At 38.4% G+C, this 258444-nt stretch overlaps 3 protein-coding genes, 2 long non-coding RNA genes and 1 other non-coding gene across 7 annotated transcripts; 4 read left to right on the top strand and 2 right to left on the bottom strand.

Annotated features, from left to right (window-relative positions):
- The first annotated feature begins 8104 nt into the window (after positions 1 to 8104).
- LOC123284874 (U6 spliceosomal RNA) lies at positions 8105 to 8209 on the top strand. Its single transcript, XR_006526318.1, has one exon. It is a non-coding gene; the product is annotated as a U6 spliceosomal RNA (small nuclear RNA).
- An 11161-nt stretch (positions 8210 to 19370) lies between these two features.
- On the bottom strand, positions 19371 to 103733 carry LOC123284238 (uncharacterized). Its single transcript, XR_011501878.1, has 12 exons — positions 103613 to 103733; positions 95406 to 95558; positions 94436 to 94695; positions 91274 to 91502; positions 68524 to 68715; positions 67056 to 67118; positions 59805 to 59919; positions 49418 to 49755; positions 43684 to 43848; positions 28204 to 37985; positions 24503 to 25020; positions 19371 to 19460 (listed from the first exon to the last, which is right to left on the bottom strand). It is a non-coding gene; the product is annotated as an uncharacterized lncRNA (long non-coding RNA).
- On the top strand, positions 67126 to 77313 carry IL21 (interleukin 21). The gene is made up of 5 exons (XM_014845525.3): positions 67126 to 67755; positions 67860 to 67895; positions 72386 to 72541; positions 74595 to 74672; positions 74766 to 77313. Exons 1-5 carry the CDS (start codon positions 67588 to 67590, stop codon positions 74802 to 74804), a joined length of 477 nt encoding a protein of 158 aa, XP_014701011.1. The 5' UTR covers positions 67126 to 67587; the 3' UTR covers positions 74805 to 77313.
- Positions 103734 to 107923: 4190 nt separating the features above from the next.
- LOC139044770 (uncharacterized) lies at positions 107924 to 168807 on the top strand. 2 transcript variants are annotated; one of them, XR_011501880.1, is made up of 4 exons: positions 107924 to 108221; positions 108342 to 108440; positions 160689 to 160869; positions 161850 to 168807. It is a non-coding gene; the product is annotated as an uncharacterized lncRNA (long non-coding RNA). The 2 variants fall into 2 exon arrangements; XR_011501879.1 differs by having other exon boundaries at positions 107928 to 108440.
- Positions 168808 to 180123: 11316 nt separating this feature from the next.
- On the top strand, positions 180124 to 185052 carry IL2 (interleukin 2). The gene is made up of 4 exons (XM_014845524.3): positions 180124 to 180384; positions 180476 to 180535; positions 182784 to 182915; positions 184670 to 185052. The coding sequence occupies exons 1-4, from the start codon at positions 180238 to 180240 to the stop codon at positions 184778 to 184780; spliced, it is 450 nt and encodes a 149-aa protein (XP_014701010.1). The 5' UTR covers positions 180124 to 180237; the 3' UTR covers positions 184781 to 185052.
- Positions 185053 to 209162: 24110 nt separating this feature from the next.
- On the bottom strand, positions 209163 to 257659 carry ADAD1 (adenosine deaminase domain containing 1). The gene is made up of 11 exons (XM_014845511.3): positions 257488 to 257659; positions 256537 to 256725; positions 253967 to 254134; positions 248259 to 248327; positions 244063 to 244188; positions 239818 to 239941; positions 237468 to 237638; positions 236245 to 236474; positions 223366 to 223603; positions 219370 to 219502; positions 209163 to 209681 (listed from the first exon to the last, which is right to left on the bottom strand). The coding sequence occupies exons 1-11, from the start codon at positions 257657 to 257659 to the stop codon at positions 209568 to 209570; spliced, it is 1734 nt and encodes a 577-aa protein (XP_014700997.1). The 3' UTR covers positions 209163 to 209567.
- Positions 257660 to 258444: the final 785 nt, after the last annotated feature.

Raw genomic sequence — 258444 nt, 5'->3', positions numbered from 1 at the left:
TGCAGGTGTATATCTATATAGACAGATATAAATGTACATGTGTGTGTGCATCAAATCCAGGCCTTTCATATTTTTGCCCGTTGATTCCATATTATGTTATTGGTGCAGAAAAATACATCTGGGATGTAAATCTTCAATATTCAGTAGCAATAGCCTTAAGTTCTTATATGACTCATCAAGTCGTAAGTTACTGAGGGTATCAGGTGTGGACTTTCTACTTCCTGCATCGCATTTGTGTAGGTGTATTATTACCAGAAATCCTCCATAACGCTACCCAGTCATTTGGGTCTCTGTTTCTACAGAAATGACTAGGATGAAAGAAAAGAAAGACTGAAACAAAGAAATGCAATTGTTTTTATGTTTTACCATCAAGAATATCGTTTTAGTTAAAATGAGACCATTCAAATGAGAATAAACAAATTTAAATAAAAAAGAAGTTTTGATGCTGATTTCTAAACTGAATGGGGTTTTACCTGATAAAATCTACAAAGCAGAATATTTATCCTCAAAAAAATAAGAGCTGCACATAATCATTACTCATGCTTTCACACCTTCAAATATGATAGATTTTTTAAAAACTCAATAGGTTGAGAGCTTTTTAGGATACCTGGGCTCTATGTTTAGAGAAAACAAAAGGTAGCTCAATTACTTATTCAACAAATATTTGTTAAATTACAAAACTGAAGAGGCTCTGTCCCTCTTCTCCGTTGCTTTAAAGTTTAGAGCTTAGTCTAATAGAGGAGAAGTGAAGTAAACAAAAAAAAAATCACACGTCAGTATTTTCCTATTCTCCTCCACTGTCTAACACTGGCCTCCACCAGCTCAATCAACTTTTGACACCCCCAAGGCTACCAGGACCACCTCCACCATCACAGAGCAATCTTAGAAAGATCTGCTGTATTTGCCCTGCAGGAAAGTCTACAAGAATTAGAGAAATCTTGATTCATTGCTTTTCAAAGTTTCACCATTTGCAAAATCTACACAATATTGTCCTGACTTGTCATATTAACCAAGTTACCAGTGTCTTCTGAAGGTAGCATTTGGTAAAGACAGTGAACCAGCATACCTGGAATACGTACTCTCAGGTTCTGCTTCCACTGACAAGCGCACACACACATAGCCTGAAAGTAACTGGGAGAGAGGCAGAGTTTGATTTTATTTTCAGGCAGAGATTGCATGAGGATGTTCTTATAGCTATGGCTGATTTTGACGAATACAAATGAGTACAATACTTCTGACACACCAACAAAAAAGTTCCCTGAGTTTTATGCACGCACATAGATAATGGTCAAGGAATTACAGTAATAGGATGTTGGAATTGAAAGCCCTCAGAAATCACCGGTCCAAATCTCTCATTTTACTGACAAAGAAATTTAGGTCTTTGACTGTGTTAGAAAAAATTTGAGAGACATTTAAATAGGGGGAAAAAATCACTGGATGTCCTGTCTAGCACATCCTTACAGTTTGTCTAGTTATACAGGGGTCTGAAACTCCAATCTTTGAGCTATTTTATTATAACCAAGTAAGTCTTAGAAAACTTAGAGTAATGCAAATGATTCCTGTGCATAGAAATGTAGATGAATATTTTCATATGGAATACAATTGATCATGGCCCTGTGGATATTGACCAGTTTTCCACCTGTTTGCAAATTCATTTCAGCATTCCTAATGGCCTATATATATGTGTGCTTTTGAACTGGTTGTATTATCTTACTGGTTCCCACATTAATTAATGCGTTAAATAAAATCACAGCCACTGTCTTAGTTCCCCATTTAGCATAACAAGGGACAGACTTGGCAATACAGACTCTAGAGTTTTATTTTTGGGAGGTCCAGATATCAAGGTGAAGAGGACGAACTTGCTTCTTCTGTCCCTAGATGACCATGGGAAAAGAAAGGAGATGGAGGTGGTGACAGGCAATGGCCAGGTGCAGGTTCTAGTGTCAGCTACAGAAAAATAAATAAATAAACAAAGATTTGGGTCTTGTTATAAAGTGGTTTCCTGAACCCAGCCCAGTCCTACTGGATTAGTCTGTGAACATGAGCCTTATGGACGCTCAGGTTGGAAAATCATTATTCTAGAGTCACAAAATACTTTGAGACTATTAAAAAGGGAGAGAAAACAGAACTAAATGAGGTGAGCAGAGAAAGCCCTACGCCTCTCGTCTAGTTCAAATTTTAATAGGGAGTGACCCATAGAACACCATACCCTACGTTTTCAGTGTAGTGGCTTCAAACGTGGGTATAGTTTTGGCAGAATTATTCTGTATTCCATTTACAGAAACTATCAGAAAGTGTTTTCATACGGTTCTACAAGCACGGTAAAGGCTTTACCTTTGATGTTATTTCTAATAATAGCTGCAGAATCGCCCCTAGCAGCTCCTGCTTCAGTAAGGAAGAATTAAAGTCAGGATCCTTCTCTAACGGGGAATCCGTCCACGTTTACAACTAACAAAGAAAAATTTTTATCCTTTGAGGTTTGTTTGTTTGTTGATTTAGAACTTAAACCGAAAACACCAATTTTAAGAAAAGAGATGCCCAAGCATTACTTACCCTGCAGAAGCCAAACTTTTTCACGATAGAAAATAATGTAATCCTTACAGATAAACGCAAGGAAGCCGGCTGTGTGCAGGGCACAGGGCTGCTCCAGGGCACTCGGGACAGACAGGTTTGAGCTCTAGAGCGCACTGAATGTGCCTCTGGTCTTAAAGTTTCTAAAATTATCAGTCTAAACAAATTAGTTAGATTACAGAAGACTTGGATCTGAGCATAATTCAAAACTTTCCTGCGTCCTATGTCTGAATATGTACATCAAGACTAGGTCAAATATTGGGATTAATCATTTCATGAGAAGCAGAGGAAAAGAGGCACCGTTAAAGCAAAGTATTGAAATACAGCTTCTGCAAAACTGCTTTTCTGCTCGTTAAGGTGACCCAGGCAATTCTACAACATCCCGCTTAGCAATAACCTGAATTTCAATATGTGCCCTGTGCTTGTCTTTGAAGAGGCTGAAAATAAAAATAGGTCACAGCCCTCTAGGAGCCTTCACATTAGTTTAATAGTAATACTGATGAGCTTGTGGAACTTTCAAAGACACTCTTCTCAGTAACACCAGACGTTAAAAGTACACAAATAAAATACGCTGTTGGTCTGGCTAAAGCTACATTTAAAGCTATGTTTATTGAAGAACTAAGGTTAAGTCTCAACACCGTAGTCCGGGTATCTCTTAGATGACATGTTACAAGGTTGACTTATAGCTGTAGCTCAGGATGAAGTTCTTCAATGATTCCTCTCGAGTGAACCAAATTCAACCCAAGAACAGACCCTAGACAGTGAGACCAATTGTTATGGAAAGGAATAAACATTTTCCAATATAAGCTCTTGACATCAGTGTTAGCAGAATTAGTAAAAACACACCCTAAAATGTCTGTAGATGACTCAATCACTTATGCAACAACTTAACTCGGGCTATGGGAGTGTTACCCCCACCCTGCTGTGCTCATAAGGGTCAGGTGGCATAATGTGGATTTGAAAGACCACCCAGAACAACGTATGGAGTGAAATATTCATCAGAATACAGCTCAGGGATATGCAGATTCTAGTTGTTCAAAAGGCAGCAAAGCTAGCAAAGTGGTATTGTTATAGAAAGACAACTATATTTGTAGAAGGGCCCTCCATGTGTAAGAATAAGATGGAAATCAACTCTCTTTGTGGTGTGTTAATAAAAAAACACTGGGGAATAGAGGATTAAATAAAATTAAAAATATTATTTTGCTGCAGGTCTTTTTGGAGTCTTTATATGCCAATATACCCTAGTAGTGCAAGAGATAAGATATGCAGAATTTCCCAGATATATTTGGTTACCGTATCAGTTAAGATTAAGTTCAATTAGGAGTGACAGACAAAATATGAAATATCAGCGTCTTAATATCTTAAACTATATAAAAGTTTATTTCTTTCTTAAGTAAAATTCCAGAGACAGATAGTCCCGATCTACTTTGGCTCTTTAGGGTGTCGTGGACTTAGGCTTTCATTATTAAGACCACCTCATGGTCCCACATGGCTGCTCCAGCTCCAATCTATACATCTACATTCCATCCAGCAGAAAGAGGAAATGGAAAGGAGAAGAGAATCCCCTCTCCCTTCAAAGACACTTCCTAGAGGTTGTAAAATGACTTTTGATTACATCCTATTGATTAGAACTTAGTTCCATGACCACACCTACCTGAAAACGAGGACCAAAAAGATAGTCTTTATTCTGCGCAGACATGTGCCTGGTTAAAAATTCTATTTCTATGGAAGAAGAGGAGAGGACCATGAACAGTCTCTCTCACAACCATGAAATTCTTTATTTCAGGTAGCAATTCACAAAATAAAAGTATGGAAATGTTGATGTAAATTAATTACTTTTCACAGTATTTTCTCAACCTCTAAGAATCAATGTCCAAGGCAATCCATTGGAAAAGCCTGAGAACCAGGACCAGCAAACTGGTTTACTAAAGTGTTCATATAGGAACCAGAAGTATAAAAGGGAGGATTTATGTTTTTTCATTTGAATCTAGCTGTTGCAATAATTCATTTGAAAGCAGAATGTTTCCTCAAGCACGAGGAAGCCATCTCTTTGAAATGTAAACATCAAGACAGAGAGAACTTCCATCTCCCAGTTTCTGTGGGAAAGTAGGAGCCTAACTTGAGTGGGCACCTTGTTCCAAGTTACAAAATGACCTCCTGCCGTAAAGATAGGAGAAGCTTGTTTTTCCTTTGGATAAAGCCAATTAGCTAACACAGATGGTCACCCCAATTACCAGATGAATTTAGGATGAATTCTGTGTGATAAATGGTGCTACTAAGTCCTCTTATTTGAGGACTAGTTACTGTTTATCTTGAGAACATGGATGGAACAGTGTGTAGCTGCCAGGCTATGTCAAAGGGTGAGACTTCTTTCTGTTTCCGCAGTCTCTTAGTGGCTTGCTGTGATACATTTCACATTCTGGTTTAATGGTTATTCAATAACAAAACTGTTTTCTGTCTCTTCTACTTTTGTGGAGAATTTTTCTTGGTTGGCAAGAGATTTTGTTTTTAATTTATATTTCTGCAACATTGTCCTCAAATTCACTTACATCGTATTACTTAGCATATACTCTGCTGCAAATGTCAGACTGTTGTAATTTGACATTGAACTGCCTAACTGAAGCTGTATCTTAGCTGGTGTGGCTAAGGCAAACATTCAACTAAAGGAAAAAGTGAGATTTTCTGCAGAGAGACATTAGTCGACAAGAGCTGCTTCCAAATTACTGGATGTTGAGTTTTATGAGCACCATAGAGTCAGTGAGATTCTTTAGAGTGTATCTTTTGGGGATCTGAGGCCCAAATCTTTGCTCACAGTCTTCTAGTCTATGTTAAAAAGAGCCATTCTCTTGTCTGAAAACAACCACTGACCTGTGGATATAAATGCCATAAGCTGCAGTGACCAGCCAGGAGAAAATCTCGTGTGGCCTAAGTTTTAGAGTCCCTTGTGCAGGCTGCCCCAGGTAAAAGCTAACTCTCTGACTGCAAACCCAGCTGCAGTGCCAAATACAGGCTGCAGACCAGGAGGGTAAGAAGCCCCCACAGACTGTACTTAGTGTATTAGTTCCCTAGGTCGGCTGGAGCAAACTCCCACAAACTGGTTGGCTTAAAACAACACAAATTTATTACCTGACAGTTCTGGAGGCTGAAAGTCTGAACTTGAGAGGTCACTAGGGCTGCACTCTCGCTGAAACCGGTAAGGGAATCCTGCCTCACCTCCTCCTGACTTGGGTGGTTTTTGGGCAGTCTTTGGCGTTCCTTGGCTTGCCGCTACTTTCTGCCTTCATGGGCACGTGGCGTTCCCTCTCTGACTCTGTCTTCATGGCCATATTCTCATAAGGACGTTAGTTGCATTGGAGTAGGGTTGCACCCAATTCTAGTATGACTTCAACTTAACTAATTACATCTGCAACCATCCTATTTCCAAATAAGGTCACATTCAGAGGGACTGAGGGTTAAGACTTTAACATATCTTATTTGGGGGGACACAATTCAACCCCTAACAATCAGTAAGAGCCACTAAAGCTTAAATTACCCTCCCGGCTCTGCCAGATGCTTCAATCTCCATGTATTAAGATGCTCTCCGCTATTTTACTTATTTTTCAAATAATAGAGAGAAAAATTCTCCCTGTCCAAGTTCTGAAGTAACCAAAAAATGATATAAAGAAGTTGTTTGATATTTAGAGCTAAAATTTACACTTTTTTTAACTGGTAAGGGCTGAGCTGAAGGACATGGTTTCCATTTTTGTGCAGGTAGGCTTCCTAATACTGAGCCCAGAACTCAATTTAGCCACGCAGTGGCAGGACAGCCAGATCACACACACATAGCTGATATAATAAGGATGTGCCCAAGTTTGATCTTGGTCCTGCTATTCTGCCAAAAGTTCCAAATGACAGATGCCTATTTCACACGTCCCAAAATTCATGGATGATCGGAGATCACGTGATGTCAGAGGTGATCATCACGGCTAGTTAGCATAACAGCGACTGTAATGCAAACAATAGATGGGATCAGAGACGTCATTCAGATTTATCAGTGATCTGAATAAATATCTGGATATTCACTTTCAAATGATGGGCAAGCAGACAAGATGAAGTTGGGTTAAAACTCTTCTTATCAAATTTTAAGAAGACGACAGTGGTGGAGGTGGCAGAGTTTTGGATCTTTCTGAATCCTCACATAGAAAAAGACAGTGAAATTAAAAAAAATTGATGAACAACATTTACAACAAAGCTAGGTGACAAGATACCCAGTGAATCTCAAAATACAAACCAGCAAAATCCACAAGACTTACGCATTATCAGCATCTTTTCAGGAGGAAGCAGAAGGAAGCTACCGAAGATCAACAATTTAACAATAGGAGACTCCAAAAGAGCCCCCAGCTACTCACTGGGGAGTGCAGTGGGCCAGTGTGAGAGTAGCAGCAGAAATGAGAGGGGTTTGTCTCTCAATTAGCAGGTGAGGTAAGGGGCCTGCAGTAAGCCAGGCTGACAGGTTCAGCAGGACCACCTTCCCACCTTCCACTGGGCCTCACACTCAGGCCAAATAGAGCAGCTGAATCAAAATTGACAGGAAGGAATAACATAGACGAAGGAAAGAGAAGGTCCAGGGAAAAGTGCGGCAGACAAATAGAGCAAGACAAACTCAGAAAAATCACCTTAAATTTTTTTCTCACAAGCAGAAGGACCTACAACTAAAATATACAACTATGTACTGGGGGGCTTTGGGAAGAAGAAGAAGAAGAAGAAAAAGTTTTGTGGTGTTTTTTTTTTTAACATTACACAGAAACAACAGGAGTTGTAGAACAAAATATCCTTCTGATAATCAGGAGAACTAAATTCACACAAAAATGAATAACAGAAAAGTGTTAAGGCCAAATTCAATACAAAGATACTATGTGTTTTCAATAAAAAGTCCTATCTGACAATTTTTTACATGTCGTGAAAATGAGTTAAATTATCATTTTTGCCACCTTAAAACTTCATGAGGAGGAAATAATTTAAAATATTAATAAATTACTTTCAATTTTGACATGATAAAGAACGTAAAGAGAAAAGAAAATGGAATACATTGTTAGAAAAAATATTTTAAAACATTTTAATTTGACTAATCAACTTTCAATGTGTGACTAATAAAATTATTACAATAATTCTACATTTTTAATTATTTTTTTCAGATTTATTCTTGATTTCTAGTTCTTTTTCCCATGGCAATACTTGGTTTTGGCCTTGATTTTAGCCAAATATTGACTTTAACTCCTGGCGTTTTAGCATTTGGAAAAAACACATATCAGTGCATTTCAACCTTATGAGATTTATGTCCTGGATGACAAAAACAGAACATGGATTGTCAGTGGGCTGCTTTCTCCCAAAAGGAGAGTGAGAGGAAGAGGTTGGGCTGTGCATCCTCAACTTCTCTTTCTAGACTTATCAATCACATCAAGTCTTTATCAATTATCTACTGCTGTTTAAAAACCACCTAAAAACTTAGTGGCTTAAAAAAACAATTTTATCTGTTCACAATACTGTGGGTCATGCTTGCTTTGGCAACACATATACTGAAATCGGACCAACACAAAGAAGATTATCATGGCCCTTAAGCAAGGATGACACGCAAAGTCATAAAGTGTTCCTTATATTTAAGGGATCAATTCATCAAGAAGAAACAGCAATTGTAAATATATATATGCACCCAACATCAGAGTACCTAAATATATTAATCAAACAGTAACTAATCTGAAGAGAGAAATAGACTACAATACAATAACAGTAGGGGACTTCAATATCTCACTTTCAGCAATGGATAGATCATCCAGACAGAAAATCAGCAAAGAAATGTTGGACTTGCACCATACATTAGACCAAATGGACCTAACATACATTTATAGAACATTCCACCCATCAGTAGCAGAATACACATTCTTCTCAAGTGCACACAAAGCATTCTCCAAGATAGATCATATGATAGGCCACAAAGCAAGTCTTAGCAAATTTAAGAAGACTGAAATCATATCAACTTACCTTTTCCAACCACAACGGTAATAACAGAAATAAACAACAAGAGGAAAGTTGAAAAATTTACAAGCAGGTGGAAACTAAATAACACACTCCTGAACAATCAATGGATCACAGAAGAAATAAAAAGAGAAATCAGAAAATATCTCAAAACAAATGAGAATGGAAACACAGCACACTGAAACCTATGGGATGCTGCAAAAGCAGTTCTGAGAGGGAAGTTTATAGTGATAAATGAATATATTAAGAAAATAGAAAGATCTCGAATAAGCAACCTAACTTTACACCTCAAAGAACTAGAAAAAGAAGAAAAAACTAAGCCCAAAGTTAGCAGAAGAAAAGAAATAAATATTAGAACAGAAATAAACGCCATACAGACCAGAAAAACAATAGAAAAGATCAAGGAAACTAAGAGCTGGTTTTTTGAAAAGATAAACAAAAACAATAAAACTTTAGTTAGACTAATTAAACAAAAAAGAAAGAAGACTCAAATAAATAAAATCAGAAATGAAAGAGGAGACATTACAACTGATATTACAGAAATAAATAGGATCATAAGAAACTACTATGAAAAATTATAGATCACAGATTGGATAAGCTAGGAGAAATGGATAAATTCCTAGAACAAACAACCTACCAAGTCTGAATCAGGAAGAAACATAAAATTTTAACAGATCAATAATTAGTGAGGTGATTGAATCAGTAATCAAAAAGTTCCCAACTCAGAAAAGCCCAGGAACAGATAGCTTCACTGGTGAACCTACCAACTATCGAAAGAAGAATTAACACCAATCTTTCTCAGACTCTTCCAAAAAATTAAAGAGAAGGAAACACTTTCAATCTTCTTCATCTTATGAACCCAGCCTCACTCTGATACCAAAGCCAGATAAGGATACTACAAGAAAACTATAGAACAATATCTCTGATGAATATAAATGCAAAAATTTTCAACAAAATATTAGCAAACTGAATTCAACAACACTTCAAAAGGATCAGACACCATGACCAAGTGGGATTTATCACTGGGATGCAAGGATGGTTCAACATATGCAAATCAATGAGTGTGATACACCACACTAATAGAATGAAAGAAAAAAACATATGGTCAACTCAATAAATGCAGAAAAAGCATTTGAAAAACTACATCATCCTTTCACGATAAAACTCTTAACGATTTGGATATAGAAGGAACATATCTCAACATAACAAAGGCCATCTATGACAAATCCACTGCTAACATCATACTCAATGGTGAAAGACTGAAAACTTTTCCTTGAAGATCAGGAACAAGACCAGAGAGCCCACTTTCACCACTCCCATTCAAAATAGCATTGGAAGTCCTGGCTAGGGTAATTAGGCAAGGCATAGAAATAAAAGGCATCCAAATTGGAAAGGAAGAAGTAAAATTGTCATTATTTGCAGATGATATGATCTTGAAAATCCTAAAGACTCCACAAAAAAACTCTGCAACACTAGTCAATGAATTCAATAAAGTTGCAGGATATACAATCGACACACAGAAATCAATTATGTTGCTATACACTAACAACAAATTATCTGAAAAAGAAATAAAGAAAACTATCCCATTCACAATAGCATCAAAAACAATAAAATACTTAGGAATAAATTTAACCAAGGAAGTGAAAGATATGTACAATGAAAACTACAACACTTGGATGAGAGAAATTGAAGAAGACACAAACAGAAGGATATCTTGTGTTCATGCATAAAAATAATTAATATTATTAAAATGTCCATACTATCTAAAGCCATCTATAAATTCAATGCAATCTCCATCAAAATTCCAATGGCATTTTCCAAAGAAATAGGGAAAACAATCCTAAAATTTGTATGGAACCATAATAGACTCTAAATAGCCAAATTAACTCTGAGAAAGAAGAACAAAGTCAGAGGAATTATACTTCCTGACTTAAAACTATGCTACAAAGCTGTAGTAATTAAAATAGTATGGTAATGGCATAAAAATAGACACATAGATCAATGGAACAGATAGAGAGTCCATAAATAAACCCCTGCATATACCATCAACTAATATTTGACAAGGGAGCCACAAACATTCAATGGGGAAAGGATAGTCTCTTTAACAAATGCTGTTGGAAAATCTGGGTAACCACATGCAGAAAAACAAAATTGGAACCCTATCTTACACCACTCTCGAAAATTAACTTGAAATGGATTAAAGACTTAAACAGGGCCCGCCTGGTGGCATAGTGGTTGAGTTCGCATGTTCCACTTCTCAGAGGCCTGAGGTTTGCTGGTTTGGATCCCAGGTGCGGACACGGCACCGTTTAGCAAAAGCCATGCTGTGGTAGGTGTCCCACGTATAAGGTAGAGGAAGATGGGCATGGATGTTAGCTCGGGGCCAGTCTTCCTCAGCAAAAAGAGGAGGACTGGCTGTAGTTAGCTCAGGGCTAATTGTCCTCAAAAAAAAAAAGACTTAAACATAAGATCTGATACTGTAAAACTCCTAGCAGAAAACGTAGTGAAGAAGCTCCTTGACATTGGTCTTGGTAATTATTTTTTGGATATGATACCAAAAGGTCAAGCAACAAAAGCAAAAATCGACAAGGGGGACTATATCAAACTAAAAATGTTCTGTACAGAAAAAGAAACAATCAACAAAATAAAAAGGCAAGCTATGGAATGGGAGAAAATATTTGCAAACCATACATCAGATAAGAGGTTAATATCTAAAATATATAAAAAACCATACAACTTAATAACAACAACAACAAAAAAACAAACCAAACCAATTAAAAATGGGCAGAGGAACTGAACAGACATTTTTCCAAAGAAGATATCCAAATGGCCAACAGGTACAAGAAAAAATGTTCAACATGACTAATAACCAGGGAAATACAAATCAAAACCACCATGAGATATCACTTCACACCTGTTAGAATAGTTACCATCAAGAAGGAAGGAGATAACAAGTATTGGATGTGGAGAAAAGGAAATCCTTGTATACTCTTGGGAATTTAAATTGGTGCAGCCACTGTGGAAAACAGTGTGGAGTTTCCTCAAAAAATTAAAAATACAACTATTATATGATCCTACTTCTGGATATATATTCAAAGGAAACGATTATATATATATATACAATATGATATATTAAAAGGTAATATATATACATATATATGTGTGTGTATATATATACACACACACACACACACAATGAAATATTATTCAGCCATGAGAAAGAGGAAATTCTGCCATTTGCAACAACATGGATGGACTTGAGGGCATTATGCTTAGTAAAATAAACCAGACAGAGAAAGACAAATATCGTATGATATCACTTATATGTGGAATCTAATAAAGCTGAACTCATAGAAACAGAGAGTAGGATGGTGGTTACTAGGGGTAGGTGGGAGGGGAAATAGGGAGATGTTGTTTAAGGGTACAGTTTTACAACCAGAAGACAAATAAGTTCTGGAGAGCTGATGCACAGCATAGTGATTGTAGTCAACAACACTGTATTATATACTTCAAAATTGCTAGGAGATTCAATCTTAAATGTTCTCACCACAAAAAAGAACTGATAATTATGTGATACGATAGACGTGTTAGCTTAAGCTATGGTGGTAATCATATTGCAATATATAAATGTATCAAATCAGTAGATTGTGTACCTTAAACTTACACAATGTTATATGTAAATTACATCTCAATAGAAAAAAATACTGTGGGTCATCAATTTGCACTGGACCCAGTGGGAGGTCTTTCTGCTGGTTTTGGCTGGGTCACACGTGTAGCTGCAGTCATCTGCAGCTTGACCGAGGCTGGATGGTCTAAGGTCAGCTTTCTTACACATCTGGTGGTTGGTTTGGGCTGTTGGTTGGGCCTTTCTCTCATGTGTTCACTTATCGTTAAGAAGTCTAGTCTGGGCTTTTTTATGCAATGGCAGCAGACAAGGGGACTAGAGCTAGAAGCTGCAAGTCCACTGGAGATTGAGAAGTTCAGAAGCCAAAACCCATTGCTTGCACTGCATTCTGTTGGTGAAAGCAAATCATAAGTCTGGTTTGTGGAGAAAGGGGTGGAGAAATTAAATCCACCTCTTGGTAGGAGAAGTGGCTAAGTCGTATTGTAAAGGGCCTGGGGGAGGAGGAATTATTGTGACAACTTTAGCGAACAATCTTCCCCGTAGTTCACCTCCTCTTCTGGGACAGATGAGTAAAGGGGCAGAGAAGCCAGCAGTGCGATGGGAAGAGGGATCTCTGCAAATGGAAGGGAACTGAAGGAGTGAGGGAGCAGTGTCTGTTCTTCCCACTCACCCCACAAACTGGTAATAGTTTAAAATAGAGGATTCCTATCGACCTATGAGTAGCAATTTCAGATGTACAGAAAGTAACATTATAACTCTAACATTATTCTCTGCTTATAATTATATCTTTTAATCTTTAAAAACATAATCAGTTTGGGGCTGGCCCTGTGGCCGAGTGGTTAAGTTCGTGCGATCCGCTGCAGGCGGCCCAGTGTTTCGTTGCTTCGAATCCTGGGCACGGACATGGCGCCGCTCATCAAACCACGCTGAGGCAGCGTTCCACATGCCACAACTAGAAGGACCCACAATGAAGAATATACAACTATGTACTGGGGGGCTTTGGGGAGAAAAAGGAAAAAAAAATCTTTAAAAAAAAAACACATAATCAGTAAATATATTGAGTAGTGATTCTAGATTTTTAGATTATATATACGTATATATATATATATACATATTTTTTATATATATATATTTTTTGCTGAGGAAGATTCACCCTGAGATAACATCTATTACCAATCTTCCTCTTTTTGCTTGAGGAAGATTAGCCTTGAGCTAACATCTGTACCAATCTTCTTTTATTTTGCATGTGGGTTGCTACCACAGCATGGCAGGCGACTAGAGGTATGGGTCTGCACCTGGGAACTGAACCTCAGCTGCTGAAGCAGAGTGTGATGAGCTTAACCACTAGGCTACCAGGTCAACCCCAGGTTTTTTATATTTTTGTTAATCCTTGGAATTATTAAAGAAAGTTTAATTAAAGAAAGTTTAAACATATTTTCCTCTTGAAGTAAAAAGAGAGTCAGTGAATACACTGTGCAGTGAGCTGAGATTTCCAAACTACAAAGGTTATTGTTAAACATTGACATAATTAAGGAAAGTTTCAAATTCAGTTTTTCTCTTTAGGGCTTTACAAATTAGAGAGATTCTTCTATATGTAAATGGTTTAAATGATGGCATCATACCAAGGGAGGGGGGAGATGGATATTTCTAACCATGATTCATTTTGCCTCTGTGACTACAGGGCCCATCAGCTTATCAATAGGAAAACCTGCTAACCCATCACAACCCCATGGATTTGGGTGCTGATGAGTAAAAGAAAAACGACACCTGCATCATTGGCAATGGCTAACGAGACAGGGGCGTCAAGAAAAGGGGAGGCAGTGTCAGCAAGGGCAGGCTGTGAGTCTACCTTAGAGAGCCCAGTGCCTCTGCGGCTGCCTGGAAGTTTGCTCAACAACCGCTCCAGACTTTGGGCAAGTCCAACATTCATGGAGCAACACCGAACCAGGATTTTGAAATGAGTCTGTCTTGAACGGCCAGGCCTTGGTTTCATGGACTCCTTGGTGAAGGCGTGGCTACTGTATGATCTGGTCCCAGTGGCAAAAGGGGCTGTTGCCATCTCCCTCTGTACATTTTCACCTTCTCGTTCTGAATCAGGGCAAACTGCAAGATGGAAAAACAGCCCAAGAAGGGAAACGGAAAAGCTGCTGCACCCACCCTTCTTGCCCTTCCTCTGCCGGGACTTTCCTAGTGCTGAGCTGCTGCTCAGCTATCGGGGAACCAGAGGGAAGGAGAGGTGCCCAAAGGGAGCTGCTGGCATCGTGGGGACTGTTTATATGCGGCAACGTCCCAGGAAGACTATCCCCACCTACAGTTTCTCTTCCTTTTTGCTTATGGTAACAATGGGCAATGGATCTCTTTCTCTCTCTCTCTCTCTTTCCCTCCCTTCCCTCCTTCCCTCTCTTTTTCTTCTTCCTTTTAAAATTTCTCATTACTACTCACTCTGAAATTTGGTAAGAACAATCATGATTGAACGTGACAGGCATCCACAAAGCTCAGGGACATTCACAAAAGCCATTTTAGCCATCAAAGCTATCAAAAGTGTGACTCAGAATATCTTCTTAAGGTTGTGAGGAATTATGAATTTGGCATGCATTTTATACATGCATACATACACATGCATACATACACGCACAAGCTTTTTTCTAAAAAAAATTTCTGAGTCTTGGAGAATCCTAAGACTGTGTCCTCAGAAAAGTCAGTATTTTGATATATTGCATTTTATATCATAACTAAAGACGTATCTGATATTCAGTCCGCCTTGTATAAAACTGTAGCACAGTGGAAAACTTTTGCTTATTTATAATACGATTTTCAGTCAATGGGAGATTATAGTAACTGCTTTTGACTTACTAAACTCTTCCCTTCCGGGCTGAAGTTTATGGAGCACATCTGTCTCTCAATAGTACTAGAGAGAAAATTGGCCCCAGTATATGAAGCTGAGGGAAGAGTGAGACTTTGTCATGGAGGAGACTCCCAATTGACTAGATCACCCTTATACATGAACAGGTACTCAAGGAGCAGCCAATTGGCTGGGCTGGTATATAGTTAAGCAGTAAGATGATAAAAGTAGTGGTTGTATGGGTTTTGTACCCACTTTGTGGAGTTATTTTCTAATAATATTTTAGAAAGGTATAGGACAAATTCACCAAAATCCTCATCTTCCTACATCAGGCAAAGCATCCTATACTCTTGAGTCTCTGGCATGAGTACCTCTAATCTCAGCCCCACTCTGTAGTCAGCAGAGGTACCTATCCTAACTTTTCTTTAATAACAGTGCTAATGTATATCTCATTCCTCTCAGATAGGTTCTATTCTTATCCTCCTTTAACGGATGAGAAACCTGAGGCAAAGAGAGGCCAACTAACTTGTCCAAAGTCATGTATTGGTAGGTAGTAAAGCCAGGACTAGAACCCATTGGCCTTCCTCCAGACTCACGACATCATATTACATTTGTACCTTGATGTCAAATCAAGTTGTGGAGGGAATTCTATTTAACTCACACTTCAAGTTGATAGATCTTTTGATGCAAGTGTATTGAAATATTTCATGTTGAGAGGTAGATTAAAATGTTTACTAAATATAACAAATTCCATTTTTATTGTGTTGAATATGTCACTTCACCACTTCAAAATCTCCAGTGGCTCCTTATTGACCCATACCTAAGTAATTAATTGAAGAAGTTAATTAAAATGAAAAATGATAGAAAATGCTATAAATGCACCCTAATATTTTATACTTGACATGAAACATAGGCAGCTACATGTGATGTGGAGCAGGGCCTTGTCTTGGACAGGGGTCCTCTGGTGGAATTCAGAGGTGCCTCCTTACCTACACCACATGCAGGCTGCATCATCTTATGATCTGAAGTTTTAGTTTCTTTAAAGTGGAACAAGACCTGAAAGACACCTGTGAAGCAACCTGAGCCCAGAATCCTTCTGGAATTTTATTTATTTTCTCCAATTTTTTAAATAACTTTTTCACCCACAGCTAATTTAACATCAATTATTTTAAAGACTCACTTTTATCAATTCTTTCCAAAGCATTCTGCTTAGCTGTTGTAGAAAGTATTCACTCATCATTCCCTCTCACATGCATATTTCATCAGGTTATGGAGCATTTAATTAAGTTATGTAATTCCAGTTACAACTAAAGAAGGCACAAACAGGCTTAGGGGCAAAGGTAACTGATTCTTGTCAGCCCTGAACTCCGATTGTGGAAGCAGAAGTGCTAGGAGCTGTGCAGAGAGGCAACTGTCTCCCAAGTTCAGGTGCAGGAAGCACAGTGAACAAGTTCTACAGGGGGAACGGGAAGTATCGATTATCTACAGGTCTGATTTGTTGCACATCCATTAAGACTGCTTCTGCTGTTCGGATTCCTCAGTCTGGCATTCGCAGTCCTCAATTATGACCCAGACTTGCGTTGCTGCCCTTCTGTCCTCCCACTCCCCTGCATATGTCTTATGGACCGTCAACGCAGACCTTATTCACTCCTCTCCTGCCAGAAGTATCCACACTCCCCTGCGTTACAAAATGCTTTGTCCCAACTCTCCCCGCCTTGGTTCCAGGTATCCCTGCCCACAACGTCACTGTGCCATAACAAACCCCTGGACACACCAAACAAAGCATTTCCTGAGAAGAGAGAAAGACAGTTCTTGGACAAAAATCCCCAAAGGCTTGCTCACATTGCTAGGCTAGTTCTGCATATTGAATCTGCACAGGGGTGTGCACAGTGACATTTGTAACTTCGAGGGGAGCTGAGAGCATAGAGCTGTCCCCTTAGGGATGCTGTGCTCTCTCTTCTCCCTTCTGCATGGTAAGCAACAAGTTCTTAATGTAAACATTTCATTCTATATTTCTAGAACATCATCAGACTCACTACTTGTGTTCTGGAACTCTCAGGGCTTGCTTGCTTCTCCTCATTTGCCTGCTGTCTTTCCACCTGTAATGTCTTCTCACCAGTATGTGTTCCTGTTAAAAACTTACCCACCCTTCAGATCTCTCCAGAGAGGAGAACCACCAACCAACAAGACCGTATATACAACATAAATCCACATATATACCACTGACTTTCACAAAGGATCCTCAAAAACCTTGAAAAAATTCAAAATAAATATAAAAGGACAAACGAAAGAAAAAAATTTTGCTGGGAAAATACATGTCTTCAAGTATTTGGGTTGATCTCTCACCTCAGCAGAGTTGTTAGCTTGGTTCTTAGCTTTTCTTAATTTAAAAGGTAAGGATTATATAATGTTATAAACCAATATTATTTTAATAAAAAATTAGAGAAAATAAAAATAGAAATATAACGATCTACACTTAAATTTATATAATGTTATGAACCAATGTTATCTCAATAAAAAATTAAATGAAAAATAATAAAAGGCAAAGGACTATATAATATATATATTATAATTATATATATATAATATAATTTTTTTATCTGATAAAAGAAAGTAATCTTGTTTACCTTCAAGACTAATTAATTCTTGATACAAAATTCAAACCATGTGTAACTACCTGTTATCACCTTTAGTAAACTGCACAGAAGAGAAGCCTCCAGAGACGGGGCCTTGCTTGCTTTGCTGAGATAAATCAGGGGCCCCTGTTAGACATCCCTGGAAGTCTCTTCATATTATACGCAGGTTCCTAGATGTCACCTACCATTCTCTGAGAACTTTCTGATGGACTGTCTCATGCCAGCACTGCTGGGCACTGCAGAGACTGTGGGGTGTCATTGAAAGTGAATTCACATCCAGTGAGATTGATTCTGCTCCACCACTTAACAGCTGACTGACCTTGTCAAGTTACTCAACCTTTCTGATTTTTCATTTCCTCCTCTATAAAATCAGTACAGTAATTGGAAAAATAAAACTGAAAATTACCTATCACAGAGGCTGACACATATTATGTGGCAATAAAAGGTATCATTCTTATTCTTACTAGTTTTCTGAAAAAATGAAAAACAGACAAAACAACAACAAAAACTTCCTCCTCCCTGGCTTCTTTTCCTCTGATTTAAAAATGCACAGGTTTCCTCAGTCTTGGAGAAACTTTGGTTTGACTGCGATGTGCCTCCAATCTATGATTTTATTTCATAACTGCCTTTTAACACTATCTCCTCACCATTCGCCATTTCCTTAACACTTTGAAATTTGGCTGTCCTGAGACTTCATCTTTACTCTGTTGAAACTTCAAGATCCCCGGTGACTCAGTGTCACTCTGTGCAGCATTGGGCAGTTTGAAGAGAACTTGAGATTCCCTTCCTCGACACACACTACTTTCTTCTCCTCCTCCTTGGTTCTTCTCTCTTCTTCACTCAATTTCTCTACTCACGCCTGTCCCAAAGGTGGTTATTGCCCAAGGAGTTGTTCTCAGACCTCTGAGGACAACTTTATAATTTACACTCTCACTGAGTAATTTTATCAACAAATATCTTTATGTAGATGCCTCCCAAATCTTTCTTTCCAGAGCAGATTATTCCCTAGATTCTAGCTGCTTAACTTCAATTTGGACTCCTAATAGGCATCTCAGACTCAGTGTACAGAAGCACATCATCTTCTCCAAACATAATCTCCCTGTGCAAGTTTCAAGCCTTTAAATCATCTTTGATTCCTTCTTATCTCCCTGCATCAAATCAGATGTGAAGACCTGTCAGTTCTTCCTTTCTCATGTAACTCAGCCTGTCAATTCCTTTTCACTCCCTCCACCACTACTACTACTATCACTTATCATTGCATTCTTGGATTATTATAATTTTCTCAACTCCAGTTTTCTTCAACCTCAATCTATTCTGCATACTACCAGCAAGTTATTGCTTTTTAGAAAACTACTCTCATCAAACACGTCAAATAGCTAGCCACCTCAAAAACACACATGGTTCCCTAAATTTTATAGGAGAATAGATGATCTACTTTGGTATTCAAGAGTTAGAGCTTCTAAAATTGGATTTAATTTTTCCTTTTAGACTTATTTACAACTAATTCTTAACATTAATATTTATTAAAGTAAAAATAGCCTATTTATTATTGCTAAAAGCCCATGATGTCTTAGACTCCAGCATCTACTCCCTGTCTTTCTGTGCCTCCTCACTTAAGAAAGAAAGAAAAGACAAACCAATTCCATGATTTCTTCCTGGCATATCAACTCTTACCTCAGTATCGATCCACTTGTTCACCAAGGTTCTGTGTTCAATTCCAGGAGTACAGCATGTGGCCCCACCTCGGTCAATCAATGTGCCAACTGCTCCTTGCCTACGGTAATTGTTTCAAGGATGAGTATATGACCCATGTATGTTCAATTAGAATGAATCCTAGGACTCTTTTTTTTTTTTAAAGATTTTATTTTTTCCTTTTTCTCCCGAAAGCACCCCGGTACATAGTTGTATATTCTTTGTTGTGGGTCCTTCTAGTTGTGGCATGTGGGACGCTGCCTCAGCGTGGTTTTATGAGCAGTGCCATGTCCGAGCCCAGGATTCGAACCAATGAAACACTGGGCCGCCTGCAGCGGAACGCGCAAACTTAACCATTCGGCCACGGGGCCAGCCCCTGAATCCTAGGACTTTTGAAGATGTTCCTAAGAAAAGAATCAGGATAGGATGGACTAGTCTGCAGTAACAAATACCAAATCTCAGTGCCTTAACTCAACACGGTTTATTTCTCGCTCATGTCACAGTCTGATGTGTGGTGGGAGGCTCCCCTTCGGGGCTCTCCTCCAAGTGGTGACTCAGCGAGGAAAATGAAACAAGATTTTATAAACACATAGGATTTTTCTGCCACATAAGGGAGAGTATAGGAAAAAGTAAGATTGTAGAGTCATTTTCAGATGAACGTAATATCAAGATTAATTTTTTATTTTCATAAAAATGTTAATACGAGACATTCCAGAGTGTCTAAAACACCCAGAAATAATCACAGACATGCCTGTACCCACCCAGAGGGCACAGTGCTTCAACTCCTAGCAATGGAAAGTGCTCTGAGATGGAACTCTGGTCCATTTCCTTATTTTTTCCTTCCATGCACACTCAGCAGTCTGCCTTACTGTACACTGCCTGGAAAAAGGAGAGGACAAAGAAAGAAGTACAAAGGAGAAAGAGGAGAATGAAAAAGAGCAGAGAGAGAGGAGAGGGGACATTTAGGGAGAAAGAGGGGAGAGAAGGAGGGAGAAGAAGGCAGTAGTGATAGGACCCATGGCATCTGTGTTTTGAGTTTTTAGTAGATTGTCTAAAAACTCAAATAGCATTTCCTTAATTCTACACTTCTTGCAAATAGACTGTGGCCTCACACATGTAGAGAAGTGTGGCTGGTCCTGCTTATATGTGAAATAATAGAAAAAATAAATATTGGTCTCTGCCCACAGTTCCTGGCAGAGCCCCTAAAACCCTTGAAATTTCCTAAGTGATAAGAACATCTTTTGCTCTAATACTTGGTCTTTGACTCCTCTTCCTGGCACACAGCTCCTAAACCCCTTGGAATTTCCTAGTTGACAGGAATGTCCTTTGTTCTAATGAGGTGACTCCTTGTGGGCTCCCGGATGGGGAGGCTGGTTACCAGAAAGACCAAGCCATGATTAGAAGCTGGGAAATTTCAGCCCCATCCCCCATTCCCCAGAGAGGAGTGTGGGGCTAGAAATGGGGTTAATGATAGATCACACCTACATGAGGAAAGTGTGAGGTTCGGGGAGCTTCCAGGTTGGTAAACACATCCATGTACCGGGTGGTTGCTGCACCCCAACTCCATGGAGACAGAAGCTCCTGCATTGGGGATCCTTCTAGACCTCACCCTATGTATATCTTCATCTGTCTGTTCATCAGTGTCATTTATTAAATAAGAAATGGGAAAATATAAGTGTTTCCTTGAGTTCTGCGAGCTGTTCTAGCAAATGATTGAATCTAAGGAAGAGGGTCATAGGAACCTCTGATTTGTAGCCAAATGGGACAGAAGTTGTGGGTAACCTACAATTTCTGATTGGCACCTGCAGTGGGGGGCAGTCTTACGCGACTGAGCCCTTAACCTGTGGGGTCTAATCTAACTCCAGTTAGTGTCAGAATTGAATCAAATTGTAGGACACCAGCTAGTGTCTCAGAGAATTGCTTGCTGGGGGAAAAAATCCTCACACATTTGGTGATCCTAAGTGTCAGAAGTGAAGTGTTCTGTGTGAGTGGGGAAGGAGGCACAGAGGAAGAGGGTAGTTTTCCCCTTTACCTTACGATAATAGACCCCCTGCTTTGTGAAATGATTTGAATGACTCCAAGACACATTCCTGAAGGAAACATAATCTCCCTCCTTGGCTTCTTTCATGGCCTCCTGGCCTCCTCAGTGTTTCTGCAATAGCCTGCCATGGTGTCATTCCCTTTGGTTTAGGTTCCTGGGAAAAGTAATGTGTATCTCGGATAATATTTTTTAGATATTTTTCCTTTTGCATTCCCTTGTACAGACCACTCCCCCGGTCTTTTTCCATAGGCATCTATTTGCCTAACAGGTTTAGAACTGTTCCAGCAGGAATGCAAGGAGAACAGAAGCACTAATATTCATTATATAACATCCACCATGGGGTTTAGGTAGAAGATAATAGTTACTGAAGCCAGGCTTTATTAAAAGAGAGAGAGTTTTCTAACTTGATTTAGCTCTCAGATGATAGAATTTCTTCCATAGGCAGAGAGGACACCTTCCACTGTGCTATCTAAGTCCTGAGCTTTGCTGCCCTGGGGATAGAGAAGGATATTTATTTACATGTTAAACAACTTAGTGTCTTCTATGTGCTGGGCATCATTCTAGGTGTTAGGACTACAGCAAGTGAACAAAAGAGGCAGTTTTTGTTTAGGAACGTACATGCAGTGGAGTGCTGGTAAATGTTTAAACGAGCTCTCTGGAGAAAAAGGCACTGCTTTGTAGTATTTGCTAAGTTCATGCTATAAATACTCCCACAGTGCTGATTTCAAGTTACCCACATGATATCAGTAAACGCAGAAATGGGAAGGGAAGCACACAGTTGTTGACTCTCTTGAGCTGGCTACATGTGAGATAAAACTCTGTGTGTGTGTCTGTGTGTGTGTGGTGTGTGTGTTTGTGTCTGTGAGAGAGAGAGAGAAGGAGAGAGAATAATGTAAAATTCAGGATAATAATTACTTCTAGGGAAGAGGTAAGGGGCACGATGAGGTAGATGTAAGTTATCGGTAATGTTTTAGCTCCTGGGTTGAGTGGTTTCACGATGTTGATTATATTAATTAATAAATGAACAGCTAAAAATAAAAGAGGGACATGAAGGAAACCAATGAAGATAATGCATTATGAACCAAAATTTCTGATTAATTCAATTCTGTGCACATAAGGACCATAAAAGGAAAGTGAGATATGACATAGAGAATATCAAAAAGCTCAAAACATCTCTTTTTGCTGGAGAAATGGTGGGGAGCAGAAGATCCAGAAGCTGCAGCTAGAGATGGGCATGGGGTAGATAGGCAGGTCCTTGCACCTTCCTTAAAAGCCTTACCTGGTGGATGCTTTAGAAACATTCAGGCAGGCATGAGAAAGCCCAAGAACATCAGGACGCATGACCCACCTTCTCAGGTGAACTAGAGAGAGCCACACCCATCATCACTGGGCCATGGTGATTCAGGGGAGTGTGTGGGAAGGGTGAAGACAGATGGGCCTTGGCAGGGCTTACAGTGCCCCACAAATGCTGTGGAAATCAGGGGACCAGACATTTCCGAAGTGCCCCAATGAGAAACCATAGAAGTGCCAAAAGTGCCAGTGGACTGGCTAGGCCCAGGGCTGGGGCAAAGAGCTGCCCTGAGCCAAGATTTCAACATAAAAGGACAGAGGTTGGAATCCTGGACTTCAGCATGTGGGCCAGCACTTCATCCCCTAAAACTAGATGAGCCAGTTGCATCTCAGTGGCCACCAGTACAGGAAGCACAAAAACCAGCTGCTTCACTGTAGAGACCAGTGAGGATAGAGGGGGCAGTGCTAGGAGCCACATGTCCTCTCCCCACAATCTCCATGTAAGCCACACCCTGTCCCCACCTTCAGAGGAACAGTCAGAGGGAGAGGAAATCAGAGACTCTGAGCACTTTAAAGATATGGAGCAGTCACCTAGAGGGACTGTTGAATTTATTACCAGGCCTAGTTTTGCAGGTGTGAGACTAGAAGTCCCTAGGCTTGCTTTAAATTCTACTGTTGCCATCTTGAAATTTCTTAATTTTGAACAAAGGGGACTGCATTTCCACTTTACACTAAGCCCTGCAAATTATATAGTTGGTTCTTTTCATTACAATGCATTAAGTTTACTTAGAGACTAAACTAACATTTAGGGTTTTCTTTCCTATCCCCTAGAAGGTGGGGCCATGAAGAAATTGAGATGATTTATGGAGATATAAAGAAATATTTTCTCAGCCCAGTCTGAGAGTAGTGGGAGCAATTTCATCTTGTCATAAGTGCAGAAAAGTGTAATTGTCCATTAACAACTCATCCCACTCTTGGATCTCAAGATTCTTCACTTGCTCTGGTTCTTGACCTCCATCCCCATTCCAGAGTAGGAGTGCATCTGCATAGTCACTCCCTGGACCTCACCATGAGATCCTGGAATGTACACTGAATCTCACCACAACCTTCTTACACACCAGCCTCTCCCACCCCCCTGCATATATGGAACTTGCTGTTTCCCTGGGATCTCTAATCATCCAGCTCCTGCCATTAGCTCACTCTGCAATGTCATGTCAACACCACCCTGGCCTCCATGATACACTGTCCCCACCTCCCACCTTGGCATACTAGACTTCCAAGTCTCAATACTCAGTCAAGTAAGAGATCAAGCCTGACTTGTGCTGCTAGCTCGTTAAAAAAAAAAAAAAATTCTTTTTCTTATTGATTGCTGCAAGACTGGAAGCTTCTTGAGGAGAGAGGCCATATTTTATCCATCTTTGTATTCCTAACACCTAGCATTGTGGCCAGTCCAGAGCAGAAGCTCAAAAACGTTTTGTAGAATTGAACTGAACAACCTTCTCTCGAGCCCTCAATCCTAACCTCTTGTCTTTACCATCATCATATGACCTCCTCTCTAACTGCAGGGAGGAAATCAGTTATGGGACAAGATACACACACATCGACCCTCCTCCTCTCACCTTCCAGGAGTGGGGCTTTCCCAAAGCTCCTGTCTGGGCCCTCTGTTCATTCCTCCTCATCTCCCCAACCCCACCACATCATGTCTCTTCTCTACTCATAACAACACAATTGTGACAAGTCTCATCTCAGTGGGGTTTCTAAGACTCTCCAAAATGTGGCTTTACACTCCTTACCCAGCCTCATTTCCTGCTGATGTCCACTCTGGTCAGGCTGTTTTCCCACAAACTTTCGACACTGTGCATGTCCCCCGGCCCAGGACATCTGTCTTCTCTTCTGACTCCTCTTTTATACCCCTTTCTTCACAGTACCAGCATGATACCAATCTTGATAGAGAAAGATTTAGATGAATTTTTTATATTATAGTGAGCATCTCTTTTCTGAATTTCACTACACCTTCTCAGTCCTAATTTTTTAAACATTTGGAGAGAACAAACTGGAAAAAAAGAAAAAGAAAATTCCAGTCTTCTCTTTCTTCTGTGTCCTATGTATCCTTCTCTCAGTTCTTGATCTTTACCCCTCAAAGATACATACACACACACACACACACACACACACACACACACACAGTAGCAACTTCCTCTGGTGGAAGCCCTGGAGAGGATGGAATTACTCAAGACTGTGAGGAGTCAGGACCCACAACTTCTCCTGTTTTCCCAGGTTTGACTCAGTCGCTGTTGGGCTATTCTTACATCTACAAGACAGAATGGGGAACAGAAGGGATGAGTCAGTAATAGAAGCTTAAAGGAAGCAATAGAGAATTGGCATTAAGACATTTTGGGAAACTGACTCTAATAATCCCGTAGATTTATGCCATTGTTCACAGTGACTAGTAGGGAAGGAACTGTCAACTCTTTACAGTTTAGAGGAAAGAATTTTACCAGCTTTGCCAGTGAGGAAAATTGCTGTTGATTTGTAACACCACACTTGGAGTTGAGGCAACAATTTCCCTTCCAAATTCCCATAAATGTAGAGAACCAGGTTTTAGTTTGCAAAAAAACATAAAAATTTCTAGATAAGCCAGGGAGAGAAGAGGAGTTGTGTCTGACACAGCTTATTAAGGGACCACTCTACTTATTCTGATATGATTTAAAATGGGACATGGGGCAATGATCTCTTTACAGGGAGTATCTGGCCATCTGTTATGGTTAATTTTATGTATCAACTAGGCCAGGGGACCCATAAATTTGGTCAAACATTATTCCAGATGTTTCTGTGAAAGTATTTTTAAAATAACATTGACATTAAAATCTGCAGACTTTGAATAAAGCAGATTAACACTATTCCATAATGTGGGTTGGTCTCATCCAAGCAGTTGAAGGCTTTAATTGAAAAAGGCTGACCTCCTCCGAAGAAGAGGGAATTCTGGCAGCATTTTGCCTTTGGGTGTGACATGCAGCATTGACTCTTTCCTGTGTCTCTAGCTTGTCAGATTATTCTGCAGTTTTTTTGGACTTGTCAGCCTTCACAACTGTGTGAGCCAACTCCTTAAAATAAACCTTTCTCTTTATATATATATATATATATATATAAAGATACATATATATGTATAAACACACATGCACACAAACATATATATACACACACACACATCCTGTTGGTTCTGGTTCTCTGGGGAATCCTGACTAATACCCTATTCTACATAAGTGTGGGAACTTCCCTGAAGAGTGAGTTCGTAACGTCTCAACATTGACTCTTCTCCTATTCTACCTTTAGAGGCAGACCATTCTAATGTCTTTATCTCCCTTGGAGAAAAATAAGAGGCATTTTCCATGGATGAAGAGAAAGGATAAATGAAGCCAAACATATAATTCATTTTGATAGATATTAACTTTGTAGTACACTATGTGATTTCTTTGTATGAACTAATTTTAATACCAAAAAAAAGAAAAAAAAAGAAAAAGAAGGAGATAGAGAAGAAGGAAGGGGAAGAGGAGGAGGAGGAGAACAAGAATGAGAAGAAGGAAAAGAAGAAAGAGAAATGAAATTATTAAAATGAACAATAGGTCTTAAAAAAATTCTAAAACAAAAAACAGCATCCGTCCAGGATGAATCAATAGGTTGGCCAAACCCTTTTCTAGTAAAATGACATTTAGTTGCAAGAAAAGCAACCACAAAGGGTTTTTTTCTTTTCTCTCTCTTTTTTAAATTTTTTATTATGATTGGTACACCATCTATTTCAAAGCCTCATTTAAACCTTCTACAGTGAATCACCCCCACTGCATATTTTCTTAGTAACGGTAGTGAATCACTCTTTTAAAATGTTTTAAGCACCTAATGTTCCTCTGAATTCAACACTTAATAAATTTGTTAAATGCTGTTCTATATAAATGCTGCTAAATATCATAAGATCATCATTTTCCGTAGAATTGAGTATTTAAATGAGATATGAAAGGATACTGTCTTATTCCGACATCCCTGAAGATATATTAATTGCTGACGAGAGCAGGAAGCAGAATAGCATAGTCTAAAAAGTCCTAAACTTGAAGTCAAAAGACCTGGCTCCTAGTCCCAGCTTTCTCTACCAGGGTTATCTTAGCCAAAGCTATCTGATATCTCTGAACCTCAGGTATGGTCTTATCTCTAATATCTCAATGTTATGAGCAGTGTATGAGAGAGATTACTTAATGTGAGGAAGCTTGGTCCAGAGAGGGATTCATCTGCCCTGATGCAATTTAGGGAGGCATGGAACCAATAATGTTATATACAGTGAAACACCATGGTGAGAGGAGGTGTGAGAGTCGAGAGGATTTTCAAGGGTCTTGCCCAGGAGCTCTGGACTAAGACAATGTGGCATGAAGAGCTAAGTCACCCCTCTGGGCTAAAGAAAAGGTCTGTAATGGGGCCAACATGGTTTTCCCTCCACCCCAGGCTCAGGGGAGGGAAATATGGCCTTACAATGTGGCTGAACAGAATGAGAAGTCACTACTGGATGAGGCCACATGGCCTGGGCGTCCATGTTCTCTCTGACGGCAGGTGGCAGAAGTGATCCCTTCTGGCCAGCAGAACCAGAATGTCTGGAAACCGTGCTTCTAAGGGAGTCCCAGATATTTCAGGAATGTTGCCTTGGAAAGGATAGTCCTTGATATCAAGACACCCATTTGTGGATAAAAATACACACCTCTCTGAGTTGTTGAAAGGCTTATATATGTAAAGGACCTAGCATAGTGCTGAATTATTCTAGAAAGGATTAAAAAACATTTGGTTTTCTTTGGGTGAGCAGAACATAATCATAAAACTGATGTAGCTCAGAGGATTAATCTGAATTATCTGAATTACAACTGGGCGTGGGCCAGGGAAGCCTCTGATGCGAGGCTTCTGGAGCTGCCTGGGGTAGGGACTCATGCCTCCCACACCAGTCCCCGTTCACCCGGGGGAGAGCCCGAGGACAGCACGTGTGCTCATAGGAACGAGCGGATGATTATGTTAGAGCATTTAATCCACATGTATTTATTCACTAATTTGCTCTAAGTAGACGTAGTAAGAAAGGGGACTAATAAGTCCGTCTGAAGTCCAGGCCACGGCCTTAGCACTTTGCCTATTTAAACTCATTTAATATTCATAACAATCTTAGAAGGTTTGCATCCTTAGGCCCATTTCACGTAGGAGAAGACAGACGTTCAAAGAGCCCAAGTGCTGGAACTAGGATTGAAACCCAGGACACTCAGTCCTCCCATCCCCGCATTTTCCTCCACACCATGGAAGTGTGATTGTGCAGCCTCCCTTCTGCACCCTCCCTTCCTCAACAGCATTATTTCCTAAGCATTCCTCTGTTTAGAAGCAAGTTTTATTCTAAACAGTGCTTTGCAGTAAAACTGTCCTCTTGCCAACACTGACCGGAGTCTTTTGAAGTGGTTTCCTCGTGAGTGTTGCTTACCGTCACTGAGTAGCTTGTTGCTTCTCTGGGTGCTGGTGGATATCGGTGATGGCACATTATCAAGTTGTTTGCACTTTCTTTGGCCGCAAACCACTTGTGTCTCAACACAAGAAGAAACAAAGGGAAATCAAATATACAATAATAATACAAGTACTAAATGCCCCAAATGAGAATTTCTTGATTTACCCCCAGAGGACACTCTCCCAAAACACGTGCTCCCCTTTCACCGTTTTCTTGACACATCTTATACCTCATATACCCACTAACATTAAGCCTATTTCCTCTGCTTTAAATTGGATATTTTTTCTTCATTTAAAATAATGTATCTAAACTTAATATGATGCTGATAGTTTCTCCAATTCTGTGTGCTATAAAAATGCAATCAAACAGAAAAATTAGATTCTGGTTAAATTGGCAAGATTTATATCCTTTTTAAAAATGAAGAAGAAAGTTCAATGTGGATCTTCATATTATTGTTTTTCATTAATTCCTGTTTCAGCCTTACAGAATTAGTTGGAAAGAAAGTGTCCTTTAAACATTCTGTCACTTAAAATATATTCATCTTTAATTAGAACTATTTCCAGTTAACTAAAATTAGGTCATACAAAAGTTTCCAAAATATTACACTTAAAATTTTCGTTGACTTCTGACATCTCTATAACATCTACATACTAAATGAAGAATAATCCTTGTCATAAATTTCAGTAGTTTTTATTCAGAAAAAAACTCCCACATTTACTGTAGTTCCCAGGGCTTCCTCTACATGTTCATAAAAGAATCACTTTTTGAGAGAAATGTTCAAGGAATGTATGAGTCGTTTTCAGGCAATCACCCACTTCATTCTCTGATGGTTAGGAGTTTTAGAATTTCACAGGTAAAAACAGCACTTTTTCTTATTGTTACAAAACCTGGATTTTGAATATGAAGGCTCAAAGCAGCAGAGTATCGTTGGTAAAAGGTGAGATGCTAGAAACCATTCTGCCAGCTTTCATTTCAGTGACTTCCCACCACTTTTGTTCACTGATGTTGTATATGCTATAGGAGCCCGCCTTCACAACTTTCCACTTGCGTGGAATTCCATCTGTTTAATCAAATCGAAACAAATTGTAGTGTCAAGGTCCTTGTACCTTAAAAGATTTCCTTCCTGATATACTATCTTGTTAACCCATTGCATCATTCAGAAGAATAAATACCTCAGCTCAGCACACAGGAAATATAACAAAAAAAGGAAATAGAGAATATTAAGATATATACATGTATGTTATCACACACACACATACACATGTACAAAATATATGGTCTATGTAACACAAAAGTCAATAATTTGTTAAACACATATAATTATATCTGCTTAGCATATTTAAAATTAAAAACCCTACTAATTAAAATTTGGATGTTTTAATCATTTTTCAAAGAAATAATAAAATATGATATAGTCCTGAATTTGTGGTAGGATTGTGTAGCAGGAAAAGTATGTAGCAGGATTCTAAATTCACTCAAGGCAAAGAAAATGTAGTTGCTTCGTTTCTCTATGGCTGACTTCATCCTCCTTAGGAGCCCCCACCCTACACATCAAAAAGTATTGATGATTTCAATAGTATCCTTTCCATCTAAATTTCAATCTATTCAAATATGATATGATACCATCAATCAGAACTGGTTCAAATGGTTGCTTTTGGGTGATTCAGTCCTTCAGTAAAAGCTCAGACTTTCAGAATTCTCCTTCTCTCCCTTCTGGGAAGCAGCTGGGTGTGTGAGGGGCTTTACTGTACTCTTTGTGGCATCCGTGGCCATGCACTGGCTGGTGTCCTCTGTGATCTGGCTGCCCTGCTGCTGCCCCTGGCATGGAGCTGGTGGCTGCTCCTGAAGTCTGAGGCTGGTGTGACTGGTCTGTGCTCTCTCAGTTTGGCCTGAGACCAAGGTTTCTTTCTGGTGACTTGGCCCCTGAAGATGGGCTGCAACCTGGCTTCAGAGGCCCTTTGCTCTTGCCTGGGGACTTCTGCTAAGTTGGACAGCCAGCACCATCTACTTCCTGCTGCAGCTTTCTCCTGCCAGCAGGAACTTCTAAACTCTCTGCATTGTCTGAGTGCCAAGGGCGGCTCCAGAGAGCTAGCTCAGACTCTGTTTAAACACTAAGTAGCATAGTAGCCCAACATGCATGCAAGCCAGTCCCCTCCCACTCTCACAGACAGGAGTCGGGCTGCTCAGTGTATCTAGCAGATGTGTCCCCACTGGGACTTCAGCCAAGGGGAGGAGGCCAGGACTGGGTCTCTCCTCACCTGCCTCTCTTCCCCATCCATACCCATTCACAGCTTCTTTCCACACTCCTCTTCCAGCTTTCTAGTCCTCCTTCTTTACATAAAATCTCAAGATCAAGTCACTAGATCAGGTTCTTCCCATATCAATAGGACAACGAGGAGCTTGGAAAAATTGTTTTATTTTTCAAGGAAATCAGGTTTTATTGTCTCAACCAAAAAAAAAAAAAAAAAGAACAAAACCCTATTTTGGCTTTCAGAAGCCAAACAGTGAATCTTTTTCTTTGCACTCCTGCCACAAAAAGTTCCAATACACAACCCCCACCCTCACACCCACCCCAGCCTCTTCTGCAGGTCCCAAACAGGAAGGCTCAGCGAAACATGTCCAAAAGATATTACCCTTGGTCCATGTGCAAAACGCGATGCAATTTTAAGGGTCTCTTGGGTTAATAAATTAATAAAGGAATCTCATTTTATTCTGAAAGTTAGCAAGCCTTAACATTGGAGAGATCTTTATTTACAGTCATGGACTCATTCCTGTATTTATATGGCAGCAGTAAGAGAAGGCTTTTGAAAATCTGATATCTGATGGAATTATTATTTTTCACCTTACGTTATAGGATTATTTCTTCCTTCATTTCATGTTTGGGCATCCTAAAACAGCTTAATGACCCTCTTCATATTAATAAAATACGAATTAGAGTTCTTTTAATCAAGAAGACTTCAAAATAATTCAACGTTCCACACTGTATTTGAGAGTGACCTCAGACTTTACCACTGAAAAAAGATTTTGAATTCATTCTTTTGAACACAATATAAGGCTTTAGGTAAGTACCTAAGACTCTACATAATTTCCTTGTAAAAAAAAAACAAAACTGCCCAAACTGTCATCTGGTTGTCTATACAAACTTTGAACTCAGGAATTTTTTAAAGAGTTCCATGAACTCCTTGGAATTGTATGTAATATTTTTATATTTACATTTTTACGGGAGAAGAATCATGGCTTTCATCAACTCATCAAACTGGGGATTTTGATTCCCAAACAGGTTTAGGATTTCTTCCGTGCTTTATGTCTAATAATATTGAGTGGCCAATCAATTATTTGAGAGAAATAGAATATAAATGACAAAATTATACTTCACAATGAAATAAGTAGGTCAAAGAGGTCCTTGTGATGAATACATTATTAATTTGTTACAGGTAAATAACTGTGTAGCTGTATAACTTTTCCTTCATAAAAGATGTAAAATCAAATGAACCGCTCTCATCTTCCCCAGCCTTTTCTTGCCAGCCGGACAGAGTACAAACTCCTTAGTGTGACACAAAATGCCATTTACAACCCAACCCTGCCTGGTCTTTTCAGATTTGCCTCTGTCACTTTGCCCTCACTCTATATTTCAGCCAAAACCGATTACTCACTTTCCTCTGAATCTCTCATGCATTTTTTAGCCTCTCGGTTCAAAATCCTTCTGTCTGGCAAACTCCTACCTATCCTCCAATGTCTGCCCTGCTTCCCTTTGCATTGTTAGTCACCATCATAGCTCTCTGTGCGTCCTCTCTGCTATAACAGTTAACACACTTATTATGCCCACGTCCAGTTATTATTTCCACATTCTTACCCACTATTAACAGTAAATAGCTTGATGGCTGGGACAGCATCATATTTGTCTCATTTCCCCTGGACTGAGCACAATGCCGAGCATAGAGGAGAGACTCAATAAATGTTGCTTGAATTAACAATTAAACAAGAGGATCTAGGGAGTCAATAAAGGACTCTGGCAGAGGACAGTGGGAGGCAGCTAGCCTTTGGACATGAATTCACCATATTCTCTTGAAACTCTCTAGAATGATACCTCATTCTCCCAGCAGAGATCTTCACACGTCAGCAGGGAACAGGCGCAAGTTATGACAGCTCAGGCCTCATGCCAGAAAGGAGCATCCTCCCGCAAGGAGGCCTGGACCACATCAGGACTCCTGGAGGCCTCCTGCCCACCCTCTCCCACCTTAGTCTGTACTACTGTCCCCTCTCATTTCTTTCCTTCCTGCTCCCACTCATTTCTTCGTCATAACGTCACAGCCCACCTCTCTCTACGACACACACACACACACACATATATTCATGCATCCCTTTTAAAAAATAGGCTGGTGAAGAGGACCAGGACCTAGATGATTTTAGTCAAGTTGGGTAGTTCTGGGCACTCTTCGACAAGCCAGTGTTATGGACCTGGGTGTAGGAGTCTACAGTTTGCCAGCAGTGTCACGTAGTCATGCACATCATCTCATCTGATTTTAATTTGGGTCCAGCTATCTCAGATTGGCCGATGTGGAAATAACCACAGCAACTTAAACCTTCCATGGTAAGCACCTGGATGAGCCCAGCCTGGAACGAGGTCTTCTAACTCTATTTGCGCTTTGGAGATCACGTTGGAAAACAGTGTGAAGATAGATGATGGTGTCCTTAGCATAACCAAATATTAATAAAAATGTTCTTATTGTTCTAAAAGTAATAAATGGACAATAAAAATATAGAGGTTATAAAATGAAACGCAAGCGTATCCTTCCCTACTCCAGACCCAAGATCCCCATTCCTGCTCTCCCGAGATAATCACTGTGAAAAATTTATTGTGTATCTTTCCAGAAATATCCTCAGTGTGTATGTATGCACACATATACATACATATATAAAAATTATAAAATCTATAAATAAAAAATTATATGTAGATAAGGGTACACAACTAGAAATTTGTATTATATAAATATACATTTATATACAAATTATAAGACCATCAAAATATAAAACATATATAAAATCATACCTATATATGTATATATATACATATATAAAATAATTCTATATAAAATCCTACCTATACATGTTGTTGGTATATATATATACACACATGCACTTACACACACACACTTATATATATATCGTCAACAGCTATGTATGTAGCGCTGGATGTTACGGGGTATGGCTGGTAGTGGAGGCTGGTAAGGTTTTCATTATGTCTGATGGTATGCCAAATTTAAGGAGGTGAATCAGGTAGCAGTTCTTTTGTTGGTAAAGAAGATAGCTGTTTTTGCAATGCCAGATCTCCTGCTGGGCCCAGGCTTGTTTAGTCGGAATCTTCTTCCCTAGGAAGCTTGGCACATGCGTTCCCTTATTTAGTGACTCTCAGAAGTTGCTCTCAGAAGGGGCTAGCCCAGTGGTGTAGCGGTTAAGTTCGTGCATTCTGCTTTGGTGACCTGGGGTTGGCAGGTTTGGATCCTGGGTGCAGACCTACACACTGCTCATCAAGCCATGTGGTGGCAGTGTCCCACATACAAAATAGAGGAAGACAGGCATTGATGTTAGCTTAGCGGCAATCTTCCTCAAGCAAAAAGAGGAAGATTGGCAACGGATGTTAGTTCAGAGCCAATCTTTCTCAGCAAGAAAAAAGAAGTTGCTCAGTTGTGACAGCAACTGCTTGTGACCCTTTGAGCTCCAAGACCGATCTCCTGGTTCCTTTGAAACACACCCATCAAAGCACTCAGTGGAGATGTCTAGAGTGGTAATTGACTGTTTATTGACTCCACTTGGCCTCCCTGCCAGTGACTGGAGGGTAAAGACAATATGTCAATCATTTTTGTTGCCCCAGCACAGACCCTCACCTCAATGAGCATTTGTTGAACAGATCTGAAGCTGTAACTGACACTGAACACAGTATCTCACCCGCAAAGTTCCCACAAAGCTCCATGCAGAGGTAGATGTCCCTTCTTACTGAATAGTTATCAAGAGCCTCTTCTCTTCTAGATACTATTTGAAAGTAGACCATTTATCTTTAGTGCTTTCAGCTTCCTCTTCTATCCTCATACTGCTGTCAAACTGGCAAACTAAAGCAACCATCTCAGTGTGATTTCTATGCTTGGCAAGCAGGGGTTATTTGGAGGAAGAAGGTAGTTTTATGTTCTGAAATATTCATGCTGAGTGCAAGCAATCTTTGTTCTACTGGGGAAGAAATAGCCTAGAGTCTCTTAGGAACCATGCAGTGAAAAAAAGAGAATAAGGGGCTGGCCTGGTGGCATAGTGGTTAAGTTTACATGCTCTGCTTTGGCAGCCTGGGGTTCACGGGTTTGCATACCAGGCATGGACCCACACACCACTCATCAAGCCATGCTGTGGTGGGGTCTATAAAGCAGAGGAAGATTGGCACAGATGTTAGCTCAGGTTCAATCTTCCTCACAAAAAAAAGAGAGAGAGAGAGAGAGAGAGAGAGAATAAGACTATGGGAGAACAACAGCAAAATGGAAAGAAAGAGAAAAGACTAAGAACTTCAAACCTATAAACTCCTGTATACATACTCTTTAATGACGTATTTGTTAGACTTGGAAGCAGTAGGGTTTTCCTGGAACACACTGGAAACTGGAAACCTGGCTTCAGTCCTAGCCCTGCCATGAGTCATGAGGCAGGACTGCTCCAGGCCTCAGCCTCCTCACCTGTGCATGGGTCACTGGACAGAGGAGTCTAAGGAGACATGGTAGTGGCATCAATGCTCTGATGAAGTTCCAGGGGTAAAAATTATTATACTTATCCTGTGTTTAGAGAGAGAGCAGAAGTTACAGGGATATGGATTTTGACCCAATTTAAGGAAGAGCTTTCTAATATAAAGTTTCCAAAAATGGAATGGACCACTTTGTAAGGTGATAAATTCCTTTGCACTGGAAAGATTTGAACCATCCTGGATAGAAGAATATCTTAGGTGGTTTCCATGTTCCCTGACATCTCAAGAACATGCTTCTGTGACTAGGTGATCTCTTAGGCAGCACCATCCAATTAAAATTTCTCCAGTGAAGGAAATGTGCTACATCTGTGCTATCCAAAATGGTAGCCACCAGTCATGTGTGCTTACTGAGCACTTGAAATGTGGCTGGGATGGCAGAGGAGCTGAATTTTTAATTTAATTCTAGTTAATTTCAATTTTAAAAAGTCACATATAGCTGATGGCTACCATATTAGCACAGCTCTGAAATCCTATGATATTTTTCTAGCTACCATCATTGTCTATCGCACGATCATCACATACTCTCTCCTGGACTCTGTATATAAAATTGCTCTATTTAGGATATGGTCTTTCTTCAGAGGAAATTCCCTCATAGAAATAAAGTGGAACCCATTTAAAAACATGGAAGTGGAATAAAGAATAAGAATAGATAGCAAATAAACTATTGCCAAACTGGAAAGTGCACACAGCCAGAGAAGCTATTGTATGGCCACAATAAAAACACTTGTGTTTCTAAGGAGCATAAAGGTGTGAACACCCCCCTGTCGCGGGGGTGGGAGGAAGTAGCTCTGAGCAAAGTGCTCCCACCAACGTGCTGTTGCTCTGAATGGAGGATTTTGCCCGCAGTACATGCTCAATGGGCTGCTGATTTTTGTCCTATATGTTTTAAGCGTGATAGAGATTCAGAGCAATGTGATAAAGTAACCTCAGGCTTCATGTTACTTTACCAGAAAGAGGAAGTTGTTTGAATTTGAATTTATCATTTCAGATCAGAAAGAGGCCCCAGAGATTATATAATCCAGTCTCTGTATTCTACAGAGAAGGAAACCAAAGTCTGAAGCTCAGAAAAGGCTTGGGACTTGCCAAGGTCATGTGGTTATTTAGTAGTAGAATATTTCATTTGTGTAAAAACATTAATATTCACAAAGTAACAAATAGTTACCCATCTAAAATGTAATTTTTTTCTTAAAAACAAAAACAAAACTATGCTTCCCAAGAGCTTATTGGAGCTGAAGGAGAGTCAAGGGGATCATCAACAGCTTTCCCATGGACTGTTTCAATCTCCACATTTCTCGAGAATGTGAGAGAGGTCTTTACTGGAAACCTGGTGTGAGGACTGGACTGAATTGCTTGTGCTCACCTTTGCTAAGACCATGTCTTCCCAGACTAGGTCCAGAGAAAAACTGCAATGTGCTGAGGGTCCACTCCAGGGCCATATTCTCTCCAAACAAGGCTCCCTGCAGCAGTTCCCAAGAACCAATTCTTCCCCTCTCAGTTCATTGAACATCCTTGGACGTCCCTAGAGAATGGCAAAATCTAAACAAACAAGTTCTATTTTCAATTTGTCTTCCTGAAAACCAAACTTCACCCACATGAAACTAGCGAGCCTGCTTCAAATGCTGAAGGCTTCTAGGTACTTTCTGAGTTTGCTCTGACTCATGTCTTACCTACATATTTATCCTAGATTTAAAAAAATAAAATAAAATAAAGCAGAGAACTGAGGGCTCTCTTTCAATTCTTTCAAACTATTGATTCTTCCCACATCCTCATCCTTTTCCCCATTACCATGTAAAACTCTTTCTTCTTCCTTGAAATGGGTATAGAATTCAGATAACTAACATATTTGGAAGATTATTTATGGAGCATTTAGACTTTAGAAGTTCAGCGACTTAACAAGGGTCACATCAAGTGCTATGATCTAAGCAGATTTCTTCTCACAATGACTAACAGATTTTCATGATGTCACTTGCCCATAGAAAAAACCCATAATTGGCTTCCTATTGGGATCCTTTTGGATGAAATATGGCCTAAGTGTGGTAGTCTATCATTAATGTTTTCTTTCCCTCTACCTATCAAACTATATCTTCAGTTCACCCCCAGCCCCACTCTAACACATTCATATTTTCAGCCAGGCTATTCTCCTTGCCATGCTCCCTCCCCCAAATTCTTATTTATGGTCCTCTTCACCCCTTCCTTGCATAGCATTCCATACTTCATTCCTTCTATTCAGGACTATCACCTCCTCCAAGAACAGGCTTAAAGCTGCTTCTCTTCAAGAAATCTTCTCATCTTCACTCATCCAAGACTTGTAACCTATCACTTGTCTCCTCTGAGAGTCACTGCATGTTTTATTTTGCATTACTTCTGTGAAAAAAACTGTAAACCTTTGGAGCTGGGAAGATGGGAGTAGAGGAGACTACACAGTTACCAGCTGGCTTTACCCCTATCATTCTGCAGATAAGGACTGGGGTTCAGATTGGCTGAGTGATACGTCCAAGATCACAGAAGATTAGAAGCCACGTCTCCAAGACCACTGCTCATTTCACCACACCACCTTGCCTTTTAGTTTCATATCTGTGTCATACTAAAAACTGAGAAAAATATAAACAGTATTACATAATACATAAAGAAAAATTCATAACTGCATTGGAGTGATGTTTGTGTTTCTATTACTAAAAATTATGGCTGGGGCAGTGACTGCTGGACTATGTTTCCCAGTCTTCCCAGTAGTGAGATGCAACCGTGAGACTGAGTTCTGGACAGTGGAATGGGTGTAGAAGTAATGTATGCAGCTTCAGGCCTGGCCCATAAAAACCTCCTTGCACACTTCTATGTCCTCTCCTCTTGCTCTGCTGGTGGATATTGGGCTCCAGGATGACCCCGGGGGCCAGAGTTGAAGATGGTGGAGTCATCAGGTAGAAGGAGCTTGGTCTCACATCACCACTTGGAGGACAGCTGCCTGGTGATCTGGAAGACCCACTTTGAGCTGTGATGTGAGAAAGAGACTGTGTTAAGCCACTGAGATTTTGACTAGCATTTACCCAATCTAATACACATTCATTACTTAATTCTTACAATGTCCCTATGAACTAGATATTATCCCCATTTTACAAATGGAAAACCAAGAATGAAAGCAGTCACCCTTCTCACACGAGGCACAGCCAAGATTTGAACACAGATCTGTCTGATTCTACACACCTTACTTTTTTTTTTTTTTTTAAATGAATACAAAGTTTCCTGTGATGAGATTCAACTTAAGGACTTTCACAGATATGAACCATTTTATGCACCTGTGTAGAACTGCATCAACTCTGCCCACCACCAGTGGGTGGCAGTAGTGGCTACCTATAGCCTGTCACTTTGAATTTATGAACAAATGGATTTAGGAATATCATCAAATGAAATACAACCCCTATGTGCATAGAGGAGTTTCTGAATGTTCTGTTGCCTTTTCTCTGGTGAGGTATAATTTCACCTTCTGGAGAATTATCATTGTAAGTTATTCAACCCCCTGGGCCTTCCAATTCTCTCCTCTGAAAATGAAGGAGTTGGCCCAGAATCATCTGATAATCAATACCTTCCCTTCAGACTCTGACATTCCACTTTGTGCACGTGTGAAAATACAAAGAGCTGACCCTGTAAAGAAATGTTGAACTCACACTTCACCCTGGGCTGTCCCTCTCTCCCCAGAGGAGACAGGCCGGGTAGTAAATCATGGTCTGTGGTTACTCTCAACAATGGAGAAACCGGGCTACAACTAATGCCCAATTTAAATTGTCTTTATTTATTTATTTTGCTTCTCTATATTTTTAAATTTTCCTCTAATGAACTCATGCAATTATATAATGAAAATAATGGAATCATACACATAGATGCTCAAAAGCAAGCAAGGCTTGTGAAGGACATGGGACAAAGAATGAGGCAGCAGAGCAGAATGGTTGACAACAGGCTTTGGATCACAACAGCCCTGGGTTCAAAGCCCAGCTCTGCCCTCACTTACAGTGTCGCCTTAGGTAAGTTTCCGTCTTCCAGAGCCTCAGTTTGCCCATCTCTAAAAAGGAGGGAGGGTGATACATCTACACCATAGGGCTTTGTGAGGACTAGACACAATACGAGCCAGAGGACCTGGGTTCGGGATGGTGAAGATGAGAATGATACACAAGGGATTATTAAAAAGGGTTTCAATTGACAATAAAATCATAAATAGCAATTATATGTGAATTATTTTCTCTCACTTTTCATATTAACCCAAGTTCTTTCAGGCTACTCTATTGAACATGCAGATATAGCATATTTCCATCATTGCAGAGAGTTCTACTGGAGGGTGCTGCTCTAGAACTCCATAGAAATTCCCTGAAAGCTGGAGAAAGAGGACTTCCAGAGTCAGGGCCTTCTGGCCAAATACTTCCTTCCTCAATATTTATTTAATCAAAAACTATTAAATGCTAACTTTGTGACATATTAATGGCTACCATTTATTAAGCATTTAGTATGTACAAGACATAATGCTAAACCTTTTGTACACATCACTTGTCCAATTCTTATGCTCTGAAAGGTAGGCATTATTAGCTATTATAATAGTTACTACTAATAATTAATAATAATTATATATATTATCATTAATTAATAATTATGATTAACTTGCTTTTAAGAAGCGAGAAAAAGAGGCTCAGAGAGGTTAAATAACTAGCCTGAGATCTCACAGCTTGGAAGTGGCAGAGCTGGGATTCAAATATAGCATTTATCTGGCTCAACCGCCTCTGTATTTACTCACTAGGCTTTACTGCTTTTCTCTGTATCATGCCTGTAAGGCACAGTTTAGGAGCCGTGGAGATATATGAATACACGAAACAGTCACTACCTTCAAAGCCTTTCAATGTAGTGTGGGAAATAAATGGATAGACACGTACATAACCAATTAAAATTACACAACAAGCTCTGATAAAGAAGAATGATAGACGTGGCAAAAAGAAATATGGAGTGGATTGGAGGTAGGAAAACTAATTAAGAGGCCATTACATTAGTCAGAACATGATCAAGACAGGGTGTAGGAGTTGAATAGCGAAGATGGTGGAAATGGAAAAAGCTATAAAGGAAGACAGTCAGTATTCAGTGACCATTTGGATTTGGGGAGAAAGAAAAAGGGAGGTGTGGATGCCAGTCTTTAAGCTGACACCCCTCCCCACAGTGATTCTTGCCTCCTGGCATTCATGCCTTGGTGTGTCCCTCTCATTAGAGCTGACCTGTGTGACCAGTGGGACATGGTGGAAGTGATGATGTGTGACTTCCAAGGCTGGGTCATAAAAGACAGTGCAGCTTCCATCTGCTCTCTAGGTTTGCCCATTCTATGGGAAGCCAGCCACCACGTTGTGAGGCCTCTCAAGAAGTCCTGTAGGGAGGTTCACAGGGGATGAACCTGTGAGACATAGTAAGTGCTTATTGTTTTTAGCCACTAAGTTTTGGAGTGATTTACTACGTGGCAATAGATAGCCAATAAAGGAGGCATCAGATTATTTTGTGATTTTTAAACTTGAGAGATGATGGAGCTAATCATTCATTTTCCTTCCTTACAAAACATAATCCATATAAGCAAACCATTTTTTGATCCAATCCCATATGGACTTTTGTTCAGAGACAAAACTATCTGGCAACCAAAAAGTAAATCAACACTATTTAATCCGTTAAACAACAGTCTCTCCTGAATGTGTCATAGGGGGACTACTTTCAAAATACTTAGCTAAATATTTTTAAAATCTCATGTCCCCTTCTTATCATCAGTATTGCCTTGATACCAAATTAGCTCCAAAATTTATCTTCAAGATCCTCTCAAAAATCTATACCATAAACTTAAGCCAAGTAGGCTTTTGTTGTTCCATCCTTTGATCAGTTTCTCTATGTAGATCTATATTAAACTTTGTCTTCTCAGCGTTGTTCCTATCTTCTCATTATTTGCATTCTGTGCATCAAAGGGGAGCCTAGGAACCATCCCCCCAAACAAAGAATACTTTAAGAGGGAAAGAGTGAGGAAAAGAGAGTGAGAGAGTCCATGTGGCAACTACAAATAAGCAAACAAAAATTCCCTGCAATTTTTTTTCATGTGTATGTTCACCAAAGAAATTAGTCTTAGGAGGTAGCCTAGTTCAGATGAGTCCATTTACTGTGTGACACTGAGGATGTTGGATAGCATTTCTGTATCTCAATTTCCTCATTTGCAAAATGATAATGTCTACTTGCCAGCTTGTGGGAGGATTAAATGAGTTAAAACACACAAGCTGCCTCCCGCAGTGCCTAGCATGTTGGAAGCATTTAGTAGCTACTAAAGTCTATCTAAATTATTAGAAATTCAGTGTCCTTAAATGTTACACAAAGGGTAACTGATTTCAGATGGTGGCACTTGAGAATCCCTTCTGAAACATGCTTGCCTCTTGATATTTTGAGATAGGTTCTTTTATCACAGACAGGACAAGGTAGCTGTGATCTTGGTGTGGCATTGAATAACACCCATCACTTCTGGACAGAAAAACTGTAAGCACTTTAATTCCGATTAATATCATGTCATATGTAACAAAACTTCTACAACCAAGTCTTTTCCATGTCTTTCTGCATTTTTGTTTCTGATTTTGAACATATAAAATAAAGCCCATTATATCACAATTGTGGAATCTCACTCTCTAGTGTAAGCATTTAACTCAACTCCACAACTATTTTTGCAGTCCCTACTATGTGTCGCAGTTTCAGGCACTTTGGTTGTGTCAATGTACAAAGAGTCAAAGATATCTGCCTCCGTGGAGCCTACATTCTAGTGGGAGGATACAGAAAACAAACAATAAATCTAGTATATAAGTAAGTTATATAGGATGTTAGAAAGTGATCATTACAGTGGAAAAAAGAAAAGGCTGAGTGAGGGGGATCAGAAGTGAGGTGGCAGGTGGAAGTTTGTGTATAATAAGGCTATCGGGATAGCCTCATAGAGAAAGTAAGATTTGCATAAAATTTTGAAGAAATGAGGCAGTTGGCCAATGCTCCAAGCAAGGGGAACAGCGAACACAAGGGCCTGGGGAGGGAGTGTGCCTGCACATTCAAGGAACAGGAAGGAGGCTGGTGCATCTGGAGGAGAGTGAGAGTCAGAGAGAGAATGGGCAGCAGATCATGTGTGGCCTTTGTGGCCATTGCAAAGACTTTAGCTCTTATCCTGAGGGAAAACCAAGCCATCGGGGAATTTGAGCAGAGGAATGGCTAATCTGACATATTTCACACGAATCCTTTGGCTGCTGAGCGTCGTGAATAATTTTATAGGAGGGAGGGTGGGAGCAGGGATTCGCCGAAGGGGGCTATTTTAACGCTCTAGGCAGAGGTGATGAGGGCTGGCCAGGATGTCAGCAGTGGAGGTGGTGAGAAGTAGGCAGATGATACAAAGATGTGCCTTTCTCAATAGCACTTCAACTTAACACCTCACTAAAATGCTTTAAAAAATCTTCTGAGGTTTATGGACGTGAGTGTACTCACTTGCTCTCCAATTTTGTAGCTTTCCCCTAGATTTAAAAAAAATTATTGATTCTCAGATAACAACCAGCTGATACAACAACTGTCTGATACTCTAGGAACAAAGTTGTATTATTTTTCATCTTTAGAAAATGCTCACATACTCTCAGGTCATTCCCATTCAATTGGAAAAAACTACCTTTAAACATACACAATGATTGTGAGTTATGCCTCCGACGTTCAGTTCTAGATCAGAGATTAGACCAAATGCAGAGTTGGTCTTCCTAGCACAGCTCTCAAGGTTCCTTCCCCCTCCCACCATGGGAGCAGTAACAGTGGTAGACAGTGTCAATTGATGAGCAGTAGGAGAAGACAAAGGAGACCATTATGATATGCCTTGAAAAGGGATCCTGAAGAGAAACCGTACATTTCAAACTAGAGTAGCTTTCTTCTTAGTAATTTTCTCTACCTTCAAGAAGAGTAATAAAAGAATGGTGAGAACCTCCTTCCATTGTGCTTCCTTCCCCCAAAATCAAGTTTAATCTCCTTAGGGTCACAGAGCTACCTGCTATGCAAATCTTCTCTATTAGAATTGTTGGGGCTGCACATGATAGGCATATTGAAAGAAAAATAAAAATATCAAACCAATATACAAATGGATTGTAACTAAGTTATATTCATATAGATCTAGGATAAATACTTTTGGCCATTATTTTTTTGAGAACAGTGGTGACCTGATATATCCAAAGACAGATTCATCTAGAGATGAATCTCTCTTTGCACAGCCAGAGTAGTAAAGCAGATGAATCTGGGACCTGGAGATGGAAGCCTTGATGAAAGTGAGTTTGGGTTGGGAATCAGCACTTCTCTAGATTTCTGGGTTCCCTAGATTTATCCAAAGATTCTTCCATTCTTTTGAAAGCCACTAGGGAAGTCCTTTCAAGAGCTTTAGATATGTGTCTTTAGCTGTCTTCTGGACATTCTTCATATACATCCACCCAATTCATCTGCCAAGCCAGAGACTTGGAAACTTTCTGTCATTTCCTTATCTTATTCCCTATATTGGTCAGTATTCCATCAGAGAAGCAGAACCATTATGGATGTTACGGACTAAGGAATTCATTGTAAGAATTAGACCTCATACAATTATGGGAGAAGTTAGGCAAGTAAAATCCTAAAAGGATCAAAGAAAAATCACTAACCTGCTGCTGGAGTGGAACTATGAAGAAGGTTGATACTAAAGTCTATGGGAGGTTGTTGGCTCTTTGTGGCAACCACCTCTGTGAATCCCAGTGAATCATCAGGTGGTGGGCCTGGGTTTACTCTTGGTCAGGAGGGCTGGCAGTCAGGAAGGAAAGCTGAAAATTCTTGGGGAAGAGTGAAGAGAAACTGGAATCACAAGGATAAACTAGAACTTACAAGGAAACACTAGAACTCATGTCTGTCTCTCACTGCATCTTACCCCAATGACCAGTGGAAAAAAGATGGTACCATAAGTCTCAGAGCTGTTCATGTGCACAGCCCAGGACTTCGAGAGGCTGAAGGAGGAGATGGGTGAGAGGTAGCCAAGCTGTGGGCCAGCCTCTGCCTGGGTGAGCTGGCAGATCAGTGACAACGTAATGGCTGCTGTTTCACTTCACCTTCCAAATCATGCTCAAATGCCTTGTGTGACCACCCCTGACCCAGAACCAAACAGGGAAGAAAATTCTTGGAAATGTAATTCCAGCTAAGCTAAGTTGACAAAGTACAAAATCAACATACTCTTTATATATCTGTCAATTTCAATTCTTACAGATTTCTTAAGTATGTCCCTTTCTTTCCATCTTTACTACCACTGCACCAGTTCAGATTACCGGTCTCTCTCTTCTGGCCTATCAGCATAGCAGAGATATAAAACATTTGATGAGTTTCAGGATCCTGGTTGTAGGTACTTCAGAAAGTCATCTGCCATGACAAGAGCTCCTGCCCACTATCTCTTTGGGGCACCCAGAAATCTCTGGAATACCCTTGAGTTTGTCTGGCTTCATCATTATTGGCCAGTATTGCTGGCATCACTTCCTCTCCCCTGCTGACATACGTTCATTAGTACTGTGCATGTATACTCATTAGTGCTCAAGAATATTTATGGGCCAGAGCGGAGAGGGCAAGTAGATCATAATAGCAGCTAACATTCACTGTGCTAGGTATTTTATTTTATATATTATTTCTTATTCTCATGACAAGGTTTCAATTAATACTCTCATTTTATAAAAAGGAAAAGTTTGTATGGCTAAGTGAATCACTCAAAGTTAAACTATTAGGAAGTAGCTGAGCTTAGACTTAGACCCGGGGTGTTTGTTCCCAAAGCATATGCTCTTCCTGTTGTACTAAAGAGCCTAGTCCCCTGGGCTGCCCTTCCTTTTGGATTTTCACAACCCCCAGGGTAGTTTATCTTTTTGGGTTTGGGTTCCTGTCAGGCTGGGTTGGATTCCATTTGTGGTAGCTGGAGAGTAGGCGCCCAGCTCAAATGCCTCCATGAGCCAGACAAGTACCATAAATGAGTGAAGAGGCAGGAAGTCGGGATGGATGAGGAGTGGTGGGGACTGTGGCAAACTGAGGAGACATTTTGTCTAAGGGGCACAGAGTTAATCAACTCTAGCCAGTGACTGCCTGGCTGGAATGCAGACTGAATGTTACAGAAAAGTTGTGGTATCTCCTAACTTTAAATGTTGACTCAATATTTTTGTTAAAGGTAATGTAGCCTCGACAGTATTTTTAAGATGCTGTGTGGGCTAAATAGAACACTGACCAGAGGCATCTGGGGCTGCTAGTTTGCAACCTCCACTCTGGAGACCCTGTGCTAAGTTCTTTGGATTTATGTGTGTTATCACAGGCTCCTCCAGAAGTTGACCCAAATACTACGGAGGAATGGGAAGAGTCACAGGTCAACCTGCGGTTGATTTGGCTGCTTTGGACTCCAAGAGGCCTGCAGATCTATAGGCTACTGCTGTTGAGAATCAGACAAAAGCCTAAAACCAAGGCATCAGGGTAGAAATGGACATGAAAGGAGTACACAGTGAGCAACTGTGTGGGTGACTGTGAGAACGTGAGTCAGGATGACATGTGGGGGTGTGAATCAAGTGTGGTGTGAGGTCGGCATGGAGGACTATGAGCAGAAAGAGAAAAGGGAAGAGAATGACGACCAATGGTAGGAGGAAAGGGAGAAAAGGAGAGAGGAGGGAGAAGCCACACGCACTTTCACCAGTGCAGTTGCAGATGTGTTCCATCTGCCAATGTTTATCTTCCCCTAAAATGTGCAGGGATGAGTAGGGGTTAATGCTCATTAGGCCAGAGATGGGCAGTTGCATGGCCAAGGCAGATGCATTCAGGAATTTCTGCTGGCTCCTGCTTTCACCAGAATAGTTATAAACTGTTCCCTCGTATCTTTGCACTAACTGCTTAGAAATGTCACGGCTTGGTTTGGGCGTCTCAGAATCCCAACTGAACGGATAAAGGTTGGCTAAGTAAAGATGATGGCTATAATTACAGTACATGATTCCAAGACATTCCTGCCTTCCCTATCAAAGGGTTAAGACCTGTGGTGAAGGAACCAGGACCACTGAGTTAATGTTGGCAAACATTTTAATATGTAAGCAAGTAAATTCACAAAACCGAGTGCATTGCCAGCTGGCCCTGCCACGACAGTGAAGGGACAAGGGCGACAATGTAGCAGGCAAGTCACAGTGGCAGCCATCACCTCAGAGAGGGCTCTGAGGTGGGCTCAGAGAGGGCTTCTGCCTCCAGGGCTCTCTAATTTCGTGACCCCATTCTTAACCCATCATGTTCCTTTAGGAGGCCAGAAGAGGTTGAATGCATATTCTGAAACTTCTTTTTTCCACTTTGTTTGAAAAAATTATACAATTTGAGGTAATGCTCATATGATGGATATGCAGTTTTCACATCATAAAACGCAGGTGCTAAGTGAGCCTGTTGTGTGCAACACTCCTACGCAGAAACCAGCAGTGAGAGAGCCCCAGAGTCAGCTGCCCCGGCACATTTCGCATTTTTCTGGGCAGGAAGGGAGGACAGAGGCTTTCTTGGATGCACAGGGTAGTGGGCTAGCCTGATGGATTCTGCTTCACGAAGGATTCAAAGCCCTGCTGATGTTTTGGAAAAAACACCATCATTTTACTTAACTTGGTATTGTTCTTGCCAAATTTTAACAAACTCCTTTTTCCCAATTCCCATCTCCATCTCCAAGAAAAAGATTTTAAAAAATCAATTAAGGGCCAGCCCCCGCAGCCTAGTGGTTAAGTTCGGCGTGCTCCGCTTCTGTGGCCTGGGTTCACTTCCTGGGCACAGATCTACATCACTCATCGGTGGCCACAGGTACATTTTTTCATCAGAAAAATAAGGGGCTTAGACTTAATCTTCTTGAGTCAGGAATATTTGCAAGGATATGATGAAAACTACTGACCATTCTCCACAACAATGCATAGGCCTACAAAGACTCAAACCACTTCAGACTCTTCTCTAGACAATGGTTCTTAACTTGCCAGTCCATCAGAATCACCTGGAGAACTTTAAAAACTGTAGATGCCTGGGCCCCATCCTAGAACAATTAAATCAGTATAGATCACGGGTGGGGCCTGGGTACGGTATAATCATAAAAAAAAGCTCTTCAGGTGATTCTAAAGTACAATCAGGGCTGAGAATTAAAGCCTGGGGGCATTAACTGAACTGAATAAGAAAAAAAGTTTAGAAGAAAAGAAAACCAAGAAGCAATATGCCTCTAAAATACCTAACTGGAAGGATATACTACACAAGGTGTGAGAGATGAAGACAAGATGGCAAAAGACTTGCTCCTCATTGTTAATTCCAGATTATTCTTGCTCCCTCCACCCTAAAAACAAAAAACCTGCTTTGAATTGCACGCCACAAGGCCCAAACCACTAGATGGTCTCCTTGTTCCAGTCTTCCCACTTCCCACCAAGGTCCCTTTTCTTCATTCCTTGAGATTTTTACCTCTTAGCTAGCTGTCACTCACTTCCTCCAACAATGCTCCTGACAATTCTTGGTGATTTAAATGTTCATATAGATAATTCTTCCGATATTCTGGTCAGTCAGTTCCTTGACCTCGTTGGTTTCAAAGATCTTGCCTACACCATTCCTCTGTCACTCACTTTCACGGTCATATCCTTCTAGACTTTGTCATTATCAATCACTTTCACCCCTTTATAACTTCAATTCCAGGCATTCTACCCTCTGACCACCACCTCCTACCTTTCCAGCTTTTTCTCTCTGGTGTCCCAACTCCAACAACCATTCACTTCACCACTCATAACTCATTGACCCTACTACATTGGATTGTCCCTCACTCCATCCTCCTGTCATCACTTCCCTCCTTCTCTGTCACTATTATTGTCCCCTTTCTCACCTCACTGTCTTCACCTGGCAAAAGCACAACCACGATTAACATGTCCACCTCTACACCTACTTCATGTTACATGCACACAGCTGGGCTTTGTCAGAGAAAAATATGCATCCACGCCGACTGGTCTTGCTAAAAATGCATAACCATCAACCTCAAATGTGCCATAGGGCTGCCTGATAATCTCACTAAATTCCCTTGTCCATTCACTCTCCCTAACTCCTATATAATTATCTCACATTTTATCCTCTCTTCTTATACCTCCTTTCTTATCTACATTCTCAGCTACTGACTTTGCTTCCATTTTCTCCAAGAAAATAGAAGCAATCAGAAAAGAACTTCTTCATGTTCTCACCACCACATCTGCCCACGTCGCTGCATCTGTGCCCATATAGTCAGCTTTCCCTCCTGTTACGCTGGAGGAACAATTTGTGCTCCTATCTAAGGGCAAGCTGCCCACTTACGCACTAGATTGCACCTTCACTTAATCACCAAGGACATCACCACAGCAATTCTCTCTCCTCCTATTATCAATTTTCTCATTTCTAATGGATCATTTTCATTAGCATAAAAACTGCCTGTTATTTTTGTCATTTTGAAAATAGTTTTGACTGTTCATCCCTCTCTACTTACTACTGCATTTCTCTGCTCCCCTTTACCACAAAACACTTTGAAATAATCTTTTCCCACTGACTCTATTTTCTTTCCTCCCATTCCTTCTTAAAGCCACTTTTCACTGAGGTTTTGTCCTCAAGAATTCACTGAAGTAATGCTTTTCAAGTCCACCAACTACTTCCACGTTGCAATATCCAGGTCAGTTGCAGTTTACATCTTACTCCATCTCGCAGCATTTCTTTGGGTCGATCATACCCTCTTTCTTCACTTGGCTTCCACTCTTGGTTTTTCTCCTTCGTCAGTGTCCATTCCTTCTCAGTTTTTTTTGCTGATTGCTCCTCATCATCCCAAACTCTGAACCTTTAAGGCTTAATTCTCATACTCCCTCTTTTCTCCATCTATACTAACTCCTTGGTGATCTCAGCCAGCTTCTCTGCCGTAAACACCTCGTGCATGCTGATCACTCCAAATTTACATTTCCAGCCCTGAACTCTCTCCCAAACTCCAGACTTGTACTTCTAACTGCTTACTTGACATTTACTCTAGCTACTTTTGCTGCCTGAGATGTTCTTCCAGCAGAGATTCAGGTGGCTTACATCCTCACTTCATCTATAAGGCCTTCGTTGTGCACACTATGAAAAATAGCACCTACTCCCAACCCCCACACTCCCTATCTTCCTCTGCTTTTTCTCTCCTAAGCAGTTATCAGTGTCTGATGTACTTTGTATTTTATGTTTTTATCCTTTCATTATCTCTCTCTACCCACTAGAATATAATCTTCATGAAGTCTGGGTTTCTTGGTCTAGTTGCCTGGCACAAAGTGTGTATTCAATAAATAATTGTTCATTGAATGAATGATCCACAACTCTAGATTCGGAAAAGCAGCAGGAGAACATAGACAGTACCCTTACCTGTGTGTTAGATCACTAACAAAGAGAACTTGAGGGGAATTTTATAGACTCTCCTCATTGGCCTCTGAGTGGTGGCAGCTGAAGTTAGCTTGTTGCGACCCAGTGACTAGATGGAAAACCCAGCTGCAGGCAGCGGCTTGATCTGCTTAGCTGCACCCCTTGGGAGGGATACTCCACATCTGTGCTGTGGATGTGCCTTTACAAGTCTGACCGGAGCTCCCAGAGTGGATCCTGTAGTACTTGTCTCAATTGATGCTCCATGAGGGTGTCTCCATGGTCACAGGCACACTGCTGGAAAGTCACAGATGTAACAGCACACTTAAATGGTCAGACAAGTCCTGCAATAAAGGAGCCTCGTTTAATGCTCTTCTCATGCATATTTAATCAGAGAAAACTTTTGTTTATAACTTCTTACTATTTACTTGAATTGCACTTTTAGAAACCCTCAATCACAGCAGGATGAAGTACCTGAGAGACAGTGTGCAAAGCAGGACCCCGAGGGATAACTCTCCTCTTCATGCACTCAGCCAACCCACTGCAGCTGCTTTTGTCAGAAAATACTAAGATTTGAGTAGTTAAGAAAATAAAGAAAACAGGAACAAGGAAAAAAGATGGGGGGTTGTAGTAGTCCAAGTTGAATGTAGTGAGCATGGGTTCTGGTCAAAAGAGAAACACCTATCAGGCTGCTTTGTTAGGAGAATGACTTCTAAAAGCCGGAGTTTTGTGTTTTTTGCCATTGTTGGAGTTATGACAGATTTTGGTCACCACCTGGGGTCACTGTGATGATCTCCTGTGACGGCAATATTAAGGATAAACTTGGAGGGAGGTAGGAGTCTTAATTAGACACGTTCATCCTGAAGAGCGTGCGGAGAGAGGGGAGGACTCAGCCACTGTCTGCCAGGTCAGGAGGAAGGAGTTTATTGACTAAGTAAACTTATATACGAAACCCTCAAGTTTTTTCCACACTTGTGCTGGGAGTCTCCCCTTGTTCCTCCAGGCTCCACCTCCTGAGTCATTTCCTAGCCACCTGTCATTATAATGCGTGTGTGTGTTGGGGAGGGCGGACAAGGTATAGGGCCTGGGAACTGTCCCAATTTACCATACCCGAGGCAGCACTGTCACCACATTTAAGAGCAGATGTGGCAAAGGGCTTCAACATTTAGAGGAAAGCAAGGGAAAAAATGCTATTGTTGGAAACTAGGTCCTATAAGAAAATATTAAACCAGTTTGGTTAACAAGTTAGAGAAGAGTAGACCACATGGTGTCTTCAAATATGTGGAGGTTTATTTAAGGGTGTGAGTCATCGTGCTGCTGTGGCAGAATTTGGAGATGTAAACTAAATTATAAGGTATATTTGCCAAGTGTGAGAGTATTTTTGTGGATCCTAAAGCTAAAGTCCAAATGCGAATTCTAATAGACAACTTACATCCTGGAGGACTTGAAGGCCATAACTACGGTTTTTCAAACCAGTTGGAAGCAGCTGTTTGACAGGCGCCCTCTGACCTCTCTGAGTTGGCTTCTATGCAGACAGGACAGCCAACTGTTATGAAAGGGGGCGCTCCGTCTTCTACACTGTTAGGTGGCGTCTCCTAGCATGTGACTTAACTGCATAAGTCAATGCTTCAGTCTTACCTTCGTAGGGACAAATTCACCCTACCTTTTTATCTTTTATTTACCTTAGAAGGCCTTGCTAACCGATTTCTACAAGAACAAATTAGAAGTTCATGAAGAGAACTTGATCAAGATTTTGCTCAATCTTTAACACTCCTTAGAAACCTGTCAGCTTTCTGGGTTTTTTTGTTTAAAGCGTTCATGTTCAGAGGCTCTTGGGGGTCTCCATAAAACACTGGGCACAAGGCAGTCCTTCAGCTACTCTGGCTGGTAGCAATTACACCTCTGTGACAATCATTGCTCTGAAGACCCAAACTGAGCCAGGCAGGGAAGTAGAAACAGAACAGAATGCTTCAGACACGATTTTATCACTTCTTTAGAAACTAGCAACTTATTTTTGGATCTTGTGTTGCTTTTCCAGACATCTCCTGTGACTAAAACAAGAAAAAACTAGTATATAAGTTTGATTGAATATTAAAACAATGAAGCTGACTACTAGATGTGATTATATGCTACAAATCTTTAAAACTAATATTTACTGTGTGCGATAGATTGTAATAATGGCCCCAATTTTTCATGCCTCCCTCTATCCATATCCTTTGTGTATGCTGACTTCCTGCCTTGCTGACTCTGAGCTTGGCCACTCCGACTTGCTTTGGCTAATGAGAGTAGTAAACTCAACACAAGCAAAGACTTGGAAAAAGTTGCTGTTTCCATTTTCTCTCTTGGACCCGTGCCACCACCATCAGTATATGGCTGGGCTGGAGGGACGTTAGAGCCATGTTAAGAACTTTAGTTGTCTGGGCCAAGGCCAACCTGCCACTGGCTGCAGATACATGAGGGAGCCCAGCCAAGATGAGTTAGGCGTACCCAAGATCGGCAAAGCTATTAAGCCATCCCATAAACTCATAAGAAATAATAAATGGTGGTTGTTTTTAGGCACTCTATTTGGAGGTTGCTGGTTACACAGCAATGGCTAACTGATACACTGTGCTTCTTAGGTGTTTCAGGAATCCATCTGCTTGAGGGATTATTTCTTAAGAATCTCCAGAGGCTGCTTTTGGGAGCATGTTGAGGTGTCAGTACAAACACCAGTTATTTGATTCAGGCAAAAGTGCCTGCCACTTGACTCTCTCTTAATGTCTGTTGGGGTATTACATTAGTGTTAGGAGATAGAGGGTAGTAGTTTTGTCAAGGCTTATTTACTATAGATAAGTGACCCAGAGGGTGCTGTAATTGGCCAGGTGGCAAATGAGAATAAACAATTGACTGTTAGTGAGATGACTGATGCTGGAACTCTGCTAGGTAGAAGCTGGGGATTGGCTGCCCTTGGTTTTCTGGAGATACGGAATCATGCTGACTAAATAACAGTAATAACAATAATAATAATAATAATGGCTAACAATTATTGGCTATAATAATAATAATGGCTAACAAGTATACTCCAGGTATTGTATTAAGTGCTTTACATGCTTTATCTCATTTAATTCTCATAATAACTCTATGAACTAGGTACTAGGTACTGTCATCTCCATTTTACAAATAAAGAAACTGAGGTTCATAGAGATTCTCTAAGGTCAAACTGCTCTTAAATCATAGAGCCAGGATTCAGACTCAAGCAGGCTGACTCCAGAGCCCATACTCTTGACCTGTATACTATAAAACCAAAATACTTTTTTTGTTGTTTGTGGTGAGGAAGATTGTCCCTGAGCTAACATCTGTGCCAACCTTCCTCTATTTTATACGTGGGATGCCTCCACAGCATGGCTTGACGAGTGGTGTGTAGGTCCATGCCCAGGATCCAAACCTTCAAATCCCGGGCCACTGAAGTGGAGTGTATGAACTTAACCACTACACCACCTGGCTGGCCCCCAAAATACGTATTTTTTAGGGGAAAAAAAGGGATCTAGTCTAACTCCTTCATTTGCCAGATGGACAACTGAGATCAGAGTCTTTGGTATAAAGATTCTTTGGCTAACATGGATTGAAGGAACTCTCCCCACTCTTGGTCCAAATCACCAAAAGCTGAATAAAACCCAACCTGTTTTTGTGAGGCTTCATTGAAGACTAGCTTCCACATATAGGTATGCATTTTGTGTACCGCTAAATGGTGCCCAGGTAGGGTCTAAAATCTAGAATTCACTTCCGTCATCAAGCCTGTGCCCTGGCATAGGGCTTCCTATTCTAAAAGGAAGAGGCACTTTTTAAAATAATTCTCTTGCACAGAGAGGGAGCTATTTTCTTTCATTTCCACAAAAGTGCTATATGTGCTGGGAAGTCCCTGCTAAAACATAAGCAAGTTGTACCCAATAAAACACAGCTAAAGACAATCCCATTTTTTCATATACAGAAAAAATAGAGAAAGTGTGACTAGTTGGTGCTCAAGAAATATTTGTTGAATGAATGAATTTTAAATAAACAAAGATACCCTCATTATGCATAGACACATAGGGACCAAGGCACATGAGACATGCAAATTTGTAACGGGAGCTAATCCATGGCACCAAATCATTCACGAGAAATGACTGAGACAATCTAATTTTGCACACTCTTAAAAAATAAAAAATAGAGCCAGCCCCGATGGCCTAGTGCTTAAAGTTTGGCATGCTCCACTTTGGCAGTCTGGGTTTGGTTCCTGGGCATGGAACCACACCACTTGTCTGTCAGTGGCCATGCTGTGGCAGAGGCTCACACAGAAGAACTAGAAGAATTTACAAGTATACACAACTATATACTGGGGCTCTGGGGAGAATAAAGGAAGAAAAAAGGAGGAATATTGGCAACAGATGTTAACTTAGGGCAAAACTTCCCCTGAAAAAAAATATAAAAAATAAAAAAAAAAGATAGCATATACATTGCTTTCCTGAGATGTCGCCTTATCTCTATAAATGAGGCTTTCATGAAATTCAAACTTGGAAAGTTCTGAGCTGTATTTATTCCCCATCTGAATTTACTCCCCAATCCTTCTCTTCTAGAACAAAGAAACCAATCACCCTTGTCAAGCTAGGTAGCTTGCATTACAAATTTTAATGCTTCACCAGAAACTGAGGCAAGCCAATTCCCTCCACCATTCTCACATCTTCCCCCACCGTGGCCACACCTCTGCTGACTGCAGAGATCTGAACTGAGTACTCATGAACGCCATTCTTCTCTCTCTGCCTCTAATAACGGGGTTTAACAATTGTGGTGAGTAATTTCCTTACCACTTCTGTTGTTAACAAATGCTAATAATGCTGCACGATACAGATCGAGCACGGCTACTGAAAAAGAAACTACATAAATTATTTTTTAAAGTTATCATCAAAAGAAATGCTTTTCTGCAGGAAATTTTTCTTAACTGCTCAAAGGCATTTGCCAAGCTTTCTGCTCAAGTGACCGCTTCTTTGTTAATTAACAAATGCTTCTGTTTCATTAACGGAAACACTGTGTCTTATCTAGGGTACACCTGCAGGCTTTTTTGGTAGATGTAACTGCAGGGAAGTCACCATCCATTTTCTAGAACCTGAGTTATCTGTTTTCATGATGCTTAGGTTAATAGACTGTGAGTGGTCTCCTCCCATTTTGGGGCCCACTGAATCTCATTCTATTTGCAATAATCAGGATTGAGCTGGTGATTGGTTTCCTGCTGTACCCAATTATATATGCCAATAATCAGTTAATAAAGTCATTCATTCAATCAATCAATCATTCACGTCTTCAGGCAACAAATATTTATTTAATGCCTTTCTGTGCCAGGCACTGTAAAGAAAGCAGTGAGGAAGACAGTTGCACAGGGTCTTCACACAACACGGTGGCAGAAGACAGTTATGTGAGGTTCTCCTGTCTACAAAGGAAAAAAATGACCAAGGAATTTAACACACTATTATCCAGATGAATTCTAGTGCAAAGCCTAACAGAGGAATCCGATCAGTATATTAAACGGCTGAAGTTCTTGTTCCATAATAATTCCCCTAATTAATTTTCTCAACTACATTAATTCAAACGTAACTAACATTGTCATGACTTCTGTATCTTCCTAGTGTCTTACTTACACTGATGTGTTCTACTAGCATCTCCCACATTCCTCCAAGTCCAGATTATTTTTACTGAAGCTTTAGTTATGGTATGATGCTCATTGCTTGCTCAAGGTTTTAATTACCAGCAAGCTCTCAAAGACAAAACCATTTTACGAGCAAAGACTACTTCTAACTCTTGCTAATCATCTTAAAATCTTGACAGGGGTCACCAGTAGTACATGTGCTACAGAAATTATGGAAGGAAAACTCAGTGCGACTGAAAAACAAACCTCAAATGCACATCTGTCTGATCACATTTAGTGTCATTTTCACACATAAAGGCCAGCATGCTTTCATTTTCTCAGGCACGTGTATAATTAGGGTTTGCCTTGTGTCTTCATAGAGCAGTGACCTGATAGCATCTAGACAAGTAGCAAATACTTCAGACCCCATAAATGTTTCCTGATGATGTAATGCTTCCTATTTATTGTTTTAAATTGCAAGTCATATTCTTTCAGATCGGTTTTAATGGTACTACATTTTTAAGGTACATGCTGCATAATGAATTCAAGAATCCCCAACTTAGAGATTAAAAAAAAATTCCTTGAAAGCAGTTTTGTCACCGTGCCTCCTAATTTTCAGAATGCTATTTAATCTACCAGTGACTAAGCTGTAGGAAAAATCTTTTTTGTTGTCATGTAAAGGAAAATGTGGGTGGAGGGAATGAGGTCTCATTTGTATCCACCTCATGATTTGGACTGTCACAGATAAAGGAAAAAGGAAATCTCTGCTCTCCCCAGGTAGGGATATGAGGTTGCTTAGAATTCCACTTTTGGGGAAGTCCACTGTCAAGGTGATGTAAATTCTCAAGTAGCAAATTGACTCAGCATGTTCCTAAGCCACAGACGTTTTAGGTGACGTTTACTAAATTCACGTCATTTGCCCATTTGCTCTCACTTGACAGACAAACCATGTATTTTCCCCACCCCATGTACACATGAAGTGGAAGTATTCTGAGCTCCCCTGTTGGTCTTGTTCTTATTCATGTTTCTAACAATCAAGACATCTGCATCTGATCATAGCTATCAATTTTAATTCCCTTCGCCTTTTCTCCATGGTATTCCGGTTAGCTTATAGTAAACAATTATAGATGATCCTCCTTTGCCTCAACGCTTTTCCTATTTCTTGAGAAGTCAGGAAAATTGTTTTACATATTATAAATCTGTTTATAAATCAACTGGGATTGTCAAAGCTCTAACCATAATGTTCTCCAAGGCTTACACTTCTATTTAGCAAATAAATTTAACATCAGAGGTGGCAGCCACCAGTATGACATGTTTAAAGAATGATCCACAGAAAGTTTTTATTTTTTCTAACCCTGAAAAAAAGGGCAGGGAATTAATGTTTAATGGGTCCCTGTTATGTGTGAGGAAGAGTTTGAATGGGCTTCCATAAGTTACAGCCTTTCAAGGCAAAAACTTTCTGGTCAGCTTCTTCATTAAAAGACTGATGATTTTTACTGTGAATAATGAAGTTAGTCAGAGAGGGCAGAGTTGATAGAAAATACACAGAATGTAAGTCTAATGCTTATTTTCCCAAAAAGTTACATGTAATTTTGTATAATGCAGTGATTTATTGCTATCCTCATCACAGTTCTCATATCAAATCATTTACTCCCAGCACTAACAGGACTTGTCCTAGGCGATCCTATCACCTAGTCAGTAGCACAATCTTGCTGTTTCAACAGGAGCCATCACATGACCACTTACAAATGCCACCTTGGGCCAGTTTCTTAAACTTTCTGTGCCTCAGTTTTCTCATCTCTAAAATGGAGGACAATAGTAGTCACCTCACAAATGTGAGGATTAGGTAGCTTATTGTACTTCCTTGAATCTAAGTTGCCATTGACGATAAGCGGGAGCCTGGTTTCTGAGATATTAATACACAAATACGCTGTTCGAGAGTTGATTAAATACAGTAATAACTGAAAGATAGAATAAGTACAAAACTCAGAATAATGCCTGGTACATAGTATGTGTCTGATAAATGTGACCTGTAAATATCTATTAGCAACTTATGGACCAAGTGCAAAGTGGCCTTGCCAAGCCCCTTGTGGGCTGTGGATGGCTTCCTTATTCAAGACAGAACACCTGGACATGGGCAGGCGACTCCACCACCCTGGGTTCTATAAACAGGGGGCTCCATCAGTCACTTTAAAACTGTTTCTTTTTTCTGGTGGGTAAACCTCTTCTCAAAACTAACTCTTACACAGGATCCAATGCGTAAAACAGACAAAAGAGGATGTTCTCTGATTAAAGCAAGAGTGGAGGGGCACAAAGCTTTGCTCACCTTCCCTCCCCTTCAGCGGCAGGGCGGCCTCTCCCAGGACACTTTCAGGGCAGCAATATCAGTTTGTTGTCCTAGTTAACACAATGAGTCTCCTAAAACTCCTACAGGTGTTTGTTAGCCAATTACTCCAAACCTCGTCAAATTTCACCTCATTGTCACCGTATTCATGGCATTTCACCAAATGCCACCTTAGTGGCGTTATCTAGTGCCTAATATGTGCACTGCACAGAACACACTTTCAATGTAGTTTCCTCAGCTGCCTCCACTTTGGTCTCCAACCTCCTTCCAATCTGGCTCATGTGACTGAGATCATCCTTCGAGCTCAAGTGAGTCACCTCACGACCCTCTCCAGACGTAGTTTAATGCTCTCAGAGGCCAGAACATGAAGGACATCAAACTTTTGTTCCATATCAGGCTTTCTGCTATCAAGGACCTTTTATTCTAATGTCTTTTTCTTGCAACCCTCCTTGAGCTCTGTCTCAGGAAGCCTCCACCGAACAGCAAATTCAACCTGATTAGCTACTATTGCATGTTAGTTATGAGTTCATGGGAAACATATACCTATCAAACAACCTTCTCTTCCTGGATCAGCCACATAAAATTTAGCAGATGAGGGAAATAAGTCAAAACAGAAATACTCTATTCGGTATCCCACACAAAATTGTTCAAAGTGTTTCCTCCCTGGTAGTACCTGCTGGATTTGTGTGTGCATGAAGGACACGGTTTGGTACATGTTATGTGCAACGTAGGAACTAACTGCATAGAGGTTTCCAGAGAAGTCCGTGGTTGTGGCAGCTCAGAGAGCTTCGAACACCAAGAGCAATTAACATGGGTAAGAGAGCTCTTTCTAAAAAAAACAGCTCCTTAGAGAATCAGAAAGTAAACATAGGATATTCCCAAATTATCCCTTCCCCAGACGCTAAGCAGATATTGCCTTTTTTACGGTTTCCCTGACTTCTATTTCTATAAAATAGGAAAAGGCAAAGAGTGTTGTTTTTCTGTAAAAGGATCATTGACTCATGATAGGAGAAAAAAACCTCTAAAGATCAAATACCAAAGGACATTTAAAAAAGGCTCTCTCTGTTCCTTAGAGAGAATATATTTTTCAACTCATTTTACTTTAAACTAATATTTAGAGACTAGAAAGCTTTATTTAACAAAACAGTTACAGTTAAAATATATAGTCATGCGTCACTTAACAATGCCATTGTCTTTGTGCAAACATCAGAGTGTACTTACACAAACCTAGATGGTATAGCTTACTAGGCTATGTAGTACTGATCTTATGGGACTACCGTCATATATGTGGTTCATAATTGACCAAAATGTGGTTATGTGGCACATGACGGTATTTTGGTTTCATGGTGCAAGGATTTGAACGAGGCACAAATAAACCAGAATGGAAGAAAACAAAGCTAGGGAGAGAGAAGAAGAGGAGAAGAAATCTAAGGTAAATGAGCCACAAAGAGAAAGGGAGAATAGAGAGATCCAGAGAGAAATCAAGGAGGAGACAAAGGGAGCAGGAGGCAGACACTTGGAGCTTTCCTAGGTTCCGTGGTTTATTTGGGTTGTGGTCTGCTGGGGGTCATTGTTCTTGATGATTACTGCTGACCTTCTTCAGTTGCCTTAATCCTTACATTTCTAAGGTCTCCATTCTAAATGTTAACCTGAACACCAACCCCATTAAAAATTATTCTCTCAACACAGCGGCAATGATCCGAGCAGTGGTTCTGACAGCTGGTAAAAATCAAGTCAAGGGCCAGAAAGTCCCTCTTCACTGTCATACCATTAAAGTTTCCCGTTGATATAGGTACACATGACAGAAGTAACAAGACGACTTCTGCTAAATATGCTGACATGACCTGTGATGGCTTAACCGGGGATATCCAAAAACAGTGAACCATCCATCTCTTAATTTCATGAAGATTTCATTTTAGTTGGCTCTCTTTATGAGCATATTTCTTTTGTCTTCCTCTGTACTGATATCCCCCTCAGTCTCTTATTTTAAAGTTCTGGGGGCTAACTGGAGCAGAAGATGAGTGTCATTACGTTCTCATTTCCATGAGAAGGCTTGAAAAACATGGCAATGGAACAATGAGTTAAATAATTGTAAAAAACTTAATTATATTTTTGGCTATTAAGTTGTTAAGAGGGCTGATTTCCTGATTGATTTTGTCTGTGCTATTCAAGACCCAAATGATTGCAGAAGTTCATTCACTTCTTTCTCTCTTCTTTTATGGATATAAAGTGCCAGAAAATTATTGTCAGTCTTACACTGGACCAGGCTGTCACTGGGCAAAATAAATGAAAGAGAGACAGCTGGATATTCCAGCCCAGACTGGAAGCTGGTTATTTAGTTAACCCAGACAAGACATACATTTACATTCTGGATACCACCAAGAATAATTTTGCAAAAGGAATCCCCACCTTACCCCAAATCCACATGTCAGAAAGATCATCACTGAGCTCTAATCCCTCGATGGAGTCTCACGAACTGCACAGGCTATTCTGCTATAACCCAATGGCACTGGCACTGGAGGCAGTTTCCTGTAGTGGAGAGAAGGGTCAGGCTCTACAGGCAGCTTCCCCCGTCACTTCAATGTGTCACTTAACATTTTTGTGCCTTGGTTTCCTCATCTGTAAGGAGGGGTAATCATAGAACGTACCCACTTCTCTCATTGTTGCTTTAAGGGAGGTAATGTCTGTAAAGCACTTAGCTATATAAGTGTTAGCTCTAGGAATTATTAATATTATCTTTTTGATTGGTCTACATCTTTTCCCAGAATGATACCCCATCCCCCTCTATTAGTAGCAGAAGTGTCTCTCAAGTGTAACTATTTTTCAGTTTAGGCTGATTTCAGGGCAGCCTTTGAGACCATTGAGTAAACCTCAGAGTCCTGTGCTTTCCTGTCCTCCACTTTGTTAATCAGTCATTCTTGTTTAGAGAGCTATCATGCACATGGTACATGGAGAATCCATATTTAAAGAATTCAAGTAAAATAAAACATTCAGCACTAAAACTGTAGCAAACACAATTGACAAATTGTGGCTCAGATGCCATTTCAGGATTCTTCAGTGCCTTGTACCCCTGAGTATGGTATAAGACTGCATTTATATGTATGTAACAATTATATATCATATCCAGCTTTGTTCTAAAACAACGGTGTTCAGCAAGGCCATGAATCCATGGATGCATAGGCCATTGTCTACAAACCGACTAAATCAAGTTCAACCATATATGTATTATCATTTTTCAAAAAAGTATGTAGCTAGGCTTGTGATGAATTAAATGCAAATTCATTTGAAAGCACTCCTGAATTCATAGTGACTGCTTGGCATTAGAATTCCTCAAGTAGGAGGAATACAAGGTGAGACATTTTTTATACTAAACAGAGTTCATGCCATAAAACATAAGATTGTTGGATACAATAACAGAAAAACATAAAATCTCTGTATGGCAAAAGACCCCATAGAGAAAATAACTTCAACATATTTAATACATCTTTAATAGAAAAAGAGCCCTTACAAGTAAGAAACAACCCAACAGATGGGCAAAGAGTATGAACAAGGCTGTTCACAGAAAAGGAAATACACTGATAACAAAGATAGGAAAATATGCCAAACTTAACTGTCGATCAAAGAAGGACAAACCAATGATAGGATACTATTTTTTCACCTTAGCATACTGGGAAATATTTAAAATATTCCTAATATAAAATATTTATGAGAGTGGAAGAGGAAAGGAAACTGTTGTTGATGGGAGTATAAACTGGTATGGCACATTGGAGGGCAATCTGGCAGTTTCTATCAAATTTTTGAAAGGATATAATCTTTCCACTAAGGAAGTGAAATGTGGCATATGTATCTAAAGGGAATATATTTCGCATATGCTTAAGGATATAGATGGTTAAAGATGTTCATTGCAGCATTGTTTGTAGGAGATGAAAATTGGAAACAATCTAAATGTTGATCAGTAGGGCTATGAGTGGATGTTATGGTACAGCCATACAATGGAATAGTAATCCAGCTATTTAAATGAGATAGCCCTGTGTGTGAATACTGTATGGATTGCTGTCCCTGACATACTGTTGAGTAAAAAAGAAAAGTTATAGAATATGTATAAGATTAAATTTTTATGTAAAAAAGTATACCTTTTCTATGTCTATATCTCTATGTCTCTTTTTCTATATGTCTCTGTCTCCATATATAATTCTATTTACTTCAGTCTCCATATATCTATATCTATTCCTCTATATTGTTCTGTGTACATAGGAAAAGAGTCTACAATGATACATAGTAAACTCTCAAGAGTGTCCCAGGGAGTGAAAATTAGGGAAGGAAAGGGAGTAATTTTATATTTTGCTTTTTACTTTATACAATTACATCTTCTTTGAATTGTTTGTTTTATGACACACATGTATTACTCTTGTAAATACAAAGATGAAAAGTAATTTTCCAAAAATGATCCTCATTCCTAGAAACGGAAATAACTGTTCAGAATGAGGGCTGCATACAGCCTGAAGACTCCTCTCTGAGATCCTGCTGCCGCCCCTTGGGAGAACATGGGGAGGAAGTTCCTACTAACAAGGAACTCAGCAGACACCTTAGGAAGAGGACACAGCAAAGGCCAATGTTATACTTCTTTATTTTTATGACTGTGTGCAGGGCCAAGACAGAGGATGTTTACAGCCACCCATCACCCTAGGCAAGAAACAGGTGCAGGCCTTGAGTCCAGAGAGAATAGGATTTCTTTGATCATAGATATTGGACAGGAGGCCAGGGGAGGCTGGTAGAACTTGTCACATATCTTGGTATGGGTTCAGGGTGGAACCTGGCTGCACAGTATGGATCAGCCAGTTCTTTTTCTCCATCTTTAAGATTGATGGTCATGGTATGAAAGATATCTGATCTCTAGCCTCACTGATGGGTGTCATAGTTGACTGGAGACAAGCCTAGAGACAAGCCTCCTATCTGAATACCTTTGCTATGTAGGAGTGGTACATATTATAATAACTTAATATCACACTAAACACTGGAGGCCTTTCTTCCCAGAGTGCGCCATGCAGACCATCTAATTCTACCCATGAGGGGCCAAAGCAAGTGAAAATAGAAAGGGAATATTTGACACGCAGTGGTCACAAGGAAAAGCTGTGAAGACAGGGCAAAGGTGTTGGGCACAGAGAGTATCCAGCACAGTTGTAGACCCGGCACAGCTTTCCCCATGCAAACCCATGAACTAGCGCATTCATTGTCAGACCTCAACTCATTTTTCCCTTTGGTTCTCTCACCTTCAGTTTGCTCTCCCTGGCTGGAAGCCTTCCTTTGGCTCCCTGGCTTCATTACTACCCTGACCAGGTAGTCTATAAGCACGGTCCCTTAGAGAAAATTCTTGAAATATGTCCATGAATCCCCTTGGGTAGGTGACTAAAGTTTCATGCTTTCATGGTGATGACTTGGGTTATATTCCTGGAAATAATGCATCTAGCAGGATACCTCCCTCCCCAGAAGGTACCAAATAAATATGGAAGTTAAGTAAAAGCAGTACGCTTGCTGTACAAGTGTGGCTTCCAGCTAGGCTGCTGGCCCTCAGTTCCTCTAGGATAGAAAGTCTAGAGCCGCCACTCTCATGCACAGTCGTATGTACGTGCTGAAGAAATGCGGGTCACACTGCCCTTCACAAAAGTCTCTGAAGCCTAGAAAATAAAAACAGCAGTTTTCTGACAATTCCTTTGAGAAGGAGATAAAATTTAAGGTTTTCCTCTTCCCAAAAACATAAACACAAAATTTTGCAAATAATTTCAGGAGGCTCATGGACTTCTAAAACACATTGATAGTGGACCCTGGGGGTCCATAGGTGTCAGGATAAGCTCCTGTGCTAATCGGGAAGAGCCAGGGGAGGAGTGGCAGCAGGGTTTTTAAATATCCAAGCTCAGATGGGCTATGTGTAAAAATAAGAAAAAAAGAGTTGTTTTTCATTCTCCATCCATTCTTCCATCATCTTCCTTTCCTCTCCCTCCTTAAGAATAAATCCTTTATCCTACTCTGGCTCTTTACCTGGGTATAACCAGCTGCTGTTGGGGCTTAAGTGTGACCATTTCCTGACAAAATACAGTCAGTTCTGCTCTAATGTGACATACACTTTTCTAAAAATCAATGCACTATACAAAATTGCACATTAACAACCACAGAGTTTATGGAAAAAATAGGATTAGGGACACAGCACTCAAAAACTTTGTCAGTGACACATAAAAAAGATAAAAAGAACCTAATAAAAAAGATAGCAGTTTTACAATATTAACTGGTTAAGAAATACATAAATACTACAATAAATAAAGCATTTTACCTAGAAAAAAGACCTGAAGTTTGCTCATGGAGGTGAGTGTTGGGAGGGTTGAAGCTTGTGAGCTAGTGAGAAATGGCAACAGAGGGTTCTCCGGGATGGACATTGTAACACGAGAAGAGGACAGGAGTGGCTCATCGCACACATGGTGGACTGAGGAAGCTGGTGGGTGTTTGAGATGTGTATGCATTCTGTGCATTTCTATATGGCTCAGTTCAGCTGGATGCAGTTTTCTGCATTCCCCTAGCATTTCTTGCAGACAAAATTGCACATAGGCAAACACAAAATTCTTGTTATATTCAAATTGTTCCCTGGTATATTAATCACGTTGGAATAAATTCCCATTTTCAATACAAGCATAATGGCAGGATGAACTGAATCTAGATAATAAAAATGATTAAAATTTAAAGAGGAAAAAGCCATTAAGAACCCAATGAAATGTTACAAAGGTAGCAGTAAGGATAACATTTCTTAGCAGAGAATATGTAACTCAGGTAAATCTGAGCCTCCTTATGTCCACCCTAAGGTCCATTTCAACGCAGCAATTAATTCAAGTGAAATGTAAATTGAGCTCCATAACTTTGAAACGTAATGTCAATCCTGAGGGAACCTTCTCAGCAGTAGGAACAAGTTGTTACAACACACATCAGACTTCCTGGGAAGTCCTTATCATACATTTTTATCCCTAACATCCCACACCATGTGGCAGCTACCCTAAACTTACTTCCCTTTCTTCTTCACGATCCCTTGTCCCCAAGAGCTGCAACGCCCAAAAGCCCAACAAACAAAATTCCAGCCTTTACTGGTTCTCTCCTTATCATCCTTTCCGCTCTTTCCTGCCTTTCTTCCAAGAGTAAAAATTCCATACCTAGATGTATTACTTTCCTATTGCTGCTGTAACAAATTACGACAAAATCAGTGGCTAAAAAACCCCACGAACTTATTATTTTACAGTTCTGGAGCTCAGAAGTTCAAAATGAGTTCTATGGGGCGAAAATCAAGGTGTTGGCAGGGCTGCATTCCTTCTGGAGGTGCTAGAGAAGACTCTGTACCTTGCCTTTCCCAGTCTAGAGGCTGCCTGTGTTCCTTGGATTCTGACCCCATATCACTCTGACCTTCTGCTTTTGTCATCACATCTTCTCTGACTCTGACACTCCTGCCTCCTCTTATAAGGACGCTTTTGATTACACTGGGCCCACCTGGATAATCCAGGATAATCTCTCATCTCAAGATCCTTAATTTAGTCATATCTGCAAAGTCCCTTTTGTTACCTGTGAAGGTAACATATTCACAGGCTCCAGGGGTTAGGATATGGACATTTTTGGAGGCCATTATTCAGCCTCCCACATCAGCGGCGATATTCAAAATACCGAACAACTGATATACCACCTCAGGCAGGGGATCTGACCCTCAGAAAGGCCATAGGTCATAGTCCTGGAGCAGGACTCTGGAGATCTTGGCGTGCTGGTGGACTGACGGTAGAGAGGGCTGGGAGGTCTCAGCGAGGGCCTAGGGTGTTTAGGGTGGTGGTGTGGCACTCCAGGGCCAGGAGAAGTGATTTCTTTTTAAGCAGTATAAAAGGGTTTCCACCTTTTTACGACCAGTACAGCCACACCCATGTGTTTTGGCTGAACACCAACCTGCCTGTGCTCTTCCTTCAGTGTATCAGATTAGCCTCTCTAGGCTTCTATAAATGCTTCCCTTTGCCCTCATCCACAATCAGCACACAAACCCCCTGGGACTTTATTGTGTGCTGTACTTAGTTCTTTTACTTGGAACGTCTATTTAAGCCTCACCACAGCCCTATACATGTATAAGTATATTCTATACTTATCTTCCTTTTGCAATAACGCACCCAGGGTCATATGTGCTATTAATTGTTAAGGGCCTGGATTTTAACTCAAGCGCTTTGTTTTAGAAATTGAGCTCTTGGGGCCGGCTCCGTGGCGGAGTGGTTAAGTTCGCACGCTCTGCTGCGGCGGCCTGGGGTTTGGATCCTGGGCGCGGACATGGCACTGCTCGTCAGGCCACGTTGAGGCTGCGTCCCACATCCCACAACTAGAAGGACCGGCAACTAAGATATACAACTATGTATCAGGGGGGTTTGGGAAATAAAGCAGAAAAAAAAAAAAAAAGATTGGCAACAGTTGTTAGCCCACGTGCCAATCCTTAAAAAAAAAAAAAAAAAAAGGAAGATTGGAAGAAATTGAGCTCTGTGGTTAGTGTCTCCAATGCCTTTGGACTTGGGGTTGCCACTTGGTACCTCGACATTGCCTGTATTGTCTTTCTACACGCTTTCCTTATCTACCTAAAGAGATGCGAGTCTCCTTGGTTACTCTTTAGGCAGATAACGAAAGCATGTACAAAGACAATGCAGGCAATGTCGAGGTGCCAAGTGGCAACCCCTAGTCCATATGCATTTCCTAGGTTTACACAGAACCCTCCCCTATAGAATTTAGTGGTTATAGGGAGAACTTCTTGATCATAGAGTAAGAATTCTTCTCTATCCTGTACGACCAAACCTGAATACTCTTGAATAGATACTCTAAGATAAAAAGATTACAGTCAACCTTCAAAGCAAATCAAGTCCAAACTCCAATTTATCTTGGCTTCATAATATTCTAGAATAAAGTATGGCTATAAGCATGTAATGAAATAGATGAAGAAACAAATGAATAAATCAAATCTACAGTCAAGAGTTTTATTTGTAAGACCCAACTGACTGTGGTACAAAACTGCTTCTGGCTAAAATATTATATTCCACTTTCTCAAATGGGTAAAGAAGAGTAGAGACGAGAGAAGTAGCAGAGAGCAGGATGATACAGCCACTTCTGGACTTTGAGTCTTTTATTAACCACTATCTGGTCATAGTTAGAAATGTGTTGCACACACCCAGAGGAAATTATGTCTAACAGAAATAAGTAATACTACCCAACGAGAAAAAGAATCATTTATGGGTATTTTTGATTTTGCCGTTTGAAAAACCTTTTGGTTTGGACAGGAATGAGTATTAGCACTTTTCATTCATTTAATTGATGCCTTATGTAGAAGGGATGGACATTAGAGAGTTTTCTTTTTTTAATGAGGGTAGAGTGAGATCTTAATGGGGGGTTGCAATAAATTTCTGCAGAGTCCTTTAGAATCATTTATGATATGTATAAATTAGATTGTAAAGTAAAATGTTAGAAGCCAAGATTAATGTTACCTAAAGATACCTTGGGGAAGAGTTGCAAGCAAATTCCACTTTAAACCCTTTAACCTGATTAAGAACCCCAAATATTCTTGCTAATATGGAAAATACCCCTGATATTTAAAATTTCCTAACAGGTAGCTCTCCTCCTACCTTTATGATGGAATACTGGATGATTTCAGTCAAAAGGCATAGTTATTATCATAAGAAAAAGTCCTGCAAGAAAGCACATGTTGCCACTTTACTCATTATTGAAATGCCCTTATGACTGTCAGAGAGAACAGGTAAGCTGCCAGAGAAGGCAGAGAAAGAGAGATCAAAGTGTTTTTGTTTACTTCTTTGAAGTCTAGTAGTATCTACTGTTTACCATGCCCACTTCTTGATTCATGCTGAAAATTGGAATTCACCCATTTCTCTCTTTTTCCTGTCTAAGATGCAGATGGGGCATATTTCGTTGACTCCATCAATCCCTGCCCCCACGCATTAGCACATGCACACGTATACCTAGCCAGTGGAAAAGAAAAACGAGTTACTCACATTCATCCATTCTACAAAGATTTCCAGGCTGCAATGGGAGGGCTTTACCTCTCCCTGAAGGATGAATAAATAGGTAGCTTTACTGACAACCTGTTCACAGTCAAACTGAAGTGAAAACTGAGACCAAGGTCTTGTTCTACTGGCACTTATGAGATCCAGTCCTGGCAACATGGAGAGGATAGTCATCTGCCTGATGGTCATCTTCTTGGGGACAGTGGCCCATAAATCAAGCTTCCAAGGCCAAGATCGCCTCTTGATTAGAATGCGTCAACTTATAGATATTGTTGATCAGCTGAAAAATTATGTGAATGACTTGGTAAGGCCATACTTGTCACAACAAAATTCAAATAATATTCTTCAATTAATATAAAACGAGCTTTTTGACTTATAAAAAAAAGAACTAATTTTCTTTTGCTCTAGGATCCTGAATTTCTGCCAGCTCCAGAAGATGTAAAGGTAAGACCAGTTGAATTTACTCATGAAATATATTTGATATGTTTTTAAATCCAATTAAGAAAGGCATTAACATGATTATTTAGGAATATACTTAATTTCAATGAATTTGGGGGTTTAATAATTGGTAAAATAGTTATTTCTATTTTGGTCAAATATTCAACAAGCCACCCAATAAAACACTACATACCTTATAAAATATATTTTGATCTCCAAATATCTCTAAGAGTACTCCCAAGGAGTATTGTTGAGACAGAATAACAAAACTAGAAAATAAATCTATACTACGATCAGTTTCTGAACAATGACCAACTAATTACATTTTAAGAGCCCTTGTGCATGAAAGCTCTTGAGCCCTCTTTGTAAGCCTATCTAAGAAAATGAGATACATACCATAAGAAGACGAATTCACCTTTTAAGAACTAGAAAGAAAGAAAGAAAGAAAGAAAGAAAGAAAGAAAGAAAGAAAGAAAGAAAGAAAGAAAGAAAGAAAGAAAAAGAAAGAAAGAAAGAAAGAAAGAAAAAGAAAGAAAAGAAAAGAAAGAAGGAAGGAAAGATAGATTACAGGAACAGCATGAAGGAAAGATAGTGTGAAATCAAGGTCATCCTTTAGAATATAATTCCCATATACCTTGGCCTCAGTGAGTCTTGTCTTTGGCCTTCGGTGAGGTCTTTTGAAAGGATCATTTTCAACAACTCATTCCGTTCTCTTAAGCCATTTAAATCCATTAGATCCAGGAAGAAGAGGCCTAGCATATAGCTCTGGGGTGTTGTGTGCTGATCTTTTCCTTGGTAACTTCAATCTAGTCTTCAGGTTTGGTACCTTGAGGATAACAACGCAATTGGGGAAATGTTTTCATTGTCACAGACTTTTAACTGCATAAATTAGAATTACTATAAAAGTGCTACCAGTAATTAGGGCACTACAAAGAGGGAGACTTAAGAAGATACATCGCAAAGAAAACAATTATCGTAAATGACTATGTGTAAAAATGTAGAAAGTGAATGAGTCACAACTATTGCTTTTCTCTAAAATTCACTCTTAGCTCTGAACCTAACCACTCTCATTTACTAGGTCCTTTTCTAATAAGCAGCATCTAAAATGAAAGTAGCACATTCAGCTTATTGGAAAGACTTTTCTAATAAGTAAGAATATTTCTTAATCAATGTCTTAATTATCAAAACATATTTTCAGCATCTCACATCCTTGTTTAACAGCATCCTTGTTTAATTGCTCTGGTTAGAGTCCTTTCTGGAGTTTCCTAGCTGCAGTCTATAACTTGCAAAATAAGAAATAAGAAAGATACTCCATTCTCCAACTCAAGTTGATTCAGTGGGTACTTCCCTTATATGCTTTGTTAAAGCGACATTTTTTTATCTTACATCATAATGAGAAGACTTTGTCTCAGTGACACTGTATCTACCTGATAATCTCATCAAGCAATGCTGGCTATGATACAAGTGAGTAATGGTATAACTAAGATCCTTATGGCAGGCAAACTCAGGATATAGTGTTATATAAATAGGGTTATATCAAGTTTTTCAGGGCTAGCATCAAAGCAGGGGCTATAAGAGATTTTAAAAGATTAAAAAGTTTAATGAAAATAAATTCATTTAAATGTTGCATATAAATGTTGATATGTAGTGATTATCCAAGATCTCTAATTGGCCTCTCCAGGCATCTTTCTCTCTCTTTCTAATTATATAAACAGTGGTACTTAACTGGTGGTGGTTTGGCTCCCCGAGAACATTTGGCATTGTCTGGAAACATTTTTGGTTGTCACAATTGTGTGTGTGTGGGTGGTTTCTACTAGCGTCTAGTAGGTAGAGGCCAGGGATGCTACTAAAGATTCTGGAACGCACAGGACAGCCCAGAAAACAAAGAATTATCCAGCCTCAAATGTCAATAATGCCACTGTTGAGAAACCCTGATATAAACCTAATTTGTGTATAGGACAAAGGTAATTTTGTCCAGTTAGCCAGACTTCCTAGTGAGAATGGCCAGAGCTTTCTTTGCATACACACACACACACACACACACACACACAATGAATAAGTAGGTTAAAGTAAGCTGTAAGAAAGCAAATATTTTCAAATATTCAATTGCAAAACAACAAAGGGAAGTGTGCTTCCTTGCAAAAGCAGCACTCGATTGTTCTCTGGCTGAAGAGAGGAGTGGTTTGTTACTTTTGCTTTTGACTTCCTTTCTGCTCCCTCTATTCTGCAAAACTAGTGTAGGACAGATAAGTCCTCAGATTTTCATGTGTTAAAGGATGAAGAAAACAAAGCCAGGCCCTCAGAGTCTGCTGTCAAAGGCACAGCAAAGGAGAGCAATGGTTAAGCTCCCAGATGGTGGTGCTAGACATGAACTTGGGGTCATCCAGTAAACCCCATGAGTGACAGGGCACCTGTGGCTGCCTGAATCAAGATTAATTTCTCCACTCCCCTTCTCAACACATTCTTAAATCAGTTAGCGGGACAGCTCCTCCACTTCTTTTCCTCTTTGAGGCTGCCTTTGATATGCATATGAAGTCAAATCCAGCAGTTCTTTGTCCTGGACCACACACTGCCAGGGACAGCCCCGCTGCTTGCAGGAAGCACAAAACAAAATACCGTTGTCTATCAGCACAGGTGAACAAGTAAGGGCAGGAGAAAGAGCACAGCCCCAGCAGTGTGGGCATCAGTGTCCAGATGCCATTCAGAGCCTTTTGGAAGGGCTTTCTCAGGTGTAAACTTGTCTCGACTATTCCTGGCAATATCGTCTCAAGGGAGCTCATTCGGTAGGGCCCCTGTACTTCTTTGGAACCTAATTTTCTTTCAACATGCACGGGTAAATGTTAACTCAGCAAAATGGGCCTCTGTGAGAAATGTTGGTTTCTCAGATCATCACGGATGAAACAGTTAGTGTTTTCAGTTTCAGCTGGAAAATTTACCTCTTTAAATATGAATATTATTTTTTTCCAGTAAGTTAAGCCGGTTGTGGTCAAAAAGAAGAGAAAAGAAAAAACTTCAACAAACATGAACATGTGGTTTTCAAGGAAAAAAAAAGTGCTATAATTAACATTTATAAATAGTTTCTATTAAATAAGCATTTTGGCAAACATATGGAAAGGACACTACCTTGCCCTTATGAGAGGCAAGCTGCTCTGATAGAAGGAAACCAGATAAGCTGGTTCTCGGCTTGTGGCAAAGTATGCAAAGCAAGCCCGATGGGGCTGTGTCTTAAAGATGCAAGTTATTAATCAACATTCATATTGGGTAAGCATATGGGTTGGAAAATGCAAAGCAGGCCAGATGCTATTTTCAGCTGATTGTCCATGAGAAGACTCATAATAGCGTTAAATATGGGACTGCCCTCGTAGGAATTGAGAGAGACTGAGGCTTCTGGTTATATTGTAGTGGCTTCCATATATATTAATGAAATGAAAATATAGCAATTTTGCGGGGCATGGGGAGGTGTAGCATTGTATACACACAATTGCTGAGAGAAAAAAGTAACTTGGATACAAGCTCTTGGATCGGCATTAAAATGTTCTCATTGGTCAGTATAAATTTTGTTCTTCCAATAAATTCCATTTCACTTTCCATTTGATTTCTAAGATTTTGACTTGTTCACTAGTCACTAGTTATTTGACCAAAACCAGAGACAAGTTTTTGATCGTTGTTCTGTCCACTTCTCTATTCTCTGAGACACTACTTTTACTTTCTAAGGAACAGTCTTCCCTCCCATTGGTTGGGCAAGTCTCAAATTCTGTTCCTTGACTGTTTGGTTCAGGCAGAACCCTACCCTAGCTGACCTGAGACTGTGAACAGGATTTCAGAATACTCATGCGTGCTCTATGGCAGGTGTATTGAATATTAGATGTGGAATATGCCATCAGAGGTAGGTACCACTTCCTTTCCCCGGAGGAGGGGCTTTACTCATTTACTTCATTTGTTGACTCTACAAATATTTATTGAGTATTCACTAGCAACAAGTCAGGTATTGTGCAGGATAAGATGCTGCTCAAGACATGTCACTGTTAGATACTCCTATGTCCACTGTAGAGAGAAACAAAAACAAATGAAGATGCTTGATCAGACTATAGCATAACTCACCCCAAGCTGCCACCAGTCACAGTGTTACTTTTAGAGTCTCATAACTCAGAAAATGTGTTCTAACACCAAACTAACTCTCCTGTATGGAACACAAAAGTCCTGCCCAGCACCCAGACTCAAAAAGGCATTAGGAATAAAGAACTGTGGAAAAGCGAGGCTCCCTGCTCTTGTCTGTGAGGCGAGGAAATGTCCTCTCTTCCCTAACACAAGGGGGAATTTTAATTGTAGGAGACTCTTAGCCCAAAGATTAAGTAGGATATGAAATCATTCCTCACTTCTCTACTGAAATGAATGTGATCCAAGATGCTGTAGTAGAAGAAAAAAGGGATTGGGAGGGTCATTTTTACTTTCTGAATAACTTTTGTTAACATATATACAAATTACTTCTCTTTCAGAGACACTGTGAGCAGTCGGCTTTTTCATGTTTTCAGAAGGTTCAACTAAAGTCAGCAAATGCAGGAGACAACGAAAAGAAAATCAATGTATTAATTAAACAGCTGAAGAGGAAACTACCTCCCACAAATGCAGAGAGAAGACAGAAACACAGACCAGTAAGATTGTCATTGTCATCTATCTATTACATTACACACACACACACACACGCACACTCTTGTAGCCAGACCCTCCAGTGCCTTCCTTCCAGTCAGACCTTATCATAGATAGTGTGTTTTGAGAAGTTGAAGTCATCTCTTCTATGTCTACAGACTTCAAAGTGCCCAGAAAACCAATTAGAATTTACTAACAGTCCCTGGTAGCTGGAATAAGTTAATATAGCTTCCCAAGGTAAGAAGTCATTAGATAGAGAATCTAGTTACAACTTAAGAGTTAAAAAGTATTTTCTCTCATCATAGGTGACATGTAACTTATACTCTTACTAACAGAAGAGAGATCTTACTTTTCCTGCAAGAAAAAAGACAGCCTACAAGAGACCAGGATAAATCTCAGACTTTGCCTTCCTGTCTCAAGGAATATTACACTCACAGAGTCAGTACTACATTTAAATAACTAGGCCCCATTATTTGGCTGGGGAATTTTAATAGTCCCTAGTTTGGGAGGGTCCTGAGACCCTCTTGTATAGCTCTCCTATGCTAACTCATAAGCAATGCTGATGCTCTCCTCAGTAATTCAAGCATTAAGAGAAACCAGTGGATAAACACATAAGATAAGTTACTCGAAACTTTTTATCAGTTCTCTCTCCTCCAAGTAATTTCACGTATGATTCAAATGAAATCTTAATTATATTGTCAAAATGATTTTTATTTCCTGTGATTGCTTGGCCAGGTTGCAATGTGAAATATATCCCTCTAAAACTTTCCTCAGAAACAAAGAAGCTGAGCATCCTGTTGAAACCCAATATCAAAGACTTATGGAATGGGAGTGCTGGCACTGGCCTTAGAACTATCCAGTTAAGCATTTTCAGTTGATAGATGAGAAAGTGAGACCAAAGAGGTTAAGTGACTTGTCCCAAGCCCCACAAATAGTAAGTGCCAGAATGAGATCTAGAACTTATATCTTCCACCTGTTAGTCAAATGCTCTCACCACAACATCAAACTGGCTTTAGAGATGCTAAATACCAAGCAATGGCCTGGTGTTGGTCTCTCAACAGGAATAAGGATAAAGAACATAAACTAACAATTTTTTTTAAAAAAGAAATATAAATGGGCATTACATATATGAAAAATTGTTCAATCTCCCTATAATTTCAAGTTAAAAGAAGGAAATTCTATTTTTTCCAATTAAAATTTTAACAATACCCAATAATGGTAAGAATGCTCCATATAAATAGAGATAAAACTTCTTTACAATGTATATCAAAAGCCTAAAAAATGTTTATCCCTTTAATTTAGTAACTCTACTTTTAGAAATTTATCAAATAAAATAAACAAAGATGCACATGAAAAACTATTCAGAGATATTCTTTGCAGCATTGCATACAATAGTGAAGTCAGAAGCAATCTATGTGTCCAAAAATAGTAATAGTTTGATCCTGTGTTGGAATATAAAGTAAGCATTATGTGTCATATTTTTGAAGAATATTTAGGGGCCGGCCTGGTGGTGCAGCGGTTAAGTTTGCACTGTTCCGCTTCTCAGCAGCCCGGGGTTTGCCGGTTCAGATCCCGGGCGCGGACATGGCACCGCTTGGCAAGCCATGCTGTGGTAGGCGTCCCACGTATAAAGTGGAGGAAGATGGGCATGGATGTTAGCTCAGGGCCAGGCTTCCTCAGCAAAAAGAGGAGGACTGGCAGTAGTTAGCTCAGGGCTAATTTTACTCAAAAAAAAAAAAAAAAGAATATTTAACATGTAGGAAATGTTTGTGATATGTTAAATGTAAAAAAAGCAAATTATCTACCAGTGAAAATAACATAAATGCAAAGAAAAAAATTACCAGGAGGATATACATCAAAACATTGCAGTAATCTCTGAGGATGGGATTATAAGTGATTTTTCCCAATGCTATTTTCTGAACGATTTTATGTATTTCCAAAATTTTTTCGGTGAACATGACTTGTGTCTCCAATTGGAAAAAACAAATTTAAAATGAACATTTTATTAAATAGGAAAAAAGTTTTAAAGAAGAATGTTACTTTTTCATTGATTTCTAGACATGCCCTTCATGTGATTCTTATGAGAAAAAACCACTCAAAGAATTCCTAGAAAGACTGAAATCACTCATCCAAAAGGTATCTAACTTAAATTATATTTGATTTTCTATTTCATCTTCATCTGTCTAGACTGCTTATGTTTAAGTTACTCATGGAATACTGTTTCCACAGATGATTCATCAGCATCTCTCTAGAACACATGGAATATGAAGATTCCTGAGGATCTCACTTGAAGCTGGACACTATATTACACACTCTAACATAGCAGGGAAACTCACTTCTTGGTATTCCAAATGAAGGAGGACAATATATTAGTGATGGGGAACAGAACTCAGATAAGTGTTCCAAGTCAGGACTATTTCCCCCAAATTGCTATGCAACACTTCAGTTTGATTCACATGCTCTGCGTTTGGTCAACTTGAAAAAACTTCCTACTCAATTAGAGTCTAATTTCCTCTGTTATGGATTTCTATGACTTCTAAAGTTTTTATTTTATCTTACTGCCCAACTATAACATTTCTTGGTTGGGGGAAAAGCTCAAAAATTTGAACCCAAAATAACAATTTTGGATTTATTGATCTTATATTAGCCTTGATCTTGATTACTACAAGAATGAGGTCTCTGACAGTCATAACTTAAAACTTATATACCTTTATTCAAGCTGAGAAATATAGAAGCATAGGATCAAAATGAAAAGTTGAAGTCTTTTTCTTTTAAGGAAATGAAAACTGAGAGTTTAAAATGTATATCTGAAGAGTTTACTTTTTATCTCAGAAAGTCTAACATATAAATATATATTTTATTTATGTACCGAGGGATAGCTTTGCCAGATGGCTACAAAACAGTCTTGCTTCTTTATTGGGATTTATGAAAATATTTAAATACTATAGGTATGAATGTATTTATGGAATAGACTCTTTTAGCCTTTTTGTCTTTACATGAGTTTAATGGTACCTTTCCCAACTCAAGTTCCCTTATAAGCTAACACTTTAACCTTGTGGAAATGGCAATTAAAATCTATACAGGGACATACATCAGATGGTCTTCTGGAACCAAATGAGTTTTTAAAAAGTCTCGTAGCTCTCCCCAAATTATTATGATTGTATGAGAGCGAGCTAAAGATCCCAAATGTTTGTTTCCTTCTTTCTTTCTTCCTTTCTTCTTTTTAAAATGACAGACTCTTTGTGTTTGCATGCTTTGCATACGGCAAATTCAATCACCTATATAAAATCAAAATCAGGAGACAAATCAAGAGGGTAGGACTCCTGTCCTAATAGAAAACAGACTTTTGCATAAACATCCCAATCTTTTAATCATGGGTAGTAAAAACAAGCAATCTGCTCTAACTGCCATTTCATATCAACTCCAGCAGTTTATTTAAATATGAAGTTAAAAACTCTAGAAAAATAAATTTTTCACTAGAATGCTATAAGCTATTTGAGAATCTCTTATTGTTAAAAATGGCTGTGAGTGTGCAAGAGGATGTTGTATGGGAAATGCTTTATGCTCTGAGAAGAAAAATTATCTACTTGAAAGTATTCTAAAAACAAGTACAGGTTAATTTACAGTCCTAAAAGGTATATTAGGAATTAATTATCTCATCAAATCTCAATGAAATGCTTTATCATTAGAAACAAGGTACTCTGTTTTAAAATTTGGAAATGTTATTATAAAGCAATCATGTAAATATGTGCATAATAATGATAATATGCATCTAAAGCCTGCCTAAGTGTCAAATTGTGCCAGGCCAGGGTGTGGGGATGAAAGTGGAAGGCAAGCACAAAGTCGACTTGGGGAAGCTGGAGTCTTTATTTCTTGTTTCTGGCTTTAGTGTTGTTGACTTCTGTGACACTGTGATTTTATATTTAAAATAATATATTTATTTTGGTGTGTTTACTGTTAAAAATCTCTGTTCTAATCCTTTGGACCAGAGATTCTACCTTAAAAGTAAAAATAATTTAATGGAGTGTTGGCTAAGAGCTTTCACTAAACTGAGTTTAAAGACTTGGGTAAAGATCCTAGGAGCATCCCAAGAAAAGCAATGCATCAGAATAAACAAAATGAAGAAGTGAGACTTGAACAGCTCCATCTTACTGCTCTGTGTTCAAGACTTAGCCAGCCCTCAAAAGGGATAGAAGGCTAACCCATGAACATTACTGTTCACTTACGGATGGTAATACAGCAGACCTGAAATCTGGCTGGCTGTCAAATTGTGGTCACTTGCTTACATTTTTTGGGTTTCCATTTCCTTATCTGTACAATGAGGGTGTTGGACTTAACCTCCAAGGTCTATTTTGCCTTTTTTAAAGCTTTATGCGTCTATGAGTCTCTAAAGTTCTAGATGCTCTTATAGGAATATCTGACCATACTTCCAAGTAAAACTTTCTACTGAATCTGATGTTCGGTTGCTCAACATTATCTCAATAGTATTTGTAGTAACACTCACTGCAGGAACAAGGAAAATGTTCCAAAAAAAAAAAAAAAAAAAAGGAAGGAAGGAAGGAAGGAAAACATTGCTGTAGGTTATGAGAGTTCAGGGAAAATTAATCATGATTTTTACTATTTTAGCTGAAAGTGCCTCCTTTGGACACGTATAAAATTGTAGCATTATTTTATATTATTGCTCTGTTGTATTTACATTTGCATCTGAGAATTTAGTTTTAATATGAACTATGTACTTTATAACTTAATGATTATTTATTATATATTTGGTTTTAAATGTTTATGTTTATGGCTTTTTATTTAAGACCTGATCTTATTAAATACTACCCAGTCAGTATAACTGTCTTTTGTGATTCCCTGGAAACCCTTAATTCAATAGTCTTAGCAGAAAATAAAGGATGATCCTTAGTTTCTGGGAGCATATAGTTTTTACATGTACATGCTAATGATGACCCTTCTCCTTACATACTTTCACTGAAAGGGAACTTTCCACTTCTTGTCCCTCAAGGATACCACTTCCTTTGCAACCCTCCCAAATGTATATCAGGTCCGGGAGGAGTTGAGGATTTCCTTCCTAATGCCCATTACATGTACACTTTTGTGCAAAACTCTTTGCTGCTTTGAAATTTACCCCATCTAGCTTTTTTGTTCTCTCACTTCTTATTGATGATTGTCATCTCCTGAACATTCTTCCATGTTCATTGAAGACTTACGCATGTTCTTTTCCTTGAAGCCAACTTCTGCCATCATCCTGGGTGACGGCAGTGCCCATGAGGAGGATTCTACCAACACTGTAGCTTCCCAGAACCTTGACTGCCTCAGTTCCAAACACCTGCATCTTTTACCCCATCATCAGCCCACTCCCATGACCATGCACCAGACTTCATCACCTGGAACCTTGGTCTGTCTGAAATCTTTACATATATAAAACCATCACCTGCTAGTCTCTTAGTTCCCAAACTGCCCTACTTCTACTACATCTGTCCCAAGACCTCATCACAACGACCAGGCTTTTGCTCCTCCCCATTATTAGTTTCCCTCCCTCCCCCACTGAGCATGGGCCCCTGATCCATCCCTTGAACTTCAGACTCAGCAGAATACATAATCTTATTCTTCTTGAGTACCTGCCTACTAACTCTCTATGTAGGTGCTCTGTCTTGTTCCCCTAATCCAGCTTCAGACACTGGCTCTGGCCCCTTACCTTTCGGGACCCTTTCAAAATCCCCAATTTGGCTTACTGATGTCATTTTCTCACTTCACTCTCAGCTCTAAACACTCACCTGCCTTCAACAGGTGCCTCCATCTACTCCAGTTCTCCACCTACAGGTTAGTCTGGGCATGACCTTGTCTCATGTGTAGAGAGATTTGGGTATTCACAGTCAAACTCATTGAAAGAGTAGTCTATACATGTGTCCACACTCCCTTACCTCCTATTCACTTACCAAACTACTATAATCTGATTTCTACCCATCCTACACCCCATCACCGTTATCATTAAAATTGCCCTTTCTCTGGGCAACAATGAACTCTAAATTGCCCAACTCAAAAATGTCTAAGTCCTTATCCTACTAGATTTTATCATGGCTTTTGCTACCTTTGATCATGCCTCTCTTTCCCTTCTTTGATTTTGGTGGCTGTTCTTTCCCCTGGTTTCTTGTCTTATCTCTCTAACCATACATTCTTGGTGTCAGTGGTTGGTTTACTTTCCTCTATCCTACCCTTAGAAATTGATGTTCCTGAGGATTCTGTCCTTGGCTGCGTTTTCACTTTAAACCTTTTCCCTGAACAGTTGAATGAGTTCCTGTTGTTTTAAACACCCGCCTATATGTTGTTGACTCCCAAATCTATAGGTACAGGCTAGACTTCTCTGCTAAATCTCAGGTCCATACATCCAACTTCTCCCTGGAGATTTCCATCGTGATCTCCCAGGCCCTTCACTTCAACACGTCAAAACTGATCTCATCACTTTTTCCCACCTCCTCTACTTTCCAGTGTTCCTTAATCTTAATTGATGGAAATGCATCTCCCAGACTCTGCTTTCTCTCTCATACACTATAACCAGTTTGTCACTGAGCTTTGGTATTTCTATCTCTAAAATCCACTCTTTCTTTTCTACTTCCTCTGCCATCACCTTAATTCAGGCTCTCAGCAATGGTTTCAATAACTTTTGATTGGGTTTCTAGCCTCTTGCCTTCTCCTCTTTCCAATCTACCTCCACATGGCCACCAGAGTGATATTTTCTAAAACTTAAGTCTGATCACAACTTTCCCTTATTTAAAACCTTGCACTGGCGCTCCTTTGGAATAAAGCCCAGACCCGAAGCAGGGCATGTAAAACCTTTTATCATCTGCTCCACTCAGCTCCCAGCCTCTCTTCACCTTGAACTTCACATCCCAGCCAATCCAATCTTCTTCTAGTTCCCTAGACACACCATGTTGTTTCATTCCTCTATGCCTTTGTACTTGCAGTGATGGCTCCCTGGAATATTACTCCTCTACCCCCTCTGTAACATCCAGAAAAATCCTCATTCATCCATCAACATTCAACTTAGTCATCACTTCCTCTAGAAGGATTTTCATCACCATCTTACTCTATCTCTGTGACAGTGTTAAGCTCTCCCCTCTTTCAGATGTTGAGCATACTTTGCTTATTAGACTTAAGGCGGTGTATACAAATTTATTGATTTGTATGTGTTTCCCTTTCCAGGACATCAGCCCCTTGGGAGAAGGAACGCATCTTGCTAGCCTAGTGCCTCATATACAGTAAATAGCATATAGTAGAAAACAAACGTTTGCAAAATTGAATTGAACTAAACACAAAATACATGATTATGCATTGAAATTTTTCTTGACATCTCTCTCTTACATGTTGAATCCAATTATCACCAAAGCCAGTGATAACTGCCAACTGTTTTCAAAATATCTCTAGATCCAACTACTTGTCACCATCTCCAGCTTCCACTTTGCTCGAGGCCACCACAACCTCTCACTCAGATGATTGCAATACCTTCCTAAATAGTTTTCTTGCTTTTGTCCTTGCCCCTCACCAAAGTCTATTTGCAACAAAGCAAGCTGAATGAGCCTTTAAAAAACTGCTCAGAATATGTCACCCCTCAGCTTAAAACCTTCCAATGGCTCCCATCTCATTCAGGATAAAGCCTGAGAGCTATAACAAGGGCCACATGGTCGCATCCCCTCTACCTCTCACTTCTCTAACCTCATTTCATTCAACTCCAGCCACACTGGCACTCTTTCCTTTTTCTAATACTCCAGGAACACTCCCACCTAAGGCACTTGCACTTTCTGTTCCTTCCATTTGGAAGGCTCTCCTGCCAAATGTCCACGTGATCCATTGCTTCACCTTCTTCATGTCCAGGCTCAACTGTTGTCTTCTCCACAGGGACTTCTTTGACTACCACTGTATTTTAAATTGTAAACCACCCCCAAACACCTTTGCTTTATTTTTCTCCATAGCACTTACCACCCTGAACATATGTATTTTAATAATTTGTATGTTTATTGTATCTGCCCCTGCTAGAAAGCTCAATGTGGACAGAGATTGGGTCTGTTTTGTTCACTGCTGTATATATGGCAAATAGAACAATGCCTTGAACATAGAAAGAACTCATTAAATATTTGTAGAAGGAACTGGTAGTTTCTGAAATGATATGTACTATGAAATTATGAATATATTAATGTACTTTTTCTAAGTCATTTCCTTCTTGCAATGATTTAATTCTCTATGAGGCCCTAAAAACAAAGATAGCACCCAAAAGATGTGCTTGCTCTTTATAACACAAAGATAATTTGGGGGATGTTTTACATAGGATTTTATTGTTGTTAGTGCTGTTAAGTCCATTCCAGCTCCTAGCACCCCCATGTACAGCAGCCAGAACACTAGTCAGTCTTTTCGTGCCATCCTCTCACCTTCCAGTGCCATGTCAGCCAATGCTCTGCTGCTATTCATAGAGTTTTCATGGCTAAATTTTTTGAAAGTGGGTGGCCAGGTCCTTCTTCCCAGTCTGTTTTAGTCTGGAAGCTCCACTGAAACCTGTCCACCATGGGTGACCCTGCTTGTATTTGAAATACTGGTGGCATAGCTTTCAGCATCAGAACAACACACAGCCACCACAGTATGACAATAGACACAGGGGCGATGTGGTTCCCTGACCAGGCAATGAACCTGGGCTGTGACAGTGAGACTGCTGAATCTTAACTAGACCACCAGGGCTGGCTTTAGATAGGAGGAATTATTTGTTTAAAAAAGGAATAACAGATTCTGGAATAGTCATATAATAGAATTCAATACTGAGTAAATGAACAGTAGCTAGCCACATGGCTGAATTTCAGAAACATAACGTTGAACAAAAGATGCTAGACACAAAAGAATACCTATCTTATGATTCCATTTACGTAAAGTTCCAAAACAGGCAAAACTAATAGATAGTATTAGAAGGCCAATGGTAGCTATCCGTGGGGAGGAGAACGGAGCATACCCATTGAGAGAGAACACGAAGGGTGCTTCCAGGGTCCTAGTACTGCTATATTTCTTGACCCAGGAGGAAGTTTTTATTGACATGATTTATACCATTTTTGCTATGCTAAAATTCAATAAAAAGTTAGAAATGAGAGAAAAAGGTGTTTTAAAGAGATCCTCTCTATCAGATGAATGATACATGGCACTCCTAGAAATGCAAAAGTTGGAGGAGACTATAGAGCAGGAAAACAGTTGGCTGAGTGATAACAGAGAGGAGAGGGAAAGAATAACCCAGCAGTTGCCTCAAAGGGAGATTCTAGGTTGTCCAATAACAACTTTAAAATTATCTTTTTAAACTAGCTCTGATTATGCTACCACCTTCCCATTAGGCTGAGAGATCGTCAATTTGGAGAATAAAAGTTTGTGTTGCTGTGGGGCTGGCCCCGTGGCCGAGTGGTTAAGTTCGCGCGCTCCGCTGCAGGCGGCCCAGTGTTTCGTTGGTTCGAATCCTGGGCGCGGACATGGCACTGCTCATCAAGCCACGCTGAGGCAGCGTCCCATATGCCACAACTAGAAGGACCCACAACGAAGAATATACAACTATGTACTGGGGGGCTTTGGGGAGAAAAAGGAAAAAAATAAAATCTTTAAAAAAAAAAAAAAAGTTTGTGTTGCTGTGTGTTTATCCCCTATAATCTTAATTCAAGCAATTTCCCAAATCTAACTTACAAAAGAAAACAGAAAGAATAAGAGAGAGAGAGAGAAAGAATTAAAAACAGTAAGTATCCTTGGTTGGGTTTTCCCAGAAGTAGAACTTGAGTCAAAGATTCCAGCGCAAGTGATTTACTAAGGAAATGCTCCCAGAGAAACTAGGAAGGGAGTGGGGCAAGCAGGATTGGGAAGGGAAATCCTGGCTGGGTGTAAATTAAGGTGAAGCCCCAGATCAACCTGATCCTGCAGGGTGCCCTGGAGCTTAAATTACATTAGTTCTGCCTGGAGGCAAAGGGACTGGGCTTTTGTACTCCCACAATGACCCTTATGTCTGTGGAATTTCAGGACACAGGTGAGGCTGCTCCAGTGCCTGAAGGCCATCCTCTGAGTGTCCCAAGGATAAGCTGTCACCAAAGTGCACAAATGGGATGGGCACATAGACCCAATGAAAAGGATCCAAGGGCATCCGAACAGACACCAACTGTGCTTGCTACAGTAAGAGTGATCGTTTTTTTTCTTTTAAAAGTTTATTTTTTGGGGCTGGCCCCGGGGCATAGTGGTTAAGTTTGTATGCTCCACTTTGGTGGCCTGGGTTCACAGGTTTGGATCCCAGGCATGGACCTATACCACTCATCAGCCATGCTGTGGCAGCAACCCACATACAAAGTGGAGGAAGATTGGCACAGATGTTAGCTCAGGGCTAATCTTCCTCAAGCAAAAAAAAAAAAAAAAAAAAAAGAGGATGATTGGCAACAGATGTTAGCTCAGGGCAAATCTTCCTCAGCAAAAAAGAAAAAAGTTTATTTTTAAAATAAGAAGAAGGCTTAGAGCAAAGATTAATTTTATTATCAAAATGGAGGTAGGAAAGTTAGGATATATTTATTCATAGGCAATTACATATATATATTATATATATTTTATATAGATTACCTCCTCTTTGGGGGCTACAATTTAATTCTCAAAAGCCCACTCAACCTAAAGGAACCCAGTTTTGGAGATAAATATATTTGCAGCACAAAGACTGAGTGCTCAAGTGTAAGAATACTGATGTGCACCCCAAGTCATACATACCAGGAGACCTTCTACCCCTCCTCACCAACCCACTCCTACCCCAGAGCAGCCATCACTCCCACACCACCAACAGAAGAGATTTTCCCTGATACAGACATTCATATTCTTAGAATATAGGGCAGTTGATGGATTCCAAGCTTCTAGTAAGCCTCTCCCTTTCTTGTTTGACTCAGTCGGAACCAACCATTCCTTGGAGGGTCCCTGAGAAAAATGCCATTGTGAATGGAATTAAAACATTTATATCTGTTGATTGATAAATCGATCCTGAAAAGAAAGAAGAGTTTAGAGCTGGTCATTCTGAGGATGGCAAAGAAGGGAAGGGTGTGGCCAGAGTGGAAACAGAATCATCCACAAAATGGTGGGTGGGGAAGTGTTGTCTGGCAAATCTTTTCCAATATGCTAAGAGTCCATGATGAAGAGAACTAAACAGCCTTAGAATTCGAAGTAGAGGTTCCATGATACAATTTTTGCTCTAAAGTTACTACTGGTGGGTCAAAACTTGTTAAATGACTTGTGTTGTGTGTCCATGAGGAATATAGTCATGGTGGGTCACAGGGAACATTTCCTACTTGCCCTTATTATTATCAGCACCTCTTAATATCCCAACAGAAGCTTTTCACTGAATATGTCCTCTTAAAAGATAGTTTTTAAAGGAGAGGTCATGCTGCCACCTATTGAAACAATGCAAATACATCCAGACACCCAAATTCTAAAACGTCAGGACCTTGTCACCCCACACCTAGCAGAAAGCAATGGTATAAACTTTAAAAGATTTTCTCAGCTCTTTCAGTCCTGGACTTTACAAAGATATCCACTACTGAGATCATTTCTGAAAGCAGCTTCAGGACCAGGAAAATCATTTCTCCTTGGACCTACAGAAGTCAGTGTGAACAAGAACAGGAGTGTTTGAAACCTCCCCTGGTACTGTTAGCTGCTGTCCTGCTCACACAGGAGCAGCTGAGAGGGCATTTCACAGGAACCTTAAACAGGCAAAATACCCGGCCCGCGGCTCCTGCTAGAGTGACCCTAATCTAGCTGGGACCCTTTTTAGGAGTTCTTTAACCAGGACATTGTTAGCTTTTACCCTTCATTTTGGATGAAGTCAGAAACACACTGCAGAATTCCTCCCCCGTGAAAGCGCTGATATAATTCAAGCAGCCGTAACATCATAGAATGCTCACGAAGATAAAATTAAATAAGGCTCAGGAAAATACCTTGCAAAGTGTTTACACATTTGACAGTATAGGACTTATTTTGAAACATTTTGCCACTGGTGACACTTAGCTGAACTCCCATTCACCTCATCCTGCTCATGACAAATAGCTCATCTGGGAACCTCTTTTCTGCAACTCTGGCCTCAATGAATTGTATTTTAGTACACAGTTTCCTAGTAAATCAAAAAATGTTCCTAGTAGTTGCCACAGAAGAAAGATTTGAGGTTGCAGCACTTTAATTAAACACATCAATTAAATCATCTTTTTTAGCTGTCTCTGATCATGTCTTCTCCTTTCAAAAGTTGACCATTATTTTCTGCATAATATAGCCCTCCTCGGTATAGTCTCAGTGTTTTCACCAATTCTGTATTATTTAGCTTTTCTCCTCTCCTTCTTCTGCTCTCTTCATCAGGTCAAGCCTAGTAATGGCTCAGACATTTTGGCCTCTGTTGCTTCTGCTTTTAATGCTGGAACTTCTTTCTTCCTGTTAAGGACTCAACAAACAAACGAACAAGAGCAAAACCCCTTGCTTTTGTCTGCCTGGCATCTATCCTCCTTCCTCTGGTATCAGATCTCTTTTTGTTTGGGAATCACTACTTGACCAGCGCTCAGTCCTCATGGTCAACTGAGGATGGTCTCACTTCCTCCCTGCTCCAGTGGTAGAAACAACACAAGCCAGAGCATGAAGAAACCTTCCTGTGACTTTTGTTGTAATTATTTAGAGAGAAATGTTCTCTTCCTACTGGGGTTGCTAAGCTGAGAGGGTTTAGGCTGGAGCTGCCAGTGGTGATCTTTGCCACTCTTTGGGGAGTGCTTTCTGAGACAGAGAAAAGCGAAGTGAGAGAGAGGGAGAGACACTGTGCCTGAAGGTTCACCAATGAACCTAATTATATGAGCCAATAAATTCCCCTTTATATTTAAGCTAATTTCAGTTGTATTTATGTCACTTATGACCTGAAGACCCTTAAATTAAGATTCCTCAATCTCAGCACTTTAAATTACCTTAAAAATAACTTTCATAAAAGAAGGAGAGTATCCTGATCCTCACTAAACCCCTAGTTAAATGAAACTGAGGTGTGAAACTCCCTCTGCAGCACTCTCTCTGGCTAACCATCTGTGGAAAACAAGAATGCAGAATCCGCTTCTCTCATCTTTGAAAAACAAGCCTGGTCAGGTTACGAAGCCTACCAGTCAGGTTACAGCATTAGCTCCTGACTGTAGGATGGCCACTTGCAGGTCGCAGAGCCAGATGTGGAGTCCACCCCCACCCCCACCCCAAACATGCCTTGTAGTAAAAGCACCATCACCACAGAAATAGCAGAAAGGACCAAAGCCATGTAGAAAGTTACACGGAGTAAAAGGTCCTGAGATCCCACAATATTTGCACTACTTATATTTTCTTTGACAATCAGGAAATACTACTTTGTCAAACACTCATCAGCACCATATTAGAACAAATAGAATCTGGGGTCATAAACTCCATTTTATCTGATCTGGAATCCACTGCTGCTCCACAGAGCTGGGAAATCCATCTGGGCTGGACTGAATATTATTTCTCCCTATTTCCTTCCACAAGAGTGAGGATGGCCATGGCCACCACATCTGCTGTTTCAAATCAGAGGTTTATTCTAATCATTTTTAAAATAAAACAAGTAATAATGTATCTTTATTTCCTGTTTACCATGTTAATCCATAATCTGAGACTAATTGCCAAAGGCCTGGTTTTTATTATTGCCATCACTATAAATGAATGGCAAAATCATCAAAGCTAGAGAAAAGAGGAGGACAATTCGCCCCTGTAATCCTCAGAATGCTCTTCAAATGGCTGGCCTGAGAAAACCAATGCTCCACATGAGAAGTGCTGAAGAGGGAGGCACTTCCAGCCCCTGGTTACCAAACTTCTTAGTTTTATTAATTCAATTAACATTCAGTGAGCACAACAAATGCTACATTGCTTAAGGGTACTTGAGTAAGTAGATCGTACCCTAAAGAGTTTAAAGTCTAGTGGGAGAGACATATACTTAAATTCACAATTACAATACAATATGACATATTCTCTGATAGGTGAATGTTCAAAAAACAGTGGGAAAGCTCTGGTTCTGGTAAAGGAAGAGTAGTTTCTATTCAATCAACTCTCCCATAGAAAACAATAATAAACCTTAGATAAAATATTAAAAAATCACTATTTACAGTTCACTGAAACTCAAAAGTAGGCAAAAAGTGGAGAGGTTTGGCTCTTGAAAGAAGGAAACTACGCTGAGTGAGAGCTACGTTTATGACTTTTACCTTGAGGGCTCCTCCTGTCCATGAAGTGTGGTGCAATCAGAACTCAATCAGAAGGTTTCAGTCTATTGTTTTGAGGTATCAGAAGACATGGTTTAGGGTGTTAGAGTAGCTGGGAATTGGAGGAGGAAAGACCAAAAAGGAGGGAGCACAAGTAGAAAGCCTCTAAATCTGCACATAAACTGCCCCAAATCCTTGGATGGCCCCTGAATTGTGTATGCACAGAGCAGATGTCAAGGAGCCCAGTGGATAGCAATATATGGAAGGCTGAGCAGAGGTGTCAACTAGTGTTCACTTCAGTGGAGACAGGTTGGCATGCAGATCATTCCCACCAAGTTAGAGAGACTTGGTAAACATTTTGGGTTTTCTCAAAACCCCAGAAGGGCTATGCTTTAGCAGTAAAGACTATATTAAAGGACTAAGATTCACCCTAAGACTAAACCAAAACAAACTCACCCTAATAAAATGTAAAATCAAGCCTTCACAAATTCAAGTGATGAGCCAGTAATTTAAATGTCTGCTATAACAAATATTAACCTTCTTTAGAGAAAGACAGCAGAATGCAGAGTCTCTACAATGTATCATACATAATATCAGCATAAAAAAATTAGTAGATATGCAAAGAAATAGGAAAATGTGACCCACAGGCAAGAGAAAAAGCATTCAAGAGAAAATAGACCCCAGGATAATCCAAATATTGGTATTAGCAGCCAACAATCTTAAAGCAACCATTATAAATGTGTTCAAGGACTTAAAGGAAAAATGGTCCTAATGAGTAAATAGATTAGAATCTCAGTAGAGACATGGAAACTATAAAGCTTATGGAAATTTTAAAACCAAAAATTATAATATCAGAAGTAAAAGAATTTTATGGGGATGGGCTTAACAGATTGAAGATAGCAGAACTTGTATACAAATATTTGAACTTATCCCATTTGAAAAACACAGAGAAAGAAAATTGAAGAATGAACAGAAGCTTGGGGACATATGAAACAATATTAATTGGTCTAAGATGTGAAATTGGAGTCCCAAAGGGAGAGAAGAGAGATAATGAAGCAGTGAAGCAGAAAAAATATCTATAGAAATAGTGGCCAAAATTTTCCCTAATTAGGTGAAAAACATGAATATATAGACGTAAGGAGCTTAGAGGAACTCAAGTAAAATAAACACAAAGAAGATCACATCTATACATCATAGTCAAACTGCTGAAACCAAAGATAAAGTGAAATTTTTAAGAGTATTCAGAGAAGAAGAAAACGTTATATGCAGGGGAATGGCAATAAGAATGATGTCTGACTTCTCATCAAAAACAATGGACAATAGAAGACAATGAAAAAACACGCTTAAGATGCTTAAAAAAATGTCAACCCAAAATTCTATATTCATTAACAATATCCTTTAAAAATGAAGGCAAAATAAAAGCATTTCCAAATAAATAAAAGCCTATAGAATTGCTAAAAGAACTATTTTAAAAAGTTCTTTAAACTAAAAAGATGACAGCAGATGGAAACTCAGATATACAGGAAGAAATAAAGAGCATTGGAAATGGCAGATACATGGGTAAATGTAAAATAATATTGTTTTTCCTTCTTGTAATTTCTTTCAAAGACAAATCTCTTTTTATTACCCCAAATTATAACATCTTATTGTGGAGATTATAAAAAATATGAAAACAACAGTGCACAAGATGGTGTGGTAGTAACTTGAATTACATTGTTTTGGGGTTCTTAAATTGAATATGAAATGGTCCAATATTCACTCATACAGACTATGATAAGTTAAGGAAGCATGTTATAATCTTAGTAGCAACTAAAAAGGATTTAAAAAGGAATAGCTAAAAATAAGGGGAATTAAAATGGAATAGTAATAATATTTAATTAACCTAAAAAAAGTCAAGAAGGGAGGAATACAAGAACAAAAAGCAGATGGGACAAAGAGAAAACATATAGGGAAATGATAGACTTAAATTCAATGATATATAACTGATTACTAAACCTTCTACTTAAAAGCAGAGACTGCTAGACTGCATAAAAAAAATAAGACACAACTATATCCTTTCTACAAGAGACCCTGTAGATATAAAAACAGATAAGCTCAATGTAAAGGGATGGAAAAAGATATGTGATAAAAACAACAACTATAAGAAGGTATTGTGCCTATGTTAATATCAGACAAAATAGATTTAAAAACAAGAAGTACTACCAGTGAAAGAGATGAACATTTCCTAATGATAAAAAAAATCACTTCTTCGAGAAGACAACATAAATGTGTATGCATCTAACATAGAGGTTTGAAATAGACGAAGCAAATACTGACAAACTAAAGGGATGAATAGGAAAATCTACAGTTGTAACTGGAGATTTTTAACACATCTCTCTCAGTAATCGATAGAGCACTCAGTATACAGAAGATCTGAACAACACTATCAACCAACTTGATCTAACTACTATTTATGGAACACTACACCCAACAACTTCAAAATACACATTCTTTTTAAGTGTGTATAGAACAGACCAAGATAGGCCATATGCTAAGCCTTAAAATAAATCTCAATAAATTTTTAAAATAAATAAATTTCACAATCTTATATATTTGTTACCACAACAAGATTAAATTAGGAATCACTACTAATATATCTAGATAAGCCCCAAATGTTTGGAAATTAAGAAATGGACTTCTAAACAATCCATGAGTCAAAGAAGAGATCACAAAACAAATGATAAAATATTGTGAATTAATAGTAATAAAAATAAAACATATCAAAATTGTGGGATGTAGTTAAAAGAGTGTGTGGAAGGAAATTTTTAGCATTATATATTTATACTAGGAAAAAAGGGTCTAAAATCAATTATCTAAGATTCCACTTGGGAAGCTAGAAAAAGAGGAGCAAAATAAACTCAAAGTCAGTAGAAGGAATAAAATAATAAAGAGTAGAAATCAATGAAATAGAAAACAAATAGAGAAAATTAAGAAAACTCCAAAATTTGTTCCTTAAAAAGATTAATAAAATTGACAAATCCTTGGCAAGACTGATAAACAAAAAAGAAAGTATAGATAGCCAATATGAATAAAACAGTAGACTTCACTACAGATTCTACAGACATTATGGTAACAAATGAGTATTATTTTAAAAATTTTATATCAATGAATATTTAAAATAAGATGACATGGACAAATTCTTTCAAGATAAATTTACCAAAACTGACACAAGAAGAAATAGAAAATCTGAAGAGTTCTATACCTACTTAAGAAATGGAATTCATAATAAAAAAAAAAGTCTCAAAAGGAACACTCCAGGCTCAGATGGTTTCCCTAGTGAATTTTATCATTCTGGAAGAAATTATATCAAGTTTACACAAACTATTTCAGAAAACAGAGGATGAGGGACGACTTCCAAGTTCATTTTATGAGGTGAGCATAACCCTGATACCAAAATTTGGGAGAAATCTTTCGAGAAAAGAAAAGCGCAGACCAATATCCTTCATAAACATAGACGCAAAAAATACTTTAAAATTGGCACATAATTATCCAGCAATATATAAACATTTATTACATCATGGCCAACTATAGTTCATACAAAGAATGCAAGGATTATTGAACATTCCAAAATCAATCAATGTAATCCACCATATTAATAGAATAAAGGAGAAAAAGCAAATTATTATTTCAATAGATGAAGAAAACGCATTTGATAAAACTTAACACCTATTCATGATGCAACAACAACAAAAAATCTCTGTAAACTAAAATAGAAGAAAATTTCCTTATTCTGATAAAGGGTAGTTTTTTAAAATGTCCTGCTAACATTAAACTTAATGGTGAACTATTAAACTCTTCACATTTAAGATTAGGAGCAAGGCAATTATGTCTACTCTCATTTTTATTCAAAATTGTTTTGGAAGTCTAAACAAGTGTAATAAGGCAACAAAGGACATAGAAAATATAAATATTGGAAAAGAAAAGCAAAACTGTTTCTATTTACAGATGATGTGATTGATTACACAGAAAACCCATGAATCTAAAAAATATACTAGAGCTAATAAGTAAATTTATCAAGGTCTCAATATACAAAATCAATTTTATATTTAACAGGAGCAAAAACTGGGAAATGAAAAATTTTAAATCTCATTCATAATAGTATCAAATTATAAAATGCTTAGCAACATATTTAATAAAGACATGCAAAACCTCTAAAATAACTTCAAAATATTGGTGAGAGAAATGTAAGAAGATCTCAACAAATGGAGAAGAACATTATGTTCATGGATTAGAAGACTGAATATTGCTAAGAGTCAATTTTCCCTAAAATTGATTTATAAATTCAACATAATTATAATCACATTCACAATTGCAACAGACTTCTTGGTAGAAGTTGGCAAGTTGATTCTAAAATTCATATGGAAATGCAAAATACCTAGAGTAGCCAAAATATTCTTGAAGAACAAAGTTGGATGTCTCATATAATCTGAATTCAAGACTTACATAGGGGCTGGCCCAGTGGCACAGCGGTTAGGTTCGTTCCACTTCAGCAGCCTGGGGTTCACCAGTTCAGGTCCTAGGTGTGGACCTATGCACAACTTGTCAAGCCATGCTGTGGCAGGTGTCCCACATATAGAGTAGAGGAAGATGGACACGGATGTTAGCTCAGGGCCAGTCTTCCTCAGCAAAAAGAGGAGGATTGGCAGCAGATGTTAGCTCAGGGCTAATCTTCCTAAAAAAAAAAGAAAGACACATAAAGTTACAATAATTAAGACAGAACAGTATTGGTGTAACGATAGACAGATGAAAGAAACAGACTGGAGAGGCCAAAAATAGACCCACACAAATACGGACAAAAGAGTAAATATCATATGATTCCATTTATATTAATTTCAAGAACAGGCAAAACTTATCTGTGGTGATAGAAATTAGAAGAAAGGTTGCTGATGGGGGGTCAGGATACAGATGGACTGGGAGGGAGCACAAGGGAATTTTCCACATCCCAGTTAGGGTGGAGTTTACATGGATGTGTATACATTTATTAAAACCCCTTGAATTATACACGTAAGGTCTTTGCATTTTACTGTGTGCAAATTTTCCTGAATAAATGAAAGCTACAATTGGAGCCTAGGGAGTAAAGAAGGCTTCCTGGAGGAGGCAGATGTTTGAAGAACAAGTAGGACTTGGTCAGGTGAAGAGTGGAGGAAAGGGATCTGAAGTAGAGAGTGTGACATTGTAGAAAGGCACAGGAAATGTGAAAGAGCACAATGCCTTCCGGAGGAGGGGTTGGAGAAGAGAGAAGGCTAGAGAAGGAAGTAGGGGCCAAATTGGAAAGGGCCTCATGGATTAAGAAGTTTGAAGTTCCTCCTGAAAGCTAGAGAAAGCCACTGGGGCATTTTATGTTGGCAAGATCAAAGTCAGAGCAAAGTTGGGAGTAGGTGTGAAGGGACATCATCCAGGATCAGGGAAGTCAGGCTCCAAGGTGTTACCAGACCAGAGTTGGTGAGGGTCCCAGCCAAGGCAGAGAAAGGAGCCTATAGGAAATGAGAACTATATAAGAGAGAGTAAGGAAGTAGAATCTACAAGTTTAATGCAGGAGCGGATGCTAGGATGGGTGAGAGGGAGATGATAAAGTTGACAGAGGAAATACTCCTAACAAACTCCATTCTTCCTACTTTCCCATTAACCTGTCATTAGCTTTTGAGAACTGACGGCACACAGGGTACCAGGGTAGGAGTTGTGAGTAAAAACTGGATGACAATTGGGTTTCTCAAGTTACCTATAATGTCAACTAAGAGAAAAGAATTAGGAAGCAAAATACGTTTTGCCTCACAAAGATCAAAGTTCTTACTCAGTATGGCAAAAGAAAAATTTTACTGTGATATAAAAATAATGTTTAATTTGCAAAAAAAAAAGCAATGGTAAAATAAATCTAACATTTATTGAATATTCACTATGTGCCAAGCACTATGTTAGGCACATTTTATGCATATCTTAATGAAACCTGGCACCAATCCTAACAGGTTGATGTAATAAATGTCCCATTTTTCAGAGCAGGAACTGAGGTTGCCCAAGATCACCCAGCTTGCTCGTGGTGGAAGCAGGACCCAACCACACACTGGTATCTGCCTTCAGTCACCTGTCTAAGGGTGTTAGTGCCAAGGTTATACCTGGTGATTTCCGTTTTCTGATCTCAGCATTCAGTGATTTAGAGGTAGAAGGTGGGACATTGTTGAAGAGAAGCCAGAATTGGGAAGGAATTAAGAGAATTGTTCTTCTTCAACGGAAACATATTCCTATGGAGTTGAACCTCAGAATATTGGAGATAATAAAAATCCATCTGTTATGGGCTGAATTGTGTCCCCCCAAAATTCCTATGTTGAAGCTCTAACCCCTAGTACCTCAGAATGTGCCTGTATTTGGAGATAGGGCCTTAAAAGAGGTGGATAAGTTAAAATGAGGTGATAAATTAAAAATTAGGGTGAGCCCTAATCCAATCTGTCTGGTGTCCTGACAAGAAGAAGAAATTTGGTTGGGTGCCCACAGGGAAAAGGCCACGTGAGGACACAGTAAGAAGACTGCCCTGCAAGCTAAGGAGGGAGGCCTTGGGAGAAACCAAAATGCCGACACATTGATCTTGGACTTCTAGCCTTCAGAACTTCGAGAAAAAAATTTCTGGCTTCAGCCACCCAGTCTGTGGTATTTTGTTAGCATAGACTGCAAACTAATCATCCATCTATCCATCCATCCACCCACCTATGCATCCATTCCTTTGTTCTACTACATTATGTGCTAAGCTCAAGAGATACATAAAACACTAAAGAAGAAATATTCCCTTCTCTCCTAAAGAGAAAAATGAGTAAAGAACAATTACAGCATATGGGGATAAGTGTTCTGACAGCTTTATGCTCAGTGGAGGGCATGAGACAAGGTGTCCTGGGGGAAGTGACATTTAAATCGGAGGCTAAAGGACTTGTAGGAGTTACTTGGTCTAGAAGAAGGTTTCTCAACCTTGTAACTATAGCCATTTGGGGGCACATAATCATTTGTTGTGAGAGCTTGTCTTGTGCATTACAGGATATTTAGTAGTATCCCCGGCCTCTACCCTCTAGATGCCAGTCGAACCCCAAACCCCAAGTTATGACAATCAAAAATGTCTCCAGACATTGCCAAATGTCTCCTGAGGGGCAAAACCACCCCCAGTTGGTCTAGTGGGTGGGTATGGGCTTAGAGAAACTAAGGCTCAGAACGGCTCAGTGATTGATACAAGACTGTGAACTGGTCAGTGTAACCAGAAGCAAGTGCAACAGCGGTGGCAGTGGCAGTAAATGCAAATCCAGAAGAAATCTTTAATGTGAGGCTTGTTTTGTGTGTGTGTGTGTTTCAAGAGAAATAATAGCAAGCTTTTGCCTACTGTAGCATTTGAGACTGTGGGTCTCCAACGTGTTAAGGGTTTATTTCCTAGTGCCTGGAGTAGCAAAACCAGGACTAAATGCTGGACCAAACCTGAAACAAGAGGGAATCTGTTGTCTATTTACATTTTTTGAAAAAATAGCCTAAGATTTATGCTTTGGTGACTAATAATTAGCCAATAATTTTGCCTGTGTGTATTTGAGGAGCAGTTGCTGAACCTGAGAAATGTTGGCCAGCATTGCCATTACTTACTGTGACAGGGAAGCAGCCAGTGGACCCCTCCTGGCTGGTGGGACAGTCCTCTGTGGCAGGAGGTGCTGTTAAGAAAGCATCTAGGGGCCAGCCCGGTGGTACAGTGGTTAAGTGCGCACATTCCACTTTGGCAGCCTGGGGTTCGCCAGTTCAGGTCCCGGGTCTGGACATGGCACCGCTTGTCAAACCATGCTGTAGTGGGCGTCCCACATATAATGTATAGGAAGGTGGACACGGATGTTAGCCCAGGGCCAGCCTTCCTGAGCAAAAAGAGGAGGATTGGCAGCGGATGTTAGCTCAGGGCTAATCTTCCTTAAAAAAAGAAAAAAGAAGAAAAAAGAAAGCATCTAGATATGTGGGGACCGATGCTCAGTGTAAACACTGTAAACATTACAGCTTGCTGGCAAAGTTGTTTGCTCAGAATTATATTTAAATGTAAGCAAGAGTGAAATGATCCAATGAGGTTAACTTGTTTTTTAGGTTCCCAGTTTATGGTAAACTTTGCCTGGTGCCAGTGGGTACCTGGCATTTCTTACTGAAGCACTGAGCTCCACAGGGCATCAACAATGGAAACATGAAAAGAGTTCTCTCTTATTGCTATGGAGGGTAAATTCAGGATATATGCCTCAGAATCAGAATTGTAGGTTTTAGAGCTCCTTTTTGGGACCTGATTGAAAAAAACGCTTCCTCTAAGAAGCCTTGTATGGTCACGTTGGACCCTGTGCTGCCTTCACACTCTCCTCAGTCCTTATGTAGACCAGTTGACCTTGCCCGGGAGGTACTGGACAAATGCTGATGAGAATGAGGTTTCCTTGTGTGTTTCCCGGTCTTTGAGGAGGATGAGGCATTCCTTTGGATTCTGTCTCTACTCCACCATCCCAATCCCCCTGTCAGTGTCCCACTTGCCAACAGAGATCCTACAAGACCCATTAGGACTTGATCGTTTGCACTGCAGGGGTGGATGGTTCACCTGTGTGTGGTTGGAGCAGAGGAGGAACCTTCTCCCAGACCTATCTGAAGGGTCTTCCTCGCTCCTTTCAGTAGCCCCTGAGGTCATGGCAGGGAATCGCTGAAGGTTCCATACAGCACATCTGAAAATCCTTGTTCTAGTCCAATGGTCAGGCTACAGACAAGAAAACAGAAGGTCAAAGGGCCTAACTGACCTGGCCAGGCAACAGACCTCTGGTTGGCATTGCCCAAATCAGAATCTGCATTCCTTCCTCACCTAGCCCAGGGTGCTCTGAAACACCCCTCTCAGAGACTAAAGTATTTCCTGCCGTAGGCTCCTGGGAGAGATGCTGGTTGGACACAGAGGGCAAGGGTCAAATATTCCTGACATAAACATAGAAATGGTAAAAAACGTTGGTCGATTGAAGACTTAAGCAGTATTAATGAAATAAATCAATTCAACATGGGCACCACTCCCATTGGTCATTATGGCACCAAACACTACCTATGACCAGCTCTCACTCAGCTTCTCAGGTTAAAATCATAAGGGCTGGTTACTGAGCCATGCACTATACACTGCTCACCCAGCAGCCTTAGAGATGCGGTCAGATCCACCCAAAGACTGTTCTTTCCACATTCCACATGGGTGTACTGTTAATAGGGACAATAAAAACTGCAACTCCAGGTAGACAGTCTGTTTGTTTTGAAGGCGATGTTAATAGGGACAATAAAAACTGCAACTCCAGGTAGACACTCTGTTTTGAAGGCGATGCTCTTCAGACTGTGCTACCCCAAAATATGCCACTACAGGAGAGGAAAAAAAAATCCTTTTCCCTCGACCTTCCTAGGTTCACTGGCTGGGACCCTGTAAATTAGACTGACAAAAGACAGATTAATAAGAGAAAAGCATACAAATTTATGTAATCTAAGTTTTACGTGATGTGGGAGGCTTCATAAGAAAATGAAGACCTGAAGATGTGGTTAAGCATGAGCATTTTCATACGAGGTTTGATGAAGTGTGGGAAGTCATGGGAAAATGTGATAGGACAAAAGGGTATGAGCTAAGGGAAGTAAACTGGGGGACACTTAGCAAGGCCTGTTGGTTTGGATTCTGCTTCGTGTCCTTCTGTCTTCAGAGATAAGGACACTCCTTTCCTCCAGGTATAGGAAGGGCACATCTCACATGACGGTCTTAAGACCTCCTTCAGGGGTGGTCAGAGAATCCTTCCTGCATCTGCCGTTTCTCAAATTCCTTCAGCTTAAAATATTCAATGAACCAAGGTGCTGTATTTTAGGGTAGCAAGTCCTGAACCCTGTTACCACTTTGGCAGAAGGATTATTTTGAGCTGAAGACATTTGAGATTCAACAGATGCAGAAAGAAACCTTCCCAGAGCTTCCCTTATCTGACTAGAAGCAGAAACTCTCTGGAAGTAAAGACTGTCATGAAACCCCATCCCAGGGAGTCTTATGGCCATGAAGAAGACGGAAACTTGGCACTGAGATGGACCTGCACAAACAAACCTTGCTAAGACAGCCCTTATCTCCCATTAGTTTCCTCCATATATTTGTCTTCCCATAGTTTGCTGCCCTTGGAAGCCCAAAACCCATTTCCTTTGTCCTGTCATGTCTCCACAATTTATCACTCTTCGTTAAAAATGATATATATGCTCTCAGGCCTATCCACTTCTTTGGGTCTTCACTTCTTTTCTAGGAAGGCCCTCAAGTCTGGTAAAAATTAACATAAAATAAAATTTATATGCATTTTCTTCTGTTAATCTGCCTTTTGTCAAGCTAATTTGCAAGGCCCCAGGCAAGGAACCTAAGAGGGTAAGGACATTTTCCCCACTATGGGTTTGTTTGTCCTTTTTGTTCACTATGTTCATTATTCATCTGTGTTCAGTGATTATTAACATTTTGCCATGTTTGCTCTATCTACCTATTCATCTGAAACAGGGGCCAAATTGTTTTAACTATACTCAGTTGTCTGTTTGCAAAGGTAGTCAGATAATGCATTACTAAAGCCATCCTACACATAACATCTCTGAGATTTGGGTCACCATGGTAACTGGCGAGTGCTAGAGTTTTTCAGGAACTGAGAGTCAACCCCTCGTCCAGTTCAGGTGATTGAGACCACCAACCCATCAACTGGGCTTGTGCAAATGCTTGACAAGTGACCGTTTTTGATGTCAAGGAGCTAAAAACTTCACACTCAGATCATAGTACTGCTGCCATCTTATGAACATATGTCCTATGAAGAAGCATGAAGCTTGATTATGCTTGCCCAGATCATCAATTACCTCACTTCTCCTTACCTCCAATCATCTATTCCCACACTTCAGACCACCCATCCCCTTATCGCGTAAATATCCCCAAGTCCCCATTTTCGAGGAAGCTGATCTGAGATTGATTCTTCCACCTCCTCGCTTAGCTGCCTTGCAATTAAATCCTTTCTCTTTGCAAACTTGTCATCTTGGTGATTGGCACAATCATGTGGCAGGCGAAATGAACCTGTCTGTAACACATCTATCCATCCATGCATGCGTTCATGCATTCATGATCCATCTATCCATTTAGCTATTTATTTATTTTTCTGAATCATTTGAGAGTTACGTATAGATATTATGCCACTTCATCTCTAACTACTTCAGCAAAAATCTCCCAAAACAAAGGCTTTCTGCTATACAAACATGATTATTACACTTAGAAATCTAACACTGAACTAATACTGTTATTTAATAGCTTGCTACACAAAGTGTCGTCCCAGGGCCAGTAGCATCTGACTTCACTTCTAGAAACTCTTGGATGGTGTGTATGCAGGGGGTGCAACCTGTTTTAAGAAACCCTCCAAGTGTTTGTAATGCAGGCTGATGCCTGAAAGCCCCAGTTCTTGACTGAAAGAGACTTGACGACTAAACGCAACGTGTGATACCTGACTGGATTCAAATTTGGGGGGGGCTAGAATGGGGAACCAAAAGGGATATTACTGGGACAACTGGGGAAATCTGAATATGAATTGTACATTAGTCAGAGCTTCTCAGAACTGAATGTGCATGCAAATCACCAGGATCTTGTTAAAATGCAGATTCTGATTCTGAGTCTGGGGTGGGCCCTGAGAGCCTGCATTTCCAATAAGCTCCTAGGTGATGCTGATGCTGCTGGCCCTGGGATCACATTTTGAGAACTAATCTAGAACAATTCCTTAACCTTTTTGTTGTTTTTTTAAATTACATTGACTTTTTTTTTTAAAGATTGGCACCTGAGCTAACAACTGTTGCCAATCTTCTTTTTATCTCCCCAAATCCCCCCAGTACATAGTTGCATATTTTGGTTGTGGGTCCTTCTAGTTGTGGCATGCGGGATGCCGCCTCAACTTGGCCTAATGAGCGGTGCCATGGCTGCGCCCAGGATCCAAACCAGCAAAACCCTGGGCTGCCGAAGTGGAGGGCGCAAACTTAACCACCTGGCCACGGGGCTTAATTACAGGGACATTTTTGAAGAGCCCAAGCCAGCTGTATTGCAAAATATCTCACAATTTGAATGTGCATGATTGTTTCCTCACCATTAGATTCAGAGTAAACGTCTTTGCCAGGAATACAATATAGGTGATGGTGGGCCCTTCCCAGTATAGCACATCAAGAGACACGTGATTTTATTACTCTATAATGCACTTGCAGCTTCAACCTCCAGCCTTTCTTCCTCGCTCATCCAGGCCCCTTCCCAAGCAAGCCAAGGGGTCACCTGCTCTCACATTCTTCCTGGTGCTGTCAACAGCAAAGAACTAATTGGAAAGTTGAATGCCCCTTGAGACAACTTTCTTTGATCAGTCTCCCTAACTCAAACCCCAATGATACAAAACAGTACAGCCGTGTTTGTGAAAGTCTTCCCGTACTAAAGATGAATCACTAGTTTGCCTCAGAAATGAAAAGGAGACTGATTCAGACAAGCTCTGTTGCCAAAAATATCCTATGGAGGATGTTACACCAAAAACAGAAAGCAAGCAGAAGCCAAGAGAGAAACACCGAGTCTGTTATGACAGACCTACAAAAATCCTTTTGAAGATAAATATAGGTAACAGGGTTTGAACCTTCTCTGGAAACTGGCAACTAGTTCAGTGAGCGTCCTTACGTTACGTTCAAAGGAAATCTCAAAACAGAATAAGAATCTTTGGGTCCAAAGACACATATTTCACAGAGAAAACCTATGGAATTTACTGATTGAAGACAAAAATTAAGAATACATGATTTTTGTGATAAATGAGGCATTAGTTAAAGCTGACTAATAGAAAACACTTTAATACTGGATACTTTAACAATTTTCTTTCTCCCTAAAGCCCAGTACATAGTTGTATATCCTAGTTATAGGTCCTTTTAGTTCTTCGATGTGGGATGTCGCCACAGCATGGCTTGATGAGTGGTGTGTAGGTCTGCCCCCAGGATCAGAACTAGCGAGCCCTAGGCTGCAAAAGCAGAGCGTGCAAACTTAACCACTACACCACTGGGCCAGCCCCAATACTTGATTCTTTAAAGGCAAACAAAGAAACAGAGGGAGAGTAGTCCTTGAGAATAGTCCGAACAGCCATAAAAGTCCTAGTCAGTAGGAGTTGCAGCTCTCCAGTTCTATCCTTGGAACATAATTATTTTTGAGAAGGACAACGTAAGAACTGTATAATAAATCAGCCCTTCTAAGCTGGTCAGCCTGCCCCACAGGCATGCCGTGATTTCCGCTGAAGGCAAGGGTGTGGGCTGGCATATTTCCTTGCTCCCTGTGTTGGGTGGCAGCTAGTCCAGAAAAGTCTGCCAAACCAAGACGACTGGGAGAGGCAGTTTTCCCCAAAGCTGGGGACACTTTGGATCCCACTTCCATAGTCTGAGACTCTAAATATGGTGAAGTTTCCAGACACAGGCATGGCTGGAACACTCAGTCATTCCACCCCAGAAACTACAAGCATAGCGAAAGGAGAGTTTTTACCCATTACCTCCAACCTTATCTTTTAGGTCTAATGTGTTGTTATTAATTAAGGGCAGTAATAGGGAGAAAGATTTAAATACAAGTAAAGGGGGAGGGGTATAGTCAACTCCACTAAATTTAGAGGACTTTCAAAAACGTTGCCAAAGAACAAGAGCCAACTGACCTTCCTTCTCCAGTTCCTTCTCCCCTGTGCCTCTCTGGCAGTCTGCACCCCAGGCATTCTGAGCCACTTGGGTGCCTCAAGCTTGCCACACACTCTTGCCTCCATGGCTTTGTCCCTGTCGTCCCCACCTTTCAGTGGTTCACTTCGGATTAGACAGTCTCTTCTCTGAGAAGCCTCCTTGATGCCCACTCTCTCCAGGGCTGCCCCCACAGCACCCTGTGCTTACAGTCACGGGGATGTCTGTCTCTTCCACTCGACTGTGAGCTACTTGAAGGCAGAAACCCTGTCTTGTTCTATTTTGAAATTTCAGCATCTCCCTCAGTGCCAGGCACTTGGTATTAATCACTATGGACATGTACTTATTATGTGCTAGGCATTATTCTGAGTATTTTACATTGATTAATTCATTTAATGTTCATAATATTATGAAGTAAGTACTGTTATCCCCTTTTTATAGGAAACAGAGGCACAAAGGTTTTAAGTAACCTGTCCGTGGTCTCATAGCTGGTAAGTGATAGAGCCATGATTTGAACCCGGCCAGTTTGGTTCTATGGACCATGCTCTTAAACTCTAAACTCTGTTGCTCTTAACAAATACTAGATGGAAGGGCGGACAAAAGGAGATGATATACGTAAGCAGGGGTGGATGAGTGTGCAGGTTTCTAGCCAGTTAAAGAGGGCAGAGACATGAGGAAAATGTGCCCACTGTAGGTCTCTTCTAAGGAAGAGCCAATTAAGTGTAAATTTTTAGGCACAAACCATTTGACACTAAAGCAGGAACCTAGATCCTGGTAAACACATGAACGCACAAAAGTAGACACTAAGGAACCCATGGAAATAGCAGGGGTTTTAGAATCAGAGGACTAGATTTGAATCATGGTCCTGCCAATTTGGGGCCAGTTACTTTGTCTAATAATACCCACCTCAGCAGTGGAGGATATGTGAGTATCCAGCAGAGTGCCCGGAACTTAGGAATCTCCTGATAAACTTTAGTTCCTTCCCTGCTCAAGAGAAATGACATCACCTGGAGTGGCTGGCTCACTGGAGGACAGGGAGGCAGGGCTTGTCTGGACCCCCTGCCCTCTTCCTGGGACCGGGCTTCGGGCTTTGAAAAGTGAGGCTGTAAATTCCAGAATTGGTGGACGACTTACTCTCCAGCTTGGAAAAATACGCCTGTGTCTACAAATGTGATATCCTTGAGGACAGAGTGCTTGTTATTTATATTTTAACACTTTTTCTCAGATAATAAAAGTAATAAAAGCTCATCCCCCCAAAAAATTAAAGAAATACAGAGAAGTATAAAAAAGAAATGAAAGATCAGTCCATGTTTATCCTTTTGGAGGATCTTTCTTACTTTCTTACTATGTATACAAGTATGTATACATTTTACAAAATAGAAATAGGATGAATCTATATATAGCATTCTGTTATTTTCACTTGATGATATACTGTGGATAGCTCTCCTAATATATATCATCAGCTGCACAGAAACCCATTGAAAGGATATATCATAAATTATTTAACAATACTATAAGTGACATTTATATGAAACCATTATTATAAACAATATTTCAATCAAAATCTTTGTACACACATCTGTTAGCCCCTTTTCTATTATTTCCTCTTTTTAAAATCCAAAATTGGGAATTTCCAGGTTAAAGATGGAGATTTTTGTTTTGATACATATTATCACACTCCTCTAGAAAGGTGGCATTTCATCATTAGTATAGGGAAGTTATCCACACCCTCCCCAACACCGGCCATTGTTTTTAACCTTTGTCAAACAGAGCAAAGAAAAGTGATTTCTCATTTTAACTTATATTTCTTTAATTGCTAGTGCATTACACACATTTAAATGTTTATTGACCATTTGAAATTTTCTTTTGTGAATTTTTAGTTTGTGTCCTTAGCACATTTTTCCTGTCAGTTTGTAAGAGCATGTGTTCATCTTTGCATATCACCTAGCACATAGTAGTCATTCAATAAATATTTACTGAATTCCCCACTCAGCTGCAAAGATATGTTTATCCTCACAGGACACAAGGCCAGGGATTCTAAGTTCGAATCCTGACCCTGCCAAGAATTTACTAACTTTGGGAAAATTGAATTCTTGGAATCTAAAAATGCTAACCACAGTCAGACCCCAGTAGGCCTGACACCACATATCCCTAGTCCAATGCTTTAGAGAGAATACCTCCTACATAAAAATTTGCTAAAGAATAGACCAGGAATTAGAGCAAAGGCCATCCACCTGGTATCATTGGGAGGTATCACATGGCTGGCCTGTCCCCTAACATTCCTCTTTCTTGGTCTGCCAGAAGCCCAACATTCATCCTCCAGGAGCCTTTATACCTTAACAAGTCTTGAAGTAATCAAGAACTCCTAGGTTTTCTATGGGATATTTAGGAAAAGAAAAAGATGTTTTCTACCAAAATGTTATTGGATTTATATTTTAAGAAGACTTGGTCAATCCAGACCATGTAGAAAAATCCCTAAAGAAACATTGATAATGCTTCCTTTTAATATACATAATTTGTGTATATAATATATATAACCTATAGATTTATATTATATTTACTTTTAATGTTTATAAGAACATATATTTTCATTTTCTCTCTTTTTTATTTTAATGATCAGGACATTTTTATGACACAAAATAGTTTTCCAATAATAGCACCCAACATTATAACATTGTGCCTTTAGGAAAGATGGCCTCATGGGTCTGTGGTGCAGGAACCTATGGGGATGTCATCAAGAATCATTTGGACCATCATTCAACAGATAGCAGGCCCTCTAGGAAAAACGCCCTGGCATTTTATTGTCTACCTCTATACACTGCCAAGTTTTCACAAGAATTATCATTACTCACACTAACTTGTGAGAAAGAGCAAAAAATACTGTAATTTTTTAGTTCCATGAAGCCATTAATTAGAATACACACTGTTTATTTGGTAACAGCTATTTTTTAAAAACGTTTCCAGATTTCAGAAACGCAAGAAAAAAACTGTTTTGTTTTGTTTTGTTTTTTAGTATCAGGGAACCAGGAAGGCACTAGCCCCATTTTACATGACAAAACAGAAAGAAATGGAATTCCTTACCCAAAGAATCAAGATGTGAACACACGCTTCCTTGGTTCAGGGCTCTTTATAGGAGAGGTTTGCTGGAGCAAAGGGGGTAAGAAAGAGTTTGAAGTTTGAGATCAAGTCAGCCAGAGGGGAGGAGGGCCTGGCAGGAGAGGAAGCTGAGAGGCAGGGCCTCAAGCCAGGCAGGCTCTGCCCGGGCTGAGATTTCGCCTCTGGCCACCTTGTTTCTGACCATGGATTTCAGATTCTATTCCAAATACTCCAAGCTGTAGGCACGAACTGTTTTTACCTTTTATTCTCTTTTTTCATCCTGTTTTCCTTCCCAGCATCCTGCCCTACCTTCAGATACCTGTCATGCCCCCTATTTCTACCAGATATACCCACCAGAATGTTTGCAGTTTTAGAGAGATCGAAAAGACTCTTGACTCAAAGAAAATTTCCAATGGTACAACTGAGAAGCTACGATAGACAGTGGGAGAGAGATTTTTGTCTAGACACTTAAATTTATATGTCTATATGTTCCCTTAGAGTTATGACTAAAAAGAATTTGTGACCTTGGTACTTTCCTTAACAAATGTGCTAGTCTGTCCTTGGGGTGGTGATCCGGTGGCTTGTTAACGGCACCGCTGCAAAGGGTGAGGCTGAAATCTTACATAACTTTGTTTCTCTCACAAGGCTTTGCAACGCCCATTTTAGCTTTGGAATCTTGTTGCCATTGGCCTCTGTCTTCAGACAGCCAAGCTAAGCCAGATGACCCAGGGCACAGTGGCTTAAGACTTCAAGCTGGCTTCAGGGAGCTCTGCCTTCCCCTTTCTGGGGTCCTCATGTTGCAGTTGGAGCATCAGCCAGCACACAGCAGCTATGAGGCGTATACAGCAGAGTGGAGTCGCCCATGTGATAAAGGAGAACTCAACAAAAAACGTGATTTTCACTGTTGTAAATTCTGCCCCAATTTACTGCCCAACTTCCTCCCCTCTCACCCCAACGTCTCAAGAGAATAGAGACTTGCTGTCTGATAAAGTTCTTTTGTTGCCCACATGAAAGGGGTGTGGAGCAATTGCAAGCTTGCTGAAGAGCAGTCGTCTGTGGAGACAACCACAGCTTCGGTTTTCGGGCGGCCAGCCCCTATGGCTGCCTCTCTTCCTACCACCCGTGTGAGCAGGAGCAATAGTTTGTGCCAACTCCAGAACTTCAAGTGTGTCATTTCTGAAACCACAACAAGTCTCTTAAGCTTCCTGAACAAAGTGCTCAGAGTGGAAAGCCCTGAAGTTCTCTTGGGCCTCCTGAAACCACAAAGCTGATTACCGAACAAAGCCCAGAGCATCCGAGCACATGCTGCCTTCCTTGGAGCTCATCTCAGAACCTGAAAAAGTTATTGAGGGTAGCGTCTGGGGGGGAGTCGGCCTCCTCTGCTCAGAGCAGTCACACCATCTAGATAGTCTGCACCAGTGACGGTTCACAACCTTGTCAAGCACAGGGACCTACCTGTAAATATCAAAATTTTAATAATTGTATTGTTAGTAGAAGCTAATTAAGAAAATATATAATAACAAAAAGCTAGTGTGCATTCAGTAGTTCTTCTACATATATTTATATTTTACTGGTTCTGGTCATCCTCATATTTTTGAAGAATATTAGTACATTTGCACAAAACATTATTTTTTTCACTCCTGAAATTATGTGTCTAGAATCTAGTCATGGACACTTTGCAATAACTCCATGACCCACTAGAGGGCCCAGCAGAGGTGGGGAACCACTGATAAATAGCAAATACACATACATCTAGTACTTAACAGGTATAGCAACAGGTCTGCAAGCTTACGTGGAAGAGAAACAACTATGCATTTGGATGCCTTCCACTCAGTGTTTATTTAAAGGTCTGGGATTACTAACATAAATTTCTCTTGGAATGTAACACCAGGAACTATCTATATCTCTCTCTTTTTTAAAAATCATTTAAAATTTTTTTTTCAGCTTTACTGAGATATAATTGACACATAGCATTGTGTAAGTTTAGGGTTTACAACATGTTGATTTGCTATATTCATGTTTTGCAAAATGACTGCCATCGTAGCATTAGCTAACACCTCCATCCCGTCACAGGAACTGTGTGTGTATCTCTGAAGGATGGTTATGTTTTCTCCTCCCAGGCAATGCAAACTATATAATTCATGTATTGCCAGTTTTCCCTTAGCTATGAGGAAATTTAGAACTAAATGTAATGCTCAGTTGTGGCAATCACCATGTGCAAAAGTCCCCATACTTTCTGCTCTTTCCTCAAGATTGCTTCTAGTCTGCCCTTTTTATTTTTCAAATGTTTCTCTGAAAGTGATAACGATTGCAGGCCTCCTCATCTCATTGGAATTAGATGGGCATAAGTTATACACAAGGACCAAGGCCCTCCTTTGGCCAGGAGCTTCCAAGGTAGTTAAAAAGAGGAAGATGGCCCACACAGGGGCTTCCTCTGCGCCACTGAGCTGTTCTGCTGACATCTCCTCTGCTTAGCGTATGTGTGTGGACCAATGTCATCCAATTTCCTAGGCTACATTTCTCTGAGATGATCTGGAGTGTAGGGGACAGTGGTGGCTGAGCAATGTGACTCAATATCACAATTCACAACATCCAGCCTACACAGGGCTGCAAAGCAAAGCAAAACCTTGTCTGTCCTACAGAATTCAAGAGAGCTGACCATACATAGATGGACAGCAAAAGCAGCCCCTACAAGGTGCCAGGGGCTCTCCCCAACATTCTCACTGGCAGGCTCTCCTGACCACTCTTCCAGGAAAACTACGACTTCCTTCTTTTCTATTTTATTTCTTATCTGACCTGTTGCCCCTGCTCAGTTCCAGCCTCTCTCCTCTGTGTCCTTTGTTCCCAACCTGCCTCTTGCTGCCAACAGACTAATCCATCTAACCACCAGGGGGCAGTGCAGATAAAGAAACTATGGGTAATGACCTTGCTGCTCTAGGCTAGAAAGTTATAGTTCTGAGATCATTCTATAGACTGTGCTTCAGAAACTTGTCTTTCTCCATCATTTTTTCTCCCTCCCCACTTTTAAACTCACATTCTAGTTAGGTGCACACTTGCAAATCTATATTTGTATCAATGGTTTTATAAATAGGTTGTCCTGGATTCTGTCAAAGTTCTCTTTACTAAGATGTCACTTAATACATGGTTCTGTTACTTGTGTATCAAAATAGAGACCCAAAGGCCATTACATCTAACTGAGGCCTCCTTTGGGTACAAACCACAAAGTTTTGGTGATTTATTAGAACTAAACTTCTTCAGAGGTGTTGTGAGAGTACTGCAGAGTAAGGGGGTCTCTTGAACTTGAAAGGAAGCTACCATCCTGTGGGTAAGAATTACTTACCTATAAATATCCATTCTGCTCAGTAACTTCCCTCTTTATTATAAATAAAGGCCCTTGGGATCTGATCTGTATATTGTGAGCTTGGTTACTGTGAGTCAGAGCCCCCAAGCCAGCTCTGGCAGGCTCCAGCTGCTGTGTGGAGCAGGGTGACTCCCAGGCCTTCGGTCAGGAGCAGCTGCTGTGCTCCAGTGCCTCTAAGTGTCTGCTCTTATGATGTGCACAGAGTATTTGCTTTGCTTTCATTTTAAGAGTTCGTCACTAAAATAAAGGTACTGGCAGAGGAGGGTAAGTATTATGACACACATGGCCATGCCTCAGTCTATAATTCAAACTGTGGCTACTGTTTAAACGCTAATGAGCACCAGAGGGTTACTAGGCATTTTCTAGAAAACAGAGATAAAGACGAGGCCTGCAATCTCACCTTTAGATCAGAAGAGAGAACCAGTCACCGCTAAGGAATTTGGCCTTGTCTCCTTAGAAAGGAACCTGAACTGACCAAGAGACTTAGGATTTCACGAAGGTACATGGTTCCCAGAAGAGTGTTGGGAAATATTTGAAAAAGAAAAGGATGATTTGATATTCAAAGTATGGCGAGATCTTCTAGGTGTCTTACATTAGGATACAAAGATTCATTAAGACTGAAAAGAAAGGATCAAACTGCCAGGTAATTTAGAGCAAAGAAAGCAGGTTACAATCAAGGGAGACAGCACCCCATCTCCCAGGTTCTCTAGGAAGGTAGGGACCTCGCTTACATGGGTGCTTTATTCCAAGTTACAAAACTACCTCCGGTCAGAAAGAGATGAGAAGTCTGAGTTTTTTCCCTCCAGATAAAGTCAATTAGAGTGATAGAGGGTCACTCTAATTACCAAGAAAAGTTAGGACAAACAACGTGTGATGAATGGTGCTTCCAATCCTCTTATCTGAGGACTAGTTGTGTATCTTGGAAAGTGCGGAATGGGTTATATCTGCTTGGCTATAGAAGGGGGTGAGATTTCTTTCTGTCTTTGCAATCTTTTAGCAGATTGCCTGTGATGTGCATCCCATTCAAGTATAATGCTTATTCAACAATAAAACTGTTTTCTTTCTCTAAAAGAAAAGAAAACAGGTTAGGAAAGAATAGGAAAGGAAGGGAAATTTATGGAGGGGAGAATATGAATATGGGCACTTTACTTGGATTTCCACAGCCACCCTACGAGGGAGGTATTATTATTACTACCCTCCTACAAAGGAGTTGTATAAATTGAACAGGTGAAGGTCAGTAATTTTCCTAGTTTCCCAGTGAAAGAGGGGAGATTCTAATCCAGCCCATGTTCTAAATTGCTAGCATGCTCTTTTAACTCGAGAGTCTTAACCACGATGCTGTCCTTCCTCCAGAAGCGTCTGTGAATCTAGAGCAAGTTAAGGACAGGCAGGACAGAGGCTCAAGGGAGGCGGTCCCGGATCTGTCTTCTCAGCAGTCCTGCCACGTGATAGGTGAGTATAATTTATTTTAGTTTCTCTGGTAATAAATCTCTGTTTCTTTTATGCCAGTACTGTGTACTCAAGGGTCCTTCAGCCCATTGCATTACTTCTCAAGTGAATCAGGCTTCAGCTCAGAGAGATCATTCAATAGATATATTGAGTTTTGCCACCAAAACTTGGGAATAAGGAAACCTAAAAACAGTTTGATGGCAAGTTCACCTCTGAACTAAGATAAATAACATGCACCTTCATCAGTTCAGTCAAAATTATGTAAATAAAACCACGTACATTATGGGAGAAGGCAAGCATACTATTTAGTGAGATGGAAATATTAATTGAAAGAATTCATGTTAGAAACGATTGTAGTGATTCAGAATCAGTGTCAGAAATAACTGCAGATATGCAGCATGAAGGGAATCTTAATAATTAATCTTGATAATGTATAAAGGTTAAGAAAGCCACAAAAGACAGAAGAGGGTGGCTGCAGGTTAAACAAACTAGTATAATAACGGCTGCACATTCCACAAGAGCAAAATTCCAATTTAAATAGAACAGAGTGAACCTAGTGACAGATTGCAGCGATGTGCTGGTTTTGAGCACTTACTGCCTATGGTAGACACATTGTGTGAAGGCTGCCTAGTCCCTGAGGCCTCTTAACTCCTCCCTGGTATGCAGGAGCAGGTTCCTAGAAGCCAAGTTTGTTTATAATGTTCCCTGTGCCCACATTGATTGTGTGAAGGGCAGGCACCTGACCAGGCTAATCAGGGGTCCTTCCCAGGTAATGTGGAATCTGGAGCCAGACTAGGTGTTTAATACATGAACTTGGGAGTTATGGAAGCTGGCTTCTAAGCCCATCATAAAGTAGATGATTAACAAGGAGAAATAAGAGACAGTGAAAAAGTACACCAAGGATTCACAATGGACTTCTCATTACCAATTCGATTCCTTCCTGAGGCCCAGAACATTCCTGTCCTTAGGTTCTATAAGCCATCTCCATATCTGATAATAAATTCTGCTCTTCCCCCTTAAGTTGGTGGAGTGGAAATTTCTTTATGCTTCCCCAACATCCATTCTTTACTTCCTCCTTCCTGCCAGCTCCACAAATTTCCAATCACATGTTTTGGGTAGAATTGACCATAAGCCTCAGTTCCAGAGCGGGGCCAGACTGAAGCCAGTCAGCATACCCCATTCTCCTGGATAGGGTTATTGGTGCAGAAGTGAGTACATGACCTAGTTTGTGCTGGTTGAGCCACTAAAAGAATTTTCTGGGAGCTTCTGAGAAAGGAGTTTCCTTGTCATTCTTAGGAGATGGCAAAAAAGATGTCCAGTGGACATAAATGAGGAGATATTTAAGTGTCAGGTGCTTCTGATGGATACTGTATAAATATAAGGAAAGTCAGATTTAATTTAACACCAAAACCATGCAGGGAAAAAAAGGAAAAAAGAAACTGGATCCTTGACAAGAACCTGGAGCAAGCTCTGCCTGAAGCCTGTAGATATGTCACCTACATGTACAATATATTTCCTTTATTTTAAAAATCAATTTGAGTTAGGTGTTTTGTTGCTTGCAACTAACAGCATCCTAATTGACAAGCCATTTTAAGGTGATTTCTATTGTCTGCAACAAAAGAGTAACACTACAAAGGTAACTTTGTAGTATTCAATGACTTAAATCTGCTATATGAAAAAGAATTATATAAAAAAGTCAGAGTAATTTGAAACTGAGGAGAGAGCCAAGGGAATCTCCTATTAAATAAAGTATCAGGCTTGTTGTGGGGGTTTTTAAGTACTATTTTTACTTGGTCTAAGGCCTTTAAGAGTTATTTCCTGATTTTTAGTTTTCTCAAGAAGTTAGACTACCAAATAAAGGAATTCAGGAAAAGTCTCAGCATATTTTACTAACAGAAGAGACCTTAGAAAGATGAACTAATTCAACTTCCCGATTTTATATATAATCCACGAAAATTACTGTACATCCTCAAACACAAGTGTAGCAGGTTGTGGAAGAACTTTTTCTGTTGCTTTGAAATTTCAGCTAAAGCACAAAGCTGAAGATAATGGGTAATCCCTCTACATTCTAAAGAGTCATTAGACACATCCCAGCAAGACTTGCTGACAAGCATCCAAGCTAGTCCAGGGAACTTCACCCCCAACACCGTGCAAAAGCAAACTAAGGGCTCCCTGGGACAAGGAGTCTTTGCACAGGGCTCACAGTAGAGAAGGTATTTCCCTTTCACCCTCTGTGAGGGAAGATACAGGCTATGTGTCCCCTAAGGGCACAAGGGAGGCCCCAGGAGAAGCTCTCCCAGAGACTTGGGTATCTGCCAGAACAGGGGCTGTCCTAGCATGTCACAGCTCAGCAATCACCATGTGCTGCCACCACCAGAATGTATGTTGATGAGTTTTGGGGTCAAACTCATATTTCCTCCCAGGAACATAGGGGCACATGAAGAAGAAACCAGAGTAGCCCAAGAGGGCAGGGCATGGGGAGAGGGCAGCAGTAGGACAGGGCAGGGCAGGGAGGCCGAATGTTCCCCAGGCCAGTTCCAGTGGAGGGTGGTGGAGTGGCCATGTGAAAGCCATTCCTGAAGGGCTCAAACCCAAAACACTGTCCACTGGGGTGAGGGAATCTTGGCAGAGCAAGGTCATGTGGGGTTTCCACCAGGCATAGGAGCTGATGGGGTGTCACAAGAGGTCATCTGGGGATGGAATCACCTAAGTCAAGAAGCAGGGTGAGTGGAGATCTCTGAGGAATTGACCAATGTGTGCCCTAAAAGAGTCAGCATTTGAATCCCCAGTGGGCAAGAGCATAGTCAACAGCACTGACCAGTTAAAGCACCACCCTTTACTGCTTGTTGCTCCTCTGCCCTTGGCCCCGAAGGAGCCAAGGATGGCAAGATATGTGTTTGCAGGGGGGAGACAAAGGAGGGTGAAAGAGCAAAGTATCCCACTCCCTCTTTCCCCACGGCAGGTTTAAAGCCAGGAGTCAGGTCTAAGCTGGTGGGAGGGGGAAGGGAAAGGCTTTAATTGGATGAAAGATTCAATTTTTGATATTACATTGGGCTGTCCTTCTTAAAAAAGGATTAAAAATAGGATTGTTCTGATATCCCAAAATGGCTGGAAAACATTGGAATCTGCCTCACATGTTATCCAGGTGTGGGGAATGGGGAGCTGATACAGCATTCAGGGGCAGTCATGGGAGAAGAATAATGCTGTTTTACCTGCTAAATGAATCCATAACAGTTGTGTGAATATAAACCAATATATAATATATAACAACGTAGTTTATTTTGAGACAGAAATAATAGCAGATCAACAAATTCCAGGTACAGACTTTACATTCTACTAATTGGTAATCTTAGTAAAATAGAGCAGTCACTGATAATGCTATTCAACTAAAACAGAGCTAGTCCAGGAACATGCAGCAAAGAGAAGTATAAACACCCAGCAGAGAAGCCCCCTGCCAGATGCATAGGTTAAGACTCATCTTTGAGGAACCAATGTTATTTTTGGGTGAGTGTCCACTCTCCTTCCCCCTACTCTCCTCGTTAAAAATAATTCTGACTTGGCTAACTCAGTCACTTCCCCGTCTGCCTAGAAGGGCCTTTGGAGATTTCAACATGCTACAGGTTATAACATCCAATTCTATCATTATCAACCTATGGGTAATTTTGACTATATTATGTGAAAGACAATAAATATGAATCTTGCCTGTATGTGTGAGCAGGGAAAAAATTCATGATTATTACATTTGTTACAAACAAAAATTCTGGTGTTTTGGTAGTTTACTTTAAACTTTCCTTGAGATTTTGTATTGTCAATGATAACAGTGGTTTAGTTTGATACTTGGACAAGTCTATGTCCTATTATGAATGCATGCATGTGCACACACCTTTGACTTTTCAGGGTCTCAGTTCCTTATCTGGAATATAAAGTGTTGCATCCTAGCACCAGATCCCTATTCCTTCCACAGCTATAGTTCCAAACAAGCTATTCTCAAGGCACCGAAAATTAAGCATCAAAATATGCAATTACAGCTGCAGCATATTTTACTCTAATTACAAAGGCTGGAAAACGTGTACATTTTACAAAACCTCTCAAAGATAACAATCAAAACCAAAAGCTTTTATTTAATCCTGGATTGTCCAGAAAATTCAGTTAACTAGAATATTGTATTCTTTGGATATTTTGATTGATTAAGTTTAATATGCTTTTAGAAGCAGTTCATTACAAGTATAATGGATTTATAATGTGGTAACTCCAAATTCATACGAAGAATAAAGGAAATAATATGAAATTATGCTTTTGTGGAACATTCTTGCTGATTTAGAAAATCTTTTAAACTTCATTTCTTTGTCTGCATGAGATTTTTATTCAATTTTGGATCTTAAGTGATTGCAAATTCTCCCTTAATAAAATTATTTTCTAGTGGGTGTCCTCATTTTAAGAGATGAACATTGCTAATAAGATGGGTATAAACTTCCTGTCTCAAATAAAGACACTGAAAACTAAACAAAAAACCCCACACTACCATTGTATCATTCAGAATCCATTAGAAATCACTATCATTAACTTCTTTGGAGACTTATAAATTCCATTTTGCACACATAGAGATTTTTCTGTCAGCTCTTTGCTACTATCCATTCTATAATATAGTCATTATTGTCAAACTTAAACATGAAATACAACTCATGAAGTTTTGTGGCTCAGATTAGCCTTAGTTGAAAGAAAATTGAGATGTATTATAAAGCCTTTTAGAATAATAGAAAACTGTAAGCAGGTGTTTTGCAACATTAAATAAATGATGCATAAACATTATGATTAATAAATAGAATTGCTTGCCTCAAAACAAGTTTAATGTACTTACAAAGAAATATAATCATCCTCTCTTCAGTATTTAATACTGTTGGCCCTTTCCATCTTTCTTCCCATTGGCTTCCTGATTCACCCAGTCCTAGTCCTCTTCTTAGCTCTCTGATTTTGCCTGCGTTGTCTTTTTCTTTAGCACCACTTCCCTTTTTCACCTTGCATTTGTATCAGTTAGATTATGTTCAGTTGAAAGAAACAAAAACTCAACTACTGTGCCTTACACACACAAGGGTTTATTCTCTCCAAAAAAAGGAAATTTAGATACAGAATGTCCAGAGCTGCTACCTAACAGCCTCATGAAGTCAGTACAAATTCAGGTCCTTCTACTGTTTGGTGCACTGCATGTGGATTCCTCAAGGCCACTTTATAGCCAACATGACTGCTAAAGTGAGCCGTTATCTCTGCGTTCCAAGCAACAGGAAGGAAAAATGGAGAAAGAGGGCTTGCTCTGTCCTAGAAGTCCCATACAACACTTCTGACAACAAATAATTGGCTGGAACTTAGTCATATGGCCAACAGCTCTATGGTAAGCTGAGAAACGTGGTCTTTTCTTTCAGGAGCTGATGTGCTCAGCTAAAAGTTTGCATTCCGTTACTAAGGAACCTGGGGGAATGGATGTTGGCCAGGTAGCTAGTAATCTCATCAAATGTTTGTAAATCTCGCTCTGTATTCTACACTGTCCCTAACCAGTCCCAGTTTCATGGATGGCCTCTCAAATCTCTTCCAACCTCAATTTCTATTCTGCTTTCCCTTCCCCATTTACACATTCCTGGTTGATTTTTCCATCCAGACCTTTCTCTAGATTAGAATCTCAAATTCAATATGCCTAGAACTAAATTTATAATCATCTTACTAAATCCCCAAGCCAGATTCCACATAGTTTTCTGAAGCTTAAGGCCTCCAATCACGCAATCAGCTCACACCACATGAGGCATTTTTCTAATCCCGCTCAGTGTTTACTGCCTCAGGGCTAAATAGCTTGCTGGGACCCGTATTGTGCGTCACCTCACAATGTACTTCTGATCGTATGTGTGTCCCATGCCATTTTGTAAAAAAAATTTTCCATTTTGGGGGGTAATTTTTCTGCATTTAACAAATCCTCTCCAAGATGCAGGACTAGCTTCTTTATATGACTTGTCATTATAAAGTAAAGTAAGCATCATTGCCTGAGAGGATGCAAAATAAGTGACTGGAAATATGGTTTTATAACCAGTTCTGGGTTTCTACCAATTTGTCTTTTCAATTAAATTGTTTTCTTTTCTTTTTTATTTTGAGGAAGATTAGCCCTGAGCTAACATCTGCTGCCAATCCTCCTCTTTTTGCTGAGGAAGACTGGCCCTGAGCTAACATCCATGCCCATCTTCCTCTACTTTATATGTGGGACACCTACCACAGCATGGCTTAACAAGATTTGCCATGTCTGCACCAGGGATCCGAATGGGTGAACCACAGGCCGCCCAAGTGGAACGTGTGCATTTAACCACTGTGCCACCAGGCCAGCCCCCTAAAATGTTTTCCACCAGATCATCTGGCGTATGCCACAGGGCCTTGTTGGTGGAGTGATGGTCTGATGGGGGTGCTATTTGCAAAGTTCATTAATATAAATTAGAAGCTATCCACCAGCTCAGAGAGCTTCTGTTCAGATAAGAGCAGAGAGTACTTTTTACCAGAACTTGCTATGCAAATAAGCCGAGAAAGAGCAGCATCTTCTATATGGCAAACAGAAATGTTCGGGAGGACAGAGTAAAACTTCACACAGAAGGAAGATAAATCCCAATATGTTTGAGGAGCAGAAGGGAGAAGGAAAAAGTGAAAATGAGGAAATATGCTTTCGGTTGTCAGAAGAAGCTGACATTCTAACTAGAGCCTCTAAAAGGTAAGGTCGGTGCCCTACATGCATGGCTGTTAATGAGACACAGGTTGAGGTGAGTAAAATAATGTACCAGCTGTCCTTTGTCTGCCTCTCTACTGAAATTGCTATCTCTGAGGTCGTTAATGCTGAAGCTCCTTGTCTTTATCCATCCCACCTGACTGCTCTATAGCATAGCATCAGGCACTATAAATTGCAACGTCTCCTTAAGCATCCTCCCTTGGATTTTAAGAATTGCAAAATACTCCCATCTGATTCTTCTCCTGCTTCTGTGGTCAATTCTCCTTTATCTCAAGGCTGGTTCCTGTTTCTTAACCTGTTTATTAGTCCTGCTGTTTCCTGGAGTTAATCATCCACTTGCTTTTGTTTTCTTTTCCTGCTGATCTAATTTATTTCCATAGTATCAACTTTATGCATCAGTGACTTCCAAATCTACCTTCCAACCCTGATTTCTTTCCTTACGTCAAGACCCATGTCTCTGTCTACTAGATATCTCCTTCTGAATGACTTACAGATACTTAAGACTCAACACGTCGTCTTTCTCTTCAAATCTGCGATTGCCCTTATATTTTCTGTCTTGATTAACAATGTCCCATCCACCCAGTCACCCAGGCTGGGAAGCTTGGAGTCATCCAAGATCCCTTTGTCTTTTTTGTTCCCATCTTCCATTTCATCAGTCACCAAGATATGTGGATTTTTATAGCACATACTACATAGATCATTGTTGACCTGACCTTCCCCACACCCCACCTCCACTCCATGAGTGATTTGAGAGCAGAATGGTGTCTGCTCAATTGTGGATCCTCAGCTCACACTACTGGACGTGGTACTTTGGCACACTGACTACACTGTAAGTTTCTATGCTATTGCTGATTCCCCTGGACACATATTTACAATAATCAGTCAATATCTGGGTCTAATGAGGGATTCTGAGAGAAGAACACGCTCTGATATATTTGTTTCTCTTTTTCAACAGAAAAACATATGGTGAGGCTGGCCCCGTGGCTGAGTGGTTAAGTTCATGCGTTCCGCTTCGGCAGCCCGGGGTTTTGCCAGTTCCGATCCTGGGTGGGGACCTAGCACTGCTCACCAAGCCAGGCTGAGGCGGTGTCCTACATAGCAGAACTAGAAGGACCTACAACGAGAATATACAACTATGTACTGGGGGGCTTTGGGGAGAAGAAAAAAGAGGAAGATTGGCAACAGATGATAGCTCAGGGCCAATCTTTAAAAAGAATAGTTAAATATTAAAAAAAGAAAAACATATATGTTTACATTGTATAATGGATTATAGTTCACACATCTAGATATTTAGTTTCTGTAGAGAAATCAAGCCCAGCTTCCCTCTTAAAGCGAGTGTGTAAACAGAAGGATCCTGTGGAAATGCCAAAAGGCAAAAATTGTCAAGGAGTTTCAATGAAGAGATTTGCTTAGTTTGGGTTTCCCCCAAAGCAGGGCCTGAGATGAGGGACGTGGGCACAGGTCTCATCATATGCTCATGTGTGATCCCAGGAAGCAGGAGTAGGAGAAAAGGGAGAGTTCGGCAGAGGAAGAAAAACCAGGAAAGAGGGATTTATTGGGCTGGTCTCCACTGTGGGCAACCGACTGGGACCCTCAAAAGCAGCATGTAGAATGCCTCCCAAGAGGCATTGTTTGATCGAGCGCAGAAGGTCGGGGCATTTGTCTACTGACTCCCATCTACTCCTGGAAGAGGGTTATCTCCAGGAAAATAAACCCTCCTGCACTTTGGGCTGCTCACATGTGCAGGCCAACAACTTCCTTTGGGTTTGCTGAAAACCCTGGGGCAGGAAAGTGGAGAGGTTTATGGTGGGTGTCTGAGGTGGAAGGTTAATGACATGCATAGAACTGTCCACCATGGCTGCAGCTGAGGTCAGAGGTGGCTGAGAGGAATGATACCTGCTACAAGACTGAAAGGTGATAAAACAAGAGAAACAGGTTCCTGGGTATCTGGGCAGATTGTAGGTGTAACATGAGGACTTGATTGAGTTTGATTACTATTTCCACTGGAAACATCCCTGAGTGTTCTCTCCTTTTTCGAAAAAATTGTGATGAGGGGTGGGGTGGGAAGGGAGCAAGCGGAGAGGAGTGTTTCAGAGCCAGTGACAGACATCATATGTTGGTCCCCCTCACCCAAATCCAGCTCTCTACTGATTCTATTTGAAAGGATGCAAAAGCTAAATAGTGTATTTCACAGTCTTCCTTGCTAGGCTCCCCCAGGAATTACCTGATATCATTCTGGCAACAAGACATTAGAGAACATCTGTTGACACTACTCTCTTGAATGAACATGGATGTGATGTCCAGAGCTAAAGCATCCATCTTGTAACCATGAAGGGAGAAATGATGAAGAAAGCAGTCCTAACTGATATAGAGGCAATGCAAATCCCAACAGGGATGGGTCCCTTTAAGCCTGAGTGGGGCCAGGCCATGTAGGAGGCCCCTAGCCGCTGTTTCATCTAAACATTTCATTTATGAGAAGGAGACCAGCTCAAGGAAAATGCTCAAGCCTAGCTCTAATCCAGTTGCTATAAGACAGTCCTACTGAACACTTTGCTTTTAATCTAGCCTTGAATTTGAATTACTCATCACTCTATCTTCACGTATCCATGCTGTCCCCATCATTGTCTCAGTGTTCCCAGAATCTACCTTGTTCCAGGCCTTTAACCCCCACAGTGGTGTCCCCACTCAGTAGCTCCCAGCCCCCCTTACCTTGCCAATCTGTTCTAGCCTGGCCACGCTGCTCTCTGTTGCTTCCACCTGCCTTACCCTGTCCTGCTCCGACAGGGAAGAGATAACATCACGGGGAAAGAAAGGACTGGAGGGCGTGAGAGGACCAGTTCCATATTCCCCCACCTCAAGTTCTGACCAAATGAAGCTTCCATCAGCTTCCCGAAGCCAGCGTTATGTTATGAACTGTTACACCCACAGAGGAACAGAAAGGACCTTGGGCCATATAGCTACCGTGCTATACAGAAGAAACAAAAATCTGAACAAAGCCTAATATAGGAAGTTTATTAGGCTCTTTCATCTGAAGTCATTCCAACCCTTTTATGTTTTATCCATACAAATAAAATTAAGAATTAAGTAATTCTTGGGGCCGGCCCAGTGGTGCAGCAGTTAAGTTCGCACATTCTGTTTTGGTGGCCCAGGGTTCGTCAGTTCGGATCCTGGGTGCAGACATGGCACCACTGGGCAAGCCATGTTGTGGTAGGCACCCCACATATGAAGTAGAGGAAGATGGGCATGGATGTTAGCTCAGGGCCAGTCTTCCTCAGCAAAAAGAGGAGGATTGGCAGCAGATGTTAGCTCAGGGCTAATCTTCATCAAAAAAGGAAAAAAAAAAAAAACAAACTAAGTAATTCTTAATTCTAAGACTAAATTTTTTTTTAATCAACAGAGTTATTGTATTTTCTCCAGGAGAACCATCCCCAGAAGTCACCAGCCAAGAGCCAATAAGTTGTACACTTGTTGTCCCTTGAGACCTTGAAACAATCCTCCCTTCTGTAGTATGGACTTATCTCCTTGATTTTTTATTCTTTGAGGACAGGGGCAGGGGGCTTCCATTTCTCATGCAACCTACAGCGAACCTAGCACACTGTAGACTCAAGAAAGCCTTAATGAGTATATGGTAGATCATTTCCTTTGCTTTAATCCGAACCCCTTCCAAAGTGATTTAGGCCACTTGTTAAATAGCAATCTTTTTAGATGGGGATGGAAAATTCCTGCTCTTTGGTGGTTCATGGGCCAACATGAAATTAGATGGTAGGTGGTTTCTGTTTAGTTACTGTAGGTAGACAACTTTTCTTTCTGAAGACATTACCTTTTACAGTAATTAGCACTCCTGGTGTTTTTGGTTGGCAGGCTGAATGAGTCATGGAGGCCTCAGGTCACAACTGAGGCAGGTTTTAAAACCACATGGGAAAAACATTTTACCTAAGGAAATCCAAGTGTATAACTATCTATCATGACACCATCACCATCTATTCTTGTATTCATTCAGCACATAACTGTGCACCTACTGGGTGCTAAGTCACATATACTAGACATAGGGGTAGAGTGGTAAATGATGAGATGGACAAGCTGCCTCTCTGGCTTATAGTCTAGGAGTGCACACAGACAAGTAAACAGGAAATTTTAATAGAGTACCATCACAATACAATTAATAGACAATTATGTACAGTGTAGTCAAAGCAAATCCTGAGAATCCCTGTATTTAAAAAATGAGGATGATAACAGACAAGTAGACCACCACGCAGCAATCAGAAGAGCTTGGGCAAGAAGTTCTGTGTTTTTCCTGATACCCCAACTCATAACAACAATAATAATGGCAACAATTCTTCATACTTGCAAGGCACAGGACAAGTTCTAAACTGTTGTAACGTATTATCTCATTTAATCCGTATAACAACCTTTTTGAAAAATATCTTATTACCACCCTTTACAGAAGAGGAAGCTGTGGCTTAGGGAAGCTACCTTGCTCTGAAGGACAACTCTCACATTTCAACGACAACAGCACATGGCGCTGTTTATTATGGGCATACTCTGTACTAAGTGTTATTTGATAATTACTATCAATTTTCTAAATTAAACTCTTGTATTCCTAAATACTGTAAATAAGATTTCTTCTCATATAAGCAGGGGCACAATTTACCAAAGATAAAAGCACCTGATGAGAAATGACTTGGGGACTGTGACTAAAAGACCCAGAACTACTTAGAAATTTCAAGTCTCACTTTCTTTTATCTTGGAATTCTTTTTAAGTTTCTCAATTTTAAAATGTTCCACTCTCTCCTACATGGGAAAAAAGTAAAACCTGTCTTTCTATTTTAAGTCTGTAAAAACATGTTGAATGATCCTTTACATTGAAGTCAATATTCTCAGGCTCCACGACTAGCAAACAGCGCATCAAGCAGCGTTTCACAGCCTGAGGGAGATTAAATAACCAGCTATCTGAGTCCCTATTGACGCTCAAAACACAACATTTTATGATCACAGTAATATCAGTATATACAACCTTCAAATTCACTTTTCCTTAAAAGCATGAAGAAATGTGAAAATCAGGAAATTCTACTTGTAGTACCACAGTACCAAATGTCCCATATTTACACATACTGGTTATAGTTTGAATACTTTCTTATTACTTGTCAAGACTTAAAACATTTTTAAAATGAATTTGTTTGTTTTTCAAAACCAATAATTAGTGTAATATATAGACAACTGTTTTAGTATTTCAATTATTTTAAATGTTTTCAATCATCATTGCAAAATCAATGAACACTTTACAATAAAACTCTATCTTTAAAAAATACACAGTTATATTACAAAATCAATTGTTACTATGCCTGAGGAGTCCCTCGATTTCGATGTAATAGGAGAGACTAGTTTATCTGAAGATTTTTCCCAGTCTTTTCTGTGGAATTTTATTAGTGTGTCTTTGCCTTTTTGACCTGGAGTGAGCAGATATCATGTTTCTGAGGGATAAGAAAGATACTAAGACATTTGCCCAGTTTTCTGAAAGGAGAGCATACTCTGATTTTTCCCTGTGATTTTCTTATTTGTCATGCCACAAAAGTCACATCGTGTTGGCAGAGGTGTATTAACTGTGAAGAAAAAGGAGGGTAAGCTTGGGGCTCCTTACTTAAACTGCTGCCTTCCAAGGCACTGGGAGGGTCCCACTCAATGTGTTCATACGGTCACATGTTTCTCTCCTTTCCCATTTCCCCTCTGTCACATTTCCCCCTTGAGCTGAGTGGCATTAGAATGGCATAAACATTTGGGGAGATTTGGCTAAGGCATGCTTCCTCAATGGGGGTGCTACTGTTCCCAACAGAGGCAAATATACTACTCTCTTTAAGTATAAAGCACATCTATATACATTACATAAGCATATATACAATATATCCTCGGTCTTAAAATTTCATGGGGAGGGGGGCAATTAGGAAAAACATGTCTAAGAATGTTCCTTGGAGAAGGGCAATAAATGAAAAAAGGTTGACAAACACTGGACTAAGGGGAAATTACACTGGAAATACATTTCATTTAGGTTTAGTAGTATTCATTATGAGGTTTGAAATCTCTTTTGTTTATAGTTAAGCTATTATAGGAATGGCCTCTAGGGATGTGCCCACTACCCACTGTGCCAATTTACCTGTGTCATGACATGAAGAGACAGGGCTAGAGGTTGTATTACAATATGAATGTGTCCTACCATGCCCAGCACCAGAGGATATGGATAGCAGAGGAGAAAAAGTGTTTGAAATGTTCAAAGTTAGAAGCTGCTCCGTGAAAAATTCTTCTCACCACCAGACATATACATACATGTATAAGTGAAGGAGTCAGCTCATATAGACACCAAATCAAAAATGGAAGGTTTTCTTGCCACAGTAATACAACATGCACTATTACAAATGTACTACACATTTTTATGGGGACGACACAAATAGAATTGACCAGAATCCCTGTGTTTGTGGAACTCCATCTATAGAGGTACTATAAGTGGTACCTTTTGTGATTACAGTGAGTTCTGTTTCAGACATTTGATTATCAATCAGAAAAAAAAAGTTCAATCAACTATGCTATAGAAAGTCTGAAGCATCTTTTTATTTTTCAATAGAACAAAGTTTTCAAAAACCCAATATCACTGTCACTGGGAACTGCTTTTACTTCTATGCCTTTCCTGTTTAGGAGTCTCTCACAGCTGGTGGAAAACTGATGGAGTCCATCTCATTGTCTTCCTCGACTCTGGTGCCTTCGCCTCCCACTCCCAAGAGGAGCCAGATGGACTGCCCCTTCCCAATTCCACAGACAAGCGATTGGGTAATTGCTCCTCCCCTTCCAAAGCTGCTCTTTTCACTAATGTTGAAGGACAGCTGTGATCAGGAGCGTGAACCCTGGAGCTCGACTCCTGGCTCTGCCACTTAGTAGCCACACGACCTTACTTAACCTCCCAGTGCCTAAGTTTTCTCACCTGTAAAATGGGGTAATAATAGTACCGATAACAAAGGCTCCATCAAGTATCTGTGAACTTACATTATGACTAAAAATTGTTTAGAGCTCTAACAGTTTATACATAGTTATAAGTATACCCGGAGCACAGATGATGTGTAGATGTCACTGCAGTATCCTTCCAGTATTAATTCCTCACCAGCTAAAACCCTTGTTGCAAGTGACTGGGTAATGTTTGCTCAAGTGCTGTCCAGACCCTCTTCCCCTTTTTTCATGCTAGGTTTCTATTTCCTCGTGATTCTTCTGCTTTCCTTGATGCATTAGTTTTGTAGGGCAGCCGTAACAAAGTACCACAGCTAGGTGGCTTAAGATAACAGAAATTTATTCTCACATTTCTGGAGGCTAGAAGTCCAAAACCAAGTTGTCAACCAGGCTGTGCTCCATCTGAAATCTGTAGGGGAATCCTTCCAGAGATTTATTGGCAGTCTTTGACGTTCCTTGGCTTGCAGCTTCACAACTCCAGTCTCTGTCTTTGTCATCACATGGTGTCCTCCCCGTGTGTCTGTGTCTTCATACATGGCCATCTTCTTATAAGGACATCAGTCCTATTGGATTGGGGGTCCACCCTACTCTGGTATGACCTCATCTTAACTAATTACATCTGCAACGACCCTGTTTCCAAATAAGGTCACATTCTGAGGTAATGGTGGTTTGGACTTCAACATACCTTGTTTTGGGTAGGATGCAATACAACCCATAACACTTGGCATTCTATATCCCATGCTGATCTACACTGAGTCACATCAGCCTGGCCACTTCCTTGTGCCAAGTTATCTTCCCTACATCAATTGCCTTGCAAACCTTCCTAGGAAATTAAATTCATATTGAATGTATTTGGATTTAAGTTGCAAAAAGGGATACACTTAAGATATAATGTTTGCTGTGCATAATTGAGGGGAAAAATTGTGCTTCTCAGAAGATATAAGATGTTTTAATTGTAATGCTTCTCTGAGTAAGATAAAGTAGTTATTAAATGTGAGCTCTTACTTCTAACCAATGAGGCTTGGTTGCAAAGTGATTAAAAAAACCCAAAACCACCCAACATTTATTGAGCAATCACTATGTCAGGAGCTCCTCTAAGCACTTTAGATACAGTAATTCATTAAATACACACACACCCCACACACATATGAACTAAAGGAAGATACTATTATTACCAATCTTGTATAGTTACTTAAGCACTGAGAGATTAAGTAATTTACCTAAGATCACAAAGCTAGTAGTGGTGGAGTTGGAATTGGAACCCTGCAGGATGCCTTCTGAGCCTGTGCTTTTAACCATGATGTTTCCCACCTTGAAATAAAAAATACATCGATCTGTGAAAACTGAATAGTTAATCAAATGAGGCTCAATAACTGATGGATGGAGGCTCACAATGAAACAAAGGGAAATAGTCTTAAGAACATCTAGGGCATTAATGGCTACATCCCAAATAAGGATTAACCTCCACTTGTTCTGAGGCATTTGGAGAGAGATGGGTCAGTAGGCTGCAGGCCAGAAATAAGAGGGAAGGACTGAAGAGACCAAGCTGTTGAAAAAATACTAGTGCTTGGACTCCTCTCCAAAGATACTAACTCAGTAGTCTGGGACAGGCCCGGTCATCGGCGTTTTCTCAAAAGCACGTGAGTTGATTCTAAAATGCAGACAGGGTTGAGACACTGCTCTAGACACACTGCAGCCTCCTGCCATGGCTATTCTATACCTTTCCTGACCTGAAACCCAACTCTAAACCTTCAGTGCCCCAGCCCTCCAACTTCAGCAGGTCCCAGGTCAGGGCCCTGGAGAAAGCCAGCCACTTTCTGGAAGAGTCTTTACCACAATACCAATCCCATCCACCTGGGAAGGCACCCCACAGTGAGGTGATTCCTGCTCTGAGACCAAAAGAGGGGAGCAAAGACTGGGGCACAACGTCCTTCCTTGCCTCCCTCCCCTCAAAGAGATTTCCATCTAAAGAGCTGGCATGCTCGGTGCTTCACTCAGTTTTCCCTCCAAAGGTGGCACTGGGAAGAAAAACGAATGAGCTGCTGATGGACTTCCCATTAGCCTGGCACCCAGCCTAGGTTCTCAGAGTGAGTGAGGACACCCGGATCCAAGCTTGGGGCTGTCTGCTACTTCCCAGGAAAAAGCCATTGTTTCACTAATGATCCTTATCCTTTTTTATTGACTATTTTAAATGAATTTGTTTAAAAGCTTCTTTTCCTTTAAATGTCACCCGCATAATCAATGACTCTTGAGCACTGAGGGTGTGTGAAACAGAGGAGATCTCAGAGAGGCCCAGCATGAGGCCCAGCATGGCAGAGCTGTCAAAGCAGGAGCTGGCAGTGGGAGGATGCCATTGTTAAACCAGGGCAATACTCAGAGGTTCTGTCCTAGGTGGCCCCAGAGCCTTTGATCCTAAATGGCCCACAGCTGTGGAAGGGATTCGTTCACCAGGACAAATCTACCTGGGACTTAAGCTCTGCCTTAAAAACTTGGTGAATTCTCTCCTTAAAAGTCATGTTCTGGTAAGTCTAACTTTACAACCAAAATTCCATGTTGTAATTCATTCATTCATGTGAAGCTTATCTCATGTGAAGGTTATCTCATGTCAATGAGATAACCACTAAAGGATGTTGACTGGGAGATGGGAACAGAAGTATGTTCTTTCCAAGAAGAAAAAAGTAACCAGAAAATCTCGACTGGGGAGAAGATGGGGTTTTACTTAGTGATTTCACCAGCTCTCTTTCAGAAGTGGCAATAGAGAAAAACAGTTTCTTCCTCATTTTGGAACACAAAGAAAAAACCAATCAAGAGTAAAAAAAAAAAAATCCCCATTTCAGGGAAGTTAAAGCATAAAGCAAAATAAAGGCCAAACATATATTGACTCCTGGTATAGGTTTTTTCAATTCCGGAATGGTTTTCAATTCTAAGTATAAAGATTCAAGGTGAAGAGAAAAAAAAATCTACACAAGCCCAGGGAAAATAGGGCAAGATTCAATAACGATTGATGGCAGTTAAGAGTTTGTAAACTGCCTCATTGTTCCTAAGTGTTTTTATTTATTTTATCATCTTTTCTGTATTTTTTAACAATATGAGTTATATAATGTGTGTTTTTGCTTTGCAGTGTTTACATTTTTAAAAATTTAAGTGGGGAAAGATAAAAGTTTTTTTATTTCCATGAATTATATCTACAGGTAGTCAAGCTGCATTCAAAATCTGCCACTGCATTATTAATATTCTGCCCTTTGGAGCCTTGTTGCCACACTCACTCATCTCCTCTCCTATGGAAGAAGTTAGCTTTATGGGCATTCACCCCTAGGGCAGAGTGGAGGAGATCACTAGCAAGAGATTGGATCACTGTCAAGGAGAGGCACCTGTATGGTGCCCTCTCAGATCCTCTGACTCCTACCCAAACCCCATGGTTCATCCTTTTAGTGATATTCTTACTGGCATTCTTGATTCTTTTCTTTCTCTCCTCCACGTATGCCTTCTTTGCCAAACCCCATTAGGTTAAAGTCCCCTCCACTCTTTTGGAGCTTGCTTTCAACCTTAGAATAAAGTCATGAACCTGGGCTGAATGGATCCACAGCAAAACCATGCAACGTGACCCACCTGGGCCCTCCCTGCTACCTGAGAAGGCCCTGTCTTTAATGAATGCAAGGTCTCAGGACACTTACTTAAACCTTTCCCTCTACCAAGCCCCAACATCACTGCTGTCATATTCACTCTCAATTAACAGCTTCTCATCCTACTTACTGTGGACCAAGGGCACTCAATATAAACCTCCCATACTTTCTTCCTTTTCAACTTACATTTTCTCAGTATTTCTCACACACACAAACTCTTTCCTCCTTTTATGTCTCTTTCCCAGCCCCTCTGCAAAGTTGATCCCACCACATTCACTCTAGGGGCATCACTTTCTCAAGAAATCTCTTTGTCTTGACTCTTTAGTCATCCCCTCTCCACTGACATCTTTTCTTCTACTTATAAGATGTTCTAGCACCTTCTAATCTTTGAAAAAAACAGAACCTTTCTCACGACACCACTTTTCACCTTGTGTTAAACTTATTTGTGCATATGTTTTTTGTCCTTTACTAGAATGAAGACCCCTTAAGTCCAGGAAATAAAATTTTAACATCTTTTTATTTCCTCCAAAGTCTGAGATTGGGCTTTACATACAGTACATGCTCAGTGAATGTGTATTGAGTGAATAAATGAATATTTCAATCTAGTCAAGTCATTCTTGGGCTTATTCCTAGTCTCCGAAATAAATCCATGGGAGTGCTCTGAACTTGTACAGTAAGACTCATGTCGGATTTAGAATGCCTGAAGACTGCCCTGGACTCAACATGTGGGATATCTTCTCAGATAGTTACCGCTTCACTGTAATATAACACCATGGCCCTTCTGTTGATGTTTCCTATCTTATTTAGTGATACCGGAAACTTCACAATTAGAAATTAATTCCCTTGACTTATATCTTCAGTCCCTCTTTAAAATGCAACAGTCTCTGGGAGTGGTATTACATTTAGATTGGTATAACTTAATTTTTCTGATATTTTTCTTTGGACTGAATGTGGTAGACAGAATAGAACTATCACCTTTTGTCCATGGAAAAAGGGGGCAGAAATGTATGGTTTGGGGTTCCAGAATATACACCTCGCAGGGTAGCCTGTTGTCCTGTCCCAAATCGCAGCAGGGCCCCAGTAAACTTACAGTGGTTCTCCAACAGTCTCCTGCTTTGCCCTCCCAATTTCGTGGTCTGAAATTCCCAAGGGTAGATGCTCTCCATGCCCAGATAACAAAAGCAAAGACATTGTCTCCAGAAGGCCACTATTAAAATGTAGTTGGAAGCAGGCTGGAATCCTGCTTTAATCCTGTTTCTGCCATTAACAAACTGAGGGGCAACTTTGGTTCTCGTCTACAAGTGGACTGGACTCCACTTCTCTGACCCTGCAAGGACTGGTTTCTATTAGGGGCCCATGACAGTATATGATTTGTGATATTTTTCCTTCTTTCTAAACTTCCATAATTTCAAATGTCCTATAATTTATATGCTTTTATTTTACCCGAAAAAGGAGTAAACTATCTAAAGCAAAACAAGAGTATTTCAATTACAAGCTTAGGGGAGAAAAACATGGAAATATCTCCGGGGCTAGAATGTTTTTCCTAAAATGAATTTTGGTGACAAATATGCTCTACAGTCTACAATGCCATAATTAGACCTAGTCTCCATCAATTCTTAATCACCAAAGATTAAAGAAGGCTAAAAAAAATTATATAGGGAAGGGAAAGCCAGGAAGAAGATATACTAATATAAAATAAATATGTCCCTCACTGTATGTAATTATACCAGATATTAAATCCTGCCTATCTTCAACAAACACACACACACACACACATGCATGTACACACACACACACACACACACACAGAGTCATGTAAAGGGCATTTCCAATTTTCCTAACAGGCATATATCAAGCATCATCAGAAATTTCCAAATTACTACATCCTTACACTTGGTAGCAGGATTTCAACTCCTCAAAATCTCTCACAGTTAATTGTGAGCACCAATCAAAGGGTGTACTTCACATGCATCTGTCTTGGATCTGCGGCACTTTCCCTCAGTATCCACATCCACAGTCTGGAGGGTCATGCAAAGGAGTATCACTGTAATCCTGATATTGTACGAACATCAAGGCCCATGACAAAGGCACTTCTCCAGGTCTCCCAAAGCTGACAAGCTTCGAGGCACCACACTCATCCTGGGCTCCACAAGGGGAGCAGTCTTCTCTATAACTTGGTGTACTTTTCACAAAATCTATCCCAAAACATAGCTCCTTTGCCCACTGGCTTTCTCCTTTTCCTCAGTTCAAAGAGTGACGGAGGACAAGCACCATGTCCACACCATTACCCAGGCTCAAACCCTGTTCTAAGAGCCAGACAGGGGACAGATGCTATACCATCCTTCCATTTTCCTCAGTTTCTTTCTTCTGCTGTGGCTCAGACCCCAGAAAACTTTTCCCTCCTTCCCCTGCCTCCCAAATTCTCCTGCTTTTCTGTGGATGCAAAAACTCCTGCTGGGGGTGAAGAAAGGTGGGATAAAAGGAGAGGATGTTCTTTATGTTGGTAGAATGCAAGCTCTGGGTCAATTAGTCATGTGCTCTATTGTAATTCAAACACCAAAAGACACCAACTTGTCCTTCACTCAGTAAAATCATGTCACAGATCATCGTAGGATGCTAGTTCTGACCCAAGAATTCTGTGCAATTTGCCAACAGTCAAGACTCAACCTCCACTGAAATCCTCATCCATGCTGGGAAAATCTAACAGACTGTTTCCAACTGATTCTTCTTCCATTTGTATGGAAAACATTGGGTTTTCACAAGTCTATGCAGTATCACCTTGGGGACTCCTGCTTACCCAGCTCTTTACCACTCGACCTGCCAGCCCTCCTATTGACCCAGTTAGTGGCACCTCAAGTTAATTGCAGCTGACCACCAAGCCCCACCCCAAACTGATCTCAAACTAAAGGCAGACTTTGGAAGATGGCATCAATGAGCTTGTTGGGACAACTTTTTTTTTTTTTTTGAGGAAGATTAGCCCTGAGCTAACTACTGACAGTCCTCCTCTTTTTTGCTGAGGAAGGCTGGCCCTGAGCTAACATCCATGCCCATCTTCCTCTACTTTATATGTGGGACGCCTACCACAGCATGGCATGCCAAGTGGGGCCATGTCAGCACCCGGCATCCCAACCAGCGAACCCAGGGCCGCGGAGAAGCAGAACCTGCGAACTTAACCACCGCTCCACCAGGCCGGCCCCTGGGACAACTTGACTAGGTTTCTGCAACCATGATTCCCTAACATGTTTAGAGATTTTTAATTTACAGAACCAACAAACAGAAATCCCTGACTCTACTTGTTTCCCATCTGGCTTTTAAGTCAGATGAGTGTGTTTTTTCTACCTTCCCCATCTGCACCTCATCTGAGAAGTTCTTTAAGGATGAGGGAGGGAAAAAAAAGGAATGGGCTAAGAAGCAGATGAGGGAAGTGCAATGAAACAAGGGGATGCAGTGTAAGTGTGAAAAAGAAAGAGAAAGTGGGGAAAGCCTATAAGACAACTATCTTAATTTCATCGTAGAGAGGAAATACTGCTAGAACTGCTGATTCAAGTGCTTTGGGACTACGTTAAACCTCAGTGCCTTTTTCCGAAGACAGAGCTCGGAGGAAGCCGGGTTTTCCCTCTTGACTTGTGGCCACAGATGTGAAATTCAGGGAAAGCGAGAAGCTTGGTTCATTTTCCCCCAAATCCCTCTACAGCTAGACTTAACTTCTTCCATTAAGTGGGCCTCCTTAAACACAGCCCTGAATGTAGGAGCTGAAACTGAAAATATTCATTAGCAATCAAGAATCCTTTCCAGTTCCTAGTTAGCTCTTGGGGAGGAATTTCTCTTCGCAGGGTCCTCACTTTCTCTGAAGGCAGTCAACTGCACTGATGCAAAACAGGACTATGAGACCATTTGTACCTGGCTGCGGTCCCAGAAGAGGTTTACTGGGCATTACTTTATGAAAGAAAGTTGCTAAGCTGTAGTAAACACCCACAGATCTCTGAGACCAATAATGAATCAGAAAGCTATAAATAGTTATAAAACCTGATCATTTCCTTTTCTGTGTCATCTACACAAGGGGTGAATAGGTTAATTCATTACAGAGAGTTAAAAACAGGACAGGATATGGAGCCCTTGAGAACACCTTCCTGTAGATATGTCAGTGCTAGCCTCCAGACCCCAACTTTACCAACCCTGATGCAGGTCATCATGATGTGAATTAGCAAGTGACAGGAGAATGTTTTCTAGTGAAGAGATAGTGTACAGTTTTAGAGCCAGAAAACAGAGCTATACCCAGAATCAGACACTTAAGAATCAGATTCCTCTCCACCTTGTGACTGATTGGCCTTTCTGATTAGAGTCCTGGAGACAGCCCTACATGGGTACTTGTCCTTTCCAAAGTGTGTTAACACCCCTGTAGCTGGAAATCTAGGACTATGTAAATTAATGAGAATTTTTAAAAAATTACACAACTAGTTGAAAGCATGGTGTGGATCTACTGTTTTGCTGAGACTTGAGGTCTTCAGGGTCCCCTCCCTGCTTACTCCCAAGGTTAGTGCACAGTGTGACCAGCACCACCCTAGGTGCAAAGGAGGTGACTCCATGAACGTCAATGCAGTAGGCAAATATTTCTGAGGGCTGGCATCATCAATTGCCCAGTTCTTAGTTCTCTCTGTATCAATTCAGGAGAGAAAGGCAACCCTCTCATTTCCTTCCCAGAGTGAGGAGACTTCATTGAGAACTTTCTGGATTCTGAAAGCCATGATAAACACTAGTTTCCTTCTGGAAGCCAGACACAGTGCTGGAAATATAAAAGTTTTCTTTTAGTCTGTAGAAGAGTGATTTATCCTAGGGGTCATGATCTGCTGCATTAGTCTGGGACATATTGCAAAATTGGTATGAGATTTCTTCTTCTGATTGAATCAAGTATGTTTGTGAACTCTAATTTAGCAACATTTTCCTTGACCACATGGGCCTCAGACAGCAATCATGCCCCATAATTCTATAGAAAATATCACTCTGGTTCTATGAAGCCTTGTTCTTTTTCTTTATTGATTCAGCCTTAAGACTGCAGTTGCTCACTTATGAGGTAAAACAAAGTGTCTCTGTTATGAACTTCAGCTCAATTCTCTGTCGCTCCCTTGACTGCGGTTTGCTTGAGTATTCTCTGGGTATTTCTCCTTTTTTGGTCAGGGTTTTTTTAGGGCATGGAACATATCCATCATGTTAAAATCCAGTCTGCTTTGTTCACTTTATTTGCCAGAACTTTAGGGATCTAAAGCTTAAGGGTTTAATGAGACAATTTTTCACTTTTCTGTTATAGCAACTCTCCATTAATTTATCAGATAATGCCTATTATGTGATACTTCCCTCTACCATAATCTAAAGACAGGAAACCACAAAATACCTCATTTTGCATAATATTCTGAGCTCTGACTCACTTAGAAGGTGTGATTAGAATCACAGAATCTAAATCTTGAAGGGAATAGAGAGGTCATCTCACTGACTTACCATGGGAATCACCTAGGTTGTTTTTTGTTGCTTTTTTTTTTTTTTAATACAAGAGTCCTTCCCTCTTCTCCCCACCCCAGGGATGCTGATTTTCTAGGTCTGACTTCGTGTTAAGACTCTGTACTTTTAGAAGGTTCCCTAGGTGATTCAGAGGATTAGCTGTCTGTGACCCACTGATACAGTTGCCTCTCCCTTCAAATGGAGGAATATCTAGCTTTGCGATTTTGTGATTTTGATTTGTGAACATCCTGTTTCTGAAGGAACAGTGTAAGAAATAAGACCTGCCCTGTGGAGTCCTGCTTATCACTTCACAGACTGACTGTACACTCCATTCATCATTCACTCTCCAGCAACGCGTGTGAACGCTTAAGCTGAGTCCTAGTACTATTAATAGGAATTGCTTGTGAAGGACCCACAATGGGCAGGCACTGTACAAAACATTTTACAAATAATATATTTAATCTCCACAACATTCCTGCAACGTAGGTTTGTATGACTGTCCTCATTTTAAGAAGAAGAAATTTAGGGGAGTTCAAATTTAAACCCACATCTACTAGGGGCTCTATAGCTCATGTCTTCTAGTGTTTCATGTGTACCAGCCAGTTCCAAAATAATTACAGAGATAAGTAGACACACTTTGTTTATTTTAATTAAGAGAAGCTAATATTTTAGTCTCAGGAAGATGCTTATTTTTTTTCTGGTTATCTTGAGTATACAAAAATAATTATAGCCAGTAACTATTGACCACTTATTATGTCCCAGGCACTTCATGTGTTAGATTAATTACAGTACTGGCAATCCCTGTGGGGGATATACTAGTTATTTACATCTATAAGTGGCTTATGATTTAAAATTTCCACATTTTTACATACTTTTTAAAAATAGGATAGATTCTTACCTGTTGGGGATGCTTTAACATTGTACTGCTGGAAGAGAGAGAGTAGATAAATTGATCTCCCAAAGTCCCCACCAGGTCTTCAATTCTATAAGTAGATTATAATTACCCCGAGAGATCCTCCACTGAAAAACTTTCTATTTCCTGTCAAATTAGAAAATGTTTCCAGTGCATTCATGGATTGAACAGGCTCTATCTGATCATAATGGTTCACTTTTCCCATGAGTTCAATAAGTTATATTTTTAGCATTTTTCTGAAGCCAGAAAAAAGTCACTCAAAAATCCCAACAAACCCCAAGTGATATTTTCAAAAGGGAGTTTTTGGCCACAAGCAGTGGATTCCTTTTCAAGTGACTGTTTGGAGTAAAATTTAGCTCAAAACTAAATTAAGGATATTCTCTGTTTTTCTTCCATTCAGACTAAGAACATTTTTAAACATATAGATAAACTAGAAATACTTCTTAACTCTAGGAATAATTGCTTTTTTAACTTGGATCTTTGAAGATTGTTCTAATTTTTTAAAAAAGGTAAAATCAAGCATATAAAGTCAGAGTAAAATCTAAGACAATGAAAATTCACTACATACTCTAAAGTTTTCACTTCTCGAATGTTCTTTAATATAAAAATGATTCATTAGTTTAGTAAACATTTCCTTAGGGCCTGCAATGTGCCAAAAATCATGCTGGCCACTGGGTAAACTGAGATGGATGAGACAAGCACTCTTGAGAACTTTCAAGTATACTTCTTTTATATTATTGAGTTAACCGGCATCATATTTGGCCAATTTACCATTTTTTACCTACAATAATGGCAATTTCGTACGGTTCATCCTAATAGTTACTATATTGTATTGCACTGATTTATCATCAGAAAAATAAGTAGGCATTCCCATGAGGAGAAGTGGAGCAGAAGATGATGATAAGACTTCCTCATGCCCATACCACTGAGGTTGTACTGAATCCTGCAGCTTAGGAGAACCACTGGAGGTTGCTACAGTGCTCTGGCAAAGCAATGGGGGTGGAAAACACTATTGATCTGTGCTATTAAAAAGCAATATAATTTTGGTAGGAGTTTAGGAGATGAATGCAAGGAAGGAGAAGTTGGAGGTCATGAGATTAGTTGTAAGCTTGTTCCATTAGTTTAAGTGGGAAATGATGAGGCCCTGAATTAAATCTATTTTACGAATATTAAGGACAATATTTATGAAAATAACAACATGGCTGTGAATGGTTAATTTTATGTGTCAACTTGACTGGGTCACAGGGTGCCCAGATATTTGGTCAAATAATATTCTAGGGGTGTGTGTGAGGGTATTTCTGGATGAGATTAACATATGAATCAATAGACTGAGTAAAGAAGATTGCCTTCCCTAGTGTGGGTGGGCCTCATCTAATCTATTGAAGGCCTAAATGGAATTAAAAGGCTGAGTAAGATAGTTGCATGCCAGAGGGTGAGAAATAAATCTAACAAAAGTTCAGGGGCTTCAGTGAAATTTCTAGGGGTCCAGTGGTATGGGGCATGTCAAGATATCACTTCTAAGGTGAAGGATAAGTTGTTGAATCTGGCTCTTCCTACAACCAAAAAAGAGGCACAGCGCCTAATTGGCCTCTGGATTTTGGAGGCAACATATCCCATATTTGGATTTGTTATTCTGGCCCAATTTTCAGGTGACCCAAAAAGCTGCTAGTTTTGAATGGGGCCCAGAACAAGAAAAGGCTCTGAAACAGGTCCAGGCTGCTGTGCAAGTTGCTCTGCCACTTGGACCATATCATCCAGCAGATCCAATGGCACTTGAAGTGGCAGTGGCAGATAGCTATGGTGTTTGGATCCTTTGGCAGGCCCCTATAGGTGAACTGCAGTGCAGGCCCTTGTGATTTTGGAGCAAAATTATGCCATCCTCTGCAGATGACTACTCCCCTTCTGAGGAATAGCTCTTGGCCTGCTACTGGGTTTTATCTGACCCACCACACTGTAAAATTGGGCATGAACTGCAGCACTCCATCATTTACATGGAAGTGGTACATATGTGATCAAGTTTCAGCAGGCCCTGAAGGTACAGGTAAGTTACAAAAAGAAGTGCCTAACTTCCCATAGTTTCCACTCCTGCTATCCTGACTTATTTCTCCCAGCCTGTAACTGAGGTCTCACGAGGAATTCCCTACAATCAGTCGACAAAAGAAGAGAATACATGGACCTGGTTTACGGATAGTTCTGCACGATATGCAGGTACCAACCAAAAGTGGGAAGCTGAAGTACTACAGCCCCTCTCTGGGACATCCCTGAAGGACAATGGTGAAGGGAAATTCTCCCAGTGGACAGAATTTGAGCAGTGCACCTGGCTGTTCACTTTGCTTGGAAAGAAAGATTGCCAGATATGTAATTACATATCGATTCACTGGCTGTGGCCAGTGGTTTTGCTAGATGGTCAGGGAGTTGGAAAGAACAGAATTGGTAACAAGAAAATTTGGGGAAGAGGTATGTGGATAGACCTCTCTAAATGAGTGAAAAAGTGAAGACATTTGTGTTCCATGTGAATGCTCACCAAAGGGTGACTTCAGCAGAAGAGGATTTTAATAATTAAGTGGATAGAATGACCTGTTCTGTTGATACTAGTCAGCCTCCTTCTCCAGCCATCCCTGTCTTTGCCTAATTGGCTCATGAACAAAGTGGCCATGGTGGCAGGGATGGAGGTTATGCATGGACTCAACAATATGGACTTCCACTCATCAAGGCCAACCTAGCTATGGCCACTGCTGAGTGCCCAATCTGCCAGCAGCAGAGAACAACACTGAGTTCCAGATATGGCACCATTCCCTGGGGTGATCAGCCAGTTACCTGGTGGCAGGTTGATTACACTGGACTGCTTCCATCATGGAGGGGGTAGTGTTTTGTTCCTAATGGAATAGAAACATCCACTGGATGTGGATTTGCCTTCCCTGCACACAATGCTTCTGCCAAAATACCATCTGTGCATTTACAAAATGCCTTATCCACCATCATGGTATTCCACACAGCATTGCTTCAGATCAGGGAACTCACTTCACAGCAAAATAAGTGTGGCAATGGGCCCATGCTCAGGGAATTCACTGGTCTTATCATGTTCCCCACTATCCTGAAGCAGCTGGCTAGATAGAATGGTGGAATGACCTTCTGAAGATTCAGTTACAGCATCAACTAAGTGGCAATATCTCGCAGGGCTGGGTTATGGTTCTCTAGAAGGCAGTATATGCTCTGAAGCAATATCTAACATATGATTCTATTTCTCTCGTAGCCAGGATTCACAGGTTCAGGGATTAAGGGGTGGAAATGGGAGTGGCGCCTCTTACTATTACCCCTACTGACCCAGTCACAAAGTTTCTGTTTCCTGTTCCCACAACCTTATGCTCTGTTGACCTAGAGTCTTAGTTCCAAAAAGGAGGAATGCTACAATGATTCCATTGAACTGAAAGTTATGACTGCCACCTGGCCCCTTTGAACTCCTCACATGTCTGAATCAACAGGCAAAGGGGTTACTCTGCTGGCTGGGGTGACTGATCCTCACTACCAAGGGGAAATTGGACTACTATTCCATAATGGAAGTAAGGAAGAGAATGTCTGGAATACAGGAGATCCCTTAGAGCTTCTCTTAGTTTTAGGATGCCCTGTGATTAAAGTCAATGGAAAACTAAAACAACCCAATCCAGGCAGGGCTACTAATAGCCCAGACCCTTCAGGAACGAAGATTTAGGTCACCCCGACCAGGTAAAGAACCATGACCAGCTGGGGTACTTGCTGAGGGCAAATGGAATACAGAATGAATAGTGGAATAAGTAGTTATAGCAGCTACAACCATGTGACCGGTTACAGAAACAAGGACTGTAATTGTCATGAATATTTACCCTCTCCCTCCTTCTCCCCTTCCCTTCCCCCCCCCCCCCAATATCTCCTATTGGTTCTGTTTCTCTGGAGAACCATGACTAACACAATGGTATCTGTCATTCAACTGATGGAATTCATGAGCAAATAATTTTAAATGTTTTAAGGTAAATATATTCTGGAGTTCTAGTTACAAGGATAACATTTCTGAAATTTAAATCTGACAACTTCCTCTGAGACAGGTATATTATACAATTTGGAAACAAGAAGGTATCCAACCTGGCAAATTGTGCAGTTTACAGAGCCTCCAGAAAAAAAAAAAAAAAGAATTGCATCTATGGCCACAGAATCAACTCAGAAATGAACATCTAGGTATTTCTAATCTCTAATTGAAGTCTTGTTAAGTTCTCTTGAAAACTGAATTGGTCAAAGTGTTAACGCACAAGACTGAAATATTTTCAAGTTGTTATTTAAATAACTTCTAGGAAGTCATTACATTTCATGCCAATAATTCATTCATTTATCCAATAATAACTTATTAAGCAACTTTTAGATTTGGGGATATAGTCCTTGGTCTCATTGAACAAACATCTATTAGGGGAGAAAGACTGTCAAACAACCACACACACACAAAAGTAAAATTATTTTTGCTCTAGTAACTTAGATATGTACATGATGTTTATAATTAAAAGGTTGTAATATTTTTTAACTTGTTAAGGTCATGCATTTAATCTTAAACTTGATCTAGCATTGTAAATTTTAAAATCAAGACTTTTCCTTCAAAATATTCTCCTTTCACTCTTCTAGTATCATTTTGACTCTGGGAGTAGGGTGGAGGTGGCCATCATAGCTCTCCTCCAAGAGTGGCGGAAAATGTGAATAACTCCCTGTCTTTTAGTTGCAGGTGGTAAAATTTTATAGAATGGTTATGGAGCCATTTCATGTGATTTTTTTTTTTGTCCAGACCTGCCAGTATGGCCCAGATGAAGATAATAGTCACTAGATAGAAGCCAAAAAGCTTGTTTCTAACCCCTCTTCTGCTACTAACTCTCTGTGTAGACCTGAGCAAGTCGTTAACCTCTCTAAGCCTCAGTTTCCTCACGTTTAAAATTAGAGAATAAGTCTGTTATCAGTGCTTTAGAGGCCTACCATGCTTTTCTTTTCTCTTAGTCATAAAGCCCTTTGTTCAATCAAAATTTTATGTGAGAGCAAAAACAAGTGAAGAGCTATAGTTTCATTTCCAATGATAAATCTGAAACACCTCCCACTACCAAACAACAAGAAACGATGGTAGAAATATAACAATATCTTTTCAAATGCGTAGCAGAGCTCACACACAAGTAAAGAAAATTCCCTGGGAACTGAAGATGAAGATAGTTTTTACTGCCTCGGATAAGCATGAGCCAGCTCTAGGATTGCCTGGGGCTTGGTATTACATATCGCTGCATAATATATTACCAAAAACTTAGTGGCTTACAATAATTCAAATTTATTTCTCACAGTTCTGTAGGTCAGAAGTCCAGGTACACTGTCTTAGTCCATTCAGACAGCTATAACAAACTACTATAGACTGGATAGTTTATAAACAACAGAAATTTATTTCTCACAGTTCTGGAGGCTAGAAATCTGAGATCAGAGTGCCAACATGGTCAGTTTCTGGTGAGGGCCCTCTTCCTGGTTCATAGTTGACTCCTTCTCACTGTGTCCTCATATTGTAGAAGGGGCTAGGAATCTCTCTGGAGCCTCTTTTATAAGACACTAATCCCATCCATGAGCACTCCACCCTCATGACCTAAGCACCCTCTAAAGGCCCCATCTTCTAATATATCACTTGGACATTAGGATTTTAACATATAAATTGGGGGCAGGGGGACAAAAACATTCAGACTATAGTACATGGCATACTGTGCTCTCTGCTCAGAGTCTTACAAGACTGCAATGTAGGTGTCAGCCTGGCTGGGGTCTCATCTGAGGTTCTGGGTCCTCTTCTAAGATCATTCATATTGTTGACAAAATTCAGTTCATTGTGGTTGTAGGACTGAGGTTCCTGTTTTCTTGCTGGCTATCAACCAGGAGCCTCTCTCAGCTCCTACAGGCTGTCCATGGTTCCTTGCCACATGGCCCATTTCTATAGGTCTTCTCACAACATAGTAGTTTGTTTTTTCAAGACCAGCAGGAGAATTTTTCTCACAGTTGAATCTCTCTGATTTCAGGAAGTTCTTAGTCCCTTTTAAAAATTCGTATGATTAGGTTAGGCCCACTGAGATAATCTCTCTTTTGATTAACTCAAATTCAGCTGATTAGAAACTTAATTGTGGGAATGATATCCCTTCATAGTCATAGGTTCTGCCTGTGTTCAAGGGGAGAGATTACACAGGGTGTGCATACCAGAAGTTGGGACTCTTTGGGGCATCACATACTTTCTTCTATCACAGTAATCGAGAGTCTGGGTGGTGATTAATGGCTACACAAGAATCACTGTAATCTGGGAGAACAAGAAAGAACCAGCCCATGACCACAAAGCTGGGTGTAGGGCGTGGAGGCAGGAGGGAACACTCCCTCTTCTGAGAATTAGTGCCACAGGCCTGCCCTCATACTAATTTAGGATATACTCTCTTTTTGTTCAGGAACCCCCAAGTGAGAAATTAATTTAAAAATGGGTTTAGTCTGGTAATATCCCTGGGACATCTTGCGGAAGTAAAGGAAAACTGCTTTGGAGAGACACAAACATGATCTAGGCTACACAAGAGTCTTACAGAATCTGCTTAAGATGCAGTCATCATTCAAAGTCATAAAAACACAGAGAAACATTCCTCCATGAGGAAATTTCAGCAAATGAAATAAATAGCAGTATTAGATATTTCTTCTCAAGAACTGTTCATATGAAAATTGTCAGGCCAATATTATGAAATACATATGTTTAAAATGATTAGAGACATCAAAGAAAGAATTGGAAGCATAAGAAAAGAACAAGATACTAGTTTTAAAAAGAATAAGAAAGAGAAGAGGAGGAGGAGGGGGATAACGGGAAGGAGGGAAAGGAAGGAGAGGGGAAGCAGAAAAATAGAACAGATAGATTCAAAAAGAACCAAATAAAACTTTTAGGAATTAAAAAAACCCCTAAAAAGCTAGACTATACCTAGCTAAAGACAGAACTAATAGACAGGAACATGGATCTAGGGGAAATTACCCCAAAAGGCAGCTCAGAAAGCTAAAAAGATGGAAAACAGGAAAAACAGAGCTGGTCTTTACCATTAAAGTGGAGATAGGGCTGCAGCAGCATCAATTTTGACCTCACTCCTTGCTCTCCCTCCCTATATCACCGCCTCAAACTCCACAGCTCGGTTAAAAACGACTAGACCAGGTATCTCTAAAGCATAATCCAGCTGTTTTGTTTTAGGATTTGAATAGCTTTTTATATAGTCAGACATAATAATAAAAAACAACCCATGAAGCTACTACTGTTACAGTTATAGGAAATATAAGATGTGTTCTGTTAATACCAAAGAAAGACCACAGACTTTCTAAATCTGAGAAAATGTGAATAACATCTTTTGTAGTTTTCACATGTAATACCTTTTTTTTTTTTAAAGATTGGCACCTGGGCTAACAACTGTTGCCAATCTTCCTTTTTTTTTTAAGGATTGGCACCTGGGCTAACAACTGTTGCCAATCTTTTTTTTTTTTTTTCTGCTTTATCTCCCCAAACCTCCCCTGTACACAGTTGTATATCTTAGTTGCAGGTCCTTCTAGTTGTGGGATGTGGGACACCGCCTCAACGGGGCCTGACGAGCGGTGCCATGTCTGCGCCCAGGATCCGAACCCTGGGCCGCTGCAGCGGAGTGCGTGAACTTAACCACTCGGCCACAGAGCTGGCCCCGTAATACCTTTCTTGAAGATGGGTATGATATATACAATTAAGTTCAATGAATCATCCTTAGTTTGTATCTTCTTTCCCCAAATTATTTTATCTTGTAAGTAAAAACTTTTAAGTAGCAAAGAAACCAAAAAATCTTGTCCACTTCTTATCACAGCAAGAATGAGTGCTGAAAGGACTGTAATCATATGGATTATATCAGTCAGGGTCTAGGCAGGAAACAATCACACACAACCTGGGTTATATGAGGAAAGTTCAATAACTAAGGTGTAAGCAGGATAGAGAGAAGCCACAGGGGAAAGTCAGGAGAGAGTCACCCTTACCATCCCTAGGCCTAAAAGGGTGAAGGAGAGGCACAGTAACTGAAACCTGGAGAGAGAGCTATGTGGGGAGGCCCACCTAAAATTGTGATCTTCAACAGAGGGATTCATCAAGCCTCCCTGTGGGGAGGAATCTGAGGAGTCAATACCCAGACTTCACTCTCCTGTGTCCAATCTCCTGTTGATACTCACCACTGGTAGAACCCAACCAGAAGCCAAATAGTCAGGAAGTAATCCATAGAATTAATTAGAATACACAGAGTTTCCAATATGAGCTGAGAAGAGAAGTGTGGGAGTGGAGCTTGAAAAATTAAAAATCAACCATTCAAGATGTTATTGAATTCCAGTTTTAGGTAAGAGCTTAATGTAATCAGTTACCACCTTAGCCAAAACCCCTGAAAAGTCCAAAGTATGCCAAAGAGACCAGAATTTCCTAGGACTTCTAAACACTAGCCAAAGAAGGAAACAGGATTATGTTCCCATCTTCTCAACTATTTACTCTGGATTGTGAACCTAAAAATCAGCTCAGCTTCAAGTCTTTGAACTTTATAGAGAGTCCAAAATATCTGGATTGAGTGTTGTTACTATTGTTCTGTGGGCTTCCTCGGTAAACTGACTCTTCCTAGCCACTAATAGAAAGGGGAATATCAGTAAAATAATAACAGTTAACCTTAGCAAACAGTCATGGCGTGCTAGATACTTTATTAAGCAGTTAATATTCATTAACTCACAATAATCTTAAGGTAGTATTATCATCTCCACTTTACAGTTGAGGAAGCTGAAGCACAGAGAGGCGATACCTTGCCCAAGACCAGCTAGCGCTAGGCTTTGAAGCCAAACAGTATGATACCAACAACTTCCTTTGACAACCATGACATACCATATTTTCTACAATTCCAAAGGGCAACTATTGGAGATCTCCCTTTTAGCCCTTGCCTTATTTTTAGTAAATTTCTATTTCTCTGTGTTGGAAACGGATGTGTATGAGGGGAAGTTCCAAGCTATCTATCCAAAAGATGCTTCAGCTAAATGAGATTTAGTCTGAGTTAAATTATTCTAAAAATTAACAATAACAGAGAAAGTGACCTAGGATCTTTCCTCTTATAGACACAGGACTTTTAGGGAGGGGGAGTATGGTTTATTTCTCATGCCAATCCCAAATTTACTTTAGTGACAAAAAAAAAAAAAGAGTTCATTTAAAGACTTAATTTTCATCAGTAACTCATTGCTGAAGTTTTCCTCCCTCCCACAATAATTTTTCTCATTTCCTCTAATTTCAATCTTTAACACACTTGTCTAATGTACAGCATGGTGACTATAGTTAATATTTTATTATACTTGAAAGTTGCTAAGAAAGTACCTCTTAAATGTTCTCACCACATTCACACACAAAAGGTAACTATGTGAGGTGATGGATGTGTTAACTAACTTTATTGTGGTAATCATTTCACAGTGTCTATGTATGTCAAATGGTCATGTTGTACACCTTAAATTTACACAATGTTATATGTCAACTATATTTCAATTAAGCTAGAAAAAAGTTAAAAACAGTCCTCAGAAAACAGCATTTCTATGACCCTTAAAGTGATCAGAACACTAGTTCCTCAAATAACTAGAAAGCAATTTCTTAGTTTATTTTCATAGAACTATACCACCTGTTATCATAAAAGCCAAGTACTATGAGAGAGAGTCTGATAGACTTTCCTCAGAGATGGAAATGAATCCACTAGTCACCCTTGTGAAAACTTTTTTCACTGGCTAGTAAGCAGAGAAAAGGAAGTAATAAAGATAAGAACAGAAATGAATCAAATATAAAATGGACAAACTATAGCTAAAAATCAATGAAATCAAGAATTGATTCTTTGAAAAATCAATAAAGTTCATAAACCTCTAGATATAATGATCAAGACAAAAAAGAGGGAAAATTCAAATTACCAATATCAGGAATGAAAAAGGAGACACCAATACAGATCCTACAGATATTAAAAGGTGATTAGGAAATGTTATAAACAACTTTATGGCAAAAAATATGACAACCAGATGAAATGGATAAATTCCTTGAAAGACACAAATTACTAAAACCCTTGCAAGAAGAAATAGAAAACTGAATAGTCCAATATCTACTAATGAATTGAATTCACAATTTTAAGCCTTCTCATAAAGAAAATTTCAGGCCCAATTTCTTTCTTTTTTTTAATGCTTTTTGGTGAGGAAGATTGGCCCTGAGCTAACATCTGTTGCCAATCTTCCTCTTTTTTTCTTTTCTCCCCAAAGCCTCAGTACATAGTTGTATATCCCAGTTGTAAGTCATTCTAGTTATTCTGTGTGGGGTACCATCATAGCATGGCTTGACGAGCAGTGCATAGGTCTGTGCCTAGGATCCGAACCTGCGAACCCGGGCCACTGAAGCAGAGTGCACGAACTTAAAACACTTAGCCACAAGGCTGGCCCCATGCCAAATATCTTAATTGGAGAATTCTATTAAACATTTAATAGACTCTCTTTCAGAAAATTGAGGAAGAAACACTTCCAAACTCCTTTTACAAGGCCAATATTACTCTGATATCAAAATCAGACAGCACAAGAAAAGAAAAATTACAGATAAATCTCTCTCATGAACATAAACGCAAAAACCCTAACCAAAATATTAACAAATCAAATCCAGCAATATATAAAAATGATAGTGCCTCATGACCAAGGGAGCTTTATGCTATGATGCAAGATTGGTTTAACATTCAAACCATTAATTAAAGTCATCTTATTAATAGACTAAAGGAATAAATCATATGATCATCTCAAGAGACACAGGAAAATAGATACAGGAAAAGGATTCGACAGAATTCAACACCCATTTATGATAAAAAAAAAAAAAAAAACCTGTCAGGTAACTGAGAACAGATAAGGACATCTTTATGTTGAAAGAAGACATCTATGAAAAACCTACATCTAACATCATACTTAACAGTGAAAGACTGAATACTTTCCCCGTAAGATCTGGAACAAGGCAATGCGCTTTTACTGCTTCTACTTCATATTCAAACAGGCTTTTAAACACCTAAGTGTTTCCCAAACTTCTTTCATTATCCAGACATCTTCAAAATTTTGGTTATATCTTCAAAACTCCTATACAACCATTTACTAAAATTCTTGTCTATAAGAATTTTTTATTTTAAAAGAAAAAATTATCACCACCTTAACAGGAAGACCAGGATGATTTGCCACAAACAGAAAATAACAGAAAAATAAATTCATAATTAAATTTTCATTCATGTAGTACATAAAATCATGTCACCACCATCAGTGCTATGTCTATCACACTTGGGAATGGCTAAAATAGAAAAACAAAACAAGTAGTAGAATTTCAAGAGCAGGAAGTTTCTTGAGGAGAGGGATTATCTGAAAGCACATGTGTGTTTAAGATCAATAGCTGTATATATAGTGGATAGTTTGTCTTAGCCCAAGTTCCCCAGAAAACAGAGTGGGAGGCAAAGTTTATGTGTGAAGGCTTTATTAGGAGGTACAATCTTAGGGTACCAAGAGTGAGGAAAAAAGGAACATGAGGCAGGAAAGGAGAGAAAGCAAATACAAGTTGTTGCCTTAGCAAGCTGGCCAGTTTCACAAGAAAACACAGATGACTGCTCAGTCACATAGGATGTATTTCAAACAGGATCTTTGGAATCATAGTGCTTTGAAACAGTCCATCAAGGAGGGGAATTATCAGCCAACCTCTTTCCATATCCTATGCCTCCATGGCCAAAGTTTGCCCCATGGTACATTAACTCCCCTGTACTTCTTGGTTGTACAGCCCAGCTCATCCAGGCAGCTGCTGGAGAAGCTGGATACCATGCCTTATAGTAGGATGCTTCATTTGAGACCAGAAGGATCAGAGGGGCCACAGCCTGTAAAGTCTGGTCGCATCCCATCTGTGTTCCCAAAAGGCAAAAAAGACACCATACTGGAGCCTAGCAATCACCCTGAGGAGGCAGTGACAGCAGGTGGTGTTAGGCGATGAGGTGCCCATAATGGTGGCCAGGTCACTCCACTGACCAAGTAGGGAGAACCTGGAAGGCAGGTAGGGCCAAGTAAATCCAGGGAGGTGCATTAAACCAGGTCTGATGCAGTCTGAACCAGTTGCTGTGAGTGATCTGCTGATAGTTTGAAATACCCACCTAAAGTTGGTCCATGTTTTCTGAAATTCTTTGGGATAAATTTTCTCTAAAATATGTTACGTGCTGCCATTTATTGGCAATACACATACAAAGCTGCTCCCTGAGTTTTCTCCAATGCTATATGGAGTAGAATTTAACTGAGCATCAACTCATTTCCTATGTAGTGTCTGAAATCCTTTTTTCTACTGAGATGTACACCCAGGATGATGTACCAGGACATCATATACTTCCATGGGCTTACCTTAGATTGGGTGCAACTCCTGGTATTCTCAGTACAACCTGCTCATTCTCTCCCTCTCTCTCTTACTCACGGGAATGTCTCCTGAGAGTGTCACATAGGGATAACTACTTTTTTAAAAATATATAAATCATTTGTAATGATTATTAGTATTGTTACAGAGTGAAGTACAGTGTTTAAGCATTTAAACTCTGGAGTTCTTAAATAATCCAGCATCTGCCACTTTCTATGTTACCTTCCACAAATATCTTCACTTTCCTGCTTCATTTATCCTAGCCATAAAAGAAAGATAATAATGATATCCACCAAATTTGGTTGTGTGAAAATTAAATGAATTCATCTCTTGCATGAGTGAAAATTGTTGATATAGAACAGTTCCTGGCATGCATTAAACATTCAAAAAATGTTAGCTAGTAGCAGTAGCTAATTACTTGGGACTATTATTTGAAAATTCTTACTAATAACAAATGACTTCATTTACCAGTGTGCCACTGGTATTTAATTCAATTCAATGAATATAAATCACTGCTTTATAGGAAAGGTACAAACAGTATATTTTGAATTTGCTACAATTTTCTTTTCTTTGAGAAAGTGGAAAATCTAAGTCACGTATATATTTCAAGTAACATCCTCAGCAAGGTATATTCCATTTCTATAAGTTAGATCTTTATTCTTATTCTTATCAAGAGCTGCGGGATTCTGAGTTCTTTACCGAAAAGGTTATTCTGAAGTTTTCAACTGGTTTTATTCTCAATAGGCACAATAAGTCATAAATTGGAAAATACCAGAACTTGTGTCTTAGAACCATTGATAGAAACGAGCTCACGTACACAGGTAGGTGGGAGAGCTGCAGAGCGAGGTCAGACAGTGTGGGTGCAAACAGCAAGTTCTTGAAGTGGGTGTCTGTCTTTTTCATGTGTTTTCTTCCCAGGCCTGAGTTCTCGGATGTACTAAACACAAGTTGTTTAGTCACAGCCACCTCTTTGGGCACCTAATCACGTGTCTGCCTTTTCTGCTGGCAGCAGCTTCATTCTTTGGGCCTCCCGGACAGAAATCTTGGTCTGGTGCTTTGTTTCATTCCCTTTAGCCTCTGCATTCAATTTGCCACTATATTCTCTAGTTGTTTCCTCTCACTTACCCAGGGTCCCCTTCTGTACATAACTGGTTTTTATTGGTTTCCAAAATATATTGAAGTTATCTGTTTATGTACCTATCTCCCCAGCAGATAACAGCTACTCCAGGGCAGAGCTATCTTCACCTCTCTACTCCAGCACTTAGCACGGTGCCCAGGGCAGCATGCTCTCAGTGTTTATTAATTGGGCACTGTCTTCTGCTCTTTCATCTTCTCCCACAGGCTGCTCACATTTCCCCATCCAAGACCATCTGCCCCAGAGAGCCCTAGAGAGCCAGCAGGCCCCTTGAGCAGAACCTATGGCATTTCTGCAACAAGAATGCCATTTCTCTGAAGTCTTAGGTTGCATCACATTTGTTTGATAGAAAATAATACCTTCAATCACTTATGAGCTATATTATCTTTTCCCCAAAATCTTCAAGAAAAATGAAGGCTCATGAACATTTTGGTGGTTGAATGTGAGGGGGGTGTACACCCTAGTTTGAAAAGCACAGCTCTATTTTGTCCAGTGTACATTTATCAGGTAAATGTTTCTCAAACGCATTCTAATCATGTCCTCCTCTGCTTAATAACTGACAAAACTTCCATGTGTCTTCTGCATTGAACTCCCCAGTCTGGCTCCTATGTGCTTGCTGCCTCATTTCTTCCTGCCCCAGGGGGGACTCCTCACTCTGACAAGCTTGTCTGCTCATTCTCCCTTATGTCATGCTCAATTTTATCTCTGGACTCTTGTACTAGTTCTCTAGTATGACACATCTTCTTTATTCTGTTTTTTTAAATCCTTCAAGGACCAATTCATACAGCCCCGCTAAGAAAACTTCTATATCAACTCAAGGGTTTTCACCTTCTCTAAAATTTTCTGTTGAAACAATTTATTACAATTTCCCCTTGTTTCAAGTACTTCCTTTATCTTTTCAGCCACTTTTAAGGCAAGGAACAAGGGTTGATTTCCCTCTGTATCTCCCATGTGGTGCAGAGTGGATACTGGACAAATCAAAGACTATCAGCATTCTACTAGACTTCTATGGCTACTTGGTCTAATCTTGCGCAGTAATACCCTTATTTATTCATCAAACGTGAATTTTTTCCAGCTTCAGTGAAGTTATAATTGACAAATAAAAATCATGTATATATAAGGTGTACAATGTTATATAGTGACAGATACATAAATTGTGAAATGATTACCATAATCAAGCTAATTAACATATCCATCACTTCACATAGTTACAGTTACCGACCAACACGAATTGAATGTTTATTTTGTACAGGTCACTATGTGTAACAATTTTCACACTAATATATTTGACCATGTTGTTGGTCTTGCCTGAACATTTGTTGTACAAAAGCTTACTTCACAAGGAGGTTTAATTATTTTTGTTCAACTGTGTAAGTTCTTCTTTATAATGATCTGAAATATGTTTTTCTGATCTTAGTTCTCCTTCTGGAACAATTTAGAATAACTCCAATATCTCTCCCATATAATAGCACTTTGATGTTCATCTCATTTCATTTCTTTTACAATTCTATCCCCAGTTGACATTAAATCCTCATCTTCTGTTCCTACTACTACTCTGTGCATCCTCTACAACAACTCCATGGTTTCCAGATCCTTCCTCATCTTACTTGTCTTCTTCTACCACACTTGAGCTTGTCACGGGCCCTTGGTAACCGAATACAGAAGTATCACTGGAATATTACCAATGCAACTATCTGTTTATTAATCAGGGCATATTTTAGCCTGGAGGCCAGTGTCTCAAGTGACATATAGGGATGTCCTAGTTACCTATATCACCAACCCAGTCTTGGTTGTCTTCTCAAAGTCAAGCTTGTTGACAACAATTAGATTTCAAAATATTCTTTTAGCATCAAAAAATGACCAGCAAAAATACATTGCAGTTCCTCTTTGGAACACATGGAAATCAATATGTGGCAGAACATAGGGTGTTCTTGGCATGGTACCAGGTGCTGGGTGTACGGTAGTGAATAAACAGAGATGGTCTATGCTATCAAAGAGTTTTCAATTTTTCTACAAAGAAAAATAATAAAAAGGAAACAAATAAATCAATATAATTGTTATAAAAGAAACAAACAGGACAAAGAAATGGAGTAAAAATGGTGAGCCCCACTTAGATAGGGTAGTGAGTAAGGTTTCTCTGTGGTGCTGACATTAAGCTGAGATCTAAAGAGGAGAAAAGAGACTGCCGTACCAAGCAAGAGGGGCAGTCTTCCAGGAAGAGGAAACCAATTGTGCAACAGTGTTAGGGAGGGAAACCTTGGTTAAGTTTTAAAACCAAATGGAAGCCGGAAGGCAGGGGCAGGAGTAGAACAAGACTGGAAAGGTAGGCAAAGGCCAGGTTATGTAGGGTCATGGGAGGTTTTGAGCAGGATGGACCTAAGAAGTGGGTTTGATTTGAAAAGCATTTTGGCTGCTAGAAACCAAGCCAGGAGGCGACTGTAGTGGTCCAGGCAAGAGATGATAGTGAGTAGCTTAGACCTCAGTGACTGCAGTGGGTTTGAAGATAAGTTGATAAATTTGAGATATATTATGGAGGTGCTAACAACAGTTTGTTGATAGATTGTCTAACAAAAACTATGCATCTATTAATAAATTCTCGCAAACCAAAAAGAGATATTTTCATGCAAACCATAGGCACATCAAATAAATAAATTGATTTTTTTGTCTTTAAAAATCCCCCCCCCCAAAATATGCAGCAGAGTTGCTGTTTGCATTGGTAGAAAGTGGCTGTTTATATTCCAGATTTGAAACATCTGGTGCTATCTATTCTGAAAAGATGAATGAAAAGAAAGGTAATTCAAAACAGTCACTGAGGCTATGCTTCTTTGTTCCTTGGAGAACAGTGGATCCCAGGCTCATTCTGGGTTCACATTATTAAACAGTAGGATTGGTTCAGCCTTAGATTTGTGAGTCAGTATTCTAGGAAAATACTTCCGCTCATCATATGAAAGAACTTTCCCATAATTGCCTTTTGGGGAGGTAAACTTAAGGACAAATTATCTGTCAGGCTTCTTATCTTCTCCACTTTTTACCAAGTGGTCATTTAACTGGCCTAAGAGTATCAAGAGAATGACTTGCTTTGCTTTTAGGGACTTGAGAAATAAAAGCTGCATTTATTGGTTCTTGGGAAGGAAATTAGCACAATATCCCAGAAGCTGATGCTTAAAAATGTGCTTGGAAAATAAAGTTCCAAAAAGAAATGTTAAGACATTTTAGTCTTGTTGTTAACAGAGATTAACTTGGTTGTCTTGGAAAAGATTCTTGATTATTCTGTGACTTGGTTTACCTAAATGTTAGATAGTTATAAAATGGTTTTCTCTCCCCGTTACTTAGTAGCAAATTAAAATCTGAAAAATCCCCAAAATTAAAAAGGAAAAATGAGAGAAAGTACCTAATAGTCAAAAAAGGAATGAGGGAATTATTGAAGCACCTGGCAGCATTCAGTAATCATGACTCAATGAGCAGAGAAAACCAATGAGTCAAAAGTGAACAATTTTTCACCTGAGTAGAATTTCTCTGCTCTGGGAGCCTTGTTGTTTCACTGATTTCTAATCCTCTGAAAGGTTGTTGGATATACCACATGGTGAGGGCACAGATGTCACCAAGACACCGTGACCCCATCCTCATCTTGCCTATTGACCTATGTCCTAAGGTACACTCAAAAGAGGCTGAGAGCTTGGTGTCTATCCTTTGAAATGTGGCCTCTGGATTGATTTACGAGTGGCTTTTCTAAAGAATATCCCAAAGAGGCAGATCCTTTAGTGTTATTGAGGACATCTCTCTCTTCCTGAACAAGTCTCTAAACCGCTCTATACCTCAGCGTTTTCATCTGTAAAATGAGAATAATAATAGCACCTAACTTATTACATTTGTTCTAACGTTTAAGTGATAAGATAAACTTAAATAAGACAAAAAAAACCTCTTGAAACCATGTTTTATGTTAGTGACATATCACTAATAATGTTAGTGACAATAAATGCTAGCTATTGTTAATTTGACAATTTCATCTCTAGTTTCAACTTCAACTTCCATGTGACTGCTCATAATTCCCAATTACTGATCAGCCCTTGTTACCAGACTTTGCACTGTCACAGACTCTTGCACCCCTCCCTCCAAAATAGCCCAGAATTTTAACCCTCTTTATTGAGTTCAACGTGTCTGCCCAGCATATTCCCACAGTTCTTCCCTCGCCATGTCCCCTCCCTTCTGTCCCTAGTCACAGCCCTTCTCTCACTCCCCTACCATCTGCAGTGGAGCACAATGACACACACAATCTCACATCTATGTCTTTGTTCATGCTGTTTCCCAAGACTGGAATGCTCTTTTCTTGGCACACACACAAATTCTACACATTATTCAAGACCCTCAATTTCATCTCCCTTACAACTTTATCTTCTTCAGCTAAAACACATCTTCTCTGTATCAATTTGGTACTTAATTACAGCATCCTTATTTGTGTTTTCATTGTTTTCCCAATGAAAATCTAATTTTCCTAACCAAACTGGAGACTTTCTGAGAGTAAAGACTATACCTAATGCTTCTTCCATATCTCCTGCAGAGTCTATCAGTAAATCACACAACAACTGGGAACCCATAAGCACTACTTGACTTTAACAGAATCTCCACTTGAGTTAGTTGTTTCTGAAACAAACTTGGAAGATGGCTTGAAGATGGCTATGGGAGTAGTAGAGACCATATCTGTAATTCCCTAAAACCCCTCATAAGAACTACCACTTAATGACCTATCCCATGTGCCAAACCCTATACAAGGCTGAAACACAATTAATGCTCCCCCAAAACCTATTATTATCTCCATTTTGCAGATGAGGAAACAGAGAGGGGTTACATTATTTTCCTCAGGAGATAGAGCTTGAAGTTTATTACCTTCAAACAGATAGTTATACAGTTTTCCCTGCATTTAATTACACACTGTTTGTGCTCCTTTTATCCATCAGCAATGTAACAGAAACCATCTGGTCTTGTTTAATTTCTTATGTGGAATCTTAGTAACTAGAAGTCAGAAACTGGCAGTCCATGGCCAAACCTGGCCACCAAGATTGTTTTATTTGGTACGTACACTAAGGAAATATATATTTTAAAAGCACACATTTTAAAGCAGATGATTTAACATGAAAACCTGGATTTGTAGCTAAATCTGAATGAATCCAAGTTAGATCAAATATCTGAATGTGAAAAAAAGCTCTAGAAGAAAACATGAATGATACTTGCCTACTCTTAGAACTGCAAAAGGCCTTTCTAATATACGAAGTCCAAAGATCATAAAAACTTTTTGACAGAAAATTAAAAACTTCTATATAGTAAAAAAAGAGAGTGAGTGAGCGAGTGAGAGAGAGACAGGGAGAGAGGAAGAGGAGGAAGGGGAAAAGGAGAAGAAGAAAACGAGGTCAAAAGATAAATTAGGAAATAAAATTTGCAATACGTATAGCAGACAAATGCTAAACTACTCCTAATACACAAGGAATTCATCAAAACCAAGAAAATGATTACATTCCCAATAGAAAAAGAAGATAGAATTAGGGATTCACAGAAAAAAAATACAAGTGGCCAAATAAACATATGAAAAGATGCTGTAACTTAATAACAATGAAAGAAATTCAAATGAAAATAATGACACAATTTTCACCCATAACATTGGCAAATGTTAAAAAGATTAGTAATATCCAGTATTGGCAAAAGTATAGGGGCCTAGGGATTCTCCTACACCAATGGTGGAAATATAAAATGGTACCATCTTATTGGAGGGCATGTGACACTAGTCCTTAATATTTTAAATATGCCTTTCCTTTGATCTGACATTTCCACTTACAGGGATTTATTTTACACACATTGCATAAAAATATTTATTGTAGAATGTTTGTAATAACAAAAAATTGAAAGCAAATTTAAATGTCCAAATCAATAGAATTATTAAAGAAATTACAGCATAACCATACAATGAAATACTAAGAAGTCGCAGGGAAAAAATAAGGTAAAGATATAAAAAGAATTACATAGCATATTATTAGATGAAACATATGTGTATATATTATGATCCTATTTTTAAATAATTATATATTTGTATGTGGGACAACTCTAGAAGAATATGCACAAACCGTTAACAGCAATCTTCTCTGGTGGGATTGTTTTATACATTTCTGTGTTGTTTGAATTTTTAATTGGATATATTTCTTTTGTAAACTCTCTCCTCCTGGGAAGAAACTATATAGTATTTTAAAGTTCCTTTAGTATCTGCTTCCTTTTTATTTCTCTCGAGGGAGTCATTCCAGGAGACTAGTATCCTAGGCCATCTGGATAAAAGATTCTATTATTTCTTTATTTCCCCATCCATCCAAGGACCCTATGCACTTATATATTTACAATCTGCAAACAGGTGGGGAAGAGGCCATGTCTAGTTCTACACACTCAATTTTCATGTAGGCTCAAGAGTGATACAATCTAGTAGTGTGTTCTTCAGATAAAGGATAGTGTATGTCTTGCAACCTTGGGCAAACTGCTTAACGTTTCTTAACCTCAGTTTCCTTTTAGATAAAATAATCATAAGAATATCTAAATGTTAGAGTGGCTGTAGGGATTAAATGAGAATATAAATGCCAGGCATATGTTAAATACACGCTAAATGGCAGTTGCTATTATCAACACTATTGTAATCAACTGTGTCTCTAAGGGTCAGGACTGTGCCTATGGTATTCACTGTACACTTTACTTAGTTCAGTTTTATACATAAATGGGCACCTAACAAATATTTCTTTTTTTTTTTTAAAGATTGGCTCCTCCGCTAACATCTGTTGCCAATCTTCTTTTTTATTTTTCTCTTCTTCTCCCCAAAGTCTCCCAGTACGTAGTCATATATTCTAGCTATAGGTCCTTCTGGTTGTGATATGTGGGACACTGCCTCAGGATGGCCTGATGAGTGGTGCCATGTCCGCGGCCAGGATCTGAACCAGCAAAACCCTGGGCCACCAGAGCAGAGCGCGTGAACTTAACCACCTGGCCACAGAGCCAGCACCTCAAATATTTCTTGATAGTTATGGCCACATAGCTCCAAATGATTCTGTTCATGTCAGTTTGAATGAATAGTGAGTCGTCTTATACTTTTCAGTTTGGAGATTCTGCTTTTACAAGCTGACCCTAAGAAACCCTGACTACATTCTTTCAATCTAAGACTTCACACACAAAATGCTAGAACTACCCACAACTGACCAGTGGTGCTCTGGGAACCAAGGGGTGGGATGAGAACTGCAAAGGGGAGTCTCTCTGCAGGCCAGGCAGGTAGAGGGGTGGAGAGGAAGAAACTGTGTCTGCATAAACCCCAACCCAATCTTCCTTTCAGTTTACTCATCATGATTTCGCTAGAGATAAAAAGTAGACTTGTCTGTACTGACTAACCAAAAAAAAAAAAAAAAAATTTAAACAAACTTTTCAGGTTTGAAATCTTAGAAAGTTATATTATAGTTTGATAATTCTTGTCAAAAGAACCTCAAAGAAAGATAAAAGCAGCCCTAAGTTAACAACCCTCTTAAGAATTTGATTTTAAAAATCTCTTCGGAGTTTGTGTCCTTGAGACACACCTTGCTGAATGACTAAAAAGATCTGTTACAGGGAAAAGAGAGTGTTTGGGGGATGGGCAGGGGATTCCTGATACGATCAAACCAATAGATTATGTTTTCTTGTGTTTGTGACTTAAGAAGGAATTTCATTTCCTCCAGAGTGAATTTCCTTGCCTTTGTTGATTGCTTTCAATCTTAATACTATTAAAATTGAACTTTAAAAAAAAAATAATTTCTGAATGTGGAAAAACAAATTGCTTGCTCATTCTCATTTTCAGAGATGGAAGGTATGACTGCAGCCACTGTGGTGCACACACCTCCCTTACTTTCAGTTTTTCCCTTGTTAAGATATGGAAAGTAATCAAGACAGTAATTTGAATAAAGGTGGGAAGACCAAGTCTCGGGCAAATTTCTCCATTACTTTTGCTTACATTATCAAGTTGATGCGAATAAAAACTCCAGATTTTTAAGGTAAAATTAATGCCAGGATTTCAGCATTTCTTTCCATTATATCAACTCTCTAACCAGCCTCCGTCTTTCCCTCTTTAGAAGGGGAAATACATACCAATTTTTGATATAATGCTTTGTAACTTGTTAAAGTTTTCCATTCTTTTCAAGGGTTTAACTTTTTAAAAACTCCTCATCATCATGATCCTGTCAAAAACTGAGAACTATGAGTGAACTATGAATACTCCAGGGCAAAAATGTGATTTGCAGGAAACATACTTGATTTGAAGGAAACGTTTTTTCTTTTTTGTATGTGCGTCTCAAAATTATTGCAAACACCACCAGCACAAAAAATAGTGTTTGTTCCTTAACTCATAATGCACAGTGGGACCATCTCGTTCTATCCCCTCTTTTCACAGGGAAAGCAGCAGAGTGTGAAATAGCTCAAAAAGACTAGCCCACAGGCACAGAGTCACTGGCGCTGGAGCTCTTTAGCCTCTGTTTCTTGGTGCTCCGGCTTATCCTCCTCCACTAACAAGGAGGTGGTTCAGGAGCGGGAGCTGAGGGCAGGATGAAGGCAGGCGTGTGCCAAAGGCCTGGCTGGAAAAAGAGTATCTCTGCCAGTCTAGAAAATCTAGCCCAGAACAGTCCAAGAGGGCCAGGCAGACAAGGAGAGCTAAGCTCTGGATATGGACTCAATTCAAAGAACTAAGAATCACAGAGGAAGAACTGGTGAGTGGCACGAGTGGAAGAGGAGACAACCTGGATTCATTCCAAAGACCTGTGTGGATAGGTCCAAACAAGCACATTAACTTCTACTTTTTTTTTGGTGAGGAAGATTGGCCCTGAGCTAACACTTGTTGCCAATCTTCCTCTTTTTACTTGAGGAAGATTGTTGCTGAGCTAACATCGGTGCCAATCTTCCTCTATTTTGTATGTGGGACACCACCACAACATGGTTTGATGCGTGATGTGTAGGTCTGCATCTGGGATCCAAACCCATGAACCTGGGCTGCTGAAGTGGAGTACACCAAATTTAATCACTATGCCATGGGGCCAGCCCCTAGAGCTGTTTGTTTCTATTTTCTTTTGCCTTTTTATTGAATAATCTTTTAGAAAATTCTCTCCTTTTTCTTCATCTTATTTCTCTTTTATTTTTCTTTTCTAAGTGGAGAAGAGGAAGAAGAAATAGCAGAATATCAGATATGAGGACAACTCATGACCTATAAAGGGAAGCCTGAAACTGTTTTTCTCCCAAAAACAGAATAATCTTTACAGTTATTGTCATTATAAAGGCAACACTGCTTATGTCAAAAATTCAAAATAATATAGGACACCAGCCTGGTGGCGCAGTGGTTAAGTTGGCAAGCTCCGCTTCAGCGGCCTGGGGTTCGCTGGTTCGGATCCTGGGTGTGGACCTATGCACTGCTTATGGAGCCATGCTGTGGCAGGCATCCCACATATAAAGTAGAAGAAGATGGGCATGGATGTTAGCTCAGGGACAATCTTCCTCAGCTAAAAGAGGAGGATTGGCAGCAGATGTTAGCTCAGGGCTAATCTTCCTCAAAAAAAAAAAAAAGATATATATAGAAAGATATAAAGGAAAAGTAAAAATTATTCCCAAATCACACTATTTGGAATATAATCACTACTAATGTTGTACTAAACTTACATGTGTCTCTCCATGTATGTACGTACATACATACATACATACATACAGAGAGGGAGGGAGGGAAAGAGCACATGAGAGCCTTTCTCAGTTCTTCAAGGAAAGCCTGGTACTACCCCTTGAACCAGTGCCTAAGTGTTGTCACCTAGGGAAGGCAGACAGACAAGCAAACCCCGTGTTTCAAAATTACCCATAACGCAGCACCTCCCCAGATGAAATTAACCACACAGGACAGCCCTAAAGATCACTCAGGAAAATTGCTAGAACCACACTGTTATCTTTTTTCCAGAACAATTCAGAACATCTACGATGAAACGCATAAACTATAAAGCATTGTCTTTGATGTACATAGTCATCTGATAGGGGCCACAGCTCCCAAGTGGCTCAGAATACCGCAGAAGTGGGTGGGGAGCACCTCTACCTGGGGAGAGTCCTCTACCTCATTTCCTCACACCTGGCACTGCAGAAAGTCCAGGCAGCTCTAGTTAGTCTTCATGTTTGGAGAAGGCAACCCAGAAAGACTCGAACAAAACTTTTGGAATCTGTTAGTTGCTGTTCTGCATCCAGGATAAACTGACTTACCTTCCATGAAAGCAGGAATTTAAAAACAAACGAACATAGAATGAAAAAAAACAAAAGCTTTTTACTAAAAGGGGAGGATTGGTAATGGAATAATCCCCAGAGAGGGTTTCAGTGGTGTTCCCTCCCAGCGGCAGAGGAGAAAGTTGGACTTTGGGGTGACACAGTTTTGAATCAAATCCCACTCAGGGCTGTACAAGTACATCTCATGCAATATTTGGGACATATTTACACTAAAAGAGTACTTGTTATTTCTCTTAAATGCACTTTTAATTGGGTATCCTGTATTTTTAGTTGCTAAACCTATCAACCCTCCACTCAATGTGTGACCATGCACAAATTGCTTTCTCAGAATCTCCAGCCCTATGTGTAGATGCAGGATAATAATAACTAATTCTTAGGTGATTGAGAAGCACCTAGCATTTATTCAACAGATATTTAGTGCATGCCTACTGTGGGGAGGGCACTGGCCTAGGCCAGGGAAACAGAGCCTGTCCTTCTGAAGATTACATTAAACAGTTAACTGCACAGTTGGTTACTTACCTTAAATTGTGATTAGCACAACAGAAAAGTATAAGACTTTATGAGATGGAGACTGTACCCTGTATATGGTCAGAGGAGCTTTCTTTGAAGAAATGACACTTGAACTTGGATGCATATATCCAAATGTGTGTACTTGGGGTACCTGAAACTCAAAATGTCCAAAACTGAACTCAGTACCTTTTATCTCCTCCCCCGAAATGTGTCTTTTGTCCTAAGTCCTTAAACTTCAGTTAAAGGGACACCACTCATAGGTCGCCCATGCCAGAATCCTGGGAGTCATTCTGAACTCATTCCTGACACTTGCTTTCTACTTCAATTCAATTATCAAGTTTTGCCAGTTTTATCTTCCAGACATTCCTCAGATCTGAACCCTGTTCTCCATCTGTACTACCAATGCCCTCACTCTCTCTTGCGTAGCTATTTTGATAGCTTTCTAACCAGTTAATATGCTGCTAGTTCTGCCCCCTTTAAACCTATATTTTTCGCTTGAACTAGAAAAAGCTATTATATTTCCCTACTTAAAATATTTCAGTGACTTCCTTTTACCACAAGTCCAAGCTCTATACCTTGGTAAATAGTCTTCATAAGTTGGTTCCTACATAGCCTACACCGTCTTGCCTCAACATTTATTTGCTATTGATATTGAACTATTTGTAGTTTCTTGCACATGGCAAGATGCTTCATGTATCTGTGCCTTTATTCAATCTATATCCTCTGTTTGGTCTTCTCTTCCCTCTATAATCAACTCTTACTATCCTTCAAGACCTTTTTTATTGTCATCTCTTCCAGGAAGTCTTCTCTAGGTTGAGGTAAGTGCTGTCAATGGACAAACCATGCCAGATACCTGCTACTTGTACTGACCCCATTGAGAAAGCCTCAGAGTCTCTGCTACCCGTTCAGAGAGAGGCTTCTTGGCCTGAGTCACCGTAGTTATTAACACAGGATCCACCACCATGGTTATAGTTGATTGCACCAGGGATAGCCAGCAGATTCAAAGACAGTAATCAATAGACTGGCCCTTATCCATGAGGCCTGTCATACGAGCTCTACTTAACCTAGTACTGTGCTCAACACGGGTGAGAATGGGCCAATCTGGTCTGACCCACTCTCTTGTGGAGTTTGAATTCAGAACACTCAGCATCAGAACCAGTAGAAAACAGTATGGAAGGAAGCCAAGAGACGCTGAGAGGGGACAGGAAACAGAAGCCATAGTAGAGTAGGAGCCATGAGTAACAGAAACTGTAAGGAAATTAAGATTAGTTAATTGTTTGCAGCAGGAGCCACAAAAGCACAGACAAGCAGCAGCCTACAGGTGGAGCTTAGTCTATTACTGAGCAGCTGACGTCTGCTACTAAGAGAAAAATAAAATTGCCAGCCATTGCAGCAAGCACTGTACCCTGAATGGGCTCTCCATGCCTGTTCTCAAGGTTTGACTAACTGCAGCTGTTTCCAGGATGATGTTCAAGTCTTCATCAGACCGCTATGCCTGAGTGCTCCTGATCTGCCACATGTCCTTCTGAGAATCCCTTCTCTCCTGAGGTACCCTACACATGTTCCTTGCAACTTAGAAGAGCCAGAGTAACCCAGTGCCCTTCTACTGGCTATCCTGGCCCTCTAAACAGCCTATGAGAGCCTGTACATTTCCCATTACAAGAATACTCTCAGCAGTTCTGGTCTCAGCCAAAAAAGAATTACTTCAGACAAAGGTGGTCACTATAAAATGACAATAGAGTCAAATCATCAGTAAGATATAACCATTATAAGAAAATAAAACACATAAAATAAAACTACTCTCATACCTTCTTGGCATATTTCAGATAAATACAGGCCTTTTAGAATACAATTTGACAGTATCTATCAGGAATAGCCAGATACCCTGCTATGGGTTGAATTGTGTCCCCTAAAAAGATATGTCGAAGTCCTAACCCTTGCTACCTGTGAATGTGACCTTATTTGGAAATAGGATCTTTGCAGATGTAGTTAGTTAAGATGAAGTCATACTGGATTACTGTGGGCCCTAAATCCAATGACCGGTGTCCTATGAGAAGGCCATGTGAAGATACAGAGAAGAGAGTGCCATGCAAACACGGAGGCAGAGATTGGCGTGATGGATCTAAAAGCCAAGGAATGCCAAGGACTACCAGCGACCACCAGAAGCTAGGAGAGAGGCAAGGAACAAATTCTTCCTCAGAGCCAACTCTTCTGAAATCTTGATTTTGGACATCTAGACTCTAGAACTTTGAGAGAATAAATTTTTGTTGTTTTAGGCCACTCAGTGGGTGGTATTTTGTTACAGCAGCCTTAGGAAACTTAACACATATCACAACCCTTGAACAGAAAGAAATCCATCTGGGGGAGCAATTCCAAAGAAATAGTTTAAAAAATAGAAATATTCACAACATGAACATGTCTATCATGGTGTTATTAAGAAGTCGGGAAAAATAAGAAATAATAAAAAATATAGTAATCCAAAATAGCTAGGTAAATTATGCTCGTGAAAACTATATATCATGAAAAATGCTTTTTTCTTTTCTTCTTCTTCTTCCTCTCCCCAAAGCCCTCCAGTATGTAGTTGTATATTCTAATTGTAGGTCCTTCTAGTTGTGCTATGTGGGATGCTGCCTCAGCATGGCCTGATGAGGGTGCCAAGTCCACGCCCAGGATCCAAATTGGTGAATCCCTGGGCCACCAAAGCGCCGCACGTGCACTTAACCACTCAGCCACAGGCTGGGCCCAAAAATGCTTTTGATGGTTAATTTTATGTGTCAACTTGACTGGCTTATGGGGTGCTCAGCCATTTGGTCAAACATTATTCTGAGTGCGTCTGTGAGTATGTTTCTGGATGAGAGTAACTTTTGAGTTGGTAGACTGAGTAAAGCAGACTGCCCTCCCTAATGTGAGTGGGCCTCATCCAATCAATTGAAGACCTAGATAGAACGAAAGGCTAAGTAAGAGAGAACTTGTCCTGCCTGACTACTTGAGTGGAACATTGGTCTTTTCTGGACTTTGGACTGGGACTGAAACATTGGCTTCTCTTGGGTCTTGAGCCTGCCAGCCTTTAGACTGGAACTACACATTGGCCCTCCTAGGTCTCCAGATTGCTGACTGCAGATCTTGGGACTTCTCAGACTCAATAACTGGGTGAGGGGCTGGCCCGATGGTGCAGTGGTTAGGTTCGCATGCTCTGCTTTGGCAGCCCAGGGTTCGGTGGTTCGGATCCCAGGTGCGGACTTAGTGCCACTTATCAAGCCATGTTGTGGCAGGCGTCCCACATATAAAATAGAGGAAGATGGGCACAGATGTTAGCTCAGGGCCAATCTTCCTCAGCAAAAGGAGGACGATTGGCAGTGGATGTTAGCTCAGGGCTAATCTTCCTCAAAATAATAATAATAATAATAATAATTGGGTGAGCCAATTCTCCTCTCTCTCTCAATCTCTCTCTCTACATATATATATATAATATATACACACACCTATATGTATATATATCTACATATATATATACCTACATACATATATGTGTATATGTATAACCTATTGATTCTGTTTCTCTGGAGAGCCTTGATTAATATAATGCTTATGATATAATAATGTGTAAAAACATTCAAAGACAGTTTTATGTAAAGTATGATTACAAGTATGTAAAAAGACTGGAAAGAGATATAAATGTTAATGGCTAGGCCAGGTCAAGGCCTTAAGGGAGAGTTTTTTTCTTTCTTTTTCATAATGTTAGTAATGTGTTCATATTTCTTAGATAATTTAAAAAATGAAACATTTAAAAATGGCCAACTGTTTAATTATTATCAAAAGACTAGCTAGGATAATTAATATACATATGGAGTTTCATAAAGCATGTGCCAAATATTCATATTCCTAGATTCTCTAAGCTTTATTATCTCTATTTAAAATCCTGCACTGATGGACTACATCTTTCAAACTTTATCCTGAATTCTTTGACTTAACATAGTGTTCATTGCTTCTTCTGAGGACCTATAAGAGATGAGGAAGTATAGAAGGTCTTTGAATTTTTCACCAACACTACCATCCTTCAGAGCTAAGAGAAAGTTTGTCTCTTTTTGTGAAATACAGGTTCTCTGAGAACGTGTCTATTTTGTTCATCATTGTTCCCCCAGCCCCTAACTTGGTGGCTGGCACTGAGCATTAGTGCTCCATGAATACCTGTGGGCTGAAAGAATCAATGAATAACTGAAGGCATGCACTTGGATGATAAAGGCTGTGTGTCTCTCAGCCTAGGCAGCAGTCTCCTTAGGTGAGGTTTTCTGGTTTCATTGGTTCCTGTCTCCTTCCTTCCTTTGCCCTTTACAACTTGGCTCCTATCTTTTCCCTCTTCTTATGCTGATCTTCACTTTTGTTTTAGCTGTTTCTGTTATAATAATTTGCCTCATATAGTTTTGAAAAGTAGAAAGAATGTAAAATAAGTAGTATTTTAAAATAATTATAAGTACTAATTATTTAAAACTGTAAGATACATGTTTTAAGAATTAAGCTATATAATATTAATTAAAAAAATCACACCATAATAAACCTAAAATCTCTTTGAGATCAGAGAACTGGCCTTATAATTTTTTATATGCTTTATAGCATTTAGCACAGGACACTGGACATTTCACGTGCTTAATTAATTCTTAACTGATTTTATTTTATATGGCTGCCATATGAAAATGCTATAAATACTGTTAAAATTTGTTCAGATAAAAAGATGGATTATAATCAGGAGAATGATTAAATAAATTATGATATATTCATTTGACAAGATATTATAAAATCATTTTTAAAGATTTTTTAAAAAATATTTGTTTGAGAAAACAGTCATGATATAGTGTTGTGGGAAAAAAAGCAGAATACAAAATCATGTATATGATTATCATCCCAATTTTGTAAGGGGCATGAACACACGTAAATTGTGAGAGACCGATAGAGAAGTGAGGGATTGGAAAGAAATGCATCAAATTGTTAGGGATGATTATTGCTGGACATATGGAACTGTAGATAATTTCTGTCTTTTTGTACTTTTTATATTTTTCCAAATCTCTACAAGGAATATAGTGCTTTATAATGAGAAAACAAAGACTGTATCATCTTAAAAACAAAAGCTCTGTACTCTACTGCTGGATACATAGGATTCAATCAGAGGTCTGTTTGTGTGAAAAGATCTGGGTTGGGTTCTTCTTGGAGACAGAGAAATAAACTAAATGACTTACAAGATTTCCTTCCCTTTTCTCTTTGTAGCATCTTTAAGATTCATTCCTGAGCAGCTAACAACCTACTCGGGGAATCAGGGATGTGTTTTAAAACCAAGGACATGCCATTATCTCCCTAGCAATAGATAGCACTGAGAGACTGGATGCCAATGGCTGTTGAAGGATCTAGAAAACAGAGGGCTGCTTCTGAGCATCGCAAACAGTAATGTGAACAGCACCAGGATGGCAAAAAAAAACCTTGTAAGAATTTGGCCCTTCCAAACATTCCATGCCTATTTTAAACTTAAGCCTCTTGGCTCATACCTGAAGTGTCTGGAGAAGAAGAGCACAGGGAGTCCTGGACACAAGTAAAAGCTGTCACCACTTAGCTTCTGTGGATCTGGACACTTCCTGCTACCGAATCCTCATTGCCTTTGAAGCTACATCTGTTCATAAGAGTTGTGTGTGGATCACTGGTGTTGTCGTTCTACTTCTATATCACTTCTCTGTACGAATGTCCAAAAATCAAAAAATAAAGATATGTAGCATTTTCCCTCAAGCTCCAATTGTGAAAAACTATTAGCCAGTTCTCTAGATTCAGAAATCTAGAATAATTTTCCACTTTTCTTTGCCTTAGAACAGACCACTAGAGTGTGTATGTGGGGCGAGTGTGGAGTTCCATGGCAGGATTTAGAAGCAGACTCAGAAGGGAAGTTCATATGAAGGAGAGTGATGCACTGTTCTGACAGACAGTAGGAACTGAAGGCAACAGAAGACAATTACCTCCTACTTGCTGCCTTGGTTCCTAGTAGGTCTGATACTCCAAGGAATCTTGACTGATTTTGAGTCATCAGGAAGGCTTTAATTTTTTTCTCTGTTCAGAGTAAGCCTAGCCTGGGAGCAGTGGAGGTATGGGAATTAGGTTCTCCAGGCTTGCCCTATCCTGCATCCAGTTCCTAGATGCTGTGGGAACAAAGCACAACTTAACGAAGGCCTAAACAAAGTCCCCTTTGCTATAATCCTTTCTCCCTTCACTGCAGTCTCTTCACACCCACTGTCCAGTGAGCTATAGAGATGACAAGAGAGAAGATAAGAGGGTTGAAGCAAAGAAAGGAACAACCTTGTGGCTTAGGCAAGGAGGCAAAGTCCTTTCCATAGTCTGTCAGAGTTTCTCAATCCTGAAAAAACCAAGGCCACTTTTGGGGACAGAGGAGGAAAGAGAGACTCAAGGAATCCCTTATTCCTCATATAGATACTGTGAAGGAGTTAAAAGAATAGATCTCATAATAGGCTGTTTGTCGGGTAACGAGAAACCAGGTCAACCACAGCTTCCTGCTACCTCAATTGTGCCTCAATTCTCCAAACCAAGTGGACTCCTCTGGACAGGAACCCAGGAAGTTGCACTGAAAACTACAAGATAGCAGGAGACCATGCATAGCACATAGTCTCCCAAGTCCAGGAAAGCTGCTAAGTAGACAGTCTGAAGCACTCCTATAGGATGGGGCAGCTGGCTTGGGCGTATCTTGATCCTTATGCCTTCACCAACTATAAATTCATTTCCAGCTTCTGGAAGAAAGTAAATTACTCTGCACTGAACTGCATATGCTTACATACTTTATCCAGCTGCAGTGCATGGCAGACATAGTGTTTGACTTTCCCAGACCCCTTCTCCACAGTCACTTACCAGCTAGAGGTGGCTATGGGTCACTAGTTCTGGCTGATAATATGTAAGTAGGATCACCATTCCCACTTCCTCCTACTTAAAATATAAACTTGATATCTGAAATTGTAGCAGCCATCTTGTCACCATGAGATGACATATATAAGCAATGTTGAGACTCACAGATGTTAACCTCGACACTGTCAAGCAACTGAGCCAACACAAGCAAGTACATATGGCCAGATTTCTTATGTGATACAAATAGAACCCTATTTTTAAGCTACCATATTGGAGTTACATTACTCTCAACCTTAAAGCTTTCCTAAATGATACATAGAGTCCAGCTAGTTTTATTGAATTATTAAAGTGTTAGTTGTTGACAATGACCTAAGCCAAAGTGAAATGACAACTGCATAGGTTTGTAAAATAATTTTTCTGCCAATTTCTACTCATGCATGCAATAGAGTCTTCACTCTAAGATCTTATGTGTAGGAGAGCACAAGGAGAAACGTGGCTATTATTGAGAGAAGAGGTATTAGGAAATCAAGACCTTCATTTGCATATGAATGCACATTGGCAAAGGCTTGGCTAGAGAGGATATTGGAGGATTGGAGGATATTGGCTCCAATCTACCTCAGAAGATCAGTGTAAGCCAATCATGATAAGACTCTTCCCCCTTGGGACTGGTTAATTAGGGGATGGGCAGGCCTAAGCCCATTTGGGTCAAGGACCTACTTGAGTTTCTGGGAAAAGGAGCTAGTTTCACTCTCCTGCTGGATATGAAGAAGAAAAGACATTATTCTAGTTGCTGCCGGCAGCCTTATCATGACCATGAGAGTAACCAGTCTTAGCAGGAAGCCAACTCTGTGGCAGCAGAGAATATGGGTCCTTGATGATATCTCTAAGCTGCTGAATCAATTGGCTCTGGAATTTATCCTACTTTTAGACTTCCTAATACATGAAGTAAATGTCCTTGGCATTCAGCCCAATTCAAAGCAGGACTTGTGTTACTTGCGGCTGGAAATATCCTATCTGACACAGAATTTGGTACCTGAAATTGAAGTGTTAATTCTCAGACCTAAAATGTGATGTGGAATTTGTTGAGTGGAGAAAGTAGGAGCAATGGCAATGGGCACCCTGCTATTATTCCTGGTTGAGAGGTTCTAGAAACTTGCTTGGGAAATAGTTGGTAAAACTGTTTCACTTTAGGGGACAGACATATGCCTACTAAAGCTGTAGTATTTGGGTACACGATAGGAAAAATTAGTAATTGTCAAAACTTCAGAATAGCCAAAGTAAAACCAATGAATCACTGAAGTAGTAGCTAGTAAAAGCTTATTGTGCACACACGAAAAAGACAATGTGCAAACTGGGAGCATTCAAATCAAGACATGGAATGAAGCTTAGGGGAATATTGTCATAAAGCAGTTCATATAGTGAGAAAGCAGTAACTGTTTATTCTTCACAGTGATTCGTTATAATATTGGAGTTTTCTTAAATGATAGGGAATTAGTCAGTGGTTACCTCATATTAACCTTGGGAAATCGTTCAAGTTTTGCTTATGATTTCCAGAGGCAGAAGGAAGAAATGACCCAGGTCAAGTTAGCCTTGCAAAATAAACTACATTAAGCCTTGCTTGTCTGACTAAACTGGTTTTGAATGTTCAGGGAGTTGTCAAGGCTGTTCTTCATTTGTTTTTTATTTTAACAGAATGTTGAAATGGTTCAGCTGCGTCTTGCTGCCTTAGTAAGACCCTACACGAAACAGAGAAGCTGGGACTAAAGGTGGCCCATTTGCTAGTAGAGAACGAAGAAAATATAGATCTTTTCCAAGAGAAGCCCTCTCTGTCTATGCCCTATAATCTAAGTTTGTTGAGAGTTCAATAATTTTGAGCCTTGCAGGTTGAAAACAAAGACTTCCCCAAGGAGGGAGGGAGAGGAGTGGAATGTGCACCATAGAAAAGGTTTAAGAAGCTCCCAGAAACTCTAGCCAGGATGATTGGTGAAGATCTTTCTTTATTGATGCCAATCTGTAAAGACTGAGAGGGGTGGCTGTTTATTCAAATGTGCAGACACCAATGCAAAACTACAAGGAACATGAATATTCAGGGAAATATGACAGAATCAAAGGAACAAAATACATCTCCAGTAACCAACCCTAAAGAAATGGAGATCTATGTATTTCCTTACAAAGAATTCAAAATAATTGTCTTAAAGAAATTCAGTGAGTTACAAAAGAATATAGATAGATAACTAAATAAAATCAGGAAAATAACACATGAACAAAATGAGAATATCAACAAAGACAGAGAAACTATAAAAAAGAACCAAATAGAAATTCTGGAGCTCAGAAATTTAATAACTGAACTAAAATATTCAATAGAGAGCTTCAACATCAGACTTGATCAAGCAGAAGAAAGAATCAGTGAACTCAAAGACAAGTCATTCGAAATTATTCAGTCAGAGGAAAAGAAAAAATAATGAAAAGGAGTGAAAATAGCCTAAGGGACTTATGCGACATCATCAAATAAATCAACATGCACATCATTATGAAGTACAAGAAGGAGAAGAGAGAAAAAGGGACAGAATCTTTATTTAAAGAAATAATGAATGAATTTACCTCAACGTAATAAAGGCTACATACGACAAGCCCATAGCTAACAACATACTCAACAGTGAAAAACTGAAAGCTCTTCCTCTAAGATCAGTTACAAGACAAGGATGCCCAGTCTTGCCACTTCTATTCAGCATAGTACTGAAAGTCCTAGCCAGAGCAATTAGGCAAGAAGAGAAATAAAAGGCATCCAAATAGGAAAGAAAGAAGTAAAATTTTCTCTCTTTGCAGATGACATGATCTTATATGTAGAAAACCCTAAAGACCCCACAAAAAAACTGTTAGAACTAATAAATAAATTCAGTAAAATTGCAGGATACAAAATCAACATACAAAAATCAGTTGCATTTCTATACACTATAAATGAGCTATCAAAAAAGTAATTAAGAAAACAATCCCATTTACAACAGCATCAAAAAGAATAAGATACTTAGGAATAAACTTAACCAAGGAGATAAAAGACTTGTACATTGAAAACTACAAAACATTGGTAAAAGAAATTAAAGAAGACACAAATAAGTAGAAATACATTCCATGTTTATGGATTGGAAGACTTAGTACTGTTTAACGTCCATACTACCCAAAGTGATCTATAGATTCAATGTTATCTCCATCAAAATCCCAATGACATTTTTTACAGAAATAGGAAAAACAATCCTAAAATTCATTTGGAATCATAAAAGTCCCTGAATAGCCAAAGCAATCTTGAGGAAAAAAAACAAAGCTGGAGCCATCACACTTCCTGGTTTCAAAATATATTACAAAGTTACAGTAATTAAAACAGTATGATACTGGTATAAAGGCAGAATATATACCAATGTAACAGAATAGAGTGCCTAGAAATAAATCCATGCATACAGAGTCAATTAATTTTTGGCAAAGGTGCCAATAATTCACAATGGGGAAAAGATAATCTCTTCAACAAATTATGTAGAGAAAAGTAGATATCCACATGCAAAAGGATGCAGCTGGATCTTTATCTTATGTTATATACAAAAATCAACTCAAAATGAATTAAAAACTTCAATATAAGTCCTGAAACTGTAAAACTCCTAGAAGAAAACAGGAGAAATGCTATTTGACATTGATCTTGGCAATAATTTCTTGGCTATGACACCAATAGCACAGGCAACAATAGCAAAAATCAACAAGTGTGACTATATCAAAACTAAAAAGCTTTTGTACAATAAAGAACAATCAGCAGAGTGGAAGGCAAGCTACAAAATGGGAGAAAATATTTGCAAACCACATATCAGATAAGGAGTTAATATCCAAAATGTATAAGGAACTCCTACAACTCAGTAGCAAAAAATAAAACAAACCAACCCAAATAACCCAATTAAAACATGAGCAAAGGACTTGAATAGACATTTCTCTAGAGAAGACGTACAAATGGCCAATATATATGTGAAAAGAAGTTCAACATCACTAATTATTAGAGAAATACAAATCAAAACCACAATATCACCTCACATCTGTTGGGATGGCTATTGTTAAAAAAAGAAAAAAAAACCCTAAAGATAGTAAGTGTTGGTAAGCATGTAGAAAAACTGGAACCCTTGTACACTATTGGTGGAAATGTAAAAAGGTGCGGCCACCTTGGAAAACAGTATAGTGGTTCCTCAAAAAATTTACAAATATAGCTATTATATGATCCAGCAATTCTACTTCTGAATATATTTGAAAGAACTGAAATCAGTATCTCGAAGAGATATTCCATGTTCATTGTGGCATTATTCATAATAGCCAAGATATGGAAACAACCTAAATATCCACCAACAAATGAGTGGATAAAGGAAATGTGGTATATACATACAACAGAATATTATTTGGCCTTAAAAAGAAAAAGGAAATCCTGCGATGTGCAATGACATAGATAAAGCTGGAGGACATTATGCTAAGTGAAATAAGCCAGTTACAGAGGGATAAATACTGCATTATTCCACTTACATGGGGTATCTAAGATAGTCATACTCAAGGAAACAGAGTAGAATGGTAGTTGCCAGGGGCTGGACAGTGGGATAAATGGGGAGTTGTTGTTCAACGGTATAAAGTTTCATTTGTGCAAGATGAATAAATTTCAGAGATCTGCTGTATAACATAGTGCCTATTGTTAACAATGCTGTATTGCGTGCTTAAAAAATTTGTTAACAGGGTAGATCCTATGTTAAGTGTTAATACCACAAAAAAGAGAGGGTACGAGATAGATATGTTTACTACCTTGATTGTGGTGATGGTTTCATGGGTATGCCTATGTCCAAACTCATCAAATTGATTACATTAAATATGTGCAGTATTTTTAATATCAATTATACCTCAATAAAGCTGTGAAAAAAAATGTTAGTAATGCCTGAAAGCATTTGTATTCTCAGAAACTAGGTTTGGATACAGTTGAACTATTTCTTTAATGTGGTCAACTATAAAACGTAAAATAATGTTTCCAATTTAATAAAGTGCCCTTGAAACAATACCCCCAGTTATGGAAGATTTTTGAGTCACACATATACTGCAGACAGAATTAAAAGATAATGGCTGTTTCTATGACTGCTCGTTCATGGAATATCTAAATCTCTCTTGTATGCCGGGGGTTTGTGGTTTCATTTTTGTTTTTCCATTTTAGATCTCGTACTGACTTAAATTGGGGAGAGAGTTGCTTTTTCTCAGAAAGTGAATCTCTCTGAAGATGCACACTTGAGTGGGGTGACTGGGTCTACTTCCAAGCTCACTAATGACACGTTCCCCCCAAGCCCTCCTGTTGTCTATGTGGCGAAACAGAAAAAATACCATGTAGGATAATTCGGATTGAAAAGTACAGTAAATTTTGAGACAGTGGGAGATTAACCATTTTCTACTAACTTAATTTAATGTTTTACTTACTCTGTTTCTAGTTACTGACTTATTTATGACATGGATAGAAATTTTAAGTCCAATACAGATGACCAAGCAACACTAAAGTCCAGTGGAATGGTTAGAGGATGGGTATTTGAATGAATGTAAAAGATTTTAGTATGGCTATTTTCTTGCTAAAATGCTGCAAAGAGTGCAGACATTTGTGGATAAAAGTAGATGATAAAAGATGAAATGGAGACAGTATTTCAACCCGGAAACACACTACTCCACAGAAAAGGGAAAGTAGTAAATGAGATTTCTCTCTGCAGCTATCATTCTTCTGTGTGACTGAAAACACACACTTCAGTCCATGTAACTTGGGCAATTTGAAAACAGATGTCTCGGCAATGTTAATACAACTTTCAATTAATAAATATTACTTTCTTTTATCTGCAAATCCAGTCTTACCATCCCACTCTGGCATTAGTGTTTTAGGAAATTAAAGTAAATATTTTCAATATTATTTAAATTATAAACCCCATGAATTCAAGAAAAAACAGGTATGAAAAAATAAACCCAAGGAGAAAGTTCACAAATGAGATTATTTAAGGAGTCTTCCTTTGACTATTATCTGCTCAACAGGGGAGAAACAATAGTCTCTTACTCAGCTATCCGATTTAAGTTCTTTCAGTTCTTTTTGCCCAGAAAATTAGGAATATGTAGATTAAGAGAAAGTACAATGTTGGGAATAGACACACTAAATGGTTACGGTAATTGTGAAATACAAACTTTATCTACCCCAGTATAAATAGACACCACAATTTTTCTCAAAATAGTAATCACTTAGAGAAAACCATAAAAGCATGTCATTTAACAATGAAGAGTAGCATCAAGATGGAAGAGTTCCATGGAGAGCCCAAATTTTAACTTTAGATTATAGATAAATATCAAAAGAAAACCAGTAAATATACACTTGACCATACACAGTAGCAATCAACAAAGAAGGCTCTTTGTCTTTCCAAGGGTTTGACTTTCTCAAAACTCTGTCCAGAGGACACATTCTTCTGCTCCCTTAGAATTCAGGCACTCATTTATTTAAGATGCAGTAACTCTTTGCATTCACGTTATAAAATGGATAGCTACTGAAGATATTTTTTGAAGATATTTTTTGGCCTTAATAAGAAAAAAAATGAAGAATTTCTGTACTTACTCATGATAAAATAGTTTTGTGCCAGAACTTCAGGTGGATTAGTGCACACATCTTTCTCCCCTACTTCAACATGCCCTACCAAAATTTTCAATACTCTTGCTGATTCCACATTATATGATAGCATTGCTTCAGTTTAAGTCTCTCAATATCACATGATAAATTTACATACAAACCTCATGCTATAATTTATGCTTACAAAGTGGCAAATAAAATTGCAGATTTTATCTTTTATTTAATTAAGCCATTTCTCAAAGAAATGATATGTTGTCTTCCTAAGCTAGGTTCAGGCTCCAAGTGGAGTGTTTCTGAAAAATTTTGATATCACAAAAGGAAGGCTTTGTTTAGCTCCTCCAACTTCTCCTCCATAATTATACTAAAAGAATCTTTATAAAATGCTAATAGAAAATCTATCAATAGCTTCCCATTGTACTCAGGAAAAATCCTATTTCCTTAGAATAACATACTGTCAATATTTATTGAGTTACAACTATGTGTCAGATAATGTTATAGGCCCTAGAGATACCAATAGGAAAAACAAAATCTCTGCCTTCATAGAGTTTATATTATAGTGGAAGGAGACAGACAATGAATAAATAGGAAAATTATGCACTGTATTGGAAGGTGATAATAAGCTACAGAGAGGGAAAAATCGGGGAAGGGAGATAGCTAGTTCCTGGGAGGTCCATATTAATAAGATGATCAGAAGATGTCTCTCTGAGAGGAGGACATTTGAGTGAAGAACCTGAAGAAGGTGAGGGAATACGTCAAGTGAATACAGGACTGAGGAGCATTTCACACAGAAGGAGCAGCAAATGCAATGGCTCTGAGGCTGTCATAGGTTGTTTTGTTCAAAGAACTATAAGGAGGCCAGACTGGAGGGAAGAGAAGAGAACAGTGGCAGATATCATTATTCAGGCCAGATGAGGGGGATGTTGTAAGCCAATTAATGACTTTGGCTTTCACTTTTGGTGAGATGGGAAGCCACTTCAAGGTTCTGATTACTGTGACATAATTTGATTTAGATTTTAGAAGGGTCACTCCGTCTCCTCTGTGAAAAGAGGCTTATAGTGGACAAGAACTGGAGGAAGGGACATCAGTTAGGAAAGTTCTTGAAATATTCAAACAAAGGTGATAATGGCTTAGACTAGAGTGGTAGAGAGAGCAGTGGATAGAAGTAGTGGACTAAGGATAAATTCTGAAGATTGAGCCAACAAGAATTTTTAACAGATTGAATATGGGATGCAAGATAAAGAAAGAAAACAAAGATGACTGCATAGTTTTGTGTTTTGAGCAGTTAATAGAATATGGGATTCCCATTAATGAGCCATAGGGAAGACCACGGAGCCATCTTTTCTGGAACAATTTCCACAGTATCTGTACAGTTATTTATCTTAAAGTATATTTTTCAAGCATTCAAATATAGCGATGTGTTGAAGGATGCTATTTTCATTCACTACTCAAAGAAAAACCATTACCACTTCTTCAATGTTTGGGACTTAATTAGGTGACGATAATTGGCAATATGAGTAGGGACTGAATGCCAGGTGGTATCTATTATGATTTAACAATAAAGACAACTTTAAATTTTAATCTGTTAATTTCATTCTTCTTAATTTGTAATAAAACTAGTTTTACATACATTGGTTATATAAATAGTTCTTAGAGATAAATATAGTTTCATTTGGGGACATTATTTATTTCAGTACAGCCACAAACCAAAAGCATACTGCATATGTTTCAACCACAATTGTGAAGCTAGCAAAAAATTTTTTAACAGCTTTGAGATATAATTTACATAATGTAAGTGTACAATTCATTGGTTTTTAGTGTATTCATAAAGTTGCGCAACAATCCTGACTAATTTTAGAACATTTTCATCACCTCAAAAACCAACCCCATACTCATTAGCAGTCAGTCTCCATTCTCTCTTGTCCCAGACGCCAGAAACCACTAATCTACTTTCTGCCATGATGGATTTGCTTTTTCTGGACATTCCATATAAATAGAGTCATACAATATTTGGCCTTTGTGAAGAGCTTCTTGAAATTAGCATAATGTTTTCAAGGTTCATCCGTGTCGTAGAATGTATCAGTATTTCAGTATTCTTATTGCCAAATAATATTTCATCATATGGATATACAACATTTTAATTATCCATTCTTCAGTTGATGACATTTAGGTTGCTTCCACTTTTTGGCTACTTTAATTAATGCTGCTGTGAATATTTGTGCACAAGTTTTTGTGTGGATATGTTTTCATTTCTCTTGGTTATATACCTAGGAGTGGTATTGCTGGGTCATATGGTAGTCTATATTTAATATTTTGAGGAAGTGCCAAAACTGTCTTCCAAAGCAGCTGCACCATTATTTTACATTCCTTCCAGCAATGCATCATGGTTTCAATTTCTTCACATCCTCGTCAACACCTGTTATTGTCTTTTTAATTTTATTTATCATAGTGGGTAAAAAGAGGCATCTCATTGTGGTTTTGGTTTGCTTTTCCCTAATGATGAATGATACTGAGCATCTTTTCATATGCTTTATAGTCATGTGTACATCTTTTTTGGAGAAATATCTATTCCATCATTTGGCCATTTTTAAATTAGGTTATTTGTCCTTTTATTGTTGAGTTGCAAGAGTTCTTTTTACATTCTGGGTGCAAATCACTTATACATGATTTGCAAACATTTTCTCCCATTCTGTGGGTTGTCTTTCCACTTTCTTTATGGTGTCATTTGAAGCACAATAGTTTTAAGTTTTGAAGAAGTCCAATTTATTTTTTTTTCCTTTTGTTGATTTTGCTTTTAGTGACATATCTAAGAAACCATTGCCTAATTCAAAGTGAAGAATATTTACTCCTATGTTTTATTCCATGAGTTTTGTAATTTTAGCTCTAAAATTTAGGTCTATGATCCACACTAATGATCATATATTGTGTGAAGTAGAAGTCTAACTTCACTCTCTTGCCTGTAGATATCCAGTTGTCTCAGTATCAGCTATTGAAAAGACTATTCTTTCTCCACTGAATTGTCTTGGCACCCTTGTCAAAAATCAATTGACCATAAATGTAAGGGTTTAGTTTTGGACTCTCAATTCTATTCCATTGATCTATATGTCTATTCTTATGCCAATAGAAGCCAGAAAGTTTTACACTTGGCAATTAACTGTCTACTCATCCCCTTGCACTTACTGTCTTAAACTGGAGGCTCCCTACATATGTCTTTTTCTCGTACTAAAATATAAAATTCTGCAGGCCAGGGATAGCTACTTATTTTTGTATTCTGATAGCCCATGATGATGTTCAACAATGTACCTTAAACATTTTTCAGTCAAAAGAAACAAGTAGAATTGTGTAAAAAGAACACAGCCCACTGTACTTATACAGTGTTGTTAGCTGCATATAATGAGAAACCCAAAATAACAAAGGCTTAAACAAGATATACTCGTATCTCTCTCACATAAAAGAATTCAGGAACTAGGGAATCAGAGTTGATTTGGCATCAAATTTGTTTTTATCTTAACCACTTGAAATGGAAAGCTCTCCCAAAAACATTACATATATTCTGACTTCCTAAACAAAGCAGATTTAAACAAAGCAAAACATAAGTTCAACATTTTTTGAGGAGGCAGGGTCATCACTGTGAACATCAGTCATTATACTCTGCAGTTATACAGGACTCTCAGGACCTGTTGGGGTGCATGGAGTTATTGAGTCACATACTAAGGTTCCAGAAGGCTGTGCTTTTCTGTGGTTCCTATATTTTCTTCACTTTTTTAATACTTTGTTTTCTATTGTTACATTTACCTCCTCTACCTCATTCTTTTAAACTGTCAGTGATCATTTATTCTACAGGGAGCCCAGTTCCCAAAATTGCTTCTAATCTACAATGCTCTTGAAGAAAAATAACAAAGCTGGCTAGAACTGGGTGTAAAGAAAGCATGAGCATAGGGCAGAAATGCTAAAGACTTGGTATGCAAGCTGCTACTCCACACTCCAGAGCCCACTGAAGACTAAATAACTATGGTGCACACTTGTCCCCTGAGGACAAAACTATTCTTAATACAGCACTCTAAGTAGACTCTGCTAATAATGCAGCACGTGAGAGGAAACCTATTTATCATCTTCACCATGAGCTTTTCCACACCAATTTTTGCTGCTCAGAGGACTTTTTAAAAATTAACTTTCTGGTTTTTGGTTGTTTGAGAGAAATGAGATCAAGATAGGTCAACTTTAGGGGCTGGCCCGGTGGCATAGTGGTTAAGTTTACATGCTCTGCTGCCCGGGGTTTGCAGGTTTGGATGCTGGGCACAGACCTACACACTGCTCATCAAGCCATGCTGTGGCAGTGTCCCACATACAAAATAGAGGAAGACTGGCATAGATGTTAGGTCAGCAACATGCTTCCCCAAGCAAAAAGAGAAAGACTGACAACAGATGTTAGCTCAGGGCCAATCTTTCTCGCCAAAAAAGAAAAAAAGACAGATCAACTTTGATGGTAAAGGGTAGCAGAATGTGCCATCCCAAAATATGCCTCTTTGGCATAAGGATTATTTTGAGCTGATTAGTTTGAGAAGACAGAGGAGAAGCTCTGAAAACAGAGTAGAAGTTAGCCTTTTGTCAGGGAAACTTACAAGTATAAAGGAAATTTACATCAGAAAGGGGGCGTGTGCCAGGAAGAAAGCTATTACCAGAGATAACTTTTTCACCTGAGAGACGAATCTGCACGGTGGGGCAACTTTCACTTGCCAACTTTTCCTCTTCTCACCTTCCCATGAATTGCCTTCCCTCCTCTGAAAGCCCAGACCCCCATGCCTTTCCTTAGCTCAGGATAGTGGACAAGCCTCAACCATCTGGCTGCCTTTTGAGTCTCATATCTTTGTGGGGTTCCCACAGGTATGTACGTACATAATTAAATTGTTTACTTTTTATCCTATTAGTCTGTTTTTTATTTCCTGGAGTCTCAGCTAAGCACCTAGAAAGGCAGAGGGAAAGGATTTTTCCTCCCCTACAATGGACAGAGATCCTCTCAGATGGGACTGACATTTTACGGAATAATATCTCTATTATACTTTATCTCTAGTGACCTTATAGAATAATTCAAAATTATATGGTTAATTAAATTAGATTTTAACTGAGTTGCATCTGGGCAATGCTGGCATGGTAAAATTTCCCACCTGTCTCTTTCTCAACCCTCGGATTAGGCAGACTGGTAAAACCTGGATGATATCAAGGAATTATGTAAAGCAAATGTCATCATTGAAAAAAATATCTTGGTAGAAAAGGGGGAGAGTGTGGCATATCAAAAACAAGTCATGGGATTACTCGTTCATTCAAAGTTAACAGATTAATGTTGTATCCTTTCATTTATGCTATCTTGTCATTCATAAGAGACCAGTCAGGTCCACATTGTCATTTTAGAAATAAACAAACAGGCTCAGGGAGGATAAGTAATTTGTTCAAGGTCACACAGCTAGTAAGTGATAAATAGGACTTGCGCACAGGTCTGACTGACTCTCAATTCCAAATATGGACCTGAGCATTAGTGTAACCACCAATTAACATACATTTCATCATTTCCTCTCCTTTCTCTCTCTTGCCCCCTTCCCTATTTGATAATATGAAAACCATGTAGATGGTACAGAAAAATAGGCTCATACCCCGATAAGGAGTGTTGTTGTTACAAACTTTCTGAATAAGCATTGAAAGCCTTAAAACGTTCATTCTCTTTGACCCAGTAATTTCACTTCTAGGATTTCATCCTAATAGGGTGATCAGAAATTTGCACAAATACTTATGTTCAAAAGATTTTAGTGAATTACAGTAGTATTCATAATTGTGAATGATTGGTATTAAAGTAAATTCCAGTAATAGAATACAGTCACACAACAGAATTTTATGTGCAACTATTAAAAATAATGTTCTGGAAGAATACTTAATATATGAGATATTTATAACATATTGTTAAGAGAAAAAAGCATGTAAAATTGTATCATAGAAAAAAGACTAGATGGACATATACCAATATGTGGCAACAATAGTTATCTCTGCTTGGTAAGAATACAGTTGATTTTCGTTTTTTAAATTTTTTAGCTTCTTTGTATTTTCTATAATGGATATGTATTATTTTGTAACTAGATAATGTTATAATTTTTAAACAAAAAAATCAGGCTATAATTTTTACAAATATTGTTAAAAACAAGACAACATGTCCCAAATAGAGTTGCTTATGCTAATCCCCATGTCACCAAACCAAGACTTCATTACAGTTTCAGCTCTCCCAGAAATGGAATCTCAAACCAGTCAATCAGGAGTTGCCTGAACAGCACTGGTTAGGTAATCTGCCTGATAGAGCCCTGTCATCCCTGGTTTTTTGCCTAGTATAACTTCCTTGTTCCTGCTCCCTTCCTGCTATAAAAGCATTTCACTTTGTACAGCTCCTCAGAGCTCCTTTCTGTCTGCTAGATTGGAAGCTGCCCAATTCAAATCAATTTTTGCTCAAATACACTAAAAAATGTTTAATATGCTGTACTTTTTCTTTTAACATTAGGAATGATAAAACAATGGACTCTGTCAATGACACAGCGAAAGCTATCATAGAAGAGGAAAGAACAAATGGTTAACAGCGAGCTTAGAAACAAAGGTAGGCAGGAAAAGCAAATAGATGAAGATAAGCCTAAATAAATGTAAATAATTTTATTTTCACAAGATTTTAATGAAGGCATTTATCTTGGCAGAGGATAAAGCTAATATTTATCTGTAAGTTGAAAGGCTTAATTCCTAATGTATGAAGAAAATAAAGTTCTTCATGAAATACGTACAGACAATGTGTTGGTTAGGGGAAGGTGGATGCTGCCTCGCCTGACTCATCAGCTACCACTGATAAAGTGAAGCGAGGTGGAACAGTAGGAACAACCTAATTCAGGCTTCTTTGTGTAGCCTAATGGTCCTAGAATTTGGCATCACTCTTTTACACTGGAAACACATGAGATCACTATGGGCCAGGAAGGCTTGGGTTTTTGATCTTGGGCAAGTCACTTAACCTCTACAAACGTCAAAATTCTTATCAGTAAAATGTGACTCAATGAGATGATGAATTTGAAAACGCTTTGCAAAATTAAAAGTACCAAGGAAATAATTCTTCCACGCCAAAAGGTTATGAACATCTTTAAAATTTACCACATGGAAGGTGAGCACCTATGAAGGAGACTTAACTATCACAGACAGATTGACTGAAGTGGTATCACACTATGGAGACTACAGGTTGGATGAAGACAGTCTGGGCACCAGTATACGTCTGAGGAAATTCAGATTTTCACAGGAAACACAGCTCCTAGCTGAATTCTCTCTAGGTGGTATGGAAATTATCCAGCACTATGTCCTAATTTCAAAGGGAGAGAATTATCTTGAAAAGCCAAGAGGCCTTTAGAGAAACTAAAAAGAGATGCATAAATATAGGCATCAAGCTCCAGAACAAATTAAAATTTTACAAAGCTGTGAAAGCGGGTCAGAAAGAAGAAATTTTTGCAAGAGGCAGAGTCCTGGAAAGTCAGCTTTGATGGATCGACAATGGATGCAACTGACAGACCAATCTCTTTGGTAGGCAGCTTCAGAGACTGGGGCTTCCCTTTTTAAAGGACTTAGGCTACCCTCAAGTCTAAGAAGCTGAGTCACAAACAATGCTAAGCCACTAAAATAGCTTCTTATTGAATAGTAAAATTTTATTTTCAAAGGGGAAGTAGGGGTGTGACACATGTGGTAGTTAGCAGTCTATTACTGACTTTATCACCACTACAGCCAGAAAAGCCAGCTGATGTGTCAGACATGTTAAAAAGTGAAAGTACACCACAGCATATGATAGCTTTCTCCTCAAGCATTTCAAGAAAGAAATTATAAGGCCAACTTCTGCAATGGTGCCTGTTATGCAATAATAGGGATAAGCAAGGGGCCTAGGAATTCAATTTTCTACAGACCCCAGAATTGTAGCCATATATCGACCCATTCTCTAATGGAAATAGCCAGAGAAATATAAATACCAAGACTATGAGAACATCAAAAGCCTCATTGGAAAAGCCCCCACACAGGAAAATGCGTGGGCCTGAATTTTTCCATTCTGGAAGGGTAAAGGCCTGAGCTGATGATGCTGGGATGAGACACTGAGTCTTTAGAGAAGCGAAACAAGTATAATAAAGTTGACACACAGACCACTAAGTAGCCTTTCCCTTAGAACTAATGCTAAATTTGTGGTTTTGATCTGAAAGGTACAGAGAGACATTCTGCATTTTTTAGTAATAGAAACATTATAATCTTTTGTCTGTAATCTCTCTCATCTTTTCTAAAAGAAAAGATCATTTTTCTTTAATCTCACTTTTTCTTCATTTTTTTTCATCTGAGGAGATATAGAGCTTATTTTTTAATTTTACAAAGATGTTTTATAATCTTCAAAATAAGGCCTTGCACATAAACAGTTTTGAACCATTTTTCTCTGTTCTTTGCAAGTACAATTAAGTGTTCTTTAGAATGCTTAAACCTTCCTGCCTACCCACCCTCCGTCTAGTCCTAAATTTATGTAACTACAGTTTAACCATGTTTTCGAAATCCAGTTTAAAGTCATATTTCTTCTTCAAAATTCTTTATATCCACTTCCCTTGAGGCAGCAATTGTCTTTTACCTAGGATTACAATTGTCTATGTGCACGTTTTCCCTGTTACACATCAAGTTCTTTGAGAAAGAATACAGATGGTAAGAGAGTGGACTTTGATGTTAGAATATTCTGGTTTCAAATCCTTGTTCTGCTCCTTACTGTCAGTAAGGGCTGAATGACCTAAAACAAACTACTTCTCTGAGCTTCAGTTTTCTAAACTGCAAAATGGAACCATCATTTAACAGGTTTCTTGTTAGGCTTAAATTAGACTGCGTGCCTGCACACTGTTCTTTTTTCTCTCTTTCTACATACCTGAGGGCATCATAGGTGCTAGATAAATATCTGTTTAGAGACTAGATAAGAAATGAATAAGGTAGTAAAAATGGAGGAGTTACAAGCAATCTCATTGATAAAGGATTTCCTCAATTCTCTCCAGGTTAAATTAGAAGTATATAGTTATACCATCATCCAGGCAGTTTGTGCATTATACTGAGGACAAATTAACATACATTCTAAATATCCTACCTAGTCTACCTACTAGAAAAATACTCATCTGATCTTACTTCATAACTCCTATTGTTACACTCACAGTGTCCCAGGTGCTTTAGAGGATAAATCTAAATTTACTAAAGAGATGAAAACTAGAAACTTATGGATTGGTTTACATAAAGCCCATATAAAGTCTATTATAAAACTAGCAAGAGTGCCCTTGGGTACAAATCCTTTTCTGAGTGTTTGTTTGTTAAACAATCATACCCTTAAAAAAAAAAAAAAAAAGGACAACAGACAGTAAGATATTTAAATACAAGAAACATGTTAAAATTAAAACAGCATAAAACAGTACCTCAAGTTCAATGAGCATTTTATGTATTCTAATCTTAATATTTCTCCAGCTGATTGTGTAAGAAGTAATCTGTCATGTTATACGCATTAGCTCAGTCATTGTGTAGATAAAAGTTAAAACCATCCTGAAACAGGAAACCAATATTCTTCCTGTTCAATCAACAAATCTAAACATTTATTCTTTTCAACTATTTATTCTTGCTCTTGTCCACCACAACATGGTGCTCCACATGTTCAGCATAGTTTTATGACAAAGAGAAAATTTTCATGAGGCACTTTTGTATCCCCACCCCCTTAAAGAAAGAGGGAGGAAAAACTGTTTCATACAGAAGGCGTTAGTTGTATGAATTAGAACTGCCACCTAAGTGTGGGCTAATGTAACCAAGAGGGATTTCACCTACATCCATTCAGTCAGTTTATGGGGGTTTAAAGAAATTCCAAAGAGTCATCAGAAGAGGAAAAATAAAGGTAATGCTTTTTGCCACACAGGTAGAATCTTTGAAAATATGTGTAATATGTAAAACATTTTGACACCCCCATAATATTTTTCCAGAATTAACAGTATAAATTGCTTCTCTTGTTCAAGAGCTTCATATCAGCCTCTCTAATCACTACTCAGAGTAACCTCAACTCCTGCCACAATGTACAAGATGCAACTCTTGGCTTGCATCGCACTAACTCTTGCAGTCCTTGCAAACAGTGCACCTACTTCAAGCTCTAAGAGGGAAACACAGCAACAACTGAAGCAATTACAGATGGATTTAAAGTTGCTTTTGGAAGGAGTTAATGTGAGTATATTTCCTTTCTTACTAAAATTATTACATTTAATTTTTCTAGCTGGAGTTCCTTTTTTAATAACAATCTGTTATACTTTCTCAGAATAACAAGAATCCCAAACTCTCCAAGATGCTCACATTTAAAATTAACATGCCCAAGAAGGTAAGTACAATTTTCTATGTTCACTTTATATTTTAATGAAATTCAAAGTAATATACAAATTTGCACACTGATTGGATTAATAGCACCTCATCTGAGGAAAAGAATAAGTAACTTAAATATTTTTAAAAAAAGTCTAAGTTTGATAATGGGCCTTCTGTAAATGGCTTGGCCTATATTTTTTTATATGTATTTGTGTTTTGGCGGGCAAGGACTGGGAAGAAAAGAATAATAACATTCTTACTTTATTGCTTAGGCTGTTTTAAAAGATTATGTTGACTTACTGTTTTATTTAAACATGCAAAACTCTAGATATTTGATTGTATCATTTTAGCATGCTAATGATCAAAATTCATTTCAGAGGAGGCCACTTTTAAAAATCCTTCATTGTTTGGGAAAGATTCTGAAGGGTCTATCTTTGAGAGGCAGCATAGCTGTAATCAATAGCACAGACTCTGGGTCCAGATTATCTGAACTGAAATCCCAGGTCAGCCGTGTCCTAGCTTTTGTGACCTTGGGCAAGTTACCTACTCTCTGTGACTAAGTTTCTCACCTACTTATGTGAATTCTAATTGTATGTACTTCATATAGTTTTGTGAGGATTAATGAGTAGATGTAAAGAACTCAGAACAGTGTCTGGCATATGGTAAACACCATACAAGCATTAGCTACTACTAGTAGTAGTAAAGATAAAATTCTCTCTGGGGAGTATAAAATTCTTGACTTAAACATCTTTTATGTCAGTAGACCCAGAGACTTACGATTCTATGTGACTTATTTTCCAAGATTAAAATCTTCATCGTTTTCAAATTCAGATAGTTAGGTAAGCATCAATCACCTAAGCTCCTAGAGCGACGCTAGGAGTATAAAGTTTCCTAGCACTTGTGCAGGTCAGCAGAGATCGGGCAAAACTGTGGTGCCAGAAAGACCTTGTCCCAGGGTAAATCCAAGCCCAGAAAAAAATGGGACTTAAGGATTATAGATGCAATCCCATTGATCCACTTCTCATTAATTCAAGGAAATTATGCTTTACACTACTCTTCTGAAAGATGAAAATAGCTTAGAGATGCTCCTCCAGCTTAATCAGACACACAACTCTTATCTCCTGCAACATAATGACATTAGACTCTTTTCTGAAGGAAATAGCTCCAAATTGCTCATACCAAAAATGTAAGCCTTGAACTTGCAGACCTTGTAGTAGCAAGTTGAAAGGGCAGTAGATAGAAATGTCAGAAGATATGAGCAGTGTAGTCCTACCTCTCCCTCTATAGATTGTTAGAAAGATAACATGAGATCATGTGTATAATTTAGAGGGTGGTGGAATTCTTTGAAATCTCACAGTTTCTAAATGACAACTCAAAATCTATTTGAAACCAAAAGTAATGTGATAAATTTCATTCATTTGTTCATTTTATCACCATTCTGTTTGCAAAAGATTTTAGAAAGATATAAAAACATTTAATTCAAAGGATGCTATGTTAATGCTATGAAAAAAAAAGAATTGAAATCTAATTCTGGATCCACTTAGTCATGCGGCCTTGGGAAAGACACTTAAATTCTGAGATTTAGTTTCCTTATTTGTAAAATGGAGATGATAATACTGCACTGCCTATCTCAAAATGTGGCTGTGACACTTAAGTGGGCTTATTTAGGAAAAAACACTTTGAAATTATAATGTACCATAAAAGTATGAAATACTATCATTATATATAGGAGAGTATGTATGTGTATGTCTAATTTGGGAAGCCCATCCAAAAATTCTTCAAATATTGTAAACTTTTATTTGGTTGGAACAAATAATTTTTTTAAATGCACCTTAATGTACTTATTACAGAAAAGTAAAAAATTTACAGTTATATGTGATTTTCTAAATTGAGAGTCATTACTATACAGTTAAAATTGCCTAATGTATCAAACTTTGGGACTGTGACAGATGGCATCCAAGATCTCCTTCTTTCCCTAACATTGTGATTAACCCTTTGATTATGAAATATTAGAATCATAGAATGTCAACCTCTACTTCCACATTCTGACTACTCTGGGTCTAATGATTTGTATACAGATTGGAAAAGAACTCAGCCTGTATCTGTGATTTGTAAACTATATTGGTCCACCTTTACAGTAATGCTGAGAACAGGGAGAATGGTAAAAACTATATACTGCCACTCAATAAAAATAGATTGGAGATTAATTTCTGATTCTGACTTTTAGTCAGAGAAAACTCACCTGATGATAATTATTATTATTCAAGGCCACAGAATTGAAACATCTTCAGTGTCTAGAAGAAGAACTCAAACCTCTGGAGGAAATGCTAAAAAACTTTCTCTCGAAAGATATCAAGGAATTAATGAGCAATATCAATGTAACAGTTCTGGGACTAAAGGTAAGGCATTACTTTATTTGCTCTCTTGGAAATAAAATAAATGGAAGGGCATTTTAAAGTGGTATAACATTTTTGGTATGTGTGAAGTACTTGTGTATTTTAAGTCCACTGTGAACATGAATTATTTTCATGTTAGATCATACATTGTGGAGCTAGGAAGCGCAAGCCAGAGAGCTTCCATCTACCATCCACATAGGGACAAGCCTCCACCCCTGCGCTCTGACACCCCTCACATTAACACAAAACTGGGAGAAGGCACTGAATTGAATTTCACAGAAAGCAGACAGATTTTATTATGTATTTTTAAATTCCTTCAGATCATTTACCAGAATAACTAATACTGATTGTGTGAAAAGCTTTTTAAATGGGGTTTCCCTATCATTTAGTGGAAGGATTAAGAGATTTGTCTTAAACAGCAACCATTAAAATAGCTGATGGACAAATAATTAACTCTTTATTTAGAGGTAATACTTTCAGGACCTTAAGAATTTTTAAATGCACAGGAAGCATGAAATGTACAAGGGACTCAGATGACATGAAAGAGGTTCATAGCTCTCCTTTCTCATCCCATCTGCCAAAGGACAAAATTCATGAATTAACAGTTATCCTAAATAAACAGAGCAATTTTAATTACAGTAGTAGAACCAAGTTTCTAAAAGTATGTAACTCTGGATCTTTCCAAGTAAGAGTCACTTTATTAGTAGACTGTTTCTTTCCATTTAATTTTTTAAAAAATACACTGAGATTAATGTCATTTAGACATTGATTGACTCAGTTTCTCATTTACGTCAAGAGGTTTGCTCTAAAATTTTTAACATCAGAAAACTCACTCTAAAACTCCTGATGCAAAATTGAGATAAAATTATGTGAAAATCATTTTTAAAAGTAAAACTCCTCCCAAGAAATTACAATATTTAAATAATTACATGTTAGAGGATATATAACACTGCAACAGTTTATTTAAAGGAAATACTTTGTCTCATTTTGTTTGTCTTTCCAGGATAGGATACTTCAAATTCGAAAAAGCACTCTCTTTTATTTGCATATCAAAATATTTTCTCCTTAGCTTGTCAGCTAGAGGCTGAGTTGAAATAGTCCCTTTCTGCAGAGAAGGTTAATTTCTACACAGTCAGTCCACAGGACAACATTTCTAATGTTTACACTTTTAAAAGTTGGGAAACTCACCTGCATTGATAGTGAGTTGAGGGAGGGGGGATGAGTATTTATGAAAATGTTCTTCACACAAACTTCCCCCAAACAAAAGCCTCTTCTAACTTACTCAGGGTTGGTTCTGCCTTGCTTTGGAGAAAATATGAGGAGATTTACTCAAGTAGAATAATGAGTAGAATAACCTTAATCAAGGTTTAAAAAAGAAGGAAGTCTAATGTTCATATCACTGTATACATGTAACCTACAGATATACAGATATATACACAGAGGAAGTCAAACAAGTTTATTTTGCATGCAATGAAGTATTTGTCCAGAACTGTTTTTATTTCAAATGTTTACTTGTACACAACTCAGGAAAAAAATCTTGTGTTCACTGAGATTGCAGAATTAACAAATGAGAATGATAGTAAAATACTGTAGAAAATGTAATTTTGGCACATTTTGATCATTTCAAGAAAATGTGAATAATTAATATGTTTAATACACTTGAAAATAAAGGCCATAAGCCTGTAAGACTTCAATTGAGAATTATATAAGGTAAACTACTCTGAACTAAAAAAAAAATTAAAATTTTTGTTTTATAGGGGTCTGAAACAAGATTCACATGTGAATATGATGATGAGACAGGAACAATTGTAGAATTTCTGAACAAATGGATTACCTTTTGTCAAAGCATCTTCTCAACAATGACTTGATAATTAAGTGTTTCCCATTTAAAATGTATCAGGTTTTTTATTTATTTAAATATTTAAAATTTATATTTATTTTTTGATTTTATGGTTTGCTACCTTTTGTAACTGTTAGTCTTCGGATGATAAATATGGATCTTTTAAGATTCTTTTTTGTAAGCCCTAGGGGCTCTAAAAAACTTGCTTATTTATCCCATAAAAGTATTTATTTTTATATTGAATTGTTAAACATAATGTCTATGTAGATCAGTTAATAAAATTATTTAATAAAGTTGATGAATAAAAACAAGCCCAGATATTTGTTATTTGGGGAACAGCACACAGTAAGCACTAAAATATTTCTGAATTACTCATGTGAACTCATAAGATAGTTAAAATGCTTACAAAAGTCTCTCTTCTGGGGGCTGGTCCAGTGGCATAGTGGTTAAGTTCATGGGTTCAGATTCTGGGCACAAACCTACACACCACTCACCAAGCCATGTTGTGGCAGCACCCCACATACAAAATAAAGGAAGACTGACATGGATGTTAGCTCAGGCACAATCTTAAGCAAAAAGAGGAAGACTGGCAACAGTTGTTAGCTCAGGGACAATCTTCCTCACCAAAACAAAAACAGAAAGAAAAGTCTCTCTTTCCCTGGAGAGGTATATGGAATAGGAGAATGGCCTTCTCAAAGCTCTTGCTTTCTCCTTTCACAAGCTGATCAGATCCTTAGTTCTAGTCTGATAAAACTCTCATCAAATGATATTTTCCTTGTCCAGGTCATGCCTTAAATTTAAGATGCCAAACACGTTCTTGAAACTCTTCATATAATTGGTCTGTCTCTCTATCCATTCTCTTACATCTTGCTCTCTGCCCTCAGGAGGCTCATCTTTATGACCTTATCAAAGGCCTCCCCTGCCCTCTGGCTTTCCTGCCACTGGGGAGTGCTGGTAGGAGGTCTGAGGGACAGAAGAGATTCCCTTGACTCTTTCTCTGTGGAGTAGTCTCTGAACAGCTGTGCCTCTCCACCAAAGAAGCCAGCTTCTTCTCTCAAGGTGACTGACTCTCTTGCGACTTTTTCCTTCTGGATTCTGCCAACCTTTCCTTCCACTCCTTCTTTCAAGCCTATGGATGGTAACACTTCTACCGTTACCAGCTCTAGGGTACTGTACCATCCCTTGCAGTTCCCCCGTACCCTGACCATAGCTTTGTAAATTGCCTCTCATAGATCCTTCTTGAATTACTCTAATTTGAGTATGCCATCTGTTTCCTGACTCAGACATAGTAACTGTACCAGAAATAGCCCCTCAAAATAGTATTCTGGGACTGGGTTGTTCAAGGAATATTCAAGAAACCTAATGATAATAGAGGACATGGGAAATGTATGGCATGTAGTAGCATCTAGATTACTCAAATTATCATCGATGGGAGCATAGGATGAAATACAGATAGAGGGCATGGTGGTGTGAGATCAAATGGCTGTGACATTTAATTGCTACAGAAACACCAGTTATAAAAATTGCAATCACCACCTAGATTCTTCTGATGTTCCCAGATAGAGAACAAAGGGAAAAAGATTAAATTTATGAATATACAATTAAAAACATGCATGGGTAACCAGAAGTCCTCATTGGCAGTTTTGAAGGAGTTCCTCATCTCTTATTGCCACATGTATCTGCCACACATATATCTGGCATATACATATATATAGATATATATGGCAGAGGACAAAGCCAAGAGTCTGATGTAAGGTCTGCAAAGATATAATGCCAATTAAAAGTTTAAGCCTTCCAGGTCTCTTACATTAAGGAAGGGGAAGAAGTGGGACCCTGAGATAAGGGATGTGGATATTCTGCCAGATATAGAGGCCGAGAACTTTAAACATCTGTCTGCCTGTCTTGTTGACAGAGGCAACCCCTTTTCTTTCATAGTATCCCTTCTAAGGAAAAACCACTCTTCTACTTAAAAACCTTCCAATGACTCACGAATTGAGGGCAATTTTCCTCAGAACTCAACTCTACCACCTTTCATTGCCTCCAGGACTAAAATGGGAGTTAAGATCTCAACATTCTTGGGGAAGTGAGATTCAAAGTGTTTAGACCAATGCAGGTGAACAATAAGGCATGTTTGGGTTGATTTAATTGAGATGAAGGCAATCACCTGAGATTCAGAATTTAATGGGAACTTGTGAATGGCATTAATAGTTGGGTGAGTAAATGCTTAGACTACACAGTGGCCTCTTTTAATGATGTTTAAACACAAGAACTTTCCAGTAGAAGAGAGTCCAAAGGTAATGAGAAATGGAAATATTCCAATGGATGTATTATGTGCAATCTTCTCATCTTGCCCAGGAAGACACTAAGAAATGCATTGGTGCGGCTGGCCCAGTGGCGTAATGGTTAAGTTCATGCATTCCACTTTGGTGGCCCGTGGTTCACAGATTCGGATCCCGGGTGTGGGCCTAGCACTGCTCGTCAAGCCATGCTGTGGCAGCATCTCACGTAAAACAGAGGAAGACTGGCACAGATATTAACCCAGTGACAATCTTCCTCAAGCAAAAAGAGGAAGATTTGCTATAGAAGTTAGCTCAGGGCCAATCTTCCTCACCAAAAAAAAGAAATGCATTGGTAAGGGGACACTATCATTCACAAGAGTTCTGCGGTGGTTTTCTTCATTAGACCAGAAATAACTGAACAGATGGTACGGCAATGGAACTGGGTTCCTTGATCTCATGGGAATAATGGAATCCTGGAGTGGTAAAGGCCAGGTGGCAGGACTGAGCCCTCAGAGACAAGGTTGAAGCAATCACCACAATTAACCACAGGGCAGAGTACTAATCAAAGTGTTTTGATCCAAAGAGATCTATCATGGTGGCTGACTGCAAGATCCCCCAAAATTAGACAGTAATTCTGCTGGGCAGAAATGAATGTAAGTCATCATAACTGAATTCACGATCTGTTCCCAGTTCCCAGACTTGAGCCACTTCATGGACCACTCAGGGGGAAGAGGCTGGATCCCTTCAAGGAAGGACCCTGTCACACGGCCACAGATGTCTACAGTAGTCCCCCTTTATCCATAGTTTCGCTTTCTGGGGTTTCAGTTACCTGCCGTCAAGCACGGTCTGAAAATATTAAATGGAAAAGTTCAGAAGTAAACAACTTGTACGCTTTAAATTGTGTGCTGTTCTGAGGAGCATGCTGAAATCTTGCTCCCTTTGTTGAGCACATCTATGCTTTATACACTACCCATCCATTTAGTCACTTAGTAACCATCTCAGTTATCAGATCAACTGTTGTATTGTTGCAATGCTTATGTTCAAATAACCCTTATTTTACTTAATAACGGCCCCAAAATGCAGAAGTAGTGATGCTGGCAATTCGGATATGCCAAAGAGAAGCCGTAAAGTGCTTCCTATAAGTGAAAAGGTGCAAGTTCTTGACTTAACAAGGAAAGAAAAAAAATTGTATGCTGGGGTTGCTGAAGTCTACAACTTTTATTACAGTATATTTGATAATTGTTTTATTATTGATCTCTTAATTTATAAATTAAACTATCACAGGTATGTATGTATAGAAAAAAACATAGTATTTATAGAGTTCAGTACTATCTGTGGTTTTAGGCATCCACTGGGGGTCCTGGAATGTATCCTTCATGAATAAGGGGGACTGTTGTACTGTAAATTTTCCCCAAGGTATTTTAGAAGAGATATTTACCAGGGAGACCATTCACTGAGGAATGGGAAATATATAGATATTCTGGGGGTTATTAAATAATGGCTCTCAGTGGACCCTATAATTCTGAAACTCCACTGTAAGCCACCAGTCAGAATGTGGGCTTATGAAGGTCAAGTTAGAGATGGAGCGTTAGCTTGAGTCCATCTCACTTAGAAGGTCCAAAGGGATCAGATTCTCCTGTGGCATAACTCTATAGGGGCCAGGGAGGTGCACTGTTCAGAACTCCTTTCAAGAGAACATTTTCTGCAGTGAGCATAGTTGACTACTGACTGACATAGTCTCTGGTGGTTGCCATTTACATTCACATGACATGAGAAATAGAATACTTTGGTCCAGGGGTATATGAAGTCTGCTGCTCTCTGTTATAATGAGTTCAGAGAGTACTTGATCATCTACTATTTCACAGAATGTCATGCTGGTCCATTACATTGGTGATGTTAAGCTAATTGGATTTGGTGAGAAGTCACAAGTAGAAGTAGTGCCTGAGTAAGGCATACGTAGGGTAAAAGGGAGATAAGTCTTGCAAAAGTTCAGGGATGTGTCACAAAAATGAAGTTTCTAGGGGGTCTAGTAGTTTCATGCATATTAGGAGATTCCTCTAAAGTGGAGGACAAGATGCTGTGCCTTGAACAGCCCACTACAAAGAAGTACAAAGCTTGGTGGGCCTCTGGAATTTAGAAGTACGCTACATACACTACTCTGAGCCATTTTTGGGGGGTAACCCATAAGGCTGTTAGTTTTCAAGGAGGCCTCAATACGGATTCCTCAGCCGCATGGGTTTTTATGACACAGCAGACCCAGTATTTGAAGTGCTTGCGATAGAGATGCAATTAAGTCTCTACAAAGTCCCTGGAAGATAATTACTACACAGTCCTATAATTTTTAGAAAAATCATGTCCTACTCTGCAAATAATACTCCAATTAAAGGAAGCTCCTGGGGACAGGTCATGGCCGAGTGGTTAAGTTCGTGCTCTCCATTTCAGAGGCCCAGGATTTTGCTGGTGCAGATCCTGGGCGTGGACATGGCACTGCTCATCAGGCAATGCTGAGGTGGCGTCCCACATGCCACAACTGGAAGGACCCACAACTGAAATATACAACTATGTACCAGGGGGATTTGCGGAGAAAAAAAAAAGCAGCTCCTGAATTGCAACAGAACCCTGGTAGAGACAAATATCTAACCACAAGACACCAAATGATTATGCAACCTGAACTGCCCATCATGAACTACTGATGTGCTGAAACATAGTATTTGGTGAACAGAGCAGCATTTCATCATTAAATGGAACTGAGTAGGCCTGAACAGGTCCACAAGGGATAAGTAAACTGCATAAGTAGGAAGCTTAGACTCTCAGAGCACCTGGTTTAACTGCTCTCCGTCAGCTCACTCCTTTGGCTTCTTGGGAAGCTGCCTATTACAAATTTGAAAAGAGGAGTAAGAGCCTGGTTTACAAATGGATCTGCACCAGATGCTGGTATCAGCCAGAACAGACGATCCCAGGACTATAACCCTATTCAAAGTTCTGCATTTGGCTAACATTTCATGGTGAAGGAGAAGTGGACAGAGGTATGGACCTAAAATAGACTGACTTACGGGAAGTGACAAATGAGTTTGCCAGAAGATCAGGGATTTGAAAAACAAAATGGAAAACTGGTGACAAAGAGGTCTGGGGAAGAGGTTCATGAATGGACCACTTTGAATGGGCAGAGAATGTGAAAATAATAATGTCCCACCGTAAAGAAGGCTCAAGATGACCCCTCCTGTGGATGCCGGCCAGACTCTTTACCTGGCCAATCCAGTATTTACTCAATAAGTCCACAAAAAAAGTGGCTATGGTGGCAAGGATGAAGACTATGTATGAGTGCAACATGGTCTTTCACTCACAAATGCTGCCCTGGCTACTGTCACTGTTGAGTGCCCAATCTTCCAAAAGAATAAGCCAATGCTGAGCTTTCAATATGGCACCATTCCCCAGAGGAACCAGCTGGCTACCTGATGGTAGATTGCTTATATTGGACCCCCCCACCCCCATCTATGAGTGAACAGTGTTCTGTCTTCAAAAGGATGGATCCATGTTCTAAATATAGATTTTCCTTCCCTGACTCAAGTGTTCTGCAGCGCTACCATTAGATTTATGAAATGCCTTATCCATCATAACACTTCCTCCAACCAAAGAATATAGTTTACCGCAAAAGAAGTGTGGTGAAGGGATCGTGCTCATGGATTTCACTGACCTCACTATGTGCTCTATCATTCAGAAGCAGCTGGCTTGAAAAGACAGTGAAATTGCCTGTTGAAAGTTCAGTTATAACACTTACTTGGAAACAATATTGTGAGGATGAGGTGCGGTCCTACAGGATGTGCTATTTGTGTTAAAACGCAGACAATATATGGCACAGTCTCCCCCAGAGCCAGAATGCACAGGCCTGGGAATAAAGAAGTAGAAGTGGTCCCTCTCATTATTACACTGAATGACTCACTTCAAAATTTATTTTACCTCCCATCAATGAAACTTTAGCCTGATCAATTTTAAGGTCCTAGTGCTCAATGAGGCATGTTTCTACTAGGAACCTTGACTTCTACTGGAAAACTGATTAAATGGAAGCTGAGACTACCTTTTGGCCATTTGGGGGCTTTTCATGCAGCTGAACCAACAGGGACAAAAAGGACTATTGTACTGACTAGAGTAATTGATTTTGATGACAGGGGAAATTGAGTTCTTGCTACAGAACAGAAGCAACAGCTACACAATAGATAGCACTATATGTGGAACCTAGGATATGCAGTGAGACATCTCTTAGCTCTCTCTTTCCAATAGTACTGGTCACTGGAAAACTGTACCAATCTCCAAAATGCAAGAACTAAGATTCCACAGAATTGAGAATTGGAGTCCACCACCAGATAAAGAATTCCATCCAGCCAAAGTAATGGCAGAGGGGAAAAGGAACATGCAGGAGTATTGGAAGAAGGCAGCTCTGATTACTAACTTTCATGACTAGCTATTGAGCAGGGACTCTCAAGTAGTTATATTTTACTTGTTTTTCTCTCTTTTGGTCCCCCCCCCCCCCCATATGAAATGGGACTTCATAAAGCCTCACTTTTTCTATGTGAAGAATACTGGTGGTGCCCAACATTTTAAGTTTCAGGAAAAGTATTGTTAAATTGACATTACCCCACAGTGATACCAAAATTTATGGAATTTCAGGTGTCTCCTTTGCTTAGGACACAAACTTTTCTCCCAAATGAAGGAAGAGAGTATACATTGAGGAACAAAAAGCTGAACTGTGCTAGGTATCTTCTATTTTCCCCTCAACAACTCAACATCCTTACCCACCCTGTTAAGCTGCCTTATGTGGACTATATTAATGTGTTTTCTTGCCTTCTGGTTTCTAGTTGAGTTTGGCCAAAGGGATCCCTGGTAGGAGTTCGATGAAGGATCACCTCAGGATGGCTACATCACTTAACCAAAGATCATACTCCTCTCAAAGTGGCCCTTTCTTAAGACCCTGTCCTTCAAGTTTCTAAGAATCTACCCCTCTCCTCCACCCTTCAGGCCTAAATGTGGTAGCAGGAACCCTGTGCGAGGAAAACAACCAATACAGGCAGGTCTTGCAGGTTACATTCCTCAAGAGAAGAAATGTGCACAAGAGATATCCTGGCTTTTTCTCTGAGGCTATTTTCCAAATTATGGGACAGGCAAATGGAACCCAAGCAGCAGTCTTATGAGGAAACAGAGATAGGAGTTTAGGGTTGTCAAAATGGATGGGATTTAAGAAGCAAAACAGAAGGAACTACGGAGGAACCTGTAAATCTACATACAAATTCCCTTCAATGGCTGATCCATCAGCTGCATGTGTACAAGTTAAGACACCTCCCAATCAGTAAAAGAAATGGCAGAAAACAGCAGATAGGAGGTGAATCAACTGTGTAGATAGCTGTGTGGTGCTAAGGAGACAGAGGCTGGAGTTTAAGTTCTGCCAGGGAGGAGAGTCTAGTAAACACGTTAGGACTTAGGATGAGAAAAAGAAAGGCCAAGACTCCAGGTAAACAAGCCTTGGAATAAGGACAAATCTTATATACCAGCTCTAACAAAGCCTAAAACGAAGCTTCAACAGGATCAAAGGTATCTGCCAGAGCCTACTTGCCTCCCGAAAAAAACGATCTACTTTAAAGATAACATGAGCCAGAGCCTCTATATTTCATCTACATAAGGCATCAGTTAAAAAATTATGAGGCAGGCAAACACACACACACACACACACTCAAAATTAAGAGGCAAAAACCAATACAAATCTCCAACACAGAATTCAGATACAGAGTTATAAGACACAGATTTAAAAATAACTGATTAATATGTTCAAGAAAATAGAGGATAAGATCTAAAATACAGATGAAACTATGATTTTTTGCAGAAAATTGGAATCTTAATTTAAAAAATCAAATGCACATTCTAGAACTGAGAAATACAGTATCTGAATTTAAGAAATCACTAGATGGGCTTAGCAGCATACTGGACATAGAAGACTGGATTAGTAATTCAAAGACAGGCTAACAAAAAATATCCAAACTGAAGGGCCAGCCCTGGTGGCCTAGTGGTTGAGTTCAGCGCGTTCTCTTCGGCAGCCCAGGTATGGTTCCTGGGCATGGACCTACACCACTCTGTTAGTGGTCATGCTATGATGGTGGCCCAAATACTAAAAAACAGAGGAAGACTGGAATGGATGTTAGCTCAGAGCAAATCTTCCTTCGCCAAAAAAAAATTAATACATATCCAAATTGAAGACCAGAGAAAAAAGAAGGTACAAACAAAAGGAACATATGAAACAAGCAGAACACAGTAAAAAGATCTAACATACAGGTAATTGGAATCATAAAAGGAGAGGAAAGAAAGTATAGGGGAAGAAGCTATATTTGAAGATATAATGGCTAATAACTTTCATAAACAATGTAAAGACATTTACCTACAGATTAAAGAAGCTCATAAAACCCAAGCAGAATAAATACAAACCAACAACACCAAGAACCCATACAAAACCTTCAAATCCACACCTAGGGAAATCATAGACAAACTTTTGAAAAGCAAAGACAAAAAGCAGCCAGTGGGGAAAAAAACACACTGCCTTCAGCAGAGCAACAATAAAATTGTTCGCTAATTTTTCAACAACATCTAGAAAGTCAGAAAACAATGTAATGACATATAGGTGATAAAACAAACAAAATGCATGATAATCTACAATTCTGTACCCAGAATTTCTTAAAAATTTAGGTGAAATAGGGGCTGGCCCCGTGGCTGAGTGGTTAAGTCTGTGCGCTCCGCTGCAGGCGGCCCAGTGTTTCGTTGGTTCGAATCCTGGGCGCGGACATGGCACTGCTCATCAAACCACGCTGAGGCAGCGTCCCACATGCCACAACTAGAAGAACCCACAATGAAGAATATACAACTATGTACTGGGGGGCTTTGGGGAGAAAAAGGAAAAAATAAAATCTAAAAAAAAAAAAAAAATTTAGGTGAAATAGACATTACAAACAAAATGCTGCAAAAACGAGTCAAAAGCAGACTTGAGCTACAAGAAGTACTAACAGATAGGGGCTGGCTTGGTGGCATAGTGGTTATGTTCACACGCTCCATTTCTGTGGCCCGGGGTTTGCAGGCTCAGATCCTGGACGTGGACCTAGCACTGCTTGTCAGGCCATACCGTGGCAGTATCCCACATGAAATAGAGGAAGACTGGCACAGATGTTAGCTCAGCAACAATCTTCCTCAAGCAAAAAGAGGAAAACTGGCAACAGATGTTAGCTCAGGGCCAATCTTCCTCACACACAAAAAAAGAAGAAGTAATAACAGATAAGTTTGGACTGAAGGGAAAAAAATCCCACATGGAAGCACAGAACTACAAAAAAAGAAATGGAGAGTACCACATAGGGTAAACAGTGACTAAGAAGACAATAGGTCTTGTGGCATTTTAACATATGCATAAGTAAAATATTTGACAACAAAAGAACTACGGGCAAAAGATGATAAATGGCATTAAAATGTTGCAGGATACTTGCATTGTTTGGGAACTGCTAAAAGAATAAATTTTAGTTAAAGTGTAATAAGTCAGATTTGTATATTATAATATAGGGTAACCTCTATTAAAACAGTATAACTAAAAAGTAAGAGGGGGAAAATGTAGTATTAAAAATAAGCTAAAGAAAGGCAAGAAAGGAGAAATAAAGATAAACTAAATGAACCAAGAAGAAATGAGACAAACAGAAAAGAGCAAAAAGACTTAAGCCAAAATCCATCAATAATCTCACTAAACATAAATGAACCATAAAATCCAATTAAAAAAAGACTGTATGATGAAATAAAAATGACTCACAACTATACGCTATTTCTAAAAACATACTTTAAATAAAAAGGAAGGTTAAAAGTAAAAGGACGAAAAGGAATATACATATAACGCAAACACCAAAAAACAAAAATCTCCCCAAACTTGGAGGTAGTGATAACAATTTTAAAAAGAGGACTTTAAAGCAGAAGATAAAGAGGAAAATTTCATAATGAAAAAGTTCATTCCACAAGAAGATGTAACAATTCTAAATTTGATTCATCTAGTAATTCCATAGCTTCAAAATACATAGAATAAGATTCCTTCCAGTTCTGAGAGAGTAACTGGTACCAGGCTAGCCCTCCTCTTATAAATAACCATAATATTAGGGCATTGAGGAACAGGCAGCAGACAAATGTGACACCTAAGAAAATGAACACAAATAAGGTGAGCCCTATGCAGAGCATAGCAACCTTGCTAAACTACAGAAACAAAGATTAGAGAGTTTCAAGGTTAGTGAAGCAACCAAAATTTGTGGCACAGTATGCTGGAGAGATGAGAGCTATACAGAAAAGTTGCCGCAGAAATATGTATAGAAGACCTTTAACTTTTTTTTTCCGAGTCACTAAGCTGTGCCTTTTTAGGGGTGTGACTTCACAAAGCTAGATCCACAAGGAGTGACTAACAGAGAAAGAATGTGTAGTGAAAAACTGTGACCTAAACAACCACTGAGGCTTACAGAGGATTAGAAGATGCTCAAATTCCAATAAGCTGAAGTAGAGAAAGCTTGTTGACTACCCTGGGAATTTGGTAGGAACACTAGAAAGACCACGCCTTATAAGTTGGACTAATCTAGCCCTAGTGTTAAGACTACTCTAGACTTGCCTTAACAAAGCTTAAAAGGAAGCCTTGAAAAACTCAAGATGATCCACAAGTAGATTAATTCCATCCCAGAACAAAATTCAACATTGTTTAAAATAAGACAACCCACCCCAGAAACTCAACAAGAAAGCATCAATAAGGTCCAGCATAAACCAAAAATGCCCAGGCATGTGAAAAAGCAGGAAACTGTGACCTATAGCCAGGAGAAAAATCACTCAAAGAACAGAATAAAAATGATGGAATTTGCTATTCTAAATAAGTTCAAGACTTAAGGACAAGCTAAACACAATGAAGGAACAAATAGGGAATACAACAGACAAATGGAAACTATAAAAATGTAAATTATGGCTGGCCCAGTGGCATAGTGATTGAGTTTGCATGCTCTGCTTTGATGGCCTGGGATTCACAGGTTCAGATCCCAGGTGCTGACCTAGCACTGCTCATCAAGCCACGCTGTGGTGGCATCCCACATAAAATAGAGGAAGATTGGCACAAATGTTAGCTCAGGGCCAATCTTCCTCAAGCAAAAAGAGGAAGACTAGCAACACATGTTAGCTCAGCGCCAATCTTCCTCAAGCAAAAAGAGGAAGACTAGCAACAGATGTTAGCTCAGGGCCAATCTTCCTCTCTCTCACACACACATACACACAAATAAACTATTAAAAAAATTGTAAAAATGAACTAAAGTTCTAGAACAGAAATTCTACAAATGAAAAATATATGGAATAAAAAATTCACTAGATGGGCTTAACAGGAGATTAGACAATGAAGTAGAAAAGATCAATGAATTTAAATACAGTATCACAGAGAAACTATCAAACTAAAGCACAAAGAGAAAAAAGGCTGAATAAAAAGTGAACTGAACCTCAATGACTTGTTGAATAATATCAAGTGGTTTGACATGTATGTAACAGGAATACCAGAGAAAGAGGACGGAAAAAATATTTAAAGAAATAATGGTCAAAAAAAAGTGGGAAGAGAATCTGTAATTTAAATCTTTCCCATAATAAAAACTCCAGGCTTAAATGGCCTTTCTGTTCTATTCTTTGAAATAGTAAAGGAATAAATACTAGCAATCTTATACAACCAATCTGACAAAGTAGAAAAAGAATGGATACTTCAAAACTCAATTAGGTCAGCATAACCTTGACACCAAACTAACATTATTAAAAAAAGGAAATACAGCCAATATTTCTGATAAAGAAAGATGCCAAAATCTTTAACAAAATATTAGCAAATTAAAATCAGTGTCATATATAAAAGATAATATATGTGACCAAGTTAGATTTATTCCAGCAATGCAAGATTGGTTTCATATTTTAACAAAATGTAATTCATCACATACAAAAAAAAAAAAAAGAAACCTATATAGACCACATGAAACAACTCAATTAGTGTATAAAAGTCATTTAAAATTGAAATAAAAATTAACAGCACTCAGAAAACTAAGAATAGTTGGGAATTTCCTTAATATGAGTATTTTGTTACAAAAATACAGCTAATGTGTTAATGATGAGATATGGAACACTTTCCTTCTGAGTATGGGACTAAGAGTAAGACAAGGATGTATATCACCACTTCTATTCAATGGCATAGTGGAGGTTTAAACAAATGTAATAAGAAAACGAAATAAAAGATTAGAAAGAAGTAAAATTATCATTTTTCACAGATGATGTGATTGTATAAATACAACATCCAAAAGAATATGGAACTACAAACTATTAGAATTAATAAGTGAACATAGTAAGATTACTAGTAAGAAGATTAATATACAAAAAAGTCCATTGTACTTTTATATGCCAGCAGTAAACAAACAGAGAATATTTTAAAACAAGATCATTTGTAATAGCACCAAAAAACATCAAACAACTGGGAATAAATGTCATGAAATACACACGCTTCTATCTGGAAAACAAAACGTAATTAAGAGAAATTAAGACGTAAATAAACGAAAGGATACACCATGTTCATGAATTCTAAGTCTCGATATTCTTAAAATGTTAATTCTCTGTAGAGTTAATCTAATTCCATTAAAAATTTGAGTAGATTTTAAATAAGTGTATGCAGCAGAGGGGAGGCATGAAACCAACAAAGTGAGCCTTAAATTTATATGGAAATACAAAGAATCTTTTTAAAAGAGCCAAGACATTCTTGAAGAAAACAAAGCTGGAGGGCTCATGTTACCAAATATCAAGACATTATATAAAGCTACATAATAAGTAAGACAATGTGGTATTGACATAAGCGTAGGGCAATGCAAAAGAAAAAGACCAACGTATATAAGATTACATCAGATGTGCAAGTATAATTCAGTGGAGAAAGGATGGTCTTTTCAACAAATGCTGCCCAGTCAACTGGGCATAATTTAAAAAAAAAATCCTTGAGCACTATGTCCAAAAAAGCAGAAAATAGTAAGTGTTGAGAAGAATGCAGAAAAACTGATACTCTTGTGCATTGCTTGTGGGAAAGCAAAATGGTGTGGCCACTGTGTAAAACGGTGGTAGTTCCTCAAAAAGTTAAACACAGAACTACCATATAATCCAGCAATTCCACTTTTATGTATATGCTCAAAAGAACTGAGAGCAGGGACTCAAACATTCTTGTACGCTCATGTTCATAGCAGCATGATTTACAATAGCCCAAAGGTGGAAATAAGCCAAATGTCCATCAAGAGATGAATGGATAAACAACAAGAAATAATGCAGTATACTCATATAACAGAATATTATTCAGCCTTAAAAAAGAAATTACGATACCACCTACAGAATGAACAAACCTTGGAAATATTATGCTAAGTGAAATAAGCCAGACACAAAAGGATAAATATTGTATGATTCCGTTTATAAGAGGTACCTAGAATAGGTAAATTCATAGAGACAGAAAATAGATTAGCACTTCTCCCAGGGTCCTGGGGGAAGAAGGGCGTGTGGAGTTATTATTTAATGGGTACAGCTTCTGTTTGAGATGATAAAAAAGGTTCTGAAAATGGATAATGATGATGGTTGCACAACATTGTGAATGTACTTAATACAATTATATACCTAAAAATGGTAAAAAACACTAAAGTTTATGTATATTTTACCACAATAAAAAAATGCACGAATGTTCAATGCAGTATTATTTATAATAGCCAGAACTGGAAACAACCCAAATGTCCTTAAATGGGTGAAGGGATAAATAAATTGTGGTAATATATAAAATGGAATGCTATTCAGGAATAAAAAAAGAACAAGCTATTGATACATGCAACAATTTGGGTTGATCTCAAGGCCATTATAATGAGTGAAACAAGCCAATTTCCAAACATACTATATGATTCCATTTATATAATATTCTCATAATGACAAATTATAGATAGAACAGATTGCCAGAGGTTGGGGAGAAGGTTTGACTATAAACCCTGAGGGAGTTCCTTTGTGGTGATGGAACAAATTTGTACTTTGTGTTGGTAGTTATACTAATCTATACATCATATTTCATAAAACTATACACAAAAAAAGGAGTAAATATGAAAACTGGTGAAATCTGAGTAAGTTGTGTGGTTTAGTTAATTGTGCCTATGTGAATTTCCTGGTTTTGATACTGTTCTATAATTATATAAATGTACCATTAAAGGAAGGTGGGGGATGGGTACACAGGATCTCTCTGTATTATTTTTGCAACTTCTTATGAGCCTATAATTATTTCAAAACAAAAGCTTCTTTAAATTCTGAGAGAAAAATAATTCCTTTGCAAAAAAAAAAGAACACATTAAACTTATTGTCACATACGTTCTTAATAAATGCAGAAAGTTCTTGGGTTTTGAAAATACAAGTCATCTGGGGCCGGCCCCATGGCTAAGTGGTTAAAGTTCCACACACTCCGCTTGGTGGCCTGGGTTTTCAGGTTTGGATCCCTACTCCATTCATCAGCCATACTGTGAAGGCATTTCATATAAAAAATAGAGAAAGACTGGCATAGATGTTAGCTCAGGGCTAATCTTCAAGCAAGAAAAAAAAGAGGAAAATTGGCAACGGATGTTAGATCTTCTTCACCAAAATAAAATAAAACAAAACAAAACAAAATAAAATAAAAATACAAGTCATCTTAGTAAGTACACAAGTTACACAGGAGATATAGTCATTAAAATCCTAGCAGTAAATGATCAAGCATAACAATTTGTCTATAAGAACATATATCTAAGAGACCCAGAAATGCTCCAAATTTCTGTAGTAGTAAATTTCGTTGTTTCCAGACATGAGGGATAACTGTACCTTTCATTCCTGGGGAAAAGAATAAAAATGATAAAAGATTTCAATAAGCAAATGTTGATTAACTATTTACTATAGGAAAGTCACTGTCTAGGAGGCAGTAAGTAAAAATGAATAAATTGACAATTTAGTAACAGTGATAACACGTGAAAATAAATGTGGCAAAAGGAATAGGATATGTAAGAGTTCAGAGACAGGAGACACATTTAGAACTAGGAGGTTTCAGAAAACATTTCATGCAAATGTTATATTTGAACTGTCCCTAAAGTGGGAAGAACCTGGGTAAAGATGGTGTGGAGAGGTTCTGATTCAAGATGGTGACATAGGACTCCCATAGATATACTGAATCTATAGCTATGTATGAAAAAATTTTCTCTGAAAAAAACCTAAAAACTGGCAGAGCAACTCTTCACATTGGGCAAATGAGAGACAAGCTTGCGACAAACCCCACCCCTGGTGTGGCAACTCACAATCAGAACTCAAAATCCGGAGCTTCACCCTGAGGAGCAAAGGGTTCATACCCCACAGCAGGCACCCTAACTTTTAAGACTAGCACCTGAAAGATGAGTCCTCAAAACATGTCACTGAAGACCAACGGGGCTCACACCCATGAAACTCACAAGGCTGTGGTGAACTGAGCAATGGCTTTTAAAGGGCTCCTTCAGACTCACCTGCCCCAGAGTCCAGCACAGAAGCAGCCCTTTGAAAAGCGCCAAGACTCTATGTGAAAGAGACTCATTTCTTAATTTTAAAGCATTGGTCTGAGGGGTAGGGGCCTGCTGGGATACTCTCTGGGGACAGAGGCTGGTGAGAGCCATCTGCCTGCTCTCACTCTGCTTTGCTAAAGCCAGTGGGTGTCACCTCTTTTCCTTTCTTTTTCTTTTTTCAGCAGGTGCCGTCTTTGCACTTCCCCTCTGTCTCACTCCAGCCACTGTCTGCCATCTTCATCATCTCCCTCTGCCACATTCCAGAGTGCCAGCATCTCTCAGAGAGGAGCTCTTACATATATCTGGTGCCTTACATTTTAAACCTGGTGCCCTGGTTTCTGCAGCTGCTGCCCAGGACATACTAGATGATTGCCTGGTGCCTGTGGCCAAGGGGCCTTGTGTTTCTGGGTCCCACAGGACTGTAACCATCAGTGAGACAGTTCTTGGCAGGCTGATACCCACAGGGCACTTCACAGACAGCAGACTGAACACATCCCCAGCCTTTCTGTGAAGGACGCCTACCTGGCTAATCCTGGAGCTTTGGCGTTAGGGGCAGCTTCAGGTCTGGCATACATCTAGAGGCTACAGAGGTGATCTCAGGGAACGTAGGCGGGCTGACACCATCGATGCTCTCTCCCTTTGCTTTGCAATAGCTCACGGCTATCTCCCAGAAAGGAGCTTATACACTCGTCTGGAGCCCTGATTTTTGTGACTGCTGCTCAGGGGACACCTCCAGATCCCTGGCTCTGGGAGCCAACAGGGCTTAGGCTTGCAGTCCAACAGAACTGTATATATTTGCATAGTTCAAAAGCTGCTGCCCGAGGGTCTGGCTTCAAATCAGCCTGAATCTAGGTGCTGACTGAGGTCCTCCCCTTTGAGACAATGACTGGTCTTAGCATACCCTCAACTACTGGGAGCTATTAAAAATAAAACAGACTGCTTGGACAAGCACAAAGGTTTGAGAGACAACCAAGAGCTAAAGCAGGGCTGAACAACAAGGTTCATCTTCTACACAAGGCCAACGCTTTAAGACTCAGAGACGTGGCTGCTTCATCTAATGCATAGAACCCAACCACAGAGTCAGGTAAAATGAACAAAGGAGTATGTTCCAAATGAAAGAACAAGATAAAACCTCAGGAAAAAAACCTTAATGAAACAGAGATAAGTAATTTACCTGATAAAGACTTCAAAGTAATGGTCATAAAGACACTAACCAAACTTGGGAGAAGAACTGATTAACACAGTAAGAACTTCAACAAAGAGATAGAAAATATGAGAAAGTTCCAAACAGAAGTCACAGAACTGGAGAATATACTCACAGAACTGAAGAACATATTAACTGAACTGAAAAGCACACTAGACGGATTCAACAGCAGATTAGATGAAGGAGAAGAAATGAATCACACACTCAAAGACAGGGCAGAGGAATTCACCTAATTACAGCAGCAAAAAGAAAAAAGAATGAAAAAAAAGTGAAGATAGCTTAAGGAACTTACGGAATAACATCAAGTGGACTAACATTCGCATTATAGTAGTTTCAGAATGAGAAAAGAGAGAGAGTGAGGAAGAAAGCTTATTTGAAGAAATAATAGCTGAAAACGTCCCTGACTTCGGGAGAGAAAACAGACATCCAGATCCAGGAAGCCAAGCCCAGAGAGTTCCAAATAAGATGAACCCAAAGAGACCCACACCAAGATACATCATAATTTAAATGTCAAAACTTATAGACAAGGAGAGAATCTTAAAAGCAGCAAAAAAAACAACTTGTATATATAAGGAAACCCCCATAAGACTATCAGCCAGTTTTTCAGTAGAAACTTTAAAGGCCAGAAGGGAGTGGCAAAACATATTCAAAGTGCTCAAAGAAAAAACTTCCAACCAAGAATGCTCTACCTGGTAAAGTTATCATTCAGAATTGAAGGAGAGAGAAAGAATTTTTCAGACAAGCGAAAACCAAAGGAGTTCATCACCACTAGACTGGTCTTACAAGAAATGTTAAAGAGATTTCTTCAAGCTGAAAAGAAAGAGTGCTAATTAGTGACACAAAAACATACGAAAGTATAAATCTCACTGGTAAAAGTAAATATATAGTAAAGGTAGTGGATTAATCACTTATAAAGCTAATATGAAGGTTAAAAGAGAAAAGTAGTAAAAAAAAATATTTAAGGGATACACAAGATGAAAAAGATGTAAAATGTGACATCAAAATCAAAAAGTGTTGGGGGCCGGTTCCGTGGCCAAGTGGTTGTTTTCATGCTCTGCTTCAGTGGCCCAGGGTTTCGCCGGTTTGGATCCTGGGCATGGACATGGCACTGTTCATCAAGCCACACTGAGGCAGCATCCCACATGCCACAAACAGAAGGACCCACAACTAAAAATACACAACTATGTACCGGGGGACTTTGGGGAGAATAAAGAAAACAAAATCTTCTACAAAGACAAAAAATGTTGGTGAGGGAGAGTAAAAATGTAGAGCATTAGAATGCCTTCAAAATTAAGTTATCAAAATAGACTGTTACAAAATATAAGTCATTACATGTAAGACGGAGTGGAGATGTTCAGTCTTACAGAGTTGAGAGAAAAGCATAAGTAAAGACAGGATATATTCAAAGAAACAGAATTATTCAAATTGGGTGAAGAAAAGAGTATCATTATAGAAGCAGGAAGCAGTGAGTGAACTGGGAGACTGGTGGACTCCAAAAAACAAAATCACAGAATTTCCTATGGTACAGAACATTGCAGGTAATGCCATTATCATATTTTTCAATTCTCAAATACAGTAAACTCTGACCGTCTTAGAGCTAACATATTTGAAGTTTGATTTGAAAGTGATATAAAACTATACTTAAAATATTTTTCTATTAATGAAACAATTCAAAAAGAGCTGCTAGAAAAAATTTAAAAATCGCTAAAATTTTGAAAAAGTATCCTTGGACATAGCTTAAAAATCTCATAAAGTCATCTGTCCAAACAAGTTACATATTAGATGCTTGTACAATAGTGAATTTCCTCTATATTATAGTCAAAGTGTAAAGCAAATAATACTTATAGAACAACTAAAACTATAACTCTCAGGCAATAGCTCATTTAAAGTTTTCTTCGAGTAGTACACCTTTTCACCTCTACCATCATGGAACAAACAAAAATTATAGCTTCTATGAAAAGAGAAAATAATTCAGACTTAAAAATACCATAAAGAAAGGCAATTCATGCTCAGCAGAATTTTTAACCACAGAAACACGTTATATTATTTCCAGGAACAAATACTGTTTTGGTTTTCAAGATACTTCTTTAGTACTACTAAAACTATTAAAGTAAACAAAATCAAATATGTTTGACATCTATTATAACACAAGTAGTGACAAAGTATTAAGTTGCATTTTAAGTCAACTTAATTTATAGGATGGTATCAGGATCAAAAGATTTCTAAAGAGGAAATTATCATGCTTCCTGTTTACTTAACAATATTCTTTCTCCTTTCTCACATCAAAGAACAATTATCTTTATCTAGGAACCACCAATTTCAGCTTGTTCTCAAAGAAAATAAACTTGCACTTGAAAGACACAGTGATCCTTTATTAACCATTATTATGAAGCTTGACATTAATATCCAGTCCCCATCAATATTTTCAAAGTATTTGTACGTATTTCATGTATATATTATACTCAAATTATGTTTTACAAGTTTCATCTAATGCTCAGTCACGTCACTTCACGTTATGTGCAAAATGAAATATAATTATCCAAAAATACCTCCTCACTAAAAACTTCTAAGTTTCTATAACAGATATAATTAAATGTCCTATCCCCTTCTAGAACTGCCTTAATACTTGATAAATACCACATTTCTCATTAAAAAATTTAGAATATTGCTTTTTAACCTTTTTCACACCACGGCACAGATAAGAAAATGGCATTACTGAACATAGAGGTGAATAGTAGGCTGCCAAAGGCAGTTGACAGTTCAGGGTTCCAGCTGTCCCTGGCCCCACACTGACCCCTCAAAGGCTGAAGGGACTGAAAACTAAATCTCCATTCATAAGCCACCATTTAGGTCTATATTTTAACTATTGTACTATTTCTCCTAATAAGTGAGTTAGACTGAGGGTGAGTGGAGCATGATAAAGTATAGGCCAGGGTTAAATCTCTAAGAATTCAAACTTTGAAAATACCCTGAACACAATCTCCTGTTCTCTCCTATCTGCCCCTTCCTCAGTGAAACTGCTTTACCTCCACTCAATTCTTCTCTTTACCCATAGTTTATTTCCCCCATTTTGGCTTGAACCACTTCAGTAATGCATTCACATTACCAAAGATTCCCTAAGCAGAGCTGACTCACTTGCAGTTGGGCCAATTCTCTGACCTGGCTAACATCCACTATCCTCTCCAAACAAGTCATAAACATTAGGTGGCTCCACTATAAATTCATGCATACTGATGAAATCTCTCCAATCTTATAAACAAACATAAAAAAAAAAAAAAGAACTAACCACATCCATATTATTCTCACCATCAAGCTGCAATAAAGAATAGAATTCAGGGGCCAGCCTGGTGGCATAGTGGTTAAGTTTGTGCCCTCCACTTTGGCAGACTGGCACAGATGTTAGCTCAGGGCCACTCCTCCTCAAGCAAAAAAAAAAAAAGAGGAAGATTGGCAATAGGTGTTGGCTCAGGGCCAATCTTCCCCACCATGTGCCCCCCGCCCCCCTCCCCCGCTGCAAAAAGACAAATTCATACATTGCCTCCAAACCCTCATCTCCCATTCACTACTAAACCATGGCCAATCCTACTTCTGCCACTACTAACTTCATATTATTCTGTAGAGTGGTGTTTTTTAAAGTGTGGTCAAAGCACTACCTGAATCAAATTATCTGTAATTAACCTGTTAAAAGGCAGATTTGGAGTGTCTTCACAGATCTGCTCAATCAGAGTATCTTGGAGTGGTACCTCTCCTGAGCAACAAGGTTTGGGTTTATTTTTTATTTCAGTATGAACTAGACATATTATCTTAAATTAATAACATATTTTCAAGCTTCTCCTTCTGGAAAAAAATAAAAAGACCTAAGGAAAAATAACCAACCTAGTATTAATAGGTACCCTCCTTAGCATCCAGACTATGGTTTCTAAACCTACTTTCCACGAAAAGCAACTAGGACTCTTTAGAGAAATGACTGATTCCAAGTCTGGGGCGACATTTAAATGCACAGGATGAGGCAAGAACATTGTCATAAGAGAAAGAAAGGAAGCTAACAATGACTACTAGGATCATGTTTAAAAGATACAGGCACCAACATGACAAGGACACCACTCACTACTTCTATTCACATTGTACTGGGAAGTCACAGCCAGTGCAAAAAAAACAAGAAAAAGAAATTAGAAGATAAAGATTGAGACAGAAGAAATAAACCTGTCATTATTAGCATATAACATGACTGCATATGAGGAAAATCCAAAGAGCTTTAGAGATATACTATTAGAATTTAGCAAGGTTACTGCATGTAAGGCCAACGTAAAAAAATAAGTTGTATGTCTATATATCAACAAAGAAAAAATAAAATATACAAAATGATATTACTTAAAATAGCATCAGAAACATCAACTAGGAGAAAAATACCAAGAGATGTTTACAAAAGGCTCCTGTTGGCAAAAGAGAACAATTTTAATATGAATTGTAATGATTGAAAAACAACTATGTTTAAATTCATAACGATACTAAAAAAAATTATCATTGGTCATCTCTAAAGGATGACAGGGGACCAACTATTTCAAAAACATAAATAAAGGGGAACAATCCAGCCTTTTCTGTACCAGCTATATCCCAGGTACTCAAAGAATTCATAAGCAGACATTTCTTTTAATGGAAGCATTCCAGCTAATAAGAGGATCTGAATATCACCTGCAACCCTAGTGAAGTAATGGATTTAGGCAATGATCAATCACTGTTAACACCACAAAAAGACAGATGACCCAGACACTGTGTCATATGATGAAAATACACCATACTGCCTATGAAGTATTATTACTAAAAAACTGAACCTGAATTTGAGAGCCTCTAGATGTAACTAACAGTTTCAGGAAATACAGAGGACAGATGAACATGTTAAATGACATCATGAAGATGTAAGCAGCAAAAATGAGGTTGTGGAAAACTGTAAGCAAAGGACTATTTTTCCAAGAACTAAATTAAAAGAAAAAAAAAGTGTGAGGCAATCTATAAATTAACAGATACTTAACATATAAATTCCAACATATGGATGTAATTTTGATCTTGATTCAACAATCTATACATTTATGAGATAATGGGAGAATTACTATTAACTTTTAAAGTGTGCTAACTGAACTGTGGTTATCCACACGTGTAGTGTACGCATTAAAGAGTCCTCACATTTTACAGATACATATAGAAGTATTTTCAGATGAAAGAATATGTCTGATATTTGCTCTAATATAATTCAGTTTGGAGAGGTATATATGAAATAAAGTTGCCATGTTTTAATAATTAGTGAACCTGGCTAATGGGTACTGGGGATTCATTTACTATTCTCTCTACTTCGATATGTTTGAAAATTTCCTATTAAGTAAACAAAGAAAATGTTGTGAAACACTGTTTTAATGTATGTCATTTCCCTACGTAAAATCCTTCAAGGGCTCCCTTCTGCACAACAAATTGAGAACACCGGCTAAATACAACTCTTAAGTTTTCCATCCAATGTTCTACACTCTGGCCTCAAACACTGTTAACACTTCCCCCTCTAATCTTTGCTTTACAATTTCCAACTAGAATGTATTCTCTCTCCCATTTCAGCCTCCAAAATTTTACCCATCCTTCAATGTCTGCCTCAGATAACAGAACCTTAGAGCTAAAAGAGGTCTTAAACTTAGATGCAACTAGTTTAGAGGGTTTTGAACAATTTCAGAAATTGAAGTCTGAATTTACAAGTTTTTCTTCAAGCAAAATATCTTGTACAATCCCAATACATAATACATAAAGGAGTTAACAAGCTTTGCTGCTTTTGATGAAGGGCAGCATGAAGCCCTATCAAGCTTCCTTCTCTGAACAAAGGGCAACCACCAGTATCAATTTCATCCTTACAAAGAAAAAAACTGAGCTAAGAGAGATTAAATGACTTATAACAGTCACAGTCATAAAGGTCAATGTTGTGTTTCATGTCCACCTCCTGCCCCTTCTACTAAATGATTGCCTTCTACTAAATGCCATCTCCTTTATATAGTCTCTCTTAATATTCCACCCTAGATATAATCTTTCCTTTCTCTAAACCAAAACACTACATGTAATTGAGCAGACATGATATATAGAGACTCAGTAACTATGTGTTGAAGAAATAAGTGGTACTCACTAGATTCCGTCTGTAAAACAGTTGGGTATATTTGCTGTATCTTACCCTTAAACCTGTAAATTTCTTGAGGAAGTAAATTAAATTGTCTTTTACAGATTCTCATGGCAGTGTCTAATACAGGGCCTTGTACTAGTTAGGCAAAACTTCTGGAGACAGATATTAACCACCTGGCGCTTTTCGTTATTTTATGTGTCAGCCAAAAGCAAAATACCCACAAATGTGAAGAGTCTTCAAGAGAAAGTAAAAGATCTTATCTTTTTCAAAGCTCAATTTACTATCAAAGGGAAGTAAAATAATACAAATAAAGGCTGGAAATTAGCTGTGGAAGGAAAGAAACTAAAAATATTTACCAAGGAAATACCACTTTAGAGAACTAAGCAATAAATATCACCTTACTGATGTAAATGGAACTTACTAATAGTATATTTATGTTGATCCATATGAAATTGCTCATATTTGACCCTTTTTAACCTACCAAAGAAATGGCAATTTCACGAGGTTAACCCTAATATTAATAAGTATAGTCTCCTCTACTGAAAGACACATAAGTCTTTCCAGAATGACTTCAATGTTCATCAACTAAAATCTACCATACTTTTTGAATAGACAAAAAACAAAACAAAACAAAAAAACCTTCATCCATCTCATCACAGATTATAATAGTTCATATGGAGGGATGTGAGACTTATAAATTTAATAAAGGTACAAGCTAAGAGGGACAAAGTCAAAATTTTACCTAAAGATATATATTCTAACTAAACAGTAACTAACTACACTTTCTCTTTTCATCTAATCACTGTGTAAATAAGAATAAAGCTAAGTAGTCTTTTATTGATCTATTATTAGAAATATGTACTATTCTAAAGTATAAAGGATTAAATAAAATTTGGGTAGATCTTATAGGACACTTGAAACGGGCAATCCTATTTAAAGTATTTATGATCATATTCTATTATCAGAATAATTTATCAAATTATTCCCTAACATGGTTAACATTTTTCTGCACTTATATGTGCAGTTAGCATTCATGAACTTCTCTGACATGAGAAATGATGTTTTACTTACTGTTTATTTCCTATCACATAGCATGGTGACTGGCAAATATTAGGCACTCAAACATCTGTTGAATTAATCAACAAATGAGTAAGAATTGTTATTTGTACTCTTGGATTCTAATTTTTAATTTAAAAAAGAATCGTAAGTGAGATACCAGGACACAATGTTGACTATCTTTACTGTATGGATAGCTTTAAAGCAAAAACTTAAAAAAAAATGAATTCTCTTTTAAACTACAAAAAGGGTAATGGCCTTATAATGTCTGCAAAAATAAATACAAAATTGCTACATAATGAATAAGGTAATTATTTTCCAAAAAATATTTTAAAAACCCTAATGTTTCAATGTAAATTGACATAAATATTTACAAATTTTCAGCAATCTCTGGACACTGTTGTTTTAAGACACTAATTTTGAAAGCTGAAAACCAACAATATTTTTAAAACATTTTTACTAGTCAAAACACACCAAAAAATAAGATTTTTTAATGAGACAGTGGATTGCCTAATTCACATACTAAATTGCTCTATACAGGGAGATTTCACAATCCAGGAGCCATAGCCATGTTGCTGCAAGTAAGATTTCAACAAAGTTTTAGCTTCTTGATATGATCCAGACATACACTGCAGAAAGGAAAAAAATGGAATTACAGAATATAGACAGAATTTGGCTTATGAAAAGTAAGTAGTTCTAATCTTGTTTCTTTAGTTTCACATTTTAAAAATTAATGAAAATCTTCTTGAATTCCTATTTTTTCTCAAAAATAAACTGTCCTTCCCAACATTCCTAAAAGACAATTTTTCTTCTTTTTTAACATTTTTAATGAAAAGAGTAATCATACTCCTTACAGAAAACTTGAAAAATAGAGAAACTATAAAGGAGGAAATAAAAATCACCTGTAATTCCCAAACCATAGATAACCACCATTAATATTTTGGCTTATTTCATTTTTTATAAATGAACATACTGATGAACTTACAAAAACAGTTTTATTGAGGCATAATTTACACACCATAAATTCACCCACTTTAAGTATAGAGTTTTATGTTTTTTAGTAAATTTATACAGGTATGCAACCATTGCCACAGTCCAGTTACAAAACAATTCCATCGTCTGCAAAAAGTTCCACTTGATTGTACATTTGCAATCAATCTGTATTCCTGGCCCCAGCCTCAGGCAACCACATTAATCTACTTTCTGTCTCCAGAGTTTTGCTTTTTTGAAAAATTTCACATAAATTGATTAACATACCATGTATTCTGTCAGGCTTTTTTCAGCTAGCATAATGTTTTCAGATTCATTCATGTTGTTTCATGTATCAGTAGTCTGCTCCTTTTTATTGGTGATTAGTATTCCAATGTATGGATATATCACATTGTTTATGCATTCACAAGTTGATGAACATCTGAATTTTCTCCAGTTCTTGGCTATTATTAATAATGCTCCTGTAAACATTTATGTATAAGTCTTGTGTGAACATAAGTTTGTTTCTCCTGGATAGATACCCAGGAAGTACTGAATCACATGGTAAGGTAAGAAACTGCCAAACTGTTTTCAAAAGTGATTGTATCGTTTTACATTCCTGTCAGTAGTGCAAAAGGTTTCCAGTTTCTCCACAATATCTAGTCTGGTAAGTCTTGGATTTTAGTGGGTGTGCAGTGGTATCTCATTGTGGTTTGACTTTGCATTTCCCTAATGACTGAGACTGAGCATCTTTTATACGTGTATTTGCCATTTGTACATATTCTTTTACATACTTTAAAGAACTGGGTTGTTTGCCCTCTTTTTATTAAGTTGTAAGAGTTCTTTATATGTTCTAGATCCAAGACTTTTGTCAGATGTAAAACTTTGCAAGTTTTTTCCTTCCGGTCTGTAGCTTGTATTTTCATTTTCTTAATGATGACTTTTGAAAGGCAAGGTTTAAATTTTGGAGTCTGAACGATCAATTTTTTCTTTTACGGATTGTGCTTTTGGTGTCATATCTAAGAAAATTTTCCCTAACCTAAGAATACAAACATTTTCTCACGTTTTCTTTGGAAGTTTTATAGTTTTAGGTCTTTTAGATCTACGATCCATTTTGAGTTAATTTTTTTGTATAACTGATCTAAGTCTAAGTTAAGCACTAAGTCCAGCACCATCTGCTGAAAAGACTAATCTTTCTCCCATTAAATTACTTTGGCACCTTTGTATAAAATCAATTGACTATAAGTAAGTGGGTTTATTTCTGGACTCTTATTCTGATTCCATTGACCTATGTCACTCGTTACATCAAAACACTGTGTTGATTACTGTAGCTTTATGACAAGTTTTGAAACTATGTAGAGTAAGTCTACCAATTCTGTTCTTTTTTAAAAATTGTTTTGGTTCTTCTCTGTCCCTTGGATTTACATATCGATTTTAGAATCAGCTTGTCAATTTCTACACAAAAGCTTGGGGGGATTTTGACAGAATTTGCATTGAATCCATTGATTAATTTCAAGAGAAGTGACATCCTAACAATACTGAGTTTTCCAAAGCATGAAATGGTACATCTCTCCATTTAACTAGTTTTCTTCACTTTCTTTCAGCAATGTTTCATCACTTTCAGTGTATAGGTCTTACACTTCTTTTATTAAATTTATTCCTAAGTATTTTTTTATGCTCCTGTGAATGAAATTGTTTCCTCAACTTTATTTTTGGAGTGTTCGGTCCTAGTATATAGATACACAATTTATTATTCCATATTGTTCTTATCTCGTGTGCTACATTCACATGATATAATTGTTTTTGGTAGATTCCACAGGATATTTTAGATACAAGATTACATCATTTAGAAATAAGAAAGTTTTTCTTCTTTCTTTCCAGTCTGAATGCCTTTCCTTCTTTTTCTTGCCTTGCTGCACCGGCTAGGAGCTACAGAACAATGTTGAATAGAAGTGGTGGGAGGAGACGTTATTGCTTTCTTCTCCAATCTTGGTGGGGAAGGGGGTGAGAAGTGTGATGTCAACAGTTGATGCCTTTATCAGGTTGAGGAAGTTCACTTTTCTTTCTTTTTTGTTCACCATTTTTATCGTGAATAGGTGTTGGATTTTGTCAAATGCATTCTGGACATCTTTTAAGATACATATGTGGGTTTTGAACTGGAACCTATTCATATGTTTACATCAAATAATTTTCTGATGTTGAATTAACCTTGCATTCCTGAAATAAACCTTTTGGTGAGGGGTATATAATCTTTTTGTATGCTGCTGGATTTGGTTTTGTCAATATCTTGTAAGAATTTTTGCATTTATGTTCCTGAGAGATACTGGTTTGTAGTTTAGTTTTCTTTTTTTTTTTTTTGCTGAGGAAGATCTGCCCTGAGCCAACATCTACGCCAATCTTCCTCTATTTTTAAGTATGTGGGCCACCAGCACAGCATGGCTGCTAACAGAGCAGTATAGGTCTATGCCCAGGAAGAGAACCTGGGCCTCCAAAGTGGAACGTGCTGAATTTAACCACTAGGCCACCAGGACTGGCCCTGTAGTTTTCACTTCTTCTATGTTTTTGTCCAGTTTCGTCCTTGTATCAGGGTTATACTGGCCTTGCAAAATGAGATGAAAAGTGTTCTCTCCTCCTCTATTTTATGAAAGAGCTTTCACATGATTTGTATTTTTTTTTGCTTGTATGTTGGTAGAATTCACCAGTGGAGCCATATATACACTCGCTCTTTAGGGAAAGAATTTTAACTAAGAATTCAATTTCTTTAGTTCAATTTGGATTTTCTATTTAGTCAGTTTATGTAATTTATGCCTTTCTAGGAATGTGTCCATTTCATCTAATCTGTTGACAAAAGGTTGCTCATAATATTTCCTTAGAATTATTTTAGCTCTTTGGGGTCTGCAGTGATGACCCTTCTTTCATTCATTTCTCATTTTTTTCTCAGTCTAAAGGATTATCAATTTTGTTTTTTTTCCCAATATACCAACTTTTGATTTTGTTGATTTTTTCCCTATTTCATTGATTTCTACCCCATTCTATATTTCTTCCCACCTACTTTTGTTTTAATTTACTCTTCTAACTTTTTGAGGTGGAAGTTCAAATAACTGATTTTATGATTCTCTTACTAATATAAGCATTTAAAGCTATAAATTTCTAGGCACTTCTTAATTATATTTCATAAATTTTAATATGTTGTATTTTCATTTCAGTTCAAGATATTTCTTATTTCCCTTATAATTTCTTCTTTGGCTCATGGGTTATTCAGAGGTCAAGTTAATTCAGAGGAAATTAACTTAATCATTTATATAATGATTTCCCAGATTTCATTCTATTGTTGATTCCTAATTCCATAATCATTAGAACATACTTTGTATGATTTTAATCTTTTTAAACTTACTAAGACTTGCTTTACAGCCTATATGGTCCATACTGGAGAATGCTCCTTATATACTTGAAAAGAATATATATTCTGCTGTTGTGCAGTGGGTTCTCTATAGGTCCATTTGGTTTGGTTGGTTGGTAGAGTTAGTTAAGCCTTCTATATTCTTACTAGTTTTCTGTCTAGTTGTACTATCAATTACTGAGGGAGGAGTATTAAAACACCCAACTATAATAACAGAATTGTCCATTTCACTTTTCAATTCTGTCAGTTTTTGCTTCCATATTTTGGGGCTCTGTTGTTACACCCAAACATATGTAATTGTTACACGTTCCTGATGTATTAACCTTTTTACCAGTATAAAATGTTGCTCTGATATTTCATCTTAATGTACATTTGTTAGATATTAATATAAACACTCCAGCTCTCTTATTGCTACTGATTGCAGGTTATGTCTTTTTTTCATCCTTTTATTTTCAGTCTATTTGTGTATGTGAATTTAAAGTGTCTCTTGCGGACAGCAAATAGTTGGATCTTTCTTCTTTACCCAATCTCTGCCTTTCTCTGGAGCATTTGGTCTACTCAAATTAAATATAATTATTGCTATAGTGGATTTATGTCTGCCATTTCACTATTTTCCAAGTCCCATGTCTTTTACTTTTCTGCTTCTTCTTTATTGCCTTTTAAAAACTGCATTTTTAGTACACCATTTTAATTTCTCTGGTGAAACTTCATCCATAATTTTCCAGTTATTTTCTTCACAGTTACTTTAGGAATTATAATATGGCTCTTTATCTTTTCATATTCTACTTCAGATTCATATTGACTTAACTCTGGTAAAATACAGAAACTTTGTCTCAATCCTGATACATTTCTTTCCCTATCCTTTGTTATATTATTGCCATTTATACTGTATCCATGTTACAAAATCAATAATAAAGTGTTAAAATTGTTTAAAACAGCTTCTAAAAAATAGAAAAAATACAGATGTCTTTTATATTTACCCACATAATTATCACTTTCGGGATTCTTTATTCCTTCCTTGTAGACTGGTTATCATATGGTATAATTTCTTCCAAGCCTCAGGGACTTCCTCTGAAATTCCTTTTATGGAAGTTCTAACAAATTTTACTGCCTACTTGGGAACTTTTTATTTTTGAAGGATTATTTTGCTGGCTATAGAATTCTTGATTTCCAGGTTTTTTCTTTCAGTACTTTGAACACGTGATTTCACTGCATTTTGGTCTCCATTGTTTCCTTTTTAACAGCTTTGTTGAGCTATAATTCACATATCATAAAATTCACCCTTTTATGGGCCAGCACTGTGGCCGAGTGGTTAAGTTCGCATGCTCTGTCTTGGCAGCCCAGGGTTTTCCCCAGTTCAGATCCTGGGTGTGGATAATGGCACTACTCATCAGGCCATGATGAGGCAGCATCCCACATAGCACAACCAGAGGCACTCACAACTAGAATGTACAACTGTATACCAGGGGGCTTTAGAGAGTGGCAGAAAATGTCAGCTCAGGTGCCAATATTTAAAAAATTTTTCTTAAAAATACCCTTTCAAAGTGTACAATTCAATGACTTTTAGTATATTTGCAAAGTTACACAACCATTACCACTAATTTAAGAACTTTTTCATCACCCCAAAAAGGAATCCTGTACCCATCAGCAGTCACTTCATTCTCTCCTAGACCCAGACCCTGGAAACCACTAATCTACTTTCTGTCTCTACGAATGTGCCTATTCTGGACATTTCACATAAATGGAATCATACAATATGTGGACTTTTGCGTCTGGCTTCTTTCACTTAACACGTTTTCAATGCTGATCATGTTGCAGAATGTATCAGAACGTCATTCCCTTTTATGGATGAATGGCAGTCCACTGTATGGATAATTTGTTTATCCATTCATCAGATCATGAACATTTGGATTGTTTCCACCTTTTGTATATTATGAATACTGCTGCTATGAACATTTACGTACAAGTTTTAGTGTAGGTACATGTTTTCAATTCTCTTGTGCATATACCTAGGAGTGGAATTCCTAGGTCACAGAATAACTCATTATATGTAACTTTTTGAAGAACTGTTAAAATTGTTTTCCAACGCAGCTGCACCATTTTACATTCCCACCAGCAATGTATGATGGTTCCATTTTCTTTACATCCTTGACAACATTTGTCAATATCATTCTTTTTTATTATAGCTATATCTTAGTGTGTGTAAAATAGTATATCACTGTGGTTTGCATTTACATTTTCCTAATGACTAATGATGTTGAATACATTTTTATATGCTTATTGGCCATCTGCATATCTTCTTTGTTGAAATGTCTACTCAAATCCTTTGCTCATTTTAAAAACTGGGTCATCTGTCTTTTTATTATTTTGTTGCAAGAGGTCTTCATACATTCTGGATACCAGTCCCTTATTAGATATATGACTTGCAAAGATTTTCTTGCTTTTCTTTTTCTTAAAGATTTTATTTTTTCTTTTTTCTCCCCAAAGCCCCCTGTACATAGCTGTAGATTTTTAGTTGCACATCCTTCTAGCTGTGGCATGTGGGATGCCACCTCAGCATGGCCTGATGAGTGGTGCCATGTCTGCGCCCAGGATCCAAACCGGTGAAACCCTGGGCCACCGAAGCAGAGTGCAGGAACTTAACCACTCAGCCACGGGGCCAGCCCCTTGTTCATGATTTTTGAAATGCAAAAGTTTTAATTTTAATGAAGTCTAAAATATTTTTGTCTCTTAAGGATTGTGTTTTTGGTATCAGACTTAAGAAACCTTTCTCTAACTTAATAGTATAGTTATACATCACTTAACAAGAGGGATACATTCTGGGAAATGCATTGTTAGGTGATTTAGTTGTTGTGTGAATATCACAGAGCATTATCTGAACAACTTAGATGGTATAGTCTACTACACACCTAGGCTATAGAGTACTAATCTTTGGGACCACCATTGTATATGTGGTCCATCATTGTCCAAAGCTTTGTTATGCAGTATACAGCTGTACAAATATTTTCTCCTATGTTTTCTCCTGAGAGTTTTATAATTTTAGCTCTTACACAGGTCTATAATAGATTTGGAGTTAATTTTTGTATATCGTATGAGGTAGAGGTCCAAGTTTATTCTTTTCCATGTAGTCACCCAGTTGTCCCAGGACTATGTGTTGAAAAGACCATTTTTTTTCCCACTGAATGATCTTTGCACTCGTTAAAAATCAATTGATCATAAATGCCAGGGTTTATTTCTGGACTATCAATTATACTTCATTGATCTATGTTTATCTTTAAGCCACTATTACACTATCTTGATTACTATGGCTCTGTAGTAAGCCTTTAAATCAATAAGTGTGAATTCTCCAGCTTTGCTGTTCTTTTTCAAGATTGCTTCGGCTATTTGGGGTTGGCCTCCATTATTGCTAATGAGAATTCAGCCTTTAAATGTAGTGTTCTACGGTTGATAACTTTTTCCTCTTGCTTCTTTCAGGATTTCCTCTTTATCTTGGTCTTAAGCAGGTTGACTACGATGTATCCAGGTGTGGATACTTCTTTATTTTTTTTTTCCTTGGGGTTTGCTGAGTTTCCTGGATCTGTTAATGTTTTTCACCAAACTTGGGGATTTTTCAGTCATTATTTCTTCAAATATTTTCCCTGACCCTTTTTCTCTCTCCTTTCCTGCTAGGATTCCTAGTACACATATGTTGGTTCACTTAATATTGTTCCACAAATCTCTGAGGCTCTGTTCATTTTTCTTCAAACTGTTTTCATTCTGTACTTTAACATAATAATTTCTATTGATAATATCTTCAAAGGTCACTGATTTTTTCTGTTATCTCAAATGTGCTGTTAAGTGCATCTAGAGAATTTTTCATTTCGGTTATTATATATTGTTTCAACCCAAAGTATTCAATTGGTTCTTTTCTTTGTAGTTTCTATTTCTCTATTGAGAACGCATATTTAATAACACATTTTTATATTTTTCTTTAATTCTTTGAACATATTTATAATTAGCTGCTTTTAAGTCTTTGCTATATTCAACATTTGGATCCATTAAAAACCAGTTTCTACTGATTGTTATTTTTCCTGAGTATAGGTTACACTTTCCTGCTTTTTACATATCCTATAACCTCTGGTTGAAACTTAAGACTTTTTCGATAATATATTGCAGCAACTCTGGACTCTGTTTTATTTTTCTAAGGTTGTAGTTTTTAAAAACTTAGCGTGCTTACATTATGAGATCTGTTTTCCCCATGGTGTGCGGCTGCTGTTTTCTCTTCCCAGTTTTTTACTCTTCTTTTTATGTTTTAGCCTGGCTTCCTATGGGTACCCTGTATCTGCACTGCTTATTGATAAACAAATTATTTCCACAGACACTGTGCTCAAACACCTGGAAGCTGTAGGGCTCCCAGCTTCTGATCAATGTGTGTGTGTGTGTGTGTGCGCGCAGGGGAGTGTGCTTAATGGTGCAGACAGTTCACTTTCACACCTTCACTCTTTACTAGATTCTCTTGGGTCTTCCTTGTACATGAGTGTAGTTTCTGTCAGGGATATGCAAAGAATTTGTCTCAGCCCTTTCATTTCCAAACTCTACCTGTTAAGTTACGAGTTGATCCACCACTTGCCCCAAGCAGGACTGCAATGTTGGGCCAGCAAAGTTACAGATTTTCCCCATTTGTTCCCCAGGTTTGCCACTTTTAGTTGACAAAGATGCAAATTTTTCATCCTTTGCCCCAAATCAAGTCCAGCCCCCTCTGGCAGCAAATCTGTGTTTGGTGGCATGCTCACTCCGGTAAAACTACAGTTCTTGCCATTCAAACTAGCAGCAACGAAGGAGAGAGAATAGGAACTCCCTCGGGCAAAGATCCACAAACTCCTACTGTTCTTACCTGAAGTTCTAGCAGTTTTTCAAAAATATACACTTTTCAATGTGTTTTCTGCCTTTAGTAAATTTCCAGAATTGAGAAAAGGTGGTTTTTTGACAATTTTGTCCAGTGTTATACTTGTTTTTATAGAGATGATTTGCAACCTCAAAGAGCTGCCAAAACCAGAAACTGTCTAGATAAGCTTTTATACTCAAAAATGTGTTTACATACACACACACCTGTAGTTAATACAGTTGCTTTACAGGTTGGGATTACACAGTTTGAGTATTAAGATATGTGTGAAATTAAGAGACTTTCACACAATACTCTATCATTACTGAAACTGAAATTATGTTATCAGAAACCATTTGCATTTAATATTTAATAACTTGATAAAATGGTTCATGTCACATTTTGTCGTATGAAAAAAGCAGGTTAAAAATGTATCCATTATGATCTTAATATTTTAAAATATATATGCACAAAAATATACACTCATACATGACAAGAAACTGAAATAAAATGCTTACATTAAAAGACTAATAAGGGTTATATTTGAATAGCAGGTGGAATAACCAATAATATTCTTCCTCTTATTTTAAAAAAATTGCCAAATTCTCTACTTAAGCATGCATTATGTTAGTAATACTAAAAAAGAATAAATATTTTTAAAGAGAGAAAAAGGCTATCTATATCACCTACTTAGGCTCAAATCACATGCTGAAATTCAAGCTGTTTCACAATTAATTCATATGGATAGCTTAAAGTATTATTACAGAATGCATGACTTCTATAGTTAGCATAGTTAATATCATATACAGAAAAAGTTTTATTACCATCTTGTTCTTCTGGGTGCGACAGCAGGTTTTGAGCAATACTATCAAACTAAGTACACACCATACTGAGGTAGCTACTTTAAGTGTTGACATTTATTTATATAACCAATTTCTGGCATATTCATTTAAAAATTAATTTTACCACTACATGGCACTATCTTATATTCAGGAACTATTCAACTTTTGGTATGTATCATCATCAGAAGTACCACATTATCGTTGTCTTAAATTTTATGATCAACTCTATTCCTTTAAGGACTTACCTTAGCTGCATGATATGTACTAGCTTCAAGTAAATCTTCTTTTTTAGCTTCTTTGGCAAGCAGATTAAATCGATTTAACATTGCAGCCTTACAAAGCCGACTTGCCATTGACATACCACTTTTAAATGGGGAACTAAACCAGAAAAGAATGAAACATTCACTAATCATTATTCAATGATTTATGCTGGAAGTTGCAAGGATTAAAATCAACAAACAATACTTCTACCAGGGACTGACTGGAAGAGGGCACAGAAATATTTTCTGGGATGATGAAAATGCCCAACATTTTGACTGAAGTGGTAGTTACAGAGGTATATACATATATCATAACTCAAGAAATTGTACAATGTATTCAACTGTATGCAAATTTTAACTCACTAGAAAAAGTAAAATATATACACCTCACCACCCTTCATATATGCATGTGTGTATGTATGCATACATAGATATATACTACTTCTATGTTTTTAATAAAAGTGGGTCCACAGATGAAGAACTTTTTTGCTACTGTACCTCTTTCCCTTCATTATACCTTTTTATTAGTTTGGCAATTACAAACATTGCCAAAATCCTTCAATTCTGTCTCCATCCTCTTTACAACGTGACTTTTCATATTCTCCCCATCAATAACTGCGGTTGATGTTCCCTCTCCTTGAATTTGGACTGGCTTTGTGACTTGTTTCGGCTAACAGAACAATGTGCTAGTTCTGAGCCTCAGGCTCAAGAAGCTTTGTGTTCTCATTCTCTTACCTCACCTTTGCTATGTGAGCTAGCTGGGACTAGTCTACTAGATGACGGGAGAACATGTGGACCAGAGCCCAGCTGTCTCTCTAAGATCAGCCAAGCTGACCTTCGGCTGAATCCCGACACAGGGGGGAGCCCAACCAAATCCAGCACAGTTGACCCAAGGACTTGTGAGCAGTAATAAAGGGTTGTTTTGAGCCACTAAATTTTTTGTATTTTTTTTTTCTTTTTTGAGGAAGATTAGCTTTGAGCTAACAGCCGCTGCCAATCCTCCTCTTTTTGCTGAGGAAGACGTGCCCTGAGCTAACATCCATGCCCATCTTCCTCTACTTTATATGTGGGATGGCTGCCACAGCATAGCTTGATAAGCGGTGTGTAGGTTCGAGCCAGGATCCGAACTGGGGAACCGTGGGCCAGCGAAGCAGTGTGTGCGAACTTAACTGCTTTGCTTCTGGGGCAGCCCCATTAAGCCACTAAGTGTTGAGGTAGTTTATATGCAGCAATAGAGTTAACACACATTCCTGTGTATGAAGCCTACTGATCTCTATATATTAATTTTCCACCATGATACCTTTTGTTGTGGTAGTTTTTCAGATGATTCTTTTGGGTTTTTCTGGTATAAAATGATACCATATGCAGAGAGTGGTAATTTTACCTCCTCCTTTCCAATATTTTATATCTCTCATTTCTTTCATCTAAATGCATTAAGTAAAGTGTCAAATAACAGTAAACAATCATGTCTCGTTTTGGATGTTAGTGGAAAGGCCTCTAGATTTCATCATCAATCATGATAATACTTTTAGAGTAATAAAGATACATTTTATCCTTAACAAAAATATCTAAATATTCCTTTTCTACTGAGTATCCTTATTAGAATAGCTGTAGAGAGGTACTATGTGCCTTCTTAGAATTTACAGAGATGAATATATGGTGTTTTCCCTATACCAACTGATATGACAAATTACATCATTGAGAGTTTCTAATCTGGTATTATTTCTATGTTACTATCCTCACATTCCTATTATTTTAAAGTACTGGTAGATTCTGCTCCCTAATATTTTATTGAGCAATTTTGCTTGGATATAAAAGTGAGCTTGGTCTGTAACTTTTGGGGAGGGGCAACAATCTTCTATCAAGTTTAAGTATCAATGATACACTTGCTTCATAAAAGCATTTGGATGTTTTCCATCTTTTTAGATAGCATTGGAAGTTTCTGCTATTTAAAGGTTTATAAAATTCCTCTGAACCATCTCAGAATGGTACTTTGAGAAAGAGGGCACTTTCTTGATAATTTTCTCATGAAAGTAATCTGTTTAGATTTTTCCCTCTTCTATACCAGTTTTAGAAATTTTTTTTCTAGAAATTTATGATTTAATCCAGGTTTTCAAACAATATTTGCATGGCTGAGCAAAGAAGTTTCTTATGATTCTTTTAATTTTTTCTGTTTCTGAGTAATGACTCCCTTATCATTTATTATATGAGATTAGCTAGTGATATTTTTTCGCAGAATTAGCTTTTTATGGTTACTTTTAACTTTTTTTAGCTCTTTAATTTACATTTCTAGTTTTATTAATTTCTTCATTCTGCCTAATTTATTTCCATTATTTGTTGATATAAGCATTTTAAAAATTGATTTTTCCATTCAGCTTTGTTTTAGCTGTATTTCTTACAAGTTCTGACATGTAATGCTTTCAATATCTTTGTTTTCTAAATATTATGCAATTTCATTTTGTATTTCCCCTTTGGGTCAAAAGTTAGAGAACTTTTTTCCCTAGTAAAAGAAGTTTCTACTATTCTGATTTTGTTACAGTTTTATTGCACCACACTCAGAAAATACCGCGCACATTGTTTCTATGTTATAAAATTTGAGATTTTCTTTGTGGCCTAACAGATGGTCAGTTTTTGTCAACATTCTGTAAGTTCTTGAAAAGTAGGTTTATTTTATATTTTTACGGTGCAGAGTTTTAAATAATCAAATCCACCTTACTATTATTTAAAACTGCTATATTCTTGCTTATTGTTTTGTCTACTTGACCTACCATGAAATGAAAGAGGTGCATTACTGTTTCAACTAGCAGTCAATTCCTATTTTTCCTCTTATCTTCCATTTCTCCTTTATGAATGTTGATACTATGTTGTTCGTTGCACAGATATTCATAACTGTTCTGTCTTGTGAATTACACTTTATATTGCTAAAGTGTCCTATGCCTTACGTGATGTTTTGGGGCTGAATTACACCTTGTCTAATATTTATATCACAATCATTTTGTTTGTAATCACCTGGAAAGCATCTAGCCATAAGAAATGAGTTAAGCTCATTTTATATTTATTAATTTCATCTCTGTTTTGCTATTATGTTTTCAGTAAACAGTTTTTTATTCTTTCACAGAATATGTTTTGTTATGTGTGAGTTAGTCTATTAACAGTGATATACTTCTTTATGCTGATTCAAAGCATAAATAGTATGATTCATCTTAGCTGAAATAATCAATAGCATGCTTGCCAAGCTCATACCAAGAAACTTTTGTATGTGGTCTTAATTTAAATCCATCTTCACAAAGAAAGCAAATTTAAGCATTTAAACTTTCATCATCATTCATTACTTCATTATAAATGTAGGTTCACACAAAAAGAAGAGTTTCAGTTTTACCTGATAATCAATAGCAGGGATATTACAAAGAAATGCGTAAAAGGCATAGTGTATTATGGTTAAGACCAAGGGCTTTGGAAATGAAATGTCCAGAAGAGAATCCTAATTGTGTCACTTACTACTTTGGTGACTTTAAGCAAGATATTTAACCTTAGTGTGAAACTCAGTTTCTTTATCTGTAAAAGAACAATACCACCTAACCTACAGGGTTACTATAAGAAGGCACTGTAACATAGTACAGTAGTTCTCACACTTAAGTGTTCATAAATAATACCTGGGAGACTCCAATGCTAATGGTCATGAAACGACACTTGGAGAAACATATGTTCTCGAGACTGATTTTGAACACTGGCTCCACCATTTACTATGTAATTTCAGTAAGTTACGTACCTTCTTCAGGCCTGTTTCCTTGTCAGGAAAAAAATTTTTTAAATTAGTACAATTCCTACAGCACAATTGCACTCAATTAGTGGTAACTATTATTACTGTTGTTCAGAATTCAAAAAACTGTATCCAAAGAAAGTTAGAATAAAAAAATTCTATTAAAATGTATTCTTTTCCTTAAGTAGTATGTGATTTTTAAAGAAATTAGTAATGCTAACCTTTTAGTGATCTTCCCACTTAGGCCATCCACAATCTCCAAAGAAATGTCCCCTTGTGCCCAATTTAGACTTAGGGATTTATACTCCAAGTTTGTCTGAAGTGAATATGCAGAAGGTACTAAACTAATATGAGGCCTGTTGACCAAGTAAAACATTGGAAGTTTTGAAGTGAGTGCATCATCAACACGTTGCTTGATAGCGATTTCTAAGCCTCTAGTATCACTGCAATTCCCATCACCTAGAAAGCAAAAACAAAACACTCAGAAGTTCAATATCAAGACTATATCAAAAGAAAAAAAGAACAGAAATAAATGATTGGAAATAGTCGAAAGCCCATTTCTTCATCCTTTATCTTGCAACCTTCCCCTTCCTACTTTTACTCTCTTAGCAGCTACTTCTATATTCTTTGCCAGAAGCAAGACAAGGTAATGACAATCAGAATTTCAATTCAAAAAAGAATCTTCTACGGAAAATAATGAATTGACATTCCAGTGAATAAAAGCAAAGAGCCAGAGCTGACCCAGAAAGAAACTGGTAGTTTTTAGAGGCTTCTGCCAGAGTAAATTGGCTCATTCTATCTTCATTTCTCAGACTACAGCAAAAAACCAGAACATAACACAGCAGATAAATGTGGCTGAGAAATAGTTGGTGAAAGTAAGTTATTTTCCTACATCTGAGGGCCACAAATTACAACTGTTCTAGTACCACAATGTTCCAGTTTCACAACACAAAGTAATTCAAAGAATGACCATTTCTGGTTAAAACTGTGGCCAATACCAAAAGCTTTGAGTTCTCAGTTAAAATAACTGTTGAAGAAGGGAGCTCAAAAAGATGCAATGTCATTATCATAAAATAATGGGCTGCATCAAACTTTAAAAAGAAGTTAGAGAACAGTCATTCCTATTTAAAAATTAATAATTCAAAATCAGTTCTCTTCCCTCCTTAGGAGAGTCAGAGGTTCTCACAATAAAAGAATCTTTATATACCATAAGACACATTTAACAAAGTTTTGTTTCTACACATCATTAGAATTGTTGAGACAGCTACTGAGCTTACATTTATCATGACTATTTGGGAACCAGAAAATGAGGTAAAAGAAGATGAGTTGCTTTTGACATCCTTTTTTCTAAGCATCCTTCGAATGTTCCAAATCAAGAGATATCAATAAGTGAAGGCTACTTATATTAAAGATATACTTGGGCACTGAAAAAAAGTTGGGAAGAAACAGGGTCTGTAGAATAGTCACTGTATCTATAATGAACAGAAGACATGGATTCAAAAGAAAATGTTACGTATTTATTACAAACTGTGTTATAGACTAAATGTGTCCCTATAAAATTCATATGCTGAAACCTAACCCCCACCGTGATGGTACTTGGAGGTGGGGCCTTTGCAAGGTGATTAGGTCATAATGGGATTGGTACCCTTATAAAAGAGACCCTCACCCCTTCTACCATATGAGGACACAGTGAGAAGACGGTCATCTGTGAACCAAGAAATGGGCCATGACTAGACCCTGAATCTGTCAGCATCTTGATCTTGGACCTCCCAGCTTCCAGAAATGTGAGAACTAAATGTTGTTTAAGCCACCCAGTCAATGGTATTTTTTTTGTAGCAACCCAGACAGACTAAGACATACTGTAGTAAGATAATGAGACACTGGTTGTGCCTAAAATAGCAAGACACATTTGGAAAAAGAAAAAAATCCTCCAAGTCAAAATCCATGTAAGATTTCTTAAACATCAAATTGTTTCACCTAGATGTTTTAATGGGGTAGTATAAAAGCTAATTTAATGAAAAAAATAAGTATATTAATATTTTCTTAAAAACTTTATTTTTGGCCTTTATATACGTATGCTTCTCTTGAGGCTAAACCTTGTTCCTGGAAAATTATATCTGTAAAATTATGTCATATAATTGGTAAATTTTTATTTGATTCATTCAAAATAATATGAAATAATAACATGAAAATCAAAGTTTAAAGTCAAAGGTTAAATCTAATCAAAGATTATAGCAGACCTGATCTGACAGGTTTTCACAGAGCAAAGATCTCAGGAGCTTAGTCCACCATAAGCGTAATCTAAGTCAACAGAAATGGTTGCTTTAACAGCTAATACAAACTAAGTCTGCATTAATAAAAATACAGTGTCTAGATCAAAGAATACAACATTATTAAAGAACTATACACTGGTCATACCAAATCTGGAACATCATAGTCTGAGGGATTACATTTTAACACCATCACCCACATACTACACAACATCTGCAGAAAACAAATTATGTTCCTGTGAAACACAACTGATGTCCGGACAGGAGAAGACATAAAAGGCAGGAAGCATCTTGTCTTTGTATTCCAAATCCTCATTCTGTATTTTATGCAAATGGTGCCCCTGAGAGTTACGTAATAGTGCACAGCCCCTAGCATACAGTAGGTGGCTCAATAAATACCCGATGAAAAAGGAATATAAAAGATTAGATTATCAGAGAGCAGTAATTACCAATCCTGGATATACATTAGAATCACTAGGGATTAAGATATTTAATACCAGTACCATTCCCATATTATTTTAAAAGCTTCTCAGGAGAGCCTAATGTGCAACAAGAGTAAAAAATAATAGATAAAATTTATTTTTCAAGTGTTCCAGGCAGCAGAATTAAGTAGAAAAATAAAAGCACTTTCAAAACTAAAACATGCTGACTCAAAGCATTTATTCATGGAACACTTACTGACCTCCTAGTACAAACCAGCTCAAGAGGAGGAAGGAAAAGCACCTGTTTCAGGAGTGTCAAGTTTAACAGACATAGCAGAGGTTCTAGTCACTGGCTATGCTCAAAGCTCTCAAAACTCAATTTAATACAAACAGCAGCGGCATGAGAAGTTACACAAACTGAGTTTGAATCCAGGCTCTCCCAAGAGGCAAACTGAATGATTTGGGGTAAGTATTTTGTTAAAATTCTGAACCTCACATTACTGATCTGAAAAAAAAATGGAAAGGAATGAATAACAGAATCTCTAAGGTTGTCAAATGCTTCTTAAAAGTCCCATGAACTATGTTTAAAATAGATTCCTTTACTAGGAGGAAATCACCATTTGGTATTCTCTACAATCCAACTGTACAATTCAAATGAGCATGCAAAAAGAACTCCTGGATGGAAATATCTCTGGACAAACACTGATGAAGTATTTAGACAGACGACCTTATCTTAATGGGATACTAAATTCACAAAATATACCTTAAAAAGCTTGAAAATGAATATAAGCCCAGCTATTTTTTAATATCCAAAGAATTTTTTCCCAGATTGCTCTGTATTATTTTCTATGCAAATAATAGTAAATGCCTTTTTAAATGCAAGCCTAAGAATTTTTCTTAAAAAAGAAAAAGAGTACTTCCATAAAATGACAAAATGAATATCTGAGAACATCTGTAGAAAAACTTGTTTCTGTAAACTTCTTGGAAAGTTAAATCAAGTCTTAAAATATAATACTCTCTCCATTTGTAACTGATCTATTAAATTAACTTAGGTTTTTAAGAATCAAAGAACTGCAAAAGATTTCACAAGACTTAAGAGTAAAGCGGACAAAGTCATTATCATCCAAGAATTAGATTTAATCTGTATTGTCACTCAGCACAGCATTAAGGGCAGCAACTTTCCTAAATGAGGAGGATTTTTTTTTTTAACTGAAGTTATTCAATTAATGGGATAGACTGCCTTTAAATCCTATACTCCACATTACTGGATGCTTTATCAGAAATGGTATAAATAAGAGTTTGTATATTAAGCAAGAAGCTGTACTAGATGACCAATGAAGTTCCAGGAACTCTTGAGATGTTTTTAGCTGTGCAAATCACATTCTTTTAGTGTACACACACTTTATATGAGTATTTCTCAAAGTGAGCCTTTCACGTCATCTGTATCAGAATGACCTGGTGGTACTCTTTTAAAATGTATGTTCCTGGGCCTCAAACCTCCTACCCCCCAACATAACAGTAAAGATCTTAAGAGGTCCAGAAATCTGGAGTTTTCACAAACAAACAGACTAAAATCGTTCAGGTTATACCAGACAGAACACCAATCAATTAGCTTTAGATGTGTCCCACAAAGATGTGAAGGAAGAGAGAAGAAGCAATTCTACAAAGTCTTACAGTGTTTTTATTGCTACCTAGCGCTCCCCCTGGGTAGGTATGAGATGACAGTCAAAATGATGAGATCTAATTTTTAAACCCCTGTTCCAAATCACTAAATACTAAATAATTTTAAAAGAATCAATATCTATCCATTTAAGAACTAAATACAGTATAGAGTTATGTCATGCAAATGACAAATTTTAAAATCTCTCTCTTCACAATACTCAAAGCAAGCCTGGCATGTTAAAGCATTGATTCTACAGAAAGCACAGATATTTCTTAGATACTTTATAGACATTTATCAAGAACAAAAATAACCTTTGCTAGCAGATTGAGAAAAGTGTGAAGTGTCTGAGAGAGAGCATCTGAAGTGACTAAAAGAAAACATGGTAAAAAAGAACTTTATTAACCAAATTAAATCTAAGAAATGTATCATCTATAAGAATATATATTTTGAAAAAGCAGAGTCAGAAATAATCACTTCTGAGAGTATGAGTAAACAGGCATTCTTATATATTGCTGGTGGGAGTGTGATTTGAAGGGTAACTTGGTAATATTTTTCAAAATTGCAAATGCATACATCTTCGACCTCCAATTCTATTTTCAGGAATTCACCTTACATACTTTTACATGTATGAATAACAAATGTAAAAAGGTCATTCACTGTAGCATTTTGGTAGCTGCAAAAGATTAGAAACAATCTAAAAATCCCATCAGGTCTTGTGTCAAGATGTCGGCGTAGGTAGACTCTGAACTCACCTCCGCCCATGAACACAACCAAGCTACAACTGTTCTTGGAACAATTACCCCTGAGAGAGAACTGAAAACTGGATAAAAAGAACCCCTGCATCAAGGGACAGCCCTGACTGAGGTGGAAGAGGCAGAAATTCCTTCTGGAGAGGAAAAAAGCCACCTTTGCAAGCCACAGCACTTCACAGCTTACCAGAAGCAACCCTAAGCTACACAGCCTTCCCTGGAGGAGCAGGGGACCCAAGCAAGGGAATGTTACCACTAAGAGCATCCTGCAGACTGTACAACTGAGATGAGTGTCATAATATCTGGCTTTGCTGGCTATTAACTACAACGGGGGACACCCCTAGAAAAGCTATTGGACATAAGTGGGCAAAAAACCCAGCTCTTAAAAGGCCCACACACAAATTCACCCATTTCAGAAAGCAACCTAAAACAACAAGAAAGGTGCACAGTCCTTTGGTGAAAAGAGACTCACTTGATAAGCTACTGGTGCATCTCAGTGAGAGGTAAGACCTTTCCAGGGACTGAGACACTGGTGGCAGCCATTATTGTGACCTAGTACAGGCGTGCTGACACAAATGCTGGCAGACACCACTGGAGTTCTTCCCCTGGCCTGTTAGCCCAGGGTCTGCTCCATCCACTAGAGCACTGATTTAATCCAGCTCAGCCAGGGCAGGCAGCCTGCTGTAGGGACTGGCCCCACCCAACAGCAAGCCCTCAGGCAACTTGTCAGCCTGCACAGACTGGGTGCCTCAATGCTCCGCAGGCAGGTGAGTGAGTCCACCTCTGTGGGGCAGGGCATGTGTGAGAAGTGGGTGGAGTGGGTGGGGCATTGGTGGAGTGTGTGGCGCTTCTGCAGTGGGGTGACTGGGTACACTCCAGGGGGTCAGGAAGTGTGCATGAGACAGGACTGTGTTGACGTGTATGTGGACCTGTGGAGGGTGCGGCTGATCAGTGACAGAAGACCTGTGCTTCACAAACAGCCACATAGGGGACCAGCCCCACCTTCCAAAGCCTGAAACAATTGGGTACTCCCATGCCTGGGGCCAGCTCCACTCAGCTGCAAGCCTGAGAGAGCTGACAACAGCCATGTAGGCCAGAGCCCTACAGCAATTGTAAGCCCCTGAGCCTAGGAACCGGCCACGCTGAGGGCCTACTCACTTAGAAAAACTTCAACAGGAATGTGCTATTAGACCTTGTAGCCAACAGTGTTGGGGCTCCCCAAACCTGATAAACTGACTAAAGGGTCCACAGCAGCCCCACACAACTGAGCATTACAACCAGCCAGCCAGGGGGACAGCCTACGTTCCTTAGACACCTGCAGCAAGAGCAACCCTGCCACAACAGAAGGATACATGTACCCACACAGGGGTCACTCTGGGAACATTTTGAACTAGTGATGAGAGGGAAGCATACTGCCGGGCCTTAAAAGGCATCTCTTACATAAGGTCCCTTCTCTAAGATCAGGAGACACAGCTGACCCACCTAATACATAGATATAAGCACAGAGAAAGAGGCAAAATGAGGAGGCAAAGGAATACGTTCCAAGTAAGGGAATGAACAGGACAAAATCCCAGAAAAAGAACGAGATGAAACAGAAATAATCTACCTGACAAAGAGGTCAAACAAAAAGTCATACAGATGCTCACTGATCTTGGGAGAAGAAGGGATGAACACAGTGAGAATGTCAACAAACAACCGGAAAATGTAAAAAAGAACCAATGAGAAACGAAGAATACTGGAAATGAAAAATTCACTACAGGGACTCAGTAGCAGAGTAGATGATACAGAAGAATGGATCAGCGAGCTGGACAAAAGACTAGAGGAAATCACTCAAGCTGAACAGATAAAAGAAAAAAGACTTAAAAAGAATGAGAATAGTCTAAGGGAACTCTGGGACAACATCAAGCACACTAACATTCGTATTATAGATGTCCCAGAAGCAGAAGAGAAAGACAAAGGGGCAGACAATCTATTTGAAGAAATAACAGCTGAAAAACTTTCCTAACCTAAGGAAATAAATATCTAAATACAGGAAGCACAGAGTGCACCAAACAAGATAAACCCAAAGAGGCCCACACCAAGAGACATTGTAAACAAAATGTCCAAAATTAAAGATAAAGAGAGAATCCTAAAAGCCACGAGAGAAAGGCAACAAGTGACATACAAAGGAAACCCCATAAGGCTATCAGCTGACTTCTCAGCCAAAACCTTATAGGCTAGAAAGGTGTGGCACGCTATATTTAAAATGCTGAAAGGAAAAAACCTACAGTCAAGAATACCCTACCCAGCAAGGTTATCATTCAGAATGGAAGGAGAGATATCACAGAAAAGCAAAAATGAAAGGAGTTTAGCACCAAGAAACCAGTTTTACATGAAATGGTAAAGGGACTTATTTAAGTGGGAAAGAGAAGACCACAAATAGGACTAAGAAAATTATCAAAAAAAAAAAAAGCAATAAAATCACTGACAAAGGCAAAAATACAGGAAAGACAGTAGATCAACCACCTATGCAGATAATATGGAGGTCAAAAGACAAAAGTACTAAAATTACCTATTTCAATGATAAGAGGGTAATGGATACACACACACAAAATAAGAGGTTAGATGTGATACCAAAAACACAATGTGGAAGGAGGGGAGCAATAGAGCACAGCTTTTAGAAAGAGGTCAAACTAAAGAGACCATCAACCTAATCTAGATTGCTATACACATAGATTATTATATACGAACCTCATGGTAATCAAACCCAAAAACCTATAATAAATACAGTAATAATTAAGAGAAAGGAACCCAAACATAATACTATAGAAAGCCATCAAACCACAAGGGAAGAGAGTAAAAGAAGAAAGGAACAGAGAAGAACGACTAAAACACCCAGGAAAAAAGTAACAAAATAGCAGTAAGTACATATTTATCAATAGCTACTTTAAATGTCAATGGACTAAATGCTCCAATCAAAAGGCATAGGGTAGCCGACTGGATAAAAAAAGAAGACTCATATATATGTTGCATACACGAGATGCACTTCAGACCTAAAGACACTCACAAACTGAAAGCAAAAGGATATCAAAAGATACTCCATGCAAATGGCAAAGAAAAGAAAGGTGGAGCAGCAATACTTATATCAGACAAAATACTTTAAAATAAAAACTGTAAGAAGAGACAAGAGCACTACATAATGATAAAGGGAACAATCCAACAAAAGGATATAACACTTGTAAATATCTACGCATCCAACAAAGGATACCTAAATATACAAAGCAATTATTAACAGACATAAAAAGAGAAATAGACAGTAACACAATAATAGTAGGGGACTTTAACACTCCACTTAAACCAATCAATAAATCATCCAAACAGAAGATCAATAAGGAAACACTGGCCTTAAACAACACATTAGACCAGAGGGACTGAGCAGATATACATAGAACATTCCATCCAAAAACCACAGAAAACCCTTTCTTTTCAAATGCAATGGAACATTCTCCAGGATTGATCAGATATTAGGCCACAAAACAAGTCTCAATGAATTTAAGAAGGCTGAAATAATACCAAGCATCTTTTCTGACCACAAAGATATGACACAAGAAATCGACTACAGAAAGAAAATCTGAAAAGCCACAAATATGTGAAGATTAAACAAAATGCTACTGAACAACCATTGGGTCAATGAAGAAATCAAATGAGAAATCAAAAAATATCTGGAGACAAATGAAAATGAAAATGCGACATGACAAAATCTATGGGATACAAAAAAGGTGGTTCTAAAAGGGAAGTTTATAGCAATTCAGGCCTACCTCAACAAACAAGAAAAATCCTAAATAAACAATCTTAACACTGTACCTAAAGGAAATGGAAAAATAAGAACTCCAAAATCAGCAGAAGGAAGGAAATAATAAAAATCAGAGCAGAAATAAATGAAATACTAAAAAAAAAAAGAAAAAATGAAATCAAGAGCTGGTTCTTTAAAAAGATAACCAAAATTGACAAACCTTTAGCTAGACTCACCAAGAAAAAAAGACAGAAGGCTCAAACAAATAAAATCAGAAAGGAAAGAGGAGAAATTACAATGGACATCTCAGAAATAAAAAAGGTTAAAAGAGAATACTATGAGAAACTATATGCCAACAAATTGGATATCTAGAAGAAATGGATAAATTCTTAGAATCATACAACCTTCCAAAACTGAATGAAGAAGAAATAGAGAATTTGAATAGACCAATCACCAGTAAGGATATCAAAACAGTAATCAAAAACCTCCCCAAAAATAAAAGTCCAGGACTAGATGGCTTCCCTGGCAAATTCTACCAAATATTCAAAGACTTAATACCTATTCTTCTCAAACTCCTCCAAAAAACTGAAGAGGAGGAGAAGCTTCCTAAATCATTCTACTAAGCCAACATTACCCAGACACCAAAATCAGACAAGGACATCACAAAAAAAGAAAATTACCAGCCAATATCACTGATGAACATTGATGCAAAAATCCTCAACAAAACACTAGCAAATCAAATACAACAATACATTAAAAAGATCATACACCTTGATCAAGTGGGATTTATTTCAGGGATGCAGGAATGGTTCAACACCTGCAAATCAATCAATGTGATACACACATTAACAAAATGAAGAAAGAAATTACAAGATTATCTTAACAGATGCAGAGAAAGCATTTGGCAAGATATAGCATCCATTTATGATAAAAACTCTGAATAAAATAGGTACAGAAGGAAAGTACCTGAACATAATAAAGGCCATGTGTGACAAACCCACAGCTAATATCATTTTCAATGGGGAAAAACTGAAAGCTATCCCTCTAAGAATAGGAACAGACAAGGATGCCCACTTTCACCACTCTTATTTAATGTAGTATTGGATTGCCAGAGCAATCAGACAAGAAAAATAAAATGGATCCAAATTGGAAAGGAAGAAGTGAAACTGTCACTATGTGCAGAGGAAATGATTTTATATTTAGAATACTCTAAAGAATCCACCAAAGAAGCTTAAACAAATATGGTCAATTTGCAGGATACAAAAATCAATATACAAAAACTAGTTGCATTTTTATACACTAACAACAAAACAGAAGAAAGAGAAATTAAGAATACCATCCCCTTTACAATTACAAAAGAATAAAACATCTAGGAATAAACTGAACCAAAGAGGTGAAAGATCTGTACACTGAAAACACTGTTGAAAGAAATTGAAGACAACACAAAGAAAGGAAAGATATTCTCTGCTCTTGGATTGGAAGAATATAGTTAAAAGGTCCATACTTCCTAAAGCAATCTACAGATTCAATGCAATCCTTATCAAAGTTCCAACAACATTTTTCACAGAAACAGAACCAAGAATCCTAAAATTTATATGGAACAACAAAAGACCCCAAAGAGCCAAAAGAATCATGAGAAAAAAGAACAAAGCTGGAGGTATCACACTTCCTGATTTCAAAATATACTACAAAGCTATAGTAACCAAAACAGCATGGTACTAGCACAAAAACAGACACAGAGATCAGTGGAACAGAATCAAGAGCCCAGAAAGAAACCCATACAACTATGGACAGCTAATCTTCGACAAGGGAGCCAAGAACATACAAAGGAGAAAGCAAAGTCTCTTCAACAAATGGCGTCGGGAAAACTGGACAGCCACAGGCAAAAGAATAGAAGTAGACCATTATCTTACACCATACACAAAAATTAACTCAAAATGGATTAAAGACTTGAATGTAAGACTGAAACCTTTATATTTCTAGAAGAAACTATATGTAGTACACTCTTTGACAGTGGTCTTAACAGCATATTTTCAAGTACCATGTGTAACTAAGCAAGGGAAACAATAGCTAAAGTAAACAAATGGGACTTCATTAAACTACAAAGCTTCTGCATAGTAAAGGAAACCATCAACAAAATGAAAAGATAACCTAATTTGCCCAATTGAGAAAAGATATCTGCCAACCATATATCTGATAAGGGGTTAATATCCAAAATATGCAAAGAACTCATACATATCAACAACAAAAAAACTAACAACCCAATTAAAAAATGGACAAAAGATCTGAACAGAGATTTCTCCAAAGAAGATATACAGATGGCCAACAGGCATATGAAAAGATGTCAACATCATTAACTATTAGGGAAATGCAAATCGAAACTACAATGAGAGATCACCTCACTCCTTTTAGAATGGCTATAATTAACAAGACAGGAAATACGTGTTGGAGAGGATGTGGAGAGAAGGGAACCCTCATACACTGCTGGTGGGAATGTAAACTGGTGCAGCCACTATGGAAAACTGTATGGAGATTCCTCAAAAATTAAGATCTACCATATGATCCAGCTACTCCATTGCTGGGTATTTTTCCAAAGAACATGAAAACATGAATGCATAAAGATACATGCCCCTCTATGTTCATTGCAGCATTGTTTACAATAGCCAAGACTTGGAGGCAACCTAGGTGCCCATCAAAGGACAAATGGATAAAGATGACATGGTATATATACACAATGGAATACTACTCAGCCGTAAAAAATGATACAATCCAACCATTAGTGACAACATGGACGGAACTTGAGGGTATTATGCTAAGTTAAATAAATCAGAGGGAGAAAGTCAAATACCATATGATCTCACTCATAAGTAGAGGATAAAAATAATGCAAAAACACACATAGAAACAGAGATTGGATGGTGGTTACCAGAGGGGAAGGGCAGAGGGAGGATGGCGAAAGGAGTGATTAGGCACATGTGTGTGGTGATGGATTGTAATTAGTCTTTGGGTGGTGAACATGATGTAATCTACACAGAGACTGAAATACATAACAATGTACACCTGAAATTTATATAATGTTATAAACCAATGTTACCACAGTGAAAAAAAAAATTCCATAAACCTATAACTGGTTAAATAAATCACGATACATTTATACAAAGAAATACCATACAGTGAGCCGTGAATAATAATGAGGAAATTCTTTATATACCCTCATGACTTTTCACTGAACATCCTTTTGAATCTTTTGAATTGTGAACCAAGTAATATATTTCCTATACAAAGAAAATAAGCTTAACATTAGAAAAATAAATAACTATTTCCTTTTTACAATTTAAAGCCAAACCAAAAATGGCAAGAAAATACAATATCTTGTATACATATGGAACTGAAAAATATTACCTATGAGAAATTCGTAAGGAAATGGGTATAAAATACATAGAACAACAAAAAAACAAATAACAGAAAGAACACCACCTAAAAACAAAAATATTACCCAGGTAAGGGTCTAAAGCTTACACGTGCAATCATTACCAAAAATTAACAGAAGACAAAGGAGAGAAGAGTAATGGCAGTATTTAAACTGTTTCACAAAAGTAAGTAAAGCTTTGAAACACCAAGGGCTTTATGAAAACTATACAAAGGAGCTCCATAGTTGTTTGTCGATGAGACAATGTCTGGAAAACCATTCAAATACAGCATTCTGTAATATTCCCCACCAAAGACAGAAATTATTAATTCACTTTATTTGTGTTCTAGTTACTTGTGACTCATCTGACAAATCAAAAGGATTGAGATCATAATCAAACATAAGAAAAAAGAATAAGGATAGGAAAGAACCAAAATGGACATTTACTATTTTTTTTTATTTCAGAGATAACTAAATACAAGCTTTTAGATTTGAGAAGTTCAAGGAAACCACTTCCAAAAGAAACTAAAAAAAACCTGAATATTATGCAAATAAAAGTATAAGTTCAAGACAGAATACAGCTAATTGGCTAAACTGAAGCATTCTTAGTAACCTAGTAAGATGACAAAAGTCACATTATACTAAGTATGAATACAAGTTACCATGAAAAGCTCAACAAAACAGTGGATCCGTTTTTTTTTTTTTTCAACCTTAAATAAAGCTTCATGTGTGCAAAATCTGATTTCACACGGATAAATAAAATACAGTGTATTTAACTTAGTGAAAGATGTCAGGAGATACTGAAATCTCACTCACCGACAAGTATATTGCTGATATAAACTGGCTGTATAAAGTGACTCAGCAATGCTCCCTGTACACCGAGCACTTCCCATCTTGTTAGTTTGTCACTTGAAGACATACTGCTTACTCTATTAACAACGTCTGCAGGACAGTAGACAGTCAGATAAATCTTGCCTTCAACAGCCACATGGAGACTCAGTTCTTCATTGGCTTCAAATGCAGATATAGAATGTGGATTAAGACGCCTAGAGAAAGAAAATAGTGTCTCCCTTTAAAAAACAAAGCTGACAAAGCAAAATCTACATTTACGTAAGAATTGCTCTCAAACATGTTTAACTTGCCAGTGTACATTTAATTCCGGTAATAGAAACAGATGCAAACCCAAAGCAAGGTAGGAATGGAGTGACTTTGTTCCACAAGATCAATACCAAACAGAAATTAACCACATTAAGAGCTTCCCACAAAGATAAACTCCATATTATTGCTATTCTTTACCTCCCTTAAAATCAAATGAAAATCTTATTTTTGTTCCTACCATAGTTCGTGATTTTTTCCTCCATATGAAAAAATTTAAAAACTACAAGGTGAGGGAACAAAACAAAAAGAAAACTGACAATTTGTACTCAAGATTCATCTCCAATGAAATATGCTAAAACAATAAAACCTAAAATTATTTTTCTTGAAGTTTCTCTCTGGGAACACTCATTGTTCTTGTTTTCAAAGATGTTACTGGAAGGATTTTTAACAAAATATTAACCACGGTTATCCCTAAATGGTCAGACATGAAGTGAATTTTACTTTCTTCTTTGCGCTTGTCTGTACTGTTTGAATTTTATGCTGATGCTACCCATTCATTAAGATAATGAAGTTTTGGCCACAGATTGTGTATGCTTAACTCCTGTACTGGTATGTGAAAAGTGCATTAATCCATACTTTCCTAAAGTTTATGAAGTCCTAACACTAGAGAGGAGTAGAAGACTTTCAATAGCACAGAAAAGAAAGTGGTGAGGTGGAATATTTAAGTAGTGGTAATGGAATATTTAAGTAGTAGTAATAGATCAGATTGAGAAGAGGGGAGAGAGAAAGAATTTGTGGCCTCTCACCGCCTACAAATAACACCTGAAGTCCAGAGGGGGAATATGAAAAGATATGAACTTACCTGTTATATTGCTGTAGGATTTAGAATATATCATACAGTCATCCTAGTTGCTTTTAAAAACAATGTTCATAATACTTACAATTGTGACTTAATCTGGGCTGATCCTTTAGGCAACTGGTTCATATAGAGGTAAATGTTGATATTCTGTTTGAGAGTGAACAGATTAGAAGCTGGTTCTGTACAAAATATTGATTTTTCCATCATAGCAGGATTTTTGCTATAGAAGAGTAGGAGTTGTCTATAAAAGTATCTAAAACAAATGGAGTATAATTTTATTAATAAAATTTAAAAATGACGTATTTTAACAAGCATGATAGTCATATGTGTCATGAGCAATGTCCTTGTATGTCACAAGTTTTGATATTGATAAAAACTCCTAAAATAATCTTAACCTTAATGAAGAATTAAGTCCCTTGAGAAGTCCTCTACTGGAGCCCAGTCTGCCCTGTGACCTCCCTTAAAGCACCAGTCTTAACTCCTCCACTCTCATTTCACATTTGAGTCCTCAAATGATCCTGCAAAAGATCCATTTCTCTACTGATTCTTCCCTTCTTTCTCAGACAGTTCTGTTCCCTGCCTCTTAAGTGAAGCGTTAATTTTCTGCCTTACTTCTCTTTCCCCTTCCCTGACAAAACAGACAAACAACATCAACAACTTTGGTTCCTGCTCCTTAGTAGTTTTGAAGACAAAAACACAAGAGCATAGGAACAACACAATGAAGACCCTAAGTTATATTAACAAGTGAAGCAGATCTCCTGAAAGACTACTACTAATCAAATCAGGGACAGATACTATTTTGCTTATTAAAAAACCGATTTTAGGGGCTGGCCCCGTGGCTGAGTGGTTAAGTTCACGCGCTCCGTTACAGGCGGCCCAGTGTTTCGTTGGTTCGAATGCTGGGCACAGACATGGCACTGCTCATCAAACCACGCTGAGGCAGCATCCCACATGCCACAACTGGAAGGACCCACAAGGAAGAATATACAACTATGTACTGGGGGGCTTTGGGGAGAAAAAGGAAAAAAATAAAATCTTAAAAAAAAGTTTAAAAACAAAAACAAAACCCATGATTTTAATGCTATCATCAAAAATATGTAATAAAAAATTAAGCACCAGTATATAACAGTGCCAAGCATGAAAAGAAATAATCATCAAAGAGGTAGCTTTAAAGAGGTCAACCAATTCAACAAACACCAAGGTGAATGGAAGGACAATGAGTTTCATTATTTTCATGAACTTCCCCCAATTTTCCTTTTAAAGTTATAGGATTCTTACCTTATTACAGATATATATGTTTTTCAGAAAAAATACTATGTCTAAGTTTGTTTTAAAATCCTCTGGCAAAAAAAACCACCACTTGAGCCAGCCCCAGTAGCCAGTGGTTAAAGTTCAGCATGCTCCACTTCGGCAGCCTGGGTTCAGTCCCCAGGTGCACAACTATGCCACTCATCTGTGGCAGCGGCCCACATACAAAACAGAGGAAGATTGCCCACAGATGTTAACTCAGGGTAAATCTTTCTCAGCAAAAAATAACATTAAATTAAGAATTCTTTTTTAAAAACCACCAACAAAAAGTGAGGATGCATAGCTTAAGTAAGAACAGCAGAATGCTAATAATTGGATATGCTGATAAGTGGATATGGCATCACTGCTGATAAGAGAATGATGGAATTCATTATCCTATTCTCACTTATGTGTGTATGAAAATTGCCATTAAAAAAGTTTTATAAAGAGTAAGCCCAATGGCTTAAAAGAATCAAAAGCTGGTGGATGTTGCAGGAGGTAATGCCTATTTCCCACTTCTCATGTTTTCATATGAAAGGACTTCAGAAAAGTAGCACTCCTGGCTTCTCTCTTACCTGCTATTCACTCCTCTTTAAAGGAGCAGAGTGACTAACGAGTTTGGAAAAAAACTAGACATGCTCACCTCAGATCCTTTCTCTCTTTCTCTTCGAGATCTGCCAGCCTAAAGAATACCTTATCTACACTTTGCTATATTGTAAACTTTGTACAGACCTCATGAGTGGAAATCCATCAGTTTCCGATGCTGCCTTTGCATAAGTATGTCTAATTCAGGGGTGAAATATTACCAACCCTACTTGGTCCAGATCTAAACCTATATTCTTCAAATACTTAGTAATAAAAATGGCATGTTTATCTTAAAAAGAAAAGGTTGTAAAACTCTTAAAACTAAGTACATAAGGTCTTGATAATACAAGCCACTAAAATCAACAGACTAGACATTGCAGTTACTATAATAAGGTTTCCAAAAGTGACACAGAAATAATCAGATAGCTTGGATAAGAAACTGTCACATCCTTGGATCAATGACCAGCAAAATTCCATTTGAAAATAAAGATATGTACGTGGTTACTTTGTGCTGAGAGCATTAATATTTGATGGCGTTAAATACATTTGTTACACCTTACCTAAGGAGAGACCTTCTTGCCGTAACAACAGCATGAGTGTCATGCAACACTCTTCCATCTGGCTTAATGCACTGGCTGTAATTGTATTCCCCTGTGCCTATAGCTACAACTTCGTGCTGTCCAGCTGAGAGGAAAAGGTTAACAGTAACAGGTTATTTTGATCTCCTTCTTCAACCTCCACCTCTAACTTACCATTTTAAAGTTAGTAAAATATATTGACCAAAAAGATGAAAAAAATAATTCCAGGATTTCAAATACAAGTTTGAAAGTGTTCTAAGCAGCAAAATTTTAAAAATAAATATCTCAATTAAAAAGTCAACTTTTATAATCTGATACTTCATCTAAATTTTTACCACAATCAACAGAATCACCAGATATCCTTTCAAATATGCATCTATTTCTTCTACATCTAGATTTATTTGGCTTGCTAAGAGACTTTCTTTGTCCTTCTATTTCTGTCTTAAATTATCTACATATAATGTCTCTAATTTTTCCTTAATCCACTCAAACTCTCTACAAACCAAATCATGGTTTCCTTCTCTGTTCCACTAAAACCACTTTATTGAAGAAACAAGCACCTTACGCTTTTTTCAGTAGTTTTGCTCCACTTACGTTTTTGCTGTACCTCATTTGAGATTTCCTTGACATTCTATGCTCAGAAGATACACAATTCTTTCTTCCTTTCACATCCTAACTATGGGGTCTTTCTATAGCCCAGTCACTAGCTCATTGGTCTTTTTTCTCTAAAGATTCTCCTCTCAATATCTTGCTCATTCTATTTTTCATTTCTGTGTTGATGATTTCAGAAAATCTCTGGTCTAAGTTTTTCAAATAAAGTTCAGTTTCACATTTTCAACTAGCTAAAGGATTTTCACTAATCCAACAAAAATTGCTGAGGTCCTACCAAGAACCAGGCACTGAAGTAGATGGCAGGAATAAAATGCTGAACAAGACATGCTCTAAAGAAGCTTCTAATAGGAGAGACATTAAAAAAAGACTAAAACCACAAATTGTGATAATTGCTTTAAAGGAAACAACTAGGGGGCTAATGAAAATAATAATGGGGGGAGAGGTTACCTCATGCAGACTAGTTGGGAGAATCCCTCCCTACAAAATGGAATTTAAGTTTCAGTATGAGTGAGCATGATGAAGAGTGAAGTAAAGAGTTTTCCAGTCAAAAGAAATAGCTTGTGCAGATGCTGGGCAAAGAGAGACCAATGTAACTGCTCCAGTAAAGGGAGGGAAGAGAATGGCATAAGGCGAGGTTCGAGACAGTGGCATGATAAACCATGCTAAGGAGTTTGTGGATTTTACCCAAGAGCTATGGCAAAGCTACTTAAAGTAAGGAAGCAAAAACCATATCGGGTACATTTTAAGATCACTCCCCTGTGTGGAGAATGCTATATGTAAGGTTCAAGAAGCTGAATTAGAGGGCCTGTTACGGTAGTCTAAGTAAGAGACAATGACTTAAGACTCAAATGATGGAAGTTAAACGGAAAAGAATGATCATATATGAGGTTGAGTTTGGGGATATAATCAAAAAGGACTTAAAGATGAATTGTAGGGTGTTACAGAAAAGGATAAATAATGGATGACTTAGGTTTTCAGTCTGAGCAACTGGGTGGATGCCATTCACTGAGATGGGGAATGCTGGAGGACGACTAGGATTAAACGGGAAAAATTAAAGGCTCCATTATCTCTAGTGTAGCTGCTCCAGTTAGGCGTAGTAAAAGGGTAATTACACAGTGTTAGTGTAAGTTCTGGAATGGTGATGTAAGTTCCAAGTTATAAAGGGCAATAGTGTAGCCAAGAATTTAGCTTCCTTTTCAACTCTGTAATTTGGCCTGCAGTGTTTCACAGAGATGATAGAGTTTGATAACGCAGAAGATAGAGGGGATAGCCAAAAGAAGGACATTCATCAAGATGTGAGAGGGAATGGAATCAGGCTTTAAGTGAAGGGATTAGTCTATAAGAGAAGAGACCCTTCCTCCACTGTAACATTAGAGAAGATGGATACAAATACAGTAAAGTATACAGATTTGGTGGCAGAGGACAGAAGGTAGTTTTGATTTGATAGCTTCTTATAGACCCAATTAAAAATTATGAGACAAGGCCATTAGTTGAGAGCAAGGATATAAGAGAGGCTGTGGGGTATTTGAGGACAAAGCAAAAGTATGAAACAGCCATCACAGGGAATGTGTGACCAATCCTACTGGAGACACAAGCTGGCTGGGCAATGAGAAATATCCATTTGAGGCTTCTAGTAATACATTTAAAATGTGTACTGATTGTGTGAATTACTCCAGGAACATGTACTTGATTTTAACTCAGGCTTTCCCCACCACACATTCACAGTCATATTTCTAAAACCAATTTATTATTCTCACCCATGCTCTTCTCCACACAACTTCACATCACTTCCAGATTCCCTGTGCATATGTAAACACCATTCTCCTATGATGCTGAAATGATGTTATTTTTTTATTCATCTTATTTCATCTATCATTTGTCGCCACCTTCATCTTATTACGTTAATTTTTTTAAAATATTTTTTTCTCTTCCTGTTCATATTTACCTCAACTCTAGTACAGTACTCCATCACAAGCATCTAAGCTGGGATTCTCTAACTCAGGTTCAATCACTGTAACATTTTTAAAAAATTGTCTGTTGTCAATTATTGCTTAAACATCAATTTATCTTAATCATCACAGATACAATTTAAGCTCTTACTAAACACCAAGTACTGTACTACTTACATTATCATATTTAATCCTAACAACTCCTGGAAGTAGAGGTTATTATTTCTATTTTTAAGAAATGAGAAGAAAATTGAAGCAGAGATATTAAGGATATAACTTGCCCAAAGTTATTTAAGTAGCAGAGTTGAGTATGACACTGTTCCCATAATTATAGTACATTATCAATCCCTGTTCAAAAATCCTTCACAGCTTATTATCTATCTCATTAAATCTAACTTTTGACTAGCTTTTAAGCCACTCCATAGTCTAGTAATATCCTACTAACCTAACTGTATTTTGTATTACTCCTGTGTATATTCTGCACTAGAAATAAATTTCTCTCTCATTGTCCCATAAACAGTTTTCTAACTGCTGCTCTCTTCCCTCACGTCCTTCTCTCTCCAAGAATATCTTCCTTTCCTCTATTTATTCAAACCTAATTAACCCTGAAAGTTTTAGCTTAAGTCTCACATGCTCCCAGTTCTCTATCTATGAATTCTCATGCATTTCTGTATTACAGAAAATAATTTTTAACTTTTTTTTATCATCAGACTTTCAACAGTATATGTATATCCTCTCGTCACTTAGATTATAAAACCTCCTTAAGAATGGGGTCAAATCTCAAGTTGTTTTTATATCATCTATCTTATTCAGAGACGAATATAATTCAAACACTTAATCAATGATCAGTCTAGAACATTAAAGGGTAATAAAAGATAAAATGTAGCTGGAATCACATCATAACATCCACAATAAAGACCAGAGGCTCATGGCTTTTCATATTTTAATCTTTTCTTACTTGAAAATGAAGAAAATACATTAATTTTTATAGAGCCTTTCTCAACGTTTGTTATAATGGGGATTAGATTTCAGATGGGTAGTGGTTCCAATAGAGTTATTGTTTAAAATGTTAGGCATTTACTATTCTGCAGTTCTCTCTTGGCTCCTGGTCAGTATACGTTATCTCTATCTTTGAGAACCTTTGTGTTTAATGAGCCACATCTACTAGAAAAGGCCACTTCAAATCAATGTGACACCGTTATCAACAGGGGCAAAGATAGTTAATTAAAATACTAGTATAATACCGGGCTGGCCTCACAGTCAAGCGGTTAAGTTCACCCACACTGCTTTGGTGGCCCAGGGTTTGTCAGTTTGGATCCTGGGCGTGAACCTACATATCACTCGTCGGGCCACACTGTGGCAGCATCCTACATAGAAGAACTAGAATGACCTACAACCAGGATATACAACTATGTACTAGGGCTTTGGGGAGAAAAAAAAAAAAGAGTAAGAATGGCAATAGATGTTAGCTCAGGGCCAATCTTCCTCACCAAAAAGCATAAAAATAAAAATAAATAAAAATCTTGCAAAAGTATCCTCAACTGGGGCAGTACTAAAGAGACAGTGATGAAACGCAAGATAAAAATCCATTAAAAAATACTACTATAGTACAGTTCAGATCATTAAGATATTTGTTTTTCAACACATCCCAGATATTTGGACTTACCTCTTTCAATTACAAAAGCTGCCAATGAATTGCTACATTTCAGATATTCTGAATGAGCAGAAACTAGTTGATTAAATGTTTCTTTAACAATCTGTGAAATCTTGGCATACTGAATATGTCTTCCTTCTAGAAAAAAAACGCAATATGGATTTGAAGAACATTGTGCTATCTCCTAGAGGCTTCTATTATTCCTATTACAAACTTACAACTCAATGAGTGAATAATTTACAGAGATATGTAAGCAAGTTTTAATTTACGTCATGACTGAGATTTTAAAGTATTCAATTCTAAAAGAACACAAGCTATTGAACTTTTTGGCTAACTTCTTGTAAAAAGATCTCTTAGTATTACATATGAGACAATAGTGATTTATATTTGGTTTTATATTTTATATTTATATATTGATTTATACTTTATATATCTTTATTTGATTTACATATTCCGAAAGATTCAAAAGTTATACAGGACACAAGACAATTCTTCGTTGTATAGGATTGTCCCACAATGCCAGACAACCAACATCTCTTGAATGACAGGAGTCTTCCCCAATCACTGTGACAATTAAAATACTCTCCTTAGTATTTGCCCCACTGAGTATCACTGCAAAGCACTAAGCACTTAAGACTCTTGATACCGTTCCATGTTCCCACTAAAAAAGTCCCAAACTTTGAAAGGGGACAGCTTTAAGTAATTTGGATTACCGTAGAACATTTTACAACCAAGAATATACATCAAAAGTTACCCATGGATTTTTTTTTTAAAAAACACAACAGAGCTTGAGATTCTGGAGTAAGGGCCCTGGCCATCTGTTGTTCTGTGTATATATGCTTGTGTATCCCTAGTGTTCTAGGGAGGTTGCAGAATCACTTAATATGGTATTTCTCAAAGTTTAGTTGTAAGCCACTGATAGTTACTGATGTTTCATGATGGTTGCTAAGTAGCCTACCAAGTGGTTTACAGTCCACTTAATATTTTCAGAGGGGAAAAGCAATGGAACAACTTCGCTCTCATGCATTACATATATATGAAATGTATAATTAACTATAATTTTCACAGAAATTCTTTTTACCTGCTTAATAAACATTACGTTAAAAAGGCACACAAATGATAAAGTTTGATGTTGGCAGTCTCAGCTAATATTCTGATAACTGGATACAGCTCATTTCACTTAGCCCATCTAAATGTTTCTGTTTATATTTGTTAAACTTGAATTTTTCTTTGTTAATGTTAGTGCTCTCTTCTTGATAAAAAAAGGTAAAGTCACATTATCAAAAAGACTAAAAGAACAGTCAAAAAGTTAACCAAAAAATGAAGCTCTAGAAGGAAAGAAGAATGAACTACTGGTAAGTTGTTTTATCCAATCACAAAGTGTACAATTTGGAGGTGATCATTATTAACATTGCATGCTGGCATATATTATTTCACTTAAAATGGTCAAAACCATAAATTTGTGTTGTAGAAATTAGCTTTTGGCCCTTATCTAGTAAAAATATGAATGAGAAGTACTCAGCAACTTGCCTCTGCTTATCAGCAAAAACTCAGGATACAGGAGAAGCAGTATTCTTTTAATGTTATTTTAAAGTTTAACTATTTATTTAAACAGCAATACAAGCGAGATACATAAGTCTCCTGCAAATGAAACAACTATTGCCAGTTTCTTACGGATATTTTGAGAAATCATCTATAAAAATACACATACATCACTTAAAAAAATAAAATTGGAGCATGCTAAAACCCACTTTTTGCATTTACTTGGTCTTGGGCATCATTCAAGGGTAGATGTTAGTGCTACCTCACTCTTAATAGTTCCACAGAATGAATGTACTACGATTTATTTAATCATGGACTATACAGTTAGCAAAAATGTGCTATGACATAAAATAGAAAATAAGTTCTGACAGAAAATCATGTGTGTGTGGCAAGAGAATGTTTTGCTGCACATTAAAAATGTTGCACCTGAATATCATAAAGAACATTTGGGAGTTAACACACTCATCTTAATTCAGTGTTGAAAGAAATAATATTGTGAATATAATCAAATCTTAGTTACTAACTGTAACTATCATTAGCATGTATCTGAAGGAATAAGGAGCAAGTGCAATACTGTTTTCCCTATACACATGTGCTGGCTATTATGGAAATAAATGTTCTCACCAATTATTGGAAATGAATGATGAGATAAAAATATGACATACGTAATGCCAATTAACACCATTTCTTTGATTCCAAGTTGCTAATTTCAAGCAACAGTATCATGAATCACCTGAATCTATCTTCAGAACTAATATACAGTCATGCACTGCTAACATGGGGATACGTTCTGAGAAATCTGTCATCAGTGCGAACATCTTCGAGTCTATTTACACAAACCTAGACGGTATAGCCTACTACATACCTAGGTTACATGGTACTAATCTTACAGGACCACCATTATACATGCGGTCCCTTGTTAACCGAAACATTGTTATGTGGCACGTGACTGTATCACTACTTTTAATGAAGATATGGTCCAGTTAAAACAAGGCAAAGCAGACAGGCTAGAGGCTGGCCGGGTTGCTCAGCGGGTAAGTTCACACTTTCCACTTTGGTGGCCTGGGGTTCCCTGGTTCGGATCCCGGGTGCGGACATGGCACCACTTGGCAAGCCATGCTATGGCAGGCGTCCCACATATAAAGTAGAGGAAGATGGGCACGATGTTAGCTCAGGGCCAGTCTTCCTCAGAAAAAAGAGGAGGATTGGCAGCAGATGTTAGTTCAGGCTAATATTCCTCAAAAGAAGGTAGACAGGCTGTAAAATAGTGATACCCTCTATAACTGGCCGAACAGGATCTGTTCAGGAGATTTTTGAGGCTCTCAAATCTTTTTTCTTCAAGTGATAATGTCCAACTCCTGTGTTTACTTGTAAGCTTGAAGGATGATGTTTGCTCTCTTTTCTGACTGATATTTGACTTCTATCAAACAGACAGCCTACCAAACCTGACTCTACTCTTGTATTTCTTTAAACATACTGTTAACCACATACACCTTCTTCCTCACAGACTGATCTGTTTCCTCAGGTAATAGTAATCTATGTTATTTGCCCATCATTGACCTGGGATTCTATCCCAGTATTCATTAAAAATGTCCACAGAGGCTGAAATGAAAAGACTAGAGTCCTGTTCCATATTAAGAGATCACTGCTATTGGACTGATCCCTCACTGCCCTTCTGGTCATCAATTCTATGACTGTTAGGTCAAGTGACTATATGTAACAATTACTAGATTTTGCCTTTTGAATGTGCCTATTTTCCCTGGTCTGTTCCTTTTACTCCATGCAAGCACACAAACGTGCACATCCTTTCTTTGTCTTAGAAAGACAATGAAAAACCAAGCTTGAATAGGCATAAAACTGTTTACAAATCCTAACCTCCAGTCCAGGAAAAGAGAGAGAAAGGCTCTCTTTCTTTTTCATTTTAATCCTACAAATACTCGAAATTTTAAAGTGTGATGTGTTGCCACTATGTAGGCAATGTATAAATTAAGAATAATTTCCTGCCTTTCAGGGGATTCATAATCTAATGGGAAAAGCACACAACAACTAACATACAATGTTAATATGATAAAGTATTTTAATAAAATAGTTGCTATTTAGTGAGCACCTACTGTGCACCAGGCATGATCTAAGAATTTTACATGTATGAATTCATTTAATCCTCATAATGACCCCAGGAGGTAATTATTGTTATGGCCATTTTACAGATGAAGAAATTAAGGTGCACAAAGAAGCAATTGGTCCTAGGTCATACAACTAGTAACTTCAATTGCAGGTGTAGTTTTCTTGGGCTTGAGTGACAACTAATTGCCATTAAAGAAAGTGAAGCAATTATCCGAAATAAATACCCCAACCATCAAGCACCAGAGAGTCACTGGTTTTCATTAATAACAAACCCAAAACAAAGAATTCTCAAGAAAAGCAGTTACATAAAATTGATGAACCATCTCCTTATAGAAAAAAAGCCATTTTTTCAATCTTTCCTCTCTGTTCCTTATTACCTCTAATTTTTAGCAGAGTATGGAAGGAAATTCTCCTCTTTGTAGAAGTGTGACAGGTTTGAATGATAAAATATTAATATTTTCATACCTACACATATTTAATTATGTTGTAATTTTTAAATGGGTTACTCTTCTAAAAAGAAAGATCATAAAGGACTTTCCTACCATAATGTACTTTTGAAACATATGCTGGTTCGGGTGAAGTAACAGGTTCTGCAGGGATAGGAGGAGGACCTGTAAATATAACAAAAAGATAAGGAAACATGAAACTTCAATGTGCCAAACAGCAGGTACCTCACTTTTCTATAATAAAATAGCAATCCAACATTGATTATTTTTTCTGAATACCTCTGCCAACTCTAGGCCATCAAATATCCATTAGCTCAGCCTCGATAAAATGTCTTTCCTATACTGAACTCAATTATGCAAACACTTTTTGGGTTTCCTAATCTTATTCTACTATACGGCTTGCTTCATAATACATCCAACGTTCTGAAAAGTGGTTAAAATGAAACCCTGATTTATATGCTTAAAAACAATTTTCTATTTACAGTAATACTATGTAAAACGTTGAAAATTAACATTCTATCGAAAATTAATAAGTAAAAAATTATCATTTTTAATGTTATTTTACCAGAGTGTTTTCTAGGGTAATACTACAAAGTTTTCAAAGCTCTTAGTCCCATTCTTTGCGATAGCTTTCCAATTTGGTTCCCAAGTTAGAGAATCCAGGAAAAACAAGAAAAGAACATGACACTAAACCAAAGGAACAAAAAAAGATCAGGAAAGTTTAAATGAAGAGGCACCAAGAGCAAAAGTTCAACTAAAGTAGTATTTCTCAAGAATCATTCATAAAGACAAAGAAAGCAAACAGAACTTGTACTTTGGACTTAACTTTGAGAAAGATGAGAAACTGGCTGAACATACAGAAGCCAGCAAGGAGAGATTGAGAATGTCATCTTGGGGTTCACATTACTTAAGCAAATGCTGACCATAGTTAGATACATACACTCTGGACTTTAGATAAGCAGAACTGTAAAGACTCAGAGAAAGATATGCAATTTTCCCTTTTACTCAAGTGAGTAGCACTCAAGTAGAATGAAATCTAAAGATATTAAATCCTGTTTATCAGACAAAAATAATTTCAATAAACAAAATGTGACTGTACAAGTTGGTCTGCATCTTAAAACACCATATACTGCAGGCAAAATAATCTTGAAAAAGAAGTTGGAGGACTCACACTTCCTGATTTCAAAACTTACTGCAAAGTGACAGTAACCAAAACAGCGTAGTGACTGCATAAAAACAGATACATAGACTAATGGAATAGAATAAAGAGCCCAGAAATAAATGTTTATGTATGTGGTCAAATGAATTCCCAACAAGGGTGTCAATACCTAATTCAATGGGGGAAATGACGGTCTTTTCAACAAATGATGCTGGAAAAACTGGACAGCCACATGCAAAAGAATAAAGTTGGATCCTTACCTAACACTATATACAAAAATTAACTTGATTTGGATCAAAGACCCAAACTAAGGGCTGAAACCATAAAACTCTGAGAAGAAAACAAAGGAGAAAAGCGTCATGACAATGAATTTGGCAATGATTTTCTTGGCTATGACACCAAAGGCATAGGCAACAAAATATGGACAAATTAGACCTTAAATTCAAAACTTTTGTGAATCAAGGGTCACTATTAACAGAGTAAAAACCCAAATCGTGGAAGGGAAGAAAATATTTGCAAATCACCTATCTGATAAGGGATTGATATACAGACTAGATAGAGGATTCCTAAAACTCAACGAAAAAACAAACATCTCAATTCAAAAATGGAGAAAGGCCTTGAATGAGACATTTCTCTAAAGAAGATACACAAATGGCCAACAGGCATATGAAAACATGCTCAACTGTCACTAATCATTAGGGAGAAGTAAATCAATGCCACAATGAGATATCACATCACATCCATTAGGATGACTACTACCAAAAAGACAAAAAATAACTAGTGTTGGTGAGAGGTGGAGAAACCGGAACCCTTGTGCCCTGTAGGTAGGAATGTAAAATGGTACAGTCATCATGGAAAACAATACAGCATTTCTTCAAAAAAGTTAAAAATAAAATTGCCATATGATAGGGCCAGTCTGGTGGCATAGCAGTTAAGTGCACAGGTTCCACTTCAGCGGCCCGGGGTTCGCCACTTCGGATCCCGGGTGCGGACATGGCACTGCTTGGCAAGCCATGCTGTGGCAGGCGTTCCACATATAAAGCAGAGAAAGATGGGCATGGATGTTAGCTCAGGGTCAGTCTTCCTCAGCCAAAAGAGGATTGGCAGTAGATGTTAGCTCAGGGCCAATCTTCCTCACACACACAAAAAAATGCTATACGATCCAGTAACTCTACTTCTGGGTATAAAACCAAAAGAACTGAAAGCAGAGTATTGAAGAGATATTTCTACACTCAGGTTTATAGCACCATTACTCCCAATAGGCAAAGTTGAAGCAATTCAAGTGTCCACCAATGGATGAACAGATAAACAAAATGTGGTTGTTATATATACATATATATAATAGAATACTAAGTCTTAAAAAGGAAGGAAATTTTGACACGTGCTACAAAATGGATGAAATTTGAGGACTTTACGCCACATGAAATAAGCCAGTCACAAAAACATAAATACTATATGATTCCACTTATATAAGATAGCTAGAGTAGACAGGAAGTAGCATAGTAATTGCCATGGGCTTGATGAAGTGGAGAATGAGTAATTATTTAATGGGTATAGAATTTCAGTTTTGTAACATGAAAATAGTTCTGGATATTGGATGTGCAACAAAGTAAATATACTTAACACTACTGAACTATATACTTAAAATGGCTAAGATGGTAGATTTTATGTTTTATATATACGCATTATAAAATTTTATTTTATGTTATTTTTACCACACTAAAAACTTTTTAAATTATGTTTTTAAAAGAGGTATTGAAATAAACTAAACTTAGAGCTAGATTCCTAAATCATTGGGCCAAAGTGTGAAAGATTTCCAAAACCTAACATATTATCATTAATCACAATGCCCTTGAAAAAAATTAAAGCAAAAGAGTTTTTATACAGTTAATAAAAAAAATACTTAAAAAAACCATGTACAAAATATGAAAGAAGATATACATCAAAAATAATTCTGATGAGTTCAGGATTTTGAAAAAAATTAAGTTTTTTAAGTTTTATGTTATAAATGAGGAAGAGGAGACTAGAAAAATTAATGTAAGGTTAACAGCAAAGAGAAGAAATAATTGACTCATCTTCTATACCCTTTCACAAGAAAAATCAATCTTTAAACTCAGTTGTCCAGATCGAATATTTTAAAGAAGAAAGTGTAGTTCACTATAAGAGAAAAGATGACCTAACTAAATTATTTCCAGGCTCTGTGCCAAGAGAAAAAATATTTTGAAAGAACTTTTAGTCTCAATTAAGGCACTACTGGCACTTTTTGAGAAAATAATGGTGAATATAAAAGTCGTGTCAGTGGAGCCGGGAAAATGCTACCTTAATTTTCACAAAGGACAGAAAAAATACTTGCTTAAAAACATGAATTGTAAAGATTCTAAAGATTGTAGACCACTAGGCAAAACAAGTGCTGGCCCTAAATAAACATTTTGAAAACAGTGAAAAAGCATTTATCATGAGAAGTCAACCATAAATATCCTTTTTGGATAATTAAATGAGATGCTTGGGAAATTCTGTAAATATGTTTTAACTTGATTTCAACCAAGTATTTTAGTTCCTTGAGGGTAGAGGACAGGTCTTATTTGATTCTAGATTCCCAGTACCTACCTACAGTCCCTGGAACATAGCACATCCTGATAGATTTATTGATTCTACTGCATGCTATGGTTGGAAGGAAACTGGGAAAATATAACTAGGGACACACCCAGGTGGTTTGATGGCTGATAACATAATCACTATATGTAAAGAATCTCCATTAATAAACTGAAGGAATGACTTAAGAATATTATTTGTCACAGGTTCTGTATTTCACATTAACTTGTTAAACACTCTGGAAAGGCAAGGGTATATCTATAAAAAAACATAAATCTGAATAAACCACTAGTCATACTAAGTTCTAGGCAAGCAGGATTTATTCACTTTATGCATAAGACCAAATAAATGAATGACAGACAAACACGAAAGTTGGTAAGGTTATCACATGATAAAATCAGGACTCAAAATTGTCAAAATTGACTTCATATTAGAAAGATGGGTTTCTAGGTTAAAGTCATTACCTTCCAAATATTTAAAAGAAAAAAAATCAATGAAAACATTATCCATATGACAAAAAAGAGGAAAAATCAAAAGAAACCATAACATGACGCTTATCAGAGGTTTATAATAAAGTCAAATGTTAAATTTTCTCTTAAAATATTCTTTGATTATGTCAAAAACCACCTAATTTTATGCCCAACAGAAAATCATTAAAAACAAAATAAAAAAGGATAGTCAAAGACACTGGACAAACACAAAAAAATAACTAGAAGTAGCATCATGAGTATTAAAAAGATTTCAAGATGAAATATATATATATAAAATATACACATAAAATAAAAAGGAGTAATTTTATATTGAACTAGAAAAGTATACTCTACAACAAAAGTGAAATCATTGCATCATTGCTCTTTATAGTTCAAATAACATGCAAAAAACAAATCCAAGTATTTTAAAAAAAGACAAAATGACATTTATAGTGCCAGAATGTATAAGACATTTACCAAAATCATCATACCTAACCCTAAAAAACTATTAAATCTGAAAAATAATGAACAGAAAATAACATAAAAGTTAACATTTTCTTAAGTACCTATTAAATCCAAAGTATGACAAACTATTTGAAAACGAGAAATCCCTTTTGTTTTTAATTAACAGAAAAATAAAAACATATGAAACAAGAATTCAACTTAGAGAAAGGACAAAATGACCTTAAGTACTCCAAAATAAAAATTGAAATAGACAAAACCAACAAACAAGAAAAGTCCAGTAGTAGAATAAAGTAATGATTTGAATTTTAAAAGAATGCATTTATCACCACTGTTTAAATCAAACAAATTTTAAAGTTGTCTCATTTACAGCTAAACTCAAATATAATCTAACATGAAAAGAATATTGACAAAAACTGCCTACTATGGTAACATATATAACATGCTAACATATTTCTCAGAGTGAATAATATTTAATAAGAACTACTATTATTTGATTATGTATTATTCACCAGGCACTGGTTAAAGGCTTTGCATGAATTATTTATTTAATCCTAATGACAGCCATACGATGTAGTTACTATCATTGTCTCCACTTTTCAAATGATGAAACTTAGAGGGCAAATAACTTGTCTGTCCAGGTTCAACATTCCACCCTGAGCAATCTAATTCTGGAATTTACACTCATAAGCTATTTGCTATACTACTTTAGGCCATTATTTTCTTAAGTAACTCTACCATTACTGAATTTAACATAGGCAAACATGACAAAAACAGCATTAAAAATCTCTAAGTATTAAATGCACAGTGTTACGTGCATAATAAGAATCCAGTAAGTTATAAAGAAAACCAAGTGTCAGGACTAGAATCCACTGACAACTTGACAACTTATCAGACAGTTCAGCAACATGTTTATATTTTTTTGGTGCTGAAATAAACAACAGCATTTTAACTACTACTAAATACGTCAGGCAATCAGATAGCAATGGAAAGAAATTATTCAAATCCTGCTACTTCTATCTTGTAGTTGCCAAGTTAACTATTCATTAACATAAATCTTTCAGATGATCACTTTTGGAAAATGCTAATTTTAAGAATACTTTATAATCAAGAATATTTACCTGATGTTTCTAAAATTCTTGGTTCAGGTTCATCCAATTGTAGAAGCTCATCAAGAGCTAATTTTGCTGCATTGGATCTAGACTCCTTTTTATTTAGTCCCAGTCCAGTCTTGTATTGAATACCATCCACCACGGCACAAAAAGCAAAATATGGTCCCATAACATTACCTTGAAAAAGAACTCAAATGAATGCTCCAATACTTCACAGTATGATCTTGCAAAAGATGTCTATTACATAGGAAAATATCCCAATACAAAAATTCTGGAAAACTATCTCTGCCTATCAGATTTTTTGTAGTGCCCGTACAGGTTACAAGTAAAGCTGGGTGGGCCCCTCAACTAATTCTGAGGAATCCTTCAAGCAGCCAGGTTGGCTCCAGATTCAGCATGAGTGGTAGTGCCAGCTTTAGAGTACAGGTCATACATGGAGAGACAGTGTCTTGTATAATGCCTAGCCTATAATCCAAATATATACAGAATACCCAATGAGAAGTACAATGTGGAGCCTCTGTCAACATCTCTCCTTTTAAACTTCAATACGGTCATGCACTGCATAACGACCTTTCAGTCAACAATGGACTGCATTACCATGGTAGTCCCATCAGATTAGTACCATATGTAGCCTAGGTGTGTAGTAAGCTATACAATCTAGGTTTGTGTAAGTACACTATGATGTTCGTACAAGATGATTTCACTGTATCCCCGTATTAAGTGACATATGACTGTACCAATAAAATTGAATTTTTCCCATGTCATGAGTGCCCCGATACTCTTTTAAGCTCCAGAACAGAAGAGATCCCTTTGAAGAAACTCTGTGCACCATCAGGGAGTCATGGTAAGCAACTCAACTCACCATAACCTTAAGGCAGGTACAGAGAGGGAATTCACAAGGAAAACCAAAACAATAAAAACAAACAATAAAAGACATGCTAGAGAATTAAACTGAATGTCTAGTCATCAAAAATTCCTATAAGGATTACCTCTACACACTTTTACCTAGTTTTCATATTTGCCTGATGAAAAATGAAATGGAATCATCTTCTAAATTTACAGGCCAAAGATTTTTCCAGTTCAAGTTTTACTTGTTGGTATTCAGACTTTAGGAGACCTTTAGGAAACTTAAGTCTCCACTCTAGTTATGGATGGCAAGGTACAATGTCACTTCACTAAGCCTCATTGTTATTATCTTCTCATATATTACATTAACTTCTGGGAGTTTTTTTTAAGATGTATATCAAGGTTTTACAAGCAACTCCCGACTGTATCTAGGTAAACTGCTTTCCTCCTCCTGTCTGTGACCTCAGTTTCCCACGTTCCTTCCTTCATGATCAGCTGGGTTCCAATCCAAATTTACTAAAGCTGAGAATATTTTGTATATTTAACAAGTGGCCTAGATGATTCTTACGTGTGAGATATTAAACATCAGATTTGTTAATTAAGTACTCTGTGTCAGAGTGCTGAGTCTCTAAGCTTCATTCTGTTTATATCCCAGGTTCTCAAACTTTAATATGAATCTAAATCACCTGTAGAGCTTGTTAAAAATACTAATACTCTGATCTAACTACCAAACCTCTGAATCAGATTACCCAACTAGTACTATGCACATAAAATAAACACTTAACAGTCATGGGTTATGTTTTCGAGCAGTTTTTGCTCAGATCAACGAAGATTTGTCCTGATCAATTTTTTTTCTTCCTTGACCAATAGTTTACATTTTCCAAGAGCAGTGTGAGAAGAATAGAGGAAAGTTAACTAATTACACAGAAATTAAGCTCACAGTATTGATCACATGAAGTAATCCAACCTGCAGTAACAGGACGTAGGAAAACTCCACCTTCTACATTAATATTCTATTTCTGTCATCTGTTAGTTTACTACTATTTCATCCAAAACAAGAGACTGGAAACTTGACTTCACTATGACAATCTTTACTAAAATCTCAAAAACTTCAAATTCTTTTGCAAAGATGCTTTGAGACCCATATTGGCAATAGTACCAGGAAGAGAAAATTAAAGAAACCACGCTACTTGATATTGTATGAGGACAAAAATATACACACACACATATTATGTACACATATAGAGATTTTTTAAAAGATTATGCTTTTTTGACTCGCATACTTTTAGCCTGAGTATCAAGCATGTAGGTACTATTTTGACTATAATTTTTGTTAGGTATCATCATCACAGAATCCTTCTCATAAGATAATAATCACAGTCCAAATATTTAACATCCCTACAAAAGCGTGTTTATTCTACAACTAGTATTTACATCTGAAAACAATCCACCAGGCTGATGAGATTTCAATTCAACTAGCCATACACAAAAAGTTAAAATTCAATGATTATAAAAATTTCGTATATGTGAGTTATTTGCAGAGGCTCAAAAGGCTAAAGAAACATGAATACAAAAATTTCTGAAATATACTTGTCAAAACATACTAGTAGTTATCTAACCCCAACATTACGAGAACATAGAAAATAATCAACTGTAGTACTACTTATATGCTCTGCTTTTAACAGGAAAATGTTTCCCAGTATTGTAATAACCAGATATAATTTTGCACTTGCCTGTTGTTACTGTTTCCTTAAGGTCAAGCTGAACTCGCTGCATCTGTGCAAACTGGTGCAAGGCTGACACGGGATTTATCTCTCCACGTTTGTATTTCATTATAAATTCCTTAGGTATTTTTTTTGGAGGAAGGACAGGATTTAAAACAGATGAAAGACCTTTGGAAAAGAATGGTTCTGGAAAATTACCTAAAAATAAATGTTTACACTTGTCAATTTGGTAAAATGAAAAAATAAGCAAAAGCACTAACCCTTTCCCTAAAAGGGAAGACCGTCCCAGACACACTTAGTCACATGTGTTTTTCATTACAAATAAGTTTCTACTAAATAATTTTAGCACACAAGTGCAACCTGTTACTGTACCTATCTTCTAGAGTACTATTTTGCAAAGGAGCCCCACCACTATCATATCATTAAGTGATATCAAAGACAATTTCAGTAATGTCATTGTCTTCCGAGGCTCTCTAAGCACTTTTATGCACAATGTCACTAAGGCCTAGAATGGAGTAAGACACAGATCTGGGACTAGAACCTAGTTTCTGTTTCCGACTATTTTATACTATCTTTCACACTGAATTCAATCGAATTTTTAAAGCGTATTTGTCCCTGCAGTATACTTACCACCGTGCTGAGTGCCACGTGGAGAACAAACCAGTGTTAGGTCCAGCTCCTTCCCTGAAGGGGCTAACAGCCTCACCCCAAAAAGGCAAGGCACACTCGACGTGAACAGTCAAGCGGTAAAAAACAATTAAGTGAGCATAAGGGGAAGGATTTCTACAGGCCTCCTACAGTAGCGCTGGAAGTCAAATCCGGGTTCCAGGTGGGACGTGGCCACAGGTAAACGGATACACATCCAGGAAATATTTAAACGAGCGGCTCAACAGAACTCACAGGCCATTCTAGAATTTTAAAGAACTTAGACATTACCGCAAATGAAAAAGCAGCCCATACCCGTCACTTGCGTAACCTTGGATGCCATATTCGACAGGGCGTAACTCTCCGAGCTGTAGCCCGTGGGCGCAGTTACCGTCTGGGCGGATGGCTGAACCGGCAAGTTCTTCTTCAGCATCTGAGCAAAGCTAGGGACCCGGGAACTCTGAAACCAGTCATTGTTGCCAGACATCTTCTCACCTACAAATTATAAGAAAGTGGGCAGAAAACAAAAAATAAACCAAAAATACTCAGAAATTAAAAAAAAACACACAATTCCATCAATGGCCTTTACACACACACTCACACAAGAGCTAAATCACTCTGACGTCACGACGCCTTTGTGACTAGAGTTTTAGTAGGCGTGGAACCTGTCCTCTCCAACTCCCTTCCACAAGCACTGCTACAAAGGGAGAAGGAGGAGTCAGGGAAAAAGCTGAGAAAAAGAAAATTCAGAAACATGAGCCTGCAGCGGCCCGTTGGCGGCCTCCCCAGGCCCAGCCCAACCCCCACCCACCAAAATTGTCCTTCCTGCCCTGTCGGGTGGACCCCGCGGGCGGGCGGGCAGCTCACACTCACCAGCAGGCCCGGCCGCAGGCTGCGGGCTTGCCGGCCACCGCAGCTCCAGACGCCGTTGCTCCCTCCTCCGGGTATCAACCTCTCTTCAGGTCGCTCTGCGTGAGAGCCACGCGGCGAATGCGGCGTCTTTCAAAAGCGTCCTCGCGGCGCCCCTGCATGACCCAGACAGACGCCCCCGTGCCCCACTTTATCCAATCACCAACCTTCTCTGTGGCCTGTGTTCTCTCCCTCACACCCGCCTCGTCCAATCACCAGCCGGCTCCATAGGCTGCGCTCTCGCCCCGCGCCTATCCCGCCCTATGCCGGCCACGCTTCAAGACTGGCTCGCCAAGTGAGGAGGCACCAATCGTGGCACGCGCTCGAGGCCTGTCAGTGCCGGCCTAGTTCTCTGAGCGTGGA

The sequence above is a fragment of the Equus asinus genome, chromosome 3 (genome assembly GCF_041296235.1).
Source record: "Equus asinus isolate D_3611 breed Donkey chromosome 3, EquAss-T2T_v2, whole genome shotgun sequence".
Classification (NCBI taxonomy): domain Eukaryota; kingdom Metazoa; phylum Chordata; class Mammalia; order Perissodactyla; family Equidae; genus Equus; species Equus asinus.
This window is presented reverse-complemented; position numbering and strand designations above follow the sequence as displayed.

Coding starts and splice junctions, on each gene's coding strand:
- ADAD1 (XM_014845511.3), bottom strand. CDS start 257,659: ATGTCTGGCAACAATGACTGGTTTCAGAGTTCCCGGGTCCCTAGCTTT. Junction 254,135..256,536: donor TAAGGAAACAGTAACAACAG/GCAAGTGCAAAA, acceptor TTCTTTTTCAAG/GTAATGTTATGGGACCATAT. Junction 237,639..239,817: donor GCAAGAAGGTCTCTCCTTAG/GTAAGGTGTAAC, acceptor CATTTGTTTTAG/ATACTTTTATAGACAACTCC.
- IL21 (XM_014845525.3), top strand. CDS start 67,588: ATGAGATCCAGTCCTGGCAACATGGAGAGGATAGTCATCTGCCTGATG. Junction 67,756..67,859: donor AAAATTATGTGAATGACTTG/GTAAGGCCATAC, acceptor CTTTTGCTCTAG/GATCCTGAATTTCTGCCAGC. Junction 72,542..74,594: donor GAAGACAGAAACACAGACCA/GTAAGATTGTCA, acceptor ATTGATTTCTAG/ACATGCCCTTCATGTGATTC.
- IL2 (XM_014845524.3), top strand. CDS start 180,238: ATGTACAAGATGCAACTCTTGGCTTGCATCGCACTAACTCTTGCAGTC. Junction 180,385..180,475: donor TGCTTTTGGAAGGAGTTAAT/GTGAGTATATTT, acceptor ATACTTTCTCAG/AATAACAAGAATCCCAAACT. Junction 180,536..182,783: donor AAATTAACATGCCCAAGAAG/GTAAGTACAATT, acceptor TTATTATTCAAG/GCCACAGAATTGAAACATCT.